Source organism: Oncorhynchus mykiss, chromosome 14, assembly GCF_057628025.1.
Source record: "Oncorhynchus mykiss isolate SJ-2025 chromosome 14, ASM5762802v1, whole genome shotgun sequence".
In the NCBI taxonomy this organism is placed as follows: domain Eukaryota; kingdom Metazoa; phylum Chordata; class Actinopteri; order Salmoniformes; family Salmonidae; genus Oncorhynchus; species Oncorhynchus mykiss.
In genome coordinates, this window is record NC_143035.1 from 39745102 (window position 1) to 40033459 (window position 288358).

Here is a 288358-nt window from a genome sequence, read left to right on the forward strand (position 1 = left end):
GCTAATCAATCAACAATTTACAGGGAAGGGGGGGATTTGTTATCCTCTTAAGAAGACTAATCGATCAACAATTTACAGGGAAGAGGGGATTTGTTTTCCTCTTAACAAGGCTAATCAATCAACAATTTACAGGGAAGGGGGGGATTTGTTATCCTCTTAAGAAGACTAATCGATCAACAATTTACAGGGAAGAGGGGATTTGTTATCCTCTTAACAAGGCTAATCAATCAACAATTTACAGGGAAGGGGGGGATTTGTTATCCTCTTAAGAAGACTAATCGATCAACAATTTACAGGGAAGAGGGGATTTGTTATCCTCTTAAGAAGACTAATCGATCAACAATTTACAGGGAAGAGGGGATTTGTTATCCTCTTAACAAGGCTAATCAATCAACAATTTACAGGGAAGAGGGGGATTTGTTATCCTCTTAACAAGGCTAATCGATCAACAATTTACAGGGAAGAGGGGATTTGTTATCCTCTTAACAAGGCTAATCAATCAACAATTTACAGGGAAGGGGGGGATTTGTTATCCTCTTAAGAAGACTAATCGATCAACAATTTACAGGGAAGAGGGGATTTGTTATCCTCTTAACAAGGCTAATCAATCAACAATTTACAGGGAAGGGGGGGATTTGTTATCCTCTTAAGAAGACTAATCGATCAACAATTTACAGGGAAGAGGGGATTTGTTATCCTCTTAAGAAGACTAATCGATCAACAATTTACAGGGAAGAGGGGATTTGTTATCCTCTTAACAAGGCTAATCAATCAACAATTTACAGGGAAGAGGGGGATTTGTTATCCTCTTAACAAGGCTAATCGATCAACAATTTACAGGGAAGAGGGGATTTGTTATCCTCTTAACAAGGCTAATCAATCAACAATTTACAGGGAAGGGGGGGATTTGTTATCCTCTTAAGAAGACTAATCGATCAACAATTTACAGGGAAGAGGGGATTTGTTATCCTCTTAACAAGGCTAATCAATCAACAATTTACAGGGAAGGGGGGGATTTGTTATCCTCTTAAGAAGACTAATCGATCAACAATTTACAGGGAAGAGGGGATTTGTTATCCTCTTAAGAAGACTAATCGATCAACAATTTACAGGGAAGAGGGGATTTGTTATCCTCTTAACAAGGCTAATCAATCAACAATTTACAGGGAAGAGGGGATTTGTTATCCTCTTAACAAGGCTAATCAATCAACAATTTACAGGGAAGAGGGGGATTTGTTATCCTCTTAACAAGGCTAATCAATCAACAATTTACAGGGAAGGGGGGGATTTGTTGACCCTTTTGTTGACATGGGAAGGTAATTTCTCTGTCTCTTCCCAGTTTACTGTGTGTATGGAACATAGTCTGAAACACTCTGGCGTCCCCTGATTCTGGGCCCTGGTTAAAAGTAGTGTTTTAATATGGAAAAGGGTGCTATTTGGGACTGCAGAAGGAGAAGTGGGTGCACAGTGTGGATGGAACATAGTCTGAAACACTCTGGCGTCCCCTGATTCTGGGCCCTGGTTAAAAGTAGTGTTTTAATATGGAAAAGGGTGCTATTTGGGACTGCAGAAGGAGAAGTGGGTGCACAGTGTGGATGGAACATAGTCTGAAACACTCTGGCGTCCCCTGATTCTGGGCCCTGGTTAAAAGTAGTGTTTTAATATGGAAACGGGTGCTATTTGGGACTGCAGAAGGAGAAGTGGGTGCACAGTGTGGATGGAACATAGTCTGAAACACTCTGGCGTCCCCTGATTCTGGGCCCTGGTTAAAAGTAGTGTTTTAATATGGAAACGGGTGCTATTTGGGACTGCAGAAGGGGAAGTGGGTGCACAGTGTGGATGGAACATAGTCTGAAACACTCTGGCGTCCCCTGATTCTGGGCCCTGGTTAAAAGTAGTGTTTTAATATGGAAACGGGTGCTATTTGGGACTGCAGAAGGGGAAGTGGGTGCACAGTGTGGATGACAAGCCCCAAAATATCCTCAACTAAAACCCCATATATAAATGACCACCTTCTGAAGGACACACACACACTACATTGAGAAGTTTAACCAATTTAACTTTGAATATGCTTATTCATTTTGTGGCACAGAGTCAAACCATTTCAGTAAAATAGAATGTCCTGGATTAATTATATTATATAACAGGAATCAAGTCATTCTACTCTAATCTTATCCTCGTAGACTTTGGTTTATGACTAGTTTAACATCGCCTCTCCCCTCCCTAGATACTGTAGTCAGGTGGGGAATGTTTTCAGTAATGCTATCAAGGGCTGGATTAGCAAAGCAAAGCAGTAATTATGCAATAAAATGACAAAATTCCTGTCAAATTAAGCATAAGCGTCAAGAAACAATAAAATCTATTGGAGTTGTCTGATTGTCCAGTAGCGTAGTGTAAAAATGTATATTCCCACTGGGTACACACTGGTTGAATCAATGTTGTTTCAACGTAATTTGTCAACGTATTGTGACATGAAACCAATGTGGAAAATACATTGGATTTGAAAAAAGTTATCAACAAGAATAGTTTTCATTTAATTTCCACCAATAATGTAAACATTGAAATTAGGGTAAAACTGTAACTTAAATACATTGACTTAACCTGACTAACAGAGTGCTACATCAATCTAATTTCAACATAATCATCAGAACTCTGTATATAGGTTGAAATTGCATAAAAAAATTCCACATAGAAACGTAGAAATTCTGTGTACCTTCGTACTGCAACTAACACGTAGGTGTTACTAACTACATACGTAGCTGACAATTTGACACTGGAAAGGTCTATCTTTTTTAAACCTTTTTTTGAGTGCAATATCTACTGTTCAATTCTAATATTTTTTTGTTGTTGATGTTTTTTGTTGTTGTGTCTTTTCACCTTTATTTATTGTTTGTTTCACTTGCTCTGGCAATGTAAACATGTTTCCCATGCCAATAAAGCCCTTTGAATTGAGAGAGAGCGAGAGAGAGAGAAAGAGAGAGAGAGATTGAGAGAGACAGAGAGAGATACGGAGAGAGACAGAGAGAGAGAAAGAGAGAAAGAGAGAAAGACAGACAGACAGACAGACAGACAGACAGACAGACAGACAGACAGACAGACAGACAGACAGAGAAACAGGGAGAGAGAGAGAGAGACAGAGACAGAGACAGAGACGGAGAGAGAGAGAGAGAGACGGAGAGAGAGAGACAGACAGACAGACAGACAGACAGACAGACAGACAGACAGAAAGACAGACAGACAAAGACAGAGAGAGAGATGGAGAGAGAGAGACAGACAGAGAGAGAGACAGACAGAGAGCAAGACGGAGAGACAGAGAGAGAGGGAGAGAGACAGAGAGAGGGAGAGAGAGAGAGAGAGGGAGAGACAGAGAGAGACGGACAGAGAGAGAGAGCGAGAGAGATTGTATGACATCAGTGATGAGCTATAAGGAACATGTCTCACAGGGTGGGATCTTAGATGGGCGTAGGAAAGAGATGAACAGCTGAGGGTGTATCAACTCCACAGTTAGTTGTTTTATTACTGCTGTACATGACAGATTCATAGTCGAATCAGTTTGTTCAATAAGAGTCCAAAGGTCAGCTTTTGTGGTGTTACACGTGGACTGAAATAGACAGTCACTATCATTACTCAACTGCTGCTGCCAGTCATCTTATTCAGCGGACTTTAAACATTTCCAGAGAATAAACCGTGTTGTCATGGCTACAATATGATCCGTATACCGTATTTGTGTTTACTTAAAAGATCAAATGCATCTAAATGTAACCAATCATTTGGTTTGTAAAAAAAAATAATTGTTGACTAACCTATTCATTTTATATATAACCTACAGTTACAACTATGGATGAGAAGGCTTTAGGTCAACAGGCCTATCTTTTCATGATCACGTGACCTCTTGTCTTCTGACCTCAATGGGACTTCCTGGATAAATACATGTTCAATTAAAAAAAGTTATAAATAATATGTATAATATATATATATAAAATACTTTTACGAATAATATTTCACGTCATCTCACACAAGTCCTTATTGAGATGAGCAGAAGAAAGACATATAGTGAATACCTGCTTTTCCACTAGAGGGAGGCAGAGGTCAAAAGCACACACTGTTTGTGTCGCAAACCAATGACGAACCCTGGATCTCCGGTGTACCACCTGACTTGTTTTCCCCAAATGAGCAAAAACCTAAGACATTCACTTGGGAAGCCAGACTAAATCTTCAGGTCTCGTCTCAGACAAGGATAAGTGTGGTTCCCAATCCCGACCTCTTCCGTTGGGTGTAGTGTAGCGTAATACTATAGGGGTTGTTCTTCAACATTCTTGGAAGGATACTAAATAACCATCGTGTACCTGATAGTGAAGTTGCATTGATACAAACTAAAACCAAGGAGCATATAAAGTCAAAATCCCTTAGATATGAGGCCATTGACCTACTTATAGACAAGTGATCTTGACAGCCGACACATGACATTGGGGATATTACGCTGTCACACTCATACTGTCATTACGGTAAAGCAGACAGGATGGAGTGCGCTCTCTCAAATGCGCCCAAATGGGGGTAAAACGTTTACTGCGAACCCCCAAAACAAGTGTCGGGGTTTTCTACCGGCCATGTACAATCAACTGGAGTATATTGTGATTACAATTTGGCGGCGTCTAGTCATAAATCCCGCGTAGGATGTTGGTTTCGGGTGTTTTGTAATACAAGGTATAATGTATGTACCTTTCTTTACAATAGTGGTGAAATCCACGGAATGTTCCACATAGGAACAGCTGACGACAATGCCGCACCGAAAATATGAACGAGATATGAAGGATTACAAGAAGTATCATTAAATCAAATGCTTGCTAATTAACAATCAGGTAACGATATTTATCACGTTGTCTAGACAAGTTTGCATAGATTTTCTGTTCCTGTTTGCGTGCTAGTTTAGCCGGGTCGCAGTTTTTCCAGGGACTGCGTTGGGCTTCGCTGTCTGTCTTTTCCCCCAGTCTGCCTTGAGCCCCTCCTTGTTTTCTATTTCGCTAGGAGAGTAATGTTTACATTCGGCATAGGAAACGGGGTCTATCCTTACGCTATCTCCCGCTTCACGAACCGGTGTTATGTCCCGGAAAAGATGGTTAGAACATCCCAATAAGGATGCATTGGTCTCCTTCCCCCTTATATGAATATTCCCGTATGCAACATTGCAGTGTTTTTATCCGCAGTGAAGCAATCAGACAGCCAGGCCTGACGTGCAGATGCTCAGACATAATCCATGATGCAATGTTTCTGGGCAAAATATATGTATGCTGGATCAATATACTTAAAAAATATATATATTTTATTTATTTGGTTTAGGCAATTCTCAATGTCTGTCGCTCCCGTTACTGGCCCACTTCACTTTATTCCACATATAAATATCCTGTGCAAGGATCACTATAGTGAGTACCTTTTACATGCACAGTAATAAATCGATATTAAAGTGATTATGTAATAGTCATGTAAACACCTTTCTCTGTGTATCTTAATCCGTGTAGGGTCAAACATCGAAGTAAACATACGCCGATTAAAACCTGATTTTTCTGAGCAATCTTTCGAATTATTAGGACGTGTAAACCCAGCTAAATAGCGTTCCCAACTGTGTAGTTGATCTGCGCATGTGCTAACACCAAGCAAGCCTAGCTCTCTCTAGAGTACCACAGTGTGAGTCATAATAACCATAAAACCTAGCGGTCAAACAAGGAAATGGTTCCAATCGTTTTTCCACCATTCATATTTCCCACACTTAAAATTAAGGCTGTGTTTTGTGTAGGCTTACCCTGGCGTGCCGTTTTGATAACTATGTAAATCTCTCTCGGACAAGGTTAATTTTATCAATCAATATTTACTCTCGGATTCTAAAATTCAAATGTATTTATTTATTTTTGTTTTTACCTTTTATTTAACGAGGCAAGTCAGTTAATAACTCATTCTTATTTTCAATGACAGCCTAGGAACTGTGGGCTAACTGCCTTGTGCAGGGGCAGATCAACAGGTTTTTACCTTGTCTATCTGTGATTGATGTTACTGACTACCTTGCAGGGTGTGCTACCATGACTAGCTAGCGGGGTGTGCTACCATGACTACCTAGCAGGGTGTGCTAACATGACTACCTAGCAGCGTGTGCTAACATGACTACCTAGCAGGGTTTGCTACCATGACTAGCTAGCGGAGTGTGCTAACATGACTACCTAGCGGGGTGTGCTAACATGACTAACTAGCAGGGTGTGCTAACATGACTACCTAGCGGGGTGTGCTAACATGACTAACTAGCAGGGTGTGCTAACATGACTACCTAGCGGGGTGTGCTAACATGACTAACTAGCAGGGTGTGCTAACATGACTAACTAGCGGGGTGTGCTAACATGACTACCTAGCGGGGTGTGCTAACATGACTACCTAGCGGGGTGTGCTAACATGACTACCTAGCGGGGTGTGCTAACATGACTAACTAGCAGGGTGTGCTAACATGACTAACTAGCAGGGTGTGCTAACATGACTAACTAGCGGGGTGTGCTAACATGACTTACTAGCAATGAGTACTAGCAGATAGTAGCTCTGTGGGCCGCATGTTTTTTTTTTATTTTATGAAAAGTTTTATTGTTGCATCACCTTTAAAACAGCTCATATGTTTTTGCATATCATTTTATATACATAAATACGCCATAAAAGCATAAACACAGAATTTGCATATTACATTTCAATTTGTTAAAAACAATATAAACAACCATGAATAAAAGTACTTTTTCCTACATGTACATTTACCTACATAACTCTACCTAAAATGTCCCAGGACATAGACATATCTGATATTGGCAGAAAGCTTAAATTCTTGTTAATCTAACTGTACTGTACAATTTACAGTAGCTATTACCGTGAAAGAATACCTTGCTATTGTTTGAAGAGAGTGCACAATTTTGAACATTAAAAGTTATTAATAAAAAAATTAGGCACATTTGGCCAGTCTTGATACAACATTTGGAACAGACATGCAATAGTTCATTGGATCAGTCTAAAAATATATATGCACATATACTGCTACCATCTAGTGGCCAAAATCTAAATTGCACCTGGGCTGGAATAATACATTATGGCCTTTCTCTTGTGTAACGGATGTGAAACGGCTAGCTTAGTCAGCGTTGCGCGCTAAGTAGCGTTTCAATCGGTGACGTCACTTGCTCTGAGACCTTGAAGTAGTAGTTCCCCTTTGCTCTGCAAGGGCCGTGGCTTTTGTGGAGCGATGGGTAACGATGCTTCGAGGGGTGACTGTTGTTGATGTGTGCAGAGAGTTCGCGCCCGGGTATGGGCGAGGGGACGGTCTAAAGTTATACTGTTACACTTGCATTTAACAAAAAATACAAAATAAGTAAATTAAATAAATAAATAAATAATTTTTTTCTCTTTGTATTATATTTTACCATATTTATTGTGTTATATTACCCTACATTCCTTTCACGCTTCCACACAACTCAAAGTGTCTCCTTTCAAATGGAATATACATATCCTCGCTTCAGGGCCTGAGCTACAGGCAGTTAGATTTGGGAATGTCATTTTAGGCGAAAATTGGGGGGGCGGATCCAAAAGAGGTTTTCAAAGCTGTACCTAAGTTGAGTTGTTCCGCGTCAAAGTTGTGTCTGTGCCAGACCTAATATGTCTTTTTGGATTTGTATGTATTTGTGATCAATAATTCCTATCCCCAGCAGGATGTGAATCGTTTATTTGGGATATAATGTAGCTAGCTATAAAGCGTACTTGGTTTCGGCCTCGCCTACAGTTTGTGATTGGTGTTTTTAACACTGGGGCAGAAGAGAGGTGGCTTCATCAAAAACCACGCTGTCCAAGGCGCACCGTGACAATAACACGCGTGAAGGTGCCAATTACAATGTATCGTAATTAATCATTCTAAACGAAGCATTCATTAGAATAAAATAAATAATATACCAGCTTCTATTTCTTTAGGCTGATGGATGGACTATGCAATAACGGTAGATAGCTAATAGGCTATCCACTAACATAATACAGCCTGATAAAGTTAGGTTATATAGTTATATAACCTCAGTCCGCGCATCTCTCGTCTTCTGAGTTGAGACTAAAGCAGGTTTGTTAAGGTGTTTAGCTAGTTAAGCATTCTCCGTTAGCTAAAAGGAAAACAGAGAGGCTAGGCAGGTTAGCTATCATGCTAATCATGTTCCTATTGTGCATTTAACTATTGATAGCTAGCGGATTTGAGAAATATTGATTTGAAAAGCTTGCTTCTTTTGTGCAACACGGACACTGCGAAAACAAAAGAAATGTGGTTGACAGTGGACGTCTTTCGTGGCTTATTTCTTGGCTCCTGTGTCCATTGCAAGCGATGCCTTTGTGCTTTTTGAGGCTAAATGCGTTAACATCATGATATCTCAGCCATGCAACTGGAAATGAAAAGTGTAACGTCTCAGTAACACGTGAAACAAATATGTTATTGCTATTTATTTAGCTAACTCCTCGTCGTTTGTTGTTGCTTTGTTTGTCCCCGAGCACATGGCTTTCCTTGTTTATGTTAGCTACAGCGCCCCCTATTTACGAATGTAGGACTTTTAAACAGTCCGGAGATTCTTTGGCTGCGTTTATACAGGCCGCACAATGTGTTTTAATTTTTGATTTACTTATAGATTTTTGGACCAATCAGATCATCTCTGAAAACATTTGTTGTGAATAAATCTGACGTGATTGGTCAAAGGACCAATTAGTGGAAAACATCAGATTTGGGCTACCTGTGTAAATACCTTGCACATATAGCTCCATACAGTCAGTAGCTAGCTATACATTTGTCATTTAGCAGATGCTCTTAGTGACTTAGTGTAGTATTTCCAGTTTTTTGGTCTAAAAGAAAATGTTTTACATCTTAAAGGTGCAGTCAAAGTTCTGTTTACCTGTGTTTTTTTTTCTCGTATTGTACAACAGCGGATGAAACTAACACTGTAAAAGTGTGAAAACATTTGATCAGATGTTGTTTCCTGATAGTTGCCGGTTGACAATGAAATCTACACAGGACCTTCTAATCAGCAGGTTTGCATTGGCGGGAGTTTCAGCTTTCCACGGTGACATCACCACGTGTTAAATTGGTCAATAGACCAATTAACAAAGAGTTCCAAAACCTCTCTGCCAATAACAGCTAGTTTTCAGTTTTCCCCTCCCAGACAGTCCTAGCTAAATTCTTGCTTGAGAAATGGGTATTTTTGCCAGCTTTTATTGGATATCTCTTACACTAAGGTACTTAATTGTTACCCAGAAATGATTTGATGTATAGACACACATTTCAAATCAACCTCTGTTTTGCGTATCCAGACTAGTGAGTGTGGTTGGGGAAGCTAATGGTGTTTTATTTTCAGGGTAAAGACAGAGGTTAGAGGGCACGTGCCTCCAGCACCCCTGCTCTCCTCTTCCAGAGTGTGATTCGTCGGTCCCCACGACGTCACCAATGCGACCATGGGAAATAGCAGTGACTAGGCGGCCACCGACAGCCCCCTTGAACCAGAGGAGGTTCCTAGGAGAGCCCTGCAACACCCCAGTGCACCTCAGGAGAAGGTGAATAGTACTTACTCCTTTAGTACTTTTATGTGTTCCAAATGGCAACCCTAGTCCCTATACAGTACACTACCCATAAAGCTCTGGTCAAAAGTAGTGCACTATTTAGGGAATAGGGAGACATTTGGAAAGCACTATGTGTTCCAAATGGCAACCCTATTCCCTATACAGTACACTACCCATAAAGCTCTGATCAAAAGTAGTGCACTATTTAGGGAATAGGGAGACATTTGGAAAGCACTATGTGTTCCAAATGGCAACCCTAGTCCCTATACAGTACACTACCCATAAAGCTCTGGTCAAAAGTAGTGCACTATTTAGGGAATAGGGAGACATTTGGAAAGCACCCACCCTCTTTTTAAAAAACGTTTTAATTTTTTTTTAATCAACTGTCATTATGGGATAATGGGCCATCCACCCTGAAGTTTCCTGTATAGTGTGTTCTGGTCTACTACATAGGGTTTAGGAATCAATTGTGCTCAATTCATGGACCAACTGCCCAGACAGCACTTTTTTGACTGTATTTAATAAACTACTGTCACAGTTTACATGAACTGAAGAAAAGCAGAATTAACATTTGTTAAAAATATATATTTAAAAAATGCATATAAAATTGTATAAAGGGTTGTATCGAAAAATAATGTAAATTGTCTAAGTATATCCCAAACAGATCGTGTTAAATGTCTAAGTATATCCCAAACAGATCGTGTTAAATGTCTAAGTATATCCCAAACAGATCGTGTTAATTGTCTTAAGTATATCCCAAACAGATCGTGTTAATTGTCTTAAGTATATCCCAAACAGATCGTGTTAATTGTCTAAGTATATCCCAAACAGATCGAGTTAAATGTCTAAGTATATCCCAAACAGATCGTGTTAAATGTCTAAGTATATCCCAAACAGATCGTGTTAATTGTCTAAGTATATCCCAAACAGATCGTGTTAATTGTCTAAGTACAGTGCCTTGCGAAAGTATTCGGCCCCCTTGAACTGTGCGACCTTTTGCCACATTTCAGGCTTCAAACATAAAGATATAAAACTGTATTTTTTTGTGAAGAATCAACAACAAGTGGGACACAATCATGAAGTGGAACGACATTTATTGGATATTTCAAACTTTTTTAACAAATCAAAAACTGAAAAATTGGGCGTGCAAAATTATTCAGCCCCCTTAAGTTAATACTTTGTAGCGCCACCTTTTGCTGCGATTACAGCTGTAAGTCGCTTGGGGTATGTCTCTATCAGTTTTGCACATCGAGAGACTGACATTTTTTCCCATTCCTCCTTGCAAAACAGCTCGAGCTCAGTGAGGTTGGATGGAGAGCATTTGTGAACAGCAGTTTTCAGTTCTTTCCACAGATTCTCGATTGGATTCAGGTCTGGACTTTGACTTGGCCATTCTAACACCTGGATATGTTTATTTTTGAACCATTCCATTGTAGATTTTGCTTTATGTTTTGGATCATTGTCTTGTTGGAAGACAAATCTCCGTCCCAGTCTCAGGTCTTTTGCAGACTCCATCAGGTTTTCTTCCAGAATGGTCCTGTATTTGGCTCCATCCATCTTCCCATCAATTTGAACCATCTTCCCTGTCCCTGCTGAAGAAAAGCAGGCCCAAACCATGATGCTGCCACCACCATGTTTGACAGTGGGGATGGTGTGTTCAGCTGTGTTGCTTTTACGCCAAACATAACGTTTTGCATTGTTGCCAAAAAGTTAATTTTGGTTTCATCTGACCAGAGCACCTTCTTCCACATGTTTGGTGTGTCTCCCAGGTGGCTTGTGGCAAACTTTAAACTACACTTTTTATGGATATCTTTAAGAAATGGCTTTCTTCTTGCCTCTCTTCCATAAAGGCCAGATTTGTGCAATATACGACTGATTGTTGTCCTATGGACAGAGTCTCCCACCTCAGCTGTAGATTTCTGCAGTTCATCCAGAGTGATCATGGGCCTCTTGGCTGCATCTCTGATCAGTCTTCTCCTTGTATGAGCTGAAAGTTTAGAGGGACGGCCAGGTCTTGGTAGATTTGCAGTGGTCTGATACTCCTTCTATTTCAATATTATCGCTTGCACAGTGCTCCTTGGGATGTTTAAAGTTTGGGAAATCTTTTTGTATCCAAATCCGGCTTTAAACTTCTTCACAACAGTATCTCGGACCTGCCTGGTGTTTTCCTTGTTCTTCATGATGCTCTCTGCGCTTTTAACGGACCTCTGAGACTATCACAGTGCAGGTGCATTTATACGGAGACTTGATTACACACAGGTGGATTGTATTTATCATCATTAGTCATTTAGGTCAACATTGGATCATTCAGAGATCCTCACTGAACTTCTGGAGAGAGTTTGCTGCACTGAAAGTAAAGGGGCTGAATAATTTTGCACGCCCAATTTTTCAGTTTTTGATTTGTTAAAAAAGTTTGAAATATCTAATAAATGTCGTTCCACTTCATGATTGTGTCCCACTTGATGTTGATTCTTCACAAAAAATACAGTTTTATATCTTTATGTTTGAAGCCTGAAATGTGGCAAAAGGTCGCAAAGTTCAAGGGGGCCGAATACTTTCGCAAGGCACTGTATTTCCAAAACAGATCGTGTTGATTGTCTAAGTATATCCCAAACAGATCGTGTTAAATGTCTAAGTATATCCCAAACAGATCGAGTTAAATGTCTAAGTATATCCCAAACAGATCGTGTTAATTGTCTAAGTATATCCCAAACAGATCGAGTTAAATGTCTAAGTATATCCCAAACAGATCGTGTTAATTGTCTAAGTATATCCCAAACAGATCGTGTTAAATGTCTAAGTATATCCCAAACAGATCGTGTTAATTGTCTAAGTATATCCCAAACAGATCGTGTTAAATGTCTAAGTATATCCCAAACAGATCGTGTTAATTGTCTAAGTATATCCCAAACAGATCGTGTTAAATGTCTAAGTATATCCCAAACAGATCGTGTTAATTGTCTAAGTATATCCCAAACAGATCGAGTTAAATGTCTAAGTATATCCCAAACAGATCGTGTTAAATGTCTAAGTATATCCCAAACAGATCGTGTTAAATGTCTAAGTATATCCCAAACAGATCGTGTTAATTGTCTATGCATGGTATCCTTGATGTTTCATGGTATGCTTACTTGATGTTCCAGACTACAAAAAGGCTACCACCATGTCTTTTGGATTCTAGCTGTTGTTTAGGGACCCCCCTCTAAACTTCTCTAACTTGTGCTATTCATAAACATGTTTTAATGTCAAGTAAATAACATTACAGACAATCTTAAGTATATCCTAAACAGATACTTGTATACACTTTTTATTTATTTTTAAATGCATGGTATGCCTGATGTTTTATGGGGTGCTACCTTGATGTTCCTGCAGCCCGCCAGTGAGACGACAGTGGGGGAGTCGAGACCGACCGGTCGTACTGCACGACTCCTCGCTCCAGGATGAGAACTTCCACCACCCTCTCTTCTCCCAGCAACATCAGCAGGTTCTTTTAGATGAGGCCAGACAGTACAGCCACGCCAGTGCCCCGCCACGCATGCTCCACCCTGCCGCACACCCACCTCGGCATCAACAGACCCCCATCATGGTGGAGCTACACGACCAGGTGCGTAGGTACACACGTAGGTACACGCTGTAGTAGTAGGGACCCTTTTGGGTCCCTGGTCAAAAGTACTGCACTTAATTATTATTTTAACCTTTATTTAACTAGGTAAGTCAGTTAAGAACAAATTCTTATTTTCAATGACTGCCTAGGAACAGTGGGTTAACTGCCTGTTCAGGGGCAGAACAACAGATTTGTACCTTGTCAGCTCGGGGGTTTGAACTTGCAACCTTCCGGTTACTAGTCCAACGCTCTAACCACTAGGCTACCTGCCGCCTCTACACTCTAACCACTAGGCTACCCTGCCGCCTCTACACTCTAACCACTAGGCTACCCTGCCGCCTCTACACTCTAACCACTAGGCTACCCTGCCGCCTCTACACTCTAACCACTAGGCTACCCTGCCGCCTCTACACTCTAACCACTAGGCTACCCTGCCGCCTCTACACTCTAACCACTAGGCTACCTGCCGCCTCTACACTCTAACCACTAGGCTACCTACCTCCTCTACACTCTAACCACTAGGCTACCCTGCCCCCTCTACACTCTAACCACTAGGCTACCCTGCCGCCTCTACACTCTAACCACTAGGCTACCCTGCCGCCTCTACACTCTAACCACTAGGCTACCCTGCCGCCTCTACACTCTAACCACTAGGCTACCTGCCGCCTCTACACTCTAACCACTAGGCTACCTGCCGCCTCTACACTCTAACCACTAGGCTACCTACCCCCTCTACACTCTAACCACTAGGCTACCCTGCCCCCTCTACACTCTAACCACTAGGCTACCCTGCCGCCTCTACACTCTAACCACTAGGCTACCTGCCGCCTCTACACTCTAACCACTAGGCTACCTACCCCCTCTACACTCTAACCACTAGGCTACCCTGCCGCCTCTACACTCTAACCACTAGGCTACCTGCCGCCTCTACACTCTAACCACTAGGCTACCTACCCCCTCTACACTCTAACCACTAGGCTACCTACCCCCTCTACACTCTAACCACTAGGCTACCCTGCCCTCTCTACACTCTAACCACTAGGCTACCCTGCCGCCTCTACACTCTAACCACTAGGCTACCTGCTGCCTCTACACTCTAACCACTAGGCTACCTACCCCCTCTACACTCTAACCACTAGGCTACCCTGCCGCCTCTACACTCTAACCACTAGGCTACCTGCCGCCTCTACACTCTAACCACTAGGCTACCTACCCCCTCTACACTCTAAACACTAGGCTACCTACCCCCTCTACACTCTAACCACTAGGCTACCCTGCCCCCTCTACACTCTAACCACTAGGCTACCTACCCCCCTCTACACTCTAACCACTAGGCTACCTACCCCCTCTACACTCTAACCACTAGGCTACTTGCCTCCTCTACACTCTAACCACTAGGCTACCTACCCCCTCTACACTCTAACCACTAGGCTACCCTGCCCCCTCTACACTCTAACCACTAGGCTACCCTGCCGCCTCTACACTCTAACCACTAGGCTACCCTGCCTCCTCTACACTCTAACCACTAGGCTACCTACCCCCTCTACACTCTAACCACTAGGCTACCTACCCCCTCTACACTCTAACCACTAGACTACCCTGCCCCCTCTACACTCTAACCACTAGGCTACCTACCCCCTCTACACTCTAACCACTAGACTACCCTGCCACCTCTACACTCTAACCACTAGGCTACCCTGCCTCCTCTACACTCTAACCACTAGGCTACCTACCCCCTCTACACTCTAACCACTAGGCTACCCTGCCCCCTCTACACTCTAACCACTAGGCTACCTACCCCCTCTACACTCTAACCACTAGGCTACCTGCCTCCTCTACACTCTAACCACTAGGCTACCCTGCCGCCTCTACACTCTAACCACTAGGCTACCCTGCCCCCTCTACACTCTAACCACTAGGCTACCTACCCCCTCTACACTCTAACCACTAGGCTACCCTGCCGCCTCTACACTCTAACCACTAGGCTACCTACCCCCTCTACACTCTAACCACTAGACTACCCTGCCGCCTCTACACTCTAACCACTAGGCTACCCTGCACCCTCTACACTCTAACCACTAGGCTACCCTGCCCCCTCTACACTCTAACCACTAGGCTACCCTGCCGCCTCTACACTCTAACCACTAGGCTACCTGCCGCCTCTACACTCTAACCACTAAGCTACCTGCCTCCTCTACACTCTAACCACTAGACTACCCTGCCGGTACCATTTGGAACACAATCAAAATGAAAAGACTAGAGAAGAGTGTACAACTTTCCTTTCATTACTTTCAGAGTGTATGTTGAACAAGGCAGTTAACCCACTTGTTCCCCGGTAGGACGTCATCGTAAATAACAATTTGTTCTTTAACTGACTTGCCTAGTTAAATAAAGGTTAAATTAAAATGTCGTGCTCTAGTGAATTAGAAATGCACACTGGTTTAAGATCTGGGCCAGATGTGGGTTATTTATGCCGTTTGTTAGGCTCTATGACACTGTGAGCTTTGGAGAAAGAAAATACACAGAACAGTTTTCAAAATGAGACGTTGACCACGTGTCACGTTTTTGTCTTTTGAACTTGTTTGGAAAATGGACTGAATCATTGTTTTCTCTCTTGTACTGATATTGCACCAGGGATCCGTTCCCATCTCTTACACTGTTACCACGGTGACGACGCACGGTTTCCCCATCCACACCGGGCAACCTCTCCCGGGGTGCAACAGTCAGCAGCTCCCAGCATGCTCGGTAATGTTCAGCGGACAGCTCTCTCTGCTCTGCTGCCTTCCTCCTCCTGTGAGTTTGAAAAGGAAGAGCTGGAATGTCAGTGACGTCCATGTCAGCAACGCACCATACCCACTGTTGATACACCACTACCCACTGTTAACACACCATACCCACTGTTAACACACCATACCCACTGTTAATACACCATACCCACTGTTAATACACCATACCCACTGTTAACACACCATACCCACTGTTAACACACCACTACCTACACACCATACCCACTGTTAACACACCATACCCACTGTTAATACACCATACCCACTGTTAATACACCATACCCACTGTTAACACACCATACCCACTGTTAATACACCACTACCTACACACCATACCCACTGTTAATACACCATACCCACTGTTAATACACCACTACCTACACACCATACCCACTGTTAATACACCATACCCACTGTTAATACACCATACCCACTGTTAATACACCACTACCTACACACCATACCCACTGTTAATACACCATACCCACTGTTGATACACCATACCCACTGTTAATACACCATACCCACTGTTAACACACCATACCCACTGTTAACACACCATACCCACTGTTAATACACCATACCCACTGTTAACACACCACTACCTACACACCATACCCACTGTTAATACACCATACCCACTGTTAATACACCATACCCACTGTTAATACACCATACCCACTGTTAACACACCATACCCACTGTTAACACACCACTACCTACACACCATACCCACTGTTAATACACCATACCCACTGTTAATACACCATACCCACTGTTAACACACCACTACCTACACACCATACCCACTGTTAATACACCATACCCACTGTTAATACACCACTACCTACACACCATACCCACTGTTAATACACCATACCCACTGTTAATACACCACTACCTACACACCATACCCACTGTTAATACACCATACCCACTGTTAATACACCATACCCACTGTTAATACACCATACCCACTGTTAATACACCATACCCACTGTTAACACACCACTACCTACACACCATACCCACTGTTAATACACCATACCCACTGTTAATACACCATACCCACTGTTAACACACCATACCCACTGTTAATACACCATACCCACTGTTAACACACCATACCCACTGTTAATACACCATACCCACTGTTAACACACCATACCCACTGTTAATACACCATACCCACTGTTGATACACCACTACCCACTGTTAATACACCATACCCACTGTTAATACACCATACCCACTGTTAACACACCATACCCACTGTTAACACACCATACCCACTGTTAATACACCATACCCACTGTTAACACACCACTACCTACACACCATACCCACTGTTAACACACCATACCCACTGTTAACACACCATACCCACTGTTAATACACCACTACCTACACACCATACCCACTGTTAATACACCATACCCACTGTTAACACACCTCTTCCTACTGTTAACACACCATACCCACTGTTAACACACCTCTTCCTACTGTTAACGCACCATACCCACTGTTAACACACCTCTTCCTACTGTTAATACACCATACCCACTGTTAACACACCTCTTCCTACTGTTAACACACCATACCCACTGTTAACACACCTCTTCCCACTGTTAATACACCATACCCACTGTTAACACACCTCTTCCTACTGTTAACACACCATACCCACTGTTAACACACCTCTTCCTACTGTTAACACACCATACCCACTGTTAACACAGTCACACTAGCTAGCATACCTCAGCAACCCATCATACCACTACCAACACACCATACCACTACCAACCAAGGGTTGGAACTGGTTCAGGGGGAACAGAACCCAAATCGAAAACAAAAGTGATCTAAACTGTTCCGGAACAGAACTGTTATTTTAAAAGCATGGGAACTGGTTATTAACAATTTCTTTAGTCCCACAAAACTCACAAACAAAGAGTCTATGCAAATCCCTCACTCTGTCACTCAGAAACTTAATCCAGCGTCTGCCTGCTAGCTGGAAATCTGCCAATGTGTGTGTGTTTAGGCTACCTGCTCCTCCCCTCGGAAGTGTAGGTTACTGTAGCCCCTCCCCCTCTGAAGCGTAGGTTACTCTAGCCCCTCCCCCTCTGAAGCGTAGCTTACTGTAGTCTACTGACGACGTTAGAGGCGTAATTCAGAAATTAGGGAGATATGTTTAATTAGATAAGAATGGATTTGCTTTTTTAGCTATAGTATAATGCTAACATTATCACATTTCACATGGGATTTATTAACTTCAAGAAGGTAGGATGTGTTTTAAATTCTAGTGCTGCTCTGCACCCATAAGCTTGTTAGCTAGCTAGCTTCTCTGGTCCAACGTTAAACCAACTCGGAAATTCAAAAGATATTCAAAGTTTCTCCGTAGAAGCCACTCCTCCCTAGGTATAATTGTGTGGGCCTAATTCAGATAATGATGTCATAACAAGATGCCCAGCGCTTCAAGGCAAGCTTCCTCCATCCTCGCTCGCTCACTCCTTCAGTTGCATCTCGCGCACTACACTGTGACTGTCAGCACAGTGTGTGTTTTATCTTTCATTATGATTAAACCATGCTGTTACGGCAGAATACAATGTGCTCTTAACGACTTTCCTATATATATATATATATGTGTGTATATATATATATATATATGTGTGTGTGTGTGTGTGTGTGTGTGTATGTATATATATATATATATATATATATATATATATATTTCAGTTTTAAAAAGGAAGAGAAAAGAATGATATAAACCAGTACTTTTTTGTGGGTTCAAACCGGTTCAGAACTTTATTTTGCTGGAACGAAACTAAAAAAATAATTTCTTCTGTGCAGATTGAAACGATTGGAAAATCATTTTGGTTCCAACCCCTACTACCAACACACCACCAGTCAACTACCAACACACCACCAGTCAACTACCGACACACCACCAGTCAACTACCAACACACCACCATTCAACTACCGACACACCACCAGTCAACTACCAACACACCACCAGTCAACTACCGACACACCACCAGTCAACTACCGACACACCACCAGTCAATTACCGACACACCACCAGTCAACTACCAACACACCACCAGTCAACTACCGACACACCACCATTCAACTACCGACACACCACCAGTCAACTACCAACACACCACCAGTCAACTACCAACACACCACCAGTCAACTACCAACACACCACCAGTCAACTACCAACACACCACCAGTCAACTACCGACACACCACCATTCAACTACCGACACACCACCAGTCAACTACCGACACACCACCAGTCAATTACCGACACACCACCAGTCAACTACCAACACACCACCAGTCAACTACCGACACACCACCATTCAACTACCGACACACCGCCATTCAACTACCGACACACCACCAGTCAACTACCGACACACCACCAGTCAACTACCGACACACCACCAGTCAACTACCAACACACCACCAGTCAACTACCAACACACCACCATTCAACTACCGACACACCACCAGTCAACTACCAACACACCACCAGTCAACTACCGACACACCACCAGTCAACTACCGACACACCACCAGTCAACTACCGACACACCACCAGTCAACTACCAACACACCACCAGTCAACTACCAACACACCACCAGTCAACTACCAACACACCACCAGTCAACTACCAACACACCACCAGTCAACTACCAACACACCACCAGTCAACTACCAACACACCACCATTCAACTACCGACACACCACCAGTCAACTACCGACACACCACCAGTCAACTACCAACACACCACCAGTCAACTACCGACACACCACCAGTCAACTACCAACACACCACCAGTCAACTACCAACACACCACCAGTCAACTACCAACACACCACCAGTCAACTACCAACACACCACCATTCAACTACCGACACACCACCAGTCAACTACCGACACACCACCAGTCAACTACCGACACACCACCAGTCAACTACCGACACACCACCAGTCAACTACCGACACACCACCAGTCAACTACCGACACACCACCATTCAACTACCGACACACCACCAGTCAACTACCGACGCACCACCATTCAACTACCGACACACCACCAGTCAACTACCGACACACCACCAGTCAACTACCGACACACCACCATTCAACTACCGACACACCACCAGTCAACTACCGACACACCACCAGTCAACTACCGACACACCACCAGTCAACTACCGACACACCACCAGTCAACTACCGACACACCACCAGTCAACTACCGACACACCACCATACAACTACCGACACACCACCATTCAACTACCGACACACCGCCATTCAACTACCGACACACCACCAGTCAACTACCGACACACCACCAGTCAACTACCGACACACCACCAGTCAACTACCGACACACCACCATTCAACTACCGACACACCACCATTCAACTACCGACACACACCATACCACTACCAACACACCACCATTCAACTGCCGACACACCACCATACCACTACCAACACACCACCATTCAACTACCGACACACCACCAGTCAACTACCGACACACCACCAGTCAACTACCGACACACCACCAGTCAACTACCGACACACCACCAGTCAACTACCGACACACCACCAGTCAACTACCGACACACCACCAGTCAACTACCGACACACCACCAGTCAACTACCGACACACCACCAGTCAACTACCGACACACCACCAGTCAACTACCGACACACCCCCATTCAACTACCGACACACCACCATTCAACTACCGACACACCGCCATTCAACTACCGACACACCACCATTCAACTACCGACACACCACCATTCAACTACCGCCATTCAACTACCGACACAACAGCATACCACTGCCGACACACCACCATATTACTGCCGACACACCACCATACCACTACCGACACACACCATACCACTACCGACACACCATACCACTACCGACACACCATACCACTACCGACACACACCATACCACTACCGAGACACCATACCACTACCGACACACCACCATTCAACTACCGACACACCACCGTTCAACTACCGCCATTCAACTACCGACACACCACCATTCAACTACCGACACACCACCATTCAACTACCAACACACCACCGTTCAACTACCGACACACCACCGTTCCACTGCCGACACACCACCATTCAACTACCGACACACCACCATTCAACTACCGACACACCACCATTCAACTACCGACACACCACCATACCACTACCGACACACCACCATACCACTACCGACACACACCATACCACTACCGACACACACCATACCACTACCGACACACACCATACCACTACCGACACACACCACCACTACCGACACACACCATACCACTACCGACACACACCATACCACTACCGACACACACCATACCACTACCGACACACACCATACCACTACCGACACACACCATACCACTACCGACACACCGCCATTCAACTACCGACACACCGCCCTTCAACTACCGCCATTCAACTACCGACACAACAGCATACCACTGCCGACACACCACCATACCACTGCCGACACACCACCATACCACTGCCAACACACCACCATACCACTACCGACACACACCATACCACTACCGACACACCATACCACTACCGACACACCACCATACCACTACCGACACACACCATACCACTACCGAGACACACCATACCACTACCGAGACACCATACCACTACCGACACACCACCATTCAACTACCGACACACCACCATTCCACTGCCGACACACCGACACATTCAACTACCGACACACCACCATTCAACTACCGCCATTCAACTACCGACACACCACCATACCACTACCGACACACACCATACCACTACCGACACACCACCATTCAACTACCGACACACACCATACAACTACCGACACACACCATACCACTACCGACACACCACCATTCAACTACCGACACACCACCATTCCACTGCCGACACACCACCATTCAACTACCGACACACCACCATTCAACTACCGACCCACCACCATTCAACTACCGACACACACCATACAACTACCGACACACACCATACCACTACCGACACACCACCATTCAACTACCGACACACCACCATACCACTACCGACACACCACCATTCAACTACCGACACACCACCATACCACTACCGACACACCACCATTCAACTACCGACACACCACCATTCAACTACCGACACACACCATACAACTACCGACACACCACCATACCACTACCGACACACCACCATACCACTACCGACACACACCATACCACTACCGACACACCACCATACCACTACCGACACACCACCATACCACTACCGACACACCACCATACCACTACCGACACACACCATACCACTACCGACACACACCATACCACTACCGACACACACCATACCACTACCGACACACACCATACCACTACCGACACACCATACCACTACCGACACACACCATACCACTACCGACACACACCATACCACTACCGACACACCACCATACCACTACCGACACACCACCATACCACTACCGACACACACCATACCACTACCGACACACACCATACCACTACCAGCACACCATACCACTACCGACACACACCATACCACTACCGACACACCACCATACCACTACCGACACACCGCCATTCAACTACCGACACACCGCCATTCAACTACCGCCATTCAACTACCGACACAACAGCATACCACTGCCGACACACCACCATACCACTGCCGACACACCACCATACCACTACCGACACACACCATACCACTACCGACACACCATACCACTACCGACACACCATACCACTACCGACACACCACCATACCACTACCGACACACACCATACCACTACCGAGACACACCATACCACTACCGAGACACCATACCACTACCGACACACCACCATTCAACTACCGACACACCACCATTCAACTACCGACACACCACCATTCAACTACCATACCACTACCGACACACACCATACCACTACCGACACACCACCATTCAACTACCGACACACACCATACAACTTCCGACACACACCATACCACTACCGACACACCACCATTCAACTACCGACACACCACCATTCCACTGCCGACACACCACCATTCAAGTACCGACACACCACCATTCAACTACCAACACACCACCATTCAACTACCGCCGTTCAACTACCGACACACACCATACCACTACCGACACACCACCATTCAACTACCGACACACCACCATTCAACTACCGACACACACCATACCACTACCAGCACACCATACCACTACCAGCACACCATACCACTACCGACACACACCATACCACTACCGACACACACCATTCCACTACCGACACACACCATACCACTACCGACACACACCATACCACTGCCGACACACACCATACCACTGCCGACACACCCCATACAACTACCAACACACACCATACCACTACCGACACACCCCATACCACTACCGACACACCACCATACCACTACCGACACACCATACCACTACCGACACACCATACCACTACCGAGACACCACCATACCACTACCGAGACACCAGACCACTACCGACACACCACCATACCACTACCGACACACCATACCACTACCGAGACACCATACCACTACCGAGACACCATACCACTACCGAGACACCACCATTCAACTACCGACACACACCATACCACTACCGAGACACCACCATTCAACTACCGACACTGCTTCTTTCTTACGCTGTTTAACAGCACGATATTTGCTAATATTCTTGACATCATTGCATCTGAGCTATGGACATATTTCACTCTTGTTCGTGTAGCGTAAGAATTGTCCGTAGTTGGCTGGTAATACCCGTAGATTATAGATAGCTTTTAATCCATTGATTATTATTTCTATACTGCTTTGATTTATGTAGAATTGGTTACTTGCGGTACGGCCCTGCCAGTCTTATTCTGTATAGTTAACCACCGTTTCTTATTCACATTTGTGTTATTAACAGTGTGTTCTGTCTGGTTTTTTTTTCTCTCTATTTTTCTAGCTCATCCAAGCCTGTACAATGCAGCATTTGCCAGTGTCTTACCAAGCTTTCCCACCCCTGATCTCCAGCGAACATTTTATATTGCACCCCAACCCCCCGGGGCCGCCACCCCACCAGCCTCCTCACCTCACTCCTCTCAGCCAGTTCCTCCCTCTTCAGAGGCAGCACCCACGCATGGTGAGTACCCCTCCGTCGGAGTCCCAAATGGCTCCTTACACCCTACATAGTGCACTACTTTAGACCAGAGCCCTATTCCCTATATAGTGCACTACATTAGACCAGAGCCCTATTCCCTATACAGTGCACTACTTTAGACCAGAGCCCTATTCCCTATATAGTGCACTACATTAGACCGGGGCCTTATTCCCTATATAGTGCACTACTTTAGATCAGGGCCCTATTCCCTATATAGTGCACTACTTTAGACCAGAGCCCTATTCCCTATACAGTGCACTAATTTAGACCAGAGCCCTATTCCCTATATAGTGCACTACATTAGACCGGGGCCTTATTCCCTATATAGTGCACTACTTTAGATCAGAGCCCTATTCCCTATATAGTGCACTACATTAGACCACAGCCCTATTCCCTATATAGTGCACTACATTAGACCAGGACCCTATTCTCTATATAGTGCACTACTTTAGATCAGGGCCTTATTCCCTATATAGTGCACTACTTTAGATCAGGGCCCTATTCCCTATATAGTGCACTACTTTAGATCAGGGCCCTATGTGGGGTACAGAGATGAGGTAGTCATCATGAACACAGTGAGTCCATGCAACGTTGTGTGACTCGTTAAGACATTTACTCCTGAACGTATTTAAGCCATAACAAGACTCAAGACATTTCAGCTTTTCATTTGTAATTATTATTATTTTTTGTCTTCTAAAAACATAATTCCACATTTTATGACCAGTGACACAAAATCTCAATTTGAATAAATGTTTAATTCTGGCTGTAACACATTTGGGGGGAAAGTCAAAGGGGGTTTGAATACTTTCTGAAGGCACTGTATGTCCATTACAATATATACATACTTTATATCAGGTTGTAGATGTTCAAGAGTGGCCTGGAGAGTTTTTCAACCCAAAATGGTATATTTCTTTTTTTAACCTCCCGGAGGTTGTAGTTTGCCTGATGTAGGGAATGGACTGGCATTTAGGACGGAATCATGTCCGTTACGAATAACATTGGAATAACGACTCGTCACATACACAGTAGTTGATCCACATAAATAAAAAGTGATTAGTCGCCTAGGATTTAGTTAGAATGTGTTAACCCAATATTATTATTATTCCTTTCAGTGGTACTTTCTGTCTGTACTGTGTGTATAGTAGTTGATCCACATTTTAATTAAAAAGGAACGAGTTAGAATGTGTATATAAAACCCATCACTGACTGTTTTAGTTCTCTCTCTCACTCCCTCCCTTTCCCGTCCATCAGCCTCTCCAGAGGGTAGAGAATGAAGTGGACCTCAGGGGGGACCAGCATCCATTAGGAACGTTCTCTTACCCTGCCTCGAGTCACCACCACCCATCAGCGATGCCTCCCTCTGTCCCCCTCCAGTACCTCCCTCAGGAGCCTCTGCACCAAGAGATGCCCTTCCCAGTGGTAAGACTTTACCTCAACCCGCCCTCCCCAGCGGTAAGACTCTAACCAGCTCAGCCTGACCCTTCCTAGTGGTCAGACTCTAACCAGCTCAGCCTGACCCTTCCTAGTGGTAAGACTCTAACCAGCTCAGCCTGACCCTTCCTAGTGGTCAGACTCTAACCAGCTCAGCCTGACCCTTCCTAGTGGTCAGACTCTAATCAGCTCAGCCTGACCCTTCCTAGTGGTAAGAATCTAACCAGCTCAGCCTGACCCTTCCTAGTGGTCAGACTCTAACCAGCTCAGCCTGACCCTTCCTAGTGGTCAGACTCTAACCAGCTCAGCCTGACCCTTCCTAGTGGTCAGACGCTAACCAGCTCAGCCTGACCCTTCCTAGTGGTCAGACGCTAAGCAGCTCAGCCTGACCCTTCATTTAGCCAGCTCAGCCTGACCCTTCCTAGTGGTCAGACTCTAACCAGCTCAGCCTGATCCTTCCTAGTGGTCAGACTCTAACCAGCTCAGCCTGACCCTTCCTAGTGGTCAGACTCTAACCAGCTCAGCCTGACCCTTCCTAGTGGTCAGACTCTAACCAGCTCAGCCTGACCCTTCCTAGTGGTCAGACTCTAACCAGCTCAGCCTGACCCTTCCTAGTGGTCAGACGCTAACCAGCTCAGCCTGACCCTTCCTAGTGGTCAGACGCTAAGCAGCTCAGCCTGACCCTTCATTTAGCCAGCTCAGCCTGACCCTTCCTAGTGGTCAGACTCTAACCAGCTCAGCCTGACCCTTCCTAGTGGTCAGACTCTAACCAGCTCAGCCTGACCCTTCCTAGTGGTCAGACGCTAACCAGCTCAGCCTGACCCTTCCTAGTGGTCAGACTCTAACCAGGTCAGCCTGACCCTTCATTTAGCCAGCTCAGCCTGACCCTTCCTAGTGGTCAGACTCTAACCAGCTCAGCCTGACCCTTCCTAGTGGTCAGACGCTAAGCAGCTCAGCCTGACCCTTCCTAGTGGTCAGACGCTAAGCAGCTCAGCCTGATCCTTCCTTAGTGGTCAGACGCTAACCAGCTCAGCCTGACCCTTCCTAGTGGTCAGACGCTAACCACCTCAGCCTGACCCTTCCTAGTGGTCAGACGCTAACCAGCTCAGCCTGACCCTTCCTAGTGGTCAGACTCTAACCAGCTCAGTCTGACCCTTCCTAGTGGTCAGACTCTAACCAGCTCAGCCTGACCCTTCCTAGTGGTCAGACTCTAACCAGCTCAGCCTGACCCTTCATTTAGCCAGCTCAGCCTGATCCTTCCTAGTGGTCAGACTCCAACCAGCTCAGCCTGACCCTTCCTAGTGGTCAGACGCTAACCAGCTCAGCCTGATCCTTCCTAGTGGTCAGACGCTAACCAGCTCAGCCTGACCCTTCCTAGTGGTCAGACTCTAACCAGCTCAGCCTGACCCTTCCTAGTGGTCAGACTCTAACCAACTCAGCCTGACCCTTCCTAGTGGTCAGACTCTAACCAACTCAGCCTGACCCTTCCTAGTGTTCAGACTCTAACCAGCTCAGCCTGACCCTTCCTAGTGGTCAGACTCTAACCAGCTCAGCCTGACCCTTCCCAGTGGTCAGACTCTAACCAGCTCAGCCTGACCCTTCCTAGTGGTCAGACTCTAACCAGCTCATATGTCTGTCTGTCTGTCTCCTGGTCAGCCATACCCCCACATGCTGCCGAGACGTGTCAGTGGTCACAGGTACCGGTTACAGCAGCCCCTGCCCCCCCCGCCGCCGCCACCACCACCACCCTACTACCCAGGCTTCCTGCCCTACTTCCTGTGAGTATGGAATCAATAAAGAACATAATGATACACATACACTTGTCATTGACTCGAGAGTCATTCAGGCCTTACAATCGTACCACCTCTTAACGTGAGGTGTATACTGTACACTCAGATAACAGTCGCACAACAGTGGAAGATTTATTACCACTTCAACAGTACATGGCCTGTTTCCACATCCCAAGTGTCATGTCCCCATTTGGTCTGGGTCCACCCCGCACCAACCCCTCTTTTACGCTACTGCTACTCTCTGTTTATTATATAGTCACTTTAACTATACCTTCATGTACATACTACCTCAAATGGGCCGACCAACCAGAGCTTCCGCACATTGGCTAACCGGGCTATCTGCATTGTGTCCCACCACCCGCCAACCCCTCTTTTACGCTACTGCTACTCTCTGTTCATCATATATGCACAGTCACTTTAACCATACCTACATGTACATACTACCTCAATCAGCCCGACTAACTGGTGTCTATATGTAGCCTCTCTACTTTTATAACCTCTCTACTGTATATAGCCTCTCTACTGTATATAGCCTCTCTACTGTATATAGTCTCTCTACTGTATATAGCCTCTCTACTGTACATAGTCTCTCTACTGTATATAGCCTCTTTACTGTATATAGCCTCTCTACTGTATATAGCCTCTCTACTGTATATAGCCTCTTTACTGTATATAGCCTCTCTACTGTATATAGTCTCTCTACTGTATATAGCCTCTCTACTGTATATAGCCTCTCTACTGTATATAGCCTCTCTACTGTATATAGCCTCTCTACTGTATATAGCCTCTCTACTGTTTATAGCCTCTCTACTGTATATAGCCTCTCTACTGTATATAGCCTGTCTTTTTACTGTTGTTTTATTTCTTTACCTACCTATTGTTCACCTAAAACATTTTTTGCACTATTGGTTAGAGCCTGTAAGTAAGCATTTTCACTGTAAGGTCTACTACACCTGTTGTATTCTGCCCACGTGACAAATCAACTTTGATTTGATATGTGACTGTTCTGTCTCTGTGCAGGTCGATGCTTCCTGTGCCTCCTACAGCAGTGGGACCAGCCATCAGTCTGGACCTGGATGGAAATGATGTGGAGATGGAGAACTATGAGGTGGGAGGACCAATCACTACACTTAGAAAACACACTCTGTTTTTCTTTCTGTGTATTTTTGTGTTTGTATCTGCACGTGTATCAGGGCCAGTTGTTTTGGATGTTTAGTTTTGTTTTTAGTTTTTTTAGTTTGGCGGGGGGGGGGGGGGGGGGGGGGTCGTTGACCAGTTTTTCCAGCATTATCCACTACATTTGCTGCAGGTAGAAAATCCTTGGAAATTGTCTTTATCTATATAAATTTACAGTGGGGCAAAAAAAGTATTTAGTCAGCCACCAATTGTGCAAGTTCTCCCACTTAAAAAGATGAGAGAGGCCTGTAATTTTCATCATAGGTACACTTCAACTATGACAGACAAAATGAGATGAAAAAAAATCCAGAAAATCACATTGTAGGATTTTTAATGAATTTATTTGCAAATTATGGTGGAAAATAAGTATTTAAGCCAGGAGAGGCGTAGCTCTACAAATCTTAATGGTAAAAAGCCTATTAGCACTCACTCACAACATTATTTAATTGGTTAAATCAAAGTTTATTTGTTACGTGCGCTGAATACAACAGGTGTAGTAGACCTTACAGTGAAATGCTGAATACAACAGGTGTAGTAGACCTCACAGTGAAATGCTGAATACAACAGGTGTAGTAGACCTCACAGTGAAATGCTGAATACAACAGGTGTAGTAGACCTTACAGTGAAATGCTGAATACAACAGGTGTAGTAGACCTTACAGTGAAATGCTGAATACAACAGGTGTAGTAGACCTTACAGTGAAATGCTGAATACAACAGGTGTAGTAGACCTTACAGTGAAATGCTGAATACAACAGGTGTAGTAGACCTTACAGTGAAATGCTGAATACAACAGGTGTAGGTAGACCTCACAGTGAAATGCTGAATACAACAGGTGTTTCACCTTACAGTGAAATGCTGAATACAACAGGTGTAGTAGACCTTACAGTGAAATGCTGAATACAACAGGTGTAGTAGACCTTACAGTGAAATGCTGAATACAACAGGTGTAGTAGACCTTACAGTGAAATGCTGAATACAACAGGTGTAGTAGATCTTACAGTGAAATGCTGAATACAACAGGTGTAGTAGACCTTACAGTGAAATGCTGAATACAACAGGTGTAGTAGACCTTACAGTGAAATGCTGAATACAACAGGTGTAGTAGACCTTACAGTGAAATGCTGAATACAACAGGTGTAGTAGATCTTACAGTGAAATGCTTAATACAACAGGTGTAGTAGACCTTACAGTGAAATGCTGAATACAACAGGTGTAGTAGACCTTACAGTGAAATGCTGAATACAACAGGTGTAGTAGACCTCACAGTGAAATGCTGAATACAACAGGTGTAGTAGACCTCACAGTGAACTGCTGAATACAACAGGTGTAGTAGACCTCACAGTGAAATGCTGAATACAACAGGTGTAGTAGACCTCACAGTGAAATGCTGAATACAACAGGTGTAGTAGACCTTACAGTGAAATGCTGAATACAACAGGTGTAGTAGACCTCACAGTGAAATGCTGAATACAACAGGTGTAGTAGACCTTACAGTGAAATGCTGAATACAACAGGTGTAGTAGACCTCACAGTGAAATGCTGAATACAACAGGTGTAGTAGACCTTACAGTGAAATGCTGAATACAACAGGTGTAGTAGACCTCACAGTGAAATGCTGAATACAACAGGTGTAGTAGACCTCACAGTGAAATGCTGAATACAACAGGTGTAGTAGACCTTACAGTGAAATGCTGAATACAACAGGTGTAGTAGACCTCACAGTGAAATGCTGAATACAACAGGTGTAGTAGACCTTACAGTGAAATGCTGAATACAACAGGTGTAGTAGACCTTACAGTGAAATGCTGAATACAACAGGTGTAGTAGACCTCACAGTGAAATGCTGAATACAACAGGTGTAGTAGACCTCACAGTGAAATGCTGAATACAACAGGTGTAGTAGACCTCAGTGAAATGCTGAATACAACAGGTGTAGTAGACCTTACAGTGAATTGCTGAATACAACAGGTGTAGTAGACCTTACAGTGAAATGCTGAATACAACAGGTGTAGTAGACCTTACAGTGAAATGCTGAATACAACAGGTGTAGTAGACCTTACAGTGAAATGCTGAATACAACAGGTGTAGTAGACCTCACAGTGAAATGCTGAATACAACAGGTGTAGTAGACCTTACAGTGAAATGCTGAATACAACAGGTGTAGTAGACCTTACAGTGAAATGCTGAATACAACAGGTGTAGTAGACCTTACAGTGAAATGCTGAATACAACAGGTGTAGTAGACCTTACAGTGAAATGCTGAATACAACAGGTGTAGTAGACCTTACAGTGAAATGCTGAGTACAACAGGTGTAGTAGACCTTACAGTGAAATGCTGAATACAACAGGTGTTTCACCTTACAGTGAAATGCTGAATACAACAGGTGTAGTAGACCTTACAGTGAAATGCTGAATACAACAGGTGTAGTAGACCTTACAGTGAAATGCTGAATACAACAGGTGTAGTAGACCTCACAGTGAAATGCTGAATACAACAGGTGTAGTAGACCTCACAGTGAAATGCTGAATACAACAGGTAGACCTTACAGTGAAATGCTGAATACAACAGGTGTAGTAGACCTCACAGTGAAATGCTGAATACAACAGGTGTAGTAGACCACACAGTGAAATGCTGAATACAACAGGTGTAGTAGACCTTACAGTGAAATGCTGAATACAACAGGTGTAGTAGACCTCACAGTGAAATGCTGAATACAACAGGTGTAGTAGACCTTACAGTGAAATGCTGAATACAACAGGTGTAGTAGACCTTACAGTGAAATGCTGAATACAACAGGTGTAGTAGACCTCACAGTGAAATGCTGAATACAACAGGTGTAGTAGACCTCACAGTGAAATGATGAATACAACAGGTGTAGTAGACCTTACAGTGAAATGCTGAATACAACAGGTGTAGTAGACCTCACAGTGAAATGCTGAATACAACAGGTGTAGTAGACCTTACAGTGAAATGCTGAATACAACAGGTGTAGTAGACCTTACAGTGAAATGCTGAATACAACAGGTGTAGTAGACCTCACAGTGAAATGCTGAATACAACAGGTGTAGTAGACCTCACAGTGAAATGCTGAATACAACAGGTGTAGTAGACCTTACAGTGAAATGCTGAATGCAACAGGTGTAGTAGACCTTACAGTGAAATGCTGAATACAACAGGTGTAGTAGACCTTACAGTGAAATGATGAATACAACAGGTGTAGTAGACCTTACAGTGAAATGCTGAATACAACAGGTGTAGTAGACCTCACAGTGAAATGCTGAATACAACAGGTGTAGTAGACCTCACAGTGAAATGCTGAATACAACAGGTGTAGTAGACCTCACAGTGAAATGCTGAATACAACAGGTGTAGGTAGACCTTACAGTGAAATGCTGAATACAACAGGTGTAGTAGACCTTACAGTGAAATGCTGAATACAACAGGTGTAGTAGACCTTACAGTGAAATGATGAATACAACAGGTGTAGTAGACCTTACAGTGAAATGCTGAATACAACAGGTGTAGTAGACCTTACAGTGAAATACTTACTTACAGGCTCTAACCAATAGTGAAAAAAAGGTATTAGGTGAACAATAGGGAAGTAAAGAAATAAAAACATACAGTAGAAAAATAAAAACATACACTATATACAGTAGAGAGACTATATACAGTAGAGAGACTATATACAGTAGAGAGACTATATACAGTAGAGGGGCTACATACAGTAGAGGGGCTACATACAGTAGAGAGGCTATATACAGTAGAGAGACTATATACAGTAGAGAGACTATATACAGTAGAGGCTATATACAGTAGAGGCTATATACAGTAGAGGCTATATACAGTAGAGGCTATATACAGTAGAGAGGCTATATACAGTAGAGAGGCTATATACAGTAGAGAGGCTATATACAGTAGAGGCTATATACAGTAGAGGCTATATACAGGAGAGGCTATATACAGTAGAGAGGCTATATACAGTAGAGGCTATATACAGTAGAGGCTATATACAGTAGAGGCTATATACAGTAGAGGCTATATACAGTAGAGGCTATATACAGTAGAGAGGCTATATACAGTAGAGGCTATATACAGTAGAGAGACTATATACAGTAGAGAGACTATATACAGTAGAGAGACTATATACAGTAGAGAGACTATATACAGTAGAGGGGCTACATACAGTAGAGGGGCTACATACAGTAGAGAGGCTACATACAGTAGAGAGGCTATATACAGTAGAGAGGCTATATACAGTAGAGAGGCTATATACAGTAGAGGCTATATACAGTAGAGAGGCTATATACAGTAGAGAGGCTATATACAGTAGAGAGGCTATATACAGTAGAGGCTATATACAGTAGAGGCTATATACAGTAGAGGCTATATACAGTAGAGATGGCTATATACAGTAGAGAGGCTATATACAGTAGAGGCTATATACAGTAGAGGCTATATACAGTAGAGGCTATATACAGTAGAGGCTATATACAGTAGAGGCTATATACAGTAGAGAGGCTATATACAGTAGAGAGGCTATAAACAGTAGAGAGGCTATATACAGTAGAGGCTATATACAGTAGAGGCGCTATATACAGTAGAGGCGCTATATACAGTAGAGGCGCTATATACAGTAGAGAGGCTATATACAGTAGAGAGGCTATATACAGTAGAGAGGCTACATACAGACACCGGTTGGTCAGGCTGATTACAGACAAATTGTGTCAATTAAAGACCATTTCCTAGGATCATTTCTAAACCTAGTGGATAATGCTGGAAAATACTGGTCAATAAAAAATAAATCAAAACAACTGTCCCTGAATTTGTCTCTCGCACACCCTCAGGCATTACTGAACCTGGCTGAAAGGCTGGGAGAGGCTAAACCACGAGGAATCACCAAGGCAGACATCGAGCAGCTTCCATCCTACAGGTTCAACCTCGACAACCATCAATCTGAACAAACGCTGTAAGATAGTCCTTCTATTGTCTTATTTCACTAAGCCATCTACCTGGCTGATAGTCTTCTATTGTCTTATTTCACTCAGCCATCTACCTGGCTGATAGTCTTCTATTGTCTTATTTCACTCAGCCATCTACCTGGCTGATAGTCTTCTATTGTCTTATTTCACTCAGCCATCTACCTGGCTGATAGTCTTCTATTGTCTTATTTCACTCAGCCATCTATCTATCTGGCTGGTTGAATAGGGCTGGGCGGTATACCGTATTTTACTATATACCGGTATTAATGCTCGGACCGGTTTGGGTTTTTAACTTCTACAATGGTATTTATTTGGTTTGTTAAATGTGATACGCACCTCCGGCGCGTGTAATGTCTGTTTTATTTTTATTTTACTCCGTTCTCTACTTGAGTTGTCTTTCTCCCTCTCCTCCTGATGCATGCCACTTCTCACACCACGCCCTGCCCCCTTCTCACACCAAGCCCTGCCCCCTTCTCACACCAAGCCCTGCCCCCTTCTCACACCAAGCCCTGCCCCCTTCTCACACCCAGACCTGACCCCTTCTCACTCCAAGCCCTGCCACTTCTCACACCAAGCCCTGCCACTTCTCACACCAAGCCCTGCCACTTCTCACACCAAGCCCTGCCACTTCTCACACCAAGCCCTGCCACTTCTCACACCAAGCCCTGCCCCCTTCTCACACCAAGCCCTGCCCCCTTCTCACACCAAGCCCTGCCCCCTTCTCACACCCAGACCTGCCCCCTTCTCACACCAAGCCCTGCCCCCTTCTCACACCAAGCCCTGCCCCCTTCTCACCAAGCCCTGCCCCCTTCTCACACCAAGCCCTGCCCCCTTCTCACACCAAGCCCTGCCCCCTTCTCACACCAAGCCCTGCCCCCTTCTCACACCAAGCCCTGCCCCCTTCTCACAACAAGCCCTGCCCCCTTCTCACACCAAGCCCTGCCCCCTTCTCACACCAAGCCCTGCCCCCTTCTCACACCAAGCCCTGCCCCCTTCTCACACCAAGTCCTGCCCCCTTCTCACACCAAGTCCTGCCCCCTTCTCACACCAAGTCCTGCCCCCTTCTCACACCAAGCCCTGCCCCCTTCTCACACCAAGCCCTGCCCCCTTCTCACACCAAGCCCTGGCCCCTTCTCACACCAAGCCCTGCCCCCTTCTCACACCAAGCCCTGCCCCCTTCTCACACCAAGTCCTGCCACTTCTCACACCAAGCTCTGCCACTTCTCACACCAAGCCCTGCCACTTCTCACACCAAGCCCTGCCACTTCTCACACCACGCCCTGCCCCTTCTCACACAAAGCCCTGCCCCCTTCTCACTCCAAGCCCTGCCACTTCTCACACCAAGCCCCTTCTCACACCAAGCCCTGCCCCCCCTCTCACACCACGCCCTGCCCCCCTCTCACACCAAGCCCCGCCCCCTCTCACACCAAGCCCCCCCCTTCACACCACGCCCCCCTCTCACACCAAGCCCCGCCCCCTCTCACACCACGCCCCGCCCCCCTCTCACACCACGCCCCGCCCCCCTCTCACACCAAGCCCCTTCTCACACCACGCCCCGCCCCCCTCTCACACCACGCCCCGCCCCTCTCTCACACCAAGCCCCTTCTCACACCACGCCCCGCCCCCCTCTCACACCAAGCCCCTTCTCACACCACGCCCCGCCCCCCTCTCACACCACGCCCCGCCCCCCTCTCACACCAAGCCCCTTCTCACACCACGCCCCGCCCCCCTCTCACACCAAGCCCCTTCTCACACCACGCCCCGCCCCCCTCTCACACCACGCCCTGCCCCCCTCTCACACCAAGCCCCTTCTCACACCACGCCCCGCCCCCCTCTCACACCACGCCCCACCCCCCTCTCACACCAAGCCCCTTCTCACACCACGCCCCGCCCCCCTCTCACACCAAGCCCCTTCTCACACCACGCCCTGCCCCCCTCTCACACCAAGCCCCTTCTCACACCACGCCCCGCCCCCCTCTCACACCACGCCCTGCCCCCCTCTCACACCAAGCCCCTTCTCACACCACGCCCCGCCCCCCTCTCACACCACGCCCCACCCCCCTCTCACACCAAGCCCCTTCTCACACCACTGGCCCCGCCCCTCTCTCACACCAAGCCCCTTCTCACACCACGCCCCGCCCCCCTCTCACACCAAGCCCCTTCTCACACCACGCCCTGCCCCCCTCTCACACCAAGCCCCTTCTCACACCACGCCCCGCCCCCCTCTCACACCACGCCCTGCCCCCCTCTCACACCAAGCCCCTTCTCACACCACGCCCCGCCCCCCTCTCACACCACGCCCCACCCCCCTCTCACACCAAGCCCCTTCTCACACCACGCCCCGCCCCCCTCTCACACCAAGCCCCTTCTCACACCACGCCCCGCCCCCCTCTCACACCAAGCCCCTTCTCACACCACGCCCCGCCCCCCTCTCACACCAAGCCCCTTCTCACACCACGCCCCGCCCCCCTCTCACACCAAGCCCCTTCTCACACCACGCCCTGGCGCCTGTCACTCAAGGAGTGAGCAGTTGCTGGATCACGGAGTCACTTAGTTGCTGTTCACGCTGCCGTCTGCACGGTCAGATGGATGCTGCTTTCCACAAACGTTCTATAATGACACTATTAGTTTGTATCTTACTGTCTGCTAACTACTGTCTGCTAACTACTGTCTGCTAACTACTGTCTGCTAACTACTGTCTGCTAACTACTGTCTGCTAACTACTGTCTGCTAACTACTGTCTGCTAACTACTGTCTGCTAACTGTCTGCTAACTACTGTCTGCTAACTACTGACTGCTAGTTTGTCTTTTCTTAACAAGTTGGCGCTGTGGAGAAATTGTACACTGAACAAAAAATATAAACACGAGATGTAAAATGTTGGTCCCATGTTTCATGAGCTGAAATAAAAGATCCCAGAAATGTTCTGTGTACACACAGAAAAAAAGAAAAAAAAACGTTTTTCTCTCAAATTGTAAACAAATTTGTTTACATCCCTGTTCCTGAGTATTTGTCATTTGCCAAGATAATCCATCCAATAAAAGGCCACTCTAAAATATGCAGTTTTGTCACACGACACGATGCCAAAGATATCTCAAGTTTTGAGGGAGGGGGCAAATTTAAATCAAATTTTATTAGTCACATGCGCCGATTACAACGGGTGTAGACCTTACCGTGAAATGCTTACATACGAACCCCTAACCAACAATGCAGTTTAACAAAATACGTAAAAGAATTAGAGATAAAAGTAACAAGTAATTAAAGTGCAGCAATAAAAATAACTAAATACATGCTGAGATGAAACTGAGGAGTTTTTCTGTCTTTAATAAAGCCATTTTGTGGGGAAAACTTACTTTGATTGGCTGGGCCTAGCTCTCCAGTGGCTGGGCCTAGCTCTCCAGTGGCTGGGCCTAGCTCTCCAGTGGCTGGGCCTAGCTCTCCAGTGGCTGGGCCTAGCTCTCCAGTGGCTGGGCCTAGCTTTCCAGTGGCTGGGCCTAGCTCTCCAGTGGCTGGGCCTAGCTCTCCAGTGGCTGGGCCTAGCTCTCCAGTGGCTGGGCCTAGCTCTCCAGTGGCTGGGCCTAGCTCTCCAGTGGCTGGGCCTAGCTCTCCAGTGGCTGGGCCTAGCTCTCCAGTGGCTGGGCCTAGCTCTCCAGTGGCTGGGCCTATACCCTTCTAGGCCCACCCATGGCTGTGCCCCTGCCCAGTCATGTGAAATCTGTGGATTTAGGGCCCAATGAATTTATTTAATTTCAATTGACTGATTTCCTTTTATATGAACATTTAACTCAATAAAATCAATGAAGTTGTTGCATTTTATATTCTTGTTCAGGAAACTCGCTCGTTTGCCTAGCTTCCTTTCATGGAAAAAAAAATGTGCCAGGCCAGCTAGTTAACATTAGCATGCTAGCATCTAGCTACACGTGGAACTTCCATCCTGGGGGCCTCCCGAGTGGCACAGCGGTCTTACGTGTTGACCAGAGGTTGAAAAGCATTAAACATTTTATGGCAAGTTATCTAGCTTGCTGTTGCGAGGTAATTTATCCTGGGATATAAACGTTGGGTTGTTATTTTTTACCTGAAATGCACAAGGTCCTCTACTCTGACAATGAACCCACAGATAAAACGGTCCACCAAAGGAGTTGTTCTTCATCTCTCCTCCTTCCTTCAGCCTTATTTTTTTTTCCTCTTTGGGAATGTATATGACTGTTGACAACCACTTTTTATGGAGGAAATGCAGGCATTTATGAAAATGCTGAAGGATTGAACCGTATAAACCAATCAGTCACTTATAATGTATGTGTTGCCACCCTAGGATCATGAACTACACCATGGCCTATTTATTGCCTTGACTCCCCTTATCTTACCTCATTTACACCCACTGTAAATGTACTTTTGGTTTTATTCTACTGTATTATTGACTGTGTGTTTGTTTTATTCCATGTGTAACTCTGTTGTTGTTTGTTTGTGTCGCACTGCTTTGCTTTATCTTGGCCAGGTCGCAGTTGTAAATGAGAACTTGTTCTCAACTAGCCTACCTGGTTAAATAAAGGTGAAATAAAATGAAGTATATTTGTAACTTTTATTGTTCCAAAAACATACAATAATATCAAATACTGTGAACAATATTGTGATATGATATTTTGGTTGTATCGCTCAGCCCTTCCATCCATCCACCGTAACAGTAACTGTCTTGTCCTTTTTTTAAACATGCAGTATTTCAGAACCTGATGATGCTCTGTGTGCCACTCTCTCTTCCAGGTGTGTGGTGTGCTTTAGTGACTTCGAGTGTCGGCAGCTGCTGAGGGTATTACCCTGCAACCACGAGTTCCACGCCAAGTGTGTCGACAAATGGTTAAAGGTAAGCCCATTCCATCCCATCGTTAACTCTACGGTGACGATCTCAAATGGCACCCTATTCCCAATATAGTGCACTACGTTTCACCAGGGTGGCACCCTATTCCCTATATAGTGCACTACTTTTAACCAGGGTGGTACCCTATTCCCTATATAGTGCACTACTGTTGACCAGGGTGGCACCCTATTCCCTATATAGTGCACTACTTTTAACCAGGGTGGCACCCTATTCCCTATATAGTGCACTACTTTTAACCAGGGTGGCACCCTATTCCCTATATAGTGCACTACTTTTAACCAGGGTGGCACCCTATTCCCTATATAGTGCACTACTTTTAACCAGGGTGGCACCCTATTCCCTATATAGTGCACTACTTTTAACCAGGGTGGCACCCTATTCCCTATATAGTGCACTACTTTTAACCAGGGTGGCACCCTATTCCCTATATAGTGCACTACTTTTAACCAGGGTGGCACCCTATTCCCTATATAGTGCACTACTTTTAACCAGGGTGGCACCCTATTCCCTATATAGTGCACTACTTTTAACCAAGGTGCCACCCTATTCCCTGTATAGTGCACTACGTTTGACCAGGGTGGCACCCTATTCCCTGTATAGTGCACTACTTTTGACCAGGGTGGCACCCTATTCCCTGTATAGTGCACTACGTTTGACCAGGGTGGCACCCTATTCCCTATATAGTGCACTACTTTTGACCAGAGCCCAAGTGCGATGGACAGGTTAACACTTTTTTTTTGTTGTTGTCTTCTTTCTAGACCAATCGCACTTGTCCAATCTGCCGGGCGAACGCGTCAGAGGTGCACCGCGAGGTGGAGTGAGTGATACCCAGGCTTTTGGATCTTTGATTGGAAAGCAGCACAAAACTAAACCCACAGAGTCTGTCAGTCTATCTTAGCGCCTGCCTCAGCCTGCCTGGGGACGTCTGCCACCTACCCTGCCTGCGTCGTTCCCCCCCACCACTCCTGCCACCTACCCTGCCTGCGTCCCTCCCCCCACCCCCCCACAACTACTCCTGCCCCACCTCAACAACAATAAGCAATCTAAGATTGCATGTTTGAGGCCCTTCCCTCAGTCGTACCTCTGTTGTGCTTCTACTGCTGCATCTGATGAAAAAGCTACTGCCTGCTACCAACCCATAGCCACAGAGTTGTCCTGTCAGTCTGTCTGCCTGGGATAGCCATTGATCCACCACCTCGATCTGCTCCTCTGCCTGCGCCAGTGTTGCGGATTCCAAAGATGTGACCTACCATATGTTGATATCGTCGTAGGGCTTTTACGTTTACTTGTTGTTGTTGTTGTTGTTGTTTTGTTATCTTGTGGTTTTGGTTAGTTCTTTGTGACAGAGGGTTGTTGGAGTTTCCTGCATTGGAGATGGTGGGGGGGGGGGGGGGGACTTTAAGGACTTGGTGGAGCGGAGAGAAGCGTCAGACTAGACCATTCCACTCGCTGACTGACCGTCATAGTACTGTAGGAGACGAGACCATTCCACTTGCTGACTGACCGTCATAGTACTGTAGGAGACTAGACAATTCCACTGGCTGACTGACCGTCATGGTACTGTAGGAGACTAGACCATTCCACTGGCTGACTGACCGTCATAGTACTGTAGGAGACGAGACCATTCCACTGGCTGACTGACCGTCATAGTACTGTAGGAGACGAGACCATTCCACTGGCTGACTGACCGTCATAGTACTGTAGGAGACGAGACCGTTCCACTGGCTGACTGACCGTCATAGTACTGTAGGAGACGAGACCATTCCACTGGCTGACTGACCGTCATAGTACTGTAGGAGACGAGACCATTCCACTGGCTGACTGACCGTCATAGTACTGTAGGAGACGAGACCGTTCCACTGGCTGACTGACCGTCATAGTACTGTAGGAGACTAGACCATTCCACTGGCTGACTGACCGTCATAGTACTGTAGGAGACGAGACCGTTCCACTGGCTGACTGACCGTCATAGTACTGTAGGAGACGAGACCGTTCCACTGGCTGACTGACCGTCATAGTACTGTAGGAGACGAGACCGTTCCACTGGCTGACTGACCGTCATAGTACTGTAGGAGACTAGACCATTCCACTGGCTGACTGACCGTCATCGTACTGTAGGAGACGAGACCATTCCACTGGCTGACTGACCGTCATAGTACTGTAGGAGACGAGACCATTCCACTGGCTGACTGACCGTCATAGTACTGTAGGAGACGAGACCGTTCCACTGGCTGACTGACCGTCATAGTACTGTAGGAGACTAGACCATTCCACTGGCTGACTGACCGTCATAGTACTGTAGGAGACGAGACCATTCCACTGGCTGACTGACCGTCATAGTACTGTAGGAGACGAGACCATTCCACTGGCTGACTGACCGTCATAGTACTGTAGGAGACGAGACCATTCCACTGGCTGACTGACCGTCATAGTACTGTAGGAGACGAGACCATTCCACTGGCTGACTGACCGTCATAGTACTGTAGGAGACGAGACCGTTCCACTGGCTGACTGACCGTCATAGTACTGTAGGAGACGAGATCGTTCCACTGGCTGACTGACCGTCATAGTACTGTAGGAGACGAGACCATTCCACTGGCTGACTGACCGTCATAGTACTGTAGGAGACGAGACCGTTCCACTGGCTGACTGACCGTCATAGTACTGTAGGAGACTAGACCATTCCACTGGCTGACTGACCGTCATAGTACTGTAGGAGACGAGACCATTCCACTGGCTGACTGACCGTCATAGTACTGTAGGAGACGAGACCGTTCCACTGGCTGACTGACCGTCATAGTACTGTAGGAGACGAGACCGTTCCACTGGCTGACTGACCGTCATAGTACTGTAGGAGACTAGACCATTCCACTGGCTGACTGACCGTCATAGTACTGTAGGAGACGAGACCATTCCACTGGCTGACTGACCGTCATAGTACTGTAGGAGACGAGACCGTTCCACTGGCTGACTGACCGTCATAGTACTGTAGGAGACGAGACCGTTCCACTGGCTGACTGACCGTCATAGTATTGTAGGAGACTAGACCATTCCACTGGCTGACTGACCGTCATAGTACTGTAGGAGACTAGACCACTGGCTTGGAGGAGAAGCCTGGCTGACTGACTGACCGTCATAGTACTGTAGGAGACTAGACCGTTCCACTGGCTTGGAGGAGAAGCCTGGCTGACTGACCGTCATAGATGCATGTTTGTGTAGGTGACTGATGGGTTAAAGTGACCTGTTAATAATATATGTTTTGCAATAATGTATTGATGATTTCAATAGTTTGTTCCCTTTTTGTTCGTGTTCTTTTCCAATCTGCTAATGCTATTGTGAAAGTGTGACTCGCTGTGGTTAAATATAGCCTCATCTGGCACTGAGAATTATGATCCACCACTGACTTCTGACTTGTTGGGGATATATCTGCTCCTCCACGCCCTGTTGGTGTGTCCCCCCCCCCCCCCCACTGTGATACACAACTGACTGGACGGAGGGATGGTGGAGGAAGAGGAGAGATTATGCTGTGGAGTTTACTTTGTTGTTCTGGTGAAGGGAAGGGTCCTCATATTGGCCCCCAGAGAGAGAGAGAGAGAGAGGACAAAGCACTGCCTCTCTGTGAAATCATCTGCCCTTTCTGCACAATGACCACATCCATCCTCCTTGCCAACCTTGGCCCTCTGGGGAAAACCTGTGTGTGTGTGTGTGTGTGTGAGAGAGAGAGTCTGCTAGATTCTGGGCAGCACTGAAGGATTTGCATAGACTGTTGATTTTAAACTAGCAATATTTGAACCAAGTATCGCCACAACATTTTAAATGAAGAAGAAAAAAACCAAGCAAACAAAAACAAGGAATGGTGGTGTGGGGGGGGGGGGGTCTGCTGCTCCTCTGCATCGGTGAGGGATACAGGAGAGGGCCTTCACTACCCCAGCATCACCCACGCTGGCTGACTGCTGCTGTTGAGCTTAATGCATAAAACAGTGTGTGTAATGGGTTTAACGTGGACATTTTTCTTCCTGTTTTTGGAAGAACCAGGCTTTTATCTCTTTGTTTGTGAGCCAAATATTACATATATATATATATATATATATACATATATATATATACTCTTTCAAGATTTCAGATATGCCTTCTCAAGACCTTGACAAGCACAAACCTATTATTACTTACTAATCTTTCAAAAGAAAAAAAATCCCGTTGTCATTTCCACTTGTTTTTAAGAGTATAGTTTTTAAATGGTGTTATTTATTGGTTTTTAACTATCTTAGAGACAACATGTTAAAGGACAAGGTCAGAGCACTAACGTGGAAGTGTGTGGTTAAATGGTATGTGTTCTAATCTAAAGGCAACTTAACTTGGGTCAGGTCTTGTTGTTAGGCCGTGCTAACTAAATGGTGTTGTAAAAGACGAAGTGTTGTATGCTGCATAGCTTCAGTGTGAAAGCTTCTCGATAATCGTCTTGTTTTGAAGACAAAAAGAATGTTATAACTCCCTGTTGTAAAACATCTCCAGTGACCTGACGAGACAAGACGCTCTGGCTTTGTCCCGGCTGAGCTGACTGTACTATTTACAGTGATGATCAGGACAGGAAGAGGTTGGAGACAAAGATGGAGGGAGGGAGGAGTGGTGTTTGGTAGAGTGATACTGTTGGACATCTATAGGTTTGTGTCCCAAATGGTACCCTATGTAGTGCACTACTTTGGACCAGGGCCCATAGGAACTAATGCACTATATATAGTAATAGGGTTCCACGTGGGACTGTCCTCATCTTTGTTCAGATTTCCAAAAAGAGATGTTGTTGGGGTAAAAAAAAAATGATATATATAAATATAAAATGTTACTCTGGGTGTCTTTTGTAAGTGTTGTGTGAGTAGGGGGACTCCTTTCTATTCCCAACTACACCAATAAGCACTGATAGGCAGATGTAACTTTTTCTATAGCGAATGTGAGTCTCTTTGTGACCGTGTGTTTCCACCTTTTAAAGAATAAGAAAAAAAAAGCCATCTTGATGAGTTTAAAGTAAAAAAAAAAAAACCACAGCTTTGAGAGTTAATCTGTGTACATATCTGTCCACTCGCATATAAAACAATCCCTCAGGGCTTCTCAGTATATAAGAATAAAGGAAAACGGTCTGTTTTGATGGGACAGATACCCATGAAAGGATTGGTGGTGGATTTGAATTTTTCTTGGTTGTTTTCCTCAGCCCACGCATATTTTTAATGTAATCTATTCAAATACTAGTAATAATAATTGTTGAATTATATATTACTTGTTTTTTTGCCAGCGTAGTGTATATTGCATTATATAATCAATACATTTAGTTTGTGTTCTTGAACAACCACACGATGTACAGACATGTATAACGGTTGTGATCCAATTTTAAAACGTGCCATTGATGCACACTATCCTACCTAAAAAAAATATTTAAAAAAAAACACTTCCAAAACAACTCTAAAGGTGTTTGCATGATTTAAAACATTTTTTTTAAAAATAAAATAAAAACCAAGTGTGTATTTTCAGTGAAAGATATCTAGCCATGGGGGAACGGTGGACTATTTAACGGTGCACAATAAGCATGTCCTACCAAGTCCCAACTGGTTTTTAGCTAGCTCTAGTTGGCTTCGGGTTCGCTCTTCAGATGGCGTTCCGTCACTGCTCAGCTGATAACTGCCATGCGTTGTACTGCACACGTTTGTAACAGAACTGAATCACTACAAGATTTTATTTGCGCTTTTATTCAAATTAAAGTTGTCTGGACTTGGAACTGGGGAGAAAATCCTGTATTTTTAAAGTTGTTTAGTTATAATATGTATGCTATGTTATTATTGCGTTAGATAATAAACATGTCTAGAACCTAGGTAACTGAAAGCCATAGTGAAAAACCATTCTGATCTGATTTAGGTATGATGCTGTTTTGACATGAGGATCTGATTGGATGGATTCTTAGAGCATGTTGCTATGCTAATAGCCTTAAAATGGTCAGTTACATTCAACACAGTTAAAGGACATTTACTTCATTTTTTTTTTTTTATTACATGTTAGTCAAACTAATAACCACCTACTTTATTCTCAATGTAGATTTGACATCTATATTTTTAAATTATTTTTTATTCACTTATTGAAACATTAGCGCCATGGTTTGGAGGTAAACGTCTAGTTGGCAAGCTTTAATGACCCATAATGTAAAGGCTGAGGTAATTTTGAAAATCAAAATATAACAAAAATGAAAATATAATCTTGTAGTCTTTCTGCGATCCAATTAATGAATGATCTCACAGCTTGTGTGGTGCAAAGGACAACATATAGAAGAAAATGGTATACCAGCTAAAATTCATTTTTATTTAGGATATGATTTCTGTGGTTGCGTCGTAGGTTTCCACTGTTTTCCAATGATCTGTTGCTGGTGGCGGGAATAGTGTTCTGTTTACTGCTTCTACTGCTTCTAGGGGGGGCTCCCATCCAACCGGCCAGGGGCATGTTTGGTGTTAGAAACAACAGACGTTTGCTTTGGTACTTGCACATTTACAGTTACCTCAATTTTGCCACGTTTGGATTTTAAAAATATAAAAAAATAATAGCTAATATATATATATATATATTATATTAGGAAAATGGTTCTGTGTTTTCATTCCATTGGAAGCATATGGTTTGTAGCATTTAACTAGTTAGTGTATACACACCTGTATACCGATTGACATTTTTCAGATTTGTACTTTTTTAAACTGAAAGTTGCTAGTTCTGCTTTACCCGAGTCGTGCAATCATTTATTTTTTATTTTTATCGTGGCTGATTTGAGAGTGTTGTTCACTAATAAACGTATGATGTATACCAATATTACAACCGTCCCTTTGTCTGTTTTCACTGTAATCACCATTAGAGTTCACACAAAGATGTCGTGAATGCTAGTATGGAGCCCTGTTCCCTATATAGTGCACTACTTTAGACCAGAGCCCTATAGAACCCTGTTCCCAATATAGTGCACTACGTTTGACCAGAGCCCTATAGAACCCTGTTCCCTATATAATGCACTACTTTAGACCAGAGCCCTATGGAACCCTATTCCCTATATAGTGCACTACTTTAGACCAGAGCCCTATGGAACCCTGTTCCCTATATAGTGCACTACTTTTGACCAGGGCCCTATAGAACCCTGTTCCCTATATAGTGCACTACTTTTGACCAGAGCCCAAAGCTCTCATACTGTGTTGAGAAAAGGAATGTGATCTTGTGAGATCAGGATGAACATAGGAAAATAAACTTTCTTCACAGCCAACTAGTATTCTATGTAACATTTACTAATAGGTTAGCATAATGTTTGTTTCCTACATACACTACATGAGCAAAAGTATGTGGACACTTGCTTGTTGAACATCTAATTTCAAAATCATGGGCATTCATATGGAGTTGCCCCCCCCCCCCCCCCTCTTTGCTGCTACAACAGCCTCCACTCTTCTGGGAAGGCTTTCCACTAGATGTTGGAACATTGCTGCTATAACAGCCTCCACTCTCCTGGGAAGGCTTTCCACTAGATGTTGGAACATTGCTGCTATAACGGCCTCCACTCTTCTGGGAAGGCTTTCCACTAGATGATGGAACATTGCTGCTATAACAGCCTCCACTCTTCTGGGAAGGCTTTCCACTAGATGTTGGAACATTGCTGATATAACGGCTTCCACTCTTCTGGGAAGGCTTTCCACTAGATGTTGGAACATTGCTGCTATAACGGCCTCCACTCTTCTGGGAAGGCTTTCCACTAGATGTTGGAACATTGCTGCTATAACGGCCTCCACTCTTCTGGGAAGGCTTTCCACTAGATGTTGGAACATTGCTGCTATAACGGCCTCCACTCTTCTGGGAAGGCTTTCCACTAGATGATGGAACATTGCTGCTATAACAGCCTCCACTCTTCTGGGAAGGCTTTCCACTAGATGTTGGAACATTGCTGCAGGGACTTGCTTCCATTCAGCCATACGAGCATTAGTGAGGTCGGTCACTGATGTTGGGCGATTAGGCCTGGCTCGTAGTCTGTATTCCAAAGTCTGTATTCTCAAAGGTGTTAGATGGGGTTGAGGTCAGGGCTCTGTGCAGGCCAGTCAAGTTCTTTAAAAAAAATGACACCTTTTATTTAACCAGGTAGGCCAGTTGAGAACAAGTTCTCATTTACAACTGCGACCTGGCCAAGATAAAGCAAAGCAGTGCGACACAAACAGAGTTACACATGGAATAAACAAACGTACAGTCAATAACACAATAGACAAGAAAAATAGACAAATCTATGTACAGGGTGTGCAAATGTAGAAGAGTAGGGAGGTTAGGCAATAAATAGGCCATAGAGGTGAGAATAATTACAATTTAGCATTAATACTGGAGTGATAGGTGTGCAGAAGATGATGTGCAAGTAGAGATACTGGGGAGCAAAAGAGCAAGAAGGTAAGTAATAATATGAGGATGAGGTAATCGGGTGGGCTATTTACAGATGGGCTGTGTACAGGTACAGTGATCAGTAAGATGCTCTGACAGCTGACGCTTAAAGTTAGAGAGGGAGATATAAGACTCCAGCTTCAGTGATTTTTGCAATTCGTTCCAGTCATTGGCAGCAAAGAACTGGAAGGAAAGGCGGCCAAAGGAAGTGTTGGCTTTGGGGATGACCAGTGAAATATACCTGCTGGAGCGTGTGCTACGGGTGTGTGTTGCTATGGTGACCAGTGAGCTGAGATAAGGCGGGGCTTTACTTGGCAAAGACTTATAGATGACCTGGAGCCAGTGGGTTTGGCGACGAGTATGAAGCGAGGGCCAACCAACGAGAGCGTACAGGTCGCAGAGGTGGGTAGTGTATGGAGCTTTGGTGACAAAATGGATGGTCCTGTGATAGACTGCATTCAATTAGCTGAGTAGAGTGTTGGAGGCTATTTTGTAAATGACATCGCCGAAGTCGAGGATCGGTCGGGTAGTCAGTTTTACGAGGGTAAGTTTGGCAGCATTAGTGAAGGAGGCTTTGTTGCGAAATAGGAAGCCGATTCCAGATGTAATTTTGGATTGGAGATGCTTAAAGTGAGTCTGGAAGGAGAGTTTACAGTCTAGCCAGACACCTAGGTATTTATAGTTATCCACATATTTTAGGTCAGAACCGTCCAGAGTAGTGATGCGGGAGGGTGCGGGCAGCGATCAGTTGAAGAGCATGCATTTAGTTTCACTAGCATTTAAGAGCAGTTGGAGGCCACGGAAGGAGTGTTGTATGGCGTTGAAGGTTTGTTAGCAGTGTCCAAAGAAGGACCAGAAGTATACAGAAGTTATTCCACACTGATCTCAACAAACTATTTCTGTATGCACCTCGCTTTGTGCACGGGGGCATTGTCATGCTGAAACAGGAAAGGGCCTTCCCCAAACTGTTGCCACAAAGTTGGTAGCACAGAATCTTCTAGAATGTCATTGTATGCTGTAGCATTAAGATTTCCCTTCACTGGAACTAAGGGGCCCAAACCATGAAAAACAGCCCCAGACCATTATTCCTCCTCCACCAAACTTTACAGTTGGCACTACGCATTGGGGCAGGTAGCGTTCTCCTGGCATCCACGAAACCCAGATTTGTCCGTCGGACTGCCAGGTGGTGAAGTGCGATTCATCACTCCAGACAACGTGTTTCCACTTCTCCAGAGAACAATGGCGGCGAGCTTCACACCACTCCAGCCGACGCTTGGCATTGTGATCTTAAGCTTGTGTGCGGCTGCTCTGCCATGGAAACCCATTATATGAACTTCCCCAATAACAATTATTGTACTGACGTTGCTTCCAGATGCAGTTTGGAACTCAGTAGTGAGTGTTGCAACCGAGGACAGACAATGTTTACGCACTACAGCACTTGGCCATCACGTTCTGTGAGCTGGTGTGACCTACCAGTTCAGGGCTAAGCCATTGTTTCCACTTCACAATAACAGCACTTACAGTTGACCAGGGCAGCTCTGGCAGGGCAGGAATTTGACAAACTGACTTGTTGTAAAGGTGGCATCATATGACAGTGCCACGTTGAAAGTCACTCTTCAATAAAGGCCATTCTACTGCCAATGTTTGTCTATGGAGATTGCATGGCTGTGTGCTTGATTTGAAACACCGATCAGCAAATCGAATTTGAAGGGGTGTACACACACTTTTGTATTTATAGCGTACCTACAAAAAAAATATTAAAACTGATATGACTTCAAGATTAGCAGAGTTTCTGTGGCCTGGTAGGAAGGCTGAGATGTATTAGACGAAGAAAGCCGAGGATGGGAACAGAGCACTGACAGCCACTACAAAATCAAAACCACCACAACATTTTAAAAATGTTTAATTTATAGTTGTTGGAAAATGACATCTTAAACATGACCAGCCCATTCCGATGTTACAGGAGAAATAGGCATCTATGAGTCACCACAGGCAGACTGTTATACTAGAGATAGGTAAAAGCCACGTGTGAAAGCTGTGGCCCTCTTCTTGTTGAACCGGGTTGTCGTTCCAAACTGCAGGCGGTACGGAAACTCAACCCCCCCCCCCCCTCGCTTGTTTGGTCGTTTCAAGACAATTACATTATAGAGTGAACTTTGATTGAATATTTAAAAAAAAAAAAATAATAATTAAAAAAAAAAGTAGTGCTTTTTCAGCCTTGTTCTTTAAATATGTAATGTATGTACAGGAAGGTTAGTTCACATTGCTCTCCTTTTAAACATAACCAAATTTAACTGGAGGAGAGAGGAGGAGGTATCATGGTGGACAAGACAGCCGGGGGGAATAGAGCAGGGCTAAATTATTTTGTGTTAAAGAGTTTTTTTTTTTGTTGTTTTTTGTTATTTCAGACAGTGATCCCTTGTTGTGCACAACGGCCATATAAACAAAAACAAAAACAAACAAAAAATGTGTGAAGAAACAAGGAAAAAGATAAGTTATTTTCCTCGTGTTGGAGGAGAAGGTTAGCTAGGTGTCAATCTTCCGTGAGGTCCTGAACAAAGAGGACCTCGGACCGGCTGAGGCCGGCCTCTTTGAGGCTGGGGGGGTTGGGCTGCTCCTCCGTGGGAAGGCAGGGCAGAACCCGGCGGGGGAAGTTGGTAACTATCTGGAATTTCTCCGGGGTCTCCTTCAACGAGAACAGGAAGTCGTATATTACCTGGAGAAACAGAGGGAGAGATGGGTGTTCTTTTTTTTTTGTCAAGACCATACGTTCATGGGGCGGCAGGGTAGCCTAGTGGTTAGAGCGTTGGACTAGTAACCGAAAGGTTGCAAGTTCAAATCCCCGAGCTGACAAGGTACAAATCTGTCGTTCTGCCCCGTCATTGTAAATAAGAATTTGTTCTTAACTGACTTGCCTAGAGGTAAAGGTAAAAATAAATAAATAAATATATATATATATACACACACCAGGTTTGATTGTGTAGAATTGGGAGTCAAGCCTCCACTGTAAACACCAGGCCGGTTAAAATGCCAACACCTGTAAGAGCTGTGTTCGTACCGTCAGAGACTGCTGGAAGAGGAACCGCCTCTCTACTCTGGTATCGTTAGGCAGTTTGAAAACGATTTTGACGCTGTCAGGGTCGTCTGCTGGGGGTTCGGGGGGAAGACATTCTGACTTAAGCTCCTTCTCTTCCTCCAACGTCTAAAAACACAGAATTTGTTAGCCACAGTCAAACTGGCAAAAACTAAATATTAAATAACATAGAACCAAGATAAGGAACGGTTTTAATGTAGGCAGAGCGAGAGAGGACAGAGAGTATAAAAGACTCCTCGTTCTCACCCTCCTCCTCCTCTCCTCAGCCAGGACGGTCTGCCGGACCTTCTCCTCCTCCGCCTGGACCTTCTCCTGCTCCTCCCTCTTCCTCCGGTCCTTCTCCTGGTCGGCTCTCAGCGACTCCAGGTAGGCCTCGTCCTGCTGCGCCCGCAACACCTGCGTCTGGTTCCTCTCCTCCCTGGAACACACAGACACGTTAAATTAACCTCCATCTCCAGGACCAGAGAGACGGACGTCACCACGTCTCCAGGACCAGAGACGGACGTCACCACATCTCCAGTACCAGAGATGGACGTCACCACATCTCCAGGACCAGAGATGGACGTCACCACATCTCCAGGACCAGAGAGACGGACGTCACCACATCTCCAGGACCAGAGATGGACGTCACCACATCTCCAGGACCAGAGAGACGGACGTCACCACATCTCCAGGACCAGAGAGACGGACGTCACCACGTCTCCAGGACCAGAGAGACGGACGTCACCACGTCTCCAGGACCAGAGAGACGGACGTCACCACATCTCCAGGACCAGAGAGACGGACGTCACCACATCTCCAGGACCAGAGATGGACGTCACCACATCTCCAGGACCAGAGAGACGGACGTCACCACATCTCCAGGACCAGAGAGACGGACGTCACCACATCTCCAGGACCAGAGACGGACATCACCACATCTCCAGGACCAGAGAGACGGACGTCACCACATCTCCAGGACCAGAGAGACGGACGTCACCACATCTCCAGGACCAGAGACGGACGTCACCACATCTCCAGGACCAGAGAGACGGACGTCACCACATCTCCAGGACCAGAGACGGACGTCACCACATCTCCAGGACCAGAGAGACGGACGTCACCACATCTCCAGGACCAGAGAGACGGACGTCACCACATCTCCAGGACCAGAGAGACGGACGTCACCACATCTCCAGGACCAGAGAGACGGACGTCACCACATCTCCAGGACCAGAGAGACAGACGTCACCACATCTCCAGGACCAGAGAGACGGACGTCACCACATCTCCAGGACCAGAGAGACGGACGTCACCACATCTCCAGGACCAGAGAGACGGACGTCACCACATCTCCAGGACCAGAGATGGACGTCACCACATCTCCAGGACCAGAGAGACGGACGTCACCACATCTCCAGGACCAGAGACGAACGTATGGGAGACCACACCACATCTCCAGGACCAGAGACGAACGTATGGGAGACCACACCACATCTCCAGGACCAGAGACAGACGTATGGGAGACCTCGCCACACCACATCTCCAGGACCAGAGACGAACGTATGGGAGACCTCACCACACCACATCTCCAGGACCAGAGACAGACGTATGGGAGACCTCACCACACCACATCTCCAGGACCAGAGACGAACGTATGGGAGACCTCACCTCACCACACCACATCTCCAGGACCAGAGACGAACGTATGGGAGACCTCACCACATCTCCAGGACCAGAGACGAACATATGGGAGACCTCACCACACCACATCTCCAGGACCAGAGACAGACGTATGGGAGACCTCACCACACCACATCTCCAGGACCAGAGACAGACGTATGGGAGACCTCACCACATCTCCAGGACCAGAGACAGACGTATGGGAGACCTCACCACACCACATCTCCAGGACCAGAGACAGACGTATGGGAGATCTCCAGGACCAGAGACGAACGTATGGGAGATCTCCAGGACCAGAGACGAACGTATGGGAGACCTCACCACACCACATCTCCAGGACCAGAGACGAACGTATGGGAGACCTCACCACACCACATCTCCAGGACCAGAGACAGACGTATGGGAGACCTCACCACACCACATCTCCAGGACCAGAGACAGACGTATGGGAGACCTCACCACACCACATCTCCAGGATCAAACAATCTCCACATTTGTGTTTTTCATAATAGTAAAATAATCATGTGGGTTTCAAATACATTACATTAAAACAATTTCCCATACTTATGTTTGAGTTTGTCTGGCGCGCCAGATGTGTTGGGCTTGTACAGGCACAGAGACCACTGGAACACATTTTAAAGTATTGAAAACCCAGACCGGCAGTCAGTTAATGTCAGTCCCTTACCGTTCAGACATCAGGTAGGATCAGTCCCTGACCGTTCAGACATCAGGTAGGATCAGTCCCTCACCGTTCAGACATCAGGTAGGATCAGTCCCTCACCGTTCAGACATCAGGTAGGATCAGTCCCTCACCGTTCAGACATCAGGTAGGATCAGTCCCTCACCGTTCAGACATCAGGTAGGATCAGTCCCTCACCGTTCAGACATCAGGTAGGATCAGTCCCTCACCGTTCAGACATCAGGTAGGATCAGTCCCTCACCGTTCAGACGTCAGGTAGGATCAGTCCCTGACCGTTCAGACGTCTGGTAGGATCAGTCCCTGACCGTTCAGACGTCTGGTAGGATCAGTCCCTGACCGTTCAGACGTCTGGTAGGATCAGTCCCTGACCGTTCAGACGTCTGGTAGGATCAGTCCCTCACCGTTCAGACGTCTGGTAGGATCAGTCCCTGACCGTTCAGACGTCTGGTAGGATCAGTCCCTGACCGTTCAGACGTCTGGTAGGATCAGTCCCTGACCGTTCAGACGTCTGGTAGGATCAGTCCCTGACCGTTCAGACGTCTGGTAGGATCAGTCCCTGACCGTTCAGACGTCTGGTAGGATCAGTCCCTGACCGTTCAGACGTCTGGTAGGATCAGTCCCTGACCGTTCAGACGTCTGGTAGGATCAGTCCCTGACCGTTCAGACATCAGGTAGGATCAGTCCCTCACCGTTCAGACATCAGGTAAGATCAGTCCCTTACCGTTCAGACGTCTGGTAGGATCAGTCCCTTACCGTTCAGACGTCAGGTAGGATCAGTCCCTCACCGTTCAGACATCAGGTAGGATCAGTCCCTCACCGTTCAGACATCAGGTAGGATCAGTCCCTCACCGTTCAGACATCAGGTAAGATCAGTCCCTCACCGTTCAGACATCAGGTAGGATCAGTCCCTCACCGTTCAGACATCAGGTAGGATCAGTCCCTCACCGTTCAGACGTCAGGTAGGATCAGTCCCTCACCGTTCAGACGTCTGGTAGGATCAGTCCCTCACCGTTCAGACGTCTGGTAGGATCAGTCCCTTACCGTTCAGACATCAGGTAGGATCAGTCCCTTACCATTCAGACATCAGGTAGGATCAGTCCCTTAATGTTCAGACGTCAGGTAGGATCAGTCCCTGACCGTTCAGACGTCTGGTAGGATCAGTCCCTGACCGTTCAGACATCAGGTAGGATCAGTCCCTCACCGTTCAGACGTCTGGTAGGATCAGTCCCTTAATGTTCAGACGTCAGGTAGGATCAGTCCCTTAATGTTCAGACGTCAGGTAGGATCAGTCCCTGACCGTTCAGACGTCTGGTAGGATCAGTCCCTGACCGTTCAGACATCAGGTAGGATCAGTCCCTCACCGTTCAGACGTCTGGTAGGATCAGTCCCTGACCGTTCAGACATCAGGTAGGATCAGTCCCTCACCGTTCAGACATCAGGTAGGATCAGTCCCTCACCGTTCAGACGTCAGGTAGGATCAGTCCCTCACCGTTCAGACGTCAGGTAGGATCAGTCCCTCACCGTTCAGACGTCAGGTAGGATCAGTCCCTCACCGTTCAGACGTCTGGTAGGATCAGTCCCTGACCATTCAGACGTCTGGTAGGATCAGTCCCTGACCGTTCAGACGTCTGGTAGGATCAGTCCCTGACCGTTCAGACGTCTGGTAGGATCAGTCCCTGACCGTTCAGACGTCTGGTAGGATCAGTCCCTGACCGTTCAGACATCAGGTAGGATCAGTCCCTTACCGTTCAGACATCAGGTAGGATCAGTCCCTCACCGTTCAGACATCAGGTAGGATCAGTCCCTCACCGTTCAGACATCAGGTAGGATCAGTCCCTCACCGTTCTGACATCAGGTAGGATCAGTCCCTTAATGTTCAGACGTCAGGTAGGATCAGTCCCTGACCGTTCAGACGTCTGGTAGGATCAGTCCCTTACCGTTCAGACATCAGGTATGATCAGTCCCTTACCGTTCAGACATCAGGTAGGATCAGTCCCTTACCGTTCAGACATCAGGTATGATCAGTCCCTTACCGTTCAGACATCAGGTAGGATCAGTCCCTTACCATTCAGACGTCAGGTAGGATCAGTCCCTCACCGTTCAGACGTCTGGTAGGATCAGTCCATCACCGTTCAGACGTCAGGTAGGATCAGTCCCTTACCGTTCAGACATCAGGTAGGATCAGTCCCTTACCGTTCAAACATCAGGTATGATCAGTCCCTTACTGTTCAGACATCAGGTAGGATCAGTCCCTTACTGTTCAGACATCAGGTATGATCAGTCCCTTACCATTCAGACATCAGGTATGATCAGTCCCTTACCATTCAGACATCAGGTAGGATCAGTCCCTCACCGTTCAGACATCAGGTATGATCAGTCCCTTACCATTCAGACATCAGGTATGATCAGTCCCTTACCATTCAGACATCAGGTAGGATCAGTCCCTCACCGTTCAGACATCAGGTAGGATCAGTCCCTTACCGTTCAGACATCAGGTAGGATCAGTCCCTTACCGTTCAGACATCAGGTATGATCAGTCCCTTACCATTCAGACATCAGGTAGGATCAGTCCCTTACCATTCAGACATCAGGTAGGATCAGTCCCTCACCGTTCAGACATCAGGTATGATCAGTGCCTTACCGTTCCAAGCGTTCAGACATCAGGTAGGTCTGGTTAGCCTCCATGATGAAGGTGAGCTGGTTGAGGAGGTCCTCTGATTGGATGAGCCCCTCCAGACGTCCAACCACCGTCATCTTACGGTCCTTCAACATGATCATGGCCAGGAACGGGTAAGTGTTCTCACGCAGCGCCTGGGACACTGAGGTACAGACACACAGGGGAAAAACAGACACACACCAAACAGATTAAAACACTAAAATAAAGTGATTGATTAAGAGATTCCACCTCATATCTTAAGAGGACACTGATGAAAATCATCCATCATCCCTAAGAGATTCCACCTCATATCTTAAGAGGACACTGATGAAAATCATCCATCATCCCTAAGAGATTCCACCTCATATCTTAAGAGGACACTGATGAAAATCATCCACAGTTCCAGCACAAATGATTTACTTAAAATAAATCTTTAACCCTTTTTAACCATTTCAAACTGACTGAGAACACGTCCTCATTTACAGCAACAACAACGAGTGAAGGACGAGGCCAGTTCCTCTTTGCAGAATGTATCACCAGCTCTAGGAGATCTAGGTAGTGAAGACGCAACGCAAGAGTAGACGGATGTGTACCTCTGTATCCCTCAGGCCTGCTGGTGGAACAGGCCCAGAACAGCATCCTGGTGTTGAGGAAGGTCAGGACCTCTTCTGTACATAACGTGGAGCTGGAGGAAGATGGAAACAGAAGCATCATTAATATAAACCGTGTGAGGAAAGATGTACCGGGTACACTAAGGAAAACATCTAATACATGAAGAGTGGATGGTATGTGTATAATACCAAGCATGACACAAATAAAGAAACACGCATGGTATGCCTTCGTCCAATCAACTGAATCCATATTCAAACCAATCATCAACAGACCCTGATTTATAACTAGATAACCAACTAATGATTCTTGCCTCCCTGGAAAAAAGGACAATAGTACCCAAAGGGTGCCTGGCCTTCCAGAGTTTGGGTATTGCCTTGTAGTATCATTGTGCATTTTGTTGCCCGTGTATGTTGACCTCGTGTGTAAAGTGATCACTTGTTATTGGACCTACCGACAGAACTGGTCTGTATCCTGGTGGTCGTCTCCATGGAGGTAAACTAACAAGTAGCGAAGCTCACGTTTGGCATCGTTCAATGCCTACAGGGGGGAAAACAAAAACACACACCTCGCTGAATAACACTACCAGCTATCGACCAAGTTACACGTCGATTCAATCCATGTAGAACCTATATGGATTCTGGAACATCCGCTTTCTTAAAACCATTTAGTCGGTTGTTCAATAAAATAAAACTTAAGGTGTGTCAACTTTTTTTGGGGGGGGGGGGTGTTCTTCTGCATTCTAGCATTACTTGTTGTGGATGGTCAAGGTACTAGTATCCCAAATTGAGAATGAAACTGGGGAACCTGAGTAACACACCTGGCTATATGTTCCCTGGTAAAACACTGGATGCGATCGACCGTACTTCTCTTCAAAACTATGGATGAAGGAGACCACGTCACCCACAGGGTCTGTGACGCGTCCACGAGGGTCTGGCCTGACCCACCGCAGGGCAAACCTGGTTAGGAAGGAGGAGGAAGGAGGAACCAATCAGTCACCTTTATACAGAAACATCATGGGAACTGATGGCCAAATACAGTTTATTTGTATTACCTGAATATGTCCAGAAGTGTGTAATATGTCAATCTGAAAGGTAGCATTATCATGTAGTAACTCCATCCTATTAATCCCTGGACAAAAGTAAGAAAAAGACCAGATGCAACATGGTCAGAAAAGTGGGAAGATTCAATGAGAAAACTACAGCTGTCAGCTGGATGATTTTAGTAAACAGAAGGTTGCGCCACTGTGTATTTGAATGTCATATTGCAGATTCAACCTTTAAAGTTGAGATGCTAGAACAATTTACCGGTGACATATATGAGCAAAAAGAGAAGAACATCATAAGAGACAGAGACACAGAATGTGTGTGTGTACGTACTCTGGGTTGTGGCCTGGAGACGATATAGCTATACACTCTGTGGTCTGCTGTGTTGACCTGTAACGGTCTGGAGGGCGGAGGGTTAAACACACTGGGAACTCCTTCCTGCTCGTTCAGTCTGTCCTGCACTGCAGCCTGGGAACGAACACACACACGACATTATCCATTTGATCTCGCCCTGCACACCACAAGAAGACTAAACCGTGTCGCAGAGCTCATGCAGAATATTGAAGGCAACATTTCTCATGAGATATTATTATATATATATTGCTGCACGTAGTTAATTTATAACAGTGCAACCTCTGATAAACTATTGGATTCATTGGGTGCATCATAACCTGTGTATAATGTAGTCGTCAAGGCCCACATCAAAAACAGCCATTCAAGTATTTTGGGGGCGACAGTTCTTACCTCGATGTTCCAATTGTGTTGTTCTAATGTACGACGACATTGGTCCATAGACTCCAAACCTGTCAAGTCCTGGAAAATCAAATGCAAAAAAATGACAAAAAATCTGAACTCTCAGATCTAACACTGGTTGGTGTACACGAGATCGGACAAATCTGTGAAGTTATGTTCAACCGAATTTATTTCCAATATGTTACTTTCCTACAGGCCATTTCCACATCTTGGGTCTGGATGAGACAGAGGGGGCCTTACTAGGAATGAACCAGTCATTGCTTGTCATGTGTCATTAACAGTTGTGTGTCTGATGTTCACTCTCAAACCATCTTCTAGCTAAAATGCTAAGTAACGTTAGCTTGGCTGACCAAGTAAACTGCTAGCTAGTTAGCCAACTGTCGTTGGCTTAGCTAGTTAGTTGGCGTAAGTAAACCAAGTGCTGCAGATAACCAAGTTAAACATGTCCTTCCTAATTTACATTACACTGATTTAAGTTTGTTGAATCGTTTCTTTGTGAGTATTGTCGGGAACGAACTAGCAACTCCAGACAATATTTAGGATAGAAAATAATTGTTGTGTTGCTAGATTAGATATAACGTTAACGGTAGCAAGTTAGCTAACGTTAGCGGTGGCGCTATTGGGTATCAACATTATATTGTCAAAAAAGCGTTTTTTACACCCATTAGCGTGCTTTATTTTAAACAATGTCCTTCATATATCTAAACATACATTAATATGGAGTTATATAAAAAAGAAATACTTAAACCTGAAGAAAGGCTGACTACCTGAAATTGAAGGAGTTTTTCGGTCTGCGCCTGAGATAATTCCTGCTCCTCTGGCGCCGCCATCTTACCTCGCCAACAGTGACGTGCAATTCGCGAACGATTCATTATTCGACTCTTTTTTTTTTACTGACTCGAGAGTCATGATTCATTGATTCATTAATCGACTCTTTTTTTTTTACTGACTCGAGTCATGATTCACTTATTCATTAAGTCTTATATTTTTACTGACTCGAGAGTCATGATTCATTGATTCATTAGTCGCCTCTTTTTTATATTTTTTACTGACTCGAGAGTCATGATTCATTTTTCTGAATGACTCATTCGTTTGAGTTGTTCGTTTGACCTGCCTTGTGCTGGCAGTAATGATTCCAACAGAACGATTGATACACGCTGCTCAGTCTCAGTGGCTCCAAGAGGACTGTTCCGAGCACCAAACTGTCTGTCATATGCGCGGAAAATTGATAATAAGCATAGTACATAGAGAAGAAAAATACATGTTTAGAACTGATAATTGATCATGGTGCAAGAATGTTTGCAGTTTATTGAATGTTACGGAAACAGCGTTGTAGAACCAAAACATACACAGCCTCTGCTCATCAAACTCGAGAACTAAAAGTAAATTTATGTTTGATTCCGAAGATGTGGTCAGAAGCTTTATATGGAGGGTGTGACGCAATTGCGGAGGCAACCAGAGGCATGAAGAAGCCAAATTGAGCTCTGTGTGGTGTCAATGTGCACCTCTCACATTTTTGCAATAATGCAGAGAGCTGTGTAGCTCATCATTGACATGATTGGTTGAGGTTGAGTGGGGGCTGCAGGTCCAGTATAAACACAAACTCAATTTGTGTAACCTTTATTTAACTAGACATGTCCGTTAAAAACGAATTCTTATTTACAATGACGGCGTCATGCTAGAGGCATCACTACAGACCCTGGTTCGATTCCACGCCGTATCACAAACCGGCCGTGAATGGGAGTGCCATATGGCGGCGAACAATTGCCCCAGTGTCGTTAGGGTTTGGCCGAGGTAGGCCCGTCATTGTAAATACGAATTTGTTCTTAACTGACTTGCCTAGTTAAATATTTAAAAAATTGTGAACGATGTAAATGAGAGGCTCGGAGAATCCTAACTCTTTCCAGTTTTCAGTTCATCGTTCACTGTGGGTCCTGAGTGCGTTGGGCATGAAAAGCGCTGCATGGCAAATCTGTTATCTGCATTGGCTGTGCAGCATTTATAGTGATATGGCCTCTGCAGAAGTCAGACCATTCATAGTTCTTGCACAGCGCTGTTGTGAAGGAAGTGAGTTTGCGTCTATACAGGACCTCCGTCCCTCATCTACTGTCAACCAATAATGTCAATGTGGAACTATACAGAGCCCCTCTGCATTGTTACAAAATGTGAGAGGCAAGGCCGAATTTGGCTTCAGTTGCGTCACACCATCCAGTGCCTCCGATCACATTTTCGGATCAAGCGTAAATTGGCTCTTACTGACTCGAATGAAATGAGTCGAAAAACTCGTTATTTTGACGAAACGAGTGGAAAAGATCCGAGTCAGTAAAAACACAGATAGAACAATGAGTCAGACATTTCACCGGATGTATAAATGTTAAGCATCCGGTTGGCGTTTCCTCTCACTGCCAAATATGGTGATGAGAGGAAGCTCAGTGGCTTACAGTGGGGAAAAATGTAACGAGATGTATTTTGGCCGTCATGCACATTTTCTCCTCAATTAAACGTTTGTTCTCAATAGAGTCTTCTGTTTCCGAAACTACAGTCTGTACCAAAAGGGTGGACTACGTTTTGTAGGCTTTACCCTTTGCCAAAGTAAAACATAATAATAGCGTTGCTTAGTAGGACTGCAAGGGGGAATTGAGTTATTGCACAAACGCGTCCCCTAAAGAAATATGCAAATAAATGCTAGAACGCGCCAATAGGATCTCGCTAGCTCATGCTTGGCCCTGCCCACCTCAATGTCTGTTCTGCCCACTATGGTTAATTTGATCCCATTGGAAATGAAAGGCTCTGATCTATCTTGGATTAGTTATATAACATCTTCGGTAAAATGACAAGAATTTCGGTCACTGCTCGCCAATCCACTACCAAGACAGAGAAGAGGCAAAGCGAGAGTGTTACTCTGCCAAAATTCTATCCAGGAAAATAAGACCAAGAAGTGAGGAATTTTTGTATGGAGGTTAACGAGAGAGTGTCGAATTTGGTCAACTAAAGAATACATCGATAATTTCTCCACAAGGCTTTATATTTGATCAATAGAAGTTTCATAATGGGGCGCGTTCGACATTACTTTAAAAGACAAGACTGACTAATTTACAAATCACCTTGAATCATAATCATCATGGGGCGGTAGGGTAGCCTAGTGGTTAGAGCGTTGGACTAGTAACCGGAAGGTTGCAAATTCAAACCCCCGAGCTGACAAGGTACAAATCTGTCGTTCTGCCCCTGAACAGGCAGTTAACCCACTGTTCCTAGGCCGTCATTGTAAATAAGAATTTGTTCTTAACTGACTTGCCTAATAAAGGTAAAATAAAAATAAATAAATAGCTACTATAGCTATTATTTGTAGATCAGTCAGTTGGTCACAATTTGCTTTTGATGCTCTCCAACCAAGGGTGTGTTCGTAAATTTAATCTGGAGTGCCAGGGTGCACTCCGTGTCAGATTGTCCATCAGTAAATTCAGAGCGTTTTGCTCTCAGAGCGTTCAGAGAGCACACTGGACGCTCTGGCTAAAGAGTAGCGTTGATCCAAGCATTCTGACCTCACAACAGCAGTCAAGCATCCAAGCTAACTGACTAACGTTGGCTAGTTTCCCAGCTACTCCCAGACACAAATGAGAGAACACCTCACTCTTACCATTTTACTCTCCCTAACAGCACTGGTTAGGCTGTTATCACCCCCCCCCCCTGTGCTCCCCCAGTGCCCACCCAGGCCCACCCTTGGCTGCACCCCAGCACAATAAACAATAATGTGAAATCCATAGATTAGGGCCTCATTCATTTATTTCAATTGACTGATTTCCTCATATGAACTGTAACTCAGTAAAATCTTTAACATTGTTGCGTTTATATTTTTGTTCAGTATATTTGACTTCTTTCAAGTTTCCAACACGTTGCAACACTTGGTCAAAGGTGGCCCCTAGTAACGGAAGTCTTTGCGTAATATTTTATTTATTTATCCGTTATTTTACCCGGTAAATTGACTGAGAACACGTTTTTTAATTTTTTATTTAACTAGGCAAGTCAGTTAAGAACAAATTCTTATTTTCAATGACAGTGGGTTAACTGCCTGTTCAGGGGCAGAACGACAGATTGTCAGCTCGGGGGTTTGAACTTGCAACCTTCCGGTTACTAGTCCAACACTCTAACCACTAGGCTACCCTACGTTCTCATTTACAGCAACGACCTGGGGAATAGTTACAGGGGAGAGGAGAGGGATGAATGAGCCAATTGTAAACTGGGGATTATTAGGTGACAGTGATGCTTTGAGGGACAGATTGGGAATATCATGTGATATTTACGGAAGCACTCTCGTTAGGTCATCTCTCATATTTTCAACGTCTTTGTTCCAAACCATTCATTCCCTTCCTCTGTAGCTGGCAACCGTATCTTCGTGAACACACACTCTGCAGGCATGGCAGCTGCTGTCGCTACCCGGTTTGTCTCTGAACAGTCAGCGACAACGACCCAACAACCAATGCTCGACATATCCAAGCCCCCTGTTATAGAAGGATTTACACCTCTATCTCGACCCAGATAAGAGACGTTCCAGGAGAAGTTGATGAGGAAGTCGAAGGAGAACCCGTTTGTCACTATTGGGTGAGTTGCGTAATGAGTAACTCTAGGGAAAAGTGTCCACTGCCCACAGCTGTTCCTAGTCGGCTTCAATGCATACTGTTAATAAATTAGATTATTCATGCATTGACTAGACAGTCATTTGGTCATCCATGTGCGTCTTACGACCAAGACAGACAACAGCTAGTTAGCTACAGTAGGGAATAGCATACGATCAACTTAATTTGGTACAGCCAGCTAGTTTTTATAATATGTGTCATGCACAGTGTCCTTGTGGAACCCATAAAGTAGACTAAAAGGTAATTTGATTGGAACATAGCCGAGTGTTCCAAGCCCCATTATGAAACATTACAGGGCCCACAATGCCTTTTTGTCAAGGCGTTTCATAATAAACATGTATTATAATGGTAAACTAGTGCAATCAATGGGTCATACAACTAGTGCAATCAATGGGTCATACAACTAGTGCAATCAATGGGTCATACAACTAGTGCAATCAATGGGTCATACAACTAGTGCAATCAATGGGTCATACCCTGGGTGCTAGACTACACAGCTAGACCAGTGGCCAGACTGTCTGTATAACCTAGTTAGGGTTTGAACATTTTATGTGAATATAACATCGGACACTACTTCAACATTGGACATGCTCTCTCTCTGCAGACGGTTCATTCCCCTGTGGTTACAGAATGAATTGCATACACAATCTGAATTAAAAACAACCCCACCTCCCTTACACACGATCAGGCCTAAAATGTCTTTAAGATTTACATCGGTCTTTTTTAAAGTATTATGATTACAGACCTTTAGGTTTCTCAAAAACAAAACAGAGAAGCATTTGGATCACTTTAAAACCAAAATGGAAGCTACTGAATGCTCCTCCTTTCACATCTATTTTAAAGAGTGATTATGGAAAACCTAATTGTTTGGTTTAAAAAAAAAAAAAAAAACATCTCTATTCTGCGTCTCCTCTCCAGGTTGTCTCGGTACAGCTGGAGCGCTGATGTACGGTGTCCGAGCCTTCAAACAAGGCAAGACCCGGCAGTCCCAGCTCCTGATGAAGAGGACGTATCTTGGCACAAGGCTTCACTGTAGTCGCTATCCTCTTCGGCGTGTTCACCACGGCACTGAAGAAAGATCCGCATCAGATTTCTATTCATTTTTTTTACTGCAAAACTTTTTTTGCAACAGAAAAAAACTAAAACAAGGGGTTTCTTATTAGACAAGTTCAGGTAGTCCCTCCTTGTTGTGGTGGTGGATGAAGTGTGTTGTTTGAATGTGTAGAAAGACCAACGGAACAGATATTTAAACCCCCCCCCCCCCCTAGAAAAAGTCTGTCCTCCTTCTGAACAACCTTAACTGTGCTTTGGGTTGGTCCAGTGAAGTGAAATGCTCACCCTGTCCTGCAGATGACAAAGCAAGCAGGGCACTGACTGCCTTGAGTTTACAACATAGTTGAAGTGCAACGCAGCCATCCACATATGTGGAAAAACATCTCTGGGTTGGAGGAAAATCGGGCCAGCCGACCCACTACTACTTGCTCATCTGTTAGTGAGATTCACCTCTGTACAATACAGAGAATTATTCCAAGACTCTGACCAGCTTTTTTTTTTTTAACACTGTGTATTGTCAGTCCCACGTTGGCTGTATGAGCCATGTCAAGTGAAACGCTTGGGGCAGGGTAGCCTAGTGGTTAGAGTGTAGAGGGGGTAGGTAGCCTAGTGGTTAGAGTGTAGAGGGGGCAGGGTAGCCTAGTGGTTAGAGTGTAGAGGGGGTAGGTAGCCTAGTGGTTAGAGTGTAGAGGGGGCAGGGTAGCCTAGTGGTTAGAGTGTAGAGGGGGTAGGTAGCCTAGTGGTTAGAGTGTAGAGGGGGTAGGTAGCCTAGTGGTTAGAGTGTAGAGGAGGCAGGGTAGCCTAGTGGTTAGAGTGTAGAGGGGGCAGGGTAGCCTAGTGGTTAGAGTGTAGAGGAGGCAGGGTAGCCTAGTGGTTAGAGTGTAGAGGGGGCAGGGTAGCCTAGTGGTTAGAGTGTAGAGGAGGCAGGGTAGCCTAGTGGTTAGAGTGTAGAGGGGGCAGGGTAGCCTAGTGGTTAGAGCGTTGGACTAGCAACCGGAAGGTTGTAAGTTCAAACCCCCGAGCTGACAAGGTACAAATCTGTCGTTCTGCCCCTGAACAAGGCAGTTAACCCAGGCAGTTAACCCAGGCAGTCATTGAAAATAAGAATTTGTTCTTAACTGACTTGCCTAGTTAAATAAAAGGTAAAATTTAAAATAAATTAGAAACACACAGCAATGTATCTTCACACACACATAGGGGTATGCCTGTCCCTTACATTGTTTGTGTGCTATAATATTTAAGATGGAGCATCTGGCTCTTACGACCAATGTAAGTGAATAGCTACTGACCTGGCAGTGTGGGGCTCTTGTAAATAGCAGAGGAATAAGGGGTGTTATAGGGCCTGGTGAAGATATGACCTGGCAGTGTGGGGCTCTTGTAAGGGAGGCAGAGGAACTTCTCAGGTCTTCTCTGGCGTTATATCCAACGGTTCTCAGCCTGTTTTGGTTACTGTACCACCAAGAACATTTCTCTGCCCAGAGTACTCCTTATTTTAACAGTACGCCTATGGTCTCGAGTCTTCCCAAGTACCCACTGTGTATTGGTCTTATTTAATGCTCACACAAACCTTTTGCTTGATTAAAAATAAAGGAAAATAAAATACCAAAACAGGCCAACTTCTGAGAATTTTTATTGATGAGTTTTCCAGTTCCCGTGTAACATTCTCCTCTGTGTGATAGTCCCAATAGACAACAGCTGATCACAGATTGAAGCAATGCAGTTTAAATGAAGGGGGGGGGAAGTGTTTCAAAATAGGACTCAACAGACTAGCGTTCATCAAACTGTTTAAAATCATGTCCATGTCATTCTAGATATCTTGTTTAATTTGGCCATGATATGAGGACTCTTTAAAAACATGTCCATGTCATTCTAGATATCTTGTTTAATTTGGCCATGATATGAGGACTCTTTAAAAACAGAGTGTCTGTGGATCGGACTTTTCTTCCCAGGGTTAAAGGTTCAGTGCACGCGGGTGATTCTCTACTTCCACAGTGTCCGCAGGCGACTCTGAATGGTTATCGTTTTACTAAAAGTTAGATCAAAGCTGAATCAAAGTTTGGAAGATCACATGATAATTATACAGAACAGAAACCAATATAATAGGATGTTACTGTATGTTTTGTTAAGGAAAAAAAAACAAACACCTGACCATAATTGTTTAAATGGTTGCATTTCTCTCTCATGCAGCCTTAACTCAAGTGGGCTACTAAACAAACAACAAAACAAAAAGTGCTTTGAAACAACAAAAAATAAAAATAGATGTGCTACAATTTATTAACACCTTCTGCCCTACAAGTCACTCACTGTGCGTCATTCAAAACAGTACATATCTAAGATCGATAGGAAAAGGTATACATCCCGTGAGACTGATGCTGCATAGACAAGACGTCTCACTGGTAAAACTTGGAAGAATTATCCTTCACGAATGACAGTGAGAAAAGTCGAGAGAGGGTGACCACTTGTGCCTAAAGTAGAGGTGAAGAGACACATGCGTTGGACATGATGTGGATCTATCCAAGGAGACGGGGTGGTTCCCCAAGGATCTAACAGCCTAAAAACAATTGGCACAACAAGCCCCCTTGGTATGTGAATTCTTCTGATGCTTACGGAGGATCTACCTCAGAATGATTCGTTGGATGTGAAGACACTTATTTGTTGGGAGCGGACTACATTGTCTAGCCTGGTCCCAGATCTGTTTGTGCTGTCCTGCCAACTCCTATGGTCATTGCATAGAACGTATGTGTATATATATATATATAAAAAGAAGGGTCATTGTCACGTTTGGCAAGACTGCACAAAACCGATCTGAAACCAGGCTGTAAGTAGTCTAGATTGGGAAGGAAATTAATCTGGCCAGAAGCACAAACCCTAACAGGAGTAAGGAGGAGTTTAAAGTTCAACAAGGCCACAAGCTCATAGCATCTCATTTCTACTAGCTACCGTTAACTAATCAGTTACTACTAGCTACCGTTAAATACTCAGTTACTACTAGCTACCGTTAACTAATCAGTTACTACTAGCTACCGTTAACTAATCAGCTGCTACTAGCTACCGTTAACTAATCAGCTGCTACTAGCTACCGTTAACTAATCAGTTACTACTAGCTACCGTTAAATAATCAGCTACTACTAGCTACCGTTAACTAATCAGTTACTACTAGCTACCGTTAACTAATCAGCTGCTACTAGCTACCGTTAACTAATCAGCTGCTACTAGCTACCGTTAACTAATCAGTTACTACTAGCTACCGTTAAATAATCAGTTACTACTAGCTACCGTTAACTAATCAGTTACTACTAGCTACCGTTAAATAATCAGTTACTACTAGCTACCGTTAACTAATCAGTTACTACTAGCTACCGTTAACTAATCAGCTGCTACTAGCTACCGTTAACTAATCAGCTGCTACTAGCTACCGTTAAATAATCAGTTACTACTAGCTACCGTTAAATAATCAGTTACTACTAGCTACCGTTAACTAATCAGTTACTACTAGCTACCGTTAACTAATCAGTTACTACTAGCTACCGTTAACTAATCAGTTACTACTAGCTACCGTTAACTAATCAGTTACTACTAGCTACCGTTAAATAATCAGCTACTACTAGCTACCGTTAACTAATCAGCTACTACTAGCTACCGTTAACTAAGCAGCTACTACTAGCTACCGTTAACTAATCAGTTACTACTAGCTACCGTTAACTAATCAGTTACTACTAGCTACCGTTAAATAATCAGCTACTACTAGCTACCGTTAACTAATCAGCTACTACTAGCTACCGTTAACTAATCAGCTACTACTAGCTACCGTTAAATAATCAGTTTCTACTAGCTACCGTTAACTAATCAGTTACTACTAGCTACCGTTAAATAATCAGTTACTACTAGCTACCGTTAAATAATCAGCTACTACTAGCTACCGTTAACTAATCAGCTACTACTAGCTACCGTTAAATAATCAGCTACTACTAGCTACCGTTAACTAATCAGCTACTACTAGCTACCGTTAAATAATCAGTTTCTACTAGCTACCGTTAACTAATCAGTTACTACTAGCTACCGTTAACTAATCAGTTACTACTAGCTACCGTTAAATAATCAGTTACTACTAGCTACCGTTAACTAATCAGTTACTACTAGCTACCGTTAACTAATCAGCTACTACTAGCTACCGTTAACTAATCAGTTACTACTAGCTACCGTTAACTAATCAGCTACTACTAGCTACCGTTAACTAATCAGCTGCTACTAGCTACCGTTAACTAATCAGCTGCTACTAGCTACCGTTAACTAATCAGTTACTACTAGCTACCGTTAAATAATCAGCTACTACTAGCTACCGTTAAATAATCAGTTACTACTAGCTACCGTTAAATAATCAGTTACTACTAGCTACCGTTAACTAATCAGTTACTACTAGCTACCGTTAAATAATCAGTTACTACTAGCTACCGTTAAATAATCAGTTACTACTAGCTACCGTTAAATAATCAGTTACTACTAGCTACCGTTAAATAATCAGCTACTACTAGCTACCGTTAACTAATCAGTTACTACTAGCTACCGTTAAATAATCAGCTACTACTAGCTACCGTTAAATAATCAGTTACTACTAGCTACCGTTAAATAATCAGTTACTACTAGCTACCGTTAACTAATCAGTTACTACTAGCTACCGTTAAATAATCAGTTACTACTAGCTACCGTTAACTAATCAGTTACTACTAGCTACCGTTAAATAATCAGCTACTACTAGCTACCGTTAAATAATCAGTTACTACTTGCTACCGTTAACTAATCAGTTACTACTAGCTACCGTTAAATAATCAGTTACTACTAGCTACCGTTAACTAATCAGTTACTACTAGCTACTAGCTACCGTTAACTAATCAGTTACTACTAGCTACTAGCTACCGTTAAATAATCAGTTACTACTAGCTACCGTTAAATAATCAGTTACTACTAGCTACCGTTAAATAATCAGTTACTACTAGCTACCGTTAAATAATCAGTTACTACTAGCTACTAGCTACCGTTAAATAATCAGTTACTACTAGCTACCGTTAACTAATCAGCTACTACTAGCTACCGTTAAATAATCAGCTGCTACTAGCTACCGTTAACTAATCAGCTACTACTAGCTACCGTTAAATAATCAGCTACTACTAGCTACCGTTAAATAATCAGTTACTACTAGCTACCGTTAACTAATCAGCTACTACTAGCTACCGTTAACTAATCAGCTACTACTAGCTACCGTTAAATAATCAGTTACTACTAGCTACCGTTAAATAATCAGCTACTACTAGCTACCGTTAAATAATCAGTTACTACTAGCTACCGTTAAATAATCAGTTACTACTAGCTACCGTTAACTAATCAGCTGCTACTAGCTACTAGCTACCGTTAAATAATCAGTTACTACTAGCTACCGTTAAATAATCAGTTACTACTAGCTACCGTTAAATAATCAGTTACTACTAGCTACCGTTAAATAATCAGTTACTACTAGCTACCGTTAACTAATCAGCTGCTACTAGCTACTAGCTACCGTTAAATAATCAGTTACTACTAGCTACCGTTAACTAATCAGCTGCTACTAGCTACTAGCTACCGTTAAATAATCAGCTACTACTAGCTACCGTTAACTAATCAGCTGCTACTAGCTACTAGCTACCGTTAAATAATCAGGTACTACTAGCTACCGTTAACTAATCAGCTGCTACTAGCTACTAGCTACCGTTAAATAATCAGCTACTACTAGCTACCGTTAAATAATCAGCTACTACTAGCTACCGTTAAATAATCAGTTACTACTAGCTACCGTTAAATAATCAGTTACTACTAGCTACCGTTAAATAATCAGTTACTACTAGCTACCGTTAAATAATCAGCTACTACTAGCTACCGTTAAATAATCAGTTACTACTAGCTACCGTTAAATAATCAGCTACTACTAGCTACCGTTAACTAATCAGTTACTACTAGCTACCGTTAACTAATCAGTTACTACTAGCTACCGTTAAATAATCAGTTACTACTAGCTACCGTTAACTAATCAGCTGCTACTAGCTACCGTTAAATAATCAGTTACTACTAGCTACCGTTAAATAATCAGTTACTACTAGCTACCGTTAAATAATCAGCTACTACTAGCTACTAGCTACCGTTAACTAATCAGCTACTACTAGCTACCGTTAAATAATCAGTTACTACTAGCTACCGTTAACTAATCAGCTACTACTAGCTACCGTTAAATAATCAGTTACTACTAGCTACCGTTAAATAATCAGCTACTACTAGCTACCGTTAAATAATCAGTTACTACTAGCTACCGTTAAATAATCAGTTACTACTAGCTACCGTTAAATAATCAGCTACTACTAGCTACCGTTAAATAATCAGCTACTACTAGCTACCGTTAAATAATCAGCTACTACTAGCTACCGTTAAATAATCAGCTACTACTAGCTACCGTTAAATAATCAGCTACTACTAGCTACCGTTAACTAATCAGTTACTACTAGCTACCGTTAACTAATCAGTTACTACTAGCTACCGTTAAATAATCAGCTACTACTAGCTACCGTTAACTAATCAGCTACTACTAGCTACCGTTAACTAATCAGCTACTACTAGCTACCGTTAAATAATCAGTTTCTACTAGCTACCGTTAACTAATCAGTTACTACTAGCTACCGTTAAATAATCAGTTACTACTAGCTACCGTTAAATAATCAGCTACTACTAGCTACCGTTAACTAATCAGCTACTACTAGCTACCGTTAAATAATCAGCTACTACTAGCTACCGTTAACTAATCAGCTACTACTAGCTACCGTTAAATAATCAGTTTCTACTAGCTACCGTTAACTAATCAGCTGCTACTAGCTACCGTTAACTAATCAGTTACTACTAGCTACCGTTAAATAATCAGCTACTACTAGCTACCGTTAAATAATCAGTTACTACTAGCTACCGTTAAATAATCAGTTACTACTAGCTACCGTTAACTAATCAGTTACTACTAGCTACCGTTAAATAATCAGTTACTACTAGCTACCGTTAAATAATCAGTTACTACTAGCTACCGTTAAATAATCAGTTACTACTAGCTACCGTTAAATAATCAGCTACTACTAGCTACCGTTAACTAATCAGTTACTACTAGCTACCGTTAAATAATCAGCTACTACTAGCTACCGTTAAATAATCAGTTACTACTAGCTACCGTTAAATAATCAGTTACTACTAGCTACCGTTAAATAATCAGTTACTACTAGCTACCGTTAAATAATCAGTTACTACTAGCTACCGTTAACTAATCAGTTACTACTAGCTACCGTTAAATAATCAGCTACTACTAGCTACCGTTAAATAATCAGTTACTACTTGCTACCGTTAACTAATCAGTTACTACTAGCTACCGTTAAATAATCAGTTACTACTAGCTACCGTTAACTAATCAGTTACTACTAGCTACTAGCTACCGTTAACTAATCAGTTACTACTAGCTACTAGCTACCGTTAAATAATCAGTTACTACTAGCTACCGTTAAATAATCAGTTACTACTAGCTACCGTTAAATAATCAGTTACTACTAGCTACCGTTAAATAATCAGTTACTACTAGCTACTAGCTACCGTTAAATAATCAGTTACTACTAGCTACCGTTAACTAATCAGTTACTACTAGCTACCGTTAAATAATCAGTTACTACTAGCTACCGTTAACTAATCAGTTACTACTAGCTACCGTTAACTAATCAGCTACTACTAGCTACTAGCTACCGTTAACTAATCAGTTACTACTAGCTACTAGCTACCGTTAAATAATCAGCTACTACTAGCTACCGTTAACTAATCAGTTACTACTAGCTACCGTTAAATAATCAGTTACTACTAGCTACCGTTAAATAATCAGCTACTACTAGCTACCGTTAAATAATCAGTTACTACTAGCTACCGTTAACTAATCAGTTACTACTAGCTACCGTTAACTAATCAGCTACTACTAGCTACTAGCTACCGTTAACTAATCAGTTACTACTAGCTACTAGCTACCGTTAAATAATCAGCTACTACTAGCTACCGTTAACTAATCAGTTACTACTAGCTACCGTTAACTAATCAGTTACTACTAGCTACTAGCTACCGTTAACTAATCAGCTACTACTAGCTACCGTTAAATAATCAGTTACTACTAGCTACCGTTAAATAATCAGTTACTACTAGCTACCGTTAACTAATCAGCTGCTACTAGCTACCGTTAAATAATCAGTTACTACTAGCTACCGTTAACTAATCAGCTACTACTAGCTACCGTTAAATAATCAGTTACTACTAGCTACCGTTAAATAATCAGTTACTACTAGCTACCGTTAACTAATCAGTTACTACTAGCTACCGTTAACTAATCAGCTGCTACTAGCTACCGTTAACTAATCAGTTACTACTAGCTACCGTTAAATAATCAGTTACTACTAGCTACCGTTAACTAATCAGTTACTACTAGCTACTAGCTACCGTTAACTAATCAGCTACTACTAGCTACCGTTAAATAATCAGTTACTACTAGCTACCGTTAAATAATCAGTTACTACTAGCTACCGTTAACTAATCAGCTGCTACTAGCTACCGTTAACTAATCAGCTGCTACTAGCTACCGTTAACTAATCAGTTACTACTAGCTACCGTTAAATAATCAGTTACTACTAGCTACCGTTAAATAATCAGTTACTACTAGCTACCGTTAACTAATCAGTTACTACTAGCTACCGTTAACTAATCAGTTACTACTAGCTACCGTTAAATAATCAGCTACTACTAGCTACCGTTAAATAATCAGCTACTACTAGCTACCGTTAACTAATCAGCTGCTACTAGCTACCGTTAAATAATCAGTTACTACTAGCTACCGTTAACTAATCAGTTACTACTAGCTACTAGCTACCGTTAAATAATCAGTTACTACTAGCTACCGTTAACTAATCAGCTACTACTAGCTACTAGCTACCGTTAAATAATCAGCTACTACTAGCTACCGTTAACTAATCAGCTACTACTAGCTACTAGCTACCGTTAAATAATCAGCTACTACTAGCTACCGTTAAATAATCAGCTACTACTAGCTACCGTTAAATAATCAGCTACTACTAGCTACCGTTAAATAATCAGCTACTACTAGCTACCGTTAAATAATCAGTTACTACTAGCTACCGTTAAATAATCAGTTACTACTAGCTACCGTTAAATAATCAGTTACTACTAGCTACTAGCTACCGTTAACTAATCAGCTACTACTAGCTACCGTTAAATAATCAGCTACTACTAGCTACCGTTAAATAATCAGTTACTACTAGCTACCGTTAAATAATCAGTTACTACTAGCTACCGTTAAATAATCAGTTACTACTAGCTACTAGCTACCGTTAACTAATCAGTTACTACTAGCTACCGTTAAATAATCAGTTACTACTAGCTACCGTTAAATAATCAGCTACTACTAGCTACCGTTAAATAATCAGTTACTACTAGCTACCGTTAACTAATCAGCTACTACTAGCTACCGTTAAATAATCAGCTGCTACTAGCTACCGTTAACTAATCAGCTACTACTAGCTACCGTTAAATAATCAGCTACTACTAGCTACCGTTAAATAATCAGTTACTACTAGCTACCGTTAACTAATCAGCTACTACTAGCTACCGTTAACTAATCAGCTACTACTAGCTACCGTTAAATAATCAGTTACTACTAGCTACCGTTAAATAATCAGTTACTACTAGCTACCGTTAACTAATCAGCTGCTACTAGCTACTAGCTACCGTTAAATAATCAGTTACTACTAGCTACCGTTAAATAATCAGTTACTACTAGCTACCGTTAAATAATCAGTTACTACTAGCTACCGTTAAACAATCAGTTACTACTAGCTACCGTTAAATAATCAGTTACTACTAGCTACCGTTAACTAATCAGCTGCTACTAGCTACTAGCTACCGTTAAATAATCAGTTACTACTAGCTACCGTTAACTAATCAGCTGCTACTAGCTACTAGCTACCGTTAAATAATCAGCTACTACTAGCTACCGTTAACTAATCAGCTGCTACTAGCTACTAGCTACCGTTAAATAATCAGGTACTACTAGCTACCGTTAACTAATCAGCTGCTACTAGCTACTAGCTACCGTTAAATAATCAGCTACTACTAGCTACCGTTAAATAATCAGCTACTACTAGCTACCGTTAAATAATCAGTTACTACTAGCTACCGTTAAATAATCAGTTACTACTAGCTACCGTTAAATAATCAGTTACTACTAGCTACCGTTAAATAATCAGCTACTACTAGCTACCTTTAAATAATCAGTTACTACTAGCTACCGTTAAATAATCAGCTACTACTAGCTACCGTTAACTAATCAGTTACTACTAGCTACCGTTAAATAATCAGTTACTACTAGCTACCGTTAACTAATCAGCTGCTACTAGCTACCGTTAAATAATCAGTTACTACTAGCTACCGTTAAATAATCAGTTACTACTAGCTACCGTTAAATAATCAGCTACTACTAGCTACTAGCTACCGTTAACTAATCAGCTACTACTAGCTACCGTTAAATAATCAGTTACTACTAGCTACCGTTAACTAATCAGCTACTACTAGCTACCGTTAAATAATCAGTTACTACTAGCTACCGTTAAATAATCAGCTACTACTAGCTACCGTTAAATAATCAGTTACTACTAGCTACCGTTAAATAATCAGTTACTACTAGCTACCGTTAAATAATCAGCTACTACTAGCTACCGTTAAATAATCAGCTACTACTAGCTACCGTTAAATAATCAGCTACTACTAGCTACCGTTAAATAATCAGCTACTACTAGCTACCGTTAAATAATCAGCTACTACTAGCTACCGTTAAATAATCAGTTACTACTAGCTACCGTTAAATAATCAGTTACTACTAGCTACCGTTAACTAATCAGCTGCTACTAGCTACCGTTAACTAATCAGCTGCTACTAGCTACCGTTAAATAATCAGTTACTACTAGCTACCGTTAAATAATCAGTTACTACTAGCTACCGTTAAATAATCAGTTACTACTAGCTACCGTTAAATAATCAGTTACTACTAGCTACCGTTAAATAATCAGTTACTACTAGCTACCGTTAACTAATCAGTTACTACTAGCTACCGTTAACTAATCAGTTACTACTAGCTACCGTTAACTAATCAGTTACTACTAGCTACCGTTAAATAATCAGCTACTACTAGCTACCGTTAAATAATCAGTTACTACTAGCTACCGTTAAATAATCAGTTACTACTAGCTACCGTTAACTAATCAGCTGCTACTAGCTACCGTTAAATAATCAGCTACTACTAGCTACTAGCTACCGTTAACTAATCAGCTACTACTAGCTACCGTTAAATAATCAGCTACTACTAGCTACTAGCTACCGTTAAATAATCAGCTACTACTAGCTACTAGCTACCGTTAAATAATCAGCTACTACTAGCTACCGTTAACTAATCAGCTGCTACTAGCTACCGTTAAATAATCAGTTACTACTAGCTACCGTTAAATAATCAGTTACTACTAGCTACCGTTAAATAATCAGCTACTACTAGCTACCGTTAACTAATCAGCTGCTACTAGCTACCGTTAAATAATCAATTACTACTAGCTACCGTTAACTAATCAGCTGCTACTAGCTACCGTTAAATAATCAGTTACTACTAGCTACCGTTAAATAATCAGTTACTACTAGCTACCGTTAAATAATCAGTTACTACTAGCTACCGTTAAATAATCAGCTACTACTAGCTACCGTTAAATAATCAGCTACTACTAGCTACCGTTAACTAATCAGTTACTACTAGCTACCGTTAAATAATCAGCTACTACTAGCTACCGTTAAATAATCAGTTACTACTAGCTACCGTTAAATAATCAGCTACTACTAGCTACCGTTAAATAATCAGTTACTACTAGCTACCGTTAAATAATCAGTTACTACTAGCTACCGTTAAATAATCAGTTACTACTAGCTACCGTTAAATAATCAGCTACTACTAGCTACCGTTAAATAATCAGCTACTACTAGCTACCGTTAAATAATCAGTTACTACTAGCTACCGTTAAATAATCAGTTACTACTAGCTACCGTTAAATAATCAGTTACTACCGTTAGTCCACTCCTACCGTTAAATAATCAGCTACTACTAGCTACTAGCTACCGTTAAATAATCAGCTACTACTAGCTACCGTTAACTAATCAGTTACTACTAGCTACCGTTAACTAATCAGTTACTACTAGCTACCGTTAAATAATCAGCTACTACTAGCTACCGTTAAATAATCAGTTACTACTAGCTACCGTTAACTAATCAGCTACTACTAGCTACCGTTAAATAATCAGTTACTACTAGCTACCGTTAAATAATCAGCTACTACTAGCTACCGTTAAATAATCAGTTACTACTAGCTACCGTTAAATAATCAGTTACTACTAGCTACCGTTAAATAATCAGTTACTACTAGCTACCGTTAACTAATCAGTTACTACTAGCTACCGTTAAATAATCAGCTACTACTAGCTACCGTTAAATAATCAGCTACTACTAGCTACCGTTAAATAATCAGTTACTACTAGCTACCGTTAAATAATCAGCTACTACTAGCTACCGTTAAATAATCAGTTACTACTAGCTACCGTTAAATAATCAGTTACTACTAGCTACCGTTAAATAATCAGTTACTACTAGCTACCGTTAAATAATCAGTTACTACTAGCTACCGTTAACTAATCAGTTACTACTAGCTACCGTTAAATAATCAGCTACTACTAGCTACCGTTAAATAATCAGTTACTACTAGCTACCGTTAAATAATCAGTTACTACTAGCTACCGTTAAATAATCAGCTACTACTAGCTACCGTTAAATAATCAGCTACTACTAGCTACCGTTAACTAATCAGTTACTACTAGCTACCGTTAAATAATCAGTTACTACTAGCTACCGTTAAATAATCAGCTACTACTAGCTACCGTTAAATAATCAGCTACTACTAGCTACCGTTAAATAATCAGTTACTACTAGCTACCGTTAAATAATCAGTTACTACTAGCTACCGTTAAATAATCAGTTACTACTAGCTACCGTTAAATAATCAGTTACTACTAGCTACCGTTAAATAATCAGTTACTACTAGCTACCGTTAACTAATCAGTTACTACTAGCTACCGTTAAATAATCAGCTACTACTAGCTACCGTTAAATAATCAGTTACTACTAGCTACCGTTAAATAATCAGCTACTACTAGCTACCGTTAAATAATCAGCTACTACTAGCTACCGTTAAATAATCAGCTACTACTAGCTACCGTTAACTAATCAGTTACTACTAGCTACCGTTAAATAATCAGTTACTACTAGCTACCGTTAAATAATCAGTTACTACTAGCTACCGTTAACTAATCAGTTACTACTAGCTACCGTTAACTAATCAGTTACTACTAGCTACCGTTAACTAATCAGCTACTACTAGCTACCGTTAAATAATCAGCTACTACTAGCTACCGTTAAATAATCAGCTACTACTAGCTACCGTTAAATAATCAGCTACTACTAGCTACCGTTAAATAATCAGCTACTACTAGCTACCGTTAACTAATCAGTTACTACTAGCTACCGTTAACTAATCAGTTACTACTAGCTACCGTTAACTAATCAGTTACTACTAGCTACCGTTAACTAATCAGTTACTACTAGCTACCGTTAACTAATCAGTTACTACTAGCTACCGTTAAATAATCAGTTACTACTAGCTACCGTTAAATAATCAGTTACTACTAGCTACCGTTAAATAATCAGTTACTACTAGCTACCGTTAACTAATCAGTTACTACTAGCTACCGTTAAATAATCAGTTACTACTAGCTACCGTTAAATAATCAGCTACTACTAGCTATCGTTAAATAATCAGCTACTACAAGCTACCGTTAAATAATCAGCTACTACTAGCTACCGTTAAATAATCAGCTACTACTAGCTACCGTTAACTAATCAGCTACTACTAGCTACCGTTAAATAATCAGCTACTACTAGCTACCGTTAAATAATCAGCTACTACTAGCTACCGTTAACTAATCAGTTACTACTAGCTACCGTTAAATAATCAGCTACTACTAGCTACCGTTAAATAATCAGCTACTACTAGCTACCGTTAAATAATCAGCTACTACTAGCTACCGTTAAATAATCAGTTACTACTAGCTACCGTTAAATAATCAGCTACTACTAGCTACCGTTAACTAATCAGTTACTACTAGCTACCGTTAAATAATCAGCTACTACTAGCTACCGTTAAATAATCAGCTACTACTAGCTACCGTTAACTAATCAGCTACTACTAGCTACCGTTAAATAATCAGCTACTACTAGCTACCGTTAAATAATCAGCTACTACTAGCTACCGTTAACTAATCAGCTGCTACTAGCTACCGTTAACTAATCAGTTACTACTAGCTACCGTTAACTAATCAGCTGCTACTAGCTACTAGCTACCGTTAAATAATCAGCTACTACTAGCTACCGTTAACTAATCAGCTACTACTAGCTACCGTTAAATAATGAATTAGGAATATCATTCAACAGTGAATGAATAGGTCAATTAATCTATTCTTAATAATAAAACAAACAAACAGGCATAGGTGGTTTACAATCTACTCCTAATGTAGTCTACTCCTAATGTAGTCTACTCCTAATGTAGTCTACTCCTAATGTAGTCCTAATGTAGTCTACTCCTAATGTAGTCTACTCCTAATGTAGTCCTAATGTAGTCCTAATGTAGTCTACTCCTAATGTACTCCTAATGTACTCCTAATGTAGTCTACTCCTAATGTAGTCTACTCCTAATGTAGTCTACTCCTAATGTAGTCTACTCCTAATGTAGTCTACTCCTAATGTAGTCTACTCCTAATGTACTCCTAATGTAGTCCTAATGTAGTCCTAATGTAGTCTACTCCTAATGTAGTAACTCCTAATGTAGTCTACTCCTAATGTACTCCTAATGTAGTCTACTCCTAATGTAGTCTACTCCTAATGTACTCCTAATATAGTCTACTCCTAATGTAGTCTACTCCTAATGTAGTAACTCCTAATGTAGTAACTCCTAATGTAGTCTACTCCTAATGTAGTCTACTCCTAATGTAGTAACTCCTAATGTAGTCTACTCCTAATGTAGTCTACTCCTAATGTAGTAACTCCTAATGTAGTCTACTCCTAATGTAGTAACTCCTAATGTAGTCTACTCCTAATGTACTCCTAATGTAGTCTACTCCTAATGTAGTCTACTCCTAATGTAGTCTACTCCTAATGTACTCCTAATGTAGTCTACTCCTAATGTAGTCTACTCCTAATGTAGTCTACTCCTAATGTAGTAACTCCTAATGTAGTCTACTCCTAATGTACTCCTAATGTAGTCCACTCCTAATGTAGTCCACTCCTAATGTAGTCTACTCCTAATGTACTCCTAATGTAGTCCACTCCTAATGTACTCCTAATGTAGTCTACTCCTAATGTAGTCTACTCCTAATGTACTCCTAATGTAGTCCACTCCTAATGTAGTCTACTCCTAATGTACTCCTAATGTAGTCCACTCCTAATGTAGTCCACTCCTAATGTAGTCTACTCCTAATGTACTCCTAATGTAGTCCACTCCTAATGTACTCCTAATGTAGTCCACTCCTAATGTACTCCTAATGTAGTCTACTCCTAATGTAGTCCACTCCTAATGTACTCCTAATGTAGTCTACTCCTAATGTAGTCTACTCCTAATGTACTCCTAATGTAGTCCACTCCTAATGTACTCCTAATGTAGTCTACTCCTAATGTAGTCTACTCCTAATGTACTCCTAATGTAGTCCACTCCTAATGTAGTCTACTCCTAATGTACTCCTAATGTAGTCCACTCCTAATGTACTCCTAATGTAGTCTACTCCTAATGTAGTCCACTCCTAATGTACTCCTAATGTAGTCTACTCCTAATGTAGTCTACTCCTAATGTACTCCTAATGTAGTCCACTCCTAATGTACTCCTAATGTAGTCTACTCCTAATGTAGTCTACTCCTAATGTACTCCTAATGTAGTCCACTCCTAATGTAGTCTACTCCTAATGTACTCCTAATGTAGTCCACTCCTAATGTAGTCTACTCCTAATGTAGTCCACTCCTAATGTACTCCTAATGTAGTCCACTCCTAATGTACTCCTAATGTAGTCCACTCCTAATGTACTCCTAATGTAGTCCACTCCTAATGTAGTCCACTCCTAATGTACTCCTAATGTAGTCTACTCCTAATGTAGTCCACTCCTAATGTACTCCTAATGTAGTCTACTCCTAATGTACTCCTAATGTAGTCTACTCCTAATGTAGTCCACTCCTAATGTAGTCTACTCCTAATGTAGTCCACTCCTAATGTAGTCTACTCCTAATGTAGTCCACTCCTAATGTAGTCTACTCCTAATGTAGTCCACTCCTAATGTAGTCCTAATGTAGTCTACTCCTAATGTAGTCTACTCCTAATGTAGTCTACTCCTAATGTAGTCTACTCCTAATGTAGTCTACTCCTAATGTACTCCTAATGTAGTCCACTCCTAATGTAGTCTACTCCTAATGTACTCCTAATGTAGTCCACTCCTAATGTAGTCTACTCCTAATGTACTCCTAATGTAGTCCACTCCTAATGTAGTCTACTCCTAATGTAGTCCACTCCTAATGTAGTCTACTCCTAATGTAGTCTACTCCTAATGTAGTCTACTCCTAATGTACTCCACTCCTAATGTAGTCTACTCCTAATGTAGTCTACTCCTAATGTACTCCTAATGTAGTCCACTCCTAATGTAGTCTACTCCTAATGTACTCCTAATGTAGTCCACTCCTAATGTAGTCTACTCCTAATGTAGTCTACTCCTAATGTAGTCCACTCCTAATGTAGTCTACTCCTAATGTAGTCTACTCCTAATGTAGTCTACTCCTAATGTAGTCCACTCCTAATGTAGTCTACTCCTAATGTACTCCTAATGTAGTCTACTCCTAATGTAGTCCACTCCTAATGTAGTCTACTCCTAATGTAGTCCACTCCTAATGTAGTCTACTCCTAATGTAGTCCACTCCTAATGTAGTCTACTCCTAATGTAGTCCTAATGTAGTCTACTCCTAATGTAGTCTACTCCTAATGTAGTCTACTCCTAATGTAGTCTACTCCTAATGTAGTCTACTCCTAATGTAGTCTACTCCTAATGTACTCCTAATGTAGTCTACTCCTAATGTAGTTCCTGAACAGGACATGTTAGACCTTTACACATGAAATAAAATACACATTACAGTGGAGATTAAACTAATCTGGTATTTTATAAAATGACAAAACACTTATTGGGAGACGCATCATGCTTGAGAGAGAGAGAGGTCTGACCCAATATCCTCTGTAGTTTAGGAGCAGGAAGGAGTTTAATAAAGACTATACAGTAACAATATTTTTCTTAACGTCAGTAATGTAGTGGTCAAAATAGAAGCATTGTTGAGGGAAGTTAAAAGGACAGAGGGCAGTCGGAACGTTCCACGTCAAAAGGACAGAGGGCAGACGGAACGTTCCACGATAAAAGGACAGAGGGCAGTCGGAACGTTCCACGTTAAAAGGTGTAGTGACTTATATTTCCACTGGATACAGTTACATCAGAATAAGGAAATATGGTGGGAGAGGCAAAGTACCTTTCCTCCAGGTAGAAACATAGCAGAAACAGGAGGGACACGTAGCAGAGACATAGGAGGGTCTGAACATAAAACAACCCTACATCAGAAGAAGACCTATACGATTAGAGGCTAGTACACATTCTGCCTACATGCAAACAGGGTTCATAACTCAAGAGCAGTTTTAAAAGAAGGGAAACCTTCGTCGCCACCCCGCCGTTCCATTGGCCGTACTAGCGCACCAGAGGTGTCTGTTTGAGGGCTATGAGGACCGAGCGCATCCGGGACACGTCCTTGGCCGTCCTGTTGGTCTTGGGGTTGAAGTCACAGAGACGGGCCACTCTCTCCCACTCCGTCCCTGGGCTCTCGCCGTCAGCCTCAGACAGGAAGGCCTCTTCAGATGCCCTGGAGGAGGGGAGGAAGGGGAAGGGAGATATGGACGAGGTGTTTGAGGAACGGTTTCCACGGACACAGATTAAGCCGGGTCCTGGACTAATTCATTTACAATGCTCAATGGAGAATCTGCTTTGGCATAACATTTTATTCCAGGACTTTAATCTGAGTCAGGAAAACCGTCCCGCAGAGATTAGCACCACTGATATGTCATGTTTTAATCTGAGTCAGGAAAACCGTCCCGCAGAGATTAGCACCACTGATATGTCATGCTTTAATCTGAGTCAGGAAAACCGTCCCGCAGAGATTAGCACCACTGATATGTCATGCTTTAATCTGAGTCAGGAAAACCGTCCCGCAGAGATTATCACCACTGATGTCATGTTTTAATCTGAGTCAGGAAAACCGTCCCGCAGAGATTAGCACCACTGATATGTCATGCTTTAATCTGAGTCAGGAAAACCGTCCCGCAGAGATTATCACCACTGATATGTCATGCTTTAATCTGAGTCAGGAAAACTGTCCCATAGAGATTATCACCACTGATATGTCATGCTTTAATCTGAGTCAGGAAAACCATCCCAGAGATTAAAGCATGACATATCAGTGGTGATAATCTCTATGGGACGGTTTTCCTGACTCAGATTAAAGCGTGATTTATCAGTGGTGCTAATCTGAGTCAGGAAAACTGTCCCATAGAGATTAGCACCACTGATATGTCATGTTTTAGTCTGTTCATGTCACAGACTCATAGCGTATGTACAGTTGACTAAAACTGACACACACACGGTATTAAAAATAGGCTACATGCATTTTTGGCAAATGTTCACAATTTAAATAATTCCGAAAAATTTCGATAAAACACCGTTGTGATTTATGGACATAGTCAAATAGAGTCCCTCCAAGACCCAAATGAGCCCTCACATCATGTGTTAATTCACTGGTTAGTTTCACAGTTGGAACATGCAAACAAAGTAATGCCAGATAACTAGGAAAAAAAGAAGGGAGAATGCCAAGACAATCCTATACCAAAAGCAGAAGAGTTGTAAAAGCCTACACAAAGCCTAGCACTTCAGAGTTGGGCTGATGGTAGAAAGTCTCATCAATAAATCCTAGTGTGCAGTAGAGCGAGACAATAGACAGGTCAGTTGCACACAACAGACAAAGAAGTAGGAGTTGTTAGCACAGGAAACCGGTGACAGGAGACGAGAGAACGAAACAAGATTCAAGAGAGGAAGTTCCGTCACATGAACATTGTAGACCGATCAAGGTGGAATCTATGACCCCCTTATTGATGTCACCTGTTAAATCCACTTTTAAAATCAGTGTAAATGAAGGGGACCTTCAGAGAAACTGAGGTTGCAGTGGGCTAGGGAACGAAAACACTGGAGAATTGGAAAAACATTGCCTGGCCTGGTCTGAACGAATCCTGGGTTCCTGCCGTTTCAAAAATGATGGGAGGGCTCCACTCTAGATAGAACCACGAGTACATGCATCCATCACGCAGCGTGTCAACATTGCAGGCAGGTGGTGATGGTGTGGGCTGTGTTTTCATGGCACACATTGGGCCCCTTGATAAAAGTGGAGCAACGTTTGAATGCCACAGGATATCTGAACATCGTCGCCAATCCGGTGCATCCCTTCATGGCAGCAGTGTATCCATCTGCAAATAGATTTTTTTCAGCCGGATAATGCCCCATGCCACGAGGCTAGGACTGTCCTGGAATGGATCCACAAACATGACAGTGAATTCATCTTACTGCAGTGGCCTGCCCAGTCACCAGAGATCAATCTAATGGAGCATCTGTGGGATGAGACGGAACGAGCTGTTCAGAGATCCACTACCAGCCAACTTGACACCACGGTTGGAAGCATTGTCGTCAACATTGTCCTATACACAGTGTACAAAATATTAAGAACACCTTCCTAATATTCAGTTGCCCCTCCTTTTTGCCCTCAGAACAGCCTCGATTTGTCGGGGCGTGGACTCGAAAGCAATAAGCTGAGTCAGGAAAACCATCACCATAGAGATTAGCACCACTGTCATGCTTTAATCTGTTCATGTCCCAGACTCATAGCGTAGGTACATTTGACTAAAACTGACACAGGGATGCGGTTGGTACTTAAAACCTCTAGTGACTCCCCATCCCGGGTCCGGGAGCGTAATCATCGACTGACACTAATTAGCATAACGCAACGGACATTCCTAGAAAATATTCCTATTCATAAAAATCACAAGTGAAATATATTGAGACACAGCTTAGCCTTTTGTTAATCACCCTGTCATCTCAGATTTTCAAAATATGCTTTACAGCCAAAGCTAGACAAGCATTTGTGTAAGTTTATCGATAGCATAGCATTTTGTCCAACTAGCAGCAGGTAACTTGGTCACGGAAATCAGAAAAGCAATCAAATTAAATTGTTTACCTTTGATGAGCTTCGAATGTTTTCACTCATGAGACTCCCAGTTAGATAGCCAATGTTCCTTTTTTCCAAAAATATTATTTTTGTAGGCGAAATAGCTCCGTTTGTTCTTCACGTCCTATTCGCTTTTCCAAATGAGCAGTAATTTAGAATGCATAAGATACTTTATTTACGAGAGACAGCTCTTCTCCCTTTGTTCCTCAGTCTTCCCGCTCTTTCACTAAAACCCAGCCCGCTTTTTCTTTGTGTAACAAGCTGTCATATCTGTTCCGCCCGCTCGTGACGTTTTCCTTTATGACAATTTGTAATCAATGTATGATTAATTCTGTGTATATATATAATTCTGTGTGATTATTTAGGTAGTTAGTAAATAAATAATTAAACCCAATTTTGTATTGCTGATTCAACTTGTTAGCCAGGGTTCGTGAAAATAAACAAGAATCTACAACTTCCAGATGAGACTGAAATAAGGTGACGATTAATAGTGACTGCTATTGATGTAAAATATTACTAGGTCTTTAAGAGTTTATTCGGAAGATAACAGCTCTATAAATATTATTTTGTGGTGCCCCGACTTTCTAGTTAATTACATTTACATGATTAGCTCAATCAGGTAATATTAATTACAGAGGAAGGATTTTATAGAAGTGTTGGTTCCATGTTTTATGAGCTGAAATAAAACATCTCAGAAATGTTCCATATGCACAAAAAGGTTATTTCTCTCAAATGTTGTGCACAAATTAGTTTACATCCCTGTTAGTGAGCATTTCTCCTTTCCCAAGATAACCCATCCACCTGACAGGTGTGTCATATGAAGAAGCTGATGAAACAACATGATCATTACACAGGTGCACCTTGTGTTGGGGACAAAATACTACTGCAGTTGTCACAACACAATGCCACAGATGTCTCAAGTTGAGGGAGTGTGCAATTGGCATGCTGACTGCAGGAATGTCCACCAGAGCTGCTGCCAAATAATTTAATGTTAATTTCTCTACCATAAGCTTTTTTTCGTTTTAGAGAATTTGTCAGTACGTCCAACCGGCCTCACAACTGCAGACCACCTGTAATCACGCCAGCCCAGGACCTCCACATCTGGCTCCTTCACCTGCGGTAGTCTGAGACCAGCCACCTGGACAGCTGATGAAACGGTGGGTTTGAACAACAATCATTTCTGCACAAACTGTCAGAATCCGTCTCAGGGAAACGTGCTCGTCTACGTGCTCGTCTACGTGCTCGTCTACGTGCTCGTCTACGTGCTCGTCTACGTGCTCGTCGTCCTCACCAGGGTCTTGATCGGACTGCGTTTCGGCATCATAAACAGAGTTCAGTGGGCAAATTCTCACCTTCGATGGCGACTGGTATGCTGAAGAAGTGTGCTCGTCGCGGATGAATCCTAGTTTCAGGTGTACAAGGCAGGATGGCGTCGTGTGGGTGAGCAGTTTGCTGATGTCAACATTGTGAATAGAGGGTGGGGTTATGGTATGGGCAGGTACAAGCTACGGACAACAAACACAATTGCATTTTAAATCGATGGCAATTTGAATGCACATACATACCCAAAAGTATGTGGACACCTGCTTGTCGAACAGTTCATTCCAAAATCATGGGCATTAATATAGAGTTGGTTCCCCCTTTGCTATAATAACAGCCTCCTCTTCTGGGAAGGCATTAATATGGAGTTGGTCCCACCTTTAGCTGCTATAACAGCCTCCACTCTTCTGGGAAGGCATTAATATGGAGTTGGTTCCCCCTCTGCTATAATAACAGCCTCCACTCTTCTGGGAAGGCATTAATATGGAGTTGGTTCCCCCTCTGCTATAATAACAGCCTCCACTCTTCTAGGAAGGCATTTTATTAGATGGAATATTGCTGCGGAGACTCTGTGCCGGTAGGTCAAGTTCTTCCACACCGATCTCAACAAGCCATTTCTGTAGGGACCTCGCTTTGTGCCCCCCCGTGCGTTGTCATGCTGAAACAGCAGAGGGTTGTTGGAAGCACAGAATCATCATCTAGAATGCCATTGTATGCTGTAGCGTTAAGATTTCCATTGGAACTAAAGGGCCTGAACCACGAGAAAGCCCCAGACCATTATTCCTAATCCACCAAACTTTACAGTTGAAGTTGAGTTGAGCAGAATCCACTAATTTGTAGGGGTGTCCACATATGTTTGTTTATATAGTATAGATACCGTTATCCTGAGGCTCCTTTTGTCGTACCATTGATACGCCGCCATCACCTTTGTTTCATAACGCACGGATGTGTCAGCCATTGAGCATGTTTGGGATGCTCTGGATAGACATGTCAGCCATTGAGCATGTTTGGGATGCTCTGGATAGACATGTCAGCCATTGAGCATGTTTGGGATGCTCTGGATAGACATGTCAGCCATTGAGCATGTTTGGGATGCTCTGGATAGACATGTCAGCCATTGAGCATGTTTGGGATGCTCTGGATGAATGTGCATGACAGTGGTTTTCCAGTTCCCGCCAACATCCAGCAACTTCGCCATTGAAAAGGAGTGGGACACCATTTGCAGTTGTAAATGAGAACTTGTTCTCAACTAGCTTACCTGGTTAAATAAAGGTGAAAAAAATAAAAAAAAATCCATAGGCCACAATCAACAGCCTGATCAACTCTATGCAAAGGAGATGTGTCACGCCAGATACTGACTGGTTTTCTGATCCACAACCCTTTTTTCTTTATAAGGTATCTGTGACCAACATATCTGTATTCTTAGTCATGTGAAAATCAGATTAGAGCCTAATGAATTCATTTCAATGTAATAATTTTACTGTAACTCAGTAAAATCTTTGAAATGTTTGCGTTTTATATATCTTTGTTCGGTACAGAACACGAAAGCAAAGACCCCAAAGAATAAAAGATGTTTACGACTGAAAGAGAAAAGCATGAACCGGATAGAAATAATGTAATAGTTATTTACATTCTGAAAGTATTCAGACCCCTTCATTTCCCCACATTTTGTTACATTACAGCCTTATTCTAAAATGGATTCAAGTATCCCCCCCCCCCCCCCCCCCCCAATCTACACACAATACCCCAGGATGACATCACAATACCCCATGATGACATCACAATACCCCAGGATGACATCACAATACCCCAGGATGACATCACAATACCCCATGATGACATCACAATACCCCATGATGACATCACAATACCCCATGATGACATCACAATACCCCATGATGACATCACAATACCCCATGATGACATCACAATACCCCAGGATGACATCACAATACCCCAGGATGACATCACAATACCCCATGATGACATCACAATACCCCAGGATGACATCACATTACCCCAGGATGACATCACAATACCCCAGGATGACATCACATTACCCCAGGATGACATCACAATACCCCAGGATGACATCACAATACCCCAGGATGACATCACAATACCCCAGGATGACATCACAATACCCCAGGATGACATCACAATACCCCATGATGACAAAGCGAAAACAGGTTTAGAAAATCTTGCAAATGTATAAAATAAAAATAGAAATACCTTATTTACATTTAGAGACTCACAATTGAGCTCAGATCCTGTATCCTGTTTCCATTGATAATCCTTGATGTTTCTACGACTTCATTGGAGTGAACCTGTGGTAAATTCAATTGATAGGACCTGATTTGGAAAGGCACACACCTGTCTATATAAGGTCCCACAGTTGACAGTGTATGGTCAGAGCAAAAAACCAAGCCATGAGGTTGAAGGAATTGTCCGTAGAGCTCCGAGACAGGATTGCGTGGAGGCACAGATCTGGGGAAGGGTGCCAAAACATTTCTGCAGCATTGGATGTCCCCAAGAACACAGTGGCCTCCATCATTCTCAAGGATGGGGCGGCAGGTAGCCTATTGGTTAGAGCCTTGGGCCAGTAACAACCTGACAAGGTAAAAATCTGTCATTCTGCCTCCTGAACAAGGCAGTTTACCCACTGTTCCCCTGAACAAGGCAGTTTACCCACTGTTCCCCTGAACAAGGCAGTTTACCCACTGTTCCCCTGAACAAGGCAGTTTACCCACTGTTCCCCTGAACAAGGCAGTTAACCCACTGTTCCCCTGAACAAGGCAGTTAACCCACTGTTCCCCTGAACAAGGCAGTTAACCCACTGTTCCCCTGAACAAGGCAGTTTACCCACTGTTCCCCTGAACAAGGCAGTTAACCCACTGTTCCCCTGAACAAGGCAGTTAACCCACTGTTCCCCTGAACAAGGCAGTTTACCCACTGTTCCCCTGAACAAGGCAGTTAACCCACTGTTCCCCTGAACAAGGCAGTTTACCCACTGTTCCCCTGAACAAGGCAGTTTACCCACTGTTCCCCGGTAGGCTGTCATTGTCAATAAGAATTTGTTCTTATCTGCCTAGTTAAATAAAGGTTAAAATAAATAAAATAAAAATATATATATATTTTTTTTAACCTTTATTTAACTAGGCAGATAAATAAATAAATAAATAAATAAATAAATAAATAAATAAATAAATAAATAAATATATATATAAATATATATATATATATATATTTAATGGACGAAGTTTGGCACCACCAAGACGGGGGAGAAGGGCCTTGGTCAGATTCTCTGGTCTGATGAACTCTTTGGCCAGAAGCATCACATCTGGAGGAAACCTGGCACCATCCCTACGGTGAAGCATGGTGGTGGCAGCATCATGCTGTGGGGATGTTTTTCAGCGGCAGGGAGACTAGTCAGGATCGAGGGAAAGATGAACGGTGCAAAGTGTAGAGAGAACCTGCTCCAGAGCACTCAGGACCTCAGACTACGGTGAAGGTTCACCTTCCAACAGGACAACGACCCGAAGCACACAGCCAAGGCAACGCAAAAAGTCTCTGAATGTCCTTGAGTGGCCCAGCCAGAGCCTGGACTTCAACCTGATCGAACATCTCTGGAGAGACCTGAAAATAGCTGTGCAGCAACGCTCCCCATCCAACCTGACAGAGCTTGAGAGGATCTGCAGAGAAGAATGGGAGAAACTTCCCAAATTCAGGTGTGCCAAGCTTGTAGTGTCATACCCAAGAAGACTAGAGGCTGTAATCACTGCCAAAGGTGCTTCAACAAAAGTACTGAGTAAAGGGTCTGAATACTGATGTAAATGTGATATTTCAGTGCTTTATTTTTTATACATCTGCAAAAAAAATCTAAAAACCTGTTTTTGCTTTGTAATTATGGGGTATTGTGATGTCATTATGGGGTATTGTGATGTCATTATGGGATATTGTGATGTCATTATGGGATATTGTGATGTCATTATGGGATATTGTGATGTCATTATGGGGTATTGTGATGTCATTATGGGGTATTGTGATGTCATTATGGGATATTGTGATGTCATTATGGGATATTGTGATGTCATTATGGGATATTGTGATGTCATTATGGGATATTGTGATGTCATTATGGGATATTGTGATGTCATTATGGGGTAGTGTGTGTAGATTGATGATGGAAAAACTACAACTTAATCCATATTAGAATAAGGTTGTAACGTAACAAAATGTGGAAAAAGTCTAGAGGTCTGAATATGTCCCGAATGCACTGTAAGTGTAGGATAACACAGGGCATTAAAATAGTTAAACATTAGTTCATAGTTAAATCAACTTTGATAAATCAATACAAAACGCAAATGAGAAGTCACGTGTCATTTAGTTATATCATTAGCTCAAAGAAATAAGGTTGAGAAATCCATCGACTTTCCTTAGTTTATGCCAGTTCAGATCTATTACAACATTTTCAGCTTGGTGACACACACCCTAAATAATGAACCATATCTGTCTGTTACAAACAGCAGGCCAACAAAACATTGGAGCCCTGGGGGCAGAGGTCAGCGCAGCTATCACAGTTCCAAGTTTCCACTCTGTTTAGGATATTTACCAGGAAATCCTGTCCACATTATTATATATATATATATATATTTTTTTTAGGTACATGAATGAAGTCAACTTTCTGTGACAGTCTATTTGGACGTCTATAAGCCTAAGCTTATAAATCCTATTTCCTGGTCTGATGTCACAAAGGAAATAACCACACATTCTTATAACATTGTTGCTCTTAGATTCTGACAGTGAACTATTCATTCAGATTCATTAGATGCATATTTAGCCTAATATATATTTAGTATATTGTTATACAGTGCCATGCGAAAGTATTCGGCCCCCTTGAACTTTGTGACCTTTTGCCACATTTCAGGCTTCAAACATAAAGATATAAAACTGTATTTTTTTTGTGAAGAATCAACAACAAGTGGGACACAATCATGAAGTGGAACGACATTTATTGGATATTTCAAACTTTTTTAACAAATCAAAAACTGAAAAATTGGGCGTGCAAAATTATTCAGCCCCTTTACTTTCAGTGCAGCAAACTCTCTCCAGAAGTTCAGTGAGGATCTCTGAATGATCCAATGTTGACCTAAATGACTAATGATGATAAATACAATCCACCTGTGTGTAATCAAGTCTCCGTATAAATGCACCTGCACTGTGATAGTCTCAGAGGTCCGTTAAAAGCGCAGAGAGAATCATGAAGAACAAGGAACACACCAGGCAGGTCCGAGATACTGTTGTGAAGAAGTTTAAAGCCGGATTTGGATACAAAAATATTTCCCAAGCTTTAAACATCCCAAGGAGCACTGTGCAAGCGATAATATTGAAATGGAAGGAGTATCAGACCACTGCAAATCTACCAAGACCTGGCCGTCCCTCTAAACTTTCAGCTCATACAAGGAGAAGACTGATCAGAGATGCAGCCAAGAGGCCCATGATCACTCTGGATGAACTGCAGAGATCTACAGCTGAGGTGGGAGACTCTGTCCATAGGACAACAATCAGTTGTATATTGCACAAATCTGGCCTTTATGGAAGAGTGGCAAGAAGAAAGCCATTTCTTAAAGATATCCATAAAAAGTGTTGTTTAAAGTTTGCCACAAGCCACCTGGGAGACACACCAAACATGTGGAAGAAGGTGCTCTGGTCAGATGAAACCAAAATTGAACTTTTTGGCAACAATGCAAAACGTTATGTTTGGTGTAAAAGCAACACAGCTGAACACACCATCCCCACTGTCAAACATGGTGGTGGCAGCATCATGGGTTGGGCCTGCTTTTCTTCAGCAGGGACAGGGAAGATGGTTAAAATTGATGGGAAGATGGATGGAGCCAAATACAGGACCATTCTGGAAGAAAACCTGATGGAGTCTGCAAAAGACCTGAGACTGGGACGGAGATTTGTCTTCCAACAAGACAATGATCCAAAACATAAAGCAAAATCTACAATGGAATGGTTCAAAAATAAACATATCCAGGTGTTAGAATGGCCAAGTCAAAGTCCAGACCTGAATCCAATCGAGAATCTGTGGAAAGAACTGAAAACTGCTGTTCACAAATGCTCTCCATTCAACCTCACTGAGCTCAAGCTGTTTTGCAAGGAGGAGAGGGAAAAAATGTCAGTCTCTCGATGTGCAAAACTGATAGAGACATACCCCAAGCGACTTACAGCTGTAATCGCAGCAAAAGGTGGCGCTACAAAGTATTAACTTAAGGGGGCTGAATAATTTTGCACGCCCAATTTGTACGTTTTTGATTTGTTAAAAAAGTTTGAAATATCCAATAAATGTCGTTCCACTTCATGATTGTGTCCCACTTGTTGTTGATTCTTCACAAACAAATACAGTTTTATATCTTTATGTTTGAAGCCTGAAATGTGGCAAAAGGTCGCAAAGTTCAAGGGGGCCGAATACTTTCGCAAGGCACTGTACTTGTATTTCCTGTTGTGTTATTTGAGGGAACCATGTAGGAAGTAAACCGAGTGAGTTAGGTAGGAACTAACCTGTTGTTGGCCTTGTTCTTCTCCATCTGTTCATGCTGGTGCACATGCCAGTCCTCCAGCTCTTTCTTGGCCTTCTCTTTCCACTCAGCCTCCGCTGCCTTGGACGCAGAGTCTTCAGGGTTCACATACACACAGGGAACGACGAGGATGATATGATCAATACACAATCTGCACAATACCAGGGTCCTATTCAGTAGGAACGAAACGGAAGCAAACAGGCGGAAATGGCCAGGATGACCTGAATTTGTCCACGGAAAAAATAGCTTGTTTTCATTTTGTCGTTGCAAAAGGTTTTTCTACAAAAGGTTTTGCTATTTGTAGCACGAATGAATACTACCCAGGATGAAACGTTTTAGTCCACAATGCATTTGTATGAGCTACAGAAGGCGGTGCTCTTTTCTCAGGAGATTCAATACAGCAGGAACAAGCCCAACTCCAGCATACCATACAGGACAAGACACTGAGTGGAACCCAAATGAAGGGTGGTTCACACACACAAATAGACAGACTATTCAACCTACTATTTGTAGGTCTTTTATTTAGCTTTTTAGCAGGCAGGGTAAAAAACAAAACTTGACATTTAGGTGTCAACCTTCGTCAGTGTGTACATTGACTGGACAGAATACTGACTGAGAAGTCAGTGGTAGATACTGCATGTATCGCAGTGGTGGTAGTAGTATGTAAGTCTGAAGTAGCTGGGTGTGTCCAAACCGGCACCCTATTCCCTACATAGTGCACTACTTTTGACCAGAACCCTATGGACCCTGGCTAAAAGTAGTGCACTATATAGGGAACCGAGTACCATACCTTAGCCTCCGCTGTTTACTTACCTAGTTGCTCCAGCCGTTCCTTCTGCTCCTCCCTCCACTTACGCAGGCTCTCAGGCTCTGCTCTCAGAGAGTCCACCTGGGCGATGGCCGCATAGCTGTCCGATGGACCGTTGGACTCCTGGGGGGGGGGGGGGGGGGGGGGGGGACCAGGACCAGGCAGGAGACACAAGGACCACCAGTCATAGGCTGCGTTTACAAAGGCAGCCCAATTATTGGCAAAAGATCTGATTGGTCAAAAGACCAATTAGTGGAAAAAATTGGGCTGCCCGTGTAAACGCAGCCATAAGACCAGGCATAGACTAGCCCATTATGAGCTGATGTATCCTAGCTTGCGGTGCCTGCAGGCTAGACATACACCATACATAAAGGCATAGTGCCGAGCGGTTAACCAAAATGTTGGTTATTAAACAACTAATTGACCGACGTCACTTCAAATATTAGAATTCCATTTTGTACCATTTTTATCTGTGAGCTTGATGTGCAGTTTCTGTAGAGATACATCAGATCAAGCCTGAACTGTGTGATTGTAGTATGGATTTGTAGTTTCTAACAGACCAATATTCAACACTGTTAAGTGCAAAAAACTCGGCAATTAACTACAATGACCATAATCCACTGCGCGCCCGCTTAAACTTGTCCGGTCTGTGCGGCGCAGACGAAGAGAGAGAGAACGCACGATCGAGGGGGATAGAAAGCAATTGCTTCACGAGCCTGAAAATACACAATTTTAAGTGATTGATAGTTGGTATTCAGCAGTAAAATAAATAGGCCTAGGACTTATTTACTTTTGAAGAAATACTAAAATAGTGATTTTGTCAGACAGCAGCTCTATAGAGATGAGATGATAACTTGGAGTGAAACAAAATCATTGAATAAATGATGGAAAATAAGTGATAAGCATTAGTCACTACAATCATGGGGCTTTTATGAACTATTTAATTCTGTGTTGTTACAGCATTCATCTTACAAAAACAAAAAAAATGATTGAAACTGAAATCTGTGATCATTTTTTAAATAATCTAACTGACCTCAAAAAGCATTACATCGCTCAGCACTAATAAGGCATGAGGACAACCAGGTCATTCAATAGTAACAGCTGGACACTGAGGAGTAAAATGCATAAATCCTTAAAGGGCAGCTGAACTTCCTGATTTGGCCTCATTTTAGATTTGGCTCATTAAGACATACCAACGGCTAGGAGTTGATTTCGGGGTTTGATGTGGATGTCTTGTGTACGTACGTGTTTGCAGGTGGGAAGAGTTAGCCAAATTATTTTTCACTAATAGGCTTCAGCCTTGGTGTGCAAATGTGGCAAAGTTGGTTTAACAATGAATTACACAATAGTCATGTTGCACACCTTTAACTTCTCATTAAATGCTTTCAATATCTGTATATGAATTTATAGTTGTTTTGAGGTTTTTTAAGTATTAGAATTTGAACATACAGTCAGTCCCATGTAGCCTGCATTGTGTAGTTTACAGATGATCCCTAACTACCCCCATTGGGATATCCAAAGTCAAACCACATTTACCACGGCATTATGATGGGGTGACGATTACTTGTGTGCTGCCAGCTGCGGGCAGGATTGAAACAAACCCAACCTTAAATGACATTATGTTGTGACATACTCAGGTACAAAACACTGTTTTGGATGACACTGATTTTGGCCAAAATTATCCTATTTACACTGTTGTCAATTTTGACAGTAGAATAAATTATTTGGACTCATAGGCAGTTTTCTCAAATATATATATATATATATATATATATATATATATATATATATATATATATATATATTAACAAAGTTTCTCTTGTCATGCTTCCTTGAACAACAATGGACTTACCATAGAGATTGCAGTACCTGTTTCAGGTGTGTCATCTGCTACAGGTACAGCATCACTTAAATTCAGACACAGCCTCACTTACAAAACTAACCTGCAATAACATGTCCAAGTACATAATTGAAGAAAAAAAAAGTTAATTCTCATTAGAAGTGTTCCTCTCTTACCAGCACAAACATGTTTCCGTTTACCGTGGCCGCTGATGGCTCTGCAAATCCGGCATCTGACAGATGAAACAACAAACGACTTTAAAAGAACCGTGCATTTTTGCTTTCTTTTGGTGGATAACTAGTGACACAGTAGTGCATTAACACCTGTTTGGCCAGTAAGGTAAAATAGCTTCTCACCACCACAATTGGCTAACCTAATTTGACCTGAGGATAACTTCAAGACATTACACAATCACATCCAGACAAGTGACAAAACTATAGACATCATTCGACTCAGGGTGAAAAGTTAGTGTGCTGCTCCAACTAAAGTAACGTTACTGTTTACATTGACAGCTGTCAATTAGCTAACTAGAAGCTAATTTAGTTAACCAGACAACTAGTTAGTTATCTAACTATAGTACTAATACAAGTTAAATGTTGTCTCAGTTTTATGTACTTCTAGCTTGGGAGTTAGTTTAGCTAACTTACCATATAGTTAGCAACTTTAGCATATAGTTAGCAACTTTAGCATATAGTTAGCAACTTTAGCATATAGTTAGCAACTTACCATATTGTACAGGAGCAGGTGAATCAGCTGTCGGCGGTTGTTCGAGGAACTCAGCGGATCCCTCCAAAGCTCCGAGTCCTTCGTCGTAATTCTCTATCACCGCTATTTCGCTTTCTTGCTGAGCTAAGAAAGCTGCAGCTGGGTCCACCTCGACAGGCAGCACTCCGTTGTCATATGCGAACTCGAAATCTGAATCAGCCATCTTTCACACACACAATCAATAAAATAAATGAAGTGTAGCAACGCCACTACCGTTATATTATTGCTTGTTTATCTTGCTGGCTATCAATGAATTGAGCTGAGAGAGAAGAGCTTATGATGATGGATATATATCTGACTCATGCAACTAACCCAACTTTTTCATGAACTGTTGTCAGCTAATAGAAGAATGAATAAGGACTAACGTTAAAGCGAGCTTCTTTCTGACTGTGATGATTCATGATTGCTCACTTTCAACTTGCCTGGGCTGCCACACGAACTTCCAACTGTTGGTTTATTAGGATGTGTCTCTATCTGCCGGAGAAACCTAGAAATGCACTCCTATTTCCTAACCGGTATCTGAACTAAACGTTTTCGTATTGCCTAATTAGGGTAGTGTGTATAAACCTTTTCAATTTGTTAGTATAGAATTGAGCATACTATCAGAATATAAAATAATTAGAATACAATACAATAAATTATTTTCATTTTCTATTTTCGAAAGTGTCAGTGGAAAATAAAACCTTTCTGCATAATCAGACGAGTGATCATTTTGGGGTCATGTGGGTCAATTGATTTGCTTATTCTTAGTCGCCTTTAGATATTTCAGAATACATGGTAAATAGAGAATGTGAGGGCAAAGCGACAGCCAGTCTCCGGAGCACCACCTCTCATAAGGAGAGCACAGACGAAGGGCAGGGATCGCCTACCCTCCATGTGACTTGCTGACGTTACAGTAGGACGCTGCTAAAGAGGAATGCGGGGAATGAATACTGATTACTGCTTAAGAAGGGATCCACACTGCCCCTGACGTACAAGTCGAGGAAGTCCGAAGTTTACTTTTCGGCTGGGTAACTTGTTTGATTCACATATTTCTTTCAGACCTCGACTACGGTAGGCCGACTCACGATGTCCGGCGATCATCATAATGACAAGGAGGTAGGTTAATGGTGAAAACCTGTGTTTTAAATTATGAATGCAACTATCGAATTCTACATGGACTCCATGGTAGTTTGTTGTAGCCAAGTCTATATAACAAACATACCCTTGTCTGACGTTAGATTGTATGAAGTTACAATGAAAAAATGGTGATATTTAAGTAGCTGTTTTCCTTTTACATGAAAGTAAGATATTTAGCTGTTTTTCTTGGTGGAATAAAACTTTCCCGGCGGCGACATCGGTCCAGACCTCGAAGTGGGTCTAGTCTTGATCGGGCCTGTCTTGATCTCGCAGCCCTTTCTTATCGCATTCCACAATATCCAAGACCAATATATTATATATATTTCAACACATGGTCTTGTTCAAAAGTTGTGTTTAACAGTTTCCTTCGGTGTACAAGAGAGACTGTATGTATGGTGGTGGAGTTACATCCTATCCATGTTAGTAGATCAATAATATAATATTATGGATATCACTTTCAATGTTTGAATACCACCAATTTATTGAGCTGCCCTCGTTCCATATTTTAGTGTTGGCGAAATATTTTGTGATATTTACAACACTTGTGTATTCTGAATACAAATATAGACTCAACATGCAACAATTTCAAAGATTTTCCTTTGTTACAGTTCATATAAGGAAATTGAAATAACTAAATTTAGAGTCTAATCTATATGGATTTCACATGACTGGGCAGGGGCACAGCCATGGGTGGACCTGAGAGGGTATAGGCCCACCAACTTGGGAGCCAAGCAGACTCACTGGGGAGGCAGGCCCAGCCAATCCAGAAGGAGTTTTTACCCAGAAGGAGTTTTTATTATAGACAGAAATACTCCTATGCCCACCCCTCTGACGATCCCGTAGGTGAAGAAGCTGGATGTGGAGGTTCTGGGCTGGTGTGGTTACACTTGGTCTGCAGTTGAGGCCAGTTCGACCTACTGCCAAATTCTCTAAAACATCACTGGAGTCGGCTTATGGTAGAGAAATTAACATTCAAAGCTCTGGTTAACATTCCTGCAGTCCGCATGCCAATTGCGCACTCCCTCAAAACTTGAGACATCTGTGGCATTGAAATCTGCAGTGGTATTTTATTGTCCCCAACACAAGGTGCACCTGTATAATGATCACGCTGTTTTAATCAGCGTCTTGAAATGTAACACCTATCAGTCAAGTGGATGGATTATTTTGACCAAGGATAAAAATGCTCACTAACAGGGATGTGCACAACATTCGAGAAGCTTTTTTTTTTTTTGTGCATATGGAACATTTCTGGGATCTTTTATTTCAACTTATGAAACATGGGACAAACAACTTTTACATGTTGTGTTTTGTATTGTTGTTCAGTGTATTTAAAAATAAAAATAAAAAATAGAATACTGTTCCTGAAAACAAGCAACACTTGCGTTGTTATCAGTCCAATGTTCTGTCTGTATGCAAGGCAACACTTTCATGTCTTGGTTGCCGTTACGGTGAACTACTAGGTTAAAACCTCTTTGAGTATCTAACCTTTTGATACGTGGAGAAAGTAACAGTGCAGCTTCTGTCCCTCTCCTCGCCCCTACCTGGGCTCGAAACCAGGGACCCTCGAAGCATTGTGTGTGTGTGTGTGTGTGTGTGTGTGTGTGTATGTATATATACATATATATGTATATGTGTGTGTATGTATATATATTTTTTTAAATGCTATTAGCGCGCACTACTGCTAACTAGCTAGCCATTTTCACACTGGTTACACCTGCATTCACTTGGATATACACAGAGTATACCAGACATTAGGAACACCTTGTACCCCCCCTCCAATGCCTCCCACAGTTGTCAAGTTGGCTGGATGTCCTTTGAGTGGAGTACCGTTCATCATGCACACGGTAAACTGTTGAGCGTGAAAAACCCAGCAGCGTTGTAGTTCTTGACACGAACTGGTGTGTCTGACAGCTACTACCAGCTACCCCCCCCCCCCCCCCCCCCCCGTTCAAAGGCACTTAAATTGCTGTCTTTCCCATTCACCCTCTTGAATGGCACACAATCCATGTCTCAGTTGTCTTTAGGCTTAAAAATCCTTCTTTAACCCATCCCCTCCTTCATCTACACTGATTTTGAAGTGGATTTGACAAGTGACGTCAATAAGGGATCATAGCTTTCGCCTGGTCGGTCTCATGGGAAGAGCAGTTCTTAATGTGTTGTATACTCAGTGTAATTTGCAATTGAAGCTTAGTTTGAGTTAAATGGAAATAAAAACAAACTTTTGATTCAGGATTGTGGGCTACATAAACGCGTCTCATTTAGCTAACGAGGGTATTTCAGTATTTATTTACCTGCTTTTTCTGGGCGTTGACGTCTGGCTGCTCTTCTAAACTTGTTACCATTCTTTGTTTGTTTGTTCGTGTGACCTTTCAACACATCACATCAGTGTAGATGTAACACCTATTTAGATATGTAGGATACTAGACCTTTCACACATCAGTCTAGATGTAACACCTATTTAGATATGTAGGATACTAGGCTGTGGAGAGCTACGCTTGCTGACGTCTATATGAACACACTACCAGGAGCTAGTTCACAGGACAGATAGCATTTTCTAATAGCAGAAGCTTGTTGGGTTGACTTTGTTTTTTAGGGTATCGATAAGTACATGTAGCCTACACATGATCAATTCTTTTGATTTAGTTTTAAACATAAATCTAGAACTTTTTCACTGCATGTAGAAAAAGTCAAACCAGGTCTGTCTCTCTTGATGTCCTATATTCTAATTGCTGGTTTGGTTGAGGTTATAATGTACTGAGCTGTACTTCATGTCCTCTGGAAGGAATGTGTTCCTCAGTGGTCTTCACTTCTCTTCCTCTGCCATTCCTCCCATTCTAAATATCTTTTGGCTTTTATGTGCAAAGCCTGCGCCAGAAAATATGGGTAGTTGATGTTCCTCTCCTGCTCCTTCTCTCCGTTGCTGCCCCCCTCTCCGTGACTCATGTGGGTGTAGGGCTGAAATAGTTCGGTGTAGTTTTACATTCCTTATATAGCTCTCTGAGGAGTGTGTGTGTGTGGGGTGGGGTGGGGAGGGCGGGAGGGCTTGCCTGTCTGCCTAGCTATGTCACTGGGGGGAGGGAGAGAGTCAGCCCATCCTACTTCAATACTCAAGCACTTCTGTAGCTTTCTGGCAGCTTTGGGTTACCAGGACGGCCTCATCAGGACAAGGTATGTTTGCATTGCAGGTAGCTCTGTGTCATGGTGAGGTTTTGGATGCCTTGGAGGAGAGAGTTATGGTGGGTGGGGGTTGGGGTTGAGGTTATCATTAGGCTTGTAACTCATTTGGCGAGAGCAGTAAGTGTCATGGCCTAAGGTCTCAGGTTGTCCTTGGTTCTTAAAATGACACGGGTTATGTGTTGTGCTGGCTGTGAGCGAAGGGAATACGCTGTAGCAATGTAATTAGACCTGTATTACTTTGACAGATACGTTTTAACAACGAAGGCAATTATACAATTTCTATGGATTTGAAGGATATTTGTTTGCGTACAGACTGACTTGGCTAGTGTAAGAGTGGACAGCGTACATACATTCTCTAGAAGTGTCCCTTTATAAATATATATATATATATATAAAAAAGGTACCTTTTTTTGTTTAACTAGGCAAGTCCGTTAAGAACAAATTCTTATTTTCAATGACGGCCTAGGAACAGTGGGTTAACTGCCTTGTTCAGGGGCAGAACGACAGATTTGTACCTTGTCATCTCGGAGGATTCGATCTTGCAACCTTTCGGTTACTAGTCCAACGCTCTAACCACTAGGCTCCGTTGCCTCTGTTTTGTTTCCTGGCTGTCATGTGACAGAATTGTACAAGGCCTACATATTAATTTACTTTTTTCTTAGTTTATAATAAGGACATAACAATGGACAGATTTCGCCTAGTTTGTGGTCTCTACATGGTATGCCATTCATGTAACTTTATTGCTGTGACATACCTTTAGTTAAATGCACTCGCTGTAAGCCGCCCTGTATACAGTAGCAGTCAAAAGCTTGGACACACCTACACACCGTGCTTCTACACCTGCATTGCTTGCTGTTTGGGGGTTTTAGGCTGGGTTTCTGTACAGCACTTTGAGATATCAGCTGATGTAAGAAGGGCTATATAAATACACTTGATTTTGATTTGAACTACTCATTCCAGGGTTTAATGTATTTATATTTGTACTATTTTCTACATTGTAGAATAATAGTGGAGACATTTAAAAACTATGAAATAACACAAATGGAATCACGTAGGAACCCCCCCAAAAAAAGTGGTAAACAAATCAAAAATATTGTATATTTGAGATTTTGCGAAGTAGCCACCCTTTGCCTTGACAGCTTTCCACATTCTTGGCATTCTCTCAACAAGCTACACGAGGTAGTTGCCTGGAATACATTTAAATTAACAGGTGTGCCTTGTTAAAAGTGAATTTGTGGAATTTCTTTCCTTCTTAATGCGTTTGAACCAATCAGTCATGTTGTGACAAGGTAGGGTTGGTATATAGGTCTATCTACTATTTGGTAAAATACCAAGTCCATATTATGGCAAGAACAGATCAATTAAGCAAATAGAAATGATAGTCCATTACTAGTTTAAGACATGAAGGTCAGTCATTCTGGAAAATGTCAAGAACTTTGCAAGTTTCTTCACAAAAACCATCAAGCGCTGTGTTGAAACTGGCTGTCATGAGGACTGCCACAGGAAAGAAAGACCCAGAGTTACCTCTGCTGCAGAGGATAAGTTATTTAGAGTTATCAGCCTCAGAAATTACAGCCCAAATAAATGATTTACCGAGTTTAAGTAACAGACACATCTTAACATCAACTGTTCAGAGGAGACTGTGTGAATCAGGCCTTCATGGTCAAATTGCTGCAAAGAAACCACTACTAAAGGACACCAACAAGAAGAAGACTTGCTTGGGCCAAGAAACACGAGCAATGGACATTAGACGGGTTGAAATCTGTCCTTTTAGTCTTGAGTCCAAATTTGAGATGTTTGGTTCCAACCGCCGTGTCTTTTGTTAGACGCAGAATTGGTGAACGGATGTTCTCCACATGTCGGGTTCCCACCGTGAAGCATGGAGGAGGAGGTGTGATGGTGTGGGGGTGCTTTTCTGGTGACACGGTCTGATTTATTTAGAATTCAAGGCACACTTAACCAGCATGACTACCACAGCATTCTGCAGTGATACGCCATCCCATCTGGTTTGCACTTAGTGGGACTATCATGTGTTTTTCAACAGGACAATTACCCAAAACACACCTTCAGGTTATGTAAGGGCTATTTGACCAAGAAGGAGAGTGATGGAGTGCTGCATCGGATGACCTGGCCTCCACAATCACCCAACCTCAACCCAATTGAGATGGTTTGGGAAGAGTTGGACCGCATAGTGAAGGAAAAACGGCTAACAAGTGCTCAGCATATGTGGGAACTCCTTCAAGACTGTTGGAAAAGCATTTCTCATGAAGCTGGTTGAGAGAATGCCAAGAGTGTGCAAAGCTGTCGTCTAGGCAAAGGGTGGCTACTTATAAGAACATAAAATATATTTAGATTTGTGTAACACTTATTTTTTGGTTACTACCTAATTCCATAGATGTTATTTCATAGTTTTGACGTCTTCACTAGTATTGTACAATGTAGAAAATATATATATTTTTTTAAATTAAGAAAAACCCTTGAATGAGTAGGTGTGTCAACTTTTGACTAGTACTCTTACGTCTGTTTGGGGTCACCTGAATGTAAAGGCAATGTCTCTCTGCTGTTCTCTCGATACTGCATGTCTGACTGTCAGTGTGTCATTCAGACCAGAGGTGGTATTTATTAGTGCACAACGTTGCAAAACGTTTTGCAACGGAACAAAAAAAATGACAACAGTCGTTTCTTATTGGTCAAGAATTGATGTAGACACTCCGGGTCCTCTGTTCTCCTTGAATCTGACCCAAGGCCTGTAACTGTTCTCAGATGCGTAGCTCCCTGTTCTAATGTTAATGAGATATTTGTATGAAAATAGTCTTCTAGTTTTCTGTAATAACTCCTTGCACTCTCTTCCTGTAGGATTCCATGGGTAGACATTCCAATCATTTTGCACAGCTGGCGTCTTGTAACGTTTCGAGTTCGTTTAGCCTTGCATTAGACTGTTTCTCAACCAGTGTGTTAGAGCGGGTCATGGCACATTCCTTTTTTTTTGTGTCCCTGGTTTCGAAAGGGTCCTGACCTTTTTTTTTAAAGGGTGGATTTACATTAGTACACTATGTCTAGTCGGGTCTGTCTCCAACTTCAGATTTGCAACTTTTCTGTTTACACTCCTTGGATGTGGTGTGGCTAGAATCACATTCCTCCCTCACCTGAGTAAAGCTATTTATCATACTGTAAATACAATAGTATAGAGACAAACAAAATAAAGAGAGAAAATCAAACTATACAGGAGCTTCTCATCTAAGTCGTGTTGCACACTTGATTTCAATGATTCACAAACGCCTTTTCATTTTCAATCTGGCGAACAGAGCATTAAGGTAATTTTTGCAGGGATGTGGTGTGGGAGAGCTGTTGTCTTTACACATGTACCACTCAGAGGATCTATGTGGTGTAGATGCCTACCTCAGGTGGTAGTGTGGGAGACATCTCTTAAAAAAAAAAAAAAAAAGATTTGAATCTAGTTCCGTCTCTTTACACAACACAGGTATCTCTGTCCTTTGTGTGTGTGTGTGGGGGGTCAGTCAAAGTGGTGTGAAGAGGCCCTAACTGACTCCTTGTTTGCTTTCTGGGCGACATGACAACTGAGAATGTGTGTTAAATGGTTCACAGTGTAGAAGATGTAGGGAGATATGGTGGAATCATTCCAACACTAGTCTATCACCTCTGATTTCAGCTAATCAGCATGTTGTTTTATAGCTGCTGGTTTGGGAAACACTGTGTTCTAAATGGTACCCCATTCTCCACGTAGTGCACTACTGTTCATAGGGCACTGGTCAAAAGTAGTGCACTACTGTTCATAGGGCACTGGTCAAAAGTAGTGCGTTTATAAAGGAATTAGGGTGCCATATGGGATGCAACCTGGGGGTTGGAGGACCTGGGGGTTGGAGGACCTGGGCATGAGGGAACTCATGTTGGTGTTCTGCTGCCAAGGCAAGCCCATCCATACCAACTCTCCTCAGAGAAACAGGCCTTACATTTAGTTATATGCAAGGGTTTAAAACCTTTTAGCTCATAAATTCATTAGGACCTAATCTATGGATTTCACATGACTGGGCAGGGGCGAAGCCATGGGGAGTCAGGCCCAGCCAATCAGAATGAGGTTTTTCCCCACAAGGTTTAAAAAAAAATTACAGACAGAAATACTCCTCAGTTTCATCAGCTGTCCAGGTGGCTGGTCAGATGATCCCTCAGGTGAAGAAGCCGGATGTGGAGGTCCTGGGCTGGCATGGTTACACGTGGTCTGCTGTTGTGAGGCAGGTTGGACTTACTGCCAAATTCTCTACAACGACATTGGTGGACATTCCTGCAGTCAGCATGGCAATTGCACGCTCCCTCAAAACTTCAGACATCTGTGGCGTTGTGTTGTGACATCTTATTGTCCGGAGCACAAGGTGCACCTGTGTAATAATCAGCTTATTCATATGCTGTCTTGGCAAAGGAGAAATGCTCACTAACAGGGATGTAAGCTAATTTATGCACAAAATGAGAGAAATAACCTTTTTGTGCCTATGGAACATTTCAGGGATCTTTTTATTTCAGCTCATCAAACATGGGACCAACACTTTACATGTTGTGTTTTATATTTTTGTTCAGTGTGTCCTCTCTCTTATATATTCCATGAATAACCCTCTCTATTCTCTCCTCTATAGGCCATGAGTATATACTGTATAACCCTCAACGGTCCAGCACCATGGGGCTTCAGACTTCAGGGGGGGAAGGACTTCAGCATGCCCCTCACGGTGTCCAGGGTAAGCTGTGTGTGTGTGTGTGTGTCACTCACCGAGCCATGTTGCTCGACCACCAGAGATCATCTTCCGACTGTCCACTCTTCAGTCTGCATGGTCGATGCAACAATATGTTGATTTATGCCAACGATGCAGCTTTCCAATTTGCATCTTAATATAAATCCACAAGTGTTCTATAATTACATTTGGTTTGTGTATCTTACTGTTTGCAAACAGGTAGTTGGTATTTTCTTAGCAAGTTGTAAACGTAGCTAGCTAATACTGATACCTGTGATGGTGTAGACCTCAATCAGCATGTTTGTGCAACAGTGTCTTCTAAATCTGAGAGGAATACGCAAAGCATGAATGTTAGCTACATGAAGTAAGATAAACCATTTTAATGTAGCCAAAGACTGTAGGGTCCCACTCCCCTGGGAAACACTGACCAACACTTTGGTTCCTACCCTGTCACAATAAGGCCTCTAGGGATCCTATTGGTATTCTATGAATGCCTCCTGACTTTAATTCATTGTCATGTCAAACAACAAGTATTCAAAATGTACTTTATTACATTATAACTGTATAATTAGAATACTCATTATATTTCCAGGATTCCAACAATTCAACTAACTGTTTTGATCTAAATCTCAAGTCATATCACAATTTCAATATTTGGTTAAAAATAAGACCTCTGTTTTTTTGGGGGGTGTATGTACGTACACATGCCATTTGCTGTGCGTTTGTTTGACCTGGGGGGGGAAGTCTGTATGTCTGGCTTTGTCTGTTATACAGGTTACATGTTAAATTATACAGGTTACATGTTACTCTGCTCAGTCAATCAACCGGATATGTTTCATCCACATGCTACAATTCCTAAGCAGCTATTTTGAAAGCGGCTATATCTGAATGCAGCATAAGCTCCTTGACCCAAGTGTGACCTGAACCCTGGGTCTGACCATGACACCTGTTGTGCGTTTTATTTGAACAGCAAACTATGGGGGGGAGAACAGCTAGCTATGATGGGTGGCATTAAATCCATGTTTCAGCTCTGAAACTATGGGGGAGGGAGAACAGCTAGCTATGATATGGGGGGGGGAAGAACAGCTAGCTATGATGGGGGGGGGGGGGGGGGGGGGGAGAACAGCTAGCTATGATGGGGGGGAGGGGAGAGAACAGCTAGCTATGATGGGGGGGGGGAGTGGAGAGAACAGCTAGCTATGATGGGTGGCATTAAATCCATGTTCCAGCTCTGAAACTATCAGTTGCCTCTCAGTTCATGCATTCCTCTGACGTGTGTCAGTGGGGCATGTCCCAAATCACAACCTATTACCCTGTGCACTAGAGCACTCCTTTTGATCAGGGTCCATAGGGCTCTAGTGAAGAAGGGGGCCATTTGGGATGTAATCAGTATGTATGATACAGTATCAGACTGAGTTGCTCCACTTCTCTCTCTCTCTCTCTCTCTCTCCTCATAAGGACATGTTGTGGCTTGTTTAGGCTTGCCCAGGAACAACTTGTTACTGTGTTAGGTCACTGTATCTTAGTTAAATGAAGCGTACGTAGCTAAATGATTCCTCTGATTGTCCATAAACAACTGGCTATGGAACAGAGTGACACCCAACACAGGGGCTCCAGCCCTTATAAGTGCAACATTGGTCGGTGTGCCTGTGATGGAGGGAGCGGCTGAACCAGCCTGTTTGTACGTGCACTCTGTGGCTCTTCCTACCTCCTCCTCCTACTATTTCTTTCTGCCTCTTCTCGCCCGCCCTGGCACACTCGCCTGCCTTCCCTCGCGATCTCGCCCGCCCGCCCATGCTCGCCTGCCCGCCCGTCCACGCTCGCTCTCTCAGTACCAGCCTAGTATCATAACATGTTTCCTCTGGATCGGTGAGAGAACAGGATCTGTGTTTCTTCCCTACCAACAAAGAAGAACCACACGACTGACTGAGAGGCAAAGACTACTATAGATGAAACTGTTTCACCAAGATGTGCATATAAAAATCAGAACTGTCACGTAGATCGGTAGAAATGGTCAGATAAATTATCACTCCAGATGGAAAAGGTTGCTGAAACCCCGGTGTTCATACTGCAGGTATTATCAGACTGGATACTGCAGGTATTATCAGACAGGATGGGGGCTCGGGTATGTTCATACTGCAGGTATTATCAGACAGGATAGGGACTCGGGTATGTTCATACTGCAGGTATTATCAGACAGGATACTGCAGGTATTATCAGACAGGATACTGCAGGTATTATCAGACAGGATGGGGACTCGGGTATGTTCATACTGCAGGTATTATCAGACAGGATAGGGACTCGGGTATGTTCATACTGCAGGTATTATCAGACAGGATACTGCAGGTATTATCAGACAGGATGGGGACTCGGGTATGTTCATACTGCAGGTATTATCAGACTGGATGGGGACTCGGGTATGTTCATACTGCAGGTATTATCAGACAGGATACTGCAGGTATTATCAGACAGGATAGGGACTCGGGTATGTTCATACTGCAGGTATTATCAGACAGGATACTGCAGGTATTATCAGACAGGATGGGGGCTCGGGTATGTTCATACTGCAGGTATTATCAGACAGGATACTGCAGGTATTATCAGACAGGATACTGCAGGTATTATCAGACAGGATGGGGACTCGGGTATGTTCATACTGCAGGTATTATCAGACAGGATACTGCAGGTATTATCAGACAGGATACTGCAGGTATTATCAGACAGGATGGGGGCTCGGGTATGTTCATACTGCAGGTATTATCAGACAGGATACTGCAGGTATTATCAGACAGGATACTGCAGGTATTATCAGACAGGATGGGGACTCGGGTATGTTCATACTGCAGGTATTATCAGACAGGATGGGGACTCTGGTGTGTTCATACTGCAGGTATTATCAGACAGGATAGGGACTCTGGTATGTTCATACTGCAGGTATTATCAGACAGGATAGGGACTCTGGTATGTTCATACTGCAGGTATTATCAGACAGGATAGGGACTCTGGTATGTTCATACTGCAGGTATTATCAGACAGGATAGGGACTCGGGTATGTTCATACTGCAGGTATTATCAGACAGGATACTGCAGGTATTATCAGACAGGATGGGGACTCGGGTATGTTCATACTGCAGGTATTATCAGACAGGATACTGCAGGTATTATCAGACAGGATGGGGACTCGGGTATGTTCATACTGCAGGTATTATCAGACAGGATACTGCAGGTATTATCAGACAGGATGGGGACTCTGGTATGTTCATACTGCAGGTATTATCAGACAGGATGGGGACTCGGTATGTTCATACTGCAGGTATTATCAGACAGGATGGGGACTCGGGTATGTTCAGACTGAGTTTCCTCTTGTATCATAAATTACTGAAGGACACCTCGGTGTCCATCTCCACACGCTGAGCTGTTTCAGTAGGGTTACGTCACCTTGATGGGCTGTTTACAGACATGGAGAAGGACATACAGGACTACAGTCATAGTAACAGGCCTTTGCCGTGGGCCATTGACTGCTTGTTGTCGTATTAGTGTAGTGATAGTACAGTCATACTTGGGTTTACACCACCCGTTTTAGGTTATATCCCCTGGCTGTTTCCATAGTGACAGTACAGTCATACTTGGGTTTACACCACCCATTTACAGTGCCTTGCGAAAGTATTCGGCCCCCTTGAACTTTGCGACCTTTTGCCACATTTCAGGCTTCAAACATAAAGATATAAAACTGTATATTTTTGTGAAGAATCAACAACAAGTGGGACACAATCATGAAGTGGAACAACATTTATTGGATATTTCAATTTTTTTTAACAAATCAAAAACTGAAAAAGTTTGCAAAATTATTCAGCCCCCTTAAGTTAATACTTTGTAGCGCCACCTTTTGCTGCGATTACAGCTGTAAGTCGCTTGGGGTATGTCTCTATCAGTTTTGCACATCGAGAGACTGAATTTTTTTCCCATTCCTCCTTGCAAAACAGCTCGAGCTCAGTGAGGTTGGATGGAGAGCATTTGTGAACAGCAGTTTTCAGTTCTTTCCACAGATTCTCGATTGGATTCAGGTCTGGACTTTGACTTGGCCATTCTAACACCTGGATATGTTTATTTTTGAACCATTCCATTGTAGATTTTGCTTTATGTTTTGGATCATTGTCTTGTTGGAAGACAAATCTCCATCCCAGTCTCAGGTCTTTTGCAGACTCCATCAGGTTTTCTTCCAGAATGGTCCTGTATTTGGCTCCATCCATCTTCCCATCAATTTTAACCATCTTCCCTGTCCCTGCTGAAGAAAAGCAGGCCCAAACCATGATGCTGCCACCACCATGTTTGACAGTGGGGAGGTGTGTTCAGGGTGATGAGCTGTGTTGCTTTTACGCCAAACATAGTCTTGCATTGTTGCCAAAAAGTTCAATTTTGGTTTCATCTGACCAGAGCACCTTCTTCCACATGTTTGGTGTCTCCCAGGTGGCTTGTGGCAAACTTTAAACGACACTTTTTATGGATATCTTTAAGAAATGGCTTTCTTCTTGCCACTCTTCCATAAAGGCCAGATTTGTGCAATATACGACTGATTGTTGTCCTATGGACAGAGTCTCCCACCTCAGCTGTAGATCTCTGCAGTTCATCCAGAGTGATCATGGGCCTCTTGGCTGCATCTCTGATCAGTCTTCAGCCTTGTATGATTTGAAAGTTTAGAGGGACGGCCAGGTCTTGGTAGATTTGCAGTGGTCTGATACTCCTTCCATTTCAATATTATCGCTTGCACAGTGCTCCTTGGGATGTTTAAAGCTTGGGAAATATTTTTGTATCCAAATCCGGCTTTAAACTTCTTCACAACAGTATCTCGGACCTGCCTGATGTGTTCCTTGTTCTTCATGATGCTCTCTGCGCTTTTAACGGACCTCTGAGACTATCACGGTGCAGGTGCATTTATACGGAGACTTGATTACACACAGGTGGATTGTATTTATCATCATTAGTCATTTAGGTCAACATTGGATCATTCAGAGATGCTCACTGAACTTCTGGAGAGAGTTTGCTGCACTGAAAGTAAAGGGGCTGAATAATTTTGCACGCCCAATTTTTCAGTTTTTGATTTGTTAAAGTTTGAAATATCCAATAAATGTCGTTCCACTTCATTATTGTGTCCCACTTGTTGTTGATTCTTCAGAAAAAAATACAGTTTTATATCTTTATGTTTGAAGCCTGAAATGTGGCAAAAGGTCGCAAAGTTCAAGGGTGCCGAATACTTTCGCAAGGCACTGTAGGTTATAGCCCCTGGCTGTTTCCATAGTGACAGTACAGTCATACTAGTAGATCCCTGTTGACTGACTGATTTCATAATAAAAGGCCTTTTCCTTTAAGCTCAGACTGGCTGATGTCATACTAGCCGGCCCCTGTCTCAGACTGGCTGATGTCATACTAGCCGGCCCCTGTCTCAGACTGGCTGATGTCATACTAGCAGGCCCCTGTCTCAGACTGTTGACTGACTTGTAGCGTAATAAAAAGTCTAGTCGCCCCCTAGTCTAGCCGCTCTGACTGGCTGACAGACTTCTCTCTCAGGCTGTGACTGGCTGGACCTCCAGGAAGTGATGTGTGGGTGGTCTGGTCTGTGTCTCTCTGTCCCAGGCCCCCTGAAGTATCGTCTCAACCCAGAGAGAGAGCGAGCGAGAGCTGATTTACACAATAAAGAACAATCCAACTGACAGCAAGACTAAAGCTTCAGAGAGAGGCTGAAGAGATGGCCTCTCGCTTTGCCTCTCACTCTGCCTCTCGCTCTGCCTCTCGCTCTGCCTCTCGCTCTGCCTCTCGCTCTGCCTCTCGCTCTGCCTCTCGCTCTGCCTCTCTAAATAGCATGGGAAACATATGTTTACGTTGCCAAAGTAAGTGAAATCGATAAACAGAAGTGAGAAGAAACAAACACATGAACAAACTATTAGAAATGAACACTAAGCGTCGCACTCAAAGGTTTAAAATAGCAAGACATGTAAAGTATTATAGTCACAGCTACATTTACATTTTTTATTAAGCAATGTGCAAATACTACTAGTGTGTGTGTGATAGTTGGTAGCTTTGAGAAGGTTAGATTTTTTTTTTTAGGAGGATTAAATGGCTGTAAGTGTTTTGAGTTTGGCCAGGCAACTGATTTTTAGGTCCATTCGTGGCTTTCTAGATGGTTGTCCTGTAGACCTGTTAAATGGGGTTTCTGTTCCTCTGCTATTGGTTCAGAGCTGTGTGTGTGTGTGTGTGTGTGTAGGATGGTATGTCTGAATGCTCTGCTTCTGTCCTCCTCTCCCTGTATGAGCCAGGAACACAATGTTTCCTCTAAATTCCTGGAATGCCGTCCATTCCTCATGTCTCTCCCGTTCCCAGACCCTGGCAACAGCAAAGCACTTTTCTCTTCTCGGTATCCATTGGCTGTGTCCCTCTTCCCTATATAGTGCCCTACACATTGGCTGTGTCCCTCTTCCCTATATAGTGCCCTACACATTGGCTGTGTCCCTCTTCCCTATATAGTGCCCTACGCATTGGCTGTGTCCCTCTTCCCTATATAGTGCCCTACACATTGGCTGTGTCCCTCTTCCCTATATAGTGCCCTACGCATTGGCTGTGTCCCTCTTCCCTATATAGTGCCCTACACATTGGCTGTGTCCCTCTTCCCTATATAGTGCCCTACGCATTGGCTGTGTCCCTCTTCCCTATATAGTGCCCTACACATTGGCTGTGTCCCTCTTCCCTATATAGTGCCCTACACATTGGCTGTGTCCCTCTTCCCTATATAGTGCCCTACGCATTGGCTGTGTCCCTCTTCCCTATATAGTGCCCTACACATTGGCTGTGTCCCTCTTCCCTATATAGTGCCCTACGCATTGGCTGTGTCCCTCTTCCCTATATAGTGCCCTACACATTGGCTGTGTCCCTCTTCCCTATATAGTGCCCTACACATTGGCTGTGTCCCTCTTCCCTATATAGTGCCCTACACATTGGCTGTGTCCCTCTTCCCTATATAGTGCCCTACACATTGGCTGTGTCCCTCTTCCCTATATAGTGCCCTACACATTGGCTGTGTCCCTCTTCCCTATATAGTGCCCTACACATTGGCTGTGTCCCTCTTCCCTATATAGTGCCCTACACATTGGCTGTGTCCCTCTTCCCTATATAGTGCCCTACGCATTGGCTGTGTCCCTCTTCCCTATATAGTGCCCTACACATTGGCTGTGCCCCTCTTCCCTATATAGTACCCTACACATTGGCTGTATCCCTATATAGGGCATATACATTGTGTGTTTCCCAAATGACACCATATTCCCTAGTGCACCAAAGCCCTATTGGCCTGGTCAAAAGTAGTGCACTAATCCCTATGGGCTTGGTCAAAAGTGGTGCCCTATTCCCTATGGGCCTGGTCAAAAGTAGTGCCCTATTCCCTATGGGCCTGGTCAAAAGTGGTGCCCTATTCCCTATGGGTCTGGTCAAAAGTGGTGCCCTATTCCCTATGGGCCTGGTCAAAAGTGGTGCCCTATTCCCTATGGGTCTGGTCAAAAGTAGTGCCCTATTCCCTATGGGCCTGGTCAAAAGTGGTGCCTTATTCCCTATGGGTCTGGTCAAAAGTGGTGCACTACTAATTAGCCTTAAATGAATAAATGTAGGGACTAGAGTTCCATTTGGGACTTAACCCAAGTGTCCTGACATCATCATCAGTCTCCCAGAACACCACATGACTACCTTTTCACATCCCCAAAGGAATGCTTTACCGCTGACATCACTGGAATTAAAACCAGCCCAGCCCCCTAGCCCCACCCCCCAGCCTTCCCAGAGCTAGCTGTGTTATCGCCGGGGGGGGGGGGGGGGGGTGCTAGCTGTGTTATCATTGGGGGGGTGGGGGGGGTCAGAGCTAGCTGTGTTATCGTCGGGGGGGGGGGTTAGAGAACACAGCTATCATCAAGGGGGGGGTCAGAGCTAGCTGTGTTATCGTCGGGGGGGGGGGGGGGGGGGTTTAGAGCTAGCTGTGGGCGTGTTCTGCTCAGATGACACACAGACAGAGGACTTGTTATGGGGGTGGATGAATAATTCAAAGCTGACTGATACATTGAAGAAGGGATGGTCGTCTAGTAGGTAAAATGGTTAAATGTTGTCATCTCTAACCCTCGAACAGAGCTGGTTGAATGTCGTCATCTCTAGCTCTCGAACGGGGCTGGTTGGATGTTGTCATCTCTAACCCTCGAACGGGGCTGGTTAAATGTTGTCATCTCTAACCCTCGAACAGAGCTGGTTGAATGTCGTCATCTCTAACCCTCCTACAGGGCTGGTTGAATGTTGTCATCTCTAACCCTCAAACAGAGCTGGTTGAATGTCGTCATCTCTAACCCTCGAATAGGGCTGGTTGAATGTTGTCATCTCTAACCCTCGAACAGAGCTGGTTAAATGTTGTCATCTCTAACCCTCGAACAGAGCTGGTTGAATGTCGTCATCTCTAACCCTCGAACGGGGCTGGTTGAATGTCGTCATCTCTAACCCTCGAACGGGGCTGGTTGAATGTCGTCATCTCTAGCCCTCGAACAGGGCTGGTTGAATGTCGTCATCTCTAACCCTCGAACAGGGCTGGTTGAATGTCATCTCTAACCCTCGAACGGGGCTGGTTGAATGTCGTCATCTCTAACCCTCGAACGGGGCTGGTTGAATGTCGTCATCTCTAACCCTCAAACAGGGCTGGTTGAATGTCGTCACCTCTAACCCTCAAACAGAGCTGGTTGAATGTCATCATCTCTAACCCTCGAACGGAGCTGGTTGAATGTCGTCATCTCTAACCCTCGAACGGAGCTGGTTGAATGTCGTCATCTCTAACCCTCGAACGGGGCTGGTTGAATGTTGTCATCTCTAACCCTCGAACAGAGCTGGTTGAATGTCGTCATCTCTAACCCTCGAACGGGGCTGGTTGAATGTTGTCATCTCTAACCCTCGAACAGGGCTGGTTGACCTTCAGATACTACTAGGTGCTCTTGTTGAGATTCAAGAGCACCTAGTAGTATCTAGACCCCCCCCCTCCCTCCCTCCCTACAGCTTTGAGTTAATGCTAGGTGTTCTCGCTGATTGGTACTGGCCCCAACAGGTTTGTTACAAAGGAAAAGTCTTAAATAAAAGGCTACATCATCTGGTTAAACCTGGATGACTCAAGTTATGAATCACTTACACACTGCCATGGCTGTTTCTTACCATGACTTACTGCTAGGAGCTGACACTAAGGTGGAATATGTCTAGCAGCTGGCTTTGTTGTAAAGGACTGGTTCATGTGAATGAATTGTGTTGTGTCACTATCAGAACTAGATTTACCTTGAGTTAGTGCTACAGTATTTACTGTCACCGCGGTAGATACTGGAGCCTTACAGCAGCCCAGCAGCCAGCAGGCTCTACTTTCCATTTCTCAGAGGGATATTTATGGGCTTCCCTCAGCTGTGCTATGAGTGATGTAAGGGGAAGATGGCTAGCTGTGTATCTCCCAGGCCAGAGCTGTGCTGTAAGGAGAAGCTGACTAGCTGTGTATCTCCCAGGCCAGAGCTGTGCTGTAAGGAGAAGCTGGCTAGCTGTGAATCTCCCAGGCCAGAGCTGTGCTGTAAGGAGAAGCTGACTAGCTGTGTATCTCCCAGGCCAGAGCTGTGCTGTAAGGAGAAGCTGACTAGCTGTGTATCTCCCAGGCCAGAGCTGTGCTGTAAGGAGAAGCTGGCTAGCTGTGTATCTGCCAGTGTAGGGCTGGGCTATGAGGAATTGGCAGTGTAGGGCTGGGCTATGGGGAACTGGCAGTGTAGGGCTGGGCTATGGGGAACTGGCAGTGTAGGGCTGGGCTATGGGGAACTGGCAGTGTAGGGCTGGGTTATGGGGAACTGGCAGTGTAGGGCTGGGTTATGGGGAACTGGCAGTGTAGGGCTGGGCTATGGGGAACTGGCAGTGTAGGGCTGGGCTATGGGGAACTGGCAGTGTAGGGCTGGGCTATGGGGAACTGAGGCACTGAACTTGCATTGTCAGTTTAGTCAAATGTGCATAGAGAGAATGGCCACATGTAAGGACAGGTGAGAGGCGTTTAAAACACAGTAGATTGAAAGGTACTGGTAGACCTCACCTTTAATAAAACACAGTAGATTGAAAGGTACTGGTAGACCTCACCTTTAATAAAACACAGTAGGTTGAAAGGTACTGGTAGACCTCACCTTTAATAAAACACAGTAGATTAAAAGGTACTGGTAGACCTCACCTTTAATAAAACACAGTAGATTGAAAGGTACTGGTAGACCTCACCTTTAATAAAACACAGTAGATTGAAAGGTACTGGTAGACCTCACCTTTAATAAAACACAGTAGATTGAAAGGTACTGGTAGGCCTCACCTTTAATAAAACACAGTAGATTGAAAGGTACTGGTAGACCTCTCCTTTAATAAAACACAGTAGATTGAAAGGTACTGGTAGACCTCGCCTTTAATAAAACACAGTAGATTGAAAGGTACTGGTAGACCTCTCCTTTAATAAAACACAGTAGATTGAAAGGTACTGGTAGACCTCACCTTTAATAAAACACAGTAGATTGAAAGGTACTGGTAGACCTCACCTTTAATAAAACACAGTAGATTGAAAGGTACTGGTAGACCTCTCCTTTAATAAAACACAGTAGATTGAAAGGTACTGGTAGACCTCTCCTTTTAAAATACAATAGTTCACACCAACACCACAGAGGAAGCTGTTTAACTTTATGTAATGTATTACTGTTCACGGTAATAGATGACATCAGAGACATTTTGAAATTATCTAGGTTGAGTTTCGTTGATCAGAATGAGTCATGTATTTTATAAATTGGTTTCACTATCAGAATTAATGTTTTTTTTTTTTTTAAAGTAACAGTTTGACTGATTTTCCGTTGTTTTGATAGAAAACTCAATGATACGCCATCATTTGTCTTGCCGATACGCCATCATTTGTCTTGCCGATACGCCGTCGTTGTCTTGCCGATACGCCGTCGTTGTCTTGCCGATACGCCGTCGTTGTCTTGCCGATACGCCGTCGTTGTCTTGCCGTCGTTGTCTTGCCGTCGTTGTCTTGCCGATACGCCGTCGTTGTCTTGCCGATACGCCGTCGTTGTCTTGCCGATACGCCGTCGTTGTCTTGCCGATACGCCGTCGTTGTCTTGCCGATACGCCGTCGTTGTCTTGCCGATAAGATGCAGCTGTTTCTAACTCCTTTATGCTCGTAATGAACGTTTTTAAAAGCAGTCTTTTTTTTATTACAAATGGCAGATCATATGAGACCATGTGATTTAATTTGTGTATGTGGTATGGTTTGATGTGTCGCAGGGTTCGTTGTCCCCTCTCCTAGTCTCCTTCCTTCCTAGTATTGACTAACTGTGGTGGGGTGTAGTGCCCCCTTCCTTCCTAGTATTGACTAACTGTAGTGGGATATGTTACTTCCTTCCTTCCTTCCTTTCTTCCTTCCTTCCTTCCTTCCTAGTATTGACTAACTGTGAGGGGGTATGTTGGCTCCTTCCTTCCCCCTCTCTCGTCTAAAGGCCTGAGCACAGCATTTTACTATGGCATGCATCCCAAATGACACCCTATTCCCTATATAGTGCACTACTTTAGACCAGAGACCTATTCCCTATATAGTGCACTACTTTAGACCAGAGACCTATTCCCTATATAGTGCACTACTTTAGACCAGAGACCTATTCCCTATATAGTGCACTACTATAGACCAGAGTCCTATTCCCTATATAGTGCACTACTTTAGACCAGGGCCCTATTCCCTATATAGTGCACTACTTTAGACCAGAGCCCTATTCCCTATATAGTGCACTACTTTAGACCAGAACCCTATTCCCTATATAGTGCACTACTTTAGACCAGAGCCCTATTCCCTATATAGTGCACTACTTTAGACCAGAGCCCTATTCCCTATATAGTGCACTACTTTAGACCAGGGCCCTATTCCCTATATAATGCACTACTTTAGACCAGGGCCCTATTCCCTATATAGTGCACTACTTTAGACCAGGACCATATCCCCTATATAGTGCACCACTCTAGACCAGGGCCCTATTCCCTATATAGTGCACTACTACAGACCAGATCCCTATTCCCTATATAGTACACTACTTTAGACCAGAGCCCTATTCCCTATATAGTGGTACTACTATAGACCAGAGCCCTATTCCCTATATAGTGCACTACTTTAGACCAGAGCCCTATTCCCTATATAGTGCACTACTTTAGACCAGGACCATATCCCCTATATAGTGCACCACTCTAGACCAGGGCCCTATTCCCTATATAGTGCACTACTTTAGACCAGGGCCCTATTCCCTATATAGTGCACTACTTTAGACCAGGGCCCTATTCCCTATATAGTACACTACTTTAGACCAGGGCCCTATTCCCTATATAGTGCACTACTTTAGACCAGAGCCCTATTCCCTATATAGTGCACTACTATAGACCAGAGCCCTATTCCCTATATAGTACACTACTTTAGTCCAGGCCCCTAATGGGGAATAAGGTGCCATTTGGGACGCTGACATATCACCTTCCTTCTGAAGAACAGGAACAGCTGTGATGTAAACCTGAGCCGTCGACACGGGTGGTGTCCATCACAGGCCGGAGAGAGACACACACACCTACTCTGCTGCCTCTACCCCTCTCTACGGTTTCACTCACTCATTCTTACTAAGCACTCTGTATCTCTCACCACTCACTATAATCTGCTTTACTGTCTCTACTGGTTTCTGTTATAATCTGCTAGGCTTTACTGTCTCTACTGGTTTCTGTTATAATCTGCTAGGCTTTACTGTCTCTACTGGTTTATATTATAATCTGCTCTGCTAGGCCTTACTGTCTCTACTGGTTTATATTATAATCTGCTCTGCTAGGCCTTACTGTCTCTACTGGTTTATATTATAATCTGCTCTGCTAGGCCTTACTGTCTCTACTGGTTTTTATTATAATCTGCTAGGCTTTACTGTCTCTACTGGTTTCTATTATAATCTGCTAGGTTTTACTGTCTCTACTGGTTTCTATTATAATCTGCTAGGCTTTACTGTCTCTACTGGTTTCTATTATAATCTGCTAGGCTTTACTGTCTCTACTGGTTTCTATTATAATCTGCTAGGTTTTACTGTCTCTACTGGTTTCTATTATAATCTGCTAGGCTTTACTGTCTCTACTGGTTTATATTATAATCTGCTCTGCTAGGCCTTACTGTCTCTACTGGTTTCTATTATAATCTGCTAGGCTTTACTGTCTCTACTGGTTTCTATTATAATCTGTTCTGCTAGGCCTTACTGTCTCTACTGGTTTCTATTATAATCTGCTAGGTTTTACTGTCTCTACTGGTTTCTATTATAATCTGCTAGGCTTTACTGTCTCTACTGGTTTATATTATAATCTGCTCTGCTAGGCCTTACTGTCTCTACTGGTTTCTATTATAATCTGCTAGGCTTTACTGTCTCTACTGGTTTATATTATAATCTGCTCTGCTAGGCCTTACTGTCTCTACTGGTTTCTATTATAATCTGCTAGGCTTTACTGTCTCTACTGGTTTCTATTATAATCTGCTAGGCTTTACTGTCTCTACTGGTTTCTATTATAATCTGCTAGGTTTTACTGTCTCTACTGGTTTCTATTATAATCTGCTAGGCTTTACTGTCTCTACTGGTTTCTATTATAATCTGCTAGGTTTTACTGTCTCTACTGGTTTCTATTATCTGCTCTGCTAGGCCTTACTGTCTCTACTGGTTTCTGTTATAATCTGCTAGGCTCTACTGTCTCTACTGGTTTCTGTTATAATCTGCTAGGCTCTACTGTCTCTACTGGTTTCTGTTATAATCTGCTAGGTTTTACTGTCTCTACTGGTTTCTATTATAATCTGCTAGGCTTTACTGTCTCTACTGGTTTCTATTATAATCTGCTAGGCTTTACTGTCTCTACTGGTTTCTATTATAATCTGCTAGGCTTTACTGTCTCTACTGGTTTCTATTATAATCTGCTAGGCTTTACTGTCTCTACTGGTTTCTATTATAATCTGCTAGGCTTTACTGTCTCTACTGGTTTCTACTGCTAGGCCTTACTGTCTCTACTGGTTTCTATTATAATCTGCTAGGCTTTACTGTCTCTACTGGTTTCTGTTATAATCTGCTAGGCTTTACTGTCTCTACTGGTTTCTATTATAATCTGCTCTCTACTGGTTTCTATTATAATCTGCTCTCTACTGGTTTCTATTATAATCTGCTCTCTACTGGTTTCTATTATAATCTGCTCTCTACTGGTTTCTATTATAATCTGCTCTCTACTGGTTTCTATAATAATCTGCTCTCTACTGGTTTCTATTATAATCTGCTCTGCTGGGCTTTACTGTCTACTGGTTTCTATTATAATCTGCTCTCTACTCTGTTCCACAAACGCCCCTGTTCACCTTCTCTCAGCCCATGCCGCCTCAGAATACCAGTCACCGGAGGGGCCTGCGTGTGGTGTGGAGGGGTGGGGTGGGGCCTGCGTGTGGTGTGGAGGGGCCTGCGTGTGGTGTGGAGGGGCCTGCGTGTGGTGTGGTGTGGAGGGGCCTGCGTGTGGTGTGGTGTGGTGTGGAGGGGCCTGCGTGTGGTGTGGTGGGGTGGGGTGGGGCCTGCGTGTGGTGTGGTGGGGTGGGGTGGGGCCTGCGTGTGGTGTGGGGCCTGCGTGTGGTGTGGGGCCTGCGTGTGGTGTGGTGGGGTGGGGTGGGGCCTGCGTGTGGTGTGGGGCCTGCGTGTGGTGTGGGGCCTGCGTGTGGTGTGGGGCCTGCGTGTGGTGTGGTGGGGTGGGGTGGGGCGGGGCCTGCGTGTGGTGTGGTGGGGTGGGGTGGGGCCTGCGTGTGGTGTGGTGGGGTGGGGTGGGGCCTGCGTGTGGTGTGGTGGGGTGGGGAGGGGCCTGCGTGTGGTGGGGAGGGGCCTGCGTGTGGTGGGGAGGGGCCTGCGTGTGGTGGCGTGTGGTGGGGAGGGGCCTGCGTGTGGTGTGGTGTGGTGGGGAGGGGCCTGCGTGTGGTGTGGTGTGGTGGGGAGGGGCCTGCGTGTGGTGTGGTGTGGTGGGGAGGGGCCTGCGTGTGGTGTGGTGTGGTGGGGAGGGGCCTGCGTGTGGTGTGGTGTGGTGGGGAGGGGCCTGCGTGTCGTGTGGTGTGGTGGGGAGGGGCCTGCGTGTCGTGTGGTGTGGTGGTGGGGAGGGGCCTGCGTGTGGTGTGGTGTGGTGGGGAGGGGCCTGCGTGTGGTGTGTGGTGTGGTGTGGTGGGGAGGGGCCTGCGTGTGGTGTGGTGTGGTGGGGAGGGGCCTGCGTGTGGTGGGGAGGGGCCTGCGTGTGGTGTGGTGGGGAGGGGCCTGCGTGTGGTGGGGAGGGGAGGGGCCTGCGTGGGGAGGGGCCTGCGTGTGGTGTGGAGGGGAGGGGCCTGCGTGTGGTGTGGTGGGGAGGGGCCTGCGTGTGGTGTGGTGGGGAGGGGCCTGCGTGTGGTGTGGTGTGGAGGGGCCTGCGTGTGGTGTGGAGGGGAGGGGCCTGCGTGTGGTGTGGTGGGGAGGGGCCTGCGTGTGGTGTGGTGGGGAGGGGCCTGCGTGTGGTGTGGTGTGGTGGGGAGGGGCCTGCGTGTGGTGTGGTGGGGAGGGGCCTGCATGTGGTGTGGTGTGGTGGGGAGGGGCCTGCATGTGGTGTGGTGTGGTGGGGAGGGGCCTGCGTGTGGTGTGGAGGGGAGGGGCCTGCGTGTGGTGTGGAGGGGAGGGGCCTGCGTGTGGTGTGGAGGGGAGGGGCCTGCGTGTGGTGTGGTGGGGAGGGGCCTGCGTGTGGTGTGGTGGGGAGGGGCCTGCGTGTGGTGTTTCTCTGTAACACCCTTTTAGTTGTATCTTTAATTGTTTCCAGCCTGGGTAGATCACAAGTGATTAACTTGATGTTTGATTTTCATAAGGAATATATTTATTGTACCCCCCCCCCCCCCCACCGAAAACAAACCAGATGCTTTTTTTCAACAAGCTGCCTGACTGCATAATTTTATCCACGTTCTTCAAACGTCAGCGTTACTCCTACTTCTGTGTATCGTCCCATTTCCAAATGAAGGGTTAGGTTTTTAGACTCTCATTCTGAAGGGTTAAGGTTTGGGATTAGGGTTAAAATAGAAACGAGTGTCCACGACTGGGAGCGAACACACAACCTTCTGATCCACGACCTGCCAGAGTCATGGGATTACCCAGAGTCATGGGATTACCCAGAGTCATGGGATTACCCAGCGTCATGGGATTACCCAGCGTCATGGGATTACCCAGCGTCATGGGATTATCCAGCGTCATGGGATTACCCAAAACTTCTTTATGGTAATAGCTCTCAATGTTGCCCCTAGTGGCTGTTTTTCAGGGCAACGTCTCAACGTCCTCAAGACATGGATAGACGTCCAATTTCAGCATCGATCTTGGAACACCCTGGCTTTTTTCCCCCCAGGTTTCTACAGTCAAGGGAAGCTGAAATTAAACCACTCCACAAGGGAGCTGTATCTTCCGCTACGGGACTTTCCCTCAGTCTGTTTTAATGTGCTGAATCAAAGCAGTTGAATCGTATAGCTTAGTGGAACACGACAGAAACCAATGATTTAGGGTCTAAAATCTTGTGATCATTTATGAGCCAATAGTCTAAAGGGATCAATAACCGGATAGGACGGGGTAATCGATGTCTTCACACACCAGGGTCTGCATCCCAAATCAGACCATAGTCCCCATGTAGTGCACTTCTGTTGACCAGGGCTCTATGGACCATAGTCCCCATCTAGTGCACTAGATAAGGAATAGGGCTCCATTTTGGGACTCAGACGATGTCTACATGACAGAAATCAGTATTCCAGTCGGGGTTTAGCCCTGTGATGTTCAGCCTTGCTTTGGCTTTCTCTGGCTCGCTCTCCTTTTTTTTTTAGTGATCTGATGTTGAACACTTTGTACTCTCAGTGATCTGAGACTTTGACACATTTCGTTAAGCCTCCGGGACAAGGCTGAGTAAGGCCCTTACTAAGCACATTCTGGCATCTCCTCTCTCTTCATACGATCTCCGTGTGTATTAACAGCCTCTGTGGTGGATGTCAAGAGTTATTTTTTTTTTTTAAAGGACACTTTGAAGTGTCTCCAAGTGGCACCCTATTCACTATATAGTGCACTTTGTTTGACCAGAGCCTTGTGCGGAGAGGGTGCCATTAGGGACCTTGCTGCAGCAGGCCTGGCAAGGTAGGGACTCCGAGTGGTTTAAGGTTCATATATGCAGCTTGTTCCCTACTGTGTGTGATGTGGCTGTAACTCATGTCTGATGTCAGGAATGATCCAACTTATATACATTACATCATTTAAAAAAAATAATTCACACTAGTATAATCCTATCCTGTACTGTCGCACTTAGGTGACCTGTCGTGTCGGACTGCTAGTTAATATCATCTAGTCGGTTAGGTGATCTGTGGTGTCACGTCGGACTGCTAGTTAATATCATCTAGTCGGTTAGGTGATCTGTGGTGTCACGTCGGACTGCTAGTTAATATCATCTAGTCGGTTAGGTGATCTGTGGTGTCACGTCGGACTGCTAGTTAATATCATCTAGTCAGTTAGGTGACCTGTCGTGTCGGACTGCTAGTTAATATAATCTAGTCAGTTAGGTGACCTGTGGTGTCGTGTCGGACTGCTAGTTAATATCATCTAGTCTGTTAGGTGACCTGTGGTGTCGTGTCGGACTGCTAGTTAATATCTCTCAATGCTTCCCAAATCGCACCCTATTCGGGGCCCATAGTGCACTACTTTAGATCAGAGCTCTTGTAGGGAATAGGGTACCATTTGGGGCGGAGCCGCTCGCTCTCTGTAGTGTCCTGTCGGGAGTTGAACTTCACTCCAAAGCTTCGGTCCACATCTGCAGTGGATCATAAGAGGTGATGTCATAGTGCTGATTGGACTCTTACCTCATGTCCTCATTGTGGTGTGGGGCACCATCTGGCTGAACACACACACACACACACACACACACACACACACACACAGTGAGGACTTGTCAGACACAGAGCCCTTAGGTTCCCCCTACAAATCACTAGCCGGTGATAACAGACCCAAACAGGAATCCTCTTGACGACTTTGTGTATGTATATTTAGTGAATACAGTGTTTAAAAGGCCCTCTGGGGTCCGCTAGCTACCGGTAAGAGCAAGAGGACACATCTGTTGATTGGTGTGAACGTACTATGCCCTAGAATGTTTCGGTGTGCACTTTCATCTCTCTGATCCTGTTGTTAACCAATATGTTCCCTTTGACTCGATATCCTCTGATTCTTCCCTCTAGATCAGCCCTGTTGTTGGCTAGATATCCTCTGATTCTTCCCTCTAGATCAGCCCTGTTGTTGGCTAGATATCCTCTGATTCTTCCCTCTAGATCAGCCCTGTTGTTGACTAGATATCCTCTGATTCTTCCCTCTAGATCAGCCCTGTTGTTGACTAGATATCCTTCCCTCTAGATCAGCCCTGTTGTTGGCTAGATATCCTCTGATTCTTCCCTCTAGATCAGCCCTGTTGTTGGCTAGATATCCTCTGATTCTTCCCTCTAGAACAGCCCTGTTGTTGGCTAGATATCCTCTGATTCTTCCCTCTAGAACAGCCCTGTTGTTGGCTAGATATCCTCTGATTCTTCCCTCTAGATCAGCCCTGTTGTTGGCTAGATATCCTCTGATTCTTCCCTCTAGAACAGCCCTGTTGTTGGCTAGATATCCTCTGATTCTTCCCTCTAGATCAGCCCTGTTGTTGGCTAGATATCCTCTGATTCTTCCCTCTAGATCAGCCCTGTTGTTGGCTAGATATCCTCTGATTCTTCCCTCTAGATCAGCCCTGTTGTTGGCTAAATATCCTCTGATTCTTCCCTCTAGATCAGCCCTGTTGTTGGCTAGATATCCTCTGATTCTTCCCTCTAGATCAGCCCTGTTGTTGGCTAGATATCCTCTGATTCTTCCCTCTAGATCAGCCCTGTTGTTGGCTAGATATCCTTTCCTCTAGATCAGCCCTGTTACTGACTAGATATCCTCCCAGTCTTTCCTCTAGATCAGCCCTGTTACTGACTAGATATCCTTTCCTCTAGATCAGCCCTGTTACTGACTAGAAATCCTTTCCTCTAGATCAGCCCTGTTACTGACTAGATATCCTTTCCTCTAGATCAGCCCTGTTACTGACTAGATATCCTTTCCTCTAGATCAGCCCTGTTACTGACTAGATATCCTCCCAGTCTTTCCTCTAGATCAGCCCTGTTACTGACTAGATATCCTTTCCTCTAGATCAGCCCTGTTACTGACTAGAAATCCTTTCCTCTAGATCAGCCCTGTTACTGACTAGATATCCTTTCCTCTAGATCAGCCCTGTTGTTGACTCATTAACATGAATTGCTTTGAATGAGCACTGTGTCGGTTAGGGCAGGTGTTTGTTCCATTTAACCATGAAAATATTGAGAGACACAGCGAGAGGAAATAGTAGGTAATTTTGTTTTATTTCACATGTACTTATACAACTATACTGTTACCTGATTTCACAGGTAATCATTACGTGTTCTTGTCAGTGACCAGCTTTAATAGGCCAAAGGTCGTATGTCTTTATAAGTGAGTGCCCCTGTTGAGAACCACAATCCACCCCCCCCCCCCCCTCTCTCTCTCTCCCTCTACAGCTGACCCCCGGGGGTAAGGCCGCCCAGGCCGGTGTGGGCGTGGGAGATTGGGTGGTGTCCATCGGAGAGACCAACGCAGAAGACATGACCCATGTGGAGGCACAGAACAAGATCAGAGCAGCAGAGGAGTCTCTCACCCTCACCCTCAGCAAGTAAGATAATATAACTAGACCGTACTGTATACACTGTACTCACCCTCAGTAATATAACTAGACCGTACTGTATACACTATACTCACCCTCAGTAATATAACTAGACTGTACTGTATACACTATACTCACCCTCAGTAATATAACTAGACCGTACTGTAAACACTATACTCACCCTCAGTAATATAACTAGACCGTACTGTATACACTATACTCACCCTCAGTAATATAACTAGACTGTACTGTATACACTATACTCACCCTCAGTAATATAACTAGACCGTACTGTAAACACTATACTCACCCTCAGTAATATAACTAGACCGTACTGTATACACTATACTCACCCTCAGTAATATAACTAGACTGTACTGTATACACTATACTCACCCTCAGTAATATAACTAGACCGTACTGTATACACTATACTCACCCTCAGTAATATAACTAGACTGTACTGTATACACTATACTCACCCTCAGTAATATAACTAGACTGTACTGTATACACTATACTCACCCTCAGTAATATAACTAGACCGTACTGTAAACACTATACTCACCCTCAGTAATATAACTAGACCGTACTGTATACACTATACTCACCCTCAGTAATATAACTAGACTGTACTGTATACACTATACTCACCCTCAGTAATATAACTAGACCGTACTGTAAACACTATACTCACCCTCAGTAATATAACTAGACCGTACTGTATACACTATACTCACCCTCAGTAATATAACTAGACTGTACTGTATACACTATACTCACCCTCAGTAATATAACTAGACCGTACTGTATACACTATACTCACCCTCAGTAATATAACTAGACTGTACTGTATACACTATACTCACCCTCAGTAATATAACTAGACTGTACTGTATACACTATACTCACCCTCAGTAATATAACTAGACCGTACTGTATACACTATACTCACCCTCAGTAATATAACTAGACTGTACTGTATACACTATACTCACCCTCAGTAATATAACTAGACCGTACTGTAAACACTATACTCACCCTCAGTAATATAACTAGACCGTACTGTATACACTATACTCACCCTCAGTAATATAACTAGACCGTACTGTAAACACTATACTCACCCTCAGTAATATAACTAGACCGTACTGTATACACTATACTCACCCTCAGTAATATAACTAGACCGTACTGTATACACTATACTCACCCTCAGTAATATAACTAGACCGTACTGTAAACACTATACTCACCCTCAGTAATATAACTAGACTGTACTGTATACACTATACTCACCCTCAGTAATATAACTAGACCGTACTGTAAACACTATACTCACCCTCAGTAATATAATTAGACCGTACTGTAAACACTATACTCACCCTCAGTAATATAACTAGACCGTACTGTATACACTATACTCACCCTCAGTAATATAACTAGACTGTACTGTAAACACTATACTCACCCTCAGTAATATAACTAGACCGTACTGTATACACTATACTCACCCTCAGTAATATAACTAGACCGTACTGTATACACTATACTCACCCTCAGTAATATAACTAGACCGTACTGTATACACTATACTCACCCTCAGTAATATAACTAGACTGTACTGTATACACTATACTCACCCTCAGTAATATAACTAGACCGTACTGTAAACACTATACTCACCCTCAGTAATATAACTAGACCGTACTGTAAACACTATACTCACCCTCAGTAATATAACTAGACCGTACTGTATACACTATACTCACCCTCAGTAATATAACTAGACCGTACTGTATACACTATACTCACCCTCAGTAATATAACTAGACCGTACTGTATACACTATACTCACCCTCAGTAATATAACTAGACCGTACTGTATACACTATACTCACCCTCAGTAATATAACTAGACCGTACTGTAAACACTATACTCACCCTCAGTAATATAACTAGACCGTACTGTATACACTATACTCACCCTCAGTAATATAACTAGACCGTACTGTATACACTATACTCACCCTCAGTAATATAACTAGACCGTACTGTATACACTATACTCACCCTCAGTAATATAACTAGACCGTACTGTATACACTATACTCACCCTCAGTAATATAACTAGACCGTACTGTATACACTATACTCACCCTCAGTAATATAACTAGACCGTACTGTATACACTATACTCACCCTCAGTAATATAACTAGACCGTACTGTATACACTATACTCACCCTCAGTAATATAACTAGACCGTACTGTAAACACTATACTCACCCTCAGTAATATAACTAGACCGTACTGTAAACACTATATTCACCCTCAGTAATATAACTAGACCGTACTGTATACACTATACTCACCCTCAGTAATATAACTAGACCGTACTGTATACACTATACTCACCCTCAGTAATATAACTAGACCGTACTGTAAACACTATACTCACCCTCAGTAATATAACTAGACCGTACTGTATACACTATACTCACCCTCAGTAATATAACTAGACCGTACTGTAAACACTATACTCACCCTCAGTAATATAACTAGACCGTACTGTATACACTATACTCACCCTCAGTAATATAACTAGACCGTACTGTAAACACTATACTCACCCTCAGTAATATAACTAGACCGTACTGTAAACACTATACTCACCCTCAGTAATATAACTAGACTGTACTGTAAACACTATACTCACCCTCAGCAATTTAACTAGACTGTACTGTATACACTATACTCACCCTCAGTAATATAACTAGACTGTACTGTAAACACTATACTCACCCTCAGTAATATAACTAGACTGTACTGTATACACTATACTCACCCTCAGTAATATAACTAGACTGTACTGTAAACACTATACTCACCCTCAGTAATATAACTAGACTGTACTGTATACACTATACTCACCCTCAGTAATATAACTAGACTGTACTGTATACACTATACTCACCCTCAGTAATATAACTAGACTGTACTGTAAACACTATACTCACCCTCAGTAATATAACTAGACTGTACTGTATACACTATACTCACCCTCAGTAATATAACTAGACCGTACTGTATACACTATACTCACCCTCAGTAATATAACTAGACCGTACTGTATACACTATACTCACCCTCAGTAATATAACTAGACTGTACTGTATACACTATACTCACCCTCAGTAATATAACTAGACCGTACTGTATACACTACTCACCCTCAGTAATTTAACTAGACTGTACTGTATACACTATACTCACCCTCAGTAATATAACTAGACTGTACTGTATACACTATACTCACCCTCAGTAATATAACTAGACTGTACTGTAAACACTATACTCACCCTCAGTAATATAACTAGACCGTACTGTATACACTATACTCACCCTCAGTAATATAACTAGACTGTACTGTATACACTATACTCACCCTCAGTAATATAACTAGACCGTACTGTATACACTATACTCACCCTCAGTAATATAACTAGACTGTACTGTAAACACTATACTCACCCTCAGTAATATAACTAGACCGTACTGTAAACACTATACTCACCCTCAGTAATATAACTAGACTGTACTGTAAACACTATACTCACCCTCAGTAATATAACTAGACTGTACTGTATACACTACTCACCCACTGTACCATACCAGAATATACCATACATACTAAACTCACCCACTGTACCATACCAGAATATACCATACATACTAAACTCACCCACTGTACCATACCAGAATATACCATACATACTATGGGGGTGGGGGGCAAAGCAAATAGTCTGGGCAGCCATTTAATTAGCTGTTCAGGAGTCTTATGGCTTGGGTGGGTAGAAGCTGTTTAGAAGCCTCTAGGTCCTAGACTTGGTGCTCCGGTACCCGCTTGCCGTGCGGTAGCAGAGAGAACAGTCTATGGCTAGGGTGGCTGGAGTCCCTGACCATTTTTAAGGGCCTTCCTCTGACACTGCCTGGTGTAGAGGTCCTGGATGGCAGGAAGTTTGGCCTCAGTGATGTACTGGGCCGTACACACTACCCTCTGTAGTGTCCTTGCGGTCGGAGGCCGAGCAGTTGCCGTACCAGGCGGTGACGCAATCAGTCAAAGGTCTCGATGGTGCAGCTGTAAAACCTTTTGAGGAACTGAGGACCCATGCCAAATATTTTTAGTGTCCTGAGGGGGAATAGGTTTTGTCATGCCCTCTTCACGACTGTCTTGGTGTGCTTGGACCATGTTAGTTAGTTAGTTAGTTAGTTAGTTAGTTAGTTAGTTAGTTAGTTAGTTAGTTAGTTAGTTAGGAGTGGTTTGAGATGCCTTGCTTTCAAATTCTGTTGTAAAAAAAATATATTAAATGAGATTAAAACCTCTTTGGTGATTTTAAATGAAGCGAGGTTGGGTTTGGATAACATACCTGCTACCTACAGAATCATGTTGTATTTGCTCCTCTTAAGAAACTCCCTACTCAATAACAAAAACATTTATGTCAAGCCAACAGCTCATTTCTAACAGAAAATGATAGACGTGGTAACATTTCTGTTTGGTTAGAATCTCCTGCATAGATAGATAACTATAGAGGTGTTGAAATAACCAAGCCACCGTCTATCCTGTCCGTTTCATTGATTACGTGTCAGCTGCTGTTAACAGTGAAAGCACGTTGCAACAAGACGGGTTGTAGTGGTGTCTTCGGGTCACACAGACATGGAACCAGTACTGTTAGTGAGGGTGTCTGAACGACCTCTCCCGTAATGTGGTCAAGACAAAGGAGATGATCGTGGACGACAGGACAATGAGGACCCGAGCGAGCACGCCTCCATTCTCATCCACCTGGCTCCAGTGGAGCAGGTTGAGAGCTTCAAGTTCCTTGGTGTCCGTCCACATCACCAACAAACTATCCTGGTCCAAACACACAGAGACAGTCGTGAAGCGGGCACGACAATGTCTATTCCCCCTCAGGAGACTGAAAAGACTTGGCATGGGTCCCCAGATCCTAAAAAGGTTTTACAGCTGCACCACCGAGAGCATCCTGACCGGTTGCATCACCGCCTGGTATGGCAACTGCTCGGCATCTGACCGTAAGGCACTACAGAGGGTAGTACGAATGGCCCAGTAAATCACTGGGGCCAAGCTTCCTGCCATCCAGGTCCTCTATACCAGATGGTGTCAGCGGAGGGCCCCAAAATATTGTCAGACTCCAGCCACCCAAGTCAAAGCCTGTTTTCTCTGCTTCCGCACGGCAAACGGTACCGGAGCACCAAGGTCTACATCTGTTGTATTCAGTGCATGTGACAAATTACATTTCACAAATTTGATTTGAACTCTAGATAGTGATGGTACAGTGAGGGAGTCTGAACTGTAGATAGTGATGGTACAGTGAGGGAGTCTGAACTGTAGATAGTGATGGTACAGTGAGGGAGTCTGAACTGTAGATAGTGATGGTACAGTGAGGGAGTCTGAACTGTAGATAGTGGCGGTACAGTGAGGGAGTCTCTGAACTGTAGATAGTGATGGTACAGTGAGGGACTCTCTGAACTGTAGATAGTGAGGGAGTCTCTGAATCGTAGAAATCTCTAAATCTAATGAGTCTGAACACCTACTGTCCACACTGACCGACTGTAGGGACTCAGGACTATGTTAAAAAATTAAGTCAGACTGGATACACTGTTAATAAACAAGGCTGTGTCTGACTGGCCTGACGTAGGGACCTGTCGCCCTGAATTAGGGCACTATATAGGGAATAGAGTGCCATTTCGGACACAATCAGAACAGAGACCAGATCTACAGTTAGAATGCGAGGCGTGAGTGACTTCAGGAATATGGCTGACCTGATATTATGGCCTGAGACCATCAAGAAGGTTTAGAGTGACACTAAACTATTTAGCTTTCCATTCTGACACCGCTCTCTCACCCTCGCTCTCGCCCCCCCCCCCCCCCCCCCCCCCCCTCCCGGCACATATGGAAAAAATCTGGAGTGCTGAATTGACAGTCTTCCTTCTTGAAGAGGTCACGTAACAGCCTCAACCCGAAAGCCTAAAAAAGGAGTGAGTGTGTGTCTGAGGGAGGAGACCGTAACTACCTCATCCGTTTGTGAGGGAGAGAGAGAAAGTCATACGTCTGTGATTTAATAGATGAGTAATGAAAACCAACATGTGGTCTGTATCTGAAATAGAACCCTATTCCTTTCAAAGTGCACTCTGGGCCCTGGTCATAAAGTAGGGCATTATCTGCCTTCCTAGTGGAGCAGCGGTCACTACAGACCCGGGTTTGATCCCAGGGTTTGTCTCACCGGAAGACCAGTGAGGCAGCGCACAATTGTACACCAACTGGTTACCCAGAATGACCCCAGTCCAGACCTGTACACCAGCTAACCCAGAATGACCCCAGTCCAGACCTGTACACCAGCTAACCCAGAATGACCCCAGCCCAGACCTGTACACCAGCTAACCCAGAATGACCCCAGCCCAGACCTGTACACCAGCTAACCCAGAATGACCCCAGCCCAGACCTGTACACCAGATAGCTGGTTACAACATTTTGACTGTCACTTTCTCTTCCCATCCTACAAAGAAGAGAGAACTCTCAAACGTTTGCAGCATTAGTCAGAAGCACTGTCTTTTCCAAAAGGTTCTGCATGCTTCTCAAGTTGAGATGCAGTACGTGGACTAAGTGGCATAGCTAGGCCAGAAAAAAGATGTACGTAACACATATACCAGCACCTAAACCCCCAATGATTAGGAAATGGGCATAAAGACCTACAAGGGGGCTTTGTAGCCCAGCACACGGGGGCTTTGTAGCCCAGCACACGGGGGCTTTGTAGCCCAGCACACGGGGGCTTTGTAGCCCAGCACACGGGGGCTTTGTAGCCCAGCACACGGGGGCTTTGTAGCCCAGCACACGGGGGCTTTGTAGCCCAGCACACGGGGGCTTTGTAGCCCAGCACACGGGGGACAAAGGCTGCTTCTCTTCCAGCATTCACCAAAACAAAACTTATAAAGCTTTACACAAACGAGGATAAAAATGACAAATAATGTATGATGGCTTTAACAAAGACTTCCAAACAAACGGTTCCACGTTGCACTGTTAGAACTGTAGCAACACAGCTGAACCCAATTTGGCACCAGTTACTACCCTTACACGGTGCTCCAAGCTGGCCGTGCACTAAACAGGAAGTCTAAACCAAATTAGGAAAATTTACAAACATACCACCAAAACTACCCTATAACCAAGATCTCAGATTGGACGAGCCCCAACTGTGTTAGCTGGTCATAGTTCATAACAACAAAGGGAGTGACTGATTTTTATTTTTTATTTTTATTTTTTTAACCTTTATTTACCTAGGCAAGTCAGTTAAGAACTAATTCTTATTTTCAATGACGGCCTAGGAACAGTGGGTTAACTGGTCTAGGAACAGTGGGTTAACTGGTCTAGGAACAGTGGGTTAACTGGTCTAGGAACAGTGGGTTAACTGGTCTAGGAACAGTGGGTTAACTGGTCTAGGAACAGTGGGTTAACTGCCTTGTTCAGGGGCAGAACGACAGGTTTATACCTTGTCAGCTCAGGGATCTGTTCTAGCAACCTTTCGGTTACTAGTCCAACGCTTTAACCACTAGACTACCTGCCGCCCCCCTCTAACCACAAGGCTACCTGCCGCCCCCCTCTAACCACTAGGCTACCTGCCGCCCCCCTCTAACCACTAGGCTACCTGCCGCCCCCCTCTAACCACAAGGCTACCTGCCTCCCCCCTCTAACCACAAGGCTACCTGCCGCCCCCCTCTAACCACAAGGCTACCTGCCGCCCCCCTCTAACCACTAGGCTACCTGCCGCCCCCCTCTAACCACAAGGCTACCTGCCGCCCCCCTCTAACCACAAGGCTACCTGCCGCCCCCCTCTAACCACAAGGCTACCTGCCGCCCCCCTCTAACCACTAGACTACCTGCCGCCCCCCTCTAACCACTAGGCTACCTGCCGCCCCCCTCTAACCACTAGGCTACCTGCCGCCCCCCTCTAACCACAAGGCTACCTGCCGCCCCCCTCTAACCACAAGGCTACCTGCCGCCCCCCTCTAACCACAAGGCTACCTGCCGCCCCCCTCTAACCACTAGGCTACCTGCCGCCCCCCTCTAACCACAAGGCTACCTGCCGCCCCCCTCTAACCACAAGGCTACCTGCCGCCCCCCTCTAACCACTAGGCTACCTGCCGCCCCCCTCTAACCACAAGGCTACCTGCCGCCCCCCTCTAACCACAAGGCTACCTGCCGCCCCCCTCTAACCACTAGGCTACCTGCCGCCCCCCTCTAACCACTAGGCTACCTGCCGCCCCCCTCTAACCACAAGGCTACCTGCCGCCCCCCTCTAACCACTAGGCTACCTGCCGCCCCCCTCTAACCACAAGGCTACCTGCCGCCCCCCTCTAACCACAAGGCTACCTGCCGCCCCCCTCTAACCACAAGGCTACCTGCCGCCCCCCTCTAACCACTAGGCTACCTGCCGCCCCCCTCTAACCACAAGGCTACCTGCCACCCCCTCTAACCACAAGGCTACCTGCCGCCCCCCTCTAACCACAAGGCTACCTGCCGCCCCCCTCTAACCACTAGGCTACCTGCCGCCCCCCTCTAACCACAAGGCTACCTGCCGCCCCCCTCTAACCACAAGGCTACCTGCCGCCCCCCTCTAACCACAAGGCTACCTGCCGCCCCCCTCTAACCACTAGGCTACCTGCCGCCCCCCTCTAACCACTAGGCTACCTGCCGCCCCCCTCTAACCACAAGGCTACCTGCCGCCCCCCTCTAACCACAAGGCTACCTGCCGCCCCCCTCTAACCACAAGGCTACCTGCCGCCCCCCTCTAACCACTAGGCTACCTGCCGCCCCCCTCTAACCACTAGGCTACCTGCCGCCCCCCTCTAACCACAAGGCTACCTGCCGCCCCCCTCTAACCACAAGGCTACCTGCCGCCCCCCTCTAACCACAAGGCTACCTGCCGCCCCCCTCTAACCACAAGGCTACCTGCTGCCCCCCTCTAACCACAAGGCTACCTGCCGCCCCCCTCTAACCACAAGGCTACCTGCCGCCCCCCTCTAACCACTAGGCTACCTGCCGCCCCCCTCTAACCACAAGGCTACCTGCCGCCCCCCTCTAACCACAAGGCTACCTGCCGCCCCCCTCTAACCACAAGGCTACCTGCCGCCCCCCTCTAACCACTAGGCTACCTGCCGCCCCCCTCTAACCACAAGGCTACCTGCCGCCCCCCTCTAACCACAAGGCTACCTGCCGCCCCCCTCTAACCACTCGGCTACCTGCCGCCCCCCTCTAACCACAAGGCTACCTGCCGCCCCCCTCTAACCACAAGGCTACCTGCCGCCCCCCTCTAACCACTAGGCTACCTGCCGCCCCAATTACATTTACTTTAATGTAAAAAATAAGTTTATTAAACTAAATGGTAAATGTAACATAAGCTGTGGACGTCTATATGATCAGTAGTGTGTGGATGAGTGGAGAGTTTTCTGGTGAAAACAGACCAACAACCAAAAGGTGCAGGAAGTCAGCCTGCCCTGGTGAAAAGGGAAGAGATGTTGTTGGCTGATGTGGTCACCCTGCCCTGGTGTGCAACATCTGATGATCCTCCCAGGCCCACTGGCCTGTAACAAGCAGACTACCAAACAGCAGATCCCAGTAGACAGAGTGGGAGGGATGTCACAGGTGCTATTTGTGATGCTGCCTTAGTCTCATCTTCTCTAAAAGATAGGGGTTAGAGGTCGTCTCCTCTAGGAGATGGGGGTTAGAGGTCGTCTCCTCTAGGAGATGGGGGTTAGAGGTCGTCTCCTCTAGGAGATGGGGGTTAGAGGTCGTCTCCTCTAGGAGATGGGGGTTAGAGGTCGTCTCCTCTAGGAGATGGGGGTTAGAGGTCGTCTCCTCTCCTCTAGGAGATGGGGGTTAGAGGTCGTCTTCTCTGTCCTTCTACCTCCTATCTGTTGCTGTAGTGGAATATGTCTGGGTCCCAAATGGCACCCTATTCCCTATTTAGTGCACTACTTTTGACCAGATACTATGGGTCAATGGCACCCTATTCCCTATTTAGGGCACTACTTTTGACCAGATACTATGGGTCAATGGCACCCTATTCCCTATATAGGGCACTACTTTTTGGGGGGTGAAGCCTGTGTCTTCTGTCAGACCAGACCAGACTTTGGTGAGTGTTCAGATGTATACCTGCGGTTTAGCTAACAGATCAGGGCACAGGAACAAAGTGGCTGGTTGGATTCAGGGTCACAGTCAGTTTGTTTTTTTAAATTTGGCAGTACTATTCATAAACTGACTGACTGGCCAAAACAGGACATAATCTAAGTTCCTGAAATGTTATGAATCACACCCTGTACCTCCTCCTCTTTTGGAGAACTGTGTCTTTAAACAAACATTGTGCTTGGTCCTTTAAAAGTGATGTGTCAGGTGTGTACCATACATAAACATATTGAGAACTTTTTTTTGTGTGATTTTCTTTTCATACAGTCACTTCCTTTCAGTACAGTATATCTGGTGATGCTGTAGAGTACAGTCACTTCCTTTCAGTACAGTATATCTGGTGATGCTGTAGAGTACAGCCACTTCCTTTCAGTACAGTATATCTGGTGATGCTGTAGAGTACAGTCACTTCCTTTCAGTACAGTATATCTGGTGATGCTGTAGAGTACAGCCACTTCCTTTCAGTACAGTATATCTGGTGATGCTGTAGAGTACAGTCACTTCCTTTCAGTACAGTATATCTGGTGATGCTGTAGAGTACAGTCACTTCCTTTCAGTACAGTATATCTGGTGATGCTGTAGAGTACAGCCACTTCCTTTCAGTACAGTATATCTGGTGATGCTGTAGAGTACAGTCACTTCCTTTCAGTACAGTATATCTGGTGATGCTGTAGAGTACAGTCACTTCCTTTCAGTACAGTATATCTGGTGATGCTGTAGAGTACAGTCACTTCCTTTCAGTACAGTATATCTGGTGATGCTGTAGAGTACAGTCACTTCCTTTCAGAACAGTATATCTGGTGATGCTGTAGAGTACAGTCACTTCCTTTCAGTACAGCATATCTGGTGATGCTGTAGAGTACAGTCACTTCCTTTCAGTACAGTATATCTGGTGATGCTGTAGAGTACAGTCACTTCCTTTCAGAACAGTATATCTGGTGATGCTGTAGAGTACAGTCACTTCCTTTCAGTACAGCATATCTGGTGATGCTGTAGAGTACAGTCACTTCCTTTCAGTACAGTATATCTATCTGGTGATGCTGTAGAGTACAGTATATCTGGTGATGCTGTAGAGTACAGTATATCTGGTGATGCTGTAGAGTACAGTATATCTGGTGATGCTGTGGAGTACAGTCACTTCCTTTCAGTACAGTATATCTGGTGATGCTGTAGACTAGTCTGTAGCTGAAATGGTACGGATATGAACTGTGTCATTAGACTACATATCGAGCAAAACATCTTTATTGTGTGCGTGTTGTGTGTGTGTGTGTGTGGCTCAGTTGGTAGAGCATGCCGCTTGCAATGTTAGGGTTGTGGGTTCGATTCCCACGGGGGATCAGTATGAAAATGCCAATGTGTGTGTGTGTGTACACTGTTGACGATGATGTTGTGAATAAATGGGTCACCACTGCATGCGTTGTTTGTGTGTTGGGTTTCTCAGTCGTAGGTGTTGGTTGTAATTGATTAGGCAGGTCTGTACTCGTCAGAATCTGATGTCACACTAGACAGACCTGTCTCTCTCTTTCTCCAGTTTCCTTCCTGTATAACCCAACGCCTTCTATAAAGAAGAGCTATTGTAAATCACACGGATTCCTCCTCCTACCCGTGACCCTCGCCCCTCTCTTCCTCGCCCCTCTCTTCCTCGCCCCTCTCTGCCTCGCCCCCCCTTCCTCGCCCCCTCTTCCTCGCCCCTCTCTCTCGCCCCCCTCTCTCTCACCCCCCTCTGTCACAACAGACAATAAGCTGCTCCTGTTGCGTTGCGTTAGGCTGAAAGACATATCTTTAATGCTGGATGTGGGCTGCTCCTGTTGCGTTGCGTTAGGCTGAAAGACATCTCTTTAATGCTGGATGTGGGCTGCTCCTGTTGCGTTAGGCTGAAAGACATCTCTTTAATGCTGGATGTGAGCTGCTCCTGTTGTGTTGCGTTAGGCTGAAAGACATCTCTTTAATGCTGGATGTGAGCTGCTCCTGTTGTGTTGCGTTAGGCTGAAAGACATCTCTTTAATGCTGGATGTGAGCTGTTCTATCCTCTGTCTCTCAGGGTTTGGAAGGCTTCCACAGTTTGGTTATCAGATGAGTTAGGAGGACAGTTTTATGACTGAACAACGTTGTATTGGCTTTGATTTTTGGGGCCTAGTTTTATATTCCACGGCTATGATGAAGCATCGTCCTAGTTTTAAGATGTCTCTGTCGCTCAGTTGATAGAGCACGGTGCTTGTAATGCCAAGGCTAGTGTGTTCGATTCCCGGGTCCACCCATAGATAAATGTATGCATGTATGACTAAGTCACTTTCTATAAAAGCCTCGTTGTTGTTACTAGTATTGTTGTGTGTAATCCAGGCTGTGTCACAACCGGCCGTGATTGGGAGTCCTATAGGGCTGCGCACAATGAGCCCAGCGTTGTCTGGGTTTGGCCGGGGTAGGCAGTCATTGTAAATACCACCTGCGGCCGGGTCCAGTCCCGTCAGCAAGTCCAGGACCCAGTTGTAGAGGGAGGTGTTCAGTCCCAGAGTCCTGAGCTTGGAGGGGACAATGATGTTGGAACGCTGAGCTGTAGTCAATGAACAGAATTCTCTTATGTATTCCTCTTATTTAGGTGGGTGAGGGTAGTTTGGAGTGCAATTTGGATTGTGTCGTAGTTCACTGTATAGGGAATGGGGTGTCATTTGGGAAGATTTAGGTTCATATATGCTTAACCTACATCAGCCAGTGAAATATTTAACAGGGATAGGGGATGAGGACTAGCCTGATCCCAGATCTGGCTGTGCTTTCATGCCAACTCCTGACCGTGGGAGTTAACAGGACGGCACAAATAGATCCGGGACCAGGTTAGCAGAGGACAGGACTGTTAAAGGATAGGGACGGAGGACAGGACTGTTAAAGGATAGGGGCGGAGGACAGGACTGTTAAAGGATAGGGACGGAGGACAGGACTGTTAAAGGATAGGGACGGAGGACAGGACAGTTACAGGATAGGGACGGAGGACAGGACTGTTTATAGGATAGGGCTGGAGGACAGGCATGTTAAAGGATAGGGCTGGAGGACAGACATGATAAAGGATAGGGACGGAGGACAGGACTGTTATAGGATAGGGCTGGAGGACAGGCATGTTAAAGGATAGGGCTGGAGGACAGACATGATAAAGGATAGGGACGGAGGACAGGACTGTTATAGGATAGGGACGGGGGACAGGAATGTTATAGGGATTGAGAGGGATGCCTGTGATTGCTATGGAGAGGCACTCTCATTATAAAGCCCAGAGAATGATAATTTAGGGCCTCTAATGAGGTACTTGGGGCCTCAGTGTTAGGAAGTAATAATGAGGTACCTGGGGCCTCAGTGTTAGGAAGTAATAATGAGGTACCTGGGGCCTCAGTGTTGGGAAGTAATAATGAGGTACATGTGGCCTCAGTGTTGTGAAGTAATAATGAGGTACATGGGGCCTCAGTGTTAGGAAGTAATGGGGCTTCACATTACTATTTTTGGGAGACCAGGTGTAATTCTAACCTTGGATATTTTGGATGAGTGCATATTTAACACTTAAATCGAGACGTGTGAATTTGTTTGATGGATTTAGTTCCCTGCATTTTAAGACATTGGAAAACCTGTTTTTTTATTTATTTTTTTTAATGTTTTTTGTTGTTGTTTCTTTTGGATTGTGGTAACTAAGCCTATATAATAACATTTATTCTCCAAGCATGTTCTTCAAAACTAACCAATGTTATAATGAAAACAAACTATACACCACAGACTGTCTAGTTTACATAGAATTTCCTGCAAATGAAACCAAGTTAGACCCTGAGAAGTTGATGTTTCTATCTCAGAACTGTTTTCAGAAGTCCATAATGAGGTCCACGTTGAACACTGCTCCTTGAATATGGAAATGCAACAAACTAGGGCTATTTTTACACAGAACAAAGACCTTAACTTTCTGAGAAGTTTTTTTCAAATGCAGAAAATAATGTATTCAGACTTTCATATAAATTTACGGTTTTATAGGATCTACTGCGGTGGGTTTTATAGGATCTACTGCGGTGGGTTTTATAGGATCTACTGCGGTGGGTTTTATAGGATCTACTGCGGTGGGTTTTATAGGATCTACTGCGGTGGGTTTTATAGGATCTACTGCGGTGGGTTTTATAGGATCTACTGCGGTGGGTTTTATAGGATCTACTGCGGTGGGTTTTATAGGATCTACTGCGGCGGGTTTTATAGGATCTACTACGGCGGGTTTTATAGGATCTACTGCGGCGGGTTTTATAGGATCTACTGCGGTGGGTTTTATAGGATCTACTGCGGTGGGTTTTATAGGATCTACTGCGGTGGGTTTTATAGGATCTACTGCGGTGGGTTTTATAGGATCTACTGCGGTGGGTTTTATAGGATCTACTGCGGTGGGTTTTATAGGATCTACTGCGGCGGGTTTTATAGGATCTACTGCGGCGGGTTTTATAGGATCTACTGCGGCGGGTTTTATAGGATCTACTGCGGTGGGTTTTATAGGATCTACTGCGGCGGGTTTTATAGGATCTACTGCGGCGGGTTTTATAGGATCTACTGCGGCGGGTTTTATAGGATCTACTACGGCAGGTTTTATAGGATCTACTGCGGCGGGTTTTATGGGATCTACTACGGCAGGTTTTATAGGATCTACTGCGGCAGGTTTTATAGGATCTACTGCGGCAGGTTTTATAGGATCTACTGCGGTGGGTTTTATAGGATCTACTGCGGTGGGTTTTATAGGATCTACTGCGGCAGGTTTTATAGGATCTACTGCGGTGGGTTTTATAGGATCTACTGCGGTGGGTTTTATAGGATCTACTGCGGCGGGTTTTATAGGATCTACTACGGCAGGTTTTATAGGATCTACTGCGGTGGGTTTTATAGGATCTACTGCGGTGGGTTTTATAGGATCTACTGCGGTGGGTTTTATAGGATCTACTGCGGTGGGTTTTATAGGATCTACTGCGGTGGGTTTTATAGGATCTACTGCGGTGGGTTTTATAGGATCTACTGCGGCGGGTTTTATAGGATCTACTACGGCAGGTTTTATAGGATCTACTGCGGTGGGTTTTATAGGATCTACTGCGGTGGGTTTTATAGGATCTACTGCGGTGGGTTTTTTTTCTTAACCCTTATTTTCCCATCTTTTCTTTCAGAGCTTTCCATGCGGGTGGCGATCAGAAGGTAAGAGTGTCTGGTTCTGCATCCCAAACACCACCCTATTCGCTGTATAGTGCACTACTCTATCAGGCCTGCATCCCAAACACCACCCTTATTCCCTGTATAGTGCACTACTCTATCAGGGCTCAGGTCAAAAGTAGTAAGCTATACATGGAAAAGGGGTTTCACATTTTTGCATTTTTAATGTCTGTGTCTGTCTTAACCTCACACCTCCTGAAACCCTGTGAATGGTGATGCTTCTGCAATGTGAATCGACAGATCCCTGTCTTCACTAGGCAGTGACTAAGCAGTCAGTCAAGTCCTCCGTCTTTCATAGTCCAGAACATTATTACCCTGTCTATGACAATGCTCAGATACCGTTTCCCCTACAAGGCTGGTAATATTGCATTGTGGTGTCGGATGAGAGGAATTGACCCTGTTTGGCTCCTAGTGGTGTCTCTTAACAACTTACACCCTCACATTGCATTTAAAGTCTCCACAGTCATTCTGATTCAGTATGATTCTGGCCACCCCCCAGCCTGGTTCCTCTCTAGGTTTATAATCTCCACCCCTCATAGCCTGGTTCCTCTCTTGGTTTCTTCCTAGGTTCTGGCCTTTCTAGGGAGTTTTTCCTAGCCACCGTGCTTCTACACCTGCATTGCTTGCTGTTTGGGGTTTTAGGCTGGGTTTCTGTACAGCACTTTGAGATATCAGCTGATGTACGAAGGGCTATATAAATACATTTGATTTGATTTGATTATACACGTGTACGTGTGACCCTAAACAGCGTTGTACAGTCCCAGACTCAAGGCAACATAATGAAAACTGTTACGATAACGTTATCCTGCCAAGTTCATAGTTCAAACCCTATTACAGAAATGTAATATGATTTGTATTGGAAGGCATCTAAACATCTTACCCCATAATAACATCCTCTCTGACACACTGAGAAATCCTAGCTGAGGAAAAAACACTGTGCAACTCTATGTTCAGTGAACATTTTTGGACATCTATTTAAGTGTTAAGTAATTGAGTTGCACCAAGCTAACAGAGACCGAGGAAGATCCTCAGTGGGACAAACTCCAGCTTTCCAAGATGACATGGTTGCTTTCCAAATGGCTCTCTATTCCCTAGGTAGTGCACTACTGTGGGTAGTCAACGGGTCAAAAGTAGTGCACTATATAGTGAATGGGGTGCCATTTGGTCAGACAGTTGGGTGTGTTCACACTTCTTCGGCCTCTCCTCTCTCCACACAGAGAGACAGAGCTGGCCTTGGCAACACCTACTGTGGTTCTGATGTTCTGAGCCATGTTGAGGCTAACACAACTGGAGCAGATATTTGATACTGTGTGTGTGTGTGTGTGTGGTACATTACCACACTTATTTATTTTCATGTGTGTGTTTTCTCTAACTGCATGTTATTTGCTGTGGTTTTTTGCCGTGTCTCTCCCCCCCGCCCCCTCTCTCTCTCACACCCTGTAGGATTCACTCGCCCCCGCCTCCGCTCAGCCCAAATACTCCTTTGCCCCCAGCACCGCTATCAACAAGATGGCGCGGCCATTCACGCCGGGCGGCGGTAACACGGTCATTAAACCAGTGACGTACGCCCCTAAAGTTAACACCCCGGTCCCCGTCAGCATGCTACAGCCACACAACGGGTAGGTACACAAACAAACAAACAAACAAACAACCATGCAAACCAAATCAAATCTCAAAGACCAAATGTTTTCCCAGTGTTTGGGTTGTGAAACAAGTCACTCTGGGTTCCTGTGGAACTGGTGATTTCATTATTTTATTTCAGATCTGAATCATTCAGGTAACTCTCTGGGGAGGAGAAATTGATGACCGCACATTTTTCAGAGTGGTTGAGTTGTCGTAAAGTTGATTTTTATTTAACTTGAGAAGTCCGTTTTTAAGAACAAATTCTTATTTACAATGACGGGCCTACCCCGGCCAATTGTGCGCTCCGCCCTATGGGACTCCCAATCACAGCCGGATGTGATACAGCCTGGATTCGAACCAGGGACTGTAGTGACACCTCTTGCTCTGAGATGTAGTGCCTTAGACCGCTGCGCCACTCGGGAGCCCAAATGATGATCTGATCAGAAGATGTCTTCTCCTGGTCTGTTGGGACCAGACTGTTGAGTAGAATACAGGATATCAAAATGTGACTTCCCATCAACCAAATTCTCTCCACAGTGTCGTCAACATTCCTAAGTGACAATGTTGTTCGTCTGTCTAAAAGGTCCAAGAGTGCTCCTTTTTAAAAAAAACTTTCTCATTTAGGTCTGGTAGGAAGAGCAGTGTGTGTTCTGTCTTGACCGGGGGGGGGGGAGGGGGGGGGTCGTCCCAAACTGTTTCATTCAGGCCCCTCTTCCATCATTGGGGAACGTCCCGCACCAGGGTGATGTTTTTGTAACTCAGAGCTCCCTCTATTTATAATACCCCTGTCCATTTCTGGGTCCCAAATGGCACCCTATTCCCTATAGAGTGCACTACTAGAGGGCCTTGGTCAAAAGTAGTGCACTAAATATGGAATAGAGTGCCATTTGGGACTAATAAATTGTCTAATCTCTGGCTTGCGTTAACAGAACGGAACAGTTTAAAAAGCTGGTTAACTAAACTGGAACATGTTGTAAGACTGGCGTCATGTCTGACATGGAAGTCATGGCTTTCAGAAGTTGTTACATGTCTCCCTCTTCCTAACTGTGTACTGTAGTTCAGTGTCCATGCGACACCCACCGCAGACGGGGGGGGGGGGGAGAACCTGTATACTGCTTTACAAGGGGTTTCTTAATGTCATTGGTCGGTTCTAAACAGCAGAAGGTTCTACGTCGACTGAAAAGGACCCTTGGATTTCATCGAATGTGATGTTCATGTGAACGTGTGTTTTTCATGTTTATCACATGTGTGTTTTCATGTTTATCACATGTGTGTTTTCATGTTTATCACATGTGTGTTTTTCATGTTTATCACACGTGTGTTTTTCATGTTTATCACACGTGTGTTTTCATGTTTATCACATGTGTGTTTTCATGTTTATCACATGTGTGTTTTCATGTTATCACGTGGTTTTTCTGTGAGAGGTGTACTGGTCACCTATAACATGACTTAGTCTGTGTCCTCAATGGCACTATATTCCCTGTACGCTGAGTGTACAAAACATTAAGGACACTTGCTCTTTCCATGACATAGACTGACCAGGTGAAAGCTATGATCCCTTGTTGATGTCACTTGTTAAATCCGGTGTAGATTGAAGGTGAGGAGACGGTTTAAATAATGATTTTAAGCCTTGAGACAATTGAGACGTGGATTGTGTGCCGTTCAGAGGGTGAATGGGCAAAACTAAATATTTTAAGTGCCTTTGAACCGGGTATGGTAGTTGGTGCTGGGTGTACCGGCTTGTGTCAAGAACTGCAACTCTCTACAGTTTCCCGATATGTATCAAGAATGGTCCACCACCCAAAGGACATTCAGCCAACTGGACACAACTGTGGGAAGCATTGGCGTCAACATAGGCCAACATTCCCGTGGAACGCTTTCGACACCCTTGTAGAGTCCGTGCCCCGATGGGGAACGGGGGAGGTCTGACCAAGTGTTACTGTATGTTTTTTTTCTTTTTTCTTCCAAATGTTGGTTGGAATATTCCAGAAGGGAGAAAGTAGGAAATCTAGAATAGTCTGATCAGGATTTCTGGGAAAGTTTGCAGGACCTTGCGACCCTTATTCCATGCCCGATACTTGGTACATAGTCTACGGCCTTTGGTCACCGGATGGGATAGGAAGGGTTAACGTCTTTTTGGTGAGGTCTAGATGTTGTTTGCGGCTGTATTTAGCTGTGCTGTGCTGTGCTGTGCTCAGGATCCTTTCGTTTAGAATCTGCTGAGCTGTCAGAATGTGTTTTACGAGCCTTGCTTGGAGAAGTCACACGGACCTGAAAGCCTGCCTTGTATAGCTCTTCTCATGCTTCCACTGCCTAAAACACTTAATGGAGAGAGAGAGGTTAAAAAAAAAAAAACACTAGTTTGTTCAAATTCAACTTTATATGACGCGTCATGAAGATGTTATCAACAGTTAAGACCGCGTCTGTATTCTGTATAGCTCTTCTCATGCTTTCGGTGTCGCAAGCACGTCATACTGAGAAATGAGGGTTTATAACACTAGAAACAGTTGACTCTTTCGTGGAAAAAAAGCTTAAAATTCAACCTGTGTTCTTCATGAGACTATTTTGAATCTCTTAAATGAAGTCATACAAAGTTGTTGTGAAGAGTTTTTTAAAGAAGCAGTACAAAGTTGTTGTGAAGAGTTTTTAAAGACGTAGTTTAGTCGTCTTTTTCCCTCATCAGTCTTCCTCCAGCGACTTCAGTGGATTAGGTTTCCCACCGGAATCTAAACTGCCACTCCTTCACACAGCTGCTTTCCTTATGACAGAGACTAAATCATACGGAGTCCTGCCGTTCCTGTTCACGTCTAATCTGTGATTTGCTAAGGGGCAGGGTTGTATGGACTGTCGTTCCGGTTCAGGTCTAATCTGTGACTTGCTAAAGGGCAGGGTTGTATGGACTGCTGTTCAGGTCTAATCTGTGACTTGCTAAGGGGCAGGGTTGTATGGACTGCGGTTCAGGTCTAATCTGTGACTTGCTAAAGGGCAGGGTTGTATGGACTGCCGTTCAGGTCTAATCTGTGATTTGCTAGAGGGCAGGGTTGTATGGACTCCCGTTCAGGTCTAATCTGTGACTTGCTAAGGGGCAGGGTTGTATGGACTGTCGTTCCGGTTCAGGTCTAATCTGTGATTTGCTAAGGGGCAGGGTTGTATGGACTGCCGTTCAGGTCTAATCTGTGACTTGCTAAGGGGCAGGGTTGTATGGACTGCCGTTCAGGTCTAATCTGTGACTTGCTAAGGGGCAGGGTTGTATGGACTGTCGTTCCGGTTCAGGTCTAATCTGTGATTTGCTAAGGGGCAGGGTTGTATGGACTGTCGTTCAGGTCTAATCTGTGATTTGCTAAAGGGCAGGGTTGTATGGACTGTCGTTCCGGTTCAGGTCTAATCTGTGACTTGCTAAGGGGCAGGGTTGTATGGACTGTCGTTCCTGTTCAGGTCTAATCTGTGATTTGCTAAAGGGCAGGGTTGTATGGACTGTCGTTCAGGTCTAATCTGTGATTTGCTAAAGGGCAGGGTTGTATGGACTCCCGTTCAGGTCTAATCTGTGACTTGCTAGAGGGCAGGGTTGTATGGACTCCCGTTCAGGTCTAATCTGTGATTTGCTAAAGGGCAGGGTTGTATGGACTCCCGTTCAGGTCTAATCTGTGACTTGCTAGAGGGCAGGGTTGTATGGACTCCCGTTCAGGTCTAATCTGTGACTTGCTAGAGGGCAGGGTTGTATGGACTCCTGTTCAGGTCTAATCTGTGATTTGCTAAAGGGCAGGGTTGTATGGACTCCCGTTCAGGTCTAATCTGTGACTTGCTAGAGGGCAGGGTTGTATGGACTGCCGTTCAGGTCTAATCTGTGACTTGCTAGAGGGCAGGGTTGTATGGACTGCCGTTCAGGTCTAATCTGTGACTTGCTAGAGGGCAGGGTTGTATGGACTGCCGTTCAGGTCTAATCTGTGATTTGCTAGAGGGCAGGGTTGTATGGACTCCCGTTCAGGTCTAATCTGTGACTTGCTAGAGGGCAGGGTTGTATGGACTGCCGTTCAGGTCTAATCTGTGACTTGCTAGAGGGCAGGGTTGTATGGACTGCTGTTCAAGTCTAATCTGTGATTTGCTAAAGGGCAGGGTTGTATGGACTGCCGTTCAGGTCTAATCTGTGATTTGCTAGAGGGCAGGGTTGTATGGACTGCCGTTCAGGTCTAATCTGTGATTTGCTAGAGGGCAGGGTTGTATGGACTGCCGTTCAGGTCTAATCTGTGATTTGCTAGAGGGCAGGGTTGTATGGACTGCCGTTCAGGTCTAATCTGTGATTTGCTAGAGGGCAGGGTTGTATGGACTGCCGTTCCCGTTCAGGTCTAATCTGTGATTTGCTAGAGGGCAGGGTTGTATGGACTGCCGTTCAGGTCTAATCTGTGATTTGCTAGAGGGCAGGGTTGTATGGACTGCCGTTCAGGTCTAATCTGTGATTTGCTAGAGGGCAGGGTTGTATGGACTGCCGTTCCCGTTCAGGTCTAATCTGTGACTTGCTAAGGGGCAGGGTTGTATGGACTGCCGTTCCAGTTCAGGTCTTATCTGTGACTTGCTAGAGGGCAGGGTTGTATGGACTGCCGTTCAGGTCTAATCTGTGATTTGCTAAAGGGCAGGGTTTTATGGACAGCCGTTCAGGTCTAATCTGTGACTTGCTAGAGGGCAGGGTTGTATGGACTGCTGTTCAGGTCTAATCTGTGATTTGCTAGAGGGCAGGGTTGTATGGACTGCTGTTCAGGTCTAATCTGTGACTTGCTAGAGGGCAGGGTTGTATGGACTGCCGTTCCGGTTCAGGTCTAATCTGTGACTTGCTAAGGGGCAGGGTTGTATGGACTGCCGTTCAGGTCTAATCTGTGATTTGCTAAGGGGCAGGGTTGTATGGACTGTCGTTCCGGTTCAGGTCTAATCTGTGATTTGCTAAGGGGCAGGGTTGTATGGACTGTCGTTCCGGTTCAGGTCTAATCTGTGATTTGCTAAGGGGCAGGGTTGTATGGACTGCCGTTCAGGTCTAATCTGTGACTTGCTAAGGGGCAGGGTTGTATGGACTGCCGTTCAGGTCTAATCTGTGACTTGCTAAGGGGCAGGGTTGTATGGACTGTCGTTCCGGTTCAGGTCTAATCTGTGATTTGCTAAGGGGCAGGGTTGTATGGACTGTCGTTCAGGTCTAATCTGTGATTTGCTAAGGGGCAGGGTTGTATGGACTGTCGTTCCGGTTCAGGTCTAATCTGTGACTTGCTAAGGGGCAGGGTTGTATGGACTGTCGTTCCTGTTCAGGTCTAATCTGTGATTTGCTAAAGGGCAGGGTTGTATGGACTGTCGTTCCGGTTCAGGTCTAATCTGTGACTTGCTAAAGGGCAGGGTTGTATGGACTGCTGTTCAGGTCTAATCTGTGACTTGCTAAGGGGCAGGGTTGTATGGACTGCGGTTCAGGTCTAATCTGTGACTTGCTAAAGGGCAGGGTTGTATGGACTGCCGTTCAGGTCTAATCTGTGATTTGCTAGAGGGCAGGGTTGTATGGACTCCCGTTCAGGTCTAATCTGTGACTTGCTAAGGGGCAGGGTTGTATGGACTGTCGTTCCGGTTCAGGTCTAATCTGTGATTTGCTAAGGGGCAGGGTTGTATGGACTGCCGTTCAGGTCTAATCTGTGACTTGCTAAGGGGCAGGGTTGTATGGACTGCCGTTCAGGTCTAATCTGTGACTTGCTAAGGGGCAGGGTTGTATGGACTGTCGTTCCGGTTCAGGTCTAATCTGTGATTTGCTAAGGGGCAGGGTTGTATGGACTGTCGTTCAGGTCTAATCTGTGATTTGCTAAAGGGCAGGGTTGTATGGACTGTCGTTCCGGTTCAGGTCTAATCTGTGACTTGCTAAGGGGCAGGGTTGTATGGACTGTCGTTCCTGTTCAGGTCTAATCTGTGATTTGCTAAAGGGCAGGGTTGTATGGACTGTCGTTCAGGTCTAATCTGTGATTTGCTAAAGGGCAGGGTTGTATGGACTCCCGTTCAGGTCTAATCTGTGACTTGCTAGAGGGCAGGGTTGTATGGACTCCCGTTCAGGTCTAATCTGTGACTTGCTAGAGGGCAGGGTTGTATGGACTCCCGTTCAGGTCTAATCTGTGATTTGCTAAAGGGCAGGGTTGTATGGACTCCCGTTCAGGTCTAATCTGTGACTTGCTAGAGGGCAGGGTTGTATGGACTCCCGTTCAGGTCTAATCTGTGACTTGCTAGAGGGCAGGGTTGTATGGACTCCTGTTCAGGTCTAATCTGTGATTTGCTAGAGGGCAGGGTTGTATGGACTGCCGTTCAGGTCTAATCTGTGATTTGCTAGAGGGCAGGGTTGTATGGACTGCCGTTCAGGTCTAATCTGTGATTTGCTAGAGGGCAGGGTTGTATGGACTGCCGTTCCCGTTCAGGTCTAATCTGTGATTTGCTAGAGGGCAGGGTTGTATGGACTGCCGTTCAGGTCTAATCTGTGATTTGCTAGAGGGCAGGGTTGTATGGACTGCCGTTCAGGTCTAATCTGTGATTTGCTAGAGGGCAGGGTTGTATGGACTGCCGTTCCCGTTCAGGTCTAATCTGTGACTTGCTAAGGGGCAGGGTTGTATGGACTGCCGTTCCAGTTCAGGTCTTATCTGTGACTTGCTAGAGGGCAGGGTTGTATGGACTGCCGTTCAGGTCTAATCTGTGATTTGCTAAAGGGCAGGGTTTTATGGACAGCCGTTCAGGTCTAATCTGTGACTTGCTAGAGGGCAGGGTTGTATGGACTGCTGTTCAGGTCTAATCTGTGATTTGCTAGAGGGCAGGGTTGTATGGACTGCTGTTCAGGTCTAATCTGTGACTTGCTAGAGGGCAGGGTTGTATGGACTGCCGTTCCGGTTCAGGTCTAATCTGTGACTTGCTAAGGGGCAGGGTTGTATGGACTGCCGTTCAGGTCTAATCTGTGATTTGCTAAGGGGCAGGGTTGTATGGACTGTCGTTCAGGTCTAATCTGTGATTTGCTAAGGGGCAGGGTTGTATGGACTGTCGTTCCGGTTCAGGTCTAATCTGTGATTTGCTAAGGGGCAGGGTTGTATGGACTGCCGTTCAGGTCTAATCTGTGACTTGCCAAGGGGCAGGGTTGTATGGACTGCCGTTCAGGTCTAATCTGTGACTTGCTAAGGGGCAGGGTTGTATGGACTGTCGTTCCGGTTCAGGTCTAATCTGTGATTTGCTAAGGGGCAGGGTTGTATGGACTGTCGTTCAGGTCTAATCTGTGATTTGCTAAGGGGCAGGGTTGTATGGACTGTCGTTCCGGTTCAGGTCTAATCTGTGACTTGCTAAGGGGCAGGGTTGTATGGACTGTCGTTCCTGTTCAGGTCTAATCTGTGACTTGCTAAAGGGCAGGGTTGTATGGACTCCCGTTCAGGTCTAATCTGTGATTTGCTAAAGGGCAGGGTTGTATGGACTCCCGTTCAGGTCTAATCTGTGACTTGCTAGAGGGCAGGGTTGTATGGACTCCCGTTCAGGTCTAATCTGTGACTTGCTAGAGGGCAGGGTTGTATGGACTCCTGTTCAGGTCTAATCTGTGATTTGCTAAAGGGCAGGGTTGTATGGACTCCCGTTCAGGTCTAATCTGTGACTTGCTAGAGGGCAGGGTTGTATGGACTGCCGTTCAGGTCTAATCTGTGACTTGCTAGAGGGCAGGGTTGTATGGACTGCCGTTCAGGTCTAATCTGTGACTTGCTAGAGGGCAGGGTTGTATGGACTGCCGTTCAGGTCTAATCTGTGATTTGCTAGAGGGCAGGGTTGTATGGACTCCCGTTCAGGTCTAATCTGTGACTTGCTAGAGGGCAGGGTTGTATGGACTGCCGTTCAGGTCTAATCTGTGACTTGCTAGAGGGCAGGGTTGTATGGACTGCTGTTCAAGTCTAATCTGTGATTTGCTAAAGGGCAGGGTTGTATGGACTGCCGTTCAGGTCTAATCTGTGATTTGCTAGAGGGCAGGGTTGTATGGACTGCCGTTCAGGTCTAATCTGTGATTTGCTAGAGGGCAGGGTTGTATGGACTGCCGTTCAGGTCTAATCTGTGATTTGCTAGAGGGCAGGGTTGTATGGACTGCCGTTCAGGTCTAATCTGTGATTTGCTAGAGGGCAGGGTTGTATGGACTGCCGTTCCCGTTCAGGTCTAATCTGTGATTTGCTAGAGGGCAGGGTTGTATGGACTGCCGTTCAGGTCTAATCTGTGATTTGCTAGAGGGCAGGGTTGTATGGACTGCCGTTCCCGTTCAGGTCTAATCTGTGATTTGCTAGAGGGCAGGGTTGTATGGACTGCCGTTCAGGTCTAATCTGTGATTTGCTAGAGGGCAGGGTTGTATGGACTGCCGTTCAGGTCTAATCTGTGATTTGCTAGAGGGCAGGGTTGTATGGACTGCCGTTCCCGTTCAGGTCTAATCTGTGATTTGCTAAGGGGCAGGGTTGTATGGACTGTCGTTCAGGTCTAATCTGTGATTTGCTAAGGGGCAGGGTTGTATGGACTGTCGTTCCGGTTCAGGTCTAATCTGTGACTTGCTAAGGGGCAGGGTTGTATGGACTGCCGTTCCAGTTCAGGTCTTATCTGTGACTTGCTAGAGGGCAGGGTTGTATGGACTGCCGTTCAGGTCTAATCTGTGATTTGCTAAAGGGCAGGGTTTTATGGACTGCCGTTCAGGTCTAATCTGTGACTTGCTAAAGGGCAGGGTTGTATGGACTGCTGTTCAGGTCTAATCTGTGACTTGCTAGAGGGCAGGGTTGTATGGACTGCCGTTCAGGTCTAATCTGTGACTTGCTAAAGGGCAGGGTTGTATGGACTGCCGTTCAGGTCTAATCTGTGACTTGCTAAAGGGCAGGGTTGTATGGACTGCTGTTCAGGTCTAATCTGTGACTTGCTAAGGGGCAGGGTTGTATGGACTGCTGTTCAGGTCTAATCTGTGACTTGCTAGAGGGCAGGGTTGTATGGACTGCTGTTCAGGTCTAATCTGTGATTTGCTAGAGGGCAGGGTTGTATGGACTGCTGTTCAGGTCTAATCTGTGACTTGCTAGAGGGCAGGGTTGTATGGACTGCCGTTCCAGTTCAGGTCTAATCTGTGACTTGCTAAAGGGCAGGGTTTTATGGACTGCCGTTCGTTCGGGTCTTTTGTATGTAAAGAAAAAAGATGGACGTCAAAATAACACTATTTAAACGCATCAAATAAGCTTGTTGACCAATCAGAAACTGACTATGAAATGTTTTGATGTAGGTTTTTACACATTGACTACACTATCACACCTATTTCATATGTATCAGCGATTCACCGATATGTAAACTATGATACTGGTGTAGTTTTGTCTTGCCCCCCAGCCGCTCCAGAACGAGGTCGGACTCTGGGACAGTGCTGGTCAGGAAACAAAAGCTAGGCTAGTTAATGGATGCAAACGATGTTCTCCCCCCCAAAACAACATTCATGGAATATATTCCAACCCTGCTGGAAGGGATTTTTTTTTTTTTACAGAGGAACAGGTTGAATTTGAGGTCTTTTCACTAGAAGGTATTCATTCTTCAGGAGAACAGGTTGAATTTGAGGTCTATCCACTATAACAGTAGTTATCCAGTCTATGGGCGTACTAGCTAGTTTGGCAAGGCTGGGTGATACAGAACAAAGCAGGGAATGTGTCCGATGTCTAGGCATGTTGTATACTAGCAGGTCTGGTGTATTTGTACAGAGGTTCCCCTGCTGTCATGATGAATCCGTCCAATTGCACAACCGTATTACTGTGTCGTTATTGAAGTGTGTACGCAATGGATATACAGGGCCTTCGGGAAGTATTCAGACCCCTTGACTTTTTCTAGTTTTTATGTTATAGCCTTATTCGAAAATTGATAAAAATAATTTTGTTTTTCTCAATCAACACACAATAATACCCCATAACCACAAAAACAGGTTTTTAGAAATGTTTGCTAATTTATTAAAAATTAAATTAAATATCACATTTACATAAGTATTCAGACCCTTTGTTGAAGCACCAGTGATTACAGCCTTGAGTCTTCTTGGGTGATGCAAGCTGTGCACACCTGTATTTGGGGAGTTTCTCCCATTCTTCTCTGCAGATCCTCTCAAGCTCTGTCAGGTTGGATGGGGAGCTGTACAGCTGTTTTCAGGTCTCTCCAGAGATGTACGATCGGGTTCAAGTCCGGACTCTGGCTGGGCCACTCATGGACATTCAGAGACTTGTCCCGAAGCCACTCCTGCGTTGACTTGGCTGTGTGCTTAGAGTTGTTGTCCTGTTGGAAGGTGAACCTTCGCCCCAGTCTGAGGTCCTGAGCGCTCTGGAGTAGGTTTTCATCAAGCATCACTCTGTACTTTTCTCTGTTCCTCTTTCCTTCGATCCTGCCTAGTCTCCCAGTCTCTGACGCTGAAAAACATCCCCACAGCATGATTCTGCCACCACAGTGCTTCACCGTAGGGATGGTGCCAGGTTTGCTCCAGGCGTGACGCTTGGCATTCAAGCCAACGAGTTCAATCTTGCTTTCATCAGACCAGAGAATCTTGTTTCTCATTGTCTGAGATGGCAAACTCCAAGCGGGGCTGTCATGTGCCTTTTTAAAGGAACTCTATAGAGCTCTGACAGAGTGACCATCGGGTTCTTGGTCACCTCCCTGACCAAGGCCTTTCTCCCCGATTGCTCAGTTTGGCCGTTGCGGCCAGCTCTAGGAAGAGTCTTGGTGATTCCAAACTTCTTCCATTTCAGAATGATGGATGCCACTGGGTTCTTTGGGACCTTCAATGCTGCAGAAATGTTTTTGTACCCTTCTGTGCCTCGCCACATCTGTCTCGGAGCTCTACGGACAATTTCCTTCGCCCTCATAGTTTTTTTTTTTTTTTTTTGCTCTGACATGCACTGTCAACTTTGGGACTTTATATAAACAAGTTTGTGCCTTTCCATATCATGTCCAATCAATTGAATTTTACCACAAGTTGTAGAAACATCTCAAGGATGATCAATGGAAACAGGAAGTACCTTAGCTCAATTTTCGAGTCTCATAGCAAAGGGTCTGAATACTTATGTAAATAAGGTGTTTCTGTTTTTTGTTTTTTTATACATTGATGGGGTATTCTGTGTAGACTGGAGGAGTTTTAGTTGTTTGTATAATAAGTAACATCACAACATGTCGAACAAGTCAAGGGAATAATCCCCACTGTATTTGACTTTCCGGTTGGTCGTAAATAAGTTCGGTTCTGCGCATAAATATGGGAATTTTACACCATTTGATGGAATAAATATGTGGGCCAGATAATTATTGTCAAAGAATGTGTTTTCAATGACCTTACCTAGTTGAACAAAGGTGAAATAAATAAATTGTTTTAGCAGTGAGGTAATCAGTCAATACAGCCATCAACTTGAACCCGGATCTGTTGTAGATCAGTGAGAGGAAGATGAGGACTCCGGGTGACTGTCACACAGCCTGCCTGCGAGTTTTTTTGTGTGACAGTCACTGAGTCTGCGTCGTCAGAACGCCCCGTGCTGTGCGTCTCTCTGACAGAACCCGTCAACAATGAAAGCCTGTGTGTGTTTTCACCCCACTGCACGATACTCTGCATCTCTGTCTCCTCGCTGTTGACTGTTCTCTGCAACTATTGTTGTTTTTGTTCTTCCAAACTGACCCCCCCCCCCCCCATCTCCTTCTCTCTTCTTCTCTTCTTTCACCCCGCAGATGGATGAGAAGTCAGTAAACTCTCTTTCTACTTCCTTTTTACTTGAATGTTAAATGTTAGTTTTCCTGTCAGTATCTGAACTAGTGGTTAGTGATGATTAGTGAAGGTCTTTCTCTTACCAGTAGTAACAGTAACATAAGTTCATTAATCATTGACTAATCAGTGATCATTCTTCAGAATTCTTCATCTAACAGTATTTCTCTCTTTCTTGTGTAATTTCTTGTCCATTCTGTCCATTCCGTCTCCCTCTTCCTCCTACCATTCTCCCTCCCTCCCTCCCTCCCTCCCTTCCTTCCTTCCTTCCTTCCTTCCTTCCTTCCTTCCTTCCTTCCTTCCTTCCTTCCTTCCTTCCTTCCTTCCTTCCTTCCTTCCTTCCTTCCTTCCTTCCTTCCTTCCTTCCTTCCTCCCTTCCCTCCCTCCCTTCTTCCTCCCTCCCTCCCTTCTTCCTCCCTCCCTCCCTTCTTCCTCCCTCCCTCCCTCCCTCCCTCCCTTCTTCCTTCCTCCCTACCTCCCTCTTCCTCCCTCCCTCCTTCCTCCTCCCCGCCTACAGAGAGGATCAGCCTTTGTATGACCACCAGAATTACCAACACGAGAAGTAAGAGACAGATGCATTATGGTCCAGCCTGTTTGACCGCTGGTCACTAGACAGCCATGTTAGAGAGGACATATTGACACGTTGTCAGGGGGGACATATTGACACGGTGTCAGGGGGGACATATTGACACGGTGTCAGACAGCCATGTCAGAGGGGACACACTGACACGGTGTCAGGGAGGACACATTGACACGGTGTCAGGGGGGACACATTGACACGGTGTCAGGGGGGACACATTGACACGGTGTCAGAGGGGACACATTGACACGGTGTCAGAGGGGACACATTGACACGGTGTCAGAGGGGACACATTGACACGGTGTCAGAGGACATATTGGAGGACATACAGTACCAGTCAAAAGTTTGGACACACCTACTCAAGGGTTTTTATTTATTTTTTACTATTTTCTACATTGTAGAATAATAGTGAAGACATCAAAACCATGAAATAACACATATGGAATCATGTAGTAACCAAAAAAATGTAAAATAATCCAAATATGTTTTATATTTGAGATTCTTCAAAGTAACCACCCTTTGCCTTGATGACACCTTTGCACACTCTTGGCATTCTCCCAACCAGCTTCATGAGGTAGTCACCTGGAATGCATTTCAATTAACAGGTGTGCCTTGTTAAAAGTTAATTCGTGGAATTTCTTTCCTTAATGCGTTTGAGCCAATCAGTTGTGTTGTGGCAAGGTAGGGTTGGTATACAGAATATAGACCTATTGGGTTTAAGAGCAAGGCCATATAATGGCAAGAACAGCTCAAATAAACAAAGAGAAATGACAGTCCGTCATTACTTTAAGTAAGTCAATTTCAAGAACTTTGAAAGTTTCTTCAAGTGCAGCTGCAAAAACCATCAAGCGCTATGATGAAACTGGCTCTCATGAGGCCCGCCACAGGAAAGGAAGACCCAGAGTTACCTCTGATGCAGAGGAAAAGTTCATTGGAGTTACCAGACTCAGAAATTGCAGCCCAAATCAACTGTTCAGAGGAGACAGATTGAATCAGGCCTTCATGGTCAAAATACTGTAAAGAAACCACTACTAAAGGACACCAACAAGAAGAAGAGACTTGCTTGGGCCAAGAAACATGAGCAATGGACATTAGACCGGTGGATATCTGTCCTTTGGTCTGATGAGTCCAAATGTGATATTTTTGGTTCTAAACGCCGTGTCTGTGAGATGCAGAGTAGTAGGTGAACAGATGATCTCTGCATGTGTGGTACCCACCGTGAAGCATGGAGGAGGAGGTGTGGGGGTGCTTTGCTGGTGAAACTGTCAGTGATTGTATTTATAATTCAAGGAACACTTAACCAGCATGGCTGCCACAGCATTCTGCAGTGATACACCTTCCCATCTGGTTTGCACTTAGTGGGACTATCATGTGTTTTTCAACAGGACAATGATCCAACACACCTCCAGGCTGTGTAAGGGCTATTTGACCAAGAAGGAGAGTGATGGCGTGCTGCATCAGATGACCTGGCCTCCACAATCACCAAACCTCAACCCAATTGAGATGGTTTGGGATGAGTTGGACTGCAGAGTGAAGTCAAATCAAATTTATTTATATAGCCCTTCGTACATCAGCTGATATCTCAAAGTGCTGTACAGAAACCCAGCCTAAAACCCCAAACAGCAAGCAATGCAGGTGTAGAAGCACGGTGGCTAGGAAAAGCTCCCTAGAAAGGCCAAAACCTAGGAAGAAACCTAGAGAGGAACCAGGCTATGTGGGGTGGCCAGTCCTCTTCTGGTTGTGCCGGGTGAAGATTATAACAGAACATGGCCAAGATGTTCAAACGTTCATAAATTACCAGCATGGTCAAATAAGAATAATCACAGGCAGAACAGTTGAAACTGGAGCAGCAGCACGGCCAGGTGGACTGGGGACAGCAAGGAGTCATCATGTCAGGTATTCCTGAGGCATGGTCCTAGGGCTCAGGTCCTCCGAGAGAAAGAGAGAAAGAGAATTAGAGAGAGCATACTTAAATTCACACAGGACACCGGATAGGACAGGAGAAGTACTCCAGATATAACAAACTGACCCTAGCCCCCCGACACACAAACTACTGCAGCATAAATACTGGAGGCTGAGACAGGAGGGGTCAGGAGACACTGTGGCCCCATTCGATGACACCCCCGGACAGGGCCAAACAGGAAGGATATAATCCCACCCACTTTGCCAAAGCACAGCCCCCACACCACTAGAGGGATATCTTCAACCACCAACTTACCAACCTGAGACAAGGCCGAGTATAGCCCACAAAGATCTCCGCCACGGCACAACCCAAGGGGGGGGCGCCAACCTAGACAGGAAGATCACATCAGTGACTCAACCCACTCAAGTGACGCACCCCTCCTAGGGACGGTATGAAAGAGCCCTAGTAAGCCAGTGACTCAGCCCCTGTAATAGGGTTAGAGGCAGAGAATCCCAGTGGAAAGAGGGGAACCGGCCAGGCAGAGACAGCAAGGGCGGTTCGTTGCTCCAGAGCCTTTCCGTTCACCTTCACACTCCTGGGCCAGACTACACTCAATCATATGACCCACTGAAGAGATGAGTATTCAGTAAACACTTAAAGGTTGAGACCGAGTTTGCGTCTCTCACATGGGTAGGCAGACCATTCCATAAAAATGGAGCTCTATAGGAGAAAGCCCTGCCTCCAGCTGTTTGCTTAGAAATTCTAGGGACAATTAGGAGGCCTGCGTCTTGTGACCGTAGCGTACGTGTAGGTATGTACGGCAGGACCAAATCAGAGAGAGAGGTCCATGTAATGCTTTGTAGGTTAGCAGTAAAACCTTGAAATCAGCCCTTGCCTTGACAGGAAGCCAGTGTAGGGAGGCTAGCACTGGAGTAATATGATCCAATTTTTTGGTTCTAGTCAGGATTCTAGCAGCCGTATTTAGCACTAACTGAAGTTTATTTTGTGCTTTATCCAGGTAGCCGGAAAGTAGAGCATTGCAGTGGTCTAACCTAGAAGTGACAAAAGCATGGATGAATTTTTCTCCATTTTTGGACAGAAAGTTTCTGATTTTTGCAGTGTTACGTAGATGGAAAAAAGTTGTCCTTGAAACAGTCTTGATATGTTCTTCAAAAGCGAGATCAGGGTCCAGAGTAACGCCGAAGTCCTTCACAGTTTTATTTGAGACGACTGTACAACCATTAAGATTATTTGTCAGATTCAACAGAAGATCTCTTTGTTTCTTGGGACCTAGAACAAGCATCTCTGTTTTGTCCGAGTTTAAAAGTAGAAAGTTTGCAGCCATCCACTTCCTTATGTCTGAGACACATGCTTCTAGTGAGGGCAATTTTGGGGCTTCGCCATGTTTCATTGAAATGTACAGCTGTGTGTCATCCGCATAGCAGTGAAAGTTATTATGTTTTCAAATGACATCCCCAAGAGGTAAAATATATAGTGAAAACAATAGTGGTCCTAAAACGGAACTTTGAGGAACACCGAAATGTACAGTTGATTTGTCAGAGGACAAGCCATTCACAGAGACAAACTGATATCTTTCCAACAGATAAGATCTAAACCAGGTCAGAACTTGTCCGTGTAGACCAATTTGGGTTTCCAATCTCTCCAAAAGAATGTGGTGATCGATGGTATCAAAAGCAGCACTAAGGTCTAGGAGCACGAGGACAGATGCAGAGCCTTGGTCTGATGCCATTAAAATGTAATTTACCACCTTCTCAAGTTGAGTCTCACCCAACAAGTGCTCAGCATATGTGGGAACTCCTTCAAGACTGTTGGAAAAGCATTCCAGGTGAAGCTGGTTGAGAGAATGCCAAGAGTGTGCAAAGTATTCATCAAGGCAAAGAGTAGCTACTTTGAAGAATCTTAAACACTTTTTTTTTAAATAAAGAGAACCTGTTGATTGAGTAAGTGTGTCCAAAACTTTTGACTGGTATTTCATGTCGGTTGAATATGACATGGGATGCATCCAAAATGGCACCCTATCCCATATGTAGTGCACTACTTTTGACCGGGGATACACGTCGCTGGGTTCACGTCATGGTGGTTTCAACCACGTGATAACGTCATGTCTGTGTGTAGGCACGGTTTGTTATGTTAACGTTGTTGGAACGTTGAGCGTGTACTGTGCATGGTCCGTTTAACGTTATATTAACGTTGTGGTGACGTTGGGGTGTGTACTAGGCATGGTCTGCGGGTGGATGGCATCCCCATGTTCATCCCCAACGACCGCAGCAAGAAGAGGCTGATCGAGGACACTCAGGATTGGCAGCCCCGCACAGGCACTACCCAGTCCCGCTCCTTCCGTATGCTGGCCCAGCTCACAGGCACCGACTACAGTAAGTCGGTGAGAGAGCGAGGTCGGAGAGGGTGAGAGAGCGAGGTTCGGAGAGGGTGAGAGAGCGAGGTTCGGAGAGGGTGAGAGAGCGAGGTCGGAGAGGGTGAGGGAGCGAGGTCGGAGAGGGTGAGGGAGCGAGGTCGGAGAGGGTGAGGGAGCGAGGTCGGAGAGGGTGAGGGAGCGAGGTCGGAGAGGGTGAGGGAGCGAGGTCGGAGAGGGTGAGGGAGGGGGGGGGGGGTTGTCAGTGGTCGAGAGGGGGAGAGTGAGTGATGTGGACAATGTCCTTTGGGCGTTCTGATACTGTGTTTCCCCTTGGCTCTCTCAGTGCAGGACCCAGACGATGAGACAATGAAGAGGGCCAGGTAAACAGCCTGTGTGTTTATAAAGCCTGTGTGTTTATAAAGCCTGTGTGTTTATAAAACCTGTGTGTTTATAAAGCTATATAATATATATATAACTATGCCTGTGTGTGATGTCTACAGCTGACTCTGGCATAGTCTGTGTTACAGCCATCTTTAAGCTTCAACATGTGGTTTGGTGTGTGAGTTATACAGGTGGTTTGGTGAGTGTGTGAATTATACAGGTGGTTTGGTGTGTTATACAGGTGGTTTGGTGTGTGAGTTATACAGGTGTTGTTTCAGGACCACTTTAGTAGATTTTCTGTCCCTGTATTGAGTTGTGATGTAGTTTTCCCACTGCTTCGTGAATTGTCTCTGTCTTTCTTCATTTCCTGTCTCTTCTCTTCTCTCTCGGGTGGTTAGGGAAAAGTTCCTTACAGAGATTCAGAGCCCCCGTTACGCCCGTCTGAGGGACTGGCACCACGAGAGGTCCGCACGCGCTCTCAACATCAAGTCCTGAGCATCACCACGGCAACATGCAGGGCCGGGCCGGAGCCCTAGCGATCGATAGCCATCAGAACGACGACAACGACTAAAACGACAATAGTCCGATTATCCAGACGACAACACACACACACACACCAGACGACGACACACACACACACACACACACACACACCCCAGACGACAACACACACACACACACCCCAGACGACAACACACACACACACACACACACACACACACACCCCAGACGACAACACACACACACACACACCCCAGACGACACAACACACACACACAGACACACCCCAGACGACACACCCCAGACAACAACACACACACACACACACACCCCAGACGACAACACACACACACACCCCAGACGACAACACACACACACACACACACCCCAGACGACAACACACACACCCCAGACATACAGAGGAGGAAGAAAAAACAAGTTAAAAAGATATATATAAAATAGAGGAATCTATGATCACTAAGCCATACGTGGAACCATTGCATACTGAGCCTGTCTGACTGTCAGATTCCCTTCTTCTCCTTGACTAGGAGTTAGTGTTGATAACATCTTGTGGATCACCTTGTGTGTAACAGACCTGGGGCACATACGTCAAATACGATTGATTGATTGATTGATTGATTGATTGATCAAAATCCTGAGGTACGGGTGGGGGGGAATTTGCATTTCGGGACTGTTCTATTGGTCCCATTGTCCCGGAACAATCCAAATCAAGTCCACCTCAAGACTTCTACAGTATTTGACGAATGTATCGGACCCCAGTCTGCTTTGTTGTTCTGTTCCTCCTATTAAACTGTTACTCAGAGTTATCTAAACAGGGAGGGGGGGGCGGACAGCTGTTGGAACAGCGTTGTTCTTCCTATTAAAATGTGTTATTCAGAGTTATCTAAACAGGGAGGGGGGCGGACAGCTGTTGGAACAGCGCTGTTCTTCCTGTTCCATTCTTTATTCTGATTCTGTAGTTCTAGTTCATCTCCTGTTGATCTGTAAACTCGTTCTTAGCTCTGTTCTTAGCTCTGTTCTTAGCTCTGTTCTTAGCTCTGTTCTTAGCTCTGAGTTTAGCTCTGAGTTCTGCTCTCTCTTTTTCTCTGTTTTCTGAACTCTCCCTTTGTTCTTTAGACCCCTCCCTCTTGATGAGAACGATAAATATATCTTGTACTGATGTCCTCATAAAACTTCTGAAAACACCTCCTCCTATTTGTCATTTATCTTTCTCTGCTTCCTTTACTGCACTCTACTCCACTATACTGCACTCTACTGCACTCTACTCCACTATACTGCACTCTACTCCACTATACTGCACTCTACTCTACTCTACTGCACTATACTGCACTCCGCTATACTGCACTCTACTGCACTCTACTCCACTATACTGCACTCTACACCACTATACTGCACTCTACTCTACTCTACTCCACTATACTGCACTCTACACCACTATACTGCACTCTACTCCACTATACTGCACTCTACTCCACTATACTGCACTCTACTCTACTCTACTGCACTATACTGCACTCCGCTATACTGCACTCTACTGCACTCTACTCCACTATACTGCACTCTACACCACTATACTGCACTCTACTCTACTCTACTCCACTATACTGCACTCTACACCACTATACTGCACTCTACTCTACTCTACTGCACTATACTGCACTCCGCTATACTGCACTCTACTGCACTCTACTCCACTATACTGCACTCTACACCACTATACTGCACTCTACTCTACTCTACTGCACTATACTGCACTCCGCTATACTGCACTCTACTGCACTCTACTCCACTATACTGCACTCTACTCCACTATACTGCACTCTACTCTACTATACTGCACTCTACTCTACTCTACTGCACTATACTGCACTCCGCTATACTGCACTCTACTGCACTATACTCTACTCTACTGCACTCTACTCTACTCTACTGCACTATACTGCACTCCACTATACTGCACTCTACACCACTATACTGCACTCTACTCTACTCTACTGCACTATACTGCACTCCGCTATACTGCACTCTACTGCACTCTACTCCACTATACTGCACTCTACTCCACTATACTGCACTCTACACCACTATACTGCACTCTACTCTACTATACTGCACTCCGCTATACTGCACTCTACTGCACTCTACTCCACTATACTGCACTCTACTCCACAATACTGCACTCTACTCCACTATACTGCACTCTACACCACTATACTGCACTCTACTCTACTCTACTGCACTATACTGTACTCCGCTATACTGCACTCTACTCCACTATACTGCACTATACTGCACTCCACTCTACACCACTATACTGCACTCCACAATACTGCACTCTACTCTACTCTACTGCACTCTACTCTACTGCCCTATACTGCACTATACTGCACTCTACTCTACTGCACGCTACTCTACTGCCCTATACTGCACTCTACTCCACTATACTGCACTCTACTCCACTATACTGCACTCTACTCCACTATACTGCACTCTACTCCACTATACTCTACTCTACTCCACTATACTCCACTCCACTATACTGCACTCCACTATACTCCACTATACCGCACTCTACTCCACTATACTGTACTCTACTCCACTATACTCTACTCCACTATACCACACTCTACTCCACTATACTGTACTCTACTCCACTATACTCCACTCCACTATACTGCACTCTACTCCACTATACTCCGCTCCACTATACTGCACTCCACTATACTGCACTCTACTCCACTATACTGTACTCTACTCCACTATACCCCACTATACTGCACTCCACTATACTCCACTATACTGCACTCCACTCCACTATACTCCACTATACTCCACTCCACTATACTGCACTCCACTATACTCCACTCCACTATACTGCACTCTACTCTACTGCACTATACTGCACTCTACTCCACTATACTGTACTCTACTCCACTATACTGTACTCTACTCCACTATACTGCACTCTACTCCACTATACTGTACTCTACTCCACTATACTGCACTCTGCAATACTGTACTCTGCAATACTATACTCTACCATGCAATACTATACTCTACCATGCAATACTATACTACGCAATACTATACTAACCCTAACCCTCTGCGATACTCTACCAGTATACTTTACCATGAAGTACTCACTATACTCCACCATCCGATACTCATTACACTCTACAATACTCTACCATCCAATACTCACTATACTGTACAATACTATACCATGCAATACTCATTATACTGTATAGTACTATTCCATGCAATACTCATTATACAGTACAGTACTGTACCATCAATACTCATTATACTGTGCAGTACTATACCATGCAATACTCATTATACTCTACAGTACTATACCATGCAATACTCATTATACTCTACAGTACTCTACCATCCAATACTCATTATACGCTACAGTACTCTACCATCCAATACTCATTATATTGTACAGTACTCTCCATCCAATACTCATTGTACTGTACAATACTATCATGCAGTACTCACGATACTGTATAGTACTACCATGCAGTACTCACTATACTGTATAGTACTACCATGCAGTACTCACTATACTGTACAGTACTCTACCATCCAATACTCATTATACTGTACAGTACTATCATGCAGTACTCACTATACTGTATAGTACTACCATGCAGCACTCACTATACTGTATAGTACTACCATGCAGTACTCACTATACTGTATAGTACTATCATGCAATATTACCTACTGATATGTAATAGTCTCCATGTGGTTTTTGACACGAGTCAGCACACCTCGTAGAAGGGAGCAGTAGATCATCTCGGTGATTCTAGACTATCGTTGTGCGTCAATGTGCAATGTTTTTTTTTATTGAACTTTTGGCAAACAGATGGAAGGTGTGTGTGTGTGTGTGTGTGTGTGTATATGTGTATATATATATTAGTAGGCATCACTCTGATAACTGGCTGTAGAAAAGTCTGCATCTTGTCACGTTACATCAGACACAGATGATTTGGATAATGAAGCTGTCTGTAATATAGTAGTGGTGTCAAAACCAGAACTTATCGCACTGTTCACACCACGGTCGTAACAGGTGTAACGACGTCGTGTCTCATTTGGATAGACAACGACCAGAACGATTTTAAATAGATATTTGGTCCTGTTCTACTATCTGATCACAAATACTGTTACGTCTTTCATTCCTCTGTAATATATGTTGAGTTCTCTCTGCCGTTTTTACAAGTTGATTTTAATGTAGTATGTAGAGATGGTAGTTGTATCCAGAGATGTCTGTAGACACCTGTTACTGAGACAAATGCTGTTGACTCTAAAGAAGGGGTAGGCGACTTGATTCGGCCGAGGACGGACGGACGGACGGACGGACGGACGGTCGGTCGGAACATAATCGCCATCATTATAATAATTTGTACACTGCAAACTGACCACAACTAAGCCCCAAAAACAGGTTATTATTTTCAAATACAATCATGCCATACCTTGATTACATTGAGACATGATCACGTCTCTTTTGTGGGAAGGAAAATACTTGGACAGATTCCCTAAATTATACACTTGACCAACCGCCTCAATTTGGTTTCTGAAAGTGTTTTTTTATTTATTTATTTTTTTATTTTTTTTTACACTGGATAAAAGTAGAGACTCGGAGGTACAAAATAGTTTATCATACACTGTAGTTGAGGAACAATTCTGCTTTCGAAGTTGATGAACTTGTAACGCCACATATGAGAAAATGGCCCTTGAATGTTTTGGTATCTGGTGAAGGGTTCTTCTTTGTCGACACCCATTCAGCATCGTTCACACCCCCTGAAGCTTTAGCCCCACCCATTCAGCATCGTTCACACCCCCTGAAGCTTTAGCCCCACCCATTCAGCATCGTTCACACCCCCTGAAGCTTTAGCCCCACCCATCTCTTTAAGGATTCACATGTCAGGCCATGTGCTAAACACAGTCAGTAGTTTTAGTAAACAACCAAAGATTTCAAGACTAAAATGTGTAACTAGTAGCCTACAATAAGGAAAAACTCAAAGTAAAAATACACTGAGTCCTTGGCCTATATCCTGGTGCAGGTCCTGTTGTTCTTCACATTACAAACTCTGGTAAACACACACTATATCAAATACAATCTAAGTTTATTTGTCACATACACTGAATACAGAAGGTGTAAACTGTACAGTGAAACGGTTACTTGTGTATTAGCAATGTCAAAAATAGTGTCCAGATAAAAAATATTTTATAATTATTGAATGATTCTTACCAAGACACTTGTCCAAGTTGATGGTTCATGTGAAAGAAATGGATGTCGGAGGAAACGCTGCTCAACTGATGACCGTAATCAGCCTGCAGGCGCCAGGTCCGCCACAAGGAGTCACTAGAGCACAATGAGCCAAGCCCCTCCCCTAACCCTGATGACGCTGGGCCAATTGTGCTCCGCCCTATGGGACTCCCAGTCACGACACAGCCTGGGGTCGATCCCGGGCTTGTTGCCTCTAGCACTACTGCAGTGCCTTAGACCGCTGCGCCACTCAGTAGGCCCTAATATATATATATATATATATATATATATATATATATATATATATATTTTTTTTTTTTTAATTTTTATTATTAACCCTAAATCCTTAGTCTGATTTAATGTTCATGTCACAATCGTCCTTCAGAAAATAGCCCAGCACAACTTTTTCCCACCTATCTTTTGTTGATAGCGCCTGCTTAATTCTGGTCAGCAATGTTGTTGAGAGTAGTAGCAACGCGTTTGCTGTTCTCCATGACTAACGTTATACCTTTCAAACAAGGATGGATCTACACATACTGAGCAGCTCATGTTTTAGACAGAAGCATGTTACATGGCCGACCAATCCGAACTCATCTCTCGGCATGCCCAGCCCATCCATTTATCTCAGCCAATCATGGCAAGAGGAAAAGGTTCCTGTCTTTTTTTTCCGGGGCTAAACCAAATAGGCTCGTAATTTTAACCATTTTATTCGTATTTACAGGTGGCATACAAGTTAGTTATTAAGGCACATCAGAGTTCACATTTCAGTCTCTCCTCTTATATTTCCTTCCGCTTCTCTCCTCTCCACTTCTCTCCTCTCCACTTCTCTTCTCTCCTCTCCTCTCCTTCTCTTCTCTCCTCTCCTCTCCACTTCTCTCCTTATATTTCCTTCCGCTTCTCTCCACTTCTCTCCTCTCCTCTTCTCTCCTCTCCACTTCTCTCCACTCCTCTCCACTTCTCTCCTCTCCTCTCCACTTCTCTCCTCTCCTCTCCACTTCTCTCCTCTCCTCTCCACTTCTCTCCTCTCCTCTCCTTCTCTTCTCTCCTCTCCTCTCCACTTCTCTCCTCTCCTCTCCACTTCTCTCCTCTCCTCTCCTTCTCTTCTCTCCTCTCCTTCTCTTCTCTCCTCTCCTCTCCACTTCTCTCCTCTCCTCTCCACTTCTCTCCTCTCCTTCTCTTCTCTCCTCGCCTCTCCTCTCCTCTCCACTTCTCTCCTCTCCTCTCCACTTCTACTATTTTTGTTGGGCCAAAAAAACAAAACCGTGTGGCCTGTTGCTGACCCCTGCTCTACAGACTTTGGTCAATGTGCTGTTTGGAGGAATATGACTTGATCACAACAAATTCCCAGTCCACCTTCTAATACCTTTCCTTTCTGTAAGTAGTGGTATAGGCACAGAGAGATGTGAAATTAAGGAGCAATCGTCTCAATGGTTTACCATTTATGCTCCTTCGATTGAAATGTTTTTTTTAAAACTCATAACATGATGTCAGACACTGCCACTCTACCTCTTCTGAGTCACCATGGTAACCCTATAGCACCTGTTTCTAAGGAAGTGTGTGTTTCTTCCCAGCATCAAGGCCTCTCGGTCACCTGCTAAGGCCCAGACCCAGGCAGCCGACAAACCTGACGGTGAGTTACTGCAGGTCAGAGTTCAAATGACAGGGATGTTGGTAATTTAACATACAAAATCCAAGCCTTTTATTTAGTAGCTAGATGCATTATAACATGCTATAAGCATTAAAATATTATATTTTACCTTTTATTTAACTAGGCAAGTCAGTTAACAAACTCTTAATTTCAATGACGGCCTAGGAACAGTGGGTTAACTGCTTGTTTAGGGGCAGAACGACAGATTTGTACCTTGTCAGCTCAGGGATTTGAATTTGCAACCTTTCGGCTGCTAGTCCAACGCTCTAACCACTAGGCTACCCTGCTGCCCCTAATATGCATTATAGCATGTGCTATAAGCATAGTAATATATTGTAACATGAGCTATAAGCATAGTAATGTATTGTAACATGAGCTATAAGCATAGTAATGTATTGTAACATGAGCTATAAGCATAGTAATGTATTGTAACATGAGCTATAAGCATAGTAATGTATTGTAACATGAGCTATAAGCATAGTAATGTATTGTAACATGTGCTATAAGCATAGTAATGTATTGTAACATGAGCTATAACCATAGTAATGTATTGTAACGTGTTATAAGCATTCATACAGTCACATGGTTCCTTTATAATCTACTGTATGAGTCTCCCTGTCTGTTGTATTGATACATTTCACTGGGTTCCCCAGCCTCTAAGGCTCCAGTCAACTCTGGTCCAAAGGTGCGCCCTCCGTGGGTGACTGACCCAGGTTTCGCTGACCGTTACGCCCCAGACAAGACCAGTACGGTTCTGACCCAGCACAGGCAGCCGGCCCAGCCTACGCCCATGCAGAACCGCTCCTCTATTCTACAGGCGGCTCAGCAGGCACCGGAGGACAGCGGAAGGACCCCTCTCTGTGGAGCCTGCAAAAAGATGATTAGGTGGGAACAATATGATTATATTGCCCCCTGTCTGTTAGATTAATAACTACAAGGCCTTTATTTACTACTGCCCCCTGTCTGTTAGATTAATAACTACAAGGCCTTTATTTACTACTGTCCCCTGTCTGTTATATATATATATATATATATATATATCACACCCAATTCCTTAAATATTGCAAAATGTTTGACCAAAACCCTGAATGTCAAAGTTGCCCCCTATTGGGTCAATATAGAAAGTGTTGTTCCCTACATGAGTTCTACGTGGGAAAAGTAGTGTACTGTATAGAGAATAAACTCTATAGACTATCATTTCATAATAGACTAGATTTACTGGATCGAACTGCTAAAGCCCTGATTTCCTCGACCATGTGACCTGACTAGGTAATACTCTTGGACTTTATATAACCTCATTATTGTTTAAAAAAAAAGATTTAAAAAACTGGAATGACCTGACATCTGACAGCTAAGTGGTTAATGTCCAGTAAGTCATGTCTGTGATGGTAGGATCACTGTTTTCCATTTTATAGAGAGCTGTGCCTAGAAACCTCTGTTACTCCCAGCTGGGCTTGTCTAACTGGTGTTTACGTTCTGTGTGTGTGTGTGTGTCTCTGTGTGTGTGTGTCTCTGTGTGTGTGTGTGTGTGTGTGTGTCTCTGTGTGTGTGTGTGTGTGTGTGTGCGGGGCGTCTAGGGGCCGGTACCTGGTGGCTCTGGGTCAGTCCTGGCACCCAGAAGAGTTCCAGTGTTCCCAGTGTAAGGTGATGTTGGATGAGGGAGGATTCTTCGAGGAGAAAGGCTCAATCTTCTGCTCCAAGTGTTATGATAACCGCTACGCTCCCAACTGTGCCAAATGCAAGAAGATTATCATAGGGGTAAGATCTCTACTGTCCTGTCTACCGTCATCTATGATCATAGGGGTATGATCTCTACTGTCCTGTCTACTGTCATCTATGAGAATACTGTGGAATGTGGACCACATGCTAGTTTAGCAGGACAGGTCTACCGTCATCTATGAGAACACTGTGGAATGTGGACCACATGCTAGTTTAGCAGGACAGGTCTACCGTCATCTATGAGAATACTGTGGAATGTGGACCACATGCTAGTTTAGCAGGACAGGTCTACAGTCATCTATGAGAATACTGTGGAATGTGGACCACATGCTAGTTTAGCAGGACAGGTCTTCCATCATCTATGAGAATACTGTGGAATGTGGACCACATGCTAGTTTAGCAGGACAGGTCTACTGTCATCTATGGGAATACTGTGGAATGTGGTCCACATGCTAGTTTAGCAGGACACAATGTACCTGTAAGCTGAGGCCTGACCCCCTTTCTTTCCTTCCTTCCTTCCTTCCTTCCTTCCTTCCTCCGTTTAGGATATCATGCATGCTCTGAAGATGACCTACCATGTCCAGTGTTTCATGTGTGCTGCCTGTAAGAGCCCCATCAGAAACCAGGCCTTCTATATGGAGGAGGGAGAACCTTACTGTGAGAAAGGTGAGGCTTAGAGAGGTGTGTGTGTGTGTGTGTGTGTGTTGCCTTGTTAAAATCAAAACAGGAAAACTGTTGTCGGGTTGGAGAAATAATGAGTTAAACTAGACACAGTCCCTGGTGTGGACAGATTGTCTCAGTGACTCTCTCGCTCCGTCCACAGCTACTAGATCATCTACTTAGATGACTTTTATGTTATGTGTTTGTCTATTGGTTTATGTAAGTGGAGCGTGCTCCTGCTGTCTCTATTGTGCTGCTGTGCTATGACCCATGAAACCATTTACATCTCACACCACACACACACACACACACACCACAACCACACACACACACACACACACACACACACACACACACACACACACACACACACACACACACACACACACACACACACACACACACAATTTGATTTGAAGACCTTCAGCGTTGATAAACATTTTGCCGCCTCAGTACCTCTCTGGGATTGTGCTGCTCACACACACGCCACAACCACACACAACACACACACACTTCACAAGCACCACACAAACACCACACAAACACACCACACAACCACACCACACACACACCACACCACACACACACACCACACCACACACACACACACACACCACATACTGGTTCTAAAGCCACTTTCTCAAAGTCCCGGAGATCCCGGCAAAAGAAAACGACAATCAATTGAATTCTGTGGAGCAATTATCCCCTTATCCCTTCAGCAGCAACATCACTGATGTCATCCCTTCCCCACATGCAGCAGCAACATCACTGATGTCATCCCTTCCCTACATGCAGCAGCAACATCACTGATGTCATCCCTTCCCCCACATGCAGCAGCAACATCACTGATGTCATCCCTTCCCTACATGCAGCAGCAACATCACTGATGTCATCCCTTCCCTACATGCAGCAGTAACATCACTGATGTCATCCCTTCCCTACATGCAGCAGCAACATCACTGATGTCATCCCTTCCCCCACATGCAGCAGCAACATCACTGATGTCATCCCTTCCCCCACATGCAGCAGTAACATCACTGATGTCATCCCTTCCCCCACATGCAGCAGCAACATCACTGATGTCATCCCTTCCCCTACATGCAGCAGCAACATCACTGATGTCATCCCTTCCCTACATGCAGCAGCAACATCACTGATGTCATCCCTTCCCCCACATGCAGCGGCAACATCACTGATGTCATCCCTTCCCCCACATGCAGCAGCAACATCACTGATGTCATCCCTTCCCCCACATGCAACATCACTGATGTCATCCCTTCCCCCACATGCAGCAGCAACATCACTGATGTCATCCCTTCCCCACATGCAACAGGAACATCACTGATGTCATCCCTTCCCCCACATGCAGCAGCAACATCACTGATGTCATCCCTTCCCCACATGCAACAGGAACATCACTGATGTCATCCCTTCCCCCACATGCAGCAGCAACATCACTGATGTCATCCCTTCCCCACATGCAACAGGAACATCACTGATGTCAAAGTAAAACCAAAACCTTACAGGGGAAAAAAAAAGTTTTGCTGATGAATATGGTAACTCTCAACCTCTCCCCACCTCTCCCCTCCTCCTTTCTATCACTAACCTCTCTCACCCCCCCCTCTCTCCTCCACTTCCCTGCTCCCCCTCTCCCTCTCCCTGCAGATTATGAGAAGATGTTTGGTACTAAGTGTCATGGCTGTGACTTTAAGATCGATGCTGGGGACCGCTTCCTAGAGGCCTTGGGATACAGTTGGCACGACACCTGCTTCGTCTGCGCTGTAAGTCTCCTGATTCACCTGGACCTCTGTCTATGTCACCTCTATCTACATTCATCTCTACCTGTCTACCTCACCTCCTTCTCCATTCGTCTCTACCTGTCTACCTCACCTCCATCTCCATTCGTCTCTACCTGTCTACCTCACCTCCTTCTCCATTCATCTCTACATGTTTACCTCACCTCCATCTCCATTCATCTCTACCTGTCTACCTCACCTCCTTCTCCATTCATCTCTACATGTTTACCTCACCTCCATCTCCATTCGTCCCTACCTGTTTACCTCACCTCCATCTCCATTCGTCTCTACCTGTTTACCTCACCTCCATCTCCATTCGTCTCTACCTGTTTACCTCACCTCCATCTCCATTCGTCTCTACCTCTGTTTACCTCACCTCCATCTCCATTCGTCTCTACCTCTGTTTACCTCACCTCCATCTCCATTCGTCTCTACCTGTTTACCTCACCTCCATCTCCATTCGTCTCTACCTGTTTACCTCACCTCCATCTCATTCGTCTCTACCTGTCTACCTCACCTCCATCTCCATTCGTCTCTACCTGTCTACCTCACCTCCATCTCCATTCGTCTCTACCTGTTTACCTCACCTCCATCTCCATTCGTCTCTACCTCTGTTTACCTCACCTCCATCTCCATTCGTCTCTACCTCTGTTTACCTCACCTCCATCTCCATTCGTCTCTAACTCTGTTTACCTCACCTCCATTTGTCTCTACCTCGGTCTATGTCACCTCTATCTACAGTTGAAGTCGGAAGTTTACCTACACTTAGGTTGGAGTCATTAAAAAAAAATGTTTAACCACTCCACACATTTCTTGTTTAACAAACTATAGTTTTTGCAAGTCGGTTAGGACACAAATAGTTTTTCCAACAATTGTTGACGGACACAATATTTCACTTATAATTCACTGTATCACAATTCCAGTGGGTCAGAAGTTTACTGTGCCTGTGAACAGCTTGAAAAATTCCATCATGGCTTTAGAAGCTTCTGATAGGCTAATTGACATCATTTGAGTCAATTGGAGGTGTACCTGTGGATGTATTTCAAGGCCTACCTTCAAACTCAGTGCCTCTTGGCTTGACATCATGAGAAAATCAAAAGAAATCAGCCAAGACCTCAGAAAAATATTGTTGACCTCAAGTCTGGTTCATCCTTGGGAGAAATTTCCAAATGCCTAAAGGTACCACGTTCATCTGTACAAACAATAGTAGGCATGTATAAACACCATGGAACCATGCAGCCGGAAGGAGGCGGGAAGGAGGTGGGTTCTGTCTCCTAGAAATGAACGTACTTTGGTGTGAAAACTGCAAATCAATCCCAGAACAACAGCAAAGGACCTTGTGAAGATGCTGGAGGAAACAGGTACAAAAGTATCTATATCCACAGTAAAACAAGTCCTATATCGACATAACCTGAAAGGCCGCTCAGCAAGTAAGAAGCCACTGCTCCAAAACCACCATAAAAAGACACCATGTCTTGCAACTGCACATGGGAACAAAGATCTGACTTTTTGGAGAAATGTCCTCTGGTCTAATGAAACAAAAATAGAACTGTTTGGCCATAATGAACATCGTTATGTTTGGGGGAAAAGGGGGGGAGGCTTGCAAGCCGAAGAACACCATCCCAATTGTGAAGCACGGGGGTGGCAGCATCATGTTGTGGGGGTGCTTTGCTGCAGGAGGGACTGATGCACTTCACAAAATAGATGGCATCATGAGAGAGAAAAATTGTGTGTATATATTGAAGCAACAGCTCAAGACATCAGTCAGGAAGTTAAAGCTTGGTCGCAAATGGGTCTTCCAAATGGATAATGACCCCAAGCATACTTCCAAAGTTGTGGCAAAATGGCGTGTGGACAACAAAGTCAAGGTATTGGAGTGGCCATCACAAAGCCCTGACCTCAATCCTATAGAAAAATGTGTGGAAAGAACTGAAAAAGCATGTGCGAGCAAGGAGGCCTACAAACCTGACTCAGCTCTGTCAGGAGGATTGGGCCAAAATTCACCCAACTTATTGTGGGAAGCTTGAGGAAGGCTACCCGGAATGTTTGACCCAAGTTAAACAATTTAAAGGCAATGCACTCAATTAGTATTTGGTAGCATGTAAACGTCTGACCCACTGGGAATGTGATGAAAGAAATAAAAGCTGAAATAAATAATTCTGTCTACTATTATTCTGACATTTCACATTCTTAATATAAAGTGGTGATCCTAACTGATCTAAGACCAGGAATTTTTACTAGGATTAAATGTCAGAAATTGTGAAAAACTGAGTTTAAATGTAGTTGGCTAAGGTGTGAAACGAGGCGGTCTTCTGGTCAGACTCCGGAGACGGGCACAGCGCGCACCACTCCCTAGCATTCTTCTTGCCAATGTCCAGTCTCTTGACAACAAGGTTGATGAAATCCGAGCAAGGGTAGCATTCCAGAGGGACATCAGAGACTGTAACGTCCTTTGCTTCACTGAAACATGGCTCACTGGAGAGACGCTATCCGAAGCGGTGCAGCCAACGGGTTTCTCCACACATCGCGCTGACAGAAACAAACATCTTTCTGGGAAGAAGAGGGGCGGGGGCGTATGCCTCATGGCCAACGTGACATGGTGTGATGAAAGAAACATACAGGAACTCAAATCCTTCTGTTCACCTGATTTAGAATTCCTCACAATCAAATGTAGACCGCATTATCTACCAAGAGAATTCTCTTCGATTATAATCACAGCCGTATATATCCCCCCCCATGCAGACACATCGATGGCTCTGAACGAACTTTATTTAACTCTTTGCAAACTGGAAACAATTTATCCGGAGGCTGCATTCATTGTAGCTGGGGATTTTAACAAGGCTAATCTGAAAACAAGACTCCCCAAATTTTATCAGCATATCGATTGCGCAACCAGGGGAGGAAAGACCTTGGATCATTGTTACTCTAACTTCCGCGACGCATATAAGGCCCTGCCCCGCCCCCCTTTCGGAAAAGCTGACCACGACTCCATTTTGTTGATCCCTGCCTACAGACAGAAACTAAAACAAGAGGCTCCCACGCTGAGGTCTGTCCAACGCTGGTCCGACCAAGCTGACTCCACACTCCAAGACTGCTTCCATCACGTGGACTGGGAGATGTTTCGTATTGCGTCAGATAACAACATTGACGAATACGCTGATTCGGTGTGCGAGTTCATTAGAACTTGCGTTGAAGATGTCGTTCCCATAGCAACGATTAAAACATTCCCTAACCAGAAACCGTGGATTGATGGCAGCATTCGTGTGAAACTGAAAGCGCGAACCACTGCTTTTAATCAGGGCAAGGTGTCTGGTAACATGACCGAATACAAACAGTGCAGCTATTCCCTCCGCAAGGCTATCAAACAAGCTAAGCGCCAGTACAGAGACAAAGTAGAATCTCAATTCAACGGCTCAGACACAAGAGGCATGTGGCAGGGTCTACAGTCAATCACGGACTACAGGAAGAAATCCAGCCCAGTCACGGACCAGGATGTCTTGCTCCCAGGCAGACTAAATAACTTTTTTGCCCGCTTTGAGGACAATACAGTGCCACTGACACGGCCTGCAACGAAAACATGGGGTCTCTCCTTCACTGCAGCCGAGGTGAGTAAGACATTTAAACGTGTTAACCCTCGCAAGGCTGCAGGCCCAGACGGCATCCCCAGCCGCGCCCTCAGAGCATGCGCAGACCAGCTGGCCGGTGTGTTTACGGACATATTCAATCAATCCCTATACCAGTCTGCTGTTCCCACATGCTTCAAGAGGGCCACCATTGTTCCTGTTCCCAAGAAAGCTAAGGTAACTGAGCTAAACGACTACCGCCCCGTAGCACTCACATCCGTCATCATGAAGTGCTTTGAGAGACTAGTCAAGGACCATATCACCTCCACCCTACCTGACACCCTAGACCCACTCCAATTTGCTTACCGCCCAAATAGGTCCACAGACGATGCAATCTCAACCACACTGCACACTGCCCTAACCCATCTGGACAAGAGGAATACCTATGTGAGAATGCTGTTCATCGACTACAGCTCGGCATTCAACACCATAGTACCCTCCAAGCTCGTCATCAAGCTCGAGACCCTGGGTCTCGACCCCGCCCTGTGCAACTGGGTACTGGACTTCCTGACGGGCCGCCCCCAGGTGGTGAGGGTAGGCAACAACATCTCCTCCCCGCTGATCCTCAACACTGGGGCCCCACAAGGGTGCGTTCTGAGCCCTCTCCTGTACTCCCTGTTCACCCACGACTGCGTGGCCACGCACGCCTCCAACTCAATCATCAAGTTTGCGGACGACACAACAGTGGTAGGCTTGATTACCAACAACGATGAGACGGCCTACAGGGAGGAGGTGAGGGCCCTCGGAGTGTGGTGTCAGGAAAATAACCTCACACTCAACGTCAACAAAACTAAGGAGATGATTGTGGACTTCAGGAAACAGCAGAGGGAACACCCCCCTATCCACATCGATGGAACAGTAGTGGAGAGGGTAGCAAGTTTTAAGTTCCTCGGCATACACATCACAGACAAACTGAATTGGTCCACTCACACAGACAGCATCGTGAAGAAGGCGCAGCAGCGCCTCTTCAACCTCAGGAGGCTGAAGAAATTCGGCTTGTCACCAAAAGCACTCACAAACTTCTACAGATGCACAATCGAGAGCATCCTGGCGGGCTGTATCACCGCCTGGCATGGCAACTGCACCGCCCTCAACCGTAAGGCTCTCCAGAGGGTAGTGAGGTCTGCACAACGCATCACCGGGGGCAAACTACCTGCCCTCCAGGACACCTACACCACCCGATGTCACAGGAAGGCCATAAAGATCATCAAGGACATCAACCACCCGAGCCACTGCCTGTTCACCCCGCTATCATCCAGAAGGCGAGGTCAGTACAGGTGCATCAAAGCTGGGACCGAGAGACTGAAAAAAAGCTTCTATCTCAAGGCCATCAGACTGTTAAACAGCCACCACTAACACTGACACTGACTCAACTCCAGCCACTTTAATAATGGGAATTGATGGGAAATGACGTAAATATATCACTAGCCACTTTAAACAATGCTACCTTATATAAATGTTACTTACCCTACATTATTCATCTCATATGCATACGTATATACTGTACTCTATATCATCGACGGTATCCTTATGTAATACATGTATCACTAGCCACTTAATACTATACTATGCCACTTTGTTTACATACTCATCTCATTTGTACATACTGTACTCGATACCATCTACTGTATCTTGCCTATGCTGCTCTGTACCATCACTCATTCATATATCCTTATGTACATATTCTTTATCCCCTTACACTGTGTACAAGACAGTAGTTTTGGAATTGTTAGTTAGATTACTTGTTATTACTGCATTGTCGGAACTAGAAGCACAAGCATTTCGCTACACTCGCACTAACATCTGCTAACCATGTGTATGTGACAAATAAAATTTGATTTGATGTAAACTTCCGACTTCAACTGTACCTTCGTCTCTACCTGTCTCTCCTGAACCTGCTCCAACCTACGCCTCTCTGCCTGTCTCTCCTGAACCTGCTCCAACCTACGTCTCTCTGCCTGTCTCTCCTGAACCTGCTCCAACCTACGTCTCTCTGCCTGTCTCTCCTGAACCTGCTCCATCCTGGGTCTCTCTGCCTGTCTCTCTTGAACCTGCTCCAACCTCAGTGTCTCTCTCTCTCTCCCTCTCTCTCTCTCAGTTCTGCCAGATCAACCTGGAAGGGAAGACGTTCTACTCTAAGAAGGATAAGCCACTGTGTAAAGGCCATGCCTTTGCTCCCGTCTGAGAGGGAGGGGGGGGGAGAGAGGTGGTTCAGAGGGGACAGGAACCATTCTCTGAACCCTGAAGACCTCCGCATCGCACAGCTCCAGTCACTCTCCACTCCACTGCAAACCAGACAGCTTTTCAGATCCTCACTATCGCTCAGCTAAAGATGTGTTCAGATATACTTCTATCCCTGGACTTTTCAAATGCATCCTGTGCTGGCTCCCTCCCACTGGCTCCCTCTGCTGTCAGTCATACTTCCTGGTCTCTTAGTCTAAGATCTGAAGGAATTTGATGTCAACCTTTTTCCAACTATCTGCCTAGTTTCTCTACTGTTGTTCCTCATAGCAGGTTACTCTAGTATCATGTGTAGTGTTATTACAAACGGAGTAATATCAAGCCTAAGCTCAATGCTGTATATCTCATGTATTACCAGTGAACCACTGAATATGAATATATATATATATATATATGTGTGTCATTCTCCCTCTGTGATTGTGATGCTAACCACTGTTGTTGACAAGTCATTCTTTACTGCAATGTGTCTAGTCAGTTCAACTGTTTGGGCAGCGGCTGTTCGTTTGGTAAAATAGCACACTTAGCTCCATTTCACTTTGAAGTGGCTTCAAAGTTGAACCAACCATTTTAGTGTGTCATTTTCTAAGATGTTACATTTAACCATCGCTCCACTACCGACTTCATTTAAAGTCCCCTCTTAGTCTCTGGTTCGTTTGATGCCCCTCTATACTCCAGTACTTAAGGAAATATAAGGGGCAACCTTAATCCAGTACTTAAGGTAATATAAGGGGCAACCTTACTGCAGTATTGTTGGTAATGGGCAACCTTACTGTAGTACTGTTGGTAATGGGCAACCTTACTGTAGTACTGTTGGTAATGGGCAACCTTACTGCAGTACTGTTTGTAATGGGCAACCTTACTGTAGTACTGTTGGTAATGGGCAACCTTACTGTAGTACTGTTGGTAATGGGCAACCTTACTGTAGTACTGTTGGTAATGGGCAACCTTACTGCAGTACTGTTGGTAATGGGCAACCTTACTGTAGTACTGTTGGTAATGGGCAACCTTATTCCAGTACTGTTGGTAATGGGCAACCTTAATGTAGTACTGTTGGTAATGGGCAACCTTACTGTAGTACTGTTGGTAATGGGCAACCTTACTGCAGTACTGTTGGTAATGGGCAATCTTACTGTAGTACTGTTGGTAATGGGCAACCTTATTGCAGTACTGTTGGTAATGGGCAACCTTACTGTAGTACTGTTGGTAATGGGCAACCTTACTGCAGTACTGTTGGTAATGGGCAACCTTACTGTAGTACTGTTGGTAATGGGCAACCTTACTGTAGTACTGTTGGTAATGGGCAACCTTACTGTAGTACTGTTGGTAATGGGCATCCTTACTGTAGTACTGTTGGTAATGGGCAACCTTACTCCAGTACTGTTGGTAATGGGCAACCTCACTGCAGTACTGTTGGTAATGGGCAACCTTACTGTAGTACTGTTGGTAATGGGCAACCTTACTGCAGCACTGTTGGTAATGGGCAACCTTACTGTAGTACTGTTGGTAATGGGCAACCTTACTCCAGTACTGTTGGTAATGGGCAACCTTACTCCAGTACTGTTGGTAATGGGCAACCTTACTGTAGTACTGTTGGTAATGGGCAACCTTACTGTAGTACTGTTGGTAATGGGCAACCTTACTGTAGTATTGTTGGTAATGGGCAACCTTACTGTAGTACTGTTGGTAATGGGAAACCTTACTGTAGTACTGTTGGTAATGGGCAACCTCACTGCAGTACTGTTGGTAATGGGCAACCTCACTGCAGTACTGTTGGTAATGGGCAACCTTATTGCTGTAAGGAAATCAGTCAATTGGAAAAAATGAATTAGGCCCTAATCTTTGGATTTCACATGACTGGGCAGGGATGCAGCTATGGGACGGCGTAGGCACAGCCAATCAGATTCATTTTTTTTTACCACAATAGGGTTTTATCACGTCCGTCCCCCTTCCCACGCGGGAGGAAGCCGGATGTGGAGGTCCTGGCATGGTTAAACGTGATCTGCGGTTGTGAGTCCGGTTGGACGTACTGCCGAATTCACAAAAAAACGACGTTGGAGGCATCTTATGTGGAAATAAAAATACAATTCTCCGGCAACAGCTCTGGTGGACGTTCCTTCAGGCAGCGGGCCATTTGCTCTCTCCCTCAAAACGTTCCTTCAGGCAGCGGGCCATTTGCTCTCTCCCTCAAAACGTTCCTTCAGGCAGCGGGCCATTTGCTCTCTCCCTCAAAACGTTCCTTCAGGCTGCGGGCCATTTGCTCTCTCCCTCAAAACGTTCCTTCAGGCTGCGGGCCATTTGCTCTCTCCCTCAAAACGTTCCTTCAGGCTGCGGGCCATTTGCTCTCTCCCTCAAAACGTTCCTTCAGGCTGCGGGCCATTTGCTCTCTCCCTCAAAACGTGAGACATCTGTGGCAATGTGTTGTGTGACAAAACTGCACATTTTAGAGTGGCCTTTGTCCCTGGCACAAGGTGCACCTGTGTAAATAGAACCCTATTCCCTATATAGTGCACTACTTTAGACCAGGGCCCTATTCCCTATATAGTGCACTACTTTAGACCTGGGCCCTATTCCCTATATAGTGCACTACTTTAGACCAGGGCCCTATTCCCTATATAGTGCACTACTTTAGACCAGGGTCCTATTCCCTATATAGCGCACTACTTTAGACCAGGGCCCTATTCCCTATGCCCCATTCCCTATATAAAGTAGTGCACTATATAAAGGAAATAGGGAGTACTTTAGGACACAGACCCATATTGCACTAGTCACTATAGATACTGTAGAACACTCCATATTGATCCCAGAATACTTCACTTCACGACAGCTATATTAGTAATTGATTTAGTTTAAATTAGAATAGTAAAATCATAAAAAAGGATTTAGTATTTTGAAGCATCACTGTCAATGTACTATTTATGGAAATAAACTATGGCTTGTTTACAGGGCTGGGGGTCAAATCCAGTTTAAACTATGGAAGTGAGATCTCACAGAACATTTCTAGAATATCGTTACCACTAATTGACTGTTGGAATTGGAGTTGGAATTGTTGTCCTGGGATTTGTAGTCATTGTGTTGTCCTGGGATTTGTAGTCATTGTGTTGTCCTGGGAGTCATTCTATACAAGTGGCTGTATGTATTGAACCAAATACTGTATAATCTAGGGCTCTATTCAATCCCAATCTTTGAAATTCATCTTTACAACGTTAATTCAATTTAAAAGCAATGTTCCAAACTGTTTTTTGGCGGAGACCGCATTGGTAAATGCTGTATATATCGGCTCAATAGCAAATTAACCTTTTTTTAAAAAAAAATGAAATCTGTAACGCTTCAGCAACACCTGTTTGAATAGAGCTCAAGTCTCACAAGAGGCCTGTAAAGTAGTTCTTTGTTGGGTGTGTTTTGAAACCAAATCATTTAGTAATGTACTGTATTTGTTTGTTTGTTTGTTTGCAGAGGGCTGAGATGGTTCTCGTCTGACATGAACCCATTCCTACAATTGTACACAATGTCAACCTAATGGTCTGATTCCCCCACTTAACGTCAACTTCTGCTCCAAGAACAATAGGAATATAATTATAGAAATATAATTATAGAATAAATTAATATTAAAGTATTGTATACCAAGTGTCTTTTCAAGCTTTGCACACTGAGCTTTTTACAAAAAAGTACTTAGTCAAAATACTTAAATTCGTACGAAAAACTGCTGTATTCATGTGTACACGCTAGAGATGTTTTTAGAGGAACAATTGAAGTCCTTGATAGATGAGCTGTATTGTGTATTAGAACCAGTTAATTCATAAATAAAATAAAATGTCAGCATTCCATACTCTCTCTTCCCTCTGCCGACCCGGCGACAGAACGAATCATTTAGACAGGCGGTTTTTCGTCGGACCTCTGTCGGACCTCCGTCGGACCGGGAGTTTCAGGTTTGAGGAAAGCGTACAATGTGTCCGACCATTTCTACCGATCTGTTTGGCGGTTATGAATAGTCTATTTTCTATACAGTGGGGCAAAGAAAAGTATTTAGTCAGCCACCAATTGTGCAAGTTCTCCCACTTCAAAAGATGAGAGGCCTGTAATTTTCATCATAGGTACACTTCAACTATGACACACAAAATTAGAAAAAAAATCCAGAAAATCACATTGTAGGATTTTAAATGAATTTATTTGCAAATTATGGTGGAAAATAAGTATTTGGTCAATAACAAAAGTTTATTATAAATTTATAATTATAAATTATTGATGACTAAATACTTTTTTGCCCCACTGTATGTGCGTTTCAATAATGAACCATTTTCGTTTCTCAGGCATTGTCACGTGGTTAATCTTAAACAAATCTGAAGTAAAATGTCTCAAAGTTAAACATGTTGCTATTGAAAGAGCACTAGCCTCTTTTAATATGGACACACTGTGATCCAATGGGCTGCTAAAGAAATGAGAGCATAGAATGCAGAGAGCCTATAGGCCAAATGCAGCAGTAGGCGTAGGCCTATAACTCCCATCAACAACTAAGTACAATATGTAGGCCTATAACTCCCATCAACAACTAAGTACAATACGTAGGCCTTAAAGCCGACAATTAAAAACAGTCGAAAATATGCGGATGAAAATTCTGCTTCTTTCAATCACCTTCATCTCGCTTCTCCGTCTGTCTGTCTCCCTTTCTATCGGTCTTCACTTGAGCTGTTGCTTGTGAAGTTCAACATTGCATCAAATTATCACAGGGCTCAGGACAGGGCAGCACGGCTGGCCCTTAAAAGTACACGGAGAGCTAACATTAATGACATGCATGTCAATCTCTCCTGGCTCAAAAGGGGAAGAGAGATTGACTTCCTCATTACTTGTTTTTGTAAGAGGTATTGATAAGCTGAAGGTACTGAGCTGTCTGTTTAAATAATACTAGCACACAGCTCGGTTACCCATGCATATCCCACAAGTCCAGAACAGACTATGGGAGGTGCACAGTACTACATAGAGCCAAGACTACATGGAACTCTATTCCACAGTACTACATAGAGCCATGACTACATGGAACTCTATTCCACAGTACTACATATAGCCATGACTACATGGAACTCTATTCCACAGTACTACATAGAGCCATGACTACATGGAACTCTATTCCACAGTACTACATAGAGCCATGACTACATGGAACTCTATTCCACAGTACTACATAGAGCCATGACTACATGGAACTCTATTCCACAGTACTACATAGAGCCATGACTACATGGAACTCTATTCCACAGTACTACATAGAGCCATGACTACACATAACTCTATTCCACAGTACTACATAGAGCCATGACTACATGGAACTCTATTCCACAGTACTACATAGAGCCATGACTACATGGAACTCTATTCCACAGTACTACATAGAGCCATGACTACATGGAACTCTATTCCACAGTACTACATAGAGCCATGACTACATGGAACTCTATTCCACAGTACTACATAGAGCCATGACTACATGGAACTCTATTCCACAGTACTACATAGAGCCATGACTACATGGAACTCTATTCCACAGTACTACATAGAGTCATGACTACATGGAACTCTATTCCACAGTACTACATAGAGCCATGACTACATGGAACTCTATTCCACAGTACTACATAGAGCCATGACTACATGGAACTCTATTCCACAGTACTACATAGAGCCATGACTACATGGAACTCTATTCCACAGTACTACATAGAGTCATGACTACATGGAACTCTATTCCACAGTACCACATAGAGTCATGACTACATGGAACTCTATTCCACATCAGGTAACTGATGCAGCAGTAGAATCAGATTTCAAAAGCAGATAAAAATACACCTTATGGAACAGCGGGGACTGTGAAGAGACACAAAAATAGACACATGCACACACATGATAACATACACACTATACACACACATACACATGGATTTTGTGTTGTAGATGTGTGGTAGTGGAGAATGGGCCTGAGGGCACACATTTATTTTGTTGGGAATTATTTTATGAATGTATTGTAATGTTTTTAAAATGATATAACTGCCTTAATTTTGCCAGACCCCAGGAAGAGTAGCTGCTGCCTTGACAGCAGCTAATGAGGATCCATAATAAATACAGAACAGGGTCTGGTACGAAGCTGTTGCTAACGAACTTGCAACATTGTATCAACTAGCCTGTTCCGGGCCCTCAGAGTTTCCTGCCAGGGAACTCGAACAGAACCCTGTTGTATTTATGATGTTTCCATGGTGATCATCAGATCATAATATTTTTCCTTTTCACATCGATGCTTGGTGATTATAGAGAAGTGTTCAAATACTGACAAACTATCCTTCGCAATATAAGTTTTTATAAAAAAACGAATAAAAATAAAGACTTGTTGACTTGTGTGAGGCGAAGAAGAAATGAGTGGTGTACGTGGTGTGTTTAAGACTATCAGACATAAATAATTGCCAATTGAGCACGTTCCTACATACGCATCCATTCTGCACCTTATCTTCACCACACACCCTTACCCTTCCTCTTGATGCAAAAAAAAATGTTTTATTATATTGAAGACACGTTATCGTTAGATGCTTTTCCCTGACAGCCGCGCAACGCAATAATCAGGGAGACATATTGTCATGCGCGCTACCCAAATTGCAGACTTCGCAAACACACTTGTGGTTTTGAAACACTCCACAGCTATTTTTTGTTTAAATAAGCTAGTGATCCTCTGTGGCTAAGTTATGCTCCCTACTGAAGTATTTTTTGTATTGTTTATTTAGACAGAATTAATGATATAATTTTACTTTGGGGGAATCCTTCATCCTAACACTGCACTGTGCACATGCTGAATCCGGAGATCCACCCTATTTTTTGTATTTATTTCACATTTATTTAACTAGGCAGTTGAGAACAAATTCTCATTTACAATGACGGCCTACCCCAGCCAAACACAGACGACGCTGGGTCATTGTCCGCTGCCCTATGGGGCTCCATATCATGGCCGGTTGTGATACAGCCTGGAATCGAACCAGGGTCTGTAGTGACGCCTCTGGCATTGAGAGGCAGTGAGCTCTGCGCCCCTTTATCCAAAAAGCGGGAATGCAGACAACAAGCTTAGGTCTGCATATTATTGCCATAGAATCGCATTGGACAGATTTTGGCAAGAGTGAGCCCTCTCACTTCGCCTCACCCTCTCTGCTCAAACCACAGTATCTCACCGGAGAAAGCATCTGAGAGAGCGAAATAGTGCCCCTCTATATTTATCTGTTTATCTGATGCTTATAGTATGACATACTTTTTTGGTCCAGACAGCATCAGTCCGTGTTGCCCAGCAACAGCCCCCAAAACACCACTGCTCTAGAGGAGGAATGGGCCAAAATATCACTTCCGGCGCCGACAGAGATGGCCGCCTCGCCTCGCGTTCCTAGGAAACTATGCAGTTTTTTGTTTTTTTACGTGTTATTTCTTACATTAGTACCCCAGGTCATCTTAGGTTTCATTACATACAGTCGAGAAGAACTACTGAATATAAGATCAGCATCAACTCACCATCAGTACGACCAAGAATATGTTTTTCGCGACGCGGATCCTGTGTTCTGCCTTACAAACAGGACAACGGAGTGGATCCTATGCAGCGACCCAAAAAAACGACTCCGAAAGAGAGGGAAACGAGGCGGTCTTCTGGTCAGACTCCGGAGACGGGCACAGCGCGCACCACTCCCTAGCATTCTTCTTGCCAATGTCCAGTCTCTTGACAACAAGGTTGATGAAATCCGAGCAAGGGTAGCATTCCAGAGGGACATCAGAGACTGTAACGTTCTTTGCTTCACGGAAACGTGGCTTACTGGAGAGACGCAATCCGAAGCGGTGCAGCCAACAGGTTTCTCCACGCATCGCGCAGACAGAAAAAAACATCTTTCTGGTAAAAAGAGGGGCGGGGGCGTATGCCTTATGACTAACGTGACATGGTGCGATGAAAGAAACATACAGGAACTCAAATCCTTCTGTTCACCTGATTTAGAATTCCTCACAATCAAATGTAGACCGCATTATCTACCAAGAGAATTCTCTTCGATTATAATCACAGCCGTATATATCCCCCCCCAAGCAGACACATCGATGGCTCTGAACGAACTTTATTTAACTCTCTGCAAACTGGAAACAATTTATCCGGAGGCTGCATTCATTGTAGCTGGGGATTTTAACAAGGCTAATCTGAAAACAAGACTCCCCAAATTTTATCAGCATATCGATTGCGCAACCAGGGGAGGAAAGACCTTGGACCATTGTTACTCTAACTTCCGCGACGCATATAAGGCCCTGCCCCGCCCCCCTTTCGGAAAAGCTGACCACGACTCCATTTTGTTGATCCCTGCCTACAGACAGAAACTAAAACAAGAGGCTCCCACGCTGAGGTCTGTCCAACGCTGGTCCGACCAAGCTGACTCCACACTCCAAGACTGCTTCCAACACGTGGACTGGGAGATGTTTCGTATTGCGTCAGATAACAACATTGACGAATACGCTGATTCGGTGTGCGAGTTCATTAGAACGTGCGTTGAAGATGTCGTTCCCATAGCAACGATTAAAACATTCCCTAACCAGAAACCGTGGATTGATGGCAGCATTCGTGTGAAACTGAAAGCGCGAACCACTGCTTTTAATCAGGGCAAGGTGTCTGGTAACATGACCGAATACAAACAGTGCAGCTATTCCCTCCGCAAGGCTATCAAACAAGCTAAGCGCCAGTACAGAGACAAAGTAGAATCTCAATTCAACGGCTCAGACACAAGAGGCATGTGGCAGGGTCTACAGTCAATCACGGACTACAGGAAGAAACCCAGCCCAGTCACGGACCAGGATGTCTTGCTCCCAGGCAGACTAAATAACTTTTTTGCCCGCTTTGAGGACAATACAGTGCCACTGACACGGCCTGCAACGAAAACATGCGGTCTCTCCTTCACTGCAGCCGAGGTGAGTAAGACATTTAAACGTGTTAACCCTCGCAAGGCTGCAGGCCCAGATGGCACCCCCAGCCGCGCCCTCAGAGCATGCGCAGACCAGCTGGCCGGTGTGTTTACGGACATATTCAATCAATCCCTATACCAGTCTGCTGTTCCCACATGCTTCAAGAGGGCCACCATTGTTCCTGTTCCCAAGAAAGCTAAGGTAACTGAGCTAAATGACTACCGCCCCGTAGCACTCACATCCGTCATCATGAAGTGCTTTGAGAGACTAGTCAAGGACCATATCACCTCCACCCTACCTGACACCCTAGACCCACTCCAATTTGCTTACCGCCCAAATAGGTCCACAGACGATGCAATCTCAACCACACTGCACACTGCCCTAACCCATCTGGACAAGAGGAATACCTATGTGAGAATGCTGTTCATCGACTACAGCTCGGCATTCAACACCATAGTACCCTCCAAGCTCGTCATCAAGCTCGAGACCCTGGGTCTCGACCCCGCCCTGTGCAACTGGGTACTGGACTTCCTGACGGGCCGCCCCCAGGTGGTGAGGGTAGGCAACAACATCTCCTCCCCGCTGATCCTCAACACTGGGGCCCCACAAGGTTGCGTTCTGAGCCCTCTCCTGTACTCCCTGTTCACCCACGACTGCGTGGCCACGCACGCCTCCAACTCAATCATCAAGTTTGCGGACGACACAACAGTGGTAGGCTTGATTACCAACAACGATGAGACGGCCTACAGGGAGGAGGTGAGGGCCCTCGGAGTGTGGTGTCAGGAAAACAACCTCACACTCAACGTCAACAAAACTAAGGAGATGATTGTGGACTTCAGGAAACAGCAGAGGGAACACCCCCCTATCCACATCGATGGAACAGTAGTGGAGAGGGTAGCAAGTTTTAAGTTCCTCGGCATACACATCACAGACAAACTGAATTGGTCCACTCACACAGACAGCATCGTGAAGAAGGCGCAGCAGCGCCTCTTCAACCTCAGGAGGCTGAAGAAATTCGGCTTGTCACCAAAAGCACTCACAAACTTCTACAGATGCACAATCGAGAGCATCCTGGCGGGCTGTATCACCGCCTGGTATGGCAACTGCACCGCCCTCAACCGTAAGGCTCTCCAGAGGGTAGTGAGGTCTGCACAACGCATCACCGGGGGCAAACTACCTGCCCTCCAGGACACCTACACCACCCGATGTCACAGGAAGGCCATAAAGATCATCAAGGACATCAACCACCCGAGCCACTGCCTGTTCACCCCGCTATCATCCAGAAGGCGAGGTCAGTACAGGTGCATCAAAGCTGGGACCGAGAGACTGAAAAACAGCTTCTATCTCAAGGCCATCAGACTGTTAAACAGCCACCACTAACACTGAGTGGCTGCTGCCAACACACTGACACTGACTCAACTCCAGCCACTTTAATAATGGGAATTGATGGGAAATGATGTAAATATATCACTAGCCACTTTAAACAATGCTACCTTATATAAATGTTACTTACCCTACATTATTCATCTCATACGCATACGTATATACTGTACTCTATATCATCGACGGTATCCTTATGTAATACATGTATCACTAGCCACTTTATACTATACTATGCCACTTTGTTTACATACTCATCTCATTGTACATACTGTACCCGATACCATCTACTGTATCTTGCCTATGCTGCTCTGTACCATCACTCATTCATATATCCTTATGTACATATTCTTTATCCCCTTACACTGTGTACAAGACAGTAGTTTTGGAATTGTTAGTTAGATTACTTGTTATTACTGCATTGTCGGAACTAGAAGCACAAGCATTTCGCTACACTCGCATTAACATCTGCTAACCATGTGTATGTGACAAATAAAATTTGATTTGATTTGATTTGAAATAACAGCAATAGTGTGTGAAAACCTTGTGAAGACTTACAGAAAACATTTGACCTCTGTCATTGCCAACAAAGGGTATATAACAAAGTATTGAGATAAACTTTTGTTATTGACCAAATACTTATTTTCCACCAGAATTTGCAAATAAATTCATTTAAAATCCTACAATGTGATTTTCTGGATTTTTTTTCTCATTTTGTCTGTCATAGTTGAAGTGTACCTATGATGAAAATTACAGGCCTCTCTCATCTCATCTTTTTAAGTGGGAGAACTTGCACAATTGGTGGCTGACTAAATACTTTTTTGCCCCACTGTACCTTTTCCTTGTTGGCCAAAAAGCTCAATTTTAGTCTCATCTGACCAGAGTACCTGCTTCCATATGTTTGGTCTCCCACATGACTTTTGGCGAACACCAAATGTGTTTGCTTATTTTTTTCTTTAAGCAATGGCTTTTTTCTGGCCACTCTTCTGTAAAGCCCAGCTCTGTGGAGTGTTCGGCTTAAAGTGGTCATATGGACAGATACTCCAATCTCCGCTGTGGAGCTTTGCAGCTCCTTCAGGGTTATCTTTGGTCTCTTTGTTGCCTCTCTGGTAAATGCCCTCCTTGGGATGCAGACTCTCCCTAGCCATTTTGGGATGCAGACTCTCCCTAGCCATTTTGGGATGCAGACTCTCCCTAGCCATTTTGGGATGCAGACTCTCCCTAGCCATTTGGGTTACATCCCCAGGGTCTTCTGTTTGACTAAAAGCACTGAAAGTAAAACTCTTCAGCCGTTGTTTTAACAATATATAATTTATTTACATAGATTTCAGGTTGAATTACTATACAAACCTTTCTGAAATGTCATCGTTAGATATATACATAAGGCCAAGTAAACACTTGAAAGCACTTAGAAACGAATTTCCAAAATTCTACCCACAAATCCATATCACCGTTATCATTGTCTGAAAAGTTACATAAAAGTGCCTCGACTAAACAGACGCTTTTTTTCTATCTCCACAAAAGTTTTTTTTGACCACACTTTACACTGAGTATACAAAACATTATGAACACCTGCTCTTTCCATGACATAGACTGAATGCTATGATCCCTTATGGACGTCACATGTTAAATCCACCTTCAATCAGTGTAGATGAAGGGGAGGAGACATGTAGATGAAGGGGAGGAGACAAGTTACAGAATGATTTTTAAGCCTTGCGACAATTGAGACATGGGTTGTGTATGTGTGTGCCATTCAGAGGGTGAGTGGGTAAGACAAAATATTTAAGTGCCTGTGCACGGAGTATGATAGTAGGTGCCAGGCACAGTGGTTTGACTGTGTGAAGAACTGCAACGCTGCTGGGTTTTTCCACGCCCAACGGTTGCCTGCGTGTCCACCATCCAAAGGACGTCCAGCCAACTTGACACAACTGTGGGAAATATTGGAGTCAACATGGGCCAGCATCCCCGTGGAACGCTTTCGACACCTTGAAGAGTCCATACCCCGACAAATTGAGTCTGTTCTGAGGGCCATAGGGGGAAGGGGGGGTGAAACTCAATATTAGGAGGGTGTTCCTAATGTTTGGTATACCCAGTGACAATAAGGAACAGAAAAGTTTTTAAAAAAACAAAAAAAAAAAAAAAGGAATTATATAATTGCATAAGCGCTGTGTTGCGTGAGATACATACAGCATGTATTTTACTTGCAGAAAGGCAAGGAACATTGAATCAAGGAAATAAATAGAAAAAAAACATATAGTAGTCGATTTATTTTCTGTTCAAAAAAGGAAATTGATTTCAGTCGGAGTGAAACATCAAGATCACACAGATGGAAATTCTTGACACTGAATAACAGTGATTGAAGCTGAGGAAACGTAGTGTGTGAAAGGTATCAGTTTTTCCATCTAAGCAGAGTCCACAACTCTTGGTAAAAGCGTCCATGTCATTTAAAAAAAAAACTGTCAAACTTGAGCTTTCAATCCGAGAGAGAAGAAAGCTTCGCGACGGAAATGGCATTTTGTCATCCATTATGACAGCTAGTGATGTTTGTGTCAGACAAAGACCACGGAGTCCCAAATTGCACCCTATTCCCTATGTAAGTGCAATATGTTAGCCCAGGTCAAAAATAGTGGACTTACATAGGGGATAGGGTGCCATTTGGGAGCAATGCTAAGTTAGATGTTATCTGTTGTGGGTGGGTGGGAGTCTGGGTCCAGTGTCTTCCGGGGGTTGATGAGATACTGTTATGCGCTTAGAAAACACATCACTGTCCATCATGGAAAAGGTGATAACGACTGTGCTACACAGTCATATTCTCACTATAGAACTGCCATGAACTATCTATGATGTGATGGATTGTGCAGCCTGGTCACCCGTGACACAAGTCAATATTCGACGTCCATCCATGTCTGAGGACGTCGGGAGATGAAGTGGAAACCGGCCAGTAGGGGGCAACGGCGAGCACTTACCTTCAAGCAGGTTTCTGTTTTACTACGGTGATGGGGGTGGTGGACAGGCAAAAGCATCTGCCTCTGATTTTACAGGTTACGAATACAAATCCAGCGATTAAACATCTGTTTATTTTGTTTTTTTGTTTTAAGCCTCAAACCTCAACCCTTACCTTAACCAATCAGAGCTAATGCCTAACCTTAACCTTAAACACTTCAAAATTTGACATTTGGAACAAATATGAAATTTGACGTTTGAGAAACATGGATGAACGTTTAATTCTGACATGAGACTGTGAGAGATTGTAGGAAATGTCTGTGTGTAGTGGTGGTCTGTCTCCAGTAGTTACCAGTGTAGTAGTAGTGGTGTTCTGTCTCCAGTAGTTACCAGTGTAGTAGTAGTGGTGTTCTGTCTCCAGTAGTTACCAGTGTAGTAGTAGTGGTGTTCTGTCTCCAGTAGTTACCAGTGTAGTAGTAGTGGTGTTCTGTCTCCAGTAGTTACCAGTGTAGTGGTGTTCTGTCTCCAATAGTTACCAGTGTAGTAGTAGTGGTGTTCTGTCTCCAGTAGTTACCAGTGTAGTGGTGTTCTGGCTCCAGTAGTTACCAGTGTAGTAGTAGTGGTGTTCTGTCTCAAGTAGATACCAGTGTAGTGGTGTTCTGTCTCCAGTAGTTACCAGTGTAGTAGTAGTGGTGTTCTGTCTCCAGTAGTTACCAGTGTAGTAGTAGTGGTGTTCTGTCTCCAGTAGTTACCAGTGTAGTGGTGTTCTGTCTCCAATAGTTACCAGTGTAGTAGTAGTGGTGTTCTGTCTCCAGTAGTTACCAGTGTAGTGGTGTTCTGTCTCCAGTAGTTACCAGTGTAGTAGTAGTGGTGTTCTGTCTCCAGTAGTTACCAGTGTAGTAGTAGTGGTGTTCTGTCTCCAGTAGTTACCAGTGTAGTGGTGTTCTGTCTCCAATAGTTACCAGTGTAGTAGTAGTGGTGTTCTGTCTCCAGTAGTTACCAGTGTAGTGGTGTTCTGTCTCCAGTAGTTACAGTGTATTGGTGTTCTGTCTCCAGTAGTTACCAGTGTAGTGGTGTTCGGTCTCCAGTAGTTACCAGTGTAGTGGTGTTCTGTCTCCAGTAGTTACCAGTGTAGTAGTATTGGTGTTCTGTCTCCAGTAGTTACCAGTGTAGTAGTAGTAGTGTTCTGTCTCCAGTAGTTACCAGTGTAGTGGTGTTCTGTCTCCAGTAGTTACAGTGTATTGGTGTTCTGTCTCCAGTAGTTACCAGTATAGTGGTGTTCGGTCTCCAGTAGTTACCAGTGTAGTGGTGTTCTGTCTCCAGTAGTTACCAGTGTAGTAGTATTGGTGTTCTGTCTCCAGTAGTTACCAGTGTAGTAGTAGTAGTGTTCTGTCTCCAGTAGTTAACCAGTGTAGTGGTGTTCTGTCTCCAGTAGTTACCAGTGTAGTAGTATTGGTGTTCTGTCTCCAGTAGTTACCAGTATAGTGGTGTTCTGTCTCCAGTAGTTACCAGTATAGTGGTGTTCTGTCTCCAGTAGTTACCAGTGTAGTAGTAGTGGTGTTCTGTCTCCAGTAGTTACCAGTGTAGTAGTAGTGGTGTTCTGTCTCCAGTAGTTACCAGTGTAGTAGTAGTGGTGTTCTGTCTTCAGTAGTTACCAGTGTAGTGGTGTTCTGTCTCCAGTAGTTACCAGTGTAGTAGTGTTCTGTCTCCAGTAGTTACCAGTGTAGTAGTGTTCTGTCTCCAGTAGTTACCAGTGTAGTGGTGTTCTGTCTCCAGTAGTTACCAGTGTAGTAGTGTTCTGTCTCCAGTAGTTACCAGTGTAGTAGTAGTGGTGTTCTGTCTCCAGTAGTTACCAGTGTAGTAGTAGTGGTGTTCTGTCTCCAGTAGTTACCAGTGTAGTGGTGTTCTGTCTCCAATAGTTACCAGTGTAGTAGTAGTGGTGTTCTGTCTCCAGTAGTTACCAGTGTAGTGGTGTTCTGGCTCCAGTAGTTACCAGTGTAGTAGTAGTGGTGTTCTGTCTCAAGTAGATACCAGTGTAGTGGTGTTCTGTCTCCAGTAGTTACCAGTGTAGTAGTAGTGGTGTTCTGTCTCCAGTAGTTACCAGTGTAGTAGTAGTGGTGTTCTGTCTCCAGTAGTTACCAGTGTAGTGGTGTTCTGTCTCCAATAGTTACCAGTGTAGTAGTAGTGGTGTTCTGTCTCCAGTAGTTACCAGTGTAGTGGTGTTCTGTCTCCAGTAGTTACCAGTGTAGTAGTAGTGGTGTTCTGTCTCCAGTAGTTACCAGTGTAGTAGTAGTGGTGTTCTGTCTCCAGTAGTTACCAGTGTAGTGGTGTTCTGTCTCCAATAGTTACCAGTGTAGTAGTAGTGGTGTTCTGTCTCCAGTAGTTACCAGTGTAGTGGTGTTCTGTCTCCAGTAGTTACAGTGTATTGGTGTTCTGTCTCCAGTAGTTACCAGTGTAGTGGTGTTCGGTCTCCAGTAGTTACCAGTGTAGTGGTGTTCTGTCTCCAGTAGTTACCAGTGTAGTAGTATTGGTGTTCTGTCTCCAGTAGTTACCAGTGTAGTAGTAGTAGTGTTCTGTCTCCAGTAGTTACCAGTGTAGTGGTGTTCTGTCTCCAGTAGTTACAGTGTATTGGTGTTCTGTCTCCAGTAGTTACCAGTATAGTGGTGTTCGGTCTCCAGTAGTTACCAGTGTAGTGGTGTTCTGTCTCCAGTAGTTACCAGTGTAGTAGTATTGGTGTTCTGTCTCCAGTAGTTACCAGTGTAGTAGTAGTAGTGTTCTGTCTCCAGTAGTTAACCAGTGTAGTGGTGTTCTGTCTCCAGTAGTTACCAGTGTAGTAGTATTGGTGTTCTGTCTCCAGTAGTTACCAGTATAGTGGTGTTCTGTCTCCAGTAGTTACCAGTATAGTGGTGTTCTGTCTCCAGTAGTTACCAGTGTAGTAGTAGTGGTGTTCTGTCTCCAGTAGTTACCAGTGTAGTAGTAGTGGTGTTCTGTCTCCAGTAGTTACCAGTGTAGTAGTAGTGGTGTTCTGTCTTCAGTAGTTACCAGTGTAGTGGTGTTCTGTCTCCAGTAGTTACCAGTGTAGTAGTGTTCTGTCTCCAGTAGTTACCAGTGTAGTAGTGTTCTGTCTCCAGTAGTTACCAGTGTAGTGGTGTTCTGTCTCCAGTAGTTACCAGTGTAGTAGTGTTCTGTCTCCAGTAGTTACCAGTGTAGTAGTAGTGGTGTTCTGTCTCCAGTAGTTACCAGTGTATTGGTGTTCTGTCTCCAGTAGTTACCAGTGTAGCGGTGTTCTGTCTCCAGTAGTTACCAGTGTAGTAGTAGTGGCGTTCTGTCTCCAGTAGTTACCAGTGTAGTGGTGATCTGTCTCCAGTAGTAACCAGTGTAGTGGTGTTCTGTCTCCAGTAGTTACCAGTGTAGTAGTAGTGGTGTTCTGTCTCCAGTAGTTACCAGTGTAGTGGTGTTCTGTCTCCAGTAGTTACCAGTGTAGTAGTAGTGGTGTTCTGTCTCCAGTAGTTACCAGTGTAGTAGTAGTGGTGTTCTGTCTCCAGTAGTTACCAGTGTAGTAGTAGTGGTGTTCTGTCTCCAGTAGTTACCAGTGTAGTAGTAGTGGTGTTTTGTCTCCAGTAGTTACCAGTGTAGTGGTGTTCTGTCTCCAGTACTTACCAGTGTAGTAGTAGTGTTGTGTCTCCAGTAGTTACCAGTGTAGTAATAGTGGTGTTCTGTCTCCAGTAGTTACCAGTGTAGTGGTGTTCTGTCTCCAGTAGTTACCAGTGTAGTGGTGCTCTGTCTCCAGTAGTTACCAGTGTAGTAGTAGTGGTGTTCTGTCTCCAGTAGTTACCAGTGTAGTGGTGTTCTGTCTCCAGTAGTTACCAGTGTAGTAGTAGTGGGGTCCTGTCTCCAGTAGTTACCAGTGTAGTAGTAGTGGTGTTCTGTCTCCAGTAGTTACCAGTGTAGTGGTGTTCTGTCTCCAGTAGTTACCAGTGTAGTAGTAGTGGTGTTCTGTCTCCAGTAGTTACCAGTGTAGTAGTAGTGGTGTTCTGTCTCCAGTAGTTACCAGTGTAGTAGTGTTCTGTCTCCAGTAGTTACCAGTGTATTGGTGTTCCGTCTCCAGTAGTTACCAGTGTAGTAGTAGTAGTAATCTGTCTCCAGTAGTTACCAGTGTAGTAGTAGTGGTGTTCTGTCTCCAGTAGTTACCAGTGTATTGGTGTTCCGTCTCCAGTAGTTACCAGTGTAGTAGTAGTGGTGTTCTGTCTCCAGTAGTTACCAGTGTAGTAGTAGTGGTGTTCTGTCTCCAGTAGTTACCAGTGTAGTAATAGTGGTGTTCTGTCTCCAGTAGTTACCAGTGTAGTGGTGTTCTGTCTCCAGTAGTTACCAGTGTAGTGGTGTTCTGTCTCCAGTAGTTACCAGTGTAGTGGTGTTCTGTCTCCAGTAGTTACCAGTGTAGTGGTGTTCTGTCTCCAGTAGTTACCAGTGTAGTAGTAGTGGTGTTCTGTCTCCAGTAGTTACCAGTGTAGTAGTAGTGGTGTTCTGTCTCCAGTAGTTACCAGTGTAGTAGTAGTGGTGTTCTGTCTCCAGTAGTTACCAGTGTAGTAGTAGTGGTGTTCTGTCTCCAGTAGTTACCAGTGTAGTGGTGTTCTGTCTCCAGTAGTTACCAGTGTAGTAGTTGTAGTGATCTGTCTCCAGTAGTTACCAGTATAGTGGTGTTCTGTCTCCAGTAGTTACCAGTGTAGTGGTGTTCTGTCTCCAGTAGTTACCAGTGTAGTGGTGTTCTGTCTCCAGTAGTTACCAGTGTAGTAGTAGTGGTGTTCTGTCTCCAGTAGTTACCATTGTAGTAGTAGTGGTGTTCTGTCTCCAGTAGTTACCAGTATAGTGGTGTTCTGTCTCCAGTAGTTACCAGTGTAGTGGTGTTCTGTCTCCAGTAGTTACCAGTGTAGTGGTGTTCTGTCTCCAGTAGTTACCAGTGTAGTGGTGTTCTGTCTCCAGTAGTTACCAGTGTAGTAGTAGTGGTGTTCTGTCTCCAGTAGTTACCAGTGTAGTAGTAGTGGTGTTCTGTCTCCAGTAGTTACCAGTGTAGTGGTGTTCTGTCTCCAGTAGTTACCAGTGTAGTAGTAGTGGTGTTCTGTCTCCAGTAGTTACCAGTGTCGTAGTAGTGGTGTTCTGTCTCCAGTAGTTACCAGTGTAGTAGTAGTGGTGTTCTGTCTCCAGTAGTTACCAGTGTAGTAGTAGTGGTGTTCTGTCTCCAGTAGTTACCAGTGTAGTAGTAGTGGTGTTCTGTCTCCAGTAGTTACCAGTGTAGTAGTAGTGGTGTTCTGTCTCCAGTAGTTACCAGTGTAGTGGTGATCTGTCTCCAGTAGTAACCAGTGTAGTGGTGTTCTGTCTCCAGTAGTTACCAGTGTAGTAGTAGTGGTGTTCTGTCTCCAGTAGTTACCAGTGTAGTGGTGTTCTGTCTTCAGTAGTTACCAGTGTAGTAGTAGTGGTGTTCTGTCTCCAGTAGTTACCAGTGTAGTAGTAGTGGTGTTCTGTCTCCAGTAGTTACCAGTGTAGTAGTAGTGGTGTTCTGTCTCCAGTAGTTACCAGTGTAGTAGTAGTGGTGTTCTGTCTCCAGTAGTTACCAGTGTAGTGGTGTTCTGTCTCCAGTAGTTACCAGTGTAGTAGTAGTGGTGTTCTGTCTCCAGTAGTTACCAGTGTCGTAGTAGTGGTGTTCTGTCTCCAGTAGTTACCAGTGTAGTAGTAGTGGTGTTCTGTCTCCAGTAGTTACCAGTGTAGTAGTAGTGGTGTTCTGTCTCCAGTAGTTACCAGTGTAGTAGTAGTGGTGTTCTGTCTCCAGTAGTTACCAGGGTAGTAGTAGTGGTGTTCTGTCTCCAGTAGTTACCAGTGTAGTGGTGATCTGTCTCCAGTAGTAACCAGTGTAGTGGTGTTCTGTCTCCAGTAGTTACCAGTGTAGTAGTAGTGGTGTTCTGTCTCCAGTAGTTACCAGTGTAGTGGTGTTCTGTCTTCAGTAGTTACCAGTGTAGTAGTAGTGGTGTTCTGTCTCCAGTAGTTACCAGTGTAGTAGTAGTGGTGTTCTGTCTCCAGTAGTTACCAGTGTAGTAGTGTTCTGTCTCCAGTAGTTACCAGTGTAGTAGTGTTCTGTCTCCAGTAGTTACCAGTGTAGTAGTGTTCTGTCTCCAGTAGTTACCAGTGCAGTAGTAGTGGTGTTCTGTCTCCAGTAGTTACCAGTGTAGTGGTGTTCTGTCTCCAGTAGTTACCAGTGTAGTAGTGTTCTGTCTCCAGTAGTTACCAGTGTAGTAGTGTTCTGTCTCCAGTATTTACCAGTGTAGTAGTAGTGGTGTTCTGTCTCCAGTAGTTACCAGTGTAGTAGTGTTCTATCTCCAGTAGTTAGCAGTGTAGTAGTGTTCTGTCTCCAGTAGTTACCAGTGTAGCAGTGTTCTGTCTCCAGTAGTTACCAGTGTAGTAGTGTTCTGTCTCCAGTAGTTACCAGTGTAGTAGTGTTCTGTCTCCAGTAGTTACCAGTGTAGTAGTGTTCTGTCTCCAGTAGTTACCAGTGTAGCAGTGTTCTATCTCCAGTAGTTACCAGTGTAGTAGTGTTCTGTCTCCAGTAGTTACCAGTGTAGCAGTGTTCTGTCTCCAGTAGTTACCAGTGTAGCAGTGTTCTGTCTCCAGTAGTTACCAGTGTAGCAGTGTTCTGTCTCCAGTAGTTACCAGTGTAGTAGTGTTCTGTCTCCAGTAGTTACCAGTGTAGTAGTGTTCTGTCTCCAGTAGTTACCAGTGTAGTAGTGTTCTGTCTCCAGTAGTTACCAGTGTAGTAGTGTTCTGTCTCCAGTAGTTACCAGTGTAGCAGTGTTCTGTCTCCAGTAGTTACCAGTGTAGCAGTGTTCTGTCTCCAGTAGTTACCAGTGTAGTAGTGTTCTGTCTCCAGTAGTTACCAGTGTAGTAGTGTTCTGTCTCCAGTAGTTACCAGTGTAGCGGTGTTCTGTCTCCAGTAGTTACCAGTGTAGCGGTGTTCTGTCTCCAGTAGTTACCAGTGTAGTAGTGTTCTGTCTCCAGTAGTTACCAGTGTAGCAGTGTTCTGTCTCCAGTAGTTACCAGTGTAGCAGTGTTCTGTCTCCAGTAGTTACCAGTGTAGTAGTGTTCTGTCTCCAGTAGTTACCAGTGTAGTAGTGTTCTGTCTCCAGTAGTTACCAGTGTAGTAGTGTTCTGTCTCCAGTAGTTACCAGTGTAGTAGTGTTCTGTCTCCAGTAGTTACCAGTGTAGCAGTGTTCTGTCTCCAGTAGTTACCAGTGTAGCAGTGTTCTGTCTCCAGTAGTTACCAGTGTAGTAGTGTTCTGTCTCCAGTAGTTACCAGTGTAGTAGTGTTCTGTCTCCAGTAGTTACCAGTGTAGCGGTGTTCTGTCTCCAGTAGTTACCAGTGTAGCGGTGTTCTGTCTCCAGTAGTTACCAGTGTAGTAGTGTTCTGTCTCCAGTAGTTACCAGTGTAGTAGTGTTCTGTCTCCAGTAGTTACCAGTGTAGCGGTGTTCTGTCTCCAGTAGTTACCAGTGTAGTAGTGTTCTGTCTCCAGTAGTTACCAGTGTAGTAGTGTTCTGTCTCCAGTAGTTACCAGTGTAGTAGTGTTCTGTCTCCAGTAGTTACCAGTGTAGTAGTGTTCTGTCTCCAGTAGTTACCAGTGTAGTAGTGTTCTGTCTCCAGTAGTTACCAGTGTAGTAGTGTTCTGTCTCCAGTAGTTACCAGTGTCGTAGTGTTCTGTCTCCAGTAGTTACCAGTGTAGTAGTGTTCTGTCTCCAGTAGTTACCAGTGTAGTAGTGTTCTGTCTCCAGTAGTTACCAGTGTCGTAGTGTTCTGTCTCCAGTAGTTACCAGTGTAGTAGTGTTCTGTCTCCAGTAGTTACCAGTGTAGTAGTGTTCTGTCTCCAGTAGTTACCAGTGTAGTAGTGTTCTGTCTCCAGTTGTTACCAGTGTAGTAGTGTTCTGTCACCAGTAGTTACCAGTGTAGTAGTGTTCTGTCTCCAGTAGTTACCAGTGTAGTAGTGTTCTGTCTCCAGTAGTTACCAGTGTAGTAGTGTTCTGTCTCCAGTAGTTACCAGTGTAGTAGTGTTCTGTCTCCAGTAGTTACCAGTGTAGTAGTGTTCTGTCTCCAGTAGTTACCAGTGTAGTAGTGTTCTGTCTCCAGTAGTTACCAGTGTCGTAGTGTTCTGTCTCCAGTAGTTACCAGTGTAGTAGTGTTCTGTCTCCAGTAGTTACCAGTGTAGTAGTGTTCTGTCTCCAGTAGTTACCAGTGTAGTAGTGTTCTGTCACCAGTAGTTACCAGTGTAGTAGTGTTCTGTCTCCAGTAGTTACCAGTGTAGTGGTGTTCTGTCACCAGTAGTTACCAGTGTAGTAGTAGTGTTCTGTCTCCAGTAGTTACCAGTGTCGTAGTGTTCTGTCTCCAGTAGTTACCAGTGTCGTAGTATTGGTACATACTATATGTTCGTTGTAGTTACAATTCCATGTTGAAATTAAAGTTAAACGCTTATATAGAAATAATCAGGCAGTAGTATGGTGTCTCCATATACGGAGATGACGTATTTTTAAAGGAAAGAAAAGTGTAGAAACGTATTCATCAAAACAATCCCTTAAAGGTAGACTCAGTGAGATGACAACGAGAAGATATTGAGATGAGCAAGATGCAAGACTTTGCTCTCACAAAGTCACTCAGAGTACCTGTGTTGGTGCAGGGTGTTGGCTGTATGCACTGCTACAGCGTGGTAGCTACGGGACGAAAACACATGAGAACACAAGTCCCGTGCCTCAATGCTCTTCGTTGTTTGGAACTTCACCAGATATTGTGTTTTACTGAATCGCTGAGTCCACCTTTAATCTTTAGCAGTATAAGAGACCTCAGATGAAACAGCAGAATGTTAGGCAAACACATTACAGAGTTACACTTTGACAAATGTTACACCAATTTGTTTAAAGTTTGTAACTTTTTTTTTTTGGACTCCATATTAAAATATAATGTACATTTCTATACAAAGTAGTGATATAATAAAGGGGTTTGTATTACTGATAAAACAAATAGTATGAAAACGGAAACAATTGGGAAGGCAAAGGAAATGAGAAAACAAATCGTTCTGATGTAATTAGCATTATAGGGACAAATCAAGAGGAAAACAGATGTGCTCATTGGTACACACCAACGAGTTACACTGAGACAATGTGGTAATTCACTAACAACATGGGCCTGTATCCCAAATGGCACCCTATTCCCTATATAGTAGTGCACTACTTTTGACCAGAGCCCTATGGGATTTTCTATGGGCCCTATTTCCTATGCGAGCCCTGGTCTGAAAGTAGTGCACTAAATAGAGACTAGGGTGCCATTTGAGATGTAGCTAATGGTAATTCACTAATGTTGTTCAGAAGATGAAGTGGCCTCAAATGGTATTCAGAAAACTTTGGTTTACCGATTCTGCTGACAAAAACATTATGTAAAGTGACAGTATCCAGCTGGTATAGAAAAGTATTTACATATTACATTATGATGAAATAGCTATTCCCACACAATGGAAAACACAGGGCGTACTCCTCCAGGGTGTTACTAGATTAGTCATGTTGTCAACGAACCAGGAACTATGGACAGAGTCGTCTGTTTTGACTATGTTCTGTAATATCATATATTGAACAGAAATATCCTTTGACCTGGGTTGTTACAAGAACTGCAAACGAGAAAGAATGTCAGTGTTCAGGAATACTTGGATAAGTCATGACCATCGTTGTTATCCTAAAGTATAAAGATCTAACACATTCTGTATTTCTCTCTGCCATTGTGTCCACAAGAAAATAAAATACATAAATATACATTCCAGGTAAACTGACTGGCAATCATGAAAGCTCTCTCCCTCTCTCGCTCTGTCTCTCAGTCTCTCTGTTCTCTGTTCTCTCTCTCTCCCTCTGGTCTCTCTCCCTCTGGTCTCTCTCTCTCTCTCTGGTCTCTCTCTCTCTGGTCTCTCTCTCTCTCTCTGGTCTCTCTCTGGTCTCTCTCTCTCTCTGGTCTCTCTCTCTCTGGTCTCTCTCTCTCTGGTCTCTCTCTCTCCCTCTGGTCTCTCTCTCTCTCTCTGTCTCTCTATTCAACTTTGTGAGACTCTTTCAACCCAATCCTGAAGCTGAGGACTATGTCCATGTTCCAAATGGCCCCCTATTCACTTTATAGTAGTGCACTATTTTTAACCAGGGCCCATAGCAGGTCTGGTCTAAAGTAGTGCACTATATAGGGAATAGGGTGCCACGTGAGATACATATTGTGGCTCTACAGGGTTGACTCCACCATCATAGCACTGGGAAAGAACCACTTTGTAAATTAACTTTTGTACCAAATGGTACCCTAATACACCAGGGCCCTATGCACTATATAGGGAACAGAAACACCAGGGCCCTGTTTTAGAAATTAGTTTTGAAGAGAGGGAAAGAGAGCGAGAGAGAGTAAGAGAGAGGGAGGGAGAGAGAGAGAGATAGATGGAGAGAGAGAGAGGGAGAAGGGGCGAGAGAGAGAGAGAGAGTGAGAGACCGTCGGGCCTACTTAGCAAACTGAGGAATTTGATAAATATGAAAACTCACCATGATACATTTAGTAATATTACATTTGAAACAAAAAAGCAAAATCTACATTGTCTTGGGCTTAAAGTAAAAACAACTGTAATCACTTCTGAAGTGTATCTGACCGATAACTAACTTTTACTTTTAAAAGTCTAACCAACCAAAAATCGAAAATATTGATTTGAGAGCAGAAGAGCTGCGGAGAGCCTAAACAGATACATTATGTTACAGACTCTGTACTGCGGTGAAGTTTCACTTTGACTTGATACAGTACAGCATCAATCAAACATAATATATACGACATGTGTTCTTTAGAATCATGAGATGTGTTCTTTAGAATCAGGAGATGTGTTTATTAGAATCATGAGATGTGTTCTTTAGAATCGTGAGATGTGTTCTTTAGAATCGTGAGATGTGTTCTTTAGAATCGTGAGATGTGTTCTTTAAAATCGTGAGATGTGTTCTTTAGAATCGTGAGATGTGTTCTTTAGAATCATGAGATGTGTTCTTTAGAATCATGAGATGTGTTCTTTAGAATCAGGAGATGTGTTCTTTAGAATCGTGAGATGTGTTCTTTAGAATCGTGAGATGTGTTCTTTAGAATCATGAGATGTGTTCTTTAGAATCATGAGATGTGTTCATTAGAATCAGGAGATGTGTTCTTTAGAATCAGGAGATGTGTTCTTTAGAATCAGGAGATGTGTTCATTAGAATCATGAGATGTGTTCTTTAGAATCAGGAGATGTGTTCTTTAGAATCATGAGATGTGTTCATTAGAATCATGAGATGTGTTCTTTAGAATCGTGAGATGTGTTCTTTAGAATCGTGAGATGTGTTCTTTAGAATCGTGAGATGTGTTCTTTAGAATCGTGAGATGTGTTCTTTAGAATCGTGAGATGTGTTCTTTAAAATCGCGAGATGTGTTCTTTAGAATCGCGAGATGTATTCTTTAGAATCGTGAGATGTGTTCTTTAGAATCGTGAGATGTGTTCTTTAGAATCGTGAGATGTGTTCTTTAGAATCGTGAGATGTGTTCTTTAGAATCGTGAGATGTGTTCTTTAGAATCATGACGTAAAATCTACGGCCTGCCTAAAAGTCCAGCTCATTTCCTTTTTAAAACCATAGGTGATGACAGATGGATAAACAGATCAGATTACACCACAGGGTTAATGGATGGACAGTGAGTGGATGTCATAGACCCTAGAGTGATAACCGTGTGTTACTTTCCAGTTGCAGAAATAAATCTACCCTGCAGGTTGACCACACATTGGTAAGAGAGCGGCAAGACAGATTTCTCTGGGAGGTTAGATGAGATATTGAACACTATCTTGTTTGTCTCTGACTTAACGTAAACATAAATAATCCATCTTGACATTGTGACGTTGTCTTTAGATGATGGCCATTGGTAATGTGACTATTTTGCATATTGCTACTTTGTGGCCAAGTTTGGCCCATGTGTTGGTAAATGCTTGTCGGTCATCTCATCCTAAGTCTCTTGGATATAAGGCTATACTTTAAACCTTGATGGCTACTGAACTTGACTTAAAAAACATAAAGAGCTCTTTCCACTCCTGTCTGACATAGTTATATACCATACCGTGTACCAGATATCCTCTCCAAAATTCAATCCGATCATGATGTGCCGACAATGCACCTTTTTAAAGGCAATTTCCAATTGAGCCGACATATGCACCCTTTACCTTGAATGTAATCTCCGCAAATGTGGGAACATTGCCTTTAACAGATGCATTGTCGACATCGCCATACGGATTGAATCCCCACCTTACTTTGACAAAAGCACATCACCCAGAAACAACTTCACAGGACCAGCTCCCTCCCAGGTCCTGCTTTCCCCAGACATCCGGGATCTGAATGGAGACATGGGGTAGATATAACATACATGAACCCTGTTCCCAAATCCTGCTTCTGTTTAGCTCCTCTTGTCTCATAGAGGAGAGGAGAGAGAGGGGGGGAGTGTTCCGTTCTTCTCTTCTCACTTGTAAAGGAGGGGGGAGTGTTCCGTTCTTCTCTTCTCACTTGTAAAGGAGGGGGGAGTGTTCCGTTCTTCTCTCTTGTAAAGGAGGGGAGAGAGAGGAGGAGTGTTCCGTTCTTCTCTCTTGTAAAGGAGGGGAGAGAGAGGAGGAGTGTTCCGTTCTTCTCTCTTGTAAAGGAGGGGAGAGAGAGGGGGAGTGTTCCGTTCTTCTCTTCTTTCTTGTAAAGGAGGGGAGAGAGAAGGGGAGTGTTCCATTCTCTTCTCTCTTGTAAAGGAGGGGCAAGAGAGGGGGAGTGTTCCGTTCTTCTCTTCTCTCTTGTAAAGGAGGGGAGAGAGAGGGGGAGTGTTCCGTTCTTCTCTTCTCTCTTGTAAAGGAGGGGAGAGAGAGGGGGAGTGTTCTTCTCTTCTCTCTTGTAAAGGAGGGGAGAGAGAGGTGGAGTGTTCCGTTCTTCTCTATTCTCTTGTAAAGGAGGGGAGAGAGAGGAGGAGTGTTCCGTTCTTCTCTCTTGTAAAGGAGGGGAGAGAGAGGGGGAGTGTTCCGTTCTTCTCTTCTCTCTTGTAAAGGAGGGGAGAGAGAGGAGGAGTGTTCCGTTCTTCTCTCTTGTAAAGGAGGGGAGAGAGAGGGGGAGTGTTCTGTTCTTCTCTCTTGTAAAGGAGGGGAGAGAGAGGGGGAGTGTTCTGTTCTTCTCTCTTGTAAAGGAGGGGAGAGAGAGAGGGAGTGTTCCGTTCTTCTCTTCTCTCTTGTAAAGGAGGGGAGAGAGAGGGGGAGTGTTCCGTTCTTCTCTTCTCTCTTGTAAAGGAGGGGAGAGAGAGGTGGAGTGTTCCGTTCTTCTCTATTCTCTTGTAAAGGAGGGGAGAGAGAGGAGGAGTGTTCCGTTCTTCTCTCTTGTAAAGGAGGGGAGAGAGAGGGGGAGTGTTCCGTTCTTCTCTTCTCTCTTGTAAAGGAGGGGAGAGAGAGGAGGAGTGTTCCGTTCTTCTCTCTTGTAAAGGAGGGGAGAGAGAGGGGGAGTGTTCTGTTCTTCTCTCATGTAAAGGAGGGGAGAGAGAGGGGGAGTGTTCTGTTCTTCTCTCTTGTAAAGGAGGGGAGAGAGAGGGAGTGTTCCGTTCTTCTCTTCTCTCTTGTAAAGGAGGGGAGAGAGAGGGGGAGTGTTCCGTTCTTCTCTTCTCTCTTGTAAAGGAGGGGAGAGAGAGGTGGAGTGTTCCGTTCTTCTCTATTCTCTTGTAAAGGAGGGGAGAGAGAGGGGGAGTGTTCCGTTCTTCTCTCATGTAAAGGAGGGGAGAGAGAGGGGGAGTGTTCTGTTCTTCTCTCTTGTAAAGGAGGGGAGAGAGAGGGAGTGTTCCGTTCTTCTCTTCTCTCTTGTAAAGGAGGGGAGAGAGAGGGGGAGTGTTCCGTTCTTCTCTTCTCTCTTGTAAAGGAGGGGAGAGAGAGGTGGAGTGTTCCGTTCTTCTCTATTCTCTTGTAAAGGAGGGGAGAGAGAGGGGGAGTGTTCCGTTCTTCTCTTCTCTCTTGTAAAGGAGGGGAGGGAGAGGAGGAGTGTTCCGTTCTTCTCTCTTGTAAAGGAGGGGAGAGAGAGGGGGAGTGTTCTGTTCTTCTCTCTTGTAAAGGAGGGGAGAGAGAGGGGGAGTGTTCCATTCTTCTCTTCTCTCTTGTAAAGGAGGGGAGAGAGAGAGGGAGTGTTCCGTTCTTCTCTTCTCTCTTGTAAAGGAGGGGAGAGAGAGAGGGAGTGTTCCGTTCTTCTCTTCTCTCTTGTAAAGGAGGGGAGAGGGGGGGGGGGAGTGTTCCATTCTTCTCTTCTCTCTTGTAAAGGAGGGGCGAGAGAGGGGGAGTGTTCTCCTCTCCTCTCATGTGTCTGTATATTCTACCCTGTTCCAGTCCTCTCCTTTTTTAGGTGGCCGATCTCAAATAGCACTCTATTACCTAGGTAGTCCCCTACATTGGTGCACTATCTAGGGAATAGGGTGCAGTGTTGGGACAGTGTGGGGCAGAGCTAAGGCTAGCACTCTCCGTCTGAGACCAGGAAAATCATAGCTTCCTGTTTGCCGATGTCGGCCATGACGGTGGCCAGCTGGTTCAGGTTTCCACTGTGGAAGTGTTGGGCCTCCCACAGATCCAGAATCACACTGGTGGGACTCGCCTTGGACGCAAAGAAACTCATGTGCCTGGAGAAGAGAGGAGAGGAGGGAGAGGGAACGGATGAGGGGAGAGGAGAGGGGAGGAGGAGGAGAGAGAGGAGAGGGAGAGGACAGGAGGGAGAGGAGGAGAGAGGGAGAGGAGAGGAGGGAGAGGAGGAGAGAGGGAGAGGAGGGAGAGGAAATGGAGAGAGAAGAGAGGGAAGGAGGGGAGGGAGAGGAGAGGAAACGGAGAGGAGGAGGAGAGAGAGGAGAAGGAGAGGGATTGGAGGAGTGGAGATGGAGAGGAGAGGAGGAAGAGGAGAGGTGAGAAGAGGGAGAGGAGTGAGGAAAAAGGGAGAGAGAGGGGGGAGAGATTCATTATTCAATTCATTATGGGTTGTTTATTGTCCCTTGTTGACGTTTCCTTCCCCCAATACTGCACTGTAAAGTCCTTAGTGAGTCCTTGTTGACATTTCCTTCCCCCAATACTGCACTGTAAAGTCCTTAGTGATGTGCTACTGACATAATCTGTGCTCCGCTGCAGCCCTGCTATACACTATGCTATACCACACTATACTATATACTATACTATACCACATTGTACGATACTATACTATACCACACTATACTATATACTATACGGTAATATATACTATACTATACCACACTATACCACACTATGCTATACTATACCACACTATACTATATACTATACCACAGTATACGATAATATATACTATACTATACCACACTATACCACACTGTGCTATACTATACCACACTATACTATGCCACATTATACGATACTATACTATGCAATTCTATATACTATACTATATACACCATACTATGCCAAAACTAAACCACACTATACTATGCCACACTATACCATACAATACCATACAATATATTTACTAAATACTATACTACATACCATGCCATACCACACCACACTATACTACACCACACCATACTATACCACACTATACTATATTATACAACACTATATTCTAGTAAACGATCCTACACTACACTATACCACCATGTACTATACTACACCATACTATATTATACTATAATATACTACACTACACCACACTATACTATACCACACCATACTATACTACACTATAGTATAATACACTATGCCATATTATACTATACAACACTGTACTATATTATATTATATCATACTATATGATGTTATATTATACTATACTACACTATGCTATATTATACTATACCAGACTACACTATAGTACACCATATTACACTATACTATATTACACTATACTATATTACACTATACTACACTGCACCATTCTATACCATACTATACTATATTACACTATACTATATTACACTATACTATATTACACCATACTACACTGCACCATTCTATACCATACTATACTATATTACACTATACTATATTACACCTCACTACACTATACTATATTACGCTATACTATAGTACACTATACTATATTACACTATACTACACTGCACCATTCTATACCATACTATACTATATTACACTATACCATATTACATTATACTATATTACACTATACTACACTGCACCATTCTATACCATACTATACTATATTACACTATACTATATTACACCTCACTACACTATCCCACACTATACTATATTACGCTATACTATATTACACTATACTATATCACACTATACAATATTACGCAATACTATATTACGCTACACTATATTACACCTCACTACACTATACTACGCTATACTATATTACACTATACTATACTATATTACACTACACTATATAACACCATAATACACTAGCCCATTCTATACCATACTATACTATATTACACCACGCTATACTATACCACACCATACTACACTATACTATTTTACACTATACTATATTACGCTGTATTATACTACACTATATTCTAGTATACGATACTACACTACACTATACCGCCATGTACTATACTACACCATACTATATTATATTATACTATAATATACTACACCACACTATACTATACTACACTATAGTATACTACACTATACCATATTATACTATACAACACAATACTATATTATATTATATCATACTATGTGATGTTATACTATACTACACTATGCTATATTATACTACACCATGCCAGACTACACTATACTATACCATATTCCACAATACCACACTACAACATTCTATACCATACTACAATATCCTGTATAACACTATACTACATTACACCATACTACACTGCACCATTCTATACCATACTATACTATATTACACTATACTATATTACGCTGTACTATATTACACTATACTATATTACACTATACTATATTACACTATATTATATTACACCATACTACACTGCACCATTCTATACCATACTATATTACACTATAAAATATTACACTATAATATATTACACCATACTACACTGCACCATTCTATACCCTACACTATACCATATTACACAATACTATATTACACTATACTATATTACACCATACTACACTACACCATTCTATACTATACACTATACTATATTACACTATACTATATTACACTATACTATATTACACTACACCATATTACACTATACCATATTACACCATACTATATTACACCATTCTATACCATACTATACTGTATTACACCACACCACACTATGCTATACCACACCATACTATACTACACTATACTATACTATACTATATTATAATACACCATTCTATACTATATTATACTATACCATACTATACTATATTATACTAAACTATACTATACAGCACTATACTATTTTATATTGAATCATACTATATGATATTATACTATACTATACCACACTATACGACACAGCTATATACCATACTACACCAATATATACTATACTACACTACTCTGCACTATACTATAATATACTATATGCTATACCATACTATGCTATACTACATTATACTACACTGTACCATGCTACACCACACTATGCTCCACTTCTATACTATAATACATTATACTAAACTATACTACGCCATGCTACACCACACTATGCTCCACTTCTATACTATACGATGCTGTACGCCACTATACTATACCACACCATACACTATACTACACTATGCTATATTATACTATACTATGCCAGACTACACTATACTATACCATATTACACTATACCACACTACAACATTCTATACCATTCTATACCATATTACACTATACTATATTACACGATACTATATTACACCATACTACACTGCACCATTCTATACCATACTATACTATATTACACTATACTATATTACACTATACCATATTACACAATACTACACTGCACCATTCTATACAATACTATACTATATTACACTATACTATATTACACTATACTACACCATTCTATACCATACTATACTATATTACGCTATACTATATGACACTATACTACAATATACTACACTACACTGTGCCATACCACACTGTACCTAACTACACTATATTACACTATGCTATACTACACCCTACCACACGATACTACACTGTCCTGCACTATACTATAGTACACTCTACTACAACACTATATTGCACTATATTACACATTACACTACATGATTACTACATTAGACTACAATATACTATACTACACTAGGCCATACCATACTATACTATACGGCACCACACTATACTATGTCATACCGCACAATACTATACTATACTGCATGGTATTACACTATACTATATTACACTACAATATACTACACTACAACATATTCTACTACACTAGGCCATACCACACTATACTATATTACACTGCAATATACTACACTGCACAACAACATTTATACTACACTATACTACACAATATTACACGATACTACATTACACTAAAATATAGTACGCTGCACTATACTACAATACACTATACTATGCCATACCACAGTATACTATATTGCACTATACTATATTACACTATACTGTAAGCCAACAATATACATCAACCCATTCATTTTGGATGTCTTATCCTTTCAGCAGTTAGGATCCCTGTTTTGCATTTGATAATAAAAATGGCCATTAATCCAACATAAATCACACATAGAAACTTTATCCCTTAATCCCCTAAAGGAAGTTGACATTTAAGTAGAAAATGACCTTTTCTGCTTCCAGGCCTTGACCTTTCGGATCAAACCCCGAAACCAATCAATAGGCCTAAATGCAGTGACCCAACTGTCCCTTCCTCACACGTTGGCTCCATCCCAAATGGCACCCTATGCCCTATATAGTGCACTACTTTTTTTTTGATAAGAGCCCTATGGAACTTCCTACGGACCCCGGACAGAAGTGGTGCACCGTATAGGGATTGAATAGGGTGCGGTTTGGGACACAGGACCTTCAGCTCAGTAGTGTGTGTGATGGGGAGGATGACAGATGTATCTGGAGTGGCTTGTTCCAATCCAATGTGTAATTAATTCAGGTAAATCCAGCTGATGGCCTTTCTCTGATCCTCTACTGTCTATGGATTTAAGGGTTGTTGTGTACCACTTCAAGATGGGGGGGGGGGTGTCGAGGTTGGGGTCGGGAGTCGGGGTGTGAGGAGAGGTTGAGGGTAGAGGAAAACCAGCGAGCCTGTATGTCCTTCAGCTTCACATTGAGAACGGTTGGATAGAGAGCACAGCTAGACCTTTAATTCTTCACTCTCTCCTGTTAACCTACTGCAGTGAAAATCACTCTCTCCTGTTATCCTACTGCAGTGAAAATCACTCTCTCCTGTTAACCTACTGCAGTGAAAATCACTCTCTCCTGTTAACCTACTGCAGTGAAAATCACTCTCTCCTGTTAACCTTCTGCAGTGAAAATCACTCTCTCCTGTTAACCTACTGCAGTGAAAATCACTCTCTCCTGTTAACCTTCTGCAGTGAAAATCACTCTCTCCTGTTAACCTACTGCAGTGAAAATCACTCTCTCCTGTTAACCTACTGCAGTGAAAATCACTCTCTCCTGTTAACCTACTGCAGTGAAATTCACTCTCTCCTGTTAACCTACTGCAGTGAAAATCACTCTCTCCTGTTAATCTACTGCAGTGAAAATCACTCTCCTGTTAACCTACTGCAGTGAAAATCACTCTCTCCTGTTAACCTACTGCAGTGAAAATCACTCTCTCCTGTTAACCTACTGCAGTGAAAATCACTCTCTCCTGTTAACCTACTGCAGTGAAAATCACTTAAATGGATTCAAGGAATGACAAAGCTTTCAGACTATTTTACAGGCTTATATTCAGTGTGTGTGTGTGTGTGTGTGTGCGTGTGTGTGTGTGGTGTTTGGTGTGTGTGGTGTGTGGTGTGTGGTGTGTGTGTGTGTGGACATCATACAGACAGACAGTCAGGCAGGTGAGAGAATGTAGTGTAACACATCACCTTCCAGCCTACAGACTAACCGGGCCAGTGTGTGAAAGGCTGCCTCAGCTAACAGAGCCACAACTAATAGGTCCACAACTAACAGGACCACAACTAACAGGGCCACAACTAACAGGGCCACAACTAACAGGGCCACAACTAACAGGACCACAGCTAGCAGGTCCACAACTAACAGGGCCACAGCTAACAGGACCACAGCTAGCAGGGCCACAGCTAGCAGGGCCACAACTAACAGGGCCACAACTAACAGGGCCACAGCTAGCAGGGACACAGCTAGCAGGGCCACAACTAACAGGGCCACAGCTAACAGGACCACAGCTAGCAGGGCCACAGCTAGCAGGGCCACAACTAACAGGGCCACAACTAACAGGGCCACAGCTAACAGGGCCACAGCTAGCAGGGACACAGCTAGCAAGGACACAGCTAGCAGGGCCACAGCTAGCAGGGCCACAGCTAACAGGGCCACAGCTAACAGGGCCACAACTAATAGGTCCACAACTAACAGGACCACAGCTAGCAGGGCCACAACTAACAGGGCCACAGCTAACAGGGCCACAGCTAGCAAGGACACAGCTAGCAGGGCCACAGCTAGCAGGGCCACAGCTAGCAGGGCCACAGCTAGCAGGGCCACAGCTAGCAGGGCCACAGCTAGTAGGGCCACAGCTAACAGGGCCACAGCTAACAGGGCCACAGCTAACAGGGCCACAGCTAACAGGGCCACAACTAGCAGGGCCACAGCTAACAGGGCCACAACTAGCAGGACCACAGCTAACAGGGCCACAGATAGCGGGGCCACAGCTAACAGGGCCACAGCTAAGACAGTGATGGTAGTAAACTGTACCAGTGAACCAATAAAGTTCAATTGTTATTATACAAAAAGGACTGTGTGGAGATTAGAATGTTTTTCACATTACAGGGTGAAACATCAGCTTACAGTAGCTGGTGTACTGCAGAAACAGCCTTTCATACACTGTTCTGTATAGCAGGGAGAAACAGCGTTTCACACCACACTGTTCTGTATAGCAGGGAGAAACAGCCTTTCATACACTGTTCTGTATAGCAGGGAGAAACAGCGTTTCACACCACACTGTTCTGTATAGCAGGGAGAAACAGCCTTTCACACCACACTGTTCTGTATAGCAGGGAGAAACAGCCTTTCATACCACACTGTTCTGTATAGCAGGGAGAAACAGCCTTTCATACACTGTTCTGTATAGCAGGGAGAAACAGCCTTTCACATCACACTGTTCTGTATAGCAGGGAGAAACAGCCTTTCACACCACACTGTTCTGTATAGCAGGGAGAAACAGCCTTTCATACCACACTGTTCTGTATAGCAGGGAGAAACAGCCTTTCATACCACACTGTTCTGTATAGCAGGGAGAAACAGCCTTTCATACCACACTGTTCTGTATAGCAGGGAGAAACAGCCTTTCATACACTGTTCTGTATAGCAGGGAGAAACAGCCTTTCACATCACACTGTTCTGTATAGCAGGGAGAAACAGCCTTTCACACCACACTGTTCTGTATAGCAGGGAGAAACAGCCTTTCACACCACACTGTTCTGTATAGCAGGGAGAAACAATCAAATACTGACAATTGGTGTTTTATCCATTGGTCACATTTACCTCTGCCTGGTTATATTCACACGCACACACACGCACGCGCACGCACACACACGCACGTGTGCACACACACACACAGAGACATACTCACGCACACGCACGTGACTAGATTAGCTGCAGGGCTACATCAGTAGGATCCATCCATGTTAGATGGATTAAAACCCCTTCTATCGAAGCTGTCTGTCATTCGTTTGAAAAGTCAGAACATGGACATTCTGATCCCAGATTTCCCCTGTACCCAACATAAGAGATGTTTCTCTAAGGGAAATAAATGGGAATGGATTAGTTTGAGCCAATCAGGGCTAATTGGACCTGTACTGAGCCAATCAGGGATAATTGGACCTGTACTGCACCAATCCAATGTGTAATTAATTAAGGTAAATCCTGCTGATGAGACAAATGTAGCTAATAGACTTCATTACCAGGAGGAAGTTACATTGGAAGGTAATTGATCAGGGGTTTTCTCTCTGATTCTTTCCTGTTTAAAATAAGCCTAATTTAAATGGTACATTTACTGGCCCAAATTAGCTGTGCTGAGTCATGTTAAATGGGAGAGGCATCGGCTCTGTCCCAAAACAATATAGAATCTCTATCCCTAGGCACAGTCCAAAACCAATATAGAATCTCTAAACCTAGTCCCAGTCCCAAGTCAATATAGAATCTCTATACCTAGGCCCAGTCCCAAACCAATATAGAATCTCTATCCCTAGGCCCAGTCCCAAACCAATATAGAATCTCTATCCCTAGGCCCAGTCCCAAACCAATATAGAATCTCTATACCTAGGCCCAGTCCCAAACCAATATAGAATCTCTATACCTAGGCCCAGTCCCAAACCAATATAGAATATTTATCCCTAGGCCCAGTCCCAAACCAATATAGAATCTCTATACCTAGGCCCAGTCCCAAACCAATATAGAATCTCTATACCTAGGCCCAGTCCCAAACCAATATAGAATATTTATCCCTAGGCCCAGTCCCAAACCAATATAGAATCTATATCCCTAGGCCCAGTCCCAAACCAAAATAGAATCTCTATACATTGGCCCAGTCCCAAACCAATATAGAATCTCTATACCTAGGCCCAGTCCCAAACCAATATAGAATCTCTATCCCTAGGCCCAGTCCCAAACCAATATAGAATCCCTATACCTAGGCCCAGTCCCAAACCAATATTGAATTTCTATACCTAGGCCCAGTCCCAAACCAATATTACATTTCTATACCTAGGCCCAAACCAATATTTTAGCCCGATACAGTGCATTCGGAAAGTATTCAGACCCCTTGACTTTTTCCACATTTTGTTGTGTCACAGCCTTATTCTACAATTGATTAAATACTTGTTTCCCCTTATCAATCTACACACAATACCCCACAATGACAAAGCAAAAACAAGATTTTAGATAGAAGACCCTTTGCTATGAGACTCGAAATGGAGTTTAGGTGCAAAATGTTTCCATTGATCATCCTTGAGATGTTTCTACAACTTGTGGTAAAATTCAATTGATTGGACATGATTTGGAAAGGCACACACCTGTCTATATAAGGTCCCTTAGTTGACAGTGCATGTCAGAGCAAAAACCAAGCCATGAGGTTGAAGGAATTGTCCGTAGAGCTCCGAGACAGGATTGTGTCGAGGCACAGATCTGGGGAAGGGAATCAAAACGTTTCTGCAGCATTGAAGATCCCCAAGAACACAGTGGCCTCCATTCCTAGATGGAAGAAGTTTGGAACCACCAAGACTCTTCCTAGAGCTGGCTGCCAGGCCACACTGAGCAATCGGGGGAGAAGGGCCTTGGTCAGGGCGGTGACCGAGAACCCAATGGTCACTCTGACAGAGCTCTAGAGTTCCTCTGTGGAGATGGGAGAGCCTTCCAGAAGGACAACCATCTCTGCAGCACTCCACTAATGGGAAAGATGAACGGAGCAAAGTACAGAGAGATCCTTGATGAAAACCTGCTCCAGAGCGCTCTGGACCTCAGACTGGGGTGAAGGTTTACCTTCCAACAGGACAACGACCCCAAGCACACAGCCAAGACAACATAGTAGTGGCTTCAGGACAGGTCTCTGAATGTCCTTTAGTGGGCCAGCCAGAGCCCGGACTTGAATCCAATCAAACATCTTTTGGAGTGACCTGAAAATAGCTGTGCAGCGACGCTCCCCATCGAACCTGACAGAGCTTGAGAGGATCTGCAGAGAAGAATGGGAGAAACTCCCCAAATACAGGTGTGCCAAGCTTGTAGCACCATACCCAAGAAGACTCGAGGCTGTAATCGCTGCCAAAGGTGGTTCAACAAAGTTCTGAGTAAAGGGTCTGAATATTTATGTAAATGTGATATTTCAGTTTTTTATTTGTAATACATATGCAAAAATTAAAAAACAAAAACTGTTTTTGCTTTGTAATTATGGGGAATTGTGATGTCATTATGGGGTATTGTGATGTCATTATGGGGTATTGTGATGTCATTATGGGGTATTGTGATGTCATTATGGGGTATTGTGATGTCATTATGGGGTATTGTGATGTCATTATGGGGTATTGTGATGCCATTATGGGGTATTGTGATGCCATTATGGGGTATTGGGATGTCAGTATGGGGTATTGTGAAGCCATTATGGGGTATTGTGAAGCCATTATGGGGTATTGTGATGTCATTATGTCATTATGGGGTAATGTGATGCCATTATGTGATGTCATTATGGGGTAATGTGATGTCATTATGCGATGTCATTATGGGGTATTGTGATGTCATTATGGGGTAATGTCTGTAGATTGATGAGGAAAAAAACAAACAATGTAATCCATTTTAGAATAAGTCTGTAACGTAACAACATGTGGAAAAAGTTAATGGGTCTGAATACTTTCCCAATGCACTGTACATAGGGCCTTGTTTACTCTCCAAAAGGTTAGGGTTAGTTAATTGTCCAGTTTGAGTCTCTAGTTTAGGGTCGGTGGTTAGGGTTAGTTACCTGTCCAGTTTGAGTCTCTGGGCCAACAGTCTCCAATCGGCCCCGTTGGGACAAGGTTAGGGTTAGGGTTCGTTACCTGTCCAGTTTGAGTCTCTGGGCCAACAGTCTCCAATCGGCCCCGTTGGGACAAGGTTAGGGTTAGGGTTCGTTACCTGTCCAGTTTGAGTCTCTGGGCCAACAGTCTCCAATCGGCCCCGTTGGGACAAGGTGTATCCAGGCTGCTGCAGATCTTCTGCCTGATGAGATAGGGGATCTGGAAAGCACTGGGTCCTGCTAGAGCTGAGCCGCTAGGGTTATTGTCCATCAGCAGGAACTCCGGGTCCAGGGGTCGACTGTCCTATGGGGCCAGAGAAATATAGAAAGGGTTACATAGGAACATATAGAGATAAACACAAAGAGAAAGTTCCAGCCTGTTTAGCTTCGAGCCATGAACTATATAGTCCAGGAGACTGCTGTCTTCTTAGGTCATATGAACCAAATAAAAACAGGATTAGAGTATAGAGAGTTTGAGCCACACACATACTAAAGATATATGGATGCATATTGTTAAAAGCCAGAAAAGATCTCTTTGGGTATCTTATCAACACCTATCTTGGAGAGGCATGGTGTGACATACATTGTACAGTGCATTGGGAAAGTATTCAGGCCCCGTGGCTTTTTCCACATTTTGTTACGTTACAGCCTTATTCTAAAATGGATTAAATACATTTTTCCCCCTTATCAATCTACACACAATACCCCATAAATGACAAATAGAAACAGGTTTTTAGACATTTTTGCAAATGTATATAAAAAAAATAATAAAAAAAAAAACAGAAATACTTTATTTACATAAAGATTCAGACCCTTTGATGTTCCTACAGTGCAGTAATATCTAACAAGTAATCTAACAATTTCACAACAACTACCGTATACACTCAAATCTAAAAGGGGGAATGAGAATATGTACATATGAATATATGGATGAGCGATGGCTGTGCGGCAAGATGCAGTAGATGGTATAAAACAGTATATACATATGAGATGAGTAATGTAGGGTATGTAAACATTATTAAAGAGGAGTTATTTAAAGCGACTAGTGATACCTTTATTAAGTCCATGTATTAAAGTGGCCTTGAGATTTGAGTCAGTGTGTTGGCAGCAGCCTCTCTATGTTAGTGGTGGCTGTTTAACAGTCTGATGGCCTTGAGATTTGAGTCTGTATGTTGGCAGCAGCCTCTCTATGTTAGTGGTGGCTGTTTAACAGTCTGATGGCCAGAGATTTGAGTCAGTATGTTGGCAGCAGCCTCTCTATGTTAGTGGTGGCTGTTTAACAGTCTGACGGCCTTGAGATTTGAGTCAGTATGTTGGCAGCAGCCTCTCTATGTTAGTGGTGGCTGTTTAACAGTCTGATGGCCTTGAGATTTGAGTCAGTATGTTGGCAGCAGCCTCTCTATGTTAGTGGTGGCTGTTTAACAGTCTGATGGCCAGAGATTTGAGTCAGTATGTTGGCAGCAGCCTCTCTATGTTAGTGGTGGCTGTTTAACAGTCTGATGGCCTTGAGATAGAAGCTGTTTTTCAGTCTCTGCTTTGATGCACCTGTACTGACCTCTCCTTCTGGATGATAACGGGGTGAACAAGCAGTGGCTCCGGTGGTTGTTGTCTTTGATGATCTTTTTTGCCTTCCTGTGAAATCGGGTGGTGTAGGTGTCCTGGAGGGCAGGTAGTTTGCCCCGGTGATGCGTTGTGAAGACCGCACTACCCCCTGGAGAGCCTTGCGGTTGTGAGCGGTGCAGTTGCCGTACCAGGCGGTGATACAGCCCGGCAGGATGCTCTCAATTGTGCATCTGTACAAGTTTGTGAGTGTTTTGGGAGACAAGCCACATTTCTTCAGCCTTCTGAGGTTGAAGAGGCCTTCTTCACCACGCTGTCTGTGTGGGTGGACTATTTCAGTTTGTCCGTGATGTGCACGCTGAGGATCTTAAAACTTTACACCTCCTCCACTGCTGTCCCGTCGATGTGGATAGGGGGGTGCTCCCTCTACTGTTTCCTGAAGTCCACGATCATCTCCTTAGTTTTGTTGACGTTGAGTGTGAGGTTATTTTCCTGACACCACACTCCGAGGGCCCTCACCTCCTCCCTGTAGGCTGTCTTGTCATTGTTGGTAATCAAGCCTACCACTGTAGTGTCGTCTGCAAACTTAATGATTGAGTTGGAGGCGTGCATGGCCACGCAGTCATGGGTGAACAGGGAGTACAGGGGAGGGCTGAGAACGCACCCTTGTGGGGTCCCAGTGTTGAGGATCAGAGCAAAAATCAAGCCATAAGGTTGAAGGAATTGTCCGTAGAGTTCAGAGACAGGATTGTGTCGAGGCACAGATCTGGGGAAGGGTACCAAAAAGTGGCTGTAGCATTTAAGGTCCTCAAGAACACAATGGCCTCCATCAATTTTGAATGGAAGAAGTTTGGAATCACAAAACTCTACCTAGAGCTGAACGCCCGACCAAACTTTTGAGCAATCGGGGGAGAAGAGCCTTCGCAAGGAGGTGACCAATAACCCGATGGCCACTCTGACAGAACTCCAGAGTTCCTCTGTGGAGATGGGAGAACCTTCCAGAAGGACAACCATCTGTATAGCACTCCACCAATCAGGCCTTTATGATAGAGAGGCCAGATGGAAGCCACTTCTCAATAAAAGGCACATGAAAGCCCACTTGGAGTTTGCTGAAAAGCACCTGGGTCTGAATACTTATGTAAATGTGATTTAAAAAAAAAATATTCCTAATAATTTGTTAAAATTCATAAAAACCTGTTTTTGCTTTGCCATTATGGGGTATTGTGTGTAGATTGATGAGGGAAGAAAACAATTTATTGCATTTTAGAATAAGGTCTGTAACGTAACAAAAATGTGGGAAAAGTAAATGGGTCTGAATATTTTCTGAATGCATTGTATGAGACCTGAGTGTTACCTTGGCAATGTTGAAGTCGAGGCTGAAGCTCTGTCCCTCCCCCTCTACCTGCCAGACACACAGCTGACAGGTGAGCTCACAGGTACTGAGGTTGAGCCGCTCCAGGGTGAAGGTACAGTGGAGGAACCGCTGGGAACCGTTCCAGATGTGGTAGAATGGGATCTCCTAGAGGACAAGATCACAACATGGACCACTATAAAAGGTTTCAGATGTGGTAGAATGGGATCTCCTAGAGGACAAGAACACAACATGGACCACTATAAAAGGTTTCAGATGTGGTAGAATGGGATCTCCTAGAGGACAAGAACACAACATGGACCCCTATAAAAGGTTTCAGATGTGGTAGAATGGGATCTCCTAGAGGACAAGAACACAACATGGACCACTATAAAAGGTTTCAGATGTGGTAGAACGGGATCTCCTAGAGGACAAGATCAGAATATAATTTTAAAATGTTTTATTTCAACTTTATTTAACCAGGTAGACCAGATCACCTTTATTTAACCAGGTAGACCAGATTACCTTTATTTAACCAGGTAAGCTAGTTGAGAACAAGTTCTCATTTACAACTGCGACATTACTCTCTAGAACACACCACAATATAAACCCAATATAAAGCAAGGTTTCAGATGTGATTATCTGGGTATAAGAAGTAGATTATCACTATCTTAGTTGACTTATATTATTGGAGAAAGCCACGTGTCCAAAGATCCTCATTTTAAATGAGTAGATACGGTCATTGAGTAGGATAGTTCTGAGAGAGAACCAGGTCTCCATTCTCAATGGATTATGAATACATTGAAACTACCATAACTTTTTCCCCACCAAATATTTTTTTAAAGTGACTAGGTTTTAATAGCAGAACTTTGTGATACCGAAGCTCCAGTTCCTCTCTTTATAAACCAGTCAGGTACCAACTGAATGTTTGATCAAATTTATTCATGACTTAAACTTTCTCTCCCCGTTGCTCCATATTCATGTCTCAGAGAAGCACTGAGTTAAGGCAGAGGTATATACTGTATGCAAAAGTACATGGACACCCTTTCAAATTGACAGGTGTATAAAACCGAGCACACAGCTACAGCTATGCAATCTCCATAGACAAACATTGGCAGTAGAATGGCCTTACTGAGTTCAGTGACTTTCAACGTGGCAGCGTCATATGATGCCACCTTTCCAACAAGTCAGTTAGTAAAATTTCTGCCCTGCTAGAGCTTCCCCGGTCAACTGTAAGTGACTCCACCTCCAAAGTTTGTTTTGGGTAACGTGTTGGCCTTAATAACCTCTCTGGGGTAGGGGGCAGTATTTTGAAAAGCATCCCCAAAGTAAACGGCCTGTTCCTCAGGCCCAGAAGCCAGGATATGCATATAATTGGTAGATTTGGATAGACAACACTCTAAAGTTTCTAAAACTGTTAAAATATTGTCTGTGAATATAACAGAACTGATATGGCAGGCGAAAACCCCGAGGACAAACCATCCAGGGGAAAACAAATTGAGGTCATAGGATTTTCCAATAGTTTTCTATGGGACTCCCTTATTATTAGGAACCTGGTTGCAGTTCCTATGGCTTCCACTAGATGTCAACAGTCTATAGAAATTGGTTGATGTTTTTCTTTTGAGAAATGAAGAAGTACGGAAGTGTCACTCCAGGTGGACTCTACTGTTTTGATGCGTGTGAACAGGAGCGAACTTCACGTTGTTTTTATCCGGTATTAGAAACAGTTTATTCCGTCATAAGTGTTATCGATTTATTTACGTTTCAGGATACCTGAGGTTGGATTAGGAACGTTGTTTGAAATGTTTGGACCAAGTTTACAGGTTACTTATTAGATACTTTGTAGGCATGTTGGGCGAGTTGAAACCGGTGTATTTCTGAATCAAACGTGCCATACAAATAAAGAAGGACATTATCGAACAAAAGGACCATTTGTGATGTTTCTGGGACTTTTTGTAGTGCCAACAGAAGAAGATCTTCAAAGGCAATGCATTTATTATATCGCTATTCCTGACTTTTGTGGCACAACCGCCTGGTTGAAATACGATTGTCATGTGTTTGTATGCGGAGCGCCGTCCTCAGATAATCGCATGGTTTGCTTTCGCCGTAAAGCCTTTTTAAAATCTGACACAGCTGCTGGATTAAGCTTTATTTTGATGTTTAACACATATATTTTCTAGAATGATAAATATTTTAATTGAGTATTTTTGAATTTCACGCTCTGCAATTTCACCGGATGTTGGCCAGGTGGGACCCTGGAGAGGTTTTAACCAAGCATACGGTATATACTAACTAGTATCTAACTATTCATATATAGTAACTAATACCTAACCATTCATATATACTAACTAGTTTCTAACTATTCATATATACTAACTAGTATCTAACCATTCGTATATACTAACTAGTATCTAACCATTCATATATACTAACTAGTATCTAACTATTCATATATACTAACTAGTATCTAACTATTCATATATACTAACTAGTATCTAACTATTCATATATACTAACTAGTATCTAACCATCCATATATACTAACTAGCACCTAACTATTCATATATATTAACTAGTATCTAACAATTCATATATACTAACTAGTATCTAACTATTCATATATAGTAACTAATACCTAACCATTCATATATACTAACTAGTTTCTAACTATTCATATATACTAACTAGTATCTAACTATTCGTATATACTAACTAGTATCTAACCATTCATATATACTAACTAGTATCTAACTATTCGTATATACTAACTAGTATCTAACTATTCATATATACTAACTAGTACCTAACAATTCATATACATATACTAACTAGTATCTAACCATTCATATATACTAACTAGTATCTAACTATTCATGTATAGTAACTAGTATCTAACTATTCATATATACTAACTAGTATCTAACTATTCACATATAGTAACTAGTACCTAACTTTTCATATATACTAACTAGTACCTAACTATTCATATATACTAACTAGTACCTAACCATAACCAGTCATTTCAGAGGGCAGAGCAGCTGTAGTACACACATGTGGCCAGACAGGGGCACTGTGACCCAGGCGGTGACAGTGCTGCTGAGAAGAGACTGAGGCTTGTCCCAAATCGCACCAGGCTCTGTCTGTCTGTCTGTCTGTCTGCCTGCCTGCCTGCCTGTCTGTCTGTCTGTCTGTCTGTCTGTCTTCACATCCTGAATCCTGGAACTACCTTCACATCCTGACCCCTAGAACTACCTTCACATCCCGACTCCTGGAACTACCTTCACATCCTGACTCCTGGAACTATCTTCACATCCCGACCCCTGGAACTACCTTCACATCCTGACTCCTGGAACTACCTTCACATCCTGACTCCTGGAACTACCTTCACATCCTGACTCCTGGAACTACCTTCACATCCCGACCCCTGGAACTACCTTCACATCCCGACTCCTGGAACTACCTTCACATCCTGACTCCTGGAACTATCTTCACATCCCGACCCCTGGAACTACCTTCACATCCTGACTCCTGGAACTACCTTCACATCCTGACTCCTGGAACTACCTTCACATCCCTACTCCTGGAACTACCTTCACATCCTGACTCCTGGAACTACCTTCACATCCTGACTCCTGGAACTACCTTCACATCCCGACTCCTGGAACTACCTTCACATCCTGACTCCTGGAATTACCTTCACATCCTGACTCCTGGAACTACCTTCACATCCCGACTCCTGGAACTACCTTCACATCCTGACTCCTGGAGCTACCTTCACATCCCGACTCCTGGAACTACCTTCACATCCTGACTCCTGGAACTACCTTCACATCCCGACCCCTGGAACTACCTTCACATCCTGACTCCTGGAACTACCTTCACATCCTGACTCCTGGAACTACCTTCACTCTCTGGCTCTTTACCTCTACTACCTCTAATACCTCTCTGTCTCTCTACCTCTACTACCTCTACTACCTCTCTGTCTCTACTACCTCTCTACCTCTACTACCTCTCTGTCTCTCTACCTCTACTACCTCTCTGTCTCTCTACCTCTACTACCTTTACTACCTCTCTGTCTCTATACCTCTACTACCTCTCTGTCTCTCTACCTCTACTACCTCTCTGTCTCTACCACCTCTACTACCTCTACTACCTCTACAACCTCTACTACCTCTACCACCTCTACTACCTCTACCTCTACTACCTCTCTGTCTCTCTGCCTCTACTACCTCTACTACCTCTACCACCTCTACTACCTCTCTGTCTCTCTGCCTCTACTACCTCTACCTCTACTACCTCTCTGTCTCTCTACCTCTACTACCTCTGTCTCTCTACCTCTACTACCTCTACCTCTCTGTTTCTCTAGCTCTACCACCTATACTACCTCTCTGTCTCTCTACCTCTACCACTTCTACTACCTCTACTACATCTACCTCTACTACCTCTACCACCTCTACTACCTCTCTGTCTCTACTACCTCTACTACCTCTACCTCTACTACCTCTCTGTCTCTACTACCTCTACTACCTCTACTACCTCTACCACATCTACTACCTCTACTACCTCTACCTCTACTACCGCTACTACCTCTCTGACTCTCTACCTCTACCAACTCTCTGTCTCTCTACCTCTACTACCTCTACTACATCTACCTCTACTACCTCTACTACCTCTACCACCTCTACTACCTCTACCACATCTACTACCTCTACTACCTCTCTATCTCTCTACCTCTACTATCTCTCTGTCTCTCTACCTCTACTACATATACCACCTCTACTACCTCTACTACCTCTCTGCCTCTCTACCTCTACTACCTCTACTACCTCTCTGTCTCTCTACCTCTACTACCTCTCTGTCTCTCTACCTCTACTACCTCTACTACCTCTCTGTCTCTACTACCTCTCTACCTCTACTACCTCTCTGTCTCTCTACCTCTACTACCTCTCTGTCTCTCTACCTCTACTACCTTTACTACCTCTCTGTCTCTCTACCTCTACTACCTCTCTGTCTCTCTACCTCTACTACCTCTCTGTCTCTACCACCTCTACTACCTCTACTACCTCTACAACCTCTACTACCTCTACCACCTCTACTACCTCTACCTCTACTACCTCTACTACCTCTCTGTCCCTCTGCCTCTACTACCTCTACTACCTCTACCACCTCTACTACCTCTCTGTCTCTCTGCCTCTACTACCTCTACCTCTACCACCTCTACTACCTCTACTACCTCTACCTCTACCTCTACCACCTCTTCTACCTCTACTACATCTACCTCTACTACCTCTACATCTACCTCTACCACCTATTCTACCTCTACTACCTCTACTACATCTACCTCTACTACCTCTACTACATCTACCTCTACTACCTCTACATCTACCTCTACTACATCTACCTCTACTACCTCTACTACATCTACCTCTACTACCTCTACTACATCTACCTCTACATCTACCTCTACTACCTCTACATCTACCTCTACTACCTCTACCTCCATTACCTCTCTCTCTCTATATATATATATATATATATATATATATATTTCCTCTCTCTTGGGTCATTGCTCCCTTTTTCTTTCTGCTTACACTCCTCTCTTTCCTTCTCCGGCTGCAGTAGGCCAAGCAGGTGTGAAGGAGAGGAGAGGTGGAGGTAAATGAGAGGTGGAGTGAGGGAGGGAGGTGGAGACAGGGAGGGAGAGAGGAGGACAGAGAGGATGAGAGGTTGAGGTAAAGGAGAGATGAAGGGAGGGAGGGAGGAGAGGTTGAGGTAAAGGAGAGATGAAGGGAGGGAGGGAGGGATGTGAGAGGAGGAGAGGTTGAGAGGTGGAGAGGTGGAGGGAGGGAGGGAGGGAGTGAGTAGAAGACAGGAGGAGAGGTTGAGAGGTTCCAGGAGTCAGGATGTGAAGGTAGTTCCAGGTGTATTAATACACTCTTCTATATTTGATCTGAGCTCCCTTTGAGAGAGGCTCCTAGTAGAATCAATCAGACAGGAGCTGTGGAGGATGACACACACACAGTCCCCCCTCTCTGAAGGCACGGCATACTGATCCACTATGCCTGAAGCAAGGCCACAATGGTTTTTAGGCAGAAGTCATGCAGTCCCCGACTCTCTCCAACTCCCTCTATCCTAGAAATATTTCAAATGATCAACGGAAGATAAACCCCGACAACATTCAATTAAAACTCTCCGAAAATCTGAACATCTCCTAAAAAGACAGTGAAATGACCATCGTTATATCAGCAACATTTAAGAGACATTTTTTTGGTCTAAAAGTAATTTAAAATGTGGACTTTGAAACCTCACGGTGATTCAGGGGTCATAGGGATTTATAGAGGGCAGGGATTACCAGGGGTCATAGGGATTTATAGAGGGCAGGGATGACCAGTGGTCATAGGGATTTATAGAGGACAGGGATGACGTTCGTTAAACCATTCAGGTTCATCAGTCTGTTAAATGATCCAAATGTACTAGTTACCAAACACTGAAATAACGACATCCTCAATGTCCTCATATGACCCATGGTCATCCCTGTCCTCTATAGATCCCTATGACCCCTCGTCATCCCTGCCCTCTATAGATCCCTATGACCCCTGGTAATCCCTGTCCTCTATGTCCCCCTATGACCCCTGGTCATCCCTATCCTCGATAGATCCCTATGACCCCTGGTCATCCCTGACCTCTATAGATCCCTATGACCCCTGGTCATCCCTGTCCTCTATAGATCCCTATGACCCCTGGTCATCCCTGTCCTCTATAGATCCCTATGACACCTGGTCATCCCTGTCCTCTATAGATCCCTATGACCCCTGGTCATCCCTGTCCTCTATAGATCCCTATGACACCTGGTCATCCCTGTACTCTATAGATCCCTATGACCCCTGGTCATCCCTGTCCTCTATAGATCCCTATGACCTCTGGTCATCCCTGTCCTCTATAGATCCCTATGACCCCTGGTCATCCCTGCCCTCTATAGATCCCTATGACCTCTGGTCATCCCTGCCTTCTATGTCCCCCTATGACCCCTGGTCATCCCTGCCCTCTATAGTTCCCTATGACCTCTGGTCATCCCTGCCCTCTATGTCCCCCTATGACCCCTGATCATCCCTGTCCTCTATAGATCCCTATGTCCCCTGATCATCCCTGCCCTCTATGTCCCCCTATGACCCCTGGTAATCCCTGCCCTCTATAGATCCCTATGACCCCTGGTCATCCCTGCCCTCTATAGATCCCTATGACCTCTGGTCATCCCTGTCCTCTATAGATCCCTATGACCCCTGGTCATCCCTGCCCTCTATAGTTCCCTATGACCTCTGGTCATCCCTGCCCTCTATGTCCCCCTATGACCCCTGATCATCCCTGTCCTCTATAGATCCCTATGTCCCCTGATCATCCCTGCCCTCTATGTCCCCCTATGACCCCTGGTAATCCATGCCCTCTATAGATCCCTATGACCCCTGGTCATCCCTGCCCTCTATAGATCCCTATGACCTCTGGTCATCCCTGTCCTCTATAGATCCCTATGACCCCTGGTCATCCCTGCCCTCTATAGATCCCTAAGACCTCTGGTCATCCCTGCCCTGTATGTCCCCCTATGACCTCTGGTCATCCCTGCCCTCTATGTCCCCCTATGACCCCTGATCATCCCTGTCCTCTATAGATCCCTATGTCCCCTGGTCATCCCTGCCCTCTATGTCCCCTGATCATCCCTGTCCTCTATAGATCCCAATGACCCCTGGTCATCCCTGTCCTCTATAGATCCCTATGACCCCTGGTCATCCCTGTCCTCTATCGATCCCTATGACCCCTGGTCATCCCTGTCCTCTATAGATCCCTATGACCCCTGGTCATCCCTGCCCTCTATGTCCCCCTATGAACCCTGGTCATCCCTGTCCTCTATGTCCCCCTATGGCCCCTGGTCATCCCTGTCCTCTATAAATCTCTATGACCTCTGGTCATCCCTGCCCTCTATAGATTCCTATGACCCCTGGTCATCCCTGCCCTCTATGTTCCCTGATCATCCCTGTCCTCTATAGATTCCTATGACATAGGGGTAAACCCTGCCCTCTATGTCCCCCTATGACCCCTGGTCATCCATGCACTCTATGTCCCCCTATGACCCCTGGTCATCTCTGTCCTCTATCGATCCCCATGACCCCCCGTCATCCCTGTCCTCTATAGATCCCTATGACCTCTGGTCATCCCTGCCCTGTATGTCCCCCTATGACCCCTGGTCAACCCTGTCCTCTATGTCCCCCTATGACCCCTGATCATCCCTGTCCTCTATAGATCCCTATGTCCCCTGGTCATCCCTGCCCTCTATGTCCCCTGATCATCCCTGTCCTCTATAGATCCCAATGACCCCTGGTCATCCATGTCCTCTATAGATCCCTATGACCCCTGGTCATCCCTGTCCTCTATCGATCCCTATGACCCCTGGTCATCCCTGTCCTCTTTAGATCCCTATGACCTCTGGTCATCCCTGCCCTCTATGTCCCCCTATGACCCCTGGTCATCCCTGCCCTCTATAGTTCCCTATGACCTCTGGTCATCCCTGCCCTCTATGTCCCCCTATGACCCCTGATCATCCCTGTCCTCTATAGATCTCTATGTCCCCTGATCATCCCTGCCCTCTATGTCCCCCTATGACCCCTGGTCATCCCTGCCCTCCATAGATCCCTATGACCCCTGGTCATCCCTGCCCTCTATAGATCCCTATGACCTCTGGTCATCCCTGTCCTCTATAGATCCCTATGACCCCTGGTCATCCCTGCCCTCTATAGATCCCTAAGACCTCTGGTCATACCTGCCCTGTATGTCCCCCTGTGACCCCTGGTCATCCCTGCCCTCTATGTCCCCCTATGACCCCTGATCATCCCTGTCCTCTATAGATCCCTATGTCCCCTGGTCATCCCTGCCCTCTACGTCCCCTGATCATCCCTTTCCTCTATAGATCCCTATGACCCCTGGTCATCCCTGTCCTCTATAGATCCCTATGACCCCTGGTCATCCCTGTCCTCTATCGATCCCTATGACCCTGGTCATCCCTGTCCTCTATAGATCCCTATGACCCCTGGTCATCACTGCCCTCTATGTCCTCCTATGAACCCTGGTCATCCCTGTCCTCTATGTCCCCCAATGGCCCCTGGTCATCCCTGTCCTCTATGTCCCCCTATGGCCCCTGGTCATCCCTGTCCTCTATAGATCCCTATGACCCCTGGTCATCCCTGTCCTCTATAGATCCCCATGACCCCCCGTCATCCCTGTCCTCTATAGATCCCTATGACCCCTGGTCATCCCTGCCCTCTATAGATCCCTAAGACCTCTGGTCATCCCTGCCCTGTATGTCCCCCTATGACCCCTGGTCATCCCTGCCCTCTATGTCCCCCTATGACCCCTGATCATCCCTGCCCTCTATAGATCCCTATGTCCCCTGGTCATCCCTGCCCTCTATGTCCCCTGATCATCCCTTTCCTCTATAGATCCCTATGACCCCTGGTCATCCCTGTCCTCTATAGATCCCTATGACCCCTGGTCATCCCTGTCCTCTATCGATCCATATGACCCCTGGTCATCCCTGTCCTCTATAGATCCCTATGACCCCTGGTCATCCCTGCCCTCTATGTCCCCCTATGAACCCTGGTCATCCCTGTCCTCTATGTCCCCCTATGGCCCCTGGTCATCCCTGTCCTCTATAGATCCCTATGACCCCTGGTCATCCCTGTCCTCTATGTCCCCCTATGACCCTTGGTCATCCCTGCCCTCTATAGATCCCTATGACCCCTGGTCATCACTGCCCTCTATGTCCCCCTATGACCCCTGGTCATCCCTGTCCTCTATGTCCCCCTATGGCCCCTGGTCATCCCTGCCCTCTATAGTTCCCTATGACCTCTGGTCATCCCTGCCCTCTATGTCCCCCTATGACCCCTGATCATCCCTGTCCTCTATAGATCTCTATGTCCCCTGATCATCCCTGCCCTCTATGTCCCCCTATGACCCCTGGTCATCCCTGCCCTCCATAGATCCCTATGACCCCTGGTCATCCCTGCCCTCTATAGATCCCTATGACCTCTGGTCATCCCTGTCCTCTATAGATCCCTATGACCCCTGGTCATCCCTGCCCTCTATAGATCCCTAAGACCTCTGGTCATACCTGCCCTGTATGTCCCCCTGTGACCCCTGGTCATCCCTGCCCTCTATGTCCCCCTATGACCCCTGATCATCCCTGTCCTCTATAGATCCCTATGTCCCCTGGTCATCCCTGCCCTCTACGTCCCCTGATCATCCCTTTCCTCTATAGATCCCTATGACCCCTGGTCATCCCTGTCCTCTATAGATCCCTATGACCCCTGGTCATCCCTGTCCTCTATCGATCCCTATGACCCTGGTCATCCCTGTCCTCTATAGATCCCTATGACCCCTGGTCATCACTGCCCTCTATGTCCTCCTATGAACCCTGGTCATCCCTGTCCTCTATGTCCCCCAATGGCCCCTGGTCATCCCTGTCCTCTATGTCCCCCTATGGCCCCTGGTCATCCCTGTCCTCTATAGATCCCTATGACCCCTGGTCATCCCTGTCCTCTATAGATCCCCATGACCCCCCGTCATCCCTGTCCTCTATAGATCCCTATGACCCCTGGTCATCCCTGCCCTCTATAGATCCCTAAGACCTCTGGTCATCCCTGCCCTGTATGTCCCCCTATGACCCCTGGTCATCCCTGCCCTCTATGTCCCCCTATGACCCCTGATCATCCCTGCCCTCTATAGATCCCTATGTCCCCTGGTCATCCCTGCCCTCTATGTCCCCTGATCATCCCTTTCCTCTATAGATCCCTATGACCCCTGGTCATCCCTGTCCTCTATAGATCCCTATGACCCCTGGTCATCCCTGTCCTCTATCGATCCATATGACCCCTGGTCATCCCTGTCCTCTATAGATCCCTATGACCCCTGGTCATCCCTGCCCTCTATGTCCCCCTATGAACCCTGGTCATCCCTGTCCTCTATGTCCCCCTATGGCCCCTGGTCATCCCTGTCCTCTATAGATCCCTATGACCCCTGGTCATCCCTGTCCTCTATGTCCCCCTATGACCCTTGGTCATCCCTGCCCTCTATAGATCCCTATGACCCCTGGTCATCACTGCCCTCTATGTCCCCCTATGACCCCTGGTCATCCCTGTCCTCTATAGATCCCTATGACCCCTGGTCATCCCTGCCCCCGATAGATCCCTATGACCTCTGGTCATCCCTGCCCTCTATAGATTCCTATGACCTCTGGTAAACCCTGCCCTCTATGTCCCCCTATGACCCCTGGTCATCCCTGCACTCTATGTCCCCCTATGACCCCTGGTCATCCCTGTCCTCTATAGATCCCCATGACCCCCCGTCATCCCTGTCCTCTATAGAGCCCTATGACTCCTGGTCATCCCTGTCCTCTAAAGATCCCTATGACCCTTGGTCATCCGTGTCCTCTATAGATCCCTATGACCCCTGGTCATCCCTGTCCTCTATAGATCCCTATGACCCCTGGTCATCCCTGTCCTCTATAGATCGCTATGACCCCTGGTCATCCCTGCCTTCTATGTCCACCTATGAACTCTGGTCATCCCTGTCCTCTATGTCCCCCTATGGCCCCTGGTCATCCCTGTTCTCTATAGATCCCTATGAACCCTGGTCATCCCTGCCCTCTATAGATACTATGACCCCTGGTCATCCCTGTCCTCTATGTCCCCCTATGACCCTTGGTCATCCCTGTCCTCTATAGATCCCTATGACCCATGGTCATCCCTGCCCTCTATAGATCCCTATGATCCCAGGTCATCCCTGCCCTCTATAGATCCCTATGACCCCTGGTCATCCCTGCCCTCTATGTTCCCCTATGCCCCCTGATCACCCCTGCCCTCTATGTCCCCCTATGACCCCTGGTCATCCTTGTCCTCTATAGATCCCTTTGACCCCTGGTCATCCCTGCCCTCTATAGATCCATATGACCTCTGGTCATCCCTGCCCTCTATAGATTCCTATGACCTCTGGTAATCCCTGCCCTCTATGTCCCCCTATGACCCCTGGTCATCCCTGCACTCTATGTCCCCCTATGACCCCTGGTCATCACTGTCCTCTATAGATCCCTATGACCCTGGTCATCCCTGTCCTCTATAGAGCCCTATGACCCCTGGTCATCCCTGTCCTCTATAGATCCCTATGATCCTTGGTCATCCGTGTCCTCTATAGATCCCTATGACCCCTGGGCATCCCTGTCCTCTATAGATCCCTATGACCCCTGGTCATCCCTGCCCTCTATGTCCCCCTATGACCCCTGATCATCCCTGTCCTCTATAGATCCCTATGACCCCTGATCATCCCTGCCCTCTATGTCCCCCTATGACCCCTGATCATCCCTGTCCTCTATAGATCCCTATGACCCCTGGTCATCCCTGCCCTCTATGTCCCCCTATGACCCCTGGTCATCCCTGCCCTCTATAGTTCCCTATGACCTCTGGTCATCCCTGCCCTCTATGTCCCACTATGACCCCTGATCATCCCTGTCCTCTATAGAACTCTATGTCCCCTGATCATCCCTGCCCTCTATGTCCCCCTATGACCCCTGGTCATCCCTGCCCTCTATAGATCCCTATGACCCCTGGTCATCCCTGCCCTCTATAGATCCCTATGACCTCTGGTCATCCCTGCACTCTATAGATCCCTATGACCTCTGGTCATCCCTGTCCTCTATAGATCCCTATGACCCCTAGTCATCCCTGCCCTCTATAGATCCCTAAGACCTCTGGTCATCCCTGCCCTGTATGTCCCCCTATGACCCCTGGTCATCCCTGCCCTCTATGTCCCTCTATGACCCCTGATCATCCCTGTCCTCTATAGATCCCTATGTCCCCTGGTCAACCCTGCCCTCTATGTCCCCTGATCATCCCTTTCCTCTATAGATCCCTGTGACCCCTGGACATCCCTGTCCTCTATAGATCCCTATGACCCCTGGTCATCCCTGTCCTCTATCGATCCCTATGACCCCTGGTCATCCCTGTCCTCTATAGATCCCTATGACCTCTGGTAAACCCTGCCCTCTATGTCCCCCTATGACCCCTGGTCATCCCTGCACTCTATGTCCCCCTATGACCCCTGGTCATCCCTGTCCTCTATAGATCCCCATGACCCCCCGTCATCCCTGTCCTCTATAGAGCCCTATGACCCCTGGTCATCCCTGTCCTCTAAAGATCCCTATGACCCTTGGTCATCCGTGTCCCCTATAGATCCCTATGACCCCTGGCTGTCCTCTATAGATCCCTATGACCCCTAGTCATCCCTGCCCTCTATAGATCCCTAAGACCTCTGGTCATCCCTGCCCTGTATGTCCCCCTATGACCCCTGGTCATCCCTGCCCTCTATGTCCCTCTATGACCCCTGATCATCCCTGTCCTCTATAGATCCCTATGTCCCCTGGTCAACCCTGCCCTCTATGTCCCCTGATCATCCCTTTCCTCTATAGATCCCTGTGACCCCTGGTCATCCCTGTCCTCTATAGATCCCTATGACCCCTGGTCATCCCTGTCCTCTATCGATCCCTATGACCCCTGGTCATCCCTGTCCTCTATAGATCCCTATGACCTCTGGTAAACCCTGCCCTCTATGTCCCCCTATGACCCCTGGTCATCCCTGCACTCTATGTCCCCCTATGACCCCTGGTCATCCCTGTCCTCTATAGATCCCCATGACCCCCCGTCATCCCTGTCCTGTATAGAGCCCTATGACCCCTGGTCATCCCTGTCCTCTAAAGATCCCTATGACCCTTGGTCATCCGTGTCCCCTATAGATCCCTATGACCCCTGGTCATCCCTGTCCTCTATAGATCCCAATGACCCCTGGTCATCCCTGTCCTCTATAGATCCCTATGACCCCTGGTCATCCCTGTCCTCTATAGATCCCTATGACCCCTGGTCATCCCTGCCCTCTATGTCCCCCTATGAACCCTGGTCATCCCTGTCCTCTATAGATCCCTATGACCCCTGGTCATCCCTGTCCTCTATCGATCCCTATGACCCCTGGTCATCCCTGTCCTCTATAGATCCCTATGACCCCTGGTCATCCCTGCCCTCTATGTCCCCCTATGAACCCTGGTCATCCCTGTCCTCTATGTCCCCCTATGGCCCCTGGTAATCCCTGTCCTCTATAGATCCCTATGACCCCTGGTCATCCCTGTCCTCTATGTCCCCCTATGACCCCTGGTCATCCCTGCCCTCTATAGATCCCTATGACCTCTGGTCATCCCTGCCCTCTATAGATCCCTATGACCCCTGGTCATCACTGCCCTCTATGTCCCCTTATGACCCCTGATCATCCCTGTCCTCTATAGATCCCTATGACCCCTGATCATCCCTGCCCTCTATGTCCCCGTATGACCCCTGGTCATCCCTGTCCTCTATAGATCCCTATGACCCCTGGTCATCCCTGCCCCCGATAGATCCCTATGACATCTGGTCATCCCTGCCCTCTATAGATTCCTATGACCTCTGGTAAACCCTCCCCTCTATGTCCCCCTATGACCCCTGGTCATCCCTGCACTCTATGTCCCCCTATGACCCCTGGTCATCCCTGTCCTCTATAGATCCCCATGACCCCCCGTCATCCCTGTCCTCTATAGAGCCCTATGACCCCTGGTCATCCCTGTCCTCTATAGATCCCAATGACCCCTGGTCATCCCTGTCCTCTATAGATCCCTATGACCCCTGGTCATCCCTGCCCTCTATGTCCCCCTATGAAACCTGGTCATCCCTGTCCTCTATGTCCCCCTATGGCCCCTGGTCATCCCTGTCCTCTATAGATCCCTATGACCCCTGGTCATCCCTGCCCACTATAGATACTATGACCCCTGGTCATCCCTGTCCTCTATGTCCCCCTATGACCCTTGGTCATCCCTGTCCTCTATAGATCCCTATGACCCATGGTCATCCCTGCCCTCTATAGATCCGTATGATCCCAGGTCATCCCTGCCCTCTATAGATCCCTATGACCCCTGGTCATCCCTGCCCTCTATAGATCCCTATGACCTCTGGTCATCCCTGCCCTCTATGTCCCCTTATGACCCCTGGTCATCCCTGCCCTCTATAGATCCCTATGAACCCTGGTCATCCCTGCCCTCTATGTTCCCCTATGACCCCTGATCACCCCTGCCCTCTATGTCCCCTATGACCCCTGGTCATCCCTGTCCTCTATAGATCCCTTTGACCCCTGGTCATCCCTGCCCTCTATAGATCCATATGACCTCTGGTCATCCCTGCCCTCTATAGATTCCTATGACCTCTGGTAATCCCTGCCCTCTATGTCCCCCTATGACCCCTGGTCATCCCTGCACTCTATGTCCCCCTATGACCCTGGTCATCCCTGTCCTCTATAGATCCCCATGACCTCCCCGTCATCCCTGTCCTCTATAGAGCCCTATGACCCCTGGTCATCCCTGTCCTCTAAAGATCCCTATGACCCTTGGTCATCCGTGTCCTCTATAGATCCCTATGACCCCTGGTCATCCCTGTCCTCTATAGATCCCAATGACCCCTGGTCATCCCTGTCCTCTATAGATCCCTATGACCCCTGGTCATCCCTGTCCTCTATAGATCCCTATGACCCCTGGTCATCCCTGCCCTCTATGTCCCCCTATGAACCCTGGTCATCCTTGTCCTCTATAGATCCCTATGACCCCTGGTCATCCCTGTCCTCTATCGATCCCTATGACCCCTGGTCATCCCTGTCCTCTATAGATCCCTATGACCCCTGGTCATCCCTGCCCTCTATGTCCCCCTATGAACCCTGGTCATCCCTGTCCTCTATGTCCCCCTATGGCCCCTGGTCATCCCTGTCCTCTATAGATCCCTATGACCCCTGGTCATCCCTGTCCTCTATGTCCCCCTATGACCCCTGGTCATCCCTGCCCTCTATAGATCCCTATGACCCCTGGTCATCCCTGCCCTCTATAGATCCCTATGACCCCTGGTCATCACTGCCCTCTATGTCCCCCTATTACCCCTGATCATCCCTGTCCTCTATAGATCCCTATGACCCCTGATCATCCCTGCCCTCTATGTCCCCCTATGACCCCTGGTCATCCCTGTCCTCTATAGATCCCTATGACCCCTGGTCATCCCTGCCCCCGATAGATCCCTATGACCTCTGGTCATCCCTGCCCTCTATAGATTCCTATGACCTCTGGTAAACCCTGCCCTCTATGTCCCCCTATGACCCCTGGTCATCCCTGCACTCTATGTCCCCCTATGACCCCTGGTCATCACTGTCCTCTATAGATCCCTATGACCCCTGGTCATCCCTGTCCTCTATAGAGCCCTATGACCCCTGGTCATCCCTGTCCTCTATAGATCCCTATGACCCTTGGTCATCCATGTCCTCTATAGATCCCTATGACCCCTGGGCATCCCTGTCCTCTATAGATCCCTATGACCCCTGATCATCCCTGTCCTCTATAGATCCCTATGACCCCTGATCATCCCTGCCCTCTATGTCCCCCTATGACCCCTGGTTATCCCTGTCCTCTATAGATCCCTATGACCCCTGGTCATCCCTGCCTTCTATAGATCCCTATGACCTCTGGTCATCCCTGCCCTCTATAGATCCCTATGACCTCTGGTAATCCCTGCCCTCTATGTCCCCCTATGACCCCTGGTCATCCCTGCACTCTATGTCCCCCTATGACCCCGGGTCATCCCTGTCCTCTATAGATCCCTATGACCTCTGGTCATCCCTGCCCTCTATGTCCCCTTATGACCCCTGGTCATCCCTGCCCTCTATAGATCCCTATGACCCCTGGTCATCCCTGCCCTCTATGTTCCCCTATGACCCCTGATCACCCCTGCCCTCTATGTCCCCTATGACCCCTGGTCATCCCTGTCCTCTATAGATCCCTTTGACCCCTGGTCATCCCTGCCCTCTATAGATCCATATGACCTCTGGTCATCCCTGCCCTCTATAGATTCCTATGACCTCTGGTAATCCCTGCCCTCTATGTCCCCCTATGACCCCTGGTCATCCCTGCACTCTATGTCCCCCTATGACCCCTGGTCATCCCTGTCCTCTATAGATCCCCATGACCTCCCCGTCATCCCTGTCCTCTATAGAGCCCTATGACCCCTGGTCATCCCTGTCCTCTATAGATCCCAATGACCCCTGGTCATCCCTGTCCTCTATAGATCCCTATGACCCCTGGTCATCCCTGTCCCCTATCGATCCCTATGACCCCTAGTCATCCCTGTCCTCTATAGATCCCTATGACCCCTGGTCATCCCTGTCCTCTATGTCCCCCTATGAACCCTGGTCATCCCTGTCCTTTATGTCCCCCTATGGCCCCTGGTCATCCCTGTCCTCTATAGATCCCTATGACCCCTGGTCATCCCTGTCCTCTATGTCCCCCTATGACCCCTGGTCATCCCTGCCCTCTATAGATCCCTATGACCCCTGGTCATCCCTGCCCTCTATAGATCCCTATGACCCCTGGTCATCACTGCCCTCTATGTCCCCCTATTACCCCTGATCATCCCTGTCCTCTATAGATCCCTATGACCCCTGATCATCCCTGCCCTCTATGTCCCCCTATGACCCCTGGTCATCCCTGTCCTCTATAGATCCCTATGACCCCTGGTCATCCCTGCCCCCGATAGATCCCTATGACCTCTGGTCATCCCTGCCCTCTATAGATTCCTATGACCTCTGGTAAACCCTGCCCTCTATGTCCCCCTATGACCCCTGGTCATCCCTGCACTCTATGTCCCCCTATGACACCTGGTCATCACTGTCCTCTATAGATCCCTATGACCCCTGGTCATCCCTGTCCTCTATAGAGCCTTATGACCCCTGGGCATCCCTGTCCTCTATAGATCCCTATGACCCCTGATCATCCCTGTCCTCTATAGATCCCTATGACCCCTGATCATCCCTGCCCTCTATGTCCCCCTATGACCCCTGGTTATCCCTGTCCTCTATAGATCCCTATGACCCCTGGTCATCCCTGCCTTCTATAGATCCCTATGACCTCTGGTCATCCCTGCCCTCTATAGATCCCTATGACCTCTGGTAATCCCTGCCCTCTATGTCCCCCTATGACCCCTGGTCATCCCTGCACTCTATGTCCCCCTATGACCCCGGGTCATCCCTGTCCTCTATAGAGCCCTATGACCCCTGGTCTTCCCTGTCCTCTATAGATCCCTATGACCCCTGGTCAACCCTGTCCTCTATAGAGCCCTATGACCCCTGGTCATCCCTGTCCTCTATAGATCCCTATGACCCTTGGTCATCCGTGTCCTCTATAGATCCCTATGACCCCTGGGCATCCCTGTCCTCTATAGATCCCTATGACCCCTGATCATCCCTGCCCTCTATGTCCCCCTATGACCCCTGGTCATCCCTGTCCTCTATAGATCCCTATGACCCCTGGTCATCCCTGCCCTCTATAGATCCCTATGACCTCTGGTCATCCCTGCCCTCTATAGATTCCTATGACCTCTGGTAATCCCTGCCCTCTATGTCCCCCTATGACCCCTGGTCATCCCTGCACTCTATGTCCCCCTATGACCCCTGGTCATCCCTGTCCTCTATAGAGCCCTATGACCCCTGGTCATCCCTGTCCTCTATAGATCCCTATGACCCCTGATCATCCCTGCCCTCTATGTCCCCCTATGACCCCTGGTCAACCCTGTCCTCTATAGATCCCTATGACCCATGGTCATCCCTGTCCTCTATAGATCCCTATGACCCCTGGTCATCCCTGTCCTCTATAGAGCCCTATGACCCCTGGTCATCCCTGTCCTCTATAGATCCCTATGACCCTTGGTCATCCGTGTCCTCTATAGATCCCTATGACCCTTGGTCATCCGTGTCCTCTATGTCCCCCTATGACCCCTGATCATCCCTGTCCTCTATAGATCCCTATGACCCCTGATCATCCCTGCCCTCTATGTCCCCCTATGACCCCTGGTCATCCCTGTCCTCTATAGATCCCTATGACCCCTGGTCATCCCTGCCCCCGATAGATCCCTATGACCTCTGGTCATCCCTGCCCTCTATAGATTCCTATGACCTCTGGTAAACCCTGCCCTCTATGTCCCCCTATGACCCCTGGTCATCCGTGTCCTCTATAGATCCCTATGACCCTTGGTCATCTGTGTCCTCTATAGATCCCTATGACCCCTGGTCATCCCTGTCCTCTATAGATCCCTATGACCCATGGTCATCCCTGCCCTCTATGTCCCCCTATGACCCCTGATCATCCCTGTCCTCTATAGATCCCTATGACCCCTGGTCACCCCTGCCCTCTATAGATCCCTATGACCTCTGGTCATCCCTGCCCTCTATAGATTCCTATGACCTCTGGTAAACCCTGCCCTCTATGTCCCCCTATGACCCCATGTCATCCCTGCACTCTATGTCCCCCTATGACCCCTGGTCATCCCTGTCCTCTATAGATCCCTATGACCCATGGTCATCCCTGTCCTCTATAGATCCCTATGACCCCTGGTCATTCCTTCCCTCTATGTCCCCCTAAGACCCCTGATCATCCCTGTCCTCTATAGATCCCTATGACCCCAGGTCAACCCTGCCCTATATAGATCCCTATGACCTCTGGTCATTCCTGCCCTCTATAGATCTCTATAGCCCTCTATAGATCCCTATGACCTCTGGTCATCCCTGTCCTCTATAGATCCGTGTCCTCTATAGATCCCTATGACCCCTGGGCATCCCTGTCCTCTATAGATCCCTATGACCCCTGGTCATCCCATAGAGGGCAGGGATGACCAGGGGTCATAGGGGGACATAGAGGTCAGGGATGATCAGGGGTCATAGGGATCTATAGAGGACAGGGATGATCAGGGGTCATAGGGGGACATAGAGGGCAGGGATGACCAGGGGTCATAGGGATCTATAGAGGACAGGGATGACCAGGGGTCATAGGGATATATAGAGGACAGGGATGACCAGGGGTCATAGCGATCTATAGAGGACAGGGATGACCAGGGGTCATAGTGGGACATAGAGGACAGGGATGACCAGGGGTCATAGGGATCTATAGAGGACAGGGATGACCAGGGGTCATAGTGGGACATAGAGGACAGGGATGACCAGGGGTCATAGGGATCTATAGAGGGCAGGGATGGGCATAAGGCGGACAATTCCCTCCCCCACAAAACTAAACAATACCATTTTTTAAATGTATTTTTTATTTTTATTTTTTAGGAACTCAGTCAGATTCTCAATTTACTGTCGACAGAACATGCATCATTTAGAAACATGTCTGAGCATCAGCAGGGGCCATAGGGATTTATAGATGTCTGAGCATCAGCAGGGACCATAGGGATTTATAGATGTCTGAGCATCAGCAGGGGCCATAGGGATTTAGAGATGTCTGAGCATCAGCAGGGGCCATAGGGATTTAGAGATGTCTGAGCATCAGCAGGGGCCATAGGGATTTAGAGATGTCTGAGCATCAGCAGGGGCCATAGGGATTTAGAGATGTCTGAGCATCAGCAGGGGCCATAGGGATTTATAGATGTCTGAGCATCAGCAGGGGCCATAGGGATTTAGAGATGTCTGAGCATCAGCAGGGGCCATAGGGATTTAGAGATGTCTGAGCATCAGCAGGGGCCATAGGGATTTAGAGATGTCTGAGCATCAGCAGGGGCCATAGGGATTTAGAGATGTCTGAGCATTAGCAGGGGCCATAGGGATTTAGAGATGTCTGAGCATCAGCAGGGGCCATAGGGATTTAGAGATGTCTGAGCATCAGCAGGGGCCATAGGGATTTAGAGATGTCTGAGCATCAGCAGGGGCCATAGGGATTTAGAGATGTCTGAGCATCAGCAGGGGCCATAGGGATTTAGAGATGTCTGAGCATCAGCAGGGGCCATAGGGATTTAGAGATGTCTGAGCATCAGCAGGGGCCATAGGGATTTAGAGATGTCTGAGCATCAGCAGGGGGCATAGGGATTTATAGATGTCTGAGCATCAGCAGTTTCCTCTTGCTATATGCCAGTCTAGATTGGGGAATTAGTCACGTCATCTAACATGTTCTAGATTGGGGAATTAGTCACGTCATCTAACATGTTATAGATTGGGGAATTAGTCACGTCATCTAACATGTTCTAGATTGGGGAATTAGTCCAGCAAACCTTCTACGTTTGTAGTAAACTTGGTAGAAATACCGACCGGGAGGGCCCCACATTGATTTTGTTAGTCACTCTCACTCATTTTACTGCAAACATTTCTCTCCAGCCTATGGAAAAATGGGTAGAATTTCAGGAATAACATAAATGTTTTAGTTTGCAAAGTGGGTTAGGGTCCCCCATCGATTTTAGGGTCCCCCATCAATTTTAGGGTCCCCCATCGATTTTAGGGTCCCCCATCGATTTTAGGGTCCCCCATCGATTTTAGGGTCCCCCGTCACTTTCACTCAGTTATCACTGCAAACAGGCAATTGGCTGTAAAACAAGTCTGTCGATGTACCCTTGAGCAAAGCACTAAACCATCCTTTGCTCTTGGGGCGCCGTACCCTGTTAAACAACACATTGAAAATGAAAAGATATTTTGAACTCACCTGGTACCCAGCCAGTAGTTTGGATGGATGGTTAGTAACCCTAACTCACCTGGTACCCAGCCAGTAGTTTGGATGGATGGTTAGTAACCCTAACTCACCTGGTACCCAGCCAGTAGTTTGTTTGGATGGATGGTTCGTAACCCTAACTCACCTGGTACCCAGCCAGTAGTTTGGATGGATGGTTCGTAACCCTAACTCACCTGGTACCCAGCCAGTAGTTTGGATGGATGGTTCGTAACCCTAACTCACCTGGTACCCAGCCAGTAGTTTGCTTCTCCAGGGTGCCTGGGGCATGTCGTGGATGGTTCGTAACCCTGACCCCTGACTCCTAACACTTGACCCTAACTCACCTGGTACCCAGCCAGTAGTTTGCTTCTCCAGGGTGCCTGGGGCATGTCGTGGATGGTTCGTAACCCTGACCCCTGACTCCTAACACTTGACCCTAACTCACCTGGTACCCAGCCAGTAGTTTGCTTCTCCAGTGTGCCTGGGGCATGTCGTGGATGGAGAGGCGCAGGTTGTGGTAGCTGTCTTTAAACAGTAGGACGTGGGGCTCATCAATCAGACGGCCACCTAGCTGTCTCTCCATCTGCATCACCTCCTAGAGAGAGAGAAAGAGATAGAGAGAGAGCGAGAGAGAGAGAGAGAGCGAGAGAGAGTGAGAGAGCAAGAGAGAGAGAGCGAGAGAGAGAGAGCGAGAGAAAGCGAGAGAGAGAGCGAGAGAGCGAGAGAGAGAAGACAGAGAGAGAGAGAGAGACAGAGAGAGAGAGAGAAAGAGAGAGAGACAGCGAGAGAGAGAGCAGATAGAGAGAGAGCAGACAGAGAGAGACAGAGACAGAGAGAGAGACAGATAGAGAGAGAGACAGAGAGAGAGACAGAGACAGAGAGACAGAGACAGAGAGAGAGAGACAGAGCCAGAAAGAGAGACAGAGACAGTTTACTGTTAATTTTTGTTGTTTTTCACTTTATATATTCACTTTGTATGTTGTCTACCTCACTTGCTTTGGCAATGTTAACACATGTTTCCCATGCCAATAAAGCCCTTGAATTGAATTGAATTGAATTGACAGAGAGACAGAGAGAGAGACACACAGAGAGAGACACAGAGAGAGAGAGACAGAGAGAGAGACAGAGAGAGAGAGACAGAGACAGAGAGAGAGACAGAGAGAGATACAGAGAGAGAATAACTTTAGTCTTGTATTCTTCTTTTCACTCTATCATTTAGGTTAGTATTGTGAAGTAACTACAATGTTGTCGATCCATCCTCAGTTGTCTCCCATCACAGCCATTAAACTGCGTAACTGTTTTAAAATCACCAATGGCCTCATGGTGACATCACTAAGCAGTTTCCTTCCTCTCCTGCAGCTCAGTTCAGAAGGACGACTGGGTGGTTTTAATACATCATTGCTATTGTTACCCATCTACCAATCACTGCCCTTTTTTTTATGAGGCTTTAGAAAAGCTCCCTTGTCTTTGTAGTTGAATCTGTGGTTGAAATGCAATAAATTGTAGCCCCCCACCCCCCCCCCACCTCCCCGCCGACTCTGCAATAGAAAGAATACCATGTCGTCTCTAATCATATTAGAACAGTTTAGACGAGAGCAAACCATCTTCAAACCTTTTCTTTCATAAAGACGACTTCATACAACATTTTCAGTTTCTGCAAATGTATCATATACAGCCTGCATATTGAGTTAGTGTGCAGATCAAATTTTAATCAATAGAAACAAATAACACCACTGCGTATGTAATATATTTATATTTATATATATATATATATATATACATATATATATTTTTTTAAACCATGCATTTTGAACAAAAAAATAAATAATTCTACAGTAGCCTACCTTGAGAATCTTGCCTTTTTAGGATGAGAGAAAATCTTTTTTTTTTTTTTTTTTTGTGATTCTGTACCTTGAGAATCTTGCCTTTTTAGGATGAGAGAAAATCTTTTTTTTTTTTTTTTTTGTGATTCTGTTTAATAGTGGCCTTTTAAACAACAACAACAACAACAACAACAACCACAGTGAGTAGGTTACACATTTCACCAACAAATCGTGAAGAGTGAATAGTGTAGTCTCAAAGCAAACTGATTGGCCGTTCCACTTTTCCCTCTCAACGTTGACCTGGTTATTTTTTCCGGGGCGCTGTTGTTTGAAGTTCTGTCATCACAAACATGTTGAAGTTAACTTGTCACAGTAAACATATTTGACAGAAAGATGGCCTTGGAAGCAGCCACGGTGTGTTCGCATATGGGTGTCTCAGGCTGGACTGTAACATAATGAAAACCTTTTAACAATGTTGGGTAAATAGATGGGAAAAAAAATGCAGAATTGTGTTAAATGTAAACAGCTTGGGAAGGAAACATGATTTCACAGATTTAAATCATGTAATATTTGGCCTAGTGATTATTTCTCACTATCTACTTGTGGAGCTACGCATTAACAGCCTGTGAACTACTCATTGACAGCCCGTGAAGCTACCGGATATTCAACCTTTGTAGGCTGATGGAAGACTACTTGGAGTCAGTGGGAGAATCTCAATTGCGTACTCCTCATGAACCCTCTCTCCTCGCCTCTTTTTTCTAAGCCAATTGGAGGAGAAGGTCAGAGAGGAGGGACCAACGGGTTTTGAGAAGGAGGTGATGAGAGAGGACACGAGGAGTATGCAAATAGATTGTCCCTCTGAGTCAGAGTGCAGTACAGCGAGGACGAATCAGACACGGCCGTTCTCATCATGGTTCTGACAGGCAAAAGGGACATGATACAATGAATTTACACCATGTTAAAATGATATTCAACAACACCGTCAGACCTACACTATCAGACCTACACCATCAGACCAACACCATCAGAACAACACTATCAGACCAACACTTTCAGACCAACACTATCAGACCAACACGATCAGACCAACACTATCAAACCTACACCATCAGACCAACACTATCGGATCAACACTATCAGACCAACACCATTAGACCAACACCATTAGACCATCCGACCAACACCATCAGACCAACACTAACAGACCAACACTATCAGACCAACACTAACGGACCAACACTATCAGACCAACACCATTAGACCAACACCATCAGACCATCCGACCAACACCATCAGACCAACACCATCAGACCAACACTATCAGACCAACACCATTAGACCAACACCATCAGACCATCCGACCAACACCATCAGACCAACACTATCAAACCTACACCATCAGACCAACACTATCGGATCAACACTATCAGACCAACACCATTAGACCAACACCATCAGACCATCCGACCAACACCATCAGACCAACACTATCAGACCAACACTATCAGACCAACACTAACGGACCAACACTATCAGACCAACACTATCAGACCAACACTATCAGACCAACACTATCAGACCAACACCATCAAACCAACACCATCAGACCAACACTATCAGACCAACACTATCAGACCAACACTATCAGACCAACACTATCAGACCAACACTATCGGACCAACACCATCAGACCAACACCATCAGACCAACACTATCAGACCAACACAATCAGACCAACACCATCCGACCAACACTATCAGACCAACACCATCAGACCAACACCATTAGACCAACACCATCAGACCAACACCATCAGACCAACACCATCAGACCAACACTATCGGACCAACACCATCCGACCAACACCATCAGACCAACACCATCAGACCAACACTATCAGACCAACACCATCAGACCAACACTATCGGACCAACACCATCCGACCAACACCATCAGACCAACACCATCAGACCAACACCATCAGACCAACACTATCAGACCAACACCATCAGACCAACACCATCAGACCAACACCATCCGACCAACACAATCAGACCAACACCATCAGACCAACACCATTGGACCAACACTATCAGACCAACACCATCAGACCAACACTATCGGACCAACACCATCCGACCAACACCATCAGACCAACACCATCAGACCAACAACATCAGACAAACACTATCGGACCAACACCATCAGACCAACACCATCAGACCAACACTATCGGACCAACAACATCAGACCAACACTATCAGACCAACAACATCAGACCAACACCATCAGACCAACACCATCAGACCAACACCATCAGACAAACACCATCAGACCAACACAATCCGACCAACACCATCAGACCAACACTATCAGACCAACACTATCGGACCAACACCATCAGACCAACACCATGAGACCAACACCATGCGACCAACACCATCAGACCAACACTATCGGACCAACACCATCCAACCAACACCATCAGACCAACACTATCAGACCAACACCATCAGACCAACACCATTAGACCAACACCATCAGACCAACACCATCAGACCAACACCATCAGACCAACACTATCGGACCAACACCATCCGACCAACACCATCAGACCAACACCATCAGACCAACACCATTAGACCAACACCATCAGACCATCCGACCAACACCATCAGACCAACACCATCAGACCAACACTATCAGACCAACACCATTAGACCAACACCATCAGACCATCCGACCAACACCATCAGACAAACACCATCAGACCAACACTATCAAACCTACACCATCAGACCAACACTATCGGATCAACACTATCAGACCAACACTATCGGATCAACACTATCAGACCAACACCATTAGACCAACACCATCAGACCATCCGACCAACACCATCAGACCAACACTATCAGACCAACACTATCAGACCAACACTAACGGACCAACACTATCAGACCAACACTATCAGACCAACACTATCAGACCAACACTATCAGACCAACACCATCAAACCAACACCATCAGACCAACACTATCAGACCAACACTATCAGACCAACACTATCAGACCAACACTATCAGACCAACACTATCGGACCAACACCATCAGACCAACACCATCAGACCAACACTATCAGACCAACACAATCAGACCAACACCATCCGACCAACACTATCAGACCAACACCATCAGACCAACACCATTAGACCAACACCATCAGACCAACACCATCAGACCAACACCATCAGACCAACACTATCGGACCAACACCATCCGACCAACACCATCAGACCAACACCATCAGACCAACACTATCAGACCAACACCATCAGACCAACACTATCGGACCAACACCATCCGACCAACACCATCAGACCAACACCATCAGACCAACACCATCAGACCAACACTATCAGACCAACACCATCAGACCAACACCATCAGACCAACACCATCCGACCAACACAATCAGACCAACACCATCAGACCAACACCATTGGACCAACACTATCAGACCAACACCATCAGACCAACACTATCGGACCAACACCATCCGACCAACACCATCAGACCAACACCATCAGACCAACAACATCAGACAAACACTATCGGACCAACACCATCAGACCAACACCATCAGACCAACACTATCGGACCAACAACATCAGACCAACACTATCAGACCAACAACATCAGACCAACACCATCAGACCAACACCATCAGACCAACACCATCAGACAAACACCATCAGACCAACACAATCCGACCAACACCATCAGACCAACACTATCAGACCAACACTATCGGACCAACACCATCAGACCAACACCATGAGACCAACACCATGCGACCAACACCATCAGACCAACACTATCGGACCAACACCATCCAACCAACACCATCAGACCAACACTATCGGACCAACAACATCAGACAAACACTATCGGACCAACACCATCAGACCAACACCATCAGACCAACACTATCGGACCAACAACATCAGACCAACACTATCAGACCAACAACATCAGACCAACACCATCAGACCAACACCATCAGACAAACACCATCAGACCAACACAATCCGACCAACACCATCAGACCAACACTATCAGACCAACACCATCAGACCAACACCATTGGACCAACACTATCAGACCAACACCATCCGACCAACACCGTCAGACCAACACCATCAGACCAACACCATCCGACCAACACCATCAGACCAACACCATCAGACCAACACTATCAGACCAACACCGCCAGACCAACACCATCAGACCAACACCATCAGACCAACACCATTGGACCAACACTATCAGACCAACACCATCCGACCAACACCGTCAGACCAACACCATCAGACCAACACCATCCGACCAACACCATCAGACCAACACCATCAGACCAACACTATCAGACCAACACCGCCAGACCAACACCATCAGACCAACACCATCAGACCAACACCATTGGACCAACACTATCAGACCAACACCATCCGACCAACACCGTCAGACCAACACCATCAGACCAACACCATCCGACCAACACCATCAGACCAACACCATCAGACCAACACATTCCGACCAACACCATCAGACCAACAACATCAGACCAACACCATCAGACCAACACTATCAGACCATCCGACCAACACCATCAGACCAACACCATCAGACCAACACCATCAGACCAACAACATCAGACCAACACCATCAGACCAACACTATCAGACCATCCAACCAACACCATCAGACCAACACCATCCGACCAACACCATCGGACCAACACCATCAGACCAACACTATCGGACCAACACCATTATACCAACACCATTAGACCAACACCATCAGACCAACACCATTAGACCAACACCATCAGACCAACACCATTAGACCAACACCATCAGACCAACACCATCAGACCAACACCATCAGACCAACACGATCAGACCAACACCATTAGACCAACACCATCAGACCAACACCATCAGACCAACACCATCAGACCAACACCATTAGACCAACACTATCAGACCAACACTATCGGACCAACACCATTAGACCAACACTATCGGACCAACACCATTAGACCAACACTATCGGACCAACACTATCGGACCAACACCATCAGACCAACACTATCAGACCAACACCATCAGACCAACACCATTGGACCAACACTATCAGACCAACACCATCAGACCAACACTATCGGACCAACACCATCCGACCAACACTATCAGACCAACACTATCGGACCAACACTATCGGACCAACACCATCAGACCAACACTATCAGACCAACATCACCAGACCAACACCATCAGACCAACACCATCAGACCAACACAATCAGACCAACACCATCAGACCAACACCATCAGACCAACACCACCAGACCAACACTATCAGACCAACACCACCAGACCAACACCATCAGACGAACACCATCAGACCAACACTATCAGACCAACACCACCAGACCAACACCATCAGACCAACACCATCAGACCAACACTATCAGACCAACACTATCGGACCAACAACATCAGACCAACACTATCGGACCAACAACATCAGACCAACAACATTGGACCAACAACATCAGACCAACACTATCGGACCAACACCATCAGACCAACACCATTAGACCAACACCATCAGACCAACACCATTGGACCTACACCATCAGACCAACACCATTAGACCAACACCATCAGACCAACACCATCAGACCAACACTATCCGACCAACACCATCAGACCAACACCATCCGATCAACACCATCAGACCAACACCATCGGACCAACACCATCAGACCTACACAATCAAACCAACACCATCAGACCAACACTATCGGACCAACACCATCCGACCAACACCATCAGACCAACACCATCAGACCAACACCATCAGACCTACACCATCCGACCAACACCATCAGACCAACACCATCGGACCAACACCATCAGACCTACATCATCAGACCAACACCATCAGACCAACACTATCGGACCAACACCATTAGACCAACACTATCAGACCAACACTATCAGACCAACACTATCAGACCAACACCATCAGACCAACACTATCGGACCAACACCATTAGACCAACACCATTAGAACAACACCATCAGACCAACACCATTAGACCAATACCATCAGACCAACACCATTAGACCAACACAATCAGACCAACACCATCAGACCAACACCATCAGACCAACACCATCAGACCAACACCATCAGACCAACACCATTAGACCAACACTATCAGACCAACACCATCATACCAACACCATCAGACCAACACCATTGCACCAACACTATCTGACCAACACTATCGGACCAACACCATTGGACCAACACTATCAGACCAACACTATCGGAAAAACACCATTGGACCAACACTATCAGACCAACACTATCGGACCAACACTATCAGACCAACACCATCAGACCAACACCATCAGACCAACACCATTGGACCAACACTATCAGACCAACACTATCGGACCAACACCATTGGACCAACACTATCAGACCAACACTATCGGACCAACACTATCAGACCAACACCATCAGACCAACACCATCCGACCAACACTATCAGACCAACACCATCAGACCAACACTATCGGACCAACACCATCAGACCAACACCATCAGACCAACACCATTAGACCAACACTATCGGACCAACACTATCGGACCAACACCATCCGACCAACACCATCAGACCAACACCATCAGACCAACACCATCCGACCAACACCATCCGACCAACACCATCAGACCAACACCATCGGACCAACACCATCAGACCAACACTATCGGACCAACACCATTAGACCAACACTATCAGACCAACACTATCAGACCAACACTATCGGACCAACACCATCAGACCAACACTATCGGACCAACACCATTAGACCAACACCATTAGACCAACACCATCAGACCAACACCATTAGACCAACACCATCAGACCAACACCATTAGACCAACACCATCAGACCAACACCATCAGACAAACACCATCAGACCAACACGATCAGACCAACACCATTAGACCAACACCATCAGACCAACACCATCAGACCAACACCATCAGACCAACACCATTAGACCAACACTATCAGACCAACACTATCGGACCAACACCATTAGACCAACACTATCGGACCAACACTATCGGACCAACACCATCAGACCAACACTATCAGACCAACACCATCAGACCAACACCATTGGACCAACACTATCAGACCAACACCATCAGACCAACACTATCGGACCAACACCATCCGACCAACACTATCAGACCAACACTATCGGACCAACACTATCGGACCAACACCATCAGACCAACACTATCAGACCAACATCACCAGACCAACACCATCAGACCAACACCATCAGACCAACACAATCAGACCAACACCATCAGACCAACACCATCAGACCAACACCACCAGACCAACACTATCAGACCAACACCACCAGACCAACACCATCAGACCAACACCATCAGACCAACACTATCAGACCAACACCACCAGACCAACACCATCAGACCAACACCATCAGACCAACACTATCAGACCAACACTATCGGACCAACAACATCAGACCAACACTATCGGACCAACACCATCAGACCAACACCATCAGACCAACACTATCGGACCAACAACATCAGACCAACAACATCAGACCAACACTATCGGACCACCAACATCAGACCAACACCATTGGACCAACAACATCAGACCAACACTATCGGACCAACACCATCAGACCAACACCATTAGACCAACACCATCAGACCAACACCATTGGACCTACACCATCAGACCAACACCATTAGACCAACACCATCAGACCAACACCATCAGACCAACACTATCCGACCAACACCATCAGACCAACACCATCAGACCAACACCATCAGACCTACACCATCAGACCTACACCATCAGACCTACACCATCCGATCAACACCATCAGACCAACACCATCGGACCAACACCATCAGACCTACACCATCAAACCAACACCATCAGACCAACACTATCGGACCAACACCATCCGACCAACACCATCAGACCAACACTATCAGACCAACACTATCAGACCAACACTATCAGACCAACACCATCAGACCAACACTATCGGACCAACACCATTAGACCAACACCATTAGAACAACACCATCAGACCAACACCATTAGACCAATACCATCAGACCAACACCATTAGACCAACACAATCAGACCAACACCATCAGACCAACACCATCAGACCAACACCATCAGACCAACACCATCAGACCAACACCATTAGACCAACACTATCAGACCAACACCATCATACCAACACCATCAGACCAACACCATTGCACCAACACTATCTGACCAACACTATCGGACCAACACCATTGGACCAACACTATCAGACCAACACTATCGGAAAAACACCATTGGACCAACACTATCAGACCAACACTATCGGACCAACACTATCAGACCAACACCATCAGACCAACACCATCAGACCAACACCATTGGACCAACACTATCAGACCAACACTATCGGACCAACACCATTGGACCAACACTATCAGACCAACACTATCGGACCAACACTATCAGACCAACACCATCAGACCAACACCATCCGACCAACACTATCAGACCAACACCATCAGACCAACACTATCGGACCAACACCATCAGACCAACACCATCAGACCAACACCATTAGACCAACACTATCGGACCAACACTATCGGACCAACACCATCCGACCAACACCATCAGACCAACACCATCAGACCAACACCATCCGACCAACACCATCCGACCAACACCATCAGACCAACACCATCGGACCAACACCATCAGACCAACACTATCGGACCAACACCATTAGACCAACACTATCAGACCAACACTATCAGACCAACACTATCGGACCAACACCATCAGACCAACACCATCGGACCAACACCATTAGACCAACACCATTAGACCAACACCATCAGACCAACACCATTAGACCAACACCATCAGACCAACACCATTAGACCAACACCATCAGACCAACACCATCAGACAAACACCATCAGACCAACACGATCAGACCAACACCATTAGACCAACACCATCAGACCAACACCATCAGACCAACACCATCAGACCAACACCATTAGACCAACACTATCAGACCAACACTATCGGACCAACACCATTAGACCAACACTATCGGACCAACACTATCGGACCAACACCATCAGACCAACACTATCAGACCAACACCATCAGACCAACACCATTGGACCAACATCACCAGACCAACACCATCAGACCAACACCATCAGACCAACACAATCAGACCAACACCATCAGACCAACACCATCAGACCAACACCACCAGACCAACACTATCAGACCAACACCACCAGACCAACACCATCAGACCAACACCATCAGACCAACACTATCAGACCAACACCACCAGACCAACACCATCAGACCAACACCATCAGACCAACACTATCAGACCAACACTATCGGACCAACAACATCAGACCAACACTATCGGACCAACACCATCAGACCAACACCATCAGACCAACACTATCGGACCACCAACATCAGACCAACACCATTGGACCAACAACATCAGACCAACACTATCGGACCAACACCATCAGACCAACACCATTAGACCAACACCATCAGACCAACACCATTGGACCTACACCATCAGACCAACACCATTAGACCAACACCATCAGACCAACACCATCAGACCAACACTATCCGACCAACACCATCAGACCAACACCATCAGACCAACACCATCAGACCTACACCATCAGACCTACACCATCAGACCTACACCATCCGATCAACACCATCAGACCAACACCATCGGACCAACACCATCAGACCTACACCATCAAACCAACACCATCAGACCAACACTATCGGACCAACACCATCCGACCAACACCATCAGACCAACACCATCAGACCAACACCATCAGACCTACACCATCCGACCAACACCATCAGACCAACACCATCGGACCAACACCATCAGACCTACATCATCAGACCAACACCATCAGACCAACACTATCGGACCAACACCATTAGACCAACACTATCAGACCAACACTATCAGACCAACACTATCAGACCAACACCATTCAGACCAACACTATCGGACCAACACCATTAGACCAACACCATTAGAACAACACCATCAGACCAACACCATTAGACCAATACCATCAGACCAACACCATTAGACCAACACAATCAGACCAACACCATCAGACCAACACCATCAGACCAACACCATCAGACCAACACCATCAGACCAACACCATTAGACCAACACTATCAGACCAACACCATCATACCAACACCATCAGACCAACACCATTGCACCAACACTATCTGACCAACACTATCGGACCAACACTATCAGACCAACACTATCAGACCAACACCATCAGACCAACACCATTGGACCAACACTATCAGACCAACACTATCGGACCAACACCATTGGACCAACACTATCAGACCAACACTATCGGACCAACACTATCAGACCAACACCATCAGACCAACACCATCCGACCAACACTATCAGACCAACACCATCAGACCAACACTATCGGACCAACACCATCAGACCAACACCATCAGACCAACACCATTAGACCAACACTATCGGACCAACACCATCCGACCAACACCATCAGACCAACACTATCAGACCAACAACATCAGACCAACACTATCAGACCAACACCATCAGGCCAACACCACCAGAACAACACCATCAGACCAACACCATCAGACCAACACCATCAGACCAACACCATTAGACCAACACTATCAGACCAACACCATCAGACCAACACTATCGGACCAACACCATTAGACCAACACCATCAGACCAACACCATCAGGCCAACACCATCAGACCAACACTATCAGACCAACACCATCAGACCAACACTATCAGACCAACACTATCGGACCAACACTATCAGACCAACACCATCAGACCAACACCATTGGACCAACACTATCAGACCAACAACATCAGACCAACACTATCAGACCAACACCATCAGGCCAACACCACCAGAACAACACCATCAGACCAACACCATCAGACCAACACCATTAGACCAACACTATCAGACCAACACCATCAGGCCAACACCATCAGACCAACACTATCAGACCAACACCATTAGACCAACACTATCGGACCAACACCATCAGACCAACACCATTAGACCAACACCATCAGACCAACACCATCAGACCAACACTATCGGACCAACACCATTAGACCAACACTATCAGACCAACACCATCAGACCAACACTATCGGACCAACACCATTAGACCAACACCATCAGACCAACACCATCAGGCCAACACCATCAGACCAACACTATCAGACCAACACCATCAGGCCAACACCATCAGGCCAACACCATCAGACCAACACTATCAGACCAACACCATTAGACCAACACTATCGGACCAACAACATCAGACCAACACTATCGGACCAACAACATCAGACCAACACCATTGGACCAACAACATCAGACCAACACCATCAGACCAACACCATCAGACCAACACCATCAGACCAACACCATCAGACCAACACTATCAGACCAACACTATCAGACCAACACTATCAGACCAACACCAACAGACCAACACCAACAGACCAACACCATCAGACCAACACCATCAGACCAACACCATCCGAACAACACTATCAGACCAACACCATCAGACCAACACTATCAGACTCACTCACTGGCTCACTCACTGGCTCACTCACTGGCTCACTCACTGGCTCACTCACTCACTCACTCACTCACTCACGTCTTAGGGAGATAGAGACACCGCGTGAAGCCGTAGCAGGTCGGCTAACGTCTCAACATTCCTTTAAAGTCACGGCAAGGTGACGTCCCCTGACTCTGTGTGTGTCTGTGCTCCGGGCCTCCTGAGAATGACATTAGCATGCTAATACAGCAGTCTCCCTTCCCTCCCTCCCCCTTTTTTTGCTGCCATCTCTTGTACCTGTTCTATGATGATGAAGTCACCACTGTGACCATTAGTCTCCTGATTATTGTCCCCGCATGGCATAACTCGTTAATTTCATTTTTTTGTTTTTGTGCCAGTACAGATTTGTAAACTCATGCATATTATTTTAATCTCAGTGGGACGGGAGAAGAGAGCCATTTGTTGTCGTCTCACACACCATCTGGAGAGAAGGGGATAATATCCACTGACGTTAGAGCGTCTGTGTTTTTGTGTGTGTGTTTGTCAATGAGTAGCCCGTGAGCTACTCACTGATAAGAACACTAGGAGATCTGTAATATATATGTATATATATTACTATTGAACAACACTGCCTGCCTGTCTGTCTGTCTGTCTGTCTGTCTGTCTGTCTGTCTGTCTGTCTGTCTGTCTGTCTGTCTGCCTGCCTGCCTGCCTGCCTGCCTGCCTGCCTGTCTGCCTGCTTGCCTGTCTGCCTGCCTGTCTGTCTGTCTGCCTGCCTGTATGCCTGTCTGTCTGTCTGTCTGTCTGCCTGCCTGTATGCCTGTCTGTCTGTCTGTCTGTCTGCCTGTGTGAGAGAGAGAAACTGTTCCAAAAACAACAGTGCTCATAATGACCATATGTTGAATGCGGCAGTATGCTGCTGGAAGTGTTTGTTTGTGTGTGTGAGCGAGCGAGCGAGAGAGAGAGTGATATGGTGTGTGTGTCCGTCCTTGTGTGAGTGCCTGTGTGCATGCATGAATTCCCTGGCTGGACTGATCCTCATTATAATGGAAAGCAACCTGCTCATTATCTCTTCTGACACTCCTGCCTCCTTCTGTTAACTCTCTATCTATCTATTACTGTTAAAACTTCTTTGGTACTGGGGGGCAGTATCGAGTAGCTTGGATGAATATGGTGAGTAAACTGCATGCTACTCAGGCCCAGATGCTAATATATGCATATTATTAGTAGATTTGGATAGAAAACACTCTGAAGTTTCTAAAACTGTTTGAATGATGTCTGTGAGTGTAACAGAACTCATATGGCAGGCGAAAACCTGAGAAGAAAATCCAACCAGGAAGTGGGAAATCTGAGGTTTGTAGTTTTTCAAGTCATTGCCTATTGAATATACAGTGTCTGTGGGGTCAAATTGCACTTCCTAAGGCTTCCACTAGATGTCAACAGTATTTAGAACCTTGTTTGAGGCTTCTACTGTGAAGGAGGTGGGAATGAGAGCTGATTGAGTCAGGGGTCTGGCAAAGTTCCATGAGCTGATCATGCGCGCTCACGTGATAGTTGTTCCATTGCATTTCTACAGACAAAGGAATTCTCCGGTTGGAACATTATTGAAGATTTATGATAAAAACATCCTAAAGATGGATTCTATACATCGTTTGACATGTTTCTACAAACTGTAATATGACTTTTCGTTTGAACTTTCGCCTGGACTTGCCCGCGCCTCGTGAGTTTCGATTGTGTACTAAACGCGTGCACAAAAAGGAGGTATTTGGACATAAATTATGGACTTTATCGAACAAAACAAACAAACATTTATTGTGGAACTGTGATTCCTGGGAGTGCATTCTGATGAAGATTATCAAAGGTAAGTGATTTTGGTCTCTGAGCACCATACTCAGATTATTGCATGGTTTGCTTTTTCCGTAAAGTTTTTTTGAAATCTGACACAGCGTTTGAGCATTAAGGAGAAGTGGATCTAAAATTCCACGCTTAACACTTGTATCTTTTAGCAATGTTCATTATGAGTATTTCTGTAAATTGATGTGGCTCTGTGCTAAATCACCGGATGTTTTTTTGGAACTACTGAACATAACGCGCCAATGTAAACTGAGATTTGTGGATATAAATTTGAACTTTATCGAACAAAACATACATGTATTGTGTAACATGAAGTCCTATGAGTGTAATCTGATGAAGATCATCAAAGATTAGTGATTCATTTTATCTCTATTTCTGCTTTTTGTGACTCCTCTCTATGGCTGGAAAAATGGCTGTGTTTTTCTGTGACTAGCTGCTGACAAAACATAATTGTTTGGTGTGCTTTCGTCATAAAGCCTTTTTGAAATCGGACACTGTGCCTGGATTTACAACAAGTTTATCTTTAAAATGGTGTAAAATACTTGTATGTTTGAGGAATTTTAATTATATTATTTCTATTGCGCCCTGCAATTTCACTGGCTGTTGGCAAGGTGGGACGCTACCATCCCACTGGTACCAAAGAGGTGTTAACTCTCTATCTATCTGTTATCTCTCTATCTATCTGTTAACTCTCTATCTATCTGTTAACTCTCTATCTATCTGTTAACTCTCTATCTATCTGTTAACTCTCTATCTATCTATCTGTTAACTCTCTCTCTATCTGTTAACTCTCTATCTATCTGTTAACTCTCTATCTATCTATCTGTTAACTCTCTATCTATCTGTTAACTCTCTATCTATCTGTTAACTCTCTATCTATCTATCTGTTAACTCTCTATCTATCTGTTAACTCTCTATCTATCTGTTAACTCTCTATCTATCTGTTAACTCTCTATCTATCTGTTAACTCTCTCTCTATCTGTTAACTCTCTATCTATCTGTTAACTCTCTATCTATCTGTTAACTCTCTATCTATCTGTTAACTCTCTATCTATCTGTTAACTCTCTATCTATCTATCTGTTAACTCTCTATCTATCTATCTGTTAACTCTCTATCTATCTGTTAACTCTCTATCTATCTGTTAACTCTCTATCTATCTGTTAACTCTCTATCTATCTATCTGTTATCTCTCTATCTATCTGTTAACTCTCTATCTATCTGTTAACTCTCTATCTATCTATCTGTTAACTCTCTATCTATCTGTTAACTCTCTATCTATCTATCTGTTAACTCTCTATCTATCTGTTAACTCTCTATTTATCTATCTGTTAACTCTCTCTCTATCTGTTAACTCTCTATCTATCTGTTAACTCTCTATCTATCTATCTGTTAACTCTCTCTATCTGTTAACTCTCTATCTATCTATCTGTTAACTCTCTATCTATCTGTTAACTCTCTATCTATCTGTTAACTCTCTATCTATCTGTTAACTCTCTATCTATCTGTTAACTCTCTATCTATCTGTTAACTCTCTATCTATCTATCTGTTAACTCTCTCTCTATCTGTTAACTCTCTATCTATCTGTTAACTCTCTATCTGTTATCTCTCTATCTATCTGTTAACTCTCTATCTATCTATCTGTTATCTATCTATCTATCTGTTAACTCTCTATCTATCTGTTAACTCTCTATCTATCTATCTGTTAACTCTCTCTCTATCTGTTAACTCTCTATCTATCTATCTGTTAACTCTCTATCTATCTGTTAACTCTCTATCTATCTATCTGTTAACTCTCTATCTATCTATCTGTTAACTCTCTATCTATCTATCTGTTAACTCTCTATCTATCTGTTAACTCTCTATCTATCTATCTGTTAACTCTCTATCTATCTGTTAACTCTCTATCTATCTATCTGTTAACTCTCTATCTATCTGTTAACTCTCTATCTATCTATCTGTTAACTCTCTCTCTATCTGTTAACTCTCTATCTATCTGTTAACTCTCTATCTATCTGTTATCTCTCTATCTATCTGTTAACTCTCTATCTATCTATCTGTTATCTATCTATCTATCTGTTAACTCTCTATCTATCTGTTAACTCTCTATCTATCTATCTGTTAACTCTCTCTCTATCTGTTAACTCTCTATCTATCTATCTGTTAACTCTCTATCTATCTGTTAACTCTCTATCTATCTATCTGTTAACTCTCTATCTATCTGTTAACTCTCTATCTATCTATCTGTTAACTCTCTCTCTATCTGTTAACTCTCTATCTATCTATCTGTTAACTCTCTATCTATCTGTTAACTCTCTATCTATCTATCTGTTAACTCTCTCTCTATCTGTTAACTCTCTATCTATCTATCTGTTAACTCTCTCTCTATCTGTTAACTCTCTATCTATCTATCTGTTAACTCTCTATCTATCTGTTAACTCTCTATCTATCTATCTGTTAACTCTCTATCTATCTGTTAACTCTCTATCTATCTGTTAACTCTCTATCTATCTATCTGTTAACTCTCTATCTATCTGTTAACTCTCTATCTATCTATCTGTTAACTCTCTATCTATCTGTTAACTCTCTATCTATCTATCTGTTAACTCTCTATCTATCTGTTAACTCTCTATCTATCTGTTAACTCTCTCTCTATCTATCTGTTAACTCTCTCTCTATCTGTTAACTCTCTATCTATCTATCTGTTAACTCTCTATCTATCTGTTAACTCTCTATCTATCTATCTGTTAACTCTCTATCTATCTATCTGTTAACTCTCTATCTATCTGTTAACTCTCTATCTATCTGTTAACTCTCTATCTATCTATCTGTTAACTCTCTATCTATCTATCTGTTAACTCTCTATCTATCTATCTGTTAACTCTCTATCTATCTATCTGTTAACTCTATATCTATCTGTTAACTCTCTATCTATCTGTTAACTCTCTATCTATCTGTTAACTCTCTCTCTATCTGTTAACTCTCTCTCTATCTGTTAACTCTCTATCTATCTATCTGTTAACTCTCTATCTATCTATCTGTTAACTCTCTATCTATCTATCTGTTAACTCTATATCTATCTGTTAACTCTCTATCTATCTGTTAACTCTCTATCTATCTATCTGTTAACTCTCTCTCTATTTATCTGTTATCTCTCTATCTATCTGTTAACTCTCTCTCTATTTATCTGTTATCTCTCTATCTATCTGTTAACTCTCTCTCTATCTATCTGTTAACTCTCTATCTATCTGTTAACTCTCTATCTATCTGTTAACTCTCTCTCTATCTGTTAACTCTCTATCTATCTGTTAACTCTCTATCTATCTATCTGTTAACTCTCTATCTATCTATCTGTTAACTCTCTATCTATCTATCTGTTAACTCTCTATCTATCTATCTGTTAACTCTCTATCTATATATCTGTTAACTCTCTATCTATATATCTGTTAACTCTCTATCTATCTGTTAACTCTCTATCTATCTGTTAACTCTCTATCTATCTGTTAACTCTCTATCTATCTGTTAACTCTCTATCTATCTGTTAACTCTCTATCTATCTGTTAACTCTCTATCTATCTATCTGTTAACTCTCTATCTATCTGTTAACTCTCTATCTATCTGTTAACTCTCTATCTATCTATCTGTTAACTCTCTCTCTATCTGTTAACTCTCTATCTATCTGTTAACTCTCTATCTATCTGTTATCTCTCTATCTATCTGTTAACTCTCTATCTATCTATCTGTTATCTCTCTATCTATCTGTTAACTCTCTATCTATCTGTTAACTCTCTATCTATCTATCTGTTAACTCTCTCTCTATCTATCTATCTGTTAACTCTCTCTCTATCTGTTAACTCTCTATCTATCTGTTAACTCTCTATCTATCTGTTAACTCTCTATCTATCTGTTAACTCTCTATCTATCTGTTAACTCTCTATCTATCTATCTGTTAACTCTCTATCTATCTATCTGTTAACTCTCTATCTATCTATCTGTTAACTCTCTATCTATCTGTTAACTCTCTATCTATCTGTTAACTCTCTATCTATCTATCTGTTAACTCTCTCTCTATCTGTTAACTCTCTATCTATCTGTTAACTCTCTATCTATCTGTTATCTCTCTATCTATCTGTTAACTCTCTATCTATCTATCTGTTATCTATCTATCTATCTGTTAACTCTCTATCTATCTATCTGTTAACTCTCTATCTATCTATCTGTTAACTCTCTATCTATCTATCTGTTAACTCTCTATCTATCTATCTGTTAACTCTCTATCTATCTGTTAACTCTCTATCTATCTATCTGTTAACTCTCTATCTATCTGTTAACTCTCTATCTATCTGTTAACTCTCTATCTATCTGTTAACTCTCTCTCTATCTATCTGTTAACTCTCTCTCTATCTATCTGTTAACTCTCTCTCTATCTATCTGTTAACTCTCTATCTATCTGTTAACTCTCTATCTATCTGTTAACTCTCTATCTATCTGTTAACTCTCTATCTATCTATCTGTTAACTCTCTCTCTATCTGTTAACTCTCTATCTATCTATCTGTTAACTCTCTCTCTATCTATCTGTTAACTCTCTCTCTATCTATCTGTTAACTCTCTCTCTATCTGTTAACTCTCTATCTATCTGTTAACTCTCTATCTATCTGTTAACTCTCTATCTATCTGTTAACTCTCTCTCTATCTATCTGTTAACTCTCTCTCTATCTATCTGTTAACTCTCTATCTATCTGTTAACTCTCTATCTATCTGTTAACTCTCTATCTATCTGTTAACTCTCTATCTATCTGTTAACTCTCTATCTATCTATCTGTTAACTCTCTCTCTATCTGTTAACTCTCTATCTATCTATCTGTTAACTCTCTATCTATCTATCTGTTAACTCTCTATCTATCTATCTGTTAACTCTATCTATCTATCTGTTAACTCTCTATCTATCTGTTAACTCTCTATCTATTTATCTGTTAACTCTCTATCTATCTGTTAACTCTCTCTCTATCTATCTGTTAACTCTCTCTCTATCTGTTAACTCTCTATCTATCTGTTAACTCTCTATCTATCTGTTAACTCTCTATCTATCTATCTGTTAACTCTCTATCTATCTATCTGTTAACTCTCTATCTATCTGTTAACTCTCTATCTATCTGTTAACTCTCTATCTCTAACTCTCTCTATCCTCAGATCCTCAAAAGGTTCGCTACACTCGCATTAACATCTGCCAACCGTGTGTATGTGACAAATAAAATTTGATTTGATTTGACTTGATTTGAGCTGCACCATCGAGAGCATCCTGACCGGTTGCAAGACTGCTGAACCATTATTCAAATGGGATGATTAGGGACTACAGGAAAAAGAGGACCGAGCACGCCCCCATTCTCATCGACGGGCTGTAGTGGAGCAGGTTGAGAGCTTTAAGTTCCTTGGTGTCCACATCACCAACAATCTAACATGGTCCAAGTACACCAAGACAGTCGTGAAGAGGGCAAGACAAAACCTAATCCCCCTCACGAGACTGAAAAGATTTGGCATGGGTCCTCAGATCCTCAAAAGGTTCTACAGCTGCACCATCGAGAGCATCCTGACTTGTTGCATCCTGACCGGTTGCATCACCTCCTGGTACGGCAACTGCTCGGCCTCTGACCGCAAGGTACTACAGAGGGTAGTGCGAACGGCCCAGTACATCACTGGGGTCAAGCATTCATGCCATCCAGGACCTCTATACCAGGCGGTGTCAGAGGAAGGCCTTAAAAATGAATCAAAGACTCCAGCCACCCTAGTCATAGACTGTTCTCTCTGCTACCGCACGGCAAGCGGTACCGGAGCACCAAGTCTAGGTCCTAGAGGCTTCTAAACAGCTTCTACCCCCCCAAGCCATAAGACTCCTGAACAGCTAATTAAATGGCTGCCCAGACTATTTGCTTTGCCCCCCCCCCCCCTCTTTTAATGCCACTGCTACTCTCTGTTATTATCTATAGAGAGTCACTTTAATAACTCTACCTACATGTACATGTTACCTGTGCGGTGCCCCCGCACATTGACTCTGCACCAGTACCAACTGTATCTCCCTATTGTTATTTTACTGCTGCTCTTTAATTACTTGTTACTTTTATTTCTTATTTCTTATTCGTATTTATTTTAACTGCATTGTTGGTTTAGGGGCTTCTAAGTAAGTATTTCTACACCTGTTGTATTCGGCGCATGTGACTAATATAATTTGATTTGATGTGATATGATTCAGGAAGAGTAACTGTTGTCTTGGCAACAGGGGCAACGAGGATCCTAATGAATACTAAATACACTCTAAAGGGATAGAGTGCTATTCTGGACTCTAATTCTGACCTGTCAGCAAATATATCTGTAACTTGAAATAGGAGACAGTGCAAGCTGCCAATTAAACACTTATCAACGATGGCTAGCATGAACACCACTGTCAGTGTCTGTGTCTGTGTGTGTCTGTCTGTCTGTCTGTCTGTCTGTGTGTGTGTGTGTGCGTGTATGTGCATCCATAGCTGTGTGTGTGTGTGTGTGTGTGTGTGCGTGTGTGTGTGTGTGTGTGTGTGTGTGTGTGTGTGTGTGTGTGTGTGTGTGTGTGTGTGTGTGTGTGTGTGTGCGCGTCCATAGCTGTGTGTGTGATAGTCCACATATGTAATCGGTTCAGGCAGTAATAACCGTCTCTACGCCCCATTATCCAGTTAACTAATGACAGCGCTGCGTCCCAAATGAAATCCCATGTCCTATATAGTGCACTTGTTTTGACCAGAGCCCATAGAGGGAGACAGACTCTACAATACAAGAGACTGAACCCTGTACTGTTTACTCTGCCACAGAGGGAGACAGTCTCTACGATACGAGAGACTGAACCCTGTACTGTTTACTCTGCCACAGAGGGAGACAGTCTCTACGATACGAGAGACTGAACCCTGTACTGTTTCCTCTGCCACAGAGTGAGACAGTCTCTACGATACGATACCCTGTACTGTTTACTCTGCCACAGAGTGAGACAGTCTCTACGATACGATACCCTGTACTGTTTACTCTGCCACAGAGTGAGACAGTCTCTACGATACGATACCCTGTACTGTTTACTCTGCCACAGAGTGAGACAGTCTCTACGATACGATACCCTGTACTGTTTACTCTGCCACAGAGTGAGACAGTCTCTACGATACGATACCCTGTACTGTTTACTCTGCCACAGAGTGAGACAGTCTCTACGATACGATACCCTGTACTGTTTACTCTGCCACAGAGTGAGACAGTCTCTACGATACGATACCCTGTACTGTTTACTCTGCCACAGAGGGAGACAGTCTCTACGATACGATACCCTGTACTGTTTACTCTGCCACAGAGTGAGACAGTCTCTACGATACGAGAGACTGAACCCTGTACTGTCTTCAATAGAGAAACAAGGCTTTTGAATTAGAATATCTAATCACACATGAATCACCAATTGAGAGATAAATGATCCCGTTCCATTCACTGAGGAGGAGTAGAGAGAGGAGATCTGAGACGGGGCCGTAGCCCAAATGGAACACTATTCCCTACACTCATCCCTCCTTCCGTCCACACTTAACCTCCTCTCCCTTCATCCCTTCATCCCCTCCCTCTGTCCACACACTCATCATCTCCAGAACACTCATCCCTCCAGCCTCCACCCCATCCTCCGTCCCTCCATCCTTCCACTCCCTCCAGCCTCCACCCCATCCTCCGTCCTGCCCTCCAACCTCCACCCCATCCTTCGTCCTGCCCTCCAGCCTCCACCCCATCCTCCGTCCTGGCCTCCAGCCTCCACCCCATCCTCCGTCCTGCCCTCCAGCCTCCACCCCATCCTCCGTCCTGCCCTCCAGCCTCCACCCCATCCTCCGTCCCGCCCTCCAGCCTCCACCCCATCCTCCGTCCTGCCCTCCAGCCTCCACCCCATCCTCCGTCCCGCCCTCCAGCCTCCACCCCATCCTCTGTCCCTCCATCCTTCCACTCCCTCCAGCCTCCACCCCATCCCCCGTCCCGGCCTCCAACCTCCACCCCATCCCGCCGTCCAGCTCCACCCCATCCTCCGTCCCGCCCTCCAGCCTCCACCCCATCCTCCGCCCCGCCCTCCAGCCTCCACCCCATCCTCCGTCCCGCCCTCCAGCCTCCACCCCATCCTCCGCCCCGCCCTCCAGCCTCCACCCCATCCTCCGTCCGTCCCTCCATCCTTCCACCACCTCTAGACTCCACCCCATCCTCCGCCCTGCCCTCCAGCCTCCACCCCATCCTCCGCCCCCCCCTCCAGCCTCCACCCCATCCTCCGCCACGCCCTCCAGTCTCCACCCCATCCTCCGCCCCACCAGGGCCTAGAGACATAGCACCTATCTGTGTTTGTGATAAACCATGACCAGGCCTCCTCCCCTTCTCCACTGGGGAATAATAGACACATGTAGCTAATCTCTCCAGGCTGGGCTGGATGACAGGAAAAGGTTTGATCCTGTCTGCACCAAACCAAACATTTATACAACACAACACAACACACAACACAACACACAACACAACACAGCGCACAACACACAACACAACACAGCGCACAACACACAACACAACACAACACAACGCAACACAACGCAACACACAACACAACACACAACACAATGGCCGATACCGGAAGGAAAGGGAGAAATAGCGAACCCTGAACCGTTTAATGAGATTAGCTCGAACCTTACAATACTTCTAACAAGTCATCTAGTAAACCTCAAACATCTTGTTTAAAGTTAGGCTACATTGAAGTTTGGTTCCATTCATAACAATAATTTAAGTGTCATTGAAAGGTCGTGATAGATTAATATTTTGTCTAAAACAGTCTATTGTTCTTTGTTGGCCTAAGAAGGTGACCAAGAAGTGCACTTCAAGCTAAGTAGTAGATGTAAAAATAGTGCACACTTCTGAGTTGTAACACAGTAATAGTAATTAAAAAGTTTAAGTGTGATATATGTAACTACTTACTGTATCTATAAATGTTGTTTTTAGTTTTACTTCTGGAAAAAAAATCTGTCTCTTTGACACAACAATGTGAAGCATGTGGTGTGTTAGGTTTAAGGGCTAGGTTAGGGGTTAGGGTTAGGGGTTAGGTTAGGTTTAAGGGCTAGGTTAGGGGTTAAGGCTAGGGGTTAGGGTTAGGGGTTAGGTTAGGTTTAAGGGCTAGGTTAGGGGTTAGGGTTAGGGGTTAGGGTTAGGGGTTAGGTTAGGTTTAAGGGCTAGGTTAGGGGTTAGGGTTAGGGGTTAGGTTAGGGGTTAGGTTAGGGGTTAGGGTTAGGTTTAAGGGCTAGGTTAGGGGTTAGGGTTAGGTTAGGGGTTAGGTTAGGTTTAAGGGCTAGGTTAGGGGTTAGGGTTAGGGGTTAGGTTAGGGGTTAGGTTAGGGGTTAGGTTAGGTTTAAGGGCTAGGTTAGGGGTTAGGGTTAGGTTAGGGTTAGGTTAGGTTAGGGTTAGGGTTAGGTTAGGGTTAGGGTTAGGGGTTAGGGGTTAGGGTTAGGTTAGGGTTAGGGGTTAGGGGTTAGGTTAGGGGTTAGGTTAGGGTTGGATGTTAGGTTAGGGGTTAGGTTAGGGTTAGGGGTTAGGTTAGGGTTAGGGTTAGAATTAGGCTTAAGGGTTAAGGGTTAGGTTAAGGTTAGGGTTACTACAGTCAACTCTGTTTCATAATGAATAGGGGGAACTTTTCATCTAGATTATAAATGAGAGGACTGTGTGTGTGTGTGTGTGTGTGTGTGTGTCTGTCTGTGTGTGTGTTTTTATGGTGTGTATTATAAATTAGCATACTATTTGCTCTGAGAAAACGCACATTCAGGCTAAAGGGGACTGTCACGTTTAACTTGGTGTCAACCATTACACTGTGATATTTGATGAAACACTGCCTCTTCCTCTCTGCGTGATGATGGAAATACCCTTTTAAGATGTTACAGTGTCTTGTTGTTGTTGTTGATGTTGTTGTTGTTGTAGATGTTGATGTTGTTGTAGATGTTGATGTTGGTGTTGTTGTAGTAGATGTTGATGTTGTTGTTGATGTTGTTGTTGTTGTAGTAGATGTTGTTGTTGTTGTTGATGTTGTTGTTGTTGTAGATGTTGATGTTGTTGTAGATGTTGATGTTGTTGTTGTTGTAGTAGATGTTGTTGTTGTTGTAGATGTTGATGTTGTTGTTGTAGTAGATGTTGTTGTTGTTGTAGTAGATGTTGATGTTGTTGTAGATGTTGATGTTGTTGTTGTTGTAGTAGATGTTGTTGTTGTTGTAGATGTTGATGTTGTTGTTGTTGTAGTAGATGTTGTTGTTGTTGTAGATGTTGATGTTGGTGTTGTTGTAGATGTTGATGTTGTTGTAGATGTTGATGTTGGTGTTGTTGTAGTAGATGTTGATGTTGTTGTAGATGTTGATGTTGTCGTTGTTGTAGTAGATGTTGTTGTTGTTGTAGATGTTGATGTTGTTGTTGTTGTAGTAGATGTTGTTGTTGTTGTAGATGTTGATGTTGTTGTTGTTGTAGTAGTTGTAGTAGTTGATGTTGTTGTTGTAGTAGTTGATGTTGATGTTGTTGTAGCAGTTGATGTTGTTGTTGTTGTAGATGTTGATGTTGTTGTTGTTGTAGTAGATGTTGTTGTTGTTGTAGATGTTGATGTTGTTGTTGTTGTAGTAGATGTTGTTGTTGTTGTAGATGTTGATGTTGTTGTAGTAGATGTTGTTGTTGTTGTAGATGTTGATGTTGTTGTTGTTGTAGTAGATGTTGTTGTTGTTGTAGATGTTGATGTTGTTGTTGTTGTAGATGTTGATGTTGTTGTTGTTGTTGTAGATGTTGATGTTGTTGTAGATGTTGATGTTGTTGTTGTTGTAGTAGATGTTGTTGTAGATGTTGTTGTTGTTGTAGATGTTGATGTTGTTGTTGTAGTAGATGTTGTTGTTGTTGTAGATGTTGATGTTGTTGTTGTTGTAGATGTTGATGTTGTTGTTGTTGTAGTAGATGTTGTTGTTGTTGTAGATGTTGTTGTTGTTGTAGTAGATGTTGTTGTTGTTGTAGATGTTGATGTTGTTGTTGTTGTAGTAGATGTTGTTGTTGTTGTAGATGTTGATGTTGTTGTTGTTGTAGTAGATGTTGTTGTTGTTGTAGATGTTGATGTTGTTGTTGTTGTTGTTGTAGATGTTGATGTTGTTGTTGTTGTAGTAGTAGTAGATGTTGATGTTGTTGTTGTTGTAGTAGTTGATGTTGAGGTAGATGTTGTTGTTGTTGATGTTGTTGTTGTGGTAGTTGATGTTGTTGTTGTAGTAGTTGATGTTGTTGTTGTTGTAGTTGATTTTGTCGTTGTAGTAGTAGTTGATGTTGTTGTTGCTGTAGATGTTGATGTTGGTGTTGTTGTAGATGTTGATGTTGTTGTTGTAGTAGATGTTGTTGTTGTTGTAGATGTTGATGTTGTTGTTGTTGTAGATGTTGATGTTGTTGTTGTAGTAGATGTTGTTGTTGTTGTAGATGTTGATGTTGTTGTTGTTGTAGATGTTGATGTTGTTGTTGTTGTAGTAGATGTTGTTGTTGTTGTAGATGTTGATGTTGTTGTTGTAGTAGATGTTGTTGTTGTTGTAGATGTTGATGTTGTTGTTGTTGTAGATGTTGATGTTGGTGTTGTTGTAGTAGATGTTGTTGTTGTTGTAGATGTTGATGTTGTTGTTGTAGTAGATGTTGTTGTTGTTGTAGATGTTGATGTTGTTGTTGTTGTTGTTGTTGTTGTAGTTGATGTTGTTGTAGTAGTTGATGTTGTTGTTGTAGTAGTAGTTGATGTTGTTGTTGTAGTAGTTGATGTTGTTGTTGTTGTAGTTGATTTTGTTGTTGTAGTAGTAGTTGATGTTGTTGTTGCTGTAGATGTTGATGTTGTTGTTGTTGTAGTAGATGTTGTTGTTGTTGTAGATGTTGATGTTGTTGTTGTTGTAGTAGATGTTGTTGTTGTTGTAGATGTTGATGTTGTTGTTGTTGTTGTTGTAGATGTTGATGTTGTTGTTGTTGTAGTAGTAGTAGATGTTGATGTTGTTGTTGTTGTAGTAGTTGATGTTGAGGTAGATGTTGTTGTTGTTGTAGTTGATGTTGTTGTTGTGGTAGTTGATGTTGTTGTTGTAGATGTTGATGTTGTTGTTGTAGTAGATGTTGTTGTTGTAGTAGTAGTTGATGTTGTTGTAGTAGTAGTTGTTGTTGTAGATGTTGATGTTGTTGTTGTAGTTGATGTTGTTGTTGTTGTAGATGTTGATGTTGTTGTTGTTGTAGTAGTAGTAGATGTTGATGTTGTTGTAGTAGTTGATGTTGATGTTGATGTTGTTGTTGTTGTAGTTGATGTTGTTGTTGTGGTAGTTGATGTTGTTGTAGTTGATGTTGTTGTTGTTGTAGCAGTTGATGTTGTTGTAGTTGATGTTGTTGTTGTTGTAGCAGTTGATGTTGTTGTTGTTGTAGCAGTTGATGTTGTTGTTGTAGCAGTTGATGTTGTTGTTGTAGTAGTAGTTGATGTTGTTGTTGTTGTAGTTGATGTTGTTGTTGTAGTAGTTGATGTTGTTGTTGTAGTAGTAGTTGATGTTGTTGTAGTTGTAGTTGATGTTGTTGTTGTTGATGTTGTTGTTGTTGTAGTTGATGTTGTTGTTGTAGTAGTTGATGTTGTTGTTGTAGTAGTAGTTGATGTTGTTGTAGTTGTAGTTGATGTTGTTGTTGTTGATGTTGTTGTTGTTGTAGTTGATGTTGTTGTTGTAGTAGTTGATGTTGTTGTTGTAGTAGTAGTTGATGTTGTTGTTGTTGTAGTTGATGTTGTTGTTGTAGTAGTAGTTGATGTTGTTGTTGTTGTAGTTGATGTTGTTGTTGTAGTAGTAGTTGATGTTGTTGTTGTAGTAGTAGTTGATGTTGTTGTTGTAGTAGTGATGTTGTTGTTGTAGTAGTAGTTGATGTTGTTGTAGTTGTAGTTGATGTTGTTGTTGTTGATGTTGTTGTTGTTGTAGTTGATGTTGTTGTTGTAGTAGTTGATGTTGTTGTTGTAGTAGTAGTTGATGTTGTTGTTGTTGTAGTTGATGTTGTTGTTGTAGTAGTAGTTGATGTTGTTGTTGTTGTAGTTGATGTTGTTGTTGTAGTAGTAGTTGATGTTGTTGTTGTAGCAGTTGATGTTGTTGTTGTAGTAGTAGTTGATGTTGTTGTAGTTGTAGTTGATGTTGTTGTTGTTGATGTTGTTGTTGTTGTAGTTGATGTTGTTGTTGTAGTAGTTGATGTTGTTGTTGTAGTAGTAGTTGATGTTGTTGTTGTTGTAGTTGATGTTGTTGTTGTAGTAGTAGTTGATGTTGTTGTTGTTGTAGTTGATGTTGTTGTTGTAGTAGTAGTTGATGTTGTTGTTGTAGTAGTAGTTGATGTTGTTGTAGTTGATGTTGTTGTTGTTGTTGTTGTTGTTGTTGTAGTAGTAGTTGATGTTGTTGTTGTAGCAGTTGATGTTGTTGTTGTAGTAGTAGTTGATGTTGTTGTTGTTGTAGTTGATGTTGTTGTTGTAGTAGTAGTTGATGTTGTTGTAGTTGTAGTTGATGTTGTTGTTGTTGATGTTGTTGTTGTTGTAGTTGATGTTGTTGTTGTAGCAGTTGATGTTGTTGTTGTTGTAGCAGTTGATGTTGTTGTTGTAGTAGTAGTTGATGTTGTAGTAGTAGTTGATGTTGTTGTTGTTGATGTTGTTGTTGTTGTAGCAGTTGATGTTGTTGTAGTTGATGTTGTTGTTGTTGTAGCAGTTGATGTTGTTGTTGTTGTAGCAGTTGATGTTGTTGTTGTAGCAGTTGATGTTGTTGTTGTAGTAGTAGTTGATGTTGTTGTTGTTGTAGTTGATGTTGTTGTTGTAGTAGTAGTTGATGTTGTTGTTGTTGTAGTTGATGTTGTTGTTGTAGTAGTAGTTGATGTTGTTGTTGTAGTAGTAGTTGATGTTGTTGTTGTAGTAGTTGATGTTGTTGTTGTAGTAGTAGTTGATGTTGTTGTAGTTGTAGTTGATGTTGTTGTTGTTGATGTTGTTGTTGTTGTAGTTGATGTTGTTGTTGTAGTAGTTGATGTTGTTGTTGTAGTAGTAGTTGATGTTGTTGTTGTTGTAGTTGATGTTGTTGTTGTAGTAGTAGTTGATGTTGTTGTTGTTGTAGTTGATGTTGTTGTTGTAGTAGTAGTTGATGTTGTTGTTGTAGCAGTTGATGTTGTTGTTGTAGTAGTAGTTGATGTTGTTGTAGTTGTAGTTGATGTTGTTGTTGTTGATGTTGTTGTTGTTGTAGTTGATGTTGTTGTTGTAGTAGTTGATGTTGTTGTTGTAGTAGTAGTTGATGTTGTTGTTGTTGTAGTTGATGTTGTTGTTGTAGTAGTAGTTGATGTTGTTGTTGTTGTAGTTGATGTTGTTGTTGTAGTAGTAGTTGATGTTGTTGTTGTAGTAGTAGTTGATGTTGTTGTAGTTGATGTTGTTGTTGTTGTTGTTGTTGTAGTAGTAGTTGATGTTGTTGTTGTAGCAGTTGATGTTGTTGTTGTAGTAGTAGTTGATGTTGTTGTTGTTGTAGTTGATGTTGTTGTTGTAGTAGTAGTTGATGTTGTTGTAGTTGTAGTTGATGTTGTTGTTGTTGATGTTGTTGTTGTTGTAGTTGATGTTGTTGTTGTAGCAGTTGATGTTGTTGTTGTTGTAGCAGTTGATGTTGTTGTTGTAGTAGTAGTTGATGTTGTAGTAGTAGTTGATGTTGTTGTTGTTGATGTTGTTGTTGTTGTAGCAGTTGATGTTGTTGTAGTTGATGTTGTTGTTGTTGTAGCAGTTGATGTTGTTGTTGTTGTAGCAGTTGATGTTGTTGTTGTAGCAGTTGATGTTGTTGTTGTAGTAGTAGTTGATGTTGTTGTTGTTGTAGTTGATGTTGTTGTTGTAGTAGTAGTTGATGTTGTTGTAGTTGTAGTTGATGTTGTTGTTGTTGATGTTGTTGTTGTTGTAGTTGATGTTGTTGTTGTAGTAGTTGATGTTGTTGTTGTAGTAGTAGTTGATGTTGTTGTTGTTGTAGTTGATGTTGTTGTTGTAGTAGTAGTTGATGTTGTTGTTGTTGTAGTTGATGTTGTTGTTGTAGTAGTAGTTGATGTTGTTGTTGTAGTAGTAGTTGATGTTGTTGTAGTTGATGTTGTTGTTGTTGTTGTTGTTGTTGTAGTAGTAGTTGATGTTGTTGTTGTAGCAGTTGATGTTGTTGTTGTAGTAGTAGTTGATGTTGTTGTTGTTGTAGTTGATGTTGTTGTTGTAGTAGTAGTTGATGTTGTTGTTGTTGTAGTTGATGTTGTTGTTGTAGTAGTAGTTGATGTTGTTGTTGTAGTAGTAGTTGATGTTGTTGTTGTAGTAGTTGATGTTGTTGTTGTAGTAGTAGTTGATGTTGTTGTAGTTGTAGTTGATGTTGTTGTTGTTGATGTTGTTGTTGTTGTAGTTGATGTTGTTGTTGTAGTAGTTGATGTTGTTGTTGTAGTAGTAGTTGATGTTGTTGTTGTTGTAGTTGATGTTGTTGTTGTAGTAGTAGTTGATGTTGTTGTTGTTGTAGTTGATGTTGTTGTTGTAGTAGTAGTTGATGTTGTTGTTGTAGCAGTTGATGTTGTTGTTGTAGTAGTAGTTGATGTTGTTGTAGTTGTAGTTGATGTTGTTGTTGTTGATGTTGTTGTTGTTGTAGTTGATGTTGTTGTTGTAGTAGTTGATGTTGTTGTTGTAGTAGTAGTTGATGTTGTTGTTGTTGTAGTTGATGTTGTTGTTGTAGTAGTAGTTGATGTTGTTGTTGTTGTAGTTGATGTTGTTGTTGTAGTAGTAGTTGATGTTGTTGTTGTAGTAGTAGTTGATGTTGTTGTAGTTGATGTTGTTGTTGTTGTTGTTGTTGTTGTTGTAGTAGTAGTTGATGTTGTTGTTGTAGCAGTTGATGTTGTTGTTGTAGTAGTAGTTGATGTTGTTGTTGTTGTAGTTGATGTTGTTGTTGTAGTAGTAGTTGATGTTGTTGTAGTTGTAGTTGATGTTGTTGTTGTTGATGTTGTTGTTGTTGTAGTTGATGTTGTTGTTGTAGCAGTTGATGTTGTTGTTGTTGTAGCAGTTGATGTTGTTGTTGTAGTAGTAGTTGATGTTGTAGTAGTAGTTGATGTTGTTGTTGTTGATGTTGTTGTTGTTGTAGCAGTTGATGTTGTTGTAGTTGATGTTGTTGTTGTTGTAGCAGTTGATGTTGTTGTTGTTGTAGCAGTTGATGTTGTTGTTGTAGCAGTTGATGTTGTTGTTGTAGTAGTAGTTGATGTTGTTGTTGTTGTAGTTGATGTTGTTGTTGTAGTAGTAGTTGATGTTGTTGTTGTTGTAGTTGATGTTGTTGTTGTAGTAGTAGTTGATGTTGTTGTTGTAGTAGTAGTTGATGTTGTTGTTGTAGTAGTTGATGTTGTTGTTGTAGTAGTAGTTGATGTTGTTGTAGTTGTAGTTGATGTTGTTGTTGTTGATGTTGTTGTTGTTGTAGTTGATGTTGTTGTTGTAGTAGTTGATGTTGTTGTTGTAGTAGTAGTTGATGTTGTTGTTGTTGTAGTTGATGTTGTTGTTGTAGTAGTAGTTGATGTTGTTGTTGTTGTAGTTGATGTTGTTGTTGTAGTAGTAGTTGATGTTGTTGTTGTAGCAGTTGATGTTGTTGTTGTAGTAGTAGTTGATGTTGTTGTAGTTGTAGTTGATGTTGTTGTTGTTGATGTTGTTGTTGTTGTAGTTGATGTTGTTGTTGTAGTAGTTGATGTTGTTGTTGTAGTAGTAGTTGATGTTGTTGTTGTTGTAGTTGATGTTGTTGTTGTAGTAGTAGTTGATGTTGTTGTTGTTGTAGTTGATGTTGTTGTTGTAGTAGTAGTTGATGTTGTTGTTGTAGTAGTAGTTGATGTTGTTGTAGTTGATGTTGTTGTTGTTGTTGTTGTTGTAGTAGTAGTTGATGTTGTTGTTGTAGCAGTTGATGTTGTTGTTGTAGTAGTAGTTGATGTTGTTGTTGTTGTAGTTGATGTTGTTGTTGTAGTAGTAGTTGATGTTGTTGTAGTTGTAGTTGATGTTGTTGTTGTTGATGTTGTTGTTGTTGTAGTTGATGTTGTTGTTGTAGCAGTTGATGTTGTTGTTGTTGTAGCAGTTGATGTTGTTGTTGTAGTAGTAGTTGATGTTGTAGTAGTAGTTGATGTTGTTGTTGTTGATGTTGTTGTTGTTGTAGCAGTTGATGTTGTTGTAGTTGATGTTGTTGTTGTTGTAGCAGTTGATGTTGTTGTTGTTGTAGCAGTTGATGTTGTTGTTGTAGCAGTTGATGTTGTTGTTGTAGTAGTAGTTGATGTTGTTGTTGTTGTAGTTGATGTTGTTGTTGTAGTAGTAGTTGATGTTGTTGTAGTTGTAGTTGATGTTGTTGTTGTTGATGTTGTTGTTGTTGTAGTTGATGTTGTTGTTGTAGTAGTTGATGTTGTTGTTGTAGTAGTAGTTGATGTTGTTGTTGTTGTAGTTGATGTTGTTGTTGTAGTAGTAGTTGATGTTGTTGTTGTTGTAGTTGATGTTGTTGTTGTAGTAGTAGTTGATGTTGTTGTTGTAGTAGTAGTTGATGTTGTTGTAGTTGATGTTGTTGTTGTTGTTGTTGTTGTTGTAGTAGTAGTTGATGTTGTTGTTGTAGCAGTTGATGTTGTTGTTGTAGTAGTAGTTGATGTTGTTGTTGTTGTAGTTGATGTTGTTGTTGTAGTAGTAGTTGATGTTGTTGTAGTTGTAGTTGATGTTGTTGTTGTTGATGTTGTTGTTGTTGTAGTTGATGTTGTTGTTGTAGCAGTTGATGTTGTTGTTGTTGTAGCAGTTGATGTTGTTGTTGTTGTAGTTGATGTTGTTGTTGTAGTAGTTGATGTTGTTGTTGTAGTAGTAGTTGATGTTGTTGTTGTTGTAGTTGATGTTGTTGTTGTAGTAGTAGTTGATGTTGTTGTTGTTGTAGTTGATGTTGTTGTTGTAGTAGTAGTTGATGTTGTTGTTGTAGTAGTAGTTGATGTTGTTGTAGTTGATGTTGTTGTTGTTGTTGTTGTTGTTGTAGTAGTAGTTGATGTTGTTGTTGTAGCAGTTGATGTTGTTGTTGTAGTAGTAGTTGATGTTGTTGTTGTTGTAGTTGATGTTGTTGTTGTAGTAGTAGTTGATGTTGTTGTTGTTGTAGTTGATGTTGTTGTTGTAGTAGTAGTTGATGTTGTTGTTGTAGTAGTAGTTGATGTTGTTGTTGTAGTAGTTGATGTTGTTGTTGTAGTAGTAGTTGATGTTGTTGTAGTTGTAGTTGATGTTGTTGTTGTTGATGTTGTTGTTGTTGTAGTTGATGTTGTTGTTGTAGTAGTTGATGTTGTTGTTGTAGTAGTAGTTGATGTTGTTGTTGTTGTAGTTGATGTTGTTGTTGTAGTAGTAGTTGATGTTGTTGTTGTTGTAGTTGATGTTGTTGTTGTAGTAGTAGTTGATGTTGTTGTTGTAGCAGTTGATGTTGTTGTTGTAGTAGTAGTTGATGTTGTTGTAGTTGTAGTTGATGTTGTTGTTGTTGATGTTGTTGTTGTTGTAGTTGATGTTGTTGTTGTAGTAGTTGATGTTGTTGTTGTAGTAGTAGTTGATGTTGTTGTTGTTGTAGTTGATGTTGTTGTTGTAGTAGTAGTTGATGTTGTTGTTGTTGTAGTTGATGTTGTTGTTGTAGTAGTAGTTGATGTTGTTGTTGTAGTAGTAGTTGATGTTGTTGTAGTTGATGTTGTTGTTGTTGTTGTTGTTGTTGTTGTAGTAGTAGTTGATGTTGTTGTTGTAGCAGTTGATGTTGTTGTTGTAGTAGTAGTTGATGTTGTTGTTGTTGTAGTTGATGTTGTTGTTGTAGTAGTAGTTGATGTTGTTGTAGTTGTAGTTGATGTTGTTGTTGTTGATGTTGTTGTTGTTGTAGTTGATGTTGTTGTTGTAGCAGTTGATGTTGTTGTTGTTGTAGCAGTTGATGTTGTTGTTGTAGTAGTAGTTGATGTTGTAGTAGTAGTTGATGTTGTTGTTGTTGATGTTGTTGTTGTTGTAGCAGTTGATGTTGTTGTAGTTGATGTTGTTGTTGTTGTAGCAGTTGATGTTGTTGTTGTTGTAGCAGTTGATGTTGTTGTTGTAGCAGTTGATGTTGTTGTTGTAGTAGTAGTTGATGTTGTTGTTGTTGTAGTTGATGTTGTTGTTGTAGTAGTAGTTGATGTTGTTGTTGTTGTAGTTGATGTTGTTGTTGTAGTAGTAGTTGATGTTGTTGTTGTAGTAGTAGTTGATGTTGTTGTTGTAGTAGTTGATGTTGTTGTTGTAGTAGTAGTTGATGTTGTTGTAGTTGTAGTTGATGTTGTTGTTGTTGATGTTGTTGTTGTTGTAGTTGATGTTGTTGTTGTAGTAGTTGATGTTGTTGTTGTAGTAGTAGTTGATGTTGTTGTTGTTGTAGTTGATGTTGTTGTTGTAGTAGTAGTTGATGTTGTTGTTGTTGTAGTTGATGTTGTTGTTGTAGTAGTAGTTGATGTTGTTGTTGTAGCAGTTGATGTTGTTGTTGTAGTAGTAGTTGATGTTGTTGTAGTTGTAGTTGATGTTGTTGTTGTTGATGTTGTTGTTGTTGTAGTTGATGTTGTTGTTGTAGTAGTTGATGTTGTTGTTGTAGTAGTAGTTGATGTTGTTGTTGTTGTAGTTGATGTTGTTGTTGTAGTAGTAGTTGATGTTGTTGTTGTTGTAGTTGATGTTGTTGTTGTAGTAGTAGTTGATGTTGTTGTTGTAGTAGTAGTTGATGTTGTTGTAGTTGATGTTGTTGTTGTTGTTGTTGTTGTAGTAGTAGTTGATGTTGTTGTTGTAGCAGTTGATGTTGTTGTTGTAGTAGTAGTTGATGTTGTTGTTGTTGTAGTTGATGTTGTTGTTGTAGTAGTAGTTGATGTTGTTGTAGTTGTAGTTGATGTTGTTGTTGTTGATGTTGTTGTTGTTGTAGTTGATGTTGTTGTTGTAGCAGTTGATGTTGTTGTTGTTGTAGCAGTTGATGTTGTTGTTGTAGTAGTAGTTGATGTTGTAGTAGTAGTTGATGTTGTTGTTGTTGATGTTGTTGTTGTTGTAGCAGTTGATGTTGTTGTAGTTGATGTTGTTGTTGTTGTAGCAGTTGATGTTGTTGTTGTTGTAGCAGTTGATGTTGTTGTTGTAGCAGTTGATGTTGTTGTTGTAGTAGTAGTTGATGTTGTTGTTGTTGTAGTTGATGTTGTTGTTGTAGTAGTAGTTGATGTTGTTGTAGTTGTAGTTGATGTTGTTGTTGTTGATGTTGTTGTTGTTGTAGTTGATGTTGTTGTTGTAGTAGTTGATGTTGTTGTTGTAGTAGTAGTTGATGTTGTTGTTGTTGTAGTTGATGTTGTTGTTGTAGTAGTAGTTGATGTTGTTGTTGTTGTAGTTGATGTTGTTGTTGTAGTAGTAGTTGATGTTGTTGTTGTAGTAGTAGTTGATGTTGTTGTAGTTGATGTTGTTGTTGTTGTTGTTGTTGTTGTAGTAGTAGTTGATGTTGTTGTTGTAGCAGTTGATGTTGTTGTTGTAGTAGTAGTTGATGTTGTTGTTGTTGTAGTTGATGTTGTTGTTGTAGTAGTAGTTGATGTTGTTGTAGTTGTAGTTGATGTTGTTGTTGTTGATGTTGTTGTTGTTGTAGTTGATGTTGTTGTTGTAGCAGTTGATGTTGTTGTTGTTGTAGCAGTTGATGTTGTTGTTGTAGTAGTAGTTGATGTTGTAGTAGTAGTTGATGTTGTTGTTGTTGATGTTGTTGTTGTTGTAGCAGTTGATGTTGTTGTAGTTGATGTTGTTGTTGTTGTAGCAGTTGATGTTGTTGTTGTTGTAGCAGTTGATGTTGTTGTTGTAGCAGTTGATGTTGTTGTTGTAGTAGTAGTTGATGTTGTTGTTGTTGTAGTTGATGTTGTTGTTGTAGTAGTAGTTGATGTTGTTGTTGTTGTAGTTGATGTTGTTGTTGTAGTAGTAGTTGATGTTGTTGTTGTAGTAGTAGTTGATGTTGTTGTTGTAGTAGTTGATGTTGTTGTTGTAGTAGTAGTTGATGTTGTTGTAGTTGTAGTTGATGTTGTTGTTGTTGATGTTGTTGTTGTTGTAGTTGATGTTGTTGTTGTAGTAGTTGATGTTGTTGTTGTAGTAGTAGTTGATGTTGTTGTTGTTGTAGTTGATGTTGTTGTTGTAGTAGTAGTTGATGTTGTTGTTGTTGTAGTTGATGTTGTTGTTGTAGTAGTAGTTGATGTTGTTGTTGTAGCAGTTGATGTTGTTGTTGTAGTAGTAGTTGATGTTGTTGTAGTTGTAGTTGATGTTGTTGTTGTTGATGTTGTTGTTGTTGTAGTTGATGTTGTTGTTGTAGTAGTTGATGTTGTTGTTGTAGTAGTAGTTGATGTTGTTGTTGTTGTAGTTGATGTTGTTGTTGTAGTAGTAGTTGATGTTGTTGTTGTTGTAGTTGATGTTGTTGTTGTAGTAGTAGTTGATGTTGTTGTTGTAGTAGTAGTTGATGTTGTTGTAGTTGATGTTGTTGTTGTTGTTGTTGTTGTAGTAGTAGTTGATGTTGTTGTTGTAGCAGTTGATGTTGTTGTTGTAGTAGTAGTTGATGTTGTTGTTGTTGTAGTTGATGTTGTTGTTGTAGTAGTAGTTGATGTTGTTGTAGTTGTAGTTGATGTTGTTGTTGTTGATGTTGTTGTTGTTGTAGTTGATGTTGTTGTTGTAGCAGTTGATGTTGTTGTTGTTGTAGCAGTTGATGTTGTTGTTGTAGTAGTAGTTGATGTTGTAGTAGTAGTTGATGTTGTTGTTGTTGATGTTGTTGTTGTTGTAGCAGTTGATGTTGTTGTAGTTGATGTTGTTGTTGTTGTAGCAGTTGATGTTGTTGTTGTTGTAGCAGTTGATGTTGTTGTTGTAGCAGTTGATGTTGTTGTTGTAGTAGTAGTTGATGTTGTTGTTGTTGTAGTTGATGTTGTTGTTGTAGTAGTAGTTGATGTTGTTGTAGTTGTAGTTGATGTTGTTGTTGTTGATGTTGTTGTTGTTGTAGTTGATGTTGTTGTTGTAGTAGTTGATGTTGTTGTTGTAGTAGTAGTTGATGTTGTTGTTGTTGTAGTTGATGTTGTTGTTGTAGTAGTAGTTGATGTTGTTGTTGTTGTAGTTGATGTTGTTGTTGTAGTAGTAGTTGATGTTGTTGTTGTAGTAGTAGTTGATGTTGTTGTAGTTGATGTTGTTGTTGTTGTTGTTGTTGTTGTAGTAGTAGTTGATGTTGTTGTTGTAGCAGTTGATGTTGTTGTTGTAGTAGTAGTTGATGTTGTTGTTGTTGTAGTTGATGTTGTTGTTGTAGTAGTAGTTGATGTTGTTGTAGTTGTAGTTGATGTTGTTGTTGTTGATGTTGTTGTTGTTGTAGTTGATGTTGTTGTTGTAGCAGTTGATGTTGTTGTTGTTGTAGCAGTTGATGTTGTTGTTGTAGTAGTAGTTGATGTTGTTGTAGTTGATGTTGTTGTTGTTGTAGTAGATGTTGTTGTTGTTGTAGCAGTTGATGTTGTTGTAGTAGTAATAGATGTTGTTGTAGCAGTTGTTGTTATAGTAGTAGTAGTAGTTGTTGTTGTTGTTGTAGTAGTTGATGTTGTTGTTGTAGTTGATGTTGTTGTTGTTGTAGATGTTGATGTTGTTGTTGTTGTAGTAGTAGTAGATGTTGATGTTGTTGTTGTTGTAGTAGTTGATGTTGTTGTTGTTGTAGCAGTTGATGTTGTTGTTGTAGTAATAGATGTTGTTGTAGTAGTAGTAGATGTTGTTGTAGCAGTTGTTGTTATAGTAGTAGTGGTAGTTGTTGTGTAGTTTATGTAGTAGTTTTTTTATCTTCTCTGATCGTACATACTGTATAAAGCTGGGTTCCCGTACACAGATTAAACATATTCTGGATTAAAAAAATCCATAGAGAATCTATACTGAACAACCATATAAACACCACCTGCAAAGTGTTGGTCCCGTGTTTCATCAGCTGAAATAAAAGATCCCAGAAATGTTCCATACTCACAAAAAGCCCATTTGTCTCAAATGTTGAGAGCATTTATCCTTCGCCAAGATAATCCAAACAGACATTATGGTTAACCTCAAATACTCTAACTGCTAAAAAAAAATATATATATATATTTTGGGAAATAAAAATAAATAAAAAGTATAATCTTTGTAAATATGTTGTTTGGGATGAAGACAGTCTTTTAAAACACACGATAATGGAACAAAACATTTACGACTGGGGGTGTTCGAAAGCTCTGAAACAATTAGCAGTGGAAACATGCATATTGATGAAAAGCATGACTTGTGTAGTTCTGAAATACAACGCTGCAGAGTACAAAGGAGAAATTAATTGAAACATTTTCTCGCCATTAGAGCCCAAATGAGGCTCAGGGAATTTAATGACTATTACAAGTCATTTTAAACTCACCAGAATTAAAATAGAATAATTAAATGGTCTGATTGTGAATTATTTCTCATAATGATAGAGAGAAAAACATTCTCCTCTGTCTATATCTCCAACAAATGTCACCATTCAAATCAAATTGAGTTAGTTCAACAGATATGGCAGTCACATATAAGAGGTGTAGGCATCATTCCAAATGGCCACCCTATTCCAGAACCCTGGTCAAAGGTAAGGCGCTAGTGAATAGGTCAAATATTTCCCATGGTCCAATAGTTTAGAAGTGAGACTGACAGTCTGCCGGTGGTGAATCAAGCATCTGTAGCGGCATCTAAAGTAATGTACAGTACCAGTCAAAAGTTTGGACACACCTACTCATTCAAGTTTAAAAAAAGAAACTATTTTCTACATTGTAGAATAATAGTGATGACGTCACAACTATGAAATAACACATATGGAATCATGTTGTAACCAAAAAAGTAACCATATTTTACATTTCAGATTCTTCAAAGTAGCCACCCTCGATGACAGCTTTACGCTGAGGTTTCCGGGATGATGGTGTTGATGTGAGCCATGACCAACTTTTAAAGCACTTCATGGCTACCGACGTGAGTACTACAGGGCGGTAATCGTTTCTGCAGGTTACCTTCGCATTCTTGGGCACAGGTTGACCTACTTGAAACATGTAGGTATTACAGACTCGGTCAGGCAGAGGTTGAAAATGTCAGTGAAGACACTTGGTCTGCACATGCCGTAATCCGTCTGGCCCCGCGGTCTTGTGAATGTTGACCTGTTAAAAGGTCTTTCTCACATCAGCTACGGAGAGTGTGGTCACACAGTCATCCAGAAAAGCTAGTGCTCTCATGCATGCTTCAGTGTTGCTTGCCTCAAAGCAAGCATAAAAGGCATTTATTCTGTCTGGTAGGCTCACGTCACTGGGAAGCTCGCGGCAGGGTTTACCTTTGTAATAGTTTGAAGCTGGTGACTAAGGTGGTATACTCCTCAATGCCATTGGATAAATCCTGGAAAATATTCCAGTCTGTGCTAGCAAAACAGTCCTGTAGTTTAGCATCGGCTTCATCTGACCACTTCCGTATTGAGCGAGTCACTGTTACTTCCTGCTTTAATTTTAGCTTGTAAACAGGAATCGGGAGGATAGCGTTATGGTCAGATTTTCCAAATGGAGGGCGAAGGAGAGTTTTATACGCGTTTCTGGTGTGCTTGTGAAATGCTGGTAGAAATTAGGTAAAACAGATTTTAGTTAGCCTGCGTTAAAAGTCCCCGGCCGCCAGGAGTGCGGCTTCTGGATGAGCATTTTCTTGTTTTTTTTATGACCTCTTATACAGCTGGTTGAGTGCGTTCTTAGTGCCAGCATCAGTTTGTGGTGGTAAATAGATGGCTATGAAAAAATAAACACACACACACTAAGAGAACACACACACACACACACACACACTGAGAGAACACACACACACACACACACACTAAGAGAACACACACACACACACACACACACACTGAGAGAACACACACACACACTGAGAGAACACACACACACACTGAGAGGACACACACACACTGAGAGAGAACACACACACGCTGAGAGAACACACACACACACACACACACTGAGAGAACACACACACACTGAGAGGACACACACCTAACACACGCAGCACTGTTTTTCCACACACGTGTTACACGTCGTCGGTGTGCAGCGAGCCAATCAGCTAACCGCCAGTCCTGGCGAGATCCAATAGAGGACGACGGACACATTAAATATGAACTTCATTGGTCCCGATAGGGGCTGTCTGGCTAACATACAGCTGGATCACATACGCAGAACATCACAGGGAAATGTCATCTCAACTCCCCCAAGAGACAGAGCACACTCAGTATCACACTCTCTGCATCAAAGACAATAACAGTCCTAACTGGGAGATGAGAAACGCTGTGTGTTTGTGGGGAAGACTCTGCTGGTTGACACAGGCCCTGTTGGTATGTGTGCGTGCGTGAGGTAGCAAGTCTCTGGTTGACGCAGGCCTGTCAACTGAGACTGACTGACAGCCAAGAAACAAGAGGCACCAGAACAAAACAGACCAGACCAGACCAGAAAAAACCAGACCAGAACAAACCAGACCAGACCAGACCAGACCAGACCAGACCAGAACAAACCAGACCAGAACAAACCAGACCAGACCAGAACAGACCAGACCAGAACAAACCAGAACAGACCAGACCATACCAGAACAGACCAGACCAGAACAAACCAGACCAGACCAGAACAGACCAGAACAAACCAGAACAGAACAAACCAGACCAGAACAAACCAGACCAGACCAGACCAGTGTGTGTGTCCTCTCAGTGTGTGTGTGTTCTAGACCAGAACAAACCAGACCAGAACAAACCAAACCAGACAAGACCAGAACAGAACAGACCAAACCAGACCAGAACAAACCAGACTTTGGTGCCTCTAGGATAAACACACACACACACACACACACACACACACACACACACACACACACACACACACCCTTGTATGTGTGTGCAGTGTGTGTGTGTGCAGTGTGTGTGTGCAGTGTGCGTGCGTCTGTGTGTGCGTGTGTGTGTGTGTCTGTGCATGCTGCTAATTTTGTCCTGATGGTGGTTTCGCTCGACTGCCACGCGCCAAGAGGTTCCCCATCTCTCTCTACCCCGCCATTTCTCCCTTTCTCTGTCTCTCTGTTTCTCTTTCTCTCTCATATATCTCTCCCTCTCCCCCGCCTTCTCTCTCAGTCCCTCCCCTCCCCTCTCACTCTCACGCTCTCTCTCTCTCTCCCTCTCTCTCCCCTTGTCTCTCTCTCTCTCTCTCCCTCTCTCTCCCCTTGTCTCTCTCTCTCTCCTACTCTCTCTCTCTCCTACTCTCTCTCTCCTACTCTCTCTCTCTCCTACTCTCTCTCTCTCTCTCTCTCTCTCTCTCTCTCTCTCTCTTCCTCTCTTCCCTTTCTCCGTATGGAGACGGATAATCAGGCGTTAATGCCAGCCTCCCTCCCTCGGGGACTGCCTCTGAGTAGCCTGTTAAGATTTAATTTGCATGCTTAATTAGTAAATTAAAAGGAGTGCCTCTCTCTCAGCTCTCTGCCAGACCCCCCCCCCCCCCCCATGTGATCCCTCTCCCCTGTCCTTCACGCTCCCTCTCCCTTCTCTCCCTCTGCCACCCCTCCAACCAGAAGTGGTGATTCCCACTCCAGTCCACTTCAGCCTGGTGGAGTGTCTGACCTGCTCTCAGAGAGAGGGGCTGGTGTCTGTGAAGGGCTGTAGGGAGGAGAGGAGGTGGGAGGTGGATGAGGGAAGTGAAGTGAATATCTTCCTCCCACATCCCTCCATCCCTGCCTCCCTCACTCCATCCCTCCCTCCATCCATCCTTCCATCCCTGCCTCCCTCACTCCATCCCTCCCTCCATCCATCCCTCACTCCATCCCTCCTTCCATACATCCTTCCATCCCTGCCTCCCTCCATCCATCCCTGCCTCCCTCCATCCCTGCATCCCTCACTCCATCCCTCCATCCATCCCTCCATCCCTGCTTTCCTCTCTCCCTCACTCTATCCCTTCTTTCCTCTCTCCCTCACTCTATCCCTGCTTCCCTCCCTCTCTCTATCCCTGCTTCCCTCTCTCCCTCACTCCATCCCTCACTCTCTCCCTCACTCCATCCATCCCTCCATCTCTCCTTCACTCCATCCCTGCTTCCCTCCCCCACTCTATCCATCCCTCCATCTCTCCCTCACTCCATCCCTCCCTCACTCTATCCCTGCCTCCCTCTCTCCCTCACTCCATCCCTCCCTCACTCTATCCCTGCCTCCCTCTCTCCCTCACTCCATCCCTCCCTCACTCTATCCCTGCCTCCCTCTCTCCCTCACTCCATCCCTCCCTCACTCTCTCCCTCACTCCATCCATCCCTCCATCTCTCCCTCACTCTATCCCTGCTTCCATCTCTACCTCACTCCATCCCTCCCTCACTCTATCCCTGCTTCCCTCCATCCCTCCATCTCTCCTTCACTCTATCCCTGCCTCCCTCTCTCCCTCACTCCATCCCTCCCTCACTCTCTCCCTCACTCCATCCCTCCCTCACTCTATCCCTGCCTCCCTCTCTCCCTCACTCCATCCCTCCCTCACTCTCTCCCTCACTCCATCCATCCCTCCATCTCTCCCTCACTCTATCCCTGCTTCCATCTCTACCTCACTCCACCCCTCCATCTCTCCCTCACTCCATCCCTCCCTCACTCTATCCCTGCTTCCCTCCATCCCTCCATCTCTCCTTCACTCTATCCCTGCTTCCATCTCTACCTCACTCCACCCCTCCATCTCTCCCTCACTCCATCCCTCCCTCACTCTATCCCTGCTTCCCTCCATCCCTCCATCTCTCCTTCACTCTATCCCTGCCTCCCTCTCTCCCTCACTCCATCCCTCCATCCCTCCCTCACTATATCCCTGCCTCCCTCTCTCCCTCACTCCATCCCTCCCTCACTCTATCCCTGCTTCCATCTCTACCTCACTCCACCCCTCCCTCTCTCCCTCACTCCATCCCTCCCTCACTCTATCCCTGCTTCCATCCATCCCTCCATCTCTCCTTCACTCTATGCCTGCCTCCCTCTCTCCCTCACTCCATCCCTCCCTCACTCTATCCCTGCTTCCATCCATCCCTCCATCTCTCCTTCACTCTATCCCTGCCTCCATCTCTCCCTCACTCCATCCAGCCAGCAGTAGACGACATGCTTCAGAAAGCGCCTGGCTGACATGGGACTCCATTATGAGATCACATGAGATGAGTTGTAATATTCATAGATATTAAAGAAGAGATGTGATAGTTTACAGATGACAAATACTGGAGAGTACGTCTCTGGGAGACGAATCTGTTTCATGGCAGTAAATCATAACCTCATTCTCTATGACATCCTATGTTCTCTGTGACATTACCTAACAGAAGACAAGTTAAAACATCATTATTTTCAGCAAATATGATGCAATACCAGGCCAGTGCAGCTAAGCTCGGCTCAGTAGTGTGAAAATTGTATAGTTTTTTTTGCAGTGGATTGGTGTGAGCCAGTGTTGGAAGTTAGTCTCCTACTGAATGGTTCAGAGAGAGAGAGAGAGAGAGAGAGAGAGAGAGAGAGAGAGAGAGAGAGAGAGAGAGAGAGAGAGAGAACGTACTCTACTGTACACACCGTCTCCTGAGTGAGAGAGCATTATAAACGAGCTTGTTTTATCATGCATTAATAGTGTTGTTTTATCCTGCATCAATAGTGTTGTTTTATCCTGCATCAATAGTGTTGTTTTATCCTGCATCAATAGTGTTGTTTTATCCTGCATCAACAGTGTTGTTTTATCCTGCATCAATAGTGTTGTTTTATCCTGCATCAATAGTGTTGTTTTATCCTGCATCAATAGTGTTGTTTTATCCTGCATCAATAGTGTTGTTTTATCCTGCATCAATAGTGTGTGGTTTTATCCTGCATCAGTAGTGTGTGGTTTTATCCTGCATCAATAGTGTGGTTTTATCCTGCATCAATAGTGTGTTGTTTTATCCTGCATCAACAGTGTGGTTTTATCCTGCATCAATAGTGTGTTGTTTTATCCTGCATCAATAGTGTTGTTTTATCCTGCATCAATAGTGTTGTTTTATCCTGCATCAATAGTGTGGTTTTATCCTGCATCAATAGTGTTGTTTTATCCTGCATCAATAGTGTGGTTTTATCCTGCATCAATAGTGTGGTTTTATCCTGCATCAATAGTGTTGTTTTATCCTGCATCAATAGTGTGGTTTTATCCTGCATCAATAGTGTGGTTTTATCCTGCATCAATAGTGTGTTGTTTTATCCTGCATCAATAGTGTGGTTTTATCCTGCATCAATAGTGTTGTTTTATCCTGCATCAATAGTGTGTTGTTTTATCCTGCATCAATAGTGTTGTTTTATCCTGCATCAATAGTGTGTTGTTTTATCCTGCATCAATAGTGTTGTTTTATCCTGCATCAATAGTGTGGTTTTATCCTGCATCAATAGTGTGTTGTTTTATCCTGCATCAATAGTGTGTGGTTTTATCCTGCATCAATAGTGTGTTGTTTTATCCTGCATCAATAGTGTGTGGTTTTATCCTGCATCAATAGTGTGGTTTTATCCTGCATCAATAGTGTGTGGTTTTATCCTGCATTAATAGTGTTGTTTTATCCTGCATCAATAGTGTTGTTTTATCCTGCATCAATAGTGTGGTTTTACACTGCGGATCCTCTCCTGTATCCCACGCCCTCCCTTTCCTCTCTCCTGTCGAGTCTCTCGACTAGAGGTGTGCCGACAGGGCCATACTCGTATTTATAATTCTACACTTTGACAGTTGATAGTCGGATCGGATCGGATGATACTCGGAAGTGTTTTAATATGCCTAAATAGATGTTGGCAAAATCCCTCCCTGCACGTGCTCACTGCAAAACATTTGCAGATTAGTGTGCGGAGGGGTGTCTGTTTCTCTCCTGTCACTCAGTCAGAATGCTCAACAGCATTTCATATTTTTCCCCTACCCTTGGCCCCTCCTGTTAGATATTATGCACATTGATAGCTTGATATCAAACGTCCTCACCATGTGATTTATAAGAGTAGCAGGCAGCAGCAATCTACATGATCAGACCCAGAACATGGCAGTAAAAGGGATTGGGTGAAATTATGAAGCGAGTGGATGGAGGAATTCAATTTCACTCTATCCAATCAGAACAGCAGGATCAACGTACAGCCCGTCCTTCTATTTACAGACAGGCAAACTAGCCAGTTGAGTTATTTAGACCACGTAGAACCTCACACATGACTGATTGACATGAGAAAGATGCACGCTGGCACTGGTTTTGTCTCGGCACACCTCTACTCACAGCCCTCCCGCTCTCCTCTCCTCTCCTCTAATCTCCTCTCCTCTCCTCTCCTCTCCTCTCCTCTCCTCTAATCTCCTCTCCTCTCCTCTCCTCTCCTCTCCTCTCCTCTCCTCTCCTCTCCTCTCCTCTAATCTCCTCTCCTCTCCTCTAATCTCCTCTCCTCTCCTCTCCTCTCCTCTCCTCTCCTCTCCTCTCCTCTCCTCTCCCCTCTCCTCTCCTCTCCTCTCCTCTCCTCTCCTCTCCTCTCCTCTCCTCTCCCCTCTCCTCTCCTCTCCTCTTCTCCTCTCCTCTCCTCTCCTCCTTAGTTTTACAGGCTCCTGACCTATTTTGTGTTTTTTTTTCGCTGATCGTATTTTTTTTTTGCACATAATGTTTCCTCCATTGTTTCCTATGACCAAAAATAGCTTTTGGAGATCAGAACAGCGACCCCGGACCACACCCTAATCCCCTGACCACACCCTAATCCCCAGACCAAGCCCTAATCCCCGGACCACACCCTAATCCCCAGACCAAGCCCTAATCCCCGGACCACACCCTAATCCCCTGACCACACCCTAATCCCCAGACCAAGCCCTAATCCCCGGACCACACCCTAATCCCCAGACCAAGCCCTAATCCCCGGACCACACCCTAATCCCCAGACCACACCCTAATCCCCTGACCACACCCTAATCCCCAGACCACGCCCTAATCCCCAGACCACGCCCTAATCCCCGGACCACACACTAATCCCCAGACCCCGCCCTAATCCCCGGACCACGCACTAATCCCCGGACCACCCCCTAATCCCCGGACCAAGCCCTAATCCCCGGACCAAGCCCTAATCCCCGGACCACGCCCTAATCCCCAGACCAAGCCCTAATCCCCGGACCACGCCCTAATCCCCAGACCAAGCCCTAATCCCCGGACCAAGCCCTAATCCCCAGACCAAGCCCTAATCCCCGGACCAAGCCCTAATCCCCAGACCAAGCCCTAATCCCCGGACCAAGCCCTAATCCCCGGACCAAGCCCTAATCCCCAAACCATGCCCTAATCCCCAGACCAAGCCCTAATCCCCGGACCAAGCCCTAATCCCCGGACCAAGCCCTAATCCCCGGACCAAGCCCTAATCCCCGGACCAAGCCCTAATCCCCGGACCAAGCCCTAATCCCCGGACCACCCCCTAATCCCCGGACCACGCCCTAATCCCCGGACCAAGCCCTAATCCCCGGACCACGCCCTAATCCCCGGACCACCCCCTAATCCCCAAACCACGCCCTAATCCCCGGACCACGCCCTAATCCCCAGACCACACCCTAATCCCCAGACCACGCCCTAATCCCCGGACCACCCCCTAATCCCCAAACCACGCCCTAATCCCCAGACCACGCCCTAATCCCCGGACCACCCCCTAATCCCCGGACCACGCCCTAATCCCTTGGAAGAGAAAGAGACGGTGAAATAGAGGCTGGCGTGCTGGAGCCCTGATGACACTACAGTGGTGAAATAGAGGCTGACGTGCTGGAGCCCTGATGAAACTACAGAGGTGAAATAGAGGCTGACGTGCTGGCGCCCTGATGAAACTAAGGAGGTGAAATAGAGGCTGACGTGCTGGCGTCCTGATGAAACTACAGAGGTGAAATAGAGGCTGACGTGCTGGCGCCCTGATGAAACTAAGGAGGTGAAATAGAGGCTGACGTGCTGGCGCCCTGATGAAACTACAGAGGTGAAATAGAGGCTGACGTGCTGGAGCCCTGATGAAACTACAGCGGTGAAATAGAGGCTGACGTGCTGGAGCCCTGATGAAACTACAGAGGTGAGTAAATAAACCCCCTCTACCCTCTGTTCTATTGGATAATGTACAGTCACTGGAGAATAAACTGGACGAGACTGGAGACTATCCTATCAACGGGACCTGAAGAACTGTAATATCCTAGCAATGAGCTGTGTTCCGCCATAAGCAAACAAGAAAAATACTCACGCAAAGGAGGCACTCCTAGTGGCCAGTGATTTTAATGCCGAAAATCTGAAATCCGTCTTACAGAATTTCTACAAGCATGTCAACTGTGCAACAAGAGGCATTTGTGTTTTATGATATTTCATTTTTTCAACTTTTAAATATACCTTTGCAAAAATTCAACAAAAATTGTTTTTGCTTTGTCAATATGGGGTATTGTGATGTCGTTATGGGGTATTGTGATGTCAATATGGGGTATTGTGATGTCAATATGGGGTATTGTGATGTCGTTATGGGGTATTGTGATGTCAATATGGGGTATTGTGATGTCAATATGGGGTATTGTGATGTCATTATGGGGTATTGTGATGTCAATATGGGGTATTGTGATGTCATTATGGGGTATTGTGATGTCAATATGGGGTATTGTGATGTCGTTATGGGGTATTGTGATGTCAATATGGGGTATTGTGATGTCATTATGGGGTATTGTGATGTCAATATGGGGTATTGTGATGTCAATATGGGGTATTGTGATGTCATTATGGGGTATTGTGATGTCAATATGGGGTATTGTGATGTCGTTATGGGGTATTGTGATGTCAATATGGGGTATTGTGATGTCATTATGGGGTATTGTGATGTCAATATGGGGTATTGTGATGTCATTATGGGGTATTGTGATGTCAATATGGGGTATTGTGATGTCATTATGGGGTATTGTGATGTCATTATGGGGTATTGTGATGTCATTATGGGGTATTGTGATGTCATTATGGGGTATTGTGATGTCATTATGGGGTATTGTGATGTCATTGTTGGGTATTGTGATGTCATTATGGGGTATTGTGATGTCATTATGGGGTATTGTGATGTCATTGTTGGGTATTGTGATGTCAATACCCCATAATGACATCACAAGGTATATTCAAAAGTTGAAAAACTGAAATATGACTTTTACAGTAAGTACTCAGACCCTTCACTCAGTACTTTGTTGAAGCACCTTTGGCAGCGATTACAGCTTCGAGTCTTCTTGGCACGCCATTCACTTGAAGAAGAAAAGTAGAGACACACACTCTAGGAGCTCAGATGCAATAATTGAATAACCAACGTTTGGACAGACAAGCTGTCTTCATCAGGGTACTGTGGGGTCACTAGTTTATATCGTGTCAAAGGACACACACAGGTGTCTATAATCATGTCCGGGTGTGGCCTGATATCATTGGTTCATCACATGGCCTGAAATCGTTGGTTCATTTACAGATATAGATAGAACATATCAAAAACATAAATGAATAGCACACGATCATAGATACAATATGGCTACACAGACCTACAAACATTAAAATGAATAGCACACGATCATAGATACAATATGGCTACACAGACCTACAAACATTAAAATGAATAGCACACGATCATAGATACAATATGGCTACACAGACCTACAAACGTTAAAATGAATAGCAAAATCACAATAATCACAAGAATGGCTTCAGATCAAAGTCTATGTTGAGACCAAAGGGAGCAAGGGGCTTTAAATTAAACATCCAGGCAGCCTCTCGTTTTAACAAAAAATTGTTGAGGTCACCCCCTCTCCTAGGGAGGGTGATGTGTTCGATGCCGATATAACGTAGGGACGAAATCGAGTGGTTCAATTCCAAAAAGTGGGCCGCAACTGGGTACGTCGAGTTTTTGCACCTGGTGGTGCTATGTTTCCTTGAGATTCGTACTCTGAGCTCCTAGAGCGTGAGATTATCATTTTCTTTTTCAGGTGTTCTACTCTACTAGCCAGCACCTCTCCTGAACAGGTGTTCTACTCTGCTAGCCAGCACCTCTCATAAACAGGTGTTCTACTCTGAACAGGTGTTCTACTCTGCCAGCCAGCACCTCTCCTAAACAGGTGTTCTACTCTGTTAGCCAGCACCTCTCCTAAACAGGTGTTCTACTCTGTTAGCCAGCACCTCTCCTAAACAGGTGTTCTACTCTGTTAGCCAGCACCTCTACTGAACAGGTGTTCTACTCTGCTAGCCAGCACCTCTCCTAAACAGGTGTTCTACTCTGTTAGCCAGCACCTCTCCTGAACAGGTGTTCTACTCTGTTAGCCAGTACCTCTCCTAAACAGGTGTTCTACTCTGTTAGCCAGCACCTCTCCTAAACAGGTGTTCTACTCTGTTAGCCAGCACCTCTCCTAAACAGGTGTTCTACTCTGTTAGCCAGCACCTCTCCTAAACAGGTGTTCTACTCTGTTAGCCAGCACCTCTCCTAAACAGGTGTTCTACTCTGTTAGCCAGCACCTCTCCTAAACAGGTGTTCTACTCTGTTAGCCAGCACCTCTCCTAAACAGGTGTTCTACTCTGTTAGCCAGCACCTCTCATAAACAGGTGTTCTACTCTGCCAGCCAGCACCTCTCCTAAACAGGTGTTCTACTCTGTTAGCCAGCACCTCTCCTGAACAGGTGTTCTACTCTGTTAGCCAGCACCTCTCCTGAACAGGTGTTCTACTCTGTTAGCCAGCACCTCTCCTAAACAGGTGTTCTACTCTGTTAGCCAGCACCTCTCCTAAACAGGTGTTCTACTCTGTTAGCCAGCACCT

The 288358-nt window shown here is 44.3% G+C and overlaps 5 protein-coding genes, 1 long non-coding RNA gene and 1 pseudogene across 16 annotated transcripts in view; 3 read left to right on the forward strand and 4 right to left on the reverse strand.

Moving 5' to 3' along the window:
- Window positions 1–4120: 4120 nt before the first annotated feature.
- LOC110487796 (RING finger protein 44) lies at window positions 4121–41909 on the forward strand. 4 transcript variants are annotated; one of them, XM_090198915.1, is made up of 11 exons: window positions 4121–4859; window positions 9390–9585; window positions 12964–13195; window positions 15830–15940; window positions 24071–24247; window positions 25517–25684; window positions 27353–27474; window positions 28507–28594; window positions 33510–33631; window positions 38401–38500; window positions 39274–41909. In XM_090198915.1, the coding sequence occupies exons 2-11, from the start codon at window positions 9479–9481 to the stop codon at window positions 39334–39336; spliced, it is 1290 nt and encodes a 429-aa protein (XP_090055041.1). In that variant the 5' UTR covers window positions 4121–4859; window positions 9390–9478; the 3' UTR covers window positions 39337–41909. The 4 variants fall into 4 exon arrangements, with proteins under 4 accessions (XP_090055041.1, XP_090055039.1, XP_090055042.1 ...); XM_090198913.1 differs by having other exon boundaries at window positions 4459–4859; window positions 15830–15988; XM_090198914.1 differs by lacking the exon at window positions 4121–4859 and adding an exon at window positions 5748–5842 and having other exon boundaries at window positions 15830–15988.
- A 6913-nt stretch (window positions 41910–48822) lies between these two features.
- Window positions 48823–58338, reverse strand: LOC110489242 (FAS-associated factor 2). Its single transcript, XM_036943535.2, has 11 exons — window positions 58224–58338; window positions 57448–57516; window positions 57037–57171; window positions 56712–56788; window positions 56478–56616; window positions 56112–56197; window positions 55642–55733; window positions 55034–55211; window positions 50277–50448; window positions 49995–50138; window positions 48823–49652 (listed from the first exon to the last, which is right to left on the reverse strand). Exons 1-11 carry the CDS (start codon window positions 58326–58328, stop codon window positions 49470–49472), a joined length of 1380 nt encoding a protein of 459 aa, XP_036799430.2. The 5' UTR covers window positions 58329–58338; the 3' UTR covers window positions 48823–49469.
- A 3458-nt stretch (window positions 58339–61796) lies between these two features.
- Window positions 61797–63623, forward strand: LOC110489250 (HIG1 domain family member 2A-like; annotated as a pseudogene). Its single transcript, XR_016486388.1, has 3 exons — window positions 61797–62044; window positions 62797–62806; window positions 63009–63623. The product of XR_016486388.1 is annotated as an HIG1 domain family member 2A-like (transcript).
- A 1133-nt stretch (window positions 63624–64756) lies between these two features.
- LOC110489248 (clathrin light chain B) lies at window positions 64757–95444 on the reverse strand. Of its 2 annotated transcripts, XM_090198922.1 has the most exons (6): window positions 94997–95444; window positions 94447–94502; window positions 92436–92553; window positions 91606–91717; window positions 81111–81315; window positions 64757–65169 (listed from the first exon to the last, which is right to left on the reverse strand). In XM_090198922.1, exons 1-5 carry the CDS (start codon window positions 95196–95198, stop codon window positions 81144–81146), a joined length of 660 nt encoding a protein of 219 aa, XP_090055048.1. In that variant the 5' UTR covers window positions 95199–95444; the 3' UTR covers window positions 64757–65169; window positions 81111–81143. The 2 variants fall into 2 exon arrangements, with proteins under 2 accessions (XP_090055048.1, XP_090055047.1); XM_090198921.1 differs by lacking the exon at window positions 64757–65169 and having other exon boundaries at window positions 80556–81315.
- Window positions 95445–95728: 284 nt separating this feature from the next.
- On the forward strand, window positions 95729–179287 carry LOC110487794 (PDZ and LIM domain protein 7). 5 transcript variants are annotated; one of them, XM_036943536.2, is made up of 11 exons: window positions 95729–96133; window positions 103978–104076; window positions 123767–123918; window positions 139323–139350; window positions 140809–140984; window positions 165350–165408; window positions 166080–166311; window positions 167004–167184; window positions 167691–167811; window positions 169471–169586; window positions 175323–179287. In XM_036943536.2, the coding sequence occupies exons 1-11, from the start codon at window positions 96104–96106 to the stop codon at window positions 175407–175409; spliced, it is 1281 nt and encodes a 426-aa protein (XP_036799431.2). In that variant the 5' UTR covers window positions 95729–96103; the 3' UTR covers window positions 175410–179287. The 5 variants fall into 5 exon arrangements, with proteins under 5 accessions (XP_036799431.2, XP_090055043.1, XP_090055045.1 ...); XM_036943537.2 differs by lacking the exon at window positions 95729–96133 and adding an exon at window positions 98273–99322; XM_090198917.1 differs by lacking the exons at window positions 165350–165408; window positions 166080–166311; window positions 167004–167184; ... (1 more) ...; window positions 169471–169586; window positions 175323–179287 and adding exons at window positions 153258–153302; window positions 157462–157616; window positions 157941–157977; window positions 158377–159684.
- LOC149978367 (uncharacterized) lies at window positions 141654–142208 on the reverse strand. The gene is made up of 2 exons (XR_016486389.1): window positions 142176–142208; window positions 141654–141833 (listed from the first exon to the last, which is right to left on the reverse strand). It is a non-coding gene; the product is annotated as an uncharacterized LOC149978367 (long non-coding RNA).
- Window positions 179288–201422: 22135 nt separating the features above from the next.
- Window positions 201423–288358, reverse strand: part of LOC110513519 (netrin receptor UNC5A) — a 118294-nt gene continuing 31358 nt past the window's right edge. Inside the window, exons 5-8 of one of the 2 annotated variants that reach the window (XR_016486390.1) lie at window positions 238423–238572; window positions 216371–216535; window positions 213424–213760; window positions 201423–203457 (exon numbers count right to left, since the gene is read on the reverse strand). Coding sequence is in view for 1 of the 2 variants with exons in the window: in XM_036943545.2 (XP_036799440.2) it covers window positions 213572–213760; window positions 216371–216535; window positions 238423–238572 (504 nt within the window). In the remaining variant the exon portion in view is untranslated. Of the gene's footprint in view, window positions 203458–213359; window positions 213761–216370; window positions 216536–238422; window positions 238573–288358 lie in introns of those variants that run through there. The other variant, XM_036943545.2, reaches the window with a different exon arrangement.

Excerpts from the sequence above, each read along its gene's own strand:
- LOC110489248 (XM_090198922.1), bottom strand. The coding sequence starts at position 95,198 with ATGGCTGATTCAGATTTCGAGTTCGCATATGACAACGGAGTGCTGCCT. Across the intron at positions 92,554-94,446 it reads ACGGAAACATGTTTGTGCTG|GAGTCCAACGGTCCATCGGA; the intron begins GTAAGAGAGGAA and ends CCCCCCCCCCAG. Across the intron at positions 81,316-91,605 it reads AAGAACAAGGCCAACAACAG|GGCATCTGAAGAGGCCTTCC; the intron begins GTTAGTTCCTAC and ends CCCCTCCTCCAG.
- LOC110489242 (XM_036943535.2), bottom strand. The coding sequence starts at position 58,328 with ATGAATCGTTCGCGAATTGCACGTCACTGTTGGCGAGGTAAGATGGCG. Across the intron at positions 56,198-56,477 it reads ACCAGGGAACATATAGCCAG|GCATTGAACGATGCCAAACG; the intron begins GTGTGTTACTCA and ends TCCCCCCTGTAG. Across the intron at positions 55,212-55,641 it reads CAGGCCTGAGGGATACAGAG|TGTCCCAGGCGCTGCGTGAG; the intron begins GTACACATCCGT and ends TCTGTACCTCAG.
- LOC110487796 (XM_090198913.1), top strand. The coding sequence starts at position 9,479 with ATGCGACCATGGGAAATAGCAGTGACTAGGCGGCCACCGACAGCCCCC. Across the intron at positions 9,586-12,963 it reads CCAGTGCACCTCAGGAGAAG|CCCGCCAGTGAGACGACAGT; the intron begins GTGAATAGTACT and ends ATGTTCCTGCAG. Across the intron at positions 24,248-25,516 it reads AGAGGCAGCACCCACGCATG|CCTCTCCAGAGGGTAGAGAA; the intron begins GTGAGTACCCCT and ends CCCGTCCATCAG.
- LOC110487794 (XM_036943536.2), top strand. The coding sequence starts at position 96,104 with ATGTCCGGCGATCATCATAATGACAAGGAG. Across the intron at positions 139,351-140,808 it reads ATGCGGGTGGCGATCAGAAG|GATTCACTCGCCCCCGCCTC; the intron begins GTAAGAGTGTCT and ends CACACCCTGTAG. Across the intron at positions 165,409-166,079 it reads GGCAGCCGACAAACCTGACG|CCTCTAAGGCTCCAGTCAAC; the intron begins GTGAGTTACTGC and ends TGGGTTCCCCAG.